This window comes from Homo sapiens, chromosome 1 (assembly GCF_000001405.40).
Source record: "Homo sapiens chromosome 1, GRCh38.p14 Primary Assembly".
NCBI lineage: Eukaryota > Metazoa > Chordata > Mammalia > Primates > Hominidae > Homo > Homo sapiens.
In genome coordinates this window covers 30,589,035-30,838,126 of record NC_000001.11, presented here as the reverse complement: position 1 = coordinate 30,838,126, position 249,092 = coordinate 30,589,035, and the positions used below count along the sequence as shown (strand labels likewise).

At 50.7% G+C, this 249,092-nt stretch overlaps 2 protein-coding genes, 5 long non-coding RNA genes and 1 other non-coding gene across 10 annotated transcripts, besides 52 other annotated features; 6 read left to right on the top strand and 2 right to left on the bottom strand.

Moving 5' to 3' along the window:
• Positions 1-3,842: 3,842 nt before the first annotated feature.
• Positions 3,843-13,475, bottom strand: LINC01778 (long intergenic non-protein coding RNA 1778). Its single transcript, NR_146732.1, has 3 exons — positions 13,299-13,475; positions 11,933-11,996; positions 3,843-4,621 (listed from the first exon to the last, which is right to left on the bottom strand). It is a non-coding gene; the product is annotated as a long intergenic non-protein coding RNA 1778 (long non-coding RNA).
• Positions 13,748-14,250: an enhancer, noted in NCBI's record as "H3K27ac-H3K4me1 hESC enhancer chr1:31296724-31297226 (GRCh37/hg19 assembly coordinates)". NCBI's record gives its function as "activates a minimal SCP1, AML or CMV promoter by ChIP-STARR-seq in primed H9 embryonic stem cells {active_cell/tissue: H9 hESC(primed)}" and the evidence as "EXISTENCE:reporter gene assay evidence [ECO:0000049][PMID:30033119]".
• Positions 19,043-19,549: an enhancer, noted in NCBI's record as "H3K27ac-H3K4me1 hESC enhancer chr1:31291425-31291931 (GRCh37/hg19 assembly coordinates)". NCBI's record gives its function as "activates a minimal SCP1, AML or CMV promoter by ChIP-STARR-seq in primed H9 embryonic stem cells {active_cell/tissue: H9 hESC(primed)}" and the evidence as "EXISTENCE:reporter gene assay evidence [ECO:0000049][PMID:30033119]".
• Positions 27,695-28,195: an enhancer, noted in NCBI's record as "H3K27ac hESC enhancer chr1:31282779-31283279 (GRCh37/hg19 assembly coordinates)". NCBI's record gives its function as "activates a minimal SCP1, AML or CMV promoter by ChIP-STARR-seq in naive H9 embryonic stem cells {active_cell/tissue: H9 hESC(naive)}" and the evidence as "EXISTENCE:reporter gene assay evidence [ECO:0000049][PMID:30033119]".
• Positions 32,478-33,143: an enhancer, noted in NCBI's record as "NANOG-H3K4me1 hESC enhancer chr1:31277831-31278496 (GRCh37/hg19 assembly coordinates)". NCBI's record gives its function as "activates a minimal SCP1, AML or CMV promoter by ChIP-STARR-seq in naive and primed H9 embryonic stem cells {active_cell/tissue: H9 hESC(naive and primed)}" and the evidence as "EXISTENCE:reporter gene assay evidence [ECO:0000049][PMID:30033119]".
• Positions 33,144-33,811: an enhancer, noted in NCBI's record as "NANOG-H3K4me1 hESC enhancer chr1:31277163-31277830 (GRCh37/hg19 assembly coordinates)". NCBI's record gives its function as "activates a minimal SCP1, AML or CMV promoter by ChIP-STARR-seq in primed H9 embryonic stem cells {active_cell/tissue: H9 hESC(primed)}" and the evidence as "EXISTENCE:reporter gene assay evidence [ECO:0000049][PMID:30033119]".
• Positions 36,051-36,345: an enhancer, noted in NCBI's record as "tiled region #4114; K562 Activating DNase matched - State 4:PromP". NCBI's record gives its function as "activates a minimal TATA promoter and a strong SV40 promoter by Sharpr-MPRA in K562 cells {active_cell/tissue: K562}" and the evidence as "EXISTENCE:reporter gene assay evidence [ECO:0000049][PMID:27701403]".
• Positions 49,744-50,256: an enhancer, noted in NCBI's record as "H3K4me1 hESC enhancer chr1:31260718-31261230 (GRCh37/hg19 assembly coordinates)". NCBI's record gives its function as "activates a minimal SCP1, AML or CMV promoter by ChIP-STARR-seq in primed H9 embryonic stem cells {active_cell/tissue: H9 hESC(primed)}" and the evidence as "EXISTENCE:reporter gene assay evidence [ECO:0000049][PMID:30033119]".
• Positions 55,776-63,048, top strand: LOC105378621 (uncharacterized). Of its 2 annotated transcripts, none has more exons than XR_947134.2 (3): positions 55,776-55,959; positions 56,240-56,392; positions 62,434-63,048. It is a non-coding gene; the product is annotated as an uncharacterized LOC105378621 (long non-coding RNA). The 2 variants fall into 2 exon arrangements; XR_947133.2 differs by having other exon boundaries at positions 56,197-56,392.
• Positions 58,143-58,667: a transcriptional cis regulatory region, noted in NCBI's record as "candidate enhancer chr1.4291 targeted for multiplex CRISPR interference". NCBI's record gives its function as "positively regulates MATN1 gene expression with high confidence in K562 cells {active_cell/tissue: K562}" and the evidence as "EXISTENCE:mutant phenotype evidence [ECO:0000015][PMID:30612741]".
• Positions 58,265-58,344: an enhancer, noted in NCBI's record as "active region_634". NCBI's record gives its function as "activates an Ori minimal core promoter by ATAC-STARR-seq in GM12878 lymphoblastoid cells {active_cell/tissue: GM12878}" and the evidence as "EXISTENCE:reporter gene assay evidence [ECO:0000049][PMID:35858748]".
• Positions 58,455-58,644: an enhancer, noted in NCBI's record as "active region_633". NCBI's record gives its function as "activates an Ori minimal core promoter by ATAC-STARR-seq in GM12878 lymphoblastoid cells {active_cell/tissue: GM12878}" and the evidence as "EXISTENCE:reporter gene assay evidence [ECO:0000049][PMID:35858748]".
• Positions 59,981-60,646: a transcriptional cis regulatory region, noted in NCBI's record as "candidate enhancer chr1.4289 targeted for multiplex CRISPR interference". NCBI's record gives its function as "positively regulates LAPTM5 gene expression with high confidence in K562 cells {active_cell/tissue: K562}" and the evidence as "EXISTENCE:mutant phenotype evidence [ECO:0000015][PMID:30612741]".
• Positions 64,291-64,791: an enhancer, noted in NCBI's record as "H3K4me1 hESC enhancer chr1:31246183-31246683 (GRCh37/hg19 assembly coordinates)". NCBI's record gives its function as "activates a minimal SCP1, AML or CMV promoter by ChIP-STARR-seq in primed H9 embryonic stem cells {active_cell/tissue: H9 hESC(primed)}" and the evidence as "EXISTENCE:reporter gene assay evidence [ECO:0000049][PMID:30033119]".
• Positions 71,251-71,545: a silencer, noted in NCBI's record as "tiled region #12480; HepG2 Repressive non-DNase unmatched - State 23:Low". NCBI's record gives its function as "represses a minimal TATA promoter and a strong SV40 promoter by Sharpr-MPRA in HepG2 cells {active_cell/tissue: HepG2}" and the evidence as "EXISTENCE:reporter gene assay evidence [ECO:0000049][PMID:27701403]".
• Positions 72,538-72,797: an enhancer, noted in NCBI's record as "active region_632". NCBI's record gives its function as "activates an Ori minimal core promoter by ATAC-STARR-seq in GM12878 lymphoblastoid cells {active_cell/tissue: GM12878}" and the evidence as "EXISTENCE:reporter gene assay evidence [ECO:0000049][PMID:35858748]".
• Positions 79,204-79,273: an enhancer, noted in NCBI's record as "active region_631". NCBI's record gives its function as "activates an Ori minimal core promoter by ATAC-STARR-seq in GM12878 lymphoblastoid cells {active_cell/tissue: GM12878}" and the evidence as "EXISTENCE:reporter gene assay evidence [ECO:0000049][PMID:35858748]".
• Positions 80,342-80,621: an enhancer, noted in NCBI's record as "active region_630". NCBI's record gives its function as "activates an Ori minimal core promoter by ATAC-STARR-seq in GM12878 lymphoblastoid cells {active_cell/tissue: GM12878}" and the evidence as "EXISTENCE:reporter gene assay evidence [ECO:0000049][PMID:35858748]".
• Positions 80,353-105,658, top strand: LAPTM5 (lysosomal protein transmembrane 5). 2 transcript variants are annotated; one of them, NM_006762.3, is made up of 8 exons: positions 80,353-80,468; positions 95,578-95,671; positions 96,411-96,487; positions 98,190-98,318; positions 99,065-99,187; positions 100,428-100,523; positions 102,862-102,954; positions 104,210-105,658. In NM_006762.3, exons 1-8 carry the CDS (start codon positions 80,382-80,384, stop codon positions 104,297-104,299), a joined length of 789 nt encoding a protein of 262 aa, NP_006753.1. In that variant the 5' UTR covers positions 80,353-80,381; the 3' UTR covers positions 104,300-105,658. The 2 variants fall into 2 exon arrangements, with proteins under 2 accessions (NP_006753.1, XP_011540400.1); XM_011542098.3 differs by lacking the exons at positions 95,578-95,671; positions 96,411-96,487.
• Positions 80,750-81,546: an enhancer, noted in NCBI's record as "H3K4me1 hESC enhancer chr1:31229428-31230224 (GRCh37/hg19 assembly coordinates)". NCBI's record gives its function as "activates a minimal SCP1, AML or CMV promoter by ChIP-STARR-seq in primed H9 embryonic stem cells {active_cell/tissue: H9 hESC(primed)}" and the evidence as "EXISTENCE:reporter gene assay evidence [ECO:0000049][PMID:30033119]".
• Positions 82,212-82,261: an enhancer, noted in NCBI's record as "active region_629". NCBI's record gives its function as "activates an Ori minimal core promoter by ATAC-STARR-seq in GM12878 lymphoblastoid cells {active_cell/tissue: GM12878}" and the evidence as "EXISTENCE:reporter gene assay evidence [ECO:0000049][PMID:35858748]".
• Positions 82,733-83,082: an enhancer, noted in NCBI's record as "active region_628". NCBI's record gives its function as "activates an Ori minimal core promoter by ATAC-STARR-seq in GM12878 lymphoblastoid cells {active_cell/tissue: GM12878}" and the evidence as "EXISTENCE:reporter gene assay evidence [ECO:0000049][PMID:35858748]".
• LOC105378620 (uncharacterized) lies at positions 85,767-94,337 on the top strand. Its single transcript, XR_007065566.1, has 2 exons — positions 85,767-87,783; positions 88,195-94,337. It is a non-coding gene; the product is annotated as an uncharacterized LOC105378620 (long non-coding RNA).
• Positions 86,538-87,079: an enhancer, noted in NCBI's record as "H3K27ac-H3K4me1 hESC enhancer chr1:31223895-31224436 (GRCh37/hg19 assembly coordinates)". NCBI's record gives its function as "activates a minimal SCP1, AML or CMV promoter by ChIP-STARR-seq in primed H9 embryonic stem cells {active_cell/tissue: H9 hESC(primed)}" and the evidence as "EXISTENCE:reporter gene assay evidence [ECO:0000049][PMID:30033119]".
• Positions 86,810-86,969: an enhancer, noted in NCBI's record as "active region_627". NCBI's record gives its function as "activates an Ori minimal core promoter by ATAC-STARR-seq in GM12878 lymphoblastoid cells {active_cell/tissue: GM12878}" and the evidence as "EXISTENCE:reporter gene assay evidence [ECO:0000049][PMID:35858748]".
• Positions 87,080-87,623: an enhancer, noted in NCBI's record as "H3K27ac-H3K4me1 hESC enhancer chr1:31223351-31223894 (GRCh37/hg19 assembly coordinates)". NCBI's record gives its function as "activates a minimal SCP1, AML or CMV promoter by ChIP-STARR-seq in primed H9 embryonic stem cells {active_cell/tissue: H9 hESC(primed)}" and the evidence as "EXISTENCE:reporter gene assay evidence [ECO:0000049][PMID:30033119]".
• Positions 87,250-87,389: an enhancer, noted in NCBI's record as "active region_626". NCBI's record gives its function as "activates an Ori minimal core promoter by ATAC-STARR-seq in GM12878 lymphoblastoid cells {active_cell/tissue: GM12878}" and the evidence as "EXISTENCE:reporter gene assay evidence [ECO:0000049][PMID:35858748]".
• Positions 88,030-88,079: an enhancer, noted in NCBI's record as "active region_625". NCBI's record gives its function as "activates an Ori minimal core promoter by ATAC-STARR-seq in GM12878 lymphoblastoid cells {active_cell/tissue: GM12878}" and the evidence as "EXISTENCE:reporter gene assay evidence [ECO:0000049][PMID:35858748]".
• Positions 88,180-88,259: an enhancer, noted in NCBI's record as "active region_624". NCBI's record gives its function as "activates an Ori minimal core promoter by ATAC-STARR-seq in GM12878 lymphoblastoid cells {active_cell/tissue: GM12878}" and the evidence as "EXISTENCE:reporter gene assay evidence [ECO:0000049][PMID:35858748]".
• Positions 89,188-89,367: an enhancer, noted in NCBI's record as "active region_623". NCBI's record gives its function as "activates an Ori minimal core promoter by ATAC-STARR-seq in GM12878 lymphoblastoid cells {active_cell/tissue: GM12878}" and the evidence as "EXISTENCE:reporter gene assay evidence [ECO:0000049][PMID:35858748]".
• Positions 89,688-89,997: an enhancer, noted in NCBI's record as "active region_622". NCBI's record gives its function as "activates an Ori minimal core promoter by ATAC-STARR-seq in GM12878 lymphoblastoid cells {active_cell/tissue: GM12878}" and the evidence as "EXISTENCE:reporter gene assay evidence [ECO:0000049][PMID:35858748]".
• Positions 91,898-92,047: an enhancer, noted in NCBI's record as "active region_621". NCBI's record gives its function as "activates an Ori minimal core promoter by ATAC-STARR-seq in GM12878 lymphoblastoid cells {active_cell/tissue: GM12878}" and the evidence as "EXISTENCE:reporter gene assay evidence [ECO:0000049][PMID:35858748]".
• Positions 92,368-92,557: an enhancer, noted in NCBI's record as "active region_620". NCBI's record gives its function as "activates an Ori minimal core promoter by ATAC-STARR-seq in GM12878 lymphoblastoid cells {active_cell/tissue: GM12878}" and the evidence as "EXISTENCE:reporter gene assay evidence [ECO:0000049][PMID:35858748]".
• Positions 92,568-92,627: an enhancer, noted in NCBI's record as "active region_619". NCBI's record gives its function as "activates an Ori minimal core promoter by ATAC-STARR-seq in GM12878 lymphoblastoid cells {active_cell/tissue: GM12878}" and the evidence as "EXISTENCE:reporter gene assay evidence [ECO:0000049][PMID:35858748]".
• Positions 94,069-94,198: an enhancer, noted in NCBI's record as "active region_618". NCBI's record gives its function as "activates an Ori minimal core promoter by ATAC-STARR-seq in GM12878 lymphoblastoid cells {active_cell/tissue: GM12878}" and the evidence as "EXISTENCE:reporter gene assay evidence [ECO:0000049][PMID:35858748]".
• Positions 98,358-98,917: an enhancer, noted in NCBI's record as "H3K27ac-H3K4me1 hESC enhancer chr1:31212057-31212616 (GRCh37/hg19 assembly coordinates)". NCBI's record gives its function as "activates a minimal SCP1, AML or CMV promoter by ChIP-STARR-seq in primed H9 embryonic stem cells {active_cell/tissue: H9 hESC(primed)}" and the evidence as "EXISTENCE:reporter gene assay evidence [ECO:0000049][PMID:30033119]".
• On the top strand, positions 98,895-98,971 carry MIR4420 (microRNA 4420). Its single transcript, NR_039616.1, has one exon. It is a non-coding gene; the product is annotated as a microRNA 4420 (primary transcript).
• Positions 104,302-104,803: an enhancer, noted in NCBI's record as "H3K4me1 hESC enhancer chr1:31206171-31206672 (GRCh37/hg19 assembly coordinates)". NCBI's record gives its function as "activates a minimal SCP1, AML or CMV promoter by ChIP-STARR-seq in primed H9 embryonic stem cells {active_cell/tissue: H9 hESC(primed)}" and the evidence as "EXISTENCE:reporter gene assay evidence [ECO:0000049][PMID:30033119]".
• Positions 104,844-105,349: an enhancer, noted in NCBI's record as "NANOG-H3K27ac-H3K4me1 hESC enhancer chr1:31205625-31206130 (GRCh37/hg19 assembly coordinates)". NCBI's record gives its function as "activates a minimal SCP1, AML or CMV promoter by ChIP-STARR-seq in primed H9 embryonic stem cells {active_cell/tissue: H9 hESC(primed)}" and the evidence as "EXISTENCE:reporter gene assay evidence [ECO:0000049][PMID:30033119]".
• Positions 105,350-105,855: an enhancer, noted in NCBI's record as "NANOG-H3K27ac-H3K4me1 hESC enhancer chr1:31205119-31205624 (GRCh37/hg19 assembly coordinates)". NCBI's record gives its function as "activates a minimal SCP1, AML or CMV promoter by ChIP-STARR-seq in primed H9 embryonic stem cells {active_cell/tissue: H9 hESC(primed)}" and the evidence as "EXISTENCE:reporter gene assay evidence [ECO:0000049][PMID:30033119]".
• Positions 107,525-107,634: an enhancer, noted in NCBI's record as "active region_617". NCBI's record gives its function as "activates an Ori minimal core promoter by ATAC-STARR-seq in GM12878 lymphoblastoid cells {active_cell/tissue: GM12878}" and the evidence as "EXISTENCE:reporter gene assay evidence [ECO:0000049][PMID:35858748]".
• Positions 107,785-107,914: an enhancer, noted in NCBI's record as "active region_616". NCBI's record gives its function as "activates an Ori minimal core promoter by ATAC-STARR-seq in GM12878 lymphoblastoid cells {active_cell/tissue: GM12878}" and the evidence as "EXISTENCE:reporter gene assay evidence [ECO:0000049][PMID:35858748]".
• MATN1-AS1 (MATN1 antisense RNA 1) lies at positions 111,381-119,355 on the bottom strand. The gene is made up of 4 exons (NR_034182.1): positions 118,562-119,355; positions 116,405-116,839; positions 112,076-112,392; positions 111,381-111,884 (listed from the first exon to the last, which is right to left on the bottom strand). It is a non-coding gene; the product is annotated as an MATN1 antisense RNA 1 (long non-coding RNA).
• MATN1 (matrilin 1) lies at positions 114,542-126,850 on the top strand. The gene is made up of 8 exons (NM_002379.3): positions 114,542-114,669; positions 116,376-116,722; positions 119,170-119,392; positions 121,212-121,337; positions 121,802-122,218; positions 122,818-122,970; positions 123,800-123,880; positions 124,496-126,850. The coding sequence occupies exons 1-8, from the start codon at positions 114,576-114,578 to the stop codon at positions 124,543-124,545; spliced, it is 1,491 nt and encodes a 496-aa protein (NP_002370.1). The 5' UTR covers positions 114,542-114,575; the 3' UTR covers positions 124,546-126,850.
• Positions 118,490-119,065: an enhancer, noted in NCBI's record as "H3K27ac-H3K4me1 hESC enhancer chr1:31191909-31192484 (GRCh37/hg19 assembly coordinates)". NCBI's record gives its function as "activates a minimal SCP1, AML or CMV promoter by ChIP-STARR-seq in naive and primed H9 embryonic stem cells {active_cell/tissue: H9 hESC(naive and primed)}" and the evidence as "EXISTENCE:reporter gene assay evidence [ECO:0000049][PMID:30033119]".
• Positions 118,743-118,832: a silencer, noted in NCBI's record as "silent region_560". NCBI's record gives its function as "represses an Ori minimal core promoter by ATAC-STARR-seq in GM12878 lymphoblastoid cells {active_cell/tissue: GM12878}" and the evidence as "EXISTENCE:reporter gene assay evidence [ECO:0000049][PMID:35858748]".
• Positions 119,163-119,332: an enhancer, noted in NCBI's record as "active region_615". NCBI's record gives its function as "activates an Ori minimal core promoter by ATAC-STARR-seq in GM12878 lymphoblastoid cells {active_cell/tissue: GM12878}" and the evidence as "EXISTENCE:reporter gene assay evidence [ECO:0000049][PMID:35858748]".
• Positions 119,393-119,912: a silencer, noted in NCBI's record as "silent region_559". NCBI's record gives its function as "represses an Ori minimal core promoter by ATAC-STARR-seq in GM12878 lymphoblastoid cells {active_cell/tissue: GM12878}" and the evidence as "EXISTENCE:reporter gene assay evidence [ECO:0000049][PMID:35858748]".
• Positions 119,953-120,132: a silencer, noted in NCBI's record as "silent region_558". NCBI's record gives its function as "represses an Ori minimal core promoter by ATAC-STARR-seq in GM12878 lymphoblastoid cells {active_cell/tissue: GM12878}" and the evidence as "EXISTENCE:reporter gene assay evidence [ECO:0000049][PMID:35858748]".
• On the top strand, positions 127,948-129,681 carry LOC124903888 (uncharacterized). The gene is made up of 2 exons (XR_007065565.1): positions 127,948-128,030; positions 129,436-129,681. It is a non-coding gene; the product is annotated as an uncharacterized LOC124903888 (long non-coding RNA).
• Positions 129,765-130,265: an enhancer, noted in NCBI's record as "H3K4me1 hESC enhancer chr1:31180709-31181209 (GRCh37/hg19 assembly coordinates)". NCBI's record gives its function as "activates a minimal SCP1, AML or CMV promoter by ChIP-STARR-seq in primed H9 embryonic stem cells {active_cell/tissue: H9 hESC(primed)}" and the evidence as "EXISTENCE:reporter gene assay evidence [ECO:0000049][PMID:30033119]".
• Positions 140,432-140,541: an enhancer, noted in NCBI's record as "active region_614". NCBI's record gives its function as "activates an Ori minimal core promoter by ATAC-STARR-seq in GM12878 lymphoblastoid cells {active_cell/tissue: GM12878}" and the evidence as "EXISTENCE:reporter gene assay evidence [ECO:0000049][PMID:35858748]".
• Positions 174,216-174,717: an enhancer, noted in NCBI's record as "H3K4me1 hESC enhancer chr1:31136257-31136758 (GRCh37/hg19 assembly coordinates)". NCBI's record gives its function as "activates a minimal SCP1, AML or CMV promoter by ChIP-STARR-seq in naive H9 embryonic stem cells {active_cell/tissue: H9 hESC(naive)}" and the evidence as "EXISTENCE:reporter gene assay evidence [ECO:0000049][PMID:30033119]".
• Positions 175,163-176,094: an enhancer, noted in NCBI's record as "H3K4me1 hESC enhancer chr1:31134880-31135811 (GRCh37/hg19 assembly coordinates)". NCBI's record gives its function as "activates a minimal SCP1, AML or CMV promoter by ChIP-STARR-seq in primed H9 embryonic stem cells {active_cell/tissue: H9 hESC(primed)}" and the evidence as "EXISTENCE:reporter gene assay evidence [ECO:0000049][PMID:30033119]".
• Positions 187,874-188,564: an enhancer, noted in NCBI's record as "H3K27ac-H3K4me1 hESC enhancer chr1:31122410-31123100 (GRCh37/hg19 assembly coordinates)". NCBI's record gives its function as "activates a minimal SCP1, AML or CMV promoter by ChIP-STARR-seq in naive H9 embryonic stem cells {active_cell/tissue: H9 hESC(naive)}" and the evidence as "EXISTENCE:reporter gene assay evidence [ECO:0000049][PMID:30033119]".
• Positions 196,044-196,544: an enhancer, noted in NCBI's record as "H3K4me1 hESC enhancer chr1:31114430-31114930 (GRCh37/hg19 assembly coordinates)". NCBI's record gives its function as "activates a minimal SCP1, AML or CMV promoter by ChIP-STARR-seq in naive H9 embryonic stem cells {active_cell/tissue: H9 hESC(naive)}" and the evidence as "EXISTENCE:reporter gene assay evidence [ECO:0000049][PMID:30033119]".
• Positions 218,958-220,157: an enhancer, noted in NCBI's record as "P300/CBP strongly-dependent group 1 enhancer chr1:31090817-31092016 (GRCh37/hg19 assembly coordinates)". NCBI's record gives its function as "activates an origin of replication core promoter dependent on BRD2, BRD4, P300/CBP, MED14 and CDK7 cofactors, with strong dependence on P300/CBP, by STARR-seq in HCT116 cells {active_cell/tissue: HCT116}" and the evidence as "EXISTENCE:reporter gene assay evidence [ECO:0000049][PMID:35650434]".
• Positions 220,375-220,544: an enhancer, noted in NCBI's record as "experimental_6678 CRE fragment used in MPRA reporter constructs". NCBI's record gives its function as "activates a minimal promoter by MPRAs in K562 erythroleukemia cells, with activity observed for the non-introgressed 1:31090515 variant allele {active_cell/tissue: K562}" and the evidence as "EXISTENCE:reporter gene assay evidence [ECO:0000049][PMID:34662402]".
• Positions 225,898-226,098: a silencer, noted in NCBI's record as "peak154 fragment used in MPRA reporter construct". NCBI's record gives its function as "represses an SCP1 promoter by STARR-seq MPRAs in K562 erythroleukemia cells {active_cell/tissue: K562}" and the evidence as "EXISTENCE:reporter gene assay evidence [ECO:0000049][PMID:32103011]".
• Positions 231,206-231,375: an enhancer, noted in NCBI's record as "experimental_6672 CRE fragment used in MPRA reporter constructs". NCBI's record gives its function as "activates a minimal promoter by MPRAs in K562 erythroleukemia cells, with activity observed for the introgressed 1:31079684 variant allele {active_cell/tissue: K562}" and the evidence as "EXISTENCE:reporter gene assay evidence [ECO:0000049][PMID:34662402]".

The following is a 249,092-nucleotide window of genomic DNA, read 5'->3' as shown; positions in this document are numbered from 1 at the left end:
GCCGTGTGCATGGCTTGGAGTCCTCCATGCCAGGGCCTTGGGAGTCCTTCAGACTTCTGAGCTGTGATTTCTCCAGACTCAGGACCTCAGAGTCTTCCATACCCAGGGATTCAGAATCTGCCACAGTCATGGATCAGAGTCCTCCATTCTCAGGGGGCTTAAATGGTAACATGATGCAGCTGGCTCATTCTGGTGATTGTAGGAGGCAATTGCAGCCATTGTCTTCTAAATCTGCTTTCAGTGATGTCACACCGATAACTTGAAGTCAGTCATGGTGGGAGTGTAAATTGGCAAACACCACCAACAAGCAGCTCCTCTCCTCCTGCCAAGAGCTTGTTGTTAAACATTTACCATTACACCACTGGGCTCAGACATCTACAGATATAGGGGTAGGGAATGTGCCACAGCCAAGGGCAATGGGTTTTCCTGACCTCATGATGAAAGATTTTCTAGATTTTGGGGCATTGTATTTTCTAGAACCCTGGGCAGAGTATTTTTATAGTCACAAGAAATGTTTTCTACACCTTGGGATGGAGGGTTTTCCAGAGCCCTGAATAGAAGTTTTCTCAGATCTAAGAATAACATTTTCCAGAGCTGGGATTGAGAATTTTCTTAAGCCAGAAACAGAAAATAAATATTGGGGCCCCCAAATCACTAAGCTAAAGGGAAAAGTCAAGCTGGGAACTGCTTAGGGTCAACCTGCCTCCCATTCTATTCAAAGTCACCCTTCTGCTCAATGAGATAAATGCATAACTGATTGTCTCCTTTGGAGAGGCTGATGAGAAACTCAAAAGAATCCAACCATTTGTCTCTTAACTACCTGTGACCTGGAAGCCCCCTCCCCACTTCAAGTCTTACGTCTTTGCTTCGAGTCGTCCCGCCTTTCCAGACTGAACCCATGTTCATCCTACATATATTCATATATTCATATCTCATGTCTCCCTAGAATGTATAAAACCAAACTGTGCTCTGACCACCTTGGGCCCATGTCACCAGGACCTCCTGAGGCTGTCACGGGCATGTGTCCTCAACCTTGGCAAAATCAACTTTATAAATTAACTGACACCTGTCTCAGATTTTTGGGGTTCACAACCCCAATTCATAGTCATAGACTTTTCCAGAGGTAGGTAAAGAAAATTTTCAAGATGAAGGATCATCTCTCATTCAAGAGTCGAGAATGGCATCTCCTTCACAGGCAAAGGATGTTGGTGTTCGGGCTGCTTGACACTTCAGGACCTCCGTTCATACTGAGACCATATCAAACCTCTCTCTCCTTGGTTGCAGCTTCCAGACAGAGTGTGACAAATCTCACAGTGTCTCAGCCGATAAATCAACCCCCAAAGATGATCAAGTTCTAGGCCCCCAAGGTCAGAGTGAAAACTCATTGAGTGATTTTACTATTGTGAAAACAAAAGTCTGCAATCAAGTTATCTGCATGAATCCTATGCATGTAATGGACTTTGGGGCCTCTGTTGTCGACCAGTGTTAACTTCTCCTCCTTTCATCTTTATGTTGGTAAATTCTCGGTAACTTGTTCAGGTGCTCTAAATAAGTAGCAGTCAATAAACCTAGATTTTGGAATAAATAAGGACTTTGGTATCATCAGAATCATGTTGGGATCCTTGGACAAGTTACTTGACCTGGGCTTTAGTATCCTCGTTTGACACATGGCAATAATATAGCCATGTGTGCAAAGCTCCCCAGCATGGAAACTAAAAGGTAGAAGTTTTCTTGTTTCTTTTTTTTGGTTTGAGACAGGGTCTCACTCTGTCATCCAGGCTGGAGTACAGTGGCACAATCTTGGCTCTCTGCAACCTCCACCTCCCGGCTTCAAGCAATCCTCCCACCTCAACCTCCTGAGTAGCTGGGACCACAGGTGCATGCCACCACACCTAGCTAATTTTTTTTTTTTTTTTTTTTTTTTGTAGAGACGGGGTTTCACCATGTTGCCCAGGCTGGTTTTGAACTCCTGAGCTCAAGTGATCTGCCCGCTTCAGCCTCCCAAGGTGCTGGGATTATAGGGGTGAACCTCTGTGTCTGGTCTGAAGCCTTCTAATAAATGTAAGACACAGGCCGGGCGTGGTGGCTCACGCCTGTAATCCCAGCACTTTGAGAGGCAGAGGCGGACGGATCACAAGTTCAGGAGTTTGAGACCAGCCTAGCTAATATGGTGAAACCCTGTCTCTACCAAAAATACAAAAATTAGCCAGGAATGGTGGTGCATGCCTGTAGTCCCAGCTACTTGGAGGCAGGACAATCGCTTGAACCTGGGAGGTGGAGGTTGCAGTGAGCCAAGATCACGCCATTGCACTCCAGCCTGGGCAACAAGAGAGAAACCCTGTCTCTCTCTCTCTCTCTCTATATATATACATATACAAAAATTAGCTGGGCGTGGTGGCACGCACCTGTAGTCCCAGCTACATGGGAGGCTGAGGCAGGAGAATCGCTTGAGCCCGGGAGGCGGAGGTTGCAGTGAGCCGAGATCGTGCCACTGCACTCCAATCTGGGTGACAGAGTGAGACTCTGTCTCAAAAAAAAAAAAAAAAAAATATATATATATATATATATATATATATATATATATATATATATATATAAAATAAATGTAAGATACAATAGAGGCAGTGAGGAGAAGCAAGGCCTAGCCTACTGGGGTCTGACAGTATTTAACAGGGTGCCGTGGGAAGGCCTGGCTTCCTCCCGTGACCCTCAAGTTTCCACACTGTAAAATCAAGGGTTAAAACATGGATGGCACAACTAATACCCTCATCTGCTCAGACATGTATTAACATCCTATGAACTGAAGCTTGGCCTTCAGAAAGCTGCCCCAAAGCCAGTCCTTCAAGCAGGGAGAGTGGAATCATTTCTCAATATCTACAATTACATCCTTTGTTGAAGGGGCTAGGTGAGGTTCTGATGGTGTAAATATGGTGACTTGGCCAAGGCCTTGGAATAGAAGACACCTCTTGGCAAATCAATCGTCCTCCCTGGAGATTTCCCAGACAGAGATGAAAAACAAATAGGAAATTAAATGTTCCAGTGACAAGAGAGAAGCAAAGCCTTCCTTCTCTCTCTGAGAAGCACTCTGTGCCCAGAAGGGAAGTACAAGAATTTCCACCACATCAACTGAATCTGTTCCCGAAGATGTGTTGGAAGGAAAAATGTTTGAGTCTATGGCATTCCGGGCCCACCCAACTCCCAACAAATGAACTCAAATATCTCAAAAGCATTGTTAACACCTATCTAGCAACCTTTCAAGGACTTCTGCCTAAAACAAAGCGTTTTAATGGAAGCAAATAAAAACATTGTTATTATTTTAAAATCACCCAGTAACTTAACCCTAAGCAAACAATCAGTGGGTAGGTTTCTGTGCATTGATATTATTCAGTATAAGATGTGAAGGAGGTTTTCCTTCTGCACCACAACAAACATGTGCTGCAGTGTAAATAAACAAGCAAATCAATAGGTTAGTGATGTTAAGTATGTATCCATCTGAATTGGACCTGGGCTGGGAGGGCCTCCAGGTCTCTGGGTAAAGGAAGAAAAATCCGTGGAAGATAATTAAGAAAAAGACCTGATCCCCATAAGAGAACAGCCGAGATTCACCTGTAGCACACGCTGCATTCTCCCACCTGGATTTGAGTGCAGTATGAATGCTTCCAGCAGTGAGCATGTGTATAGTAATTACCACGTGGTTTTTTATTTGTTTAGTATGTTCAGGGTAACATTTTGTTTTGTGTGTAAGCACTCAGATGTGAGATTTCAGCTAGTGGGGATAATTGCAATGACTTACATTTCAATCAATATTTAATTTTTTTAAGTTATAGATCTTAGAATCTGGCTCTTTTGCTTTTCCTCTCAACTTATGGATCTTTGTATTTTATTTATGAACTTAGTAGTTTTTATATAAAAGCAAGATCACATTTACTTGTTCATTGATTCATATTCAATTAACTCATAAATTTGATAGATTAAATTCCCACAAACTTTTAACATCATTTAAACACTTAATTAAGAAAATTCCTTTAGATATTTCAAACTACAATTACAAATTTAATTTAGCCAATTCAAACACTTCAAACACCTAACAAGGGAGACTTACAAATATGATGAACAAATTATCCCTAAGCACTTAAGCAGCTTCTGTAAATCTAATCAGACATAAAATTTGTTGCTTAGATTTTGTTTTAAATATCATAAAAAGCAAGCAGAAATTATATAAAGCAAATCAACAATTATAAAATTTCTTACCGCAACTGTAAACACAACTTATACAAAAGTATCGATATTATGGATTTATTTCTTCATCATCTTGTTGTGGTAAAAGAAATATATGTGCATGGACCTATTCATTTCTCACTCCAATCAAGATGAACAAAATAGTACTATCTTGCATTTAAGCTAAGTATACATGGTAGGAAGCTTGGGTCCACGACATGGGTGGGGTAAATTTATGTGGTTGAATCCAGAAGATTGAACCATGGGATACCATTCCAAGATCCTGGACCCACAGAGGTCCCACGCTGGGTGGGCTTTCCAGGCTTCTGACGAGTTGGCTTCCATCTTGTGGTGAGATTCTATCAGGCACGTCACTGGTACTTTCTAAACTCTTGCCGTTTGTCTAGGAGTTAACCAATAATACATGTTTCAATTTTCTGCATCCTACATCCTTTCCTTGCAATGACCCGTCTCTTGATGCCCCAGTAGCTTGGGGATTCAAAGCTACTGGGTTTCACTTCATTCCCATACAATGACCCAGTTGTGTAATTTCTTACATTAAAACCTAATGTGCTCAAGTCTCTTGCCCAATTTTCTACAAGGTTGTCTATCTTTTTCTTACTCATTTGCAGGAGTTCTTTATATATATTCTGGATGTAAGCTGTTTGCCAGCTATGCCTGTTGTAAATACCTCCTTCCACTCATTTGAGATGGAGAGTTGGGGCCTCTCCTCTGAGACTCAATCCTCGATTACAGGCTTGAGATATTTTCTTGAATGTCCAACGGGCATGCCAGAATTTATATGGCAAGAATGAATATCTCATTTATGGATTCCCCATCTTCCCACTTCCCACTCCTTTTTTGAAACTCTCTCCAAATCAGAAATTGGCACCATTATTCATCCAGTTGCCTAGCTCCATTCTTTTAATCATTCTCTGGAACCCTTTTTATATCATAAAACAGAAATTATATACAGAAAGTACATGAAAATAAATGCATAATTTAACAAATAAAGATAAACACTCATGTAACTACCATTCAGGTCAAGAAATAACATTGCCAGCACTCAAAAACTTCTCATAAATCATATATATATATATATATATATACACACACACACACATATATACACATATATATACACATATATACACACATATATATACACATATATATATACACACATATATATACACACACACATATATATATATACACACACACACACACACATATATATATATATATACATATATATATATATACACATATATATATGTTTTGCCTATATTTGAACTTTATATTTTTGGAATTGCAGAATACTTTTTTTTTTTTGCATCTTCATGTTTTCTTTCAATATTATACTTGTAATTCTCATCCTGTTATGTATAGCTGTAGTTCATACATTTCAATTGTTACATATTATTTCACTATACTATATATGCCACATTCTACTCTTAATGAATATTTATGTTGTTCCAATTTCTAGCTATTATTATTATTATTATTTTGAGACGGAGTCTCACTCTGTTGCCCTGGCTGGAGTGCAATGGTGCGATCTTGGCTCACTGCAACCTCCGTCTCCCAGGTTCAAGCGATTCTCCTGCCTCAGCCTCCTAAGTAGCTGGGATTACAGGCACCCGCCACCACGCCCAACTAATTTTTGTATTTTTAGTAGAGACAGGGTTTCACCATGTTGGCCAGGCTTGAACGCCTTACCTTGTGATCCGCCTGCCTTGGCCTCCAAAAGTGCTGGGATTACAGGCGTGAGCCACCGCACCCGGCCCACTGTGTCCAGCCCCAGCTATTATTAACAGTGCTTCTGTACTTCTAAAAGTAGTCCTACACATTTTAATGATTACACATATGCATGAATTTGTTTAAGGTATATACGTAGGACTATAATTGCTGGTCACAGAAAGTTTTCAGCTTTCCTAGAAAAAGCCAAGCTCTTTTCCAAAGTGGTTGTAGCATTTTTTTTTCTTTTTACCTTGAGTCAGTATTAGTAAGCTATATTTTTCTCAGGATTTACCTATTTGATTTAAAATTTCAAATGTATTGGCATGCAGTTTTTCATCACATTCTCTTCTCTTTTTTTTTTTTTTTTTGAGACGGAGTCTCGCTCTGTTGTCCAGGCTGGAGTCCAGTGGCGCAATCGCGGCTCACTGCAAGCTCCGCCTCCCGGGTTCACGCCATTCTCCTGCCTCAGCCTCCCGAGTAGCTGGGACTACAGGCGCCCGCCAGCACGCCCGGCTAATTTTTTCTATTTTTAGTAGAGACGGGATTTCACCGTGGTCTCGATCACCTGACCTCGTGATCTGCCCGCCTCGGCCTCCCAAAGTGCTGGGATTACAGGCGTGAGCCACCGCACCCGGCCCACATTCTCTTCTTTTTGATGTCTATAGCATCGGTGGTGATGCACCCACCCTTTATTTTTGATATTGTTTGTGCCTGTTCTTCATTATTCTTGGTCAGTGTTCTCAGGGCAAAAGTGGCTTCTATGATCGTTTTCCTCTCTGGGTTCTTATATATTTCCTTCCAGCTAGCCCTGGTTATTTCTTACTATCTTGTTAGCCCTTCATTTATTTGAATAAGTTTTTAAAAGATTATCAAACGGCCCGGCGCAGTGGCTCGCACCTGTAATCTTAGTACTTTGGGAGGCCGAGGGGGGCGGATCACGAGGTCAAGAGATCGAGACCATCCTGGCCAACATAGTGAAACCCCGTCTGTGCTAAAAATACAAAAATTAGCTGGGTGTGTGGCTTGTGCCTGTAGTCCCAGCTACTCGGGAGGCTGAGGCAGGAGAATTGCTTGAACCTGGCAGGTGGAGGTTGCAGTGAGCCGAGATGCCGCCACTGCACTCCAGCCTGGTAACAGAGTGAGAGTCCGTCTCAAAAAAAAAAAAAAAAAGTTATCAAACATCTTTATTTGTATCTGATGAGAAGCATGGTTTCAAAATCAGAGCCCTCTGATTCTGGAAGTCCATGGTCAAGATTCCTCTTTCTCTCACGTCCAGTCCATTGGAAGTCCCGTCAGCTCTACCTCTAAAGCAGATCCTGATCACGCCCACAGCTCTCTAGCTAGCACGCTGTTATACCATATTTCACAAGGGCTCTCTTGACCCAATTTTGAGATCTTGGCGAAAAACTCTCAATTCCTCTTTGCGGGCACTTTGCTCAGCCTGCACCCCAACCCCTTTCCTTACTGGGCTCTAACACTCTTGGGTCACAACAATACACACAACTTCCAGGAATTATTTGCTAAACATCAAGGGATGAATACTTCTTCCTTGGGTCTGTGAAATCACTCAAAATTCCCAACCCACAGGAAGCCCCTACACCTGCTAACCCCACTCCACTTGCCATAGAGAAGCTGCCTCCTACATTCCAGCTTGCTGTTCCCCTGTCCTGGGTGCAACCAGGGGGTTGCATGTAGGGACACGGCCCCGCATGGCAACTTTCTCCCACTTGATGCTGTAAGTAATAGAGTTCTGCTTTTCATCTCATCAGAGGTCAGTGTGTCCGTCCTACCATCATCAGACCCTAATGTTATAACAGTAAACCCCTCCCCACCAGCTTCAGTCTGTCATCTCCAGCTTGAAGTCTTCAAATAGCCCCCTCTCTCCCTCCTTTCTATTACAGCCTGCTAGACTTCATCTGTCATAGAGCCCAAGTCATAAATCACATCCTTCCCTTCCCTGAATAAGAGGCTCTTAGCATTGAAATCAGACTGAAACCCAAACTTCTTCCTATGGCTTAAAAGGTCCTGTATGGCTTTGCTTCTGCCAATCTCTCTGACCCCATCCACTATTCCACTCTTGTTCAGTCTCACAGTCCTAGTTCTTAGAACATCTTAGAACACAGTAGGCACTCATAAATCTTCGATAAGTGTCAGGTAAACAGAAACCACTCTAGGTACATCAGACAAAGTGATTTAATTTAGGGAATTGGTTATAGAAACGTTGGAAGGACCAGTGGAGTGAAAAAGAAATGTGATGTCATTTTGGGCTCACAAGCCTGTACTCACCATCAATGCTGCTTGACTATTGTCACTGCCGCTGATAAAAGTTAGAAGCTTGGACTCTCTCTGATGTTAGTTCCAGAATCTCGCATGGATACATCCCACTGGCAGAACCCAGTCGAAATCCAACTCGAAGGATATCTGGGAAATGTAATTTTTTTTTATTTTTGAGACAGACTCTCACTCTGTCACCCGGGCTGGAGTGCAGTAGTGCGATCTCGGCTCACTGCAACCTCTGCCTCCCGGGTTCAAGCGATTCTCCTGCCTCAGCCTCCCGAGTAGCTGGGATTATAGGGATGCACCACCATGGCCGGCTAAGTTTTGTATTTTTAGTAGAGGTGGGGTTTCACCATTTTGGTCAGGCTGGTCTCGAACTCCTGACCTCGTGATCTGCCTGCCTCGGCCTCCCAAAATGCTGGGATTACAGGTGTGAGCCACTGTGCCTGGCCGGGAGATGCAATTTTTAAACTTCTAGGGCTGGTGATTCCAGGAGGAATGTAGAAGGCCAGGAATGGGGTATGGGTGTTTGGCACGGTAAGAAAGGCCTTTGAATGGCCCTGACTGCAGACCTCATGGGAATTTTGTCATGTGCCCTCTTTTCTGCCCTGGCTCCGCTTGTCCATGTTTTTGGCCATAAAGTGGCTTGGCCGGGGCCCATCATGCTGCACATCTTGGCCAGTATGCCTCACCTTCAGACTCCATGAACCTTGCTGGGGTCAACAGCTATGGGGAGAACAGCTTCCATTTCCCCCACTCTAGGCCTCATGCACTGCAGAACCAAAATTAGTTCTTCCTGTTGAACCCAGAACCTCATCAGGCTGCTCATGTAAATGAAATTTGAACAATTGTGGCCGCTAACCTGTGACCATGGAACTTAAATCCAGCTCAGGTTGCTGATCAGAACAGATGCCACAGCAACCATTCCGTGCTTCCTCTTACCTTCCCATCCCTCCAATCTATCCAAATTTCCCCCTCCTACTCCAGAAGCCAGGAATGAAGGTTATTCCAAAGAGTTGTCTAGATCCAGGGGCACAGACAGCTCCATGCCTAGAGTTTGGAGGGGTTAAGGTGTAGGCTGAGCAAAGTGCCCACAAGGAGGAATTGAGAGGTTTTAGCCAGGATCTCAAAACTGGGTCAAGACAGCACTTGTGAAATATGATATTACAGCATGTCAGCTAGAGAGGCCCTTCAGGTCCCTATATAGTCAATCTTTTTGGGCCAGGGATGTCAAGTCCAGATCTTGGAAGAAGAGTATGGACAGTCAGTCTTCCAGGCCAGTCAAGTGGTTCTCCATCTTTACAGAGAATCAGCCCTCCAGAGCCATGTATAGAGAGTTCTTTGGCTTCACAGTCAGAGTGTCCTCCAGAAATGGGATTGGATAATCTGGAGCCAGGAGGGCAGGACAGTGCAAAACCGGTGAGGAAGGGTCTTCCAGAAACAGGTTGCAGAATTCCAAAACTAGGAGCAGAAAGTCCTCTGGAGCCATGGAGTTTTCCCTAGAGCCAACAATGTTGTGGGACTATAAATGTCTCTGGAACATTTTCCAGAGCCAAGGACAGAGATATTTCCAGAGCCAGATACAGCAAAATTTTTTGCTGATCAACAGTCATAGTGTTTTCTAGAGCTAGAAATAGAACCTCTTGAAGATGTAGAACAATCCATTTTTTTGCTATAAAGGATGGCATCTCTTCCAGTGCTGAGGGACACTGCCCTTCCTCCATCAAAGGCTGGAAAAGGCTGTAGGGCACTGTGCTGTGGGAGCCTCCAGTGACAATGAAGTTAATGCAGTTGATTTGTCCTTATAGATATCACCCACTTGGCCCTTTCTGCAAGAGATCCTGAACCTATGATCACTTCAAGATCCATACTCATGCAGAGACCTCATTAAAACATACTCTAGCCTGTAATCCCAACACTTTAGGAGGCGGAGGTGGGTAGATCACTTGAGGTCAGGAGTTCAAGACCAGCCTGGCCAACATGGTGAAACCGTGTCTCTACTAAAAATACAAAAAATTAGCTGGGCATTGTGGCAGACACTGGTAATCCCATCTACTTGGGAGGCTGAGGCAGGAGAATCGCTTGAACCTGGGAGTGGAGGTTGCAGTGAGCCAAGATCATGCCATTGCACTCCAGCCTGGGCAGCAGAATGAGAATCCATCTCAAAATAAAAATAAAAATAAAAACACACTCTCCTGTGTCTCCTTCCGAGGACCCTCTACTCAGAGAACTTGGGTGGTGGTGCCTCACTCAGAAAATATGCCCAAGCCTAGCTGGTTCTCTTCTATACCCTCAGATGGGGCATAACCCTTTGACTCCTACTGCTTTTAGAGGAGCGCTTCCACACAACAGGGCAGGTACATGAAGCACTGATGTGCAGAAGATTCTAGGCCCTCTTTTGTTTTCATCAAGTAGCAGATTCACCTCTTCTTTTAGTGATTATATTGGCAAATCACTCTGATGCCCACAAGTTCTAAATAAACCACCTGAGCAGTCCTAGAGTCAACACATTGCTATGCCAAGAACATGGGCCTTGGAACCTGACAGGCCTGGGTTCAATTCAGTAACACTGTGTGGTCTTGGAGGAGATACTTTCTCTCTCTGGACCTTTCAGATAGGATTAACAATAGCCATCCTGCAGGGCTGTCGTGAATGTTTAATGTAACAGTATGTGAAGGGCCTACATGTGCCCTGGCTAGAGGAGGTTCTAGTCACTGTTCAGTTGCAAGACAGACCGGATTTGGGAAAGTGCAGTGAGGGGGAAACTGGGTGCCTAAAAAGACTCTGGTTCTGCTGGTCAACCCAACTGTGTGACTCTGAGCAGTCACTTGCCTTCTCTGGCCCTCAGTTTCCTCATATGTCAAACCAAAGGTTGAATAAGAGGATTCTAAGGGCATTGCCAGCTCTGACATCCTGAAGGTTCCTTAATTGGAAGATCTGAGTTGATTCTTTTGACATTTAAGAAGCCACTCAATTGTCCTGTCTTGATTCATTGGGAGAGGACATCTGTAACCACTGCATCAGGGATTTCCGTGAGAGTTTGACGGTATTCATGTGGTATTATGACAAAAATCCAGGACTCAGCTGGGCATGGTGGCTGATGCCTGTAATCCCAGCACTCTGGGAGGCCGAGGCAGGTGGTTCACTTGAGGTCAGGAGTTTGAGACCAGCCTGGCCAACATGGCAAAACCCCATCTCTACTAAAAATACAAAAATTAGCCGGGCTTGGTGGCACCTACCTGTAATCCCAGCTACTCGCGAGGCTGAGGCAGGAGAATTGCTTGAACCTGGGAGGCAGAAGTTTCAGTGAGCTGAGATCATGTCATTTCACTCCAGCCTGGGTGACAAGAGTGAGACTCTGTCTCAAAAATAATAATAATAATAATAAAAATAAAAACCCAGGACTCTTGTCCCACCATCTACTTTGTTTCATGTTTTTCCTCGAGAGAGTGAATAACAAGTACGTGTGACAAATGAGAAGTCAAGACACCACTCTGTAATGAGTGAAGCAAACACCGGTATCCCAAAGCAGGGCTATGCCACACTGGAGTCCTCACCAGCCCTCTCCATCCTCCTCTAACACCCATAATAATGCCATTACTATAGCTGATTGATTGGATAGTTACATGTGCCAGGCAACAAACCTTATTTAATTCTCATAACAACCCAATGATTGCACTGTAATGACCCCGCTTACCAGAAAATGGGCCTCATCAGTCTTCAGAAATCTGACCCAACAGATAGGCAACTTTTCCTCCCTGCTGAGGGGTGATAGGAAGGGCAGACATGGTGAGCAGGGGGGCAGTCCCAGCTCCTAGGTGGTGGCTACGACATGACTAAAGAGATGGGAAGCAGGTGCATGGAGGTTGGAAAGGAAGTGCAGAGGCTGGGAGGGGTGGGTGGAGGCTGGGGTAAGGGTAATGGGGAGGGGGCTGATGGGGGTTTGGATTTGTGGAAGCGTACTTGGGATGAAGCTCTGTGTTGAGTGCTGGGAACGGAGGTGAATCACAGCCTCTGTGTGTGTGTGTGTGTGTGTGTGTGTGTGTGTGTGTGTAGAGGGTGGGGAGATGTGAAAAGAGATAGACATCTTTTCAATGCAGCATGATTCTTGAAACGAAAGTTGCATACACAAGCTGACACAAATATCATATGGAAGGAGAGCGGTGATCCTATCTGGCTGCCAGAGAAGCCCTCAGAGCCTCCCAGGTGAGTTGGTGCCATCTCCTCAGTCACCTGAACTATGGCTCCACGTCCTTTACACCTCCTCCTGAGTTTGGGTCTCTCCATCTCTACTCCAGCTCGGGTAGCCTTAGTCCCCCCTGCCCTGACTTTCCCCAGTCCCTGCAATGACTGGTCTCCTAGTCCCCTCCAGCCCATCCTCCACACAGCTGCAAGAGTGGAGATCTTCCTAAAATGCAAACCTAATCATAGCCCTCTCCCCTTCCATCCCCCAACTGCCTGAGAATGTGGTCCAAGATCCCTTAGCACGACATTCAAGCCCTTTGGGATCTTGTTCCTGCTTCCCCTTTCAGCTTTACTTTAAACTCCTCCTCCTCTCCAACACCCCGAACCCCACCATCTAATTTCCTGCCATAGTGCCTCGAGTGTTCCTTGCTTTTTACTGCCTCCAGTCTTTGCGCAGGCTGTCCCCTCTGCTGAGAATCCCTTCCCCACCGTTCCTCATCTGGCTCTTTCAGGTCCTGGCTCTGTATCCCTTTCTCCCAGCAGTCCTCCTGATTCGGTAGGTTGGATAGGGACCCCTCCTCTGTGTTCCCACAACCTCCGTGCTCCCTCTATTTTAATCCTTAACACACTGCCTTGCCATTTTCTCCTGGACTGCTTGCTTGATCAGACTGTGGGGGTGGGGGGCTTTGTGAGGGCAGGGGTGGAGGTGGACTCATCTTTGCGTCTGCAGAGCCCAGGTGCACCTGGATGCTGGAGGGTGCTCATTGCTGTTTGCAGGGTGTATGGATGAGTGTGTGGTTCCAGGTTGTGGGGGCGGGGTGGTCTTGGCAAGGGACTGTGGGCCAGGTTGAGGGAGAGGGCCGAATGGGCGTCTTTACAGGAATTCTGATGCCTGGGCCAGCAGGAGCTCAGCTTTCCCCTTCTGGCCTGAGTAGGGGGTCTATGGGGCTCAGTCGGAGGGGAGGGGTCCCTGGGCCCCATCATAGTCTGGAAAGAGGAGTGGACGCGGCTCTCCCGCCCGGAGCTTCCTCCGAACATCCCTCTGCAACGCCGGCCTGGGCTGTCATAGCAACAGCCCGCCCCGGCGGGGGCGCCGGCCAATGGCAGCCGGTGCTGGTGAGGTAATGTCCCGGTCTGGAAGCCCATTGGCTCCATTTTTGTCCACTTCTGGGTCCGGGCCTGCGGTGGGAGCCGCGAGGGGGAGGACAGAGCATGCGCAGGGAGCCCAGCTGTCTACACCGGCGGCGCGATTCCTCTCCCTGCGCTCCCCGCTCTCCCTCTCAGTTCTGGGCTGGCTACCTCTGTCCTTCTCCTCTCTCTCTGCGTGCCGTACCTGTCCCTGGTTGTGTCGGTCGTTTGGTGCGTCTGTCTCCCTGACTCTCTTGGGGTCTCGGTGGCCCCTTCTTCTTGCCCCTGTCTCTGCCCCGGGGTCTCTGACTCTGAGTGCGCCTCCTCGTCTTGTCCAAACAAGGGCGCAGTGAGAGTTCCTTGACTTGCAGCCAGAAGGTGACTCACTGCTTCAAACCGCAAGGCCGCCCGGCAAGCCTCCGGCACCTTCTTCCCGAGTCTGTGGGAAGCTCTGGCACACACACAGGCCGAGGGCTTGAGATCCCGAGAGGCCCGGGCTGGCCTTTCCCTGGTTGGCCTCACCAGACCTTTGTTCTTGTTGACTTGTTGCCCAGTCAAGGGAAAGGCAGGACGGTCTGGGCTTTGGGGAAGGGAAGGGGACAGATTTAGAGAACAATTGGGCATGAGCTTCCATAATGCCAGCAGGGGAGGTTAGACAGCTGGAGGGACTTCCAGAAAACTACAAAGGCATAGGCACTGGGCCGAGTGAATGAAAAGGGCAGTTGGACTTTGCTCTACCCACCCCTCTGTCTGTCCATCCATCAACACAACACATTGATGCCCATCAGTGCCAGGTTCTGGGCTTGGCGATGGCTCAGTCCCCTGAGCGCCTGGAATCACAGCCCAGTCTGGGAGGCAGGCACACAAATCCTGGGTTTCAATGGGATTCCAGAAGAAGGCAAAACTCACCCTGCCAGGTGGGGTGCTTGACTCAGGCAGGGAAGCTTTGTGGAGGAGGGGGTCTTTGAGCTGGTGTTTGGGAGGATGGCCAAAAGCTTGTTTGGATCAGCCTGGGCAGGGCACAATGACAGACCCATCTGGAAGGATCAGGGGTGGTTGGAAGGTCCAGGAATGTGAATACCTGCATGAGGGAGTTTGCACTTGAACTCAGGGGCAGTTTGCAGCCACCCAGGGATCAGAGCAAGGGAGAAGTGTGGTCAAAGTGGTTTTCGTGCAGTCATGCCGGTGACAGAATCTTGGCTGTCTTGCTCAATGCTGCACCCCAGCCCAGGGTAGAGTGCCAGGCCCACAGTGAGTGTTCACACACTTGTCGAAGAAAAGCGTGAACTGAAGGGGAGAGGTTCTGATGGATGAGGGCTGAAATGATGAGGTCGTCTTCATGTGGTGGTGGAAGGGAGAGGAAAAGGGATGGGTTCAAGAAAGGTAAAGGACAGGTAGAAGTGATGGGCCCTACTGGTTTACTGGAGGTTGTGGGGGTGATGGAGAGGAATCTGCTTGGGGTAACACCTATGTTTCTGGCTTGAGCAACTAAAGGTTGGGGGAGAGGGAATACGGGTGGGGTAGATTTCAAGGGAAAGGTGGTTAGTTCAGAGTTGGAGCCTCAGCATCTGAGATGCTTGTGAGACCTCTGGGTGGGGCTGGGTGGGAGAGGTCTGGGCTGGGGTGGCCTGCATAAAGGTGGTGGCTGACGCTGTAAGTAGACATGAGCTGCTTAAGAACTGGGACATGGCCAGGCGCAGTGGCTCACACCTGTAATCCCAGCACTCTGGGAGGCCGAGGCAGGTGGATCACGAGGTCAGGAGATCGAGACCGTCCTGGCTAACACGGTGAAACCCCGTCTCTACTAAAAATACAAAAAATTAGCTGGGGTGGTGGCAGGCGCCTGTAGTCCCAGCTACTCGGGAGGCTGAGGCAGGGGAATGGCGTGAACCCGGGAGGTGGAGCTTGCAGTGAGCCGAGATCGCGCCACCGCACTCCAGCCTGCGCGACAGGGCGAGACTCCGTCCCAAAAAAAAAAAATAAATAAATAAATAAATAAAGGAAAAAGAAAGAACTGGGACATTTACGAGCAGGTTTCTCTGGTGAGGGGGTCTTTTTGAACCCCAAGGAGACCTGGGTAGGAGTCAGAAGTCCTGGGTTTTTGTGGATTCTGACACTGGCTTGCTGTGTGACCTCGGGCAAGTCATTCCTCTCTGGGCCACTGTCCCCTGATCTCTCAGCAGAGCCTGTCAGAGGTGGAGAGTGACCTGGACCACTTCTGTTTTTTAAGGCCTCTGGATATGGTTAAAAAAAGAGATGTGCCCTAACAGGGTAACAAAAATTGTGGTTATTGACTATGTTCACATTTACATGTTAACATTGTGAACAGACACAAGGATTGTGAATAGACTGTCATTTGAAGGTTAAAGTCCAGACCAGAGTCATGTTGGGAAATTTGTCCCCTGGTTCTGGCCTTCCTGGTTGCTTGGAGTAATTGCCCTTTTAGATAGGAAAGCTGCCTGCCTGGGGGTAGAGAAGGGGTGAGGGTACGTGGAGGCCAGAAGGAGCTGGGCCAAGGTTTTTGTCTGAGCAGGAGCTCATAAGTTCTTGCTCTAAGCCTGGGCATTCATGCCCCTCTTCTAATTCCTGCCAGCTCCCAACTTGGAGTCTTTTCTCCAGGAGCCATCAGAGGCCATGCCAGTCCCAAAGCAGGCAAGAACACTGTTGCAGCTCCTGCAGGACCACCTTCCTTTCCTGTTCATCCCTCAGCTCCTCCAAGATGAGAGCATTAGATGAGCCGGGCCCAGGCTCTGCCTTTAACTCACCCCTGGCCAGGTCACTGCCTCTCTGAGTCTCACGGTCTTGACATCTCTATGTCCTCAAGCTGTAGCCTGGTGGCTGGCACAAAGTACATACTTAGTAAATGTTGGGTGAGTTGAAATGAATGGTGAAGTTGTTTATTTCACTGGAGCAGGGGTTGAGGGAAGAGTGGTAGAGAGAGATCATGTTGTTGGGGCTGTCAAAATAAGATCACATCTGCAAATGTGCTTTGGAAAAGGTAAATCAGATATTTTAAAGTCAGCATTGTATCATATTTGGCCCAATGCCCCTGAAAAGCTTCCAGAGCAAAGAGTAGACACAAAATGAGTTTTTCTCCCACAAAACCTTTTTTTTAATTTCACAATAATTAATCATAAATACATTCTGCTTAGCCCAGTGGTCAAGAACTAGGACCCAGTCAGGTGTGGGGGCTCACACCTGTAATCTCAGCACTTTGGGAGGCCAAGGCGGGCAGATCACTTGAGGTCAGGAGATCGAGACCAGCCTGGTCAATATGGGGAAATGCTGTCTCTACTAAAAATACAAAAATTAGCCAGGTGTGGTGGTATGTGCCTGTAGTCCCAGCCACTCCGGAGGCTGAGGCAGGAGAATCACTTGAACCCGGAAGTGGAGGTTGCAGTGAGGTAAGATGGTTCCACTGCACTCTAGCCTGGGCAACAGAGCGAGACTCTGTTTCAAAAAAAGAAATGAGGTGGGTATGCTGTTTTCAAATCCTGACTCCATTGCTTTCTGGCTGTTTGACCTTTGATAAGTGACCCGACTTCCTTGTATATCAGGCTGAAATGTAAACTGCAAATAATACCATTATCATCTCATGGGGTTGTTATGAGGATTTCATGAACTATTAGATATAAAGTATTGAAGAAAGTGCCTGGCCCATGTGAACGTTTCAGAAATGTTAGCTTTTATTATTGTTAGCAATGATAGGGCTTTCTCAAACCCCTCCCCACAGCTGCCTGCTCTTAGTGGCTGGTGGTTGTGGCAGATGCTACAGGCGGGCCCACTCAACGAGGAGGCCCGTTTAGCTCTCCTCCCTCTACTCAGGGCAGCGGTTCTCAATTTGGGCTTGCACATTAGAATCAACTGGGAGCTTGGAAAACTCCCAGTGTCGGAGCTGTACCCTCAGAATCTCCAAGAGTGTGACCCAGGACTCAGAGCTGGCTGAGGCATCCCCCTGATCCACGCTAAGGTGCAGCCACAGTTGAGAACTGGTGATCAAGGGCAGTGCTTCTCAAAGCCTGGACTCCAGACCAGCCGCATCAGCATCACCTGGGAACGTCTGAGAATGCAAATTCTCAGGCCCCACGCCAGAGCAGCTGCAGAATCAGAAACTCCAGGGGAGTGGGGCCAGCAGTCTGTTTCAACAGCTCCCCCTCCCCCAGGGGCTAAAGCTTGAGAACCAGCAATCTAGTGGCTGAAAGGACAATGTGTGCTTTTTTGAAAACCACTGCTGTAAGCTGCATTCTGTTATTCCCTGACATGAATAGGGACCAATTCCTGCCCCCTAATAACCATACCTTTTGTTATCCTCAGCTGCTTTATATGTATTCTCATATTTAGACCTCAGAGCAACCTAATACCAATAACTCACCTCCATTTGCTAGAATGAGGAACTCCCGTGACCTGTCCAAGGCCTCATAAACTAGTTACTCCAAGGCTAATTCCTCTGACCTTTGGCCAAGCAGAGAAAGAGTCTTGGATTCTGTTTGAGACCCTGAGCCCTGACCTTGTCAGTGGAGGGGCTGCAGGTCTTGCGCTTCCTCTGGGAGCCCAGCTGCTCCTCTGTCCAGATGTTGTAAGGAAGAAGAGAGGCATGGGGAAGGGAAAGCTCTTTGAGATCATTGGTCCTCTAAGGTATCCCAAGAAACATCTGAGAGTTGCAGACTCAAAGGTTAGAAAATGAGGGGAGATGTCTCCCAGGGGTCTCCTGCCCCACACGTCGGTAGGGAGATGCACAGTGTTTGGCGCGGCACCTAGCACCTAGCACGGAGTCAGCACTCCAAACGGTAGCCACCATCATTGTGAACAACACAAGATTACTGATAAATGTAGACAACAGGGTACTATTTTATATTTACTATTCTTTATTATTGCTGTATTTATACTTTTATTGTGGTAAAAATGCACATACCTTAAAAGGTCTTTCATCTTGTAAGTTTTCCCATACAACTTCCAAATATAGATAGTGCTGCTGGCGCAGCTGAAATGCTAATGCTACCCTAGTTATCAGCTGGGGTATATGGAAGAGCCACTGGCCATGGAGTGGGACAGACCTGGGCTTAAACCTCAGCTCCACCACTTATCTCTGGGACTGTGGGCCTTTGGTTTCTCCTCCTTCAACTGGGAAGCACATGACAGAATGTATACTTCTCTGCAGACATGAGGGGTTGTTATTCTTGTCGAGGGAGTTGGTGGCCATGCTGACATTAATGAAGAATCAAAGCCTGTGCATGCTCAGCCTGAGACAGACTCCCCGCCTTCAGATGCCTGGACCAGACTCATTTCTTGCCTTTTAATAACCAAATGTGGAAAGGCATCCACCACGAACATGCCTGGCCTCTCTCTGTCCCTCCCTGACTCCTGCCCACGGAGCTGATGGGCGAGTGTGGGGTGAGGGACCTGTTCAGCTTGCCTCCCACTGGGCATAGCCTATGTCCTCAGTGCAGCCTGCCTGCAGAGGGGCTTATGTTCTGGGTGGTTCTTCAGTAGCAGCTGAGCTCAGCAGGCTGGCTTTGCCCCCTGGGGAGGTCTGTGCTTGTCCAGCACTGCCAGGGACAGAGAGGATGAGTCTAATTCAGGGGCGGGGGTATTCACAAGCCCATTTGGCTAAAGCCGCCTCCTCCAGGCAGCTTTGTCTGTGACATCACTTCACATCACTGGCTTTCCAACTCACCTGAGCACAAGCCAGATTCCTCATGGCAACCTGGAGAGCTCTCACCATCTCGATCCCGGTCCCCTCTGGCCTCTTCTAACCTTTACTTCCCCTGTGCCCCTCCCTCTCACTCCATTCCAGTTACAATGGCTGTGCTGATTCTGAGCTCCTCAGGCCAGCTCCTGCCTCACGGCCGTTGCCTGGAATGCTCTTCCTCCAGATGAATGCATGACCATACTTAGCCGCTTAGGTCTTAACTCAAGTATCACGCTCTTGGCTTCTTATGATTGCAACACCCCCTCCCCCCACCAACCCCTTGACATTTCATTCCCCTTTCCCTGCTTTTCTTCTCCTTAGCACTTACTACTAACACATTTTATTTCATTTACTTACCTTGTTTATTGTGTCTTTCCCACCAAAATCATCACTCCATCGGACCAAGGTTTTTTTTTTGTTTTCTTTTTTTATTGCGAGATCCCCAGTGCTTAGTGCAGGCACATAGTAGGTGCTCAGTAAATATTTCTCAAACGAATGAATGGAGCTGGCATTATTCTGCCCACCATCTGACTGTCACCGGCATGTTCTAAACTCAGGAGGGGAACTGGGATGTCACTTTTTGAGTCCCCTCACATTCTAGCTGTGCCCAGGTCAGTGTGGCTGAGTAGACACAATGTAGTTTGGGCCGTGCATCCAGAATGCCTGAGTTTTAATTCCCATTGGAACACCCTCTTAGCTGTGCTTCTGAACACCTCTGTGCCTAGTCTCCCCATCTGCAAAGTGGGGATGATGAGATCACCTCCCTTAGAGTGTTATTATGAGGGTGGAGGAAGAAATACAGGTATGGTGCTTAGCACAGTGGCTGGCATAGGGTAAGTGCTCAATAAATGTCAGCTGGCATTGATCAGCCTCAAGGTTTGAAGGAGGTGACCACCTCCCCTGCCTGCATCTCAGGATGGTTTGGAGACCAGGGAGACAGGGCATATGGCCTGACCTTGTGGACTCTGATGCCCAGGATGGAACAAAGGGGCTGGGGGGTCTGAGACCCTAGCCTGGGCCAGGGAACTCAAAGGGAGGTAGCAGCAGGGTGTGGGCAGTTTGACAGTCCATAGCTGGGCCTGCTCAGCAGCAGTGGGGGCAAGGATGCTGACTGCATGATCCCAGGTATCCAAATGCCACAGGTGGACTTGGAGACCTGTGGATAGGTAGACCAGTTGTCCGGATGGTGACCTGGCCTTTTCACTTCCCCCAGTTGAGTCCCCGGATGATGAGACCAGGAAGGGTCATGTCGTCATCCCTCACCTGCTCCATAAACAACAGAGAGCCTCAGGGTTGGGCTCCAGAGGGAGGAGTTTGGGAAGAAATGGGGTCATGGGCTGGTCTCCGGGACATGGACCACAGTGATCAGGGACATCTTTGCATTTTCCCAGGTCAGTTTTGTGTGTGGTGTGTGTGTGTGAATTTGTGAGGACATGAGTACACATATGTGTTTGTGTGTGCATGTTAGAGCGTTTGCTGACAGCCATACACACACACACACACACACACACACACACACGCAGCCCAAAGGCTGACCCTGCTGTCAGGAAGCTCTCGTGGAATCTATTCTCCTTCACAATGCTTGCTCTCAGATGTCAGACTGGAAATGTCAGCTCTGTGTGGTGTGCCAGTCCCTGCTCTGGGCAGGGAAAGTTCGTGCCTCTCAAAGACCCTACTCTGAAAGGCATGGACAATGCCAGGCCAGGACTCCTGGCAGAGGGGAGGGCTTAGTATAGGGGTTGGGAGCCTGAGTGTAAGCTCGGGGATAAACCAGGCCTGGCAGGGACTGGAAGTCCACTCCCCAGGGGGCAGAGAGGAAGCGCTCACTACACATGAGAACAATCAGTGACATTTATTACATGCAAGGTGTGCATCAAGCACCTCACGGACATCACCTCACTTTTCAGAAGAAGAAACTGAGCCTCAGAGAGGTTTGGAAACTTACTCAAGATCACACAGCTGGAAGATGGCAGATGAGGAATGACCCATTGAGCATTGAGCTCAGTGAGTCCTGACCCATTGAGCAGGAAGTAGAGGCTTAGAGAGGATAAGTGGCTTACTTAGAGTCACTGACATGTTCATGGCAGAGCTGGGATGTGACTCAGATCTCCCTGATTCCAGAGCTTGTGCTCTTACCACCACCACACGCCCCAAGCCTGTGGGTGAGCCAGACACCCTGGGGATATGTGAAAGGTGACCAGAGGAGGGAAGGACTGACTCTGCCCAGAAGGGTCAGTGAGGCACAGATGACAGCTGGGAGCGCTCCAGGGAGACAAGGGTGGGGGAGGGCATTCCAGGGGAGAGAAGAGCACGAGCAAATCACAGAGGCGTGAAATAGGGTGCCACGTTCTGGCAGTTTATAGCTGACCCATTGAGCAGGAAGACAGCCTCCGCTTCTCTCTGCCCCCACCCCCATCCTGGTTCAGAAAGCCTGATTGTCCCCACTTCCCTCCGCCCCCCTCCTGCAGGCTCCTGGGATATGGACAAGAAAGGAGCTTGTCTTTCCTGGCTCTGCTGGAGTCCTGCCGCGGAGGCTTGGTTACCATGGCGACGGGCTCCATGGAAACTTGCAGCCGGCCTTTTCCAGGATGGGCCTGGACCCCAGCCCACCTGCTGATGCATTGCGTCCCCTGGCCGCAGCATCCCGAGGAGGTGCCCGGGTGGTCACTCTGCTGTCTGAGCACCCACCCCTCCACCTTGGCAGGGGCAGGGAGAGTCCTGAAGGGCAGCAGGATGGGATTCTGGCATGCAGAGGCCATTGAGTGGCTTCAGGATCCCGCATCAATCCAGGACACAGAGACCCACAATTCTCTCATATTTAGGCAAATTGAGAGCAAGTCTTTACATGGCTGCTGCTCAATGTCCTGCCCATTCTGTTTCGGTGTCCTGGTCTGTTTTGGTCCTGGTGCTGCATTCTCTTCACTCTGTTTCTCCCTGGCCCAGCTATTCTCTGAGTTCTGATCTGTTCACTCCACCATGTGCACACCATGCCCCAGGTACGCCCTGTTTCAGAGGATCTCCAGGCCCTGAGGCTTGCTTTCGGACTGGCCTGGGAGGTGACCCTGACTTGACACTTTGTAGCCACGCAACCTGGAACAAGTCGCTCCCTCTTCCGGAGTCTTGGGTTCCACGTCTCTAAACACGTGCTTTATGGGATTGCTTGTTCATCCAACAAATATGCTTAATAATATCTGCATTTACTGAGCACTTTTTATTTGCTTTGAATGCATTTATTATGCTAAGAACTGCACTTACGTCATCTCATTTCCCCCTTATGACAACCCCATGACACAGGATTCTTATTCCCAGTTTGCTGGCAAAGACACTGAGGCCAAGAGGATGGAGGACCCTGTCCAGGGTCACACATGTGGCAGAGCAGGAAGGAGAACGTAGGCATGTCTGACTCCGAAGTTGCCTTGAAGAGGGTACCACCGTGTTATTTGGTCAGTTAATTTTTATCATGCACCGATGGTGTGAGGACCTGGTTTCTGCCCTTACAGAGCACCTACTGGGGGAGATGGGTAAAAAGAGCAAATAATAATACAACGCATTGTAAGTAGAGTGTTGAGATAGAGGGTGATGGGTGGGGACGATGTTCTTAAAGAGGATGAGTGCTCAGGGACAATCTCTCTGAGCAAATGACACACAAGGATGAGAGAGCCGCATAATGGGAAGAGCCAGCTACGAGAGGGAAGAGAGACCCAGGCAGGGACAAAGGCCTTGAGGTGGGAATGGGTTTGGTGTGTCCTCAGAGGCAGAAGGGTCAGAGGAGCTTTGAGGTGGTGAGTGAGGGGGAGAGAGGCCTGGGACGAGCCAGAGAGGCAGGCAGGGGCCCGATCACGCAGAGCCTCGTGGGCTGGGATAGGGGGCATGGTTTATTCTAAGGGCAGTGGAAACCATCAGAGGGTGCTAGGCAGGAGAGTGAGTTGACCTCACATGTGAGAAGCAGCTCCCTCTGGATGCTGTATGGGGATCGGGTAGCAGAGGGGCATGACGGGGCCAGGAGGACATGCAGTTGTCCCGGTTGGAGATGGTGCTGGCCATGGCCGGGGAGGGAAGCTTCCGAGCTTGACTGGTTTGGACACAGTGTAGACAGACTTCGCTGAGGGACTTGTAAGTAGCGGGTGGGAAACAAGAAGGCAGAAAGGATAGCTCCTCTTTTCTGCCTTGAGCGACCAGGTGGGTGATGATGTTGCTTACTGGGATGGGGAGACTCAGATGGTGCTGGGGGTGGGATGCTAGACAACTGGCTTTTTCAGGGGAGAAGATCCAGAGCTTGCTTTGGGATGTGTTGTGTCCAAGATGCCTGGGAGCAGATACAAATTTGGTTATTGACAGTGTAGACATGACAACTAAAGCCATGGGGCTTGGTGAGATCAAAGGAGGAAGTGTAGACAGAGATGGGAGGATAAGAGGAAGGGAAAGGAGGGGTGGAAGAGCAGCTGGGAGGAGAAAAGAGGAAAAGGAAAAGAGAAGAAAGGAGAGGAGAGGAGGGGAGGAGGGCTGTTGGAGCCAGGAACACACCTGTGCTTACCTTTTTCTGGTGTGGGCCATGCTTCAGGCACCTGGAACACACCCTGAGTCCAGGAGCACCAGCCTTGGAGGTGAGGGCAACAGCAGGAACTTTGCCAGTTTGGCCATTAGAACCTGTGTGGGGACGTTAGGCCAGGGGTCAGAAGAGGGTGCTTCGAGGGGTCCAAGGAGGAACAGCCCCACTGGACTGAGGGTGGAGGCCAAGGCCTGACAGATGAGTTCCCCATAAAAAGGGAGGAGAGAGAAGAAGAGGGTAGAGGTCATGGGGTGTGGGATTTGGATGGTAAGCAATGTGCAGGAAGCAGGTGAAGGGGGGTGTCGAGAGATGAAAGAAGCAGACATTTGGGGACAGGCGGATGTGGATGCAGGCTGTGGCCCAGAGCGGGAGGCAAGAGGCAGCTTCCTTCCCTGTCCCCATCCTCATCCTGGTAGGACCCTGGGCTTCCTGGAGACAGCCTGGGGGCTTATACCAAGCCCTTGTCTTAGCTGAGCTGCCTGACTGACCTTGTAACCACATGGCCCCCGAGGGAAACAGCACATGTGGGTCCGTGCAGGTGCATCAGGGGCATGGGTATGTCTCTGAAGGTGACTGGGACAGCTTGGAGCCTTGAATGTCCTGGACTTGGAGACACTTATGAGCTGTGGGCATTGGGCAAGGCACAACAACTGGCTTCATGGAGCCTTAGGGTCTCACCTGGGGAAAGGTAATAATAACATGTGAAATATGCCCTGCCAGTCCCCAAGCTCTGCCCGAGTGTGAGATATTATTAGTGCTGCCTAGGCTATGAAACTCCGTGTGAGGGGTGACCCTAGTTTTGATCAAAGAGAGAGACAGAGGCAGAGACAGAAAGAGTGAGACAGAGAAAGGAAAACAAGGTGGGGGTGGGCAGGTAGCGACAGAGACAGAGCAAGACAGAGAACAAGAACAAGAAAGATAGATACGGAGGCCAGGTGCGGTGGCTCATGCCTATAATTCCAGCACTTTGGGAGGCCGAGGTGGGTGGATCACCTGAGGTCAGGAGTTCGAGACTAGCCTGGCCAACATGGTGAAACCCCGTCTCTACTAAAAATACAAAAATTAGCCAGGCGTGGTGGCAGGCGCCTGTAATCTCAGGTACTCAGGAGGCTTAGGCAGGATAATTGCTTGAACCTGGGAGGCAGAGGCTGCAGTGAGCCAAGATCACACCACTGCACTCCAGCCTGGGAAAAAAAAAAAAAAGAATAAATAAATAAATAAAGATAGATGATACAGGAGAGAAAAAGAGGGAAAGAGACAGAGAGAGACACAGAGAGCTAGAGAAACAAGAGAGACAGACAGAGTCAGAGAGAGACAAAAAGAGCTTGAGAGCAAGAGAGGGCGAGGGAGAGACAGAGACACAGACACAGGGAGAGGAGGTTGTAGCAGACGTCATACCTGGGCAGTGAGGCTGCGAGTGATTTTGACTTTTATACTTTTGCTCATATTATTTTCTGATTTTTCTCTATGTCTACTTAAAATAATTATCTTGAAAAAATGGTTTCTAGACGTAAATTGGATTTTAGAAACTTTCTGCAATTTGGAAATATCTATGAAAAGCTTTACAATTTGCATACAAATTGACCCAGAAATTTCTCTTCTTAGAATTTATTCAAAGGGAATAATCATGGATGTGCCAACGATATAGTTGCAAAGATGTTTTGGAGTTTATAATAACACGCCCTCCAAAATAACCCTAAAAAAGGCCAACAAAGAAAACCCCTCTACCTAGATGTACAAAAATACTTGAATAAATAAAAGATGGTCCATTCATGGAATGGATTTCTAGATAGCCTTTAAAATGATGAAGAAGGTAACTTATTGGTGTGGATATTTATGACATATTAAGTAAATAAAAAAACAAGTTTCAAAAAGGCACAATGTAACTCAATTTTATTAGAAAAAACATCTGTCTGTGTGTGTGCATAGAGAAATACCTGGAATTTTGGTCACCAAGGTGCTAAGTCTGTTGTGCAACAATAAAAACAAGTGAAGTTATTTCAACTGTTGTCTGTGCATTAAGAATTCTGACACAGAGCTGCTGCTGGTTGCTTTCCTGTCTTTTGCTGTCCTCAGAGGAAATGGAGGACAGCTGCTCACGGCCCGATGTGTGATAATCCAGCATGATTTTGATGGTCATAATTAAATCACACCTCATCCATGTCAATTCACGCAGATAGAGCCCAGCTATTTTTTGTTAACCATCCCACAGAGGCTATAAGCAGATGCCACCCATTCAGAAAAACAACCTCTCAACTTTTTACAGGCGTTGTGACAGTTTCACTCCCTTGGTAGTTGCAGATAGAGGTTTAATATCTTTTTAGATATTGACTCTGGGGTTTATTCATTGCAATCAGGTGAACACTATTAACAGGTGTATCAGGAATGCCTACTCCAGGTAGGCATAACTAAAAGGTGAGATATAAACCTCAAGACTTGCGGCCAGGAGTGGTGGCTCATGCCTGTAATCCCAGCACTTTGAGAGGCTGAGGCAGGCAGATCACTTGAGGTCAGGCGTTTGAGACCAGCCTGGCTGACACGGTGAAACCCCGTCTCTACTAAAAATAAAAAAAAAATTAGCTAGGCATGGTGGTGCGTGCTTGTAATCCCAGCTACTTGGGAGTCTGAGGCAGGAGAATTGCTTGAACCCAGGAGGTGGAAGTTGCAGTGAGCCAAGATTGTGCCACTGTACTCCAGCCTGGGTGATAGAGCAAGACTCTAAAAAAATTTTTTTTTCTATTAAAAATTTACTTGCTTTTACAACACCTTTTAGACATTTCAGAATTACTTACAGTCTCATTTCATTCCAAAAATAATTTGAGGTGGCTTACCAAATTATATGAATATAATAGAGTAAAGATAATTGAGGATGAAGGAAGGCTAAGGCTATATCAATAAGACAAAAACAGCAAAGTTAGTAAAGAAACCACCTGCCTTAAAGTTCTGAATATTTACTAGATGGGGACATCAGTTTTGCTCTGGTCTTTCTAATAGCCTATTTTCAGCTTTAATATGGTCAAACATAAAGCAAAATGTGAGGAAATGTAAACCTTAGGCAGACACTGTCCCTTTTCTTCTAAGCTCAACTGTTATTACTGTCTATGCAAATAAAGCTTGGCTTTTCATTCAAACCTCAGGAAAATGGTTCCTTCCTCCCACGCCCACCATTTCTAGCTAGTGGAAAGGTGATGTGCTGCTTGCGTATTGACCACAGACCGGTGCCTCAGCTTTCTCTCCTGCATCTACGCACGATGGATGGAACGCAGAGAGAGGCTCTGTTCTCAGGCTCGTGTGCGGATATCTTCTTGGTAGAAGGAAAATAGCCTTGGTTATGTCGGGGAAGACTTTAAACTTCCTTTCTCCAGTACTTTCCAACATTTTGATGTTTCATCTTCTCAGTCTAGTCTCTACCCAGATGCAGTATGTGCCCACTGTGAGGATGATGTTATTCCAAGTGAGATGTTACCCTGGCAACCAACTTACCAACTCACTCAATTAACCAGCTTCCTCTCTGTAATCAATACTCATTAGCGCCGAATCACTTCTTCGCTTTGCCTTGCAATTTTAACCACTCATCCGGGTCAATCTGTATTTTAAAAGTAACAGTCATTTCTCCTTTGGAATAGGGAAACTCATTTGAACCCAACAGAACTCCTTTCCCGGGGGCCCCTGAGGAGGCTGTCATCCCAACTCACGCTCACCCAAGGAAGTACCAGCTGGTGATCTTGGTGGCATTGGCAACGGAGCCTCCCCAGTGGCTTCCAGCAAGTCACTGGGGCCTTGCCCATGGGGGAACTGACAAGGAGGAAGGTCGCACCTGCCATTGGAAACCAGAGAGACAGCTTCTGTGCACCCAAGAGACTCCTTGGAGGCTCCAAGGGAGAAATACTACCATGGGATGGTTACTGTAGACTGACATGGTTTGAGAATAGAGAGAAAAAAATGTATTATTAAAAACCCAAACAGTCTGTTCCACTTCCCACTCTGCTTCTAAGGCAGAGGATGGGGGGTGGTGGTGTAATTCATGTCTCAGGGAGATAAAATTCTGCACAACTTCCTTTGCTGCACAGAACCCAGTGGGAGACAAGGGGGACAATGGATATTCCAGAGCCTTTGCAGGTTTTCCGGAGCTGCGGCTCCACAGGGGACCTGGAGTGGGTGGCCTTTGGTGGAGCAGGAATATTTTGTGGGTCTCCAGAGGTTGGTAAGAGAGGAGAGGGAGGTTGAGTTCTAAGGAAGCAGAGCCCTGAATGCGGGGAAGGCGGGCTGAGTGCTATGATGGTGTAAAGACTTCTTGTGGCCCTAAACTTCATGAGAGTCAGCTATGTGCACACGTGCCCTGGGTAAGGGTGTTGGAGGCAGACTTGGGGATGCAGGAAAAGAGGCCTGTTCCATCTCTGGAATGTGATGCAGACAGCAATAGCACTGCTGGCCGGCAAGATGACCCACACATGGAAACACTTAATTAATTAATGAAAAGCGTTGTCCTAGGCAATGGAAATTCATTAGAAGTTGAAGCAGAAAGATCCCTGCTCTCAAGGGCTCGTGTTCTAGAGGCAGAGGCAGAAAACAGGCCAGGAAATGAATGAATAAGCACTTCAAGTATGCTGAGTGCTCCGAAGATAATGACTCAGAGAGAGCCTGGTAGGTGGCCCCTTTAGACGGTGCGGGTTGGGGGGCCTCTCTTGGAAGCTGATGTTTGATTTGAGCTGACAGCTGAAGGATAAGAACTGGCCATCTCATGAGAAGCCCAGAAAGAGTGCTCCAGAAAGAGCAACCTCCGACTGTCCTGGCCATGCGTTCATTTTCTCCACCAGAAACGAATGCTCTCTACTCCGAGTGCCTTCATATCGACTCCAGGTCTCTCTCAGGGGTCCCGTGACTTCTGATACAGACCCTCTTTCCAGCCCTTAAAAACACTCAGCTTCATTGGTAATAATAACAATAAAGCCAGCACACCTATGCAATACCACTGTCATCTTGTACATTTAGGGGATTAAAAAAAAGTAACTGGTGAGGATCTAGTGAAATGTCTCTCTTATACGCTGCAGGTGGAACTGCGAATTGGGAACCCCTTTGAAAGCAACTGGAAAATATTTATTGAAAGCCATAAAAATGTTCCTATTTCTGGAACCAGTAATCTTATTTGAGGATCTGTCCTAGGGAAATAATATAAACTATGGAAAAAGTCTGTGCACAAAGATGTCCAGTTGAATGTTATTTATAAGAATGCAAAACAACACTGCTTCAGTGTGCAATGACAAGGGAAAGGTGGTGATGGGTCAACCCAATGGTATATGAGGTCATCATGAGAGCTGAAACAGTGAAGCCATATCTTTGCAGTCACATGAATCTTAGCTCAAATCCTGACTCTTCCAGTTTCTTTTTCTTTTCTTTCTTTCTTTCTTTCTTTTTTTTTTTTTTTTTGAGATAGTCTCGCTCTGTTGCCCAGGCTGGAGTGCAGTGGCACAATCTCGTCTCACTGTAACCTCCGCCTCCTGGGTTCAAGTGATTCTCCTGCTTCAGCCTTCTGAGTAGCTGGGATTACAGGCCTGTACCACCATACCCAGCTAATGTTTGTATTTTTAGTAGAGACGGGGTTTTGCCGTGTTGGCCATGCTGGTCTCAAACTCCTGACCTCAGGTGATCCACCTGCCTCAGCCTCCCAAAATGCTGGGATTACAGGTGTGAGCCACCACACCTGGCCTGACCCTTCCAGTTTCTGCTGTGTGATCTTGGTCAAGTTCTTTAATCTCACAGGGCCACTGGGCCTCAGTTTCCTGATAGAACAGGGTATCATTCATCTTATTTTTCATGAGCAGAGGAGTCATTTCCATGAAGAGCTGCATTCCAGGCAGCAGGTGGTCAGTGCTCCAGCAACCCTCCTCCTCCCCCACAGTGACAGCTCACCAAGCACTTTTACTTCCATAATCTCATGCAATCTTGACAACCTCAGGACGATTATTTCCACTTGGCAGATAAAGAAACTGAGGCTAAGTGAGGAGGAGAGTAAAAGTCACCCAGCAGTTAAGAGGGATAATCAGGACTTGTCCCCAGGGCTTCTGACCTTTGCATGTGCGTAGGCAACTCCTACGCATCCTTCAAGACCCAGTTCAAATATCACCTCTTCTAGGGAGCCTGTCCTGATACCTCCCTGTCTGTGCTCCTGTGGCACAGGGAGGCTTGTGACCTGGAGGCATGCAGGGGCTTTGGCAGAAAGTTTAGCTCCAGATTCAAGGCCCAGCTTCCCCCTCCCCCACCTCCTGAGAAGATGGAGTGGCAATCACTCTGGTTATATCTCCCTCCTGATTTAATAGGTGAAAAAGAGGGTTTAACTTTCTTTGGTACTCAGAGGGTGGTGAGGTTAAAAAATGAAGCACGTTCTTCGAAATGACAGCTGTCCTTTTTTCTTCAGCATGGATGACTCTGGAAATGTCCCCTGCGTGGGCATGCGCCATTTAATAGAGCATGGCCTCGGGCCTCAGTTGCCCTGTCTGTCCAGTAGAGTACTTCCTCGGAGGGTTGTGGGGGGTCTGCATGAGTTAATTTATGTAGAGCTTTCTTCACAGTGACTACTGGAAGCATGGCACGAATGTGAGCTATTATTTTCATTAATCTTATTACTGAAGGGCACACTTTGCACGGGGTAATTGCCTGTTTACTGAGAGGCCTCCCCGGGCCAAGCGCAGGGCCCGAGGCAGGGCCTGGCAGGATGCCCGGCTCCGCAGAGCGCAGCGAGGGGAGGAAGAAATGAAGAGATGTCCCCGGGGAGGTGATATTTGAGTGGGGAGAAGACGGAGAGGCTCCGGGAAGGCACCCGAGGCCACGGCCAAGGCAATAATGAAATGCGCGGCTGCGGCTTCCGGGGCGCGCCCCGGGGAGCCCTTGGGACCCGCTAAGCTGGAGCTTAACCCCGGCGAGGGGCGGCGGGCGGCGGCCCGGGGCGGGGGCGGGGTGGGAAGCATCCCACAGTCCGGATCCGCTGGCTGGACAGGGGCGGGTGTCTCCGTGAGGCCCCCAGGCTCGGGTTCTGCCCCACCCAGCGCGGCCCTGTCGCCTCGCCCCGGATTATTTACCCCCAACCCGACCTCACTCCTAGCCTGCAGCTAGGACCCGAGGTCGGGAGTCAGCCAGCTCTCATTCTGGTCCCGACCCAGCCTCTCACCAGCCGTGTGACCTTGGGGAGGGCACTGAACCTTAGGCGCTCCGAGCCTCAGTTCCCGCCTCTGCAAACTGGGAATAATCATAGCGCAAGCATTAGGATTGTTGTGAAACTAAATGAGTTAGTTCAAGGATGTAGAACAGGCACACAGTAAGTGCTCAATAAATGTTGGGGGTTGTTTCTTTGCTTGGCATCTCGAGGACTAGTTTGGGAGTCCTTCGGGGGAAGGTGTTGAGCCTGGTGCTGAAAGCAATGGTTTGAATCCCGTTCTGTCACTATGTGTGTGACTTGGCCAGGCCATTTCTGCTCTTGGAGCCTCAGTATCCTCATCTGTAAGATGGGGGAATGTCCATCTTAAACAGTTATGCAGATGAGGAATAAAACATCAGCTCCCGTTTGGGGAGCCAAGCATGATGCCACCTGCTCTGTGCCTCCACTAAACTCACATAATCCTGGGCATGGTAACCCCTCGGCCATTCCTTCCACTTACAAACTGGGGCTTACGGGGTTTACTCATAACCTGCTTGAGGTCCCACAGCCAGAACGTGGGGCAGCTGAGGCTGGACGGGAAGTCTCTCTGATGCTGTGTGGCTTCTCCCAGCAAAGGGAAGAATGTGTGTCTGTTTTGTCAGCCACAGAACTGGGCAGGGCTTCAGAGAGGCTGGTGAGCCCCAGGCCCCCATGGGAGTGAGGTAGGTCAGGCATGGCCGTGAGCTTGGCAAAGGGCAGGCTTGACCTGAGTTCTCATCTCTGCTTCTTGCCTGAGTGGTCTTGGACAGCTGCTCATTATTGAGCCTCGAGTTCCTCATCTGTCAGGTGGGCACCTCCTGCTTCCTTGGTTATGTTAGCTGAGGTCACTGTAGAAACAAGGAGTTTATCAGAGAGACGAGGGAACCAGGTGAGGTAAACCCCAACCCCAACCCTTCTGCCGGCAGAAGGACCAGCACAAGTCAAGGCGTGGAGGTGTGAAACCGGATGGAGGATTGGCATTGGAGGCTCAGAATGGCAGGAACAGGGGTGGGCTTGCAGAAGAGGCTGGAGAGGGAAACAGCATCCCATGTGAATGGCTTAATGATGAGTGAAGAGCTTGGATTTTATTTCGAAGCAGACTTTGAAGGCTGAGAGTTGAGTTAGGGCTTGGGGCATTAGGTAAGTCCACCTTCAACACCAACAGGAGCACCTGTCTCCCACTGAGAGCCTGCGTCTTGCCTAGCACTTGACAGGTTTCATTTAATCATCCTTAGAACAACCCTCTGTCTCAGGTAGGCATGTCAATAATCCCCATTTGAGGCACAGAGAGGTTAAAGAAGTGGTCTGGGGTCACACAGCTGCTAAGGGTAGAGTTGGGATTTGAAGCAGTCTGGCCAGCTCCAGTGTCCACACCCCTAACCACTTCCCCCTCTTGCCTCCCTGCCTGGTCAGCCCTGAGCACCAGCCCTTCCAGGGCTGACTCTGAGAAGTCCCAAGGTCGTGGATCTCTCTGTCTCTGCCCAGCCTATTCCTGCTTCGCACCTGGGCTCTTGGGCCTAGGTTGACTGACGGTGAAGCTTTAATGGAGTAGCCTTGGCTGCCGAGGCAAGGGGGAGGGGAGCAATCTCTCAGAAATCCAATAAGTCAAGTGACTCAGTGTGCCGGCAGCCCCCTTCCCACCCCCGCCTCAGTTCTGGTCCCGGCTGACTGAGGTCACGGTCACCCGCACTCCACCCCACCCCAGCCTGCCCCAGCACCTCCTTCCTGGCCAGGGTCTTGGGAACATAGTCTGAAGACTGCCCCCAACCTTTGCCCTGGGTCCCCTATCAGGTGCAGCCTCCTCAGTCTCTGCCTCCTGTCCTGCCCCTGTGCCACCCTCCCGGACCTTCCACCTGGGTCATCTTTCCCAAAGGCAAATTGGATCTTGTCTCTCTCCTCCTCTCTGCTGCCCCAGAGTGGGGGTCCCAATCCCCCCAGATAGGCCAGCAAGGTGGTTTGCCATCATCTCCCACCCACCTTCCCAGCTCTGTGTCCTGAAACTTCCCCAGACACAATCAGTAAGCATCTCCTTGTGCCTCCAAGAGTCTCTGAGCTTCTGTAACTAACCGCTGTGCCCCCTGCCAGGAAAGCTCTTCCTCTCATCGTCATGGTAAAATTCTACTTAGCTTTCAAGTGGCACCTCCTCCTGAAAGCCTTCCCTGATTTCCCCTGGCAGGCCTAGTTACTCCTTCCCCTGTGTGCCCCCAATGCCTGGTTTGCGCTGGCGTTAGCAGTGATCCTATTGTATGACAATTATTTGATTAGCCGTCCCCTCTCCCCATCAGACTTTGAAAACTCCTCAATAATATCCTAATAGCTGTCATCACTGAGGGCTTACTATGTGCTGGGTACCGTGCTAAGACTTTACCTGCCTGATTTTCAGTTTTCTCAATAACCCTGGAGGCAGGCAGCATGCCTATCCCCATTTTACTAAGACAAATGGAAGCACGGCCAGGTGAAATGACTTGCCTGAGGTCACACAGCACTTAAGTGGCAAAGCAGTCCCTGCAGAGGTAGCCTCTTAACCAGCCCTCTTTGCTGTTTCCTCTTCCAAGCTCAGGCCCCAGCACAGATCAGCCATGCCCAGAGATCTGCTGAGTGAATGAATGAGCGGGAGACCCCCCACGGCCAGGTCTATAGATTGGGAGGTTTAGGGAAGGGAACTAGCATGGAGTGAGCTCGTGAGTGTGACAGGAGTGCCCCCAGCAGCCCTGGGGCCCTGATACTATTATAGATTGAGTGTCGCTAACGGGAAAATCTGAAATCTAAAATACTCCAGAATTGGAAACTTTTTGAGCACCGACATGATGTTGAAAGGAAATACTCATTGGAGCATTTTGCATTTCTGATTTTCAGATTAGGGGTGCTCAATTGGTACAACACAAATATCCCCAAATCCAAAAAAGTTCAAAACCCCAAACACTTCTGGTCCCAAGCATTTCAGATAAGGGATACACAACCTGTATTTCAGTTCACAGATGAGGAAATGGAAGCTTGGAGCTCTTAAAGGACTCCCCCAAGCCCAGAGTAAATTGGTTGCAGAGGCAGGGGGTGTGTGATTCACAGCCCAGGTTGGGACAAAGGTCTGGGGGGCCCTCTGCTTCTGGAGAGGAGAGAGAGGCTCCTTTTTATTTCACCAAAGCTCCCCCTGCAGAGATTGGGGTCATGGCCTTGACTCTGTTGTCAGGGGGCCTGAGAAGGGCATGGTCGGGACGTTTTCAAGTAAGAATTCAGCTAAGGCCTGGTGAGGAGAGGCCGTGTGAAGTGTCTGCTGGAGGAGGGAGAAAGTGAGTGTAAGTTGTGGGTAAGAACTTGAGCTTTGGAAATGGACAGTGCTGGGTTTGAGTCCTGCCTCTGCTATCTGTTAGCTGTGTGACCTTGGGCAATGCGTTCACCTCTCAGAATCTTACTCACCTTATCTGTAAAATGGGGATACTATGCCTCATATCAGGTTCTATTGAGGATCACAAAATGTTGCATCCAAAGTGTTAGTACTTGGCACATGGCACTTTGTAAATAGTAGTGTTTATTAGTAGAGTCAGCATTAGGCTAGAATTCGGGTTAGGTTGAGTTGATAGAATTTTGAGGGAAAACCTCGGACCCAGGGCTGCCAGACTGTTTGGGACCTGTCTGCACTTGTCTGTGCCTTAGGATCGCCCAGAGGACTCTGCTAGGGATCAGGACAGGGCTGAGCTCAGAGCTGGGTCTTAGGTCATAGCAGAATGAAGAGTGAAACAGACTGGAGTTAGAATCCTGCTTTTCCCACATTGCTGGGTGACCTTGGACAATGTATTTGCTCTCTCTTTCTCTTTTATTTTTATCGTTTTGAGACAGGGTTTCCCTCTGTCCCCCAGGCTGGAGTGCAGTGGCTTGATCATAGCTCATTGCAGCCTCGACCTCCTGGGTGTAGGTGTTTCTCCCACTTCAGGCTCCCAAGTAGCAGCTGGGACTGCAGGCGCACACCACCATGCCCAACTGGTTTTTTTTTTTTTTTTGAGACAGAGTTTTGCTCTTGTTGCCCAGGCTGGAGTGCAATGGCACGATCTCAGGTCACCGAAACCTCTGTCTCCCGGGATCAAGTGATTCTCCTGCCTCAGCCTCCCAAGTAACTGGGATTACAGGCATGCGGCACTATGCCCAGCTAATTTTGTATTTTTGGTAGAGATGGGGTTTCACCACATTGGTCAGGCTGGTCTCAAACCCCTGACCTCTGGTGATCCTTCCACCTTGGCCTCCTAAAGTGCTGGGATTACAGGTGTGAGCCACTGTGCCCAGCCCCCCAGCTGTTTTATTTATTTATTTATATTTATTATTGTTATTTTTTTGAGATGGAGTTTCTCTCTTGTTGCCCAGGCTGGGGTGCAATGGCACAGTCTCAGCTCACTGCAATCTCTGCCTACTGGGTTCAAGCGATTCTCTTGCCTCAGTCTCCTGAGTAGCTGGGATTACAGGCACCTGCCACCACGCCTGGCTAATTTTTGTATTTTAGTAGAGACGGGGGTTTCACCATGTTGGTTAGGCTGGTCTTGAACTCCTGATCTCAGGTGATCCACCCGTCTCGGCCTCCCAAAGTGCTGGGATTATGGGCGTGAGCCACTGCGCCCAGCCTTATTTTTTGTATTTTTAGTTTGAGGCTGGCCTCGAACTCCTGAGCTCAAGTGATCCTCTCGCCTTGGCCTCCCAAAGTACTGGGATTACAGGCATGAGCCACCGTGCCAGGCCCACTTGCTGTCTTTAAGCTTCAGTTTCCCTCTCTGTAAAATGGGGGTAATACCACCCACCCCAACAAGGCGTTTGGTTAGGATTAAGTAAGATCATGGTGCCAGCCCTTAGACCTCAGTGAGTGTTTTACATTTTAAAAATGATTTTCCTCCCCAGCAGTTTTCCACGTCAAATTATTTGTTTCTAGAGAACGACCACGTAGCTGCTTGTAGCTGGCTTTCTTCGTCCATCCTTCCATCCACCCGCGGTTGGTCCCTGCTGGAGTCAGATCTGCAGCGGGCACTGTGGATCCAGAGGCAGCAGAGGAGAGGGGTCAGGAGAGGCCTCCCTAGGGCTGAGATCCCTGGTTGAGTTTTGCAGGCTGGCAGGGGAGCTGCATGTGCGAAGGCACAGAGGCCTGCCCGTGGAACTATGCGGAGCTTTATGAAAATCGGAATGGGTCAGGGGTACAAGCAAAGCCCCAGCGTTTCCAGCGTTCTTCCCAACCCTGTCGCCTGTCGCTCGACGCGGACCTCCTGCAAACGAAGCGCGGGTGCCCTCTGCTGGCCTTTCCGCGGACTGCAACTTCTACTTTGGGGACTCCCAGCCCCCGTGTCTTTGGGAGGCAAATGTCCATAAAAGCTGGAGTATCTCAACTGGAAAGACCCTCAGAAATCACCCACCCCTGACTTCCCGATGGAGACATGAGGCCCTGTGTGGGGCAGGGAGCTTGCACAGGGCAGGAATTCGGGCCCCTGAATCCAATAGAGGCTGGGCTGGCAGTGCCTGGGGTAGGGAGGTGCCCAGGGAGGGTTCTGGCCACGGAGCTCCAGCCTGCAGGAGGTGGGATGGGGGGTGGAGGGTGACTGCAGAGAGCAGAGGGGGTTTCAGATTCTCAGCCCCTTGCCCCATCTGGCTGGCTTAGTCGTGGGATTTCCTGTTTTGTCTTGGAGCAGCGGCATTGCAACCTGATAGCCATGAAACAGGAGCTCAAGATGAGTGTGTGTGTGTGTGTGTGTGTGTGTGTGTGTGTGTGTGTGTTTGTGTGTGTGTGTCTTGAAGGGTGATGTTGGCATCAATCAGTAGGTGTCCTGGGCTGGTGACATCACCCCCCTACTGCTCTGATCTTCCTTTAAAGCTCTTCCTTTCTCCACTCCTAAGTCCCCAGCGGCTGCCACTATCGCCTGGCCCTTGGTTCTCCAGCAAAGGTGGTGGCAGGTGAGAGGACATGAAAGCAGGAAAGACCCTTACCTTTAGAGCCCCAACAGAAGATAGCCATGGGTGCCAAAGCCCGGATGGGCTCAGAATGGGCAGGCTTCATAGGCGATGAGAAATGGGGAGGGTAAGAGAGAAGCAAGTTGAGGACAGTGCTCAAGCTTCTGGCCTAGATGATGGGTTGTGCCCTCGATGAGATGAGGAGCTTGGGAAGACCACAGTGACCTGATGCCTGGAAGCTCATCCTCTGTGGAGAGCACTGTTTTCTATATCATCCTCCTGGCAGGGTGGCTGTGTATGTGTGTGTGCATGTGTGTGTGTGTACATAGGCACTGTGTGTGTGCTGGGTATGCCATGTCCATCAGCTGGGAGACTGGGTTTACTAGGGATGGGGCCATAAGACCAGGAGGAGGCCTGCCTTGGCTAGGAAGTGACCCTTTGTTTCCAGTATGGATCACATCAAGGCCAGTAAGACTGCGGTCTGTTCCTGGTTGATGGTGGGCAAGGAGGGCCTGGCTTAGCCTGGCTTAGAGTGCAGATGGGAGTTCCAGGCCTGCACCCATCTTTCCCAGTAGGGTGGCCTCAGGCAAGTGCCTGCCTCTCTCTAGGCCTCTGTGCCCTCACCTGACAAATGGGGCCAATGAAGCATAGATGCGTGGAGAGGGCGAATGAGGCACTGCAGGAAGAGTGCCCAGTGCCGCGTCTGGCACACCGTGGGCCCTGGGTGAAGGGCGGAAGGTATTAGTATTTCTTAGCTGGCTGCTCTGGTGCTTGGTAGTCGGGACCCATCTCCCTGTCTGACTTTATTGCTCCTAGGCCTTCCTCCTCACTCTGCTCCAGCTGCACTGGCCCTCCTTCCATGCCTGGAGAACACCAAGTTCATTCCAGTAGGGAGCCTGCACCGCGGCTCTTCCTGCTGCTGGGTTCAGTTGTTGCATTGCCTGTTCCTTCTCAGCTCTCAGGTCCCTGTCTAATGTCACCTCCCTGGGGCAGTCTCTCTGACTACTATAGCAAGGCACCTACTGTGCCTCTCGACAGCCAGCCTGCCTTCCTTCCTTCTCTTTCTTTCTTTCTTCCTTCCTCCTTCCCTCTTTCCCTTTTATTTCTTTCTTTCTTTCTCTTTCTTTCCCTCCCTCTCTCCCTCTCCCTCCCTTTCTTTCTCTCTTTCTCTTTTCTTTTCATTTCTTTTCTTTCTTTCTTTCTTTCTTTCTTTCTCTCTCTTTTTTTCTCTTTCTTTCCCTCCCTCTCTCCCTCTCCCTCCTTCTTTCTTTTTCTCTCTCTTTTCTTTTCATTTCTTTTCTTTCTTTCTTTCTTTCTTTCTTTCTTTCTTTCTTTCTTTCTTTCTTTCTTTCCTTTCCTTTCCTTTCTCTCTTTCTTTCTTTCCTTTCTTTCTTTTTTTCGTCTTTCCCTCCCTCCCTCTCTCTTTCTTTCTTCCCTCCTTCCTTCCCTCCCTCCCTTCCTTCCTTCCTTCTTCCTCCCTTTTTCTTTTTTGAGATAGGGTCTTGTTCTGTTGCCCAGGCTGAGTACAGTGGTACAATCATAGCTCACTGTAACTTTGAACTCCTGGGTTCAAGGGATCCTCCCACCTGGGCCTCCCAAAATGCTGGGATTACAGGCATGAGCCACCATGCCTGACCCCTGTTGTCTGGGGCACTGTTGTTGGAGTAGGTGCTGCTGGAGAGTGCAAGTATGTTCACCTATGTGCTCACATGTGTGCCTGGACATCTGGGGGAAGATTGAGGCACTTTCCAATACATCCTAGCACCTGACACCACCAGAGCCTGAGTGATTTGTTGACTGTTTGTTGCCCCACCCCCATCTCTCAGGCTGTGAGCCTCTTCAGGCTGGGGACCTTGTCTCTTGTGTTCCCAGCCATGTCTCTGGTGCCTGTAATAGTGTCCAGCACATAGTAGGCCCTCAATATTTATGTGATTTATGTGTGGACTGTGCAGAGGCTTCTAGTGCATGATAATTTGGAGCCAGATGACCCTGGCTTGAAATCCCCAATCCTGGCTCCATCCCTCATTGGCTATGTGGGTCTTACTGGGCTTTGGTTTCTTCATCTGTTAGATGGGGCTAAGGAGAGTGACATCACAGCTGGTTGTTAGGAACCAAAAAGGTCATGAGCACACAATGTGTGCGCCAGGAGTTACTGAGAACAAGAATGATGTTGGTATTATCAAGCAATGACTGTGTGCCGGGCACTGCTCTGAGATCTCTACTTCTTTTAACTTATTTCATCCTCACAACTGCCTTATGAGGGAGGATTATGATTATCCTGTATTACAGATGAAGACACTGAGACTCAGAGAAGGAAGTCCCATGCCCAGCAATGACCCTGACTCCCCAGCAAGTGCTGTAGACGCAGGCACTTTTGAGGGCCCGGCCAGTTTCCTCCTTGGCATTTAACCAGTGCTCAGGAAGGACTGGAAATCAGGTGACCCAAGTCTGATTGCCATCTCTGCACTGACTTGCTGTGACCCCGGGGGAGGCTGTGCCCCTAGGATCTCCTCTAGAGCCCCATTTGTCCATGTGCATCATGAAGGCATGGGACCAGGTGCTGGTGGGTTGTGAGGGGTTTGCAAACTCCAGCGCCTGGGGCCAGGCAGGAACTGGGAGGAGGCGGGTGGAACCGGGAGGGCTGGACTGAGCTGGGCAGTGGCCACTCAGCTCTGGCTGATGATGGCCAGGCGGGAATGCAGGCCCAGTATTGCCAAATCTTTGAACTTTTCAAGAGAAGCAGAAAATTTGGATTTTTAAATGTGAAATCTGATTTTTAAATGTTGGCAACAATTTAAAAAGAAAGAAAGAAAGAAAGACACTGTGTAGGCCAAACAAAGCCCATTTGTGGGTTGCATTTGAGCTCGTGGCTGTCACTTTGCAATCCACAAGATACTCAATATCTAGAGGCCTCTTCCTGTCCTTGGGCCTTTGATAAAAATGACTCACACTGTTAAGTACTTACTATGCCCAGGGGCATGAGTCTGATGCCATTTAACTCTCTCCCCACCTCCTTACCCACCATGTAATATTTTCCTACCAGGTAATGTTATCATCTCTATTTGATAGGTGGGCAAACTGAGGCCCAGAGAGGTTAAGTAATGCGTCCAGGGTCACACAGCTAATAAATGGCATTGCTGGGGCAGCCTTGCTGAGCAGGGCTCTCCTGCTCCAAAGCTCACCCATGTAACCACTTTCCCATACTGCCACAATGAACTTGACCTCCTGCCTCCAGGGCTCCCCAGTCCTGGCCTCCTGGGGACTCATGCACTCACTGGCTGACCCCAAGGTTGATCTAGCATAGTCTTGGCCCAGAAGGGGGGATGACCAAGGCAGGGGACCTCCTGATCCTCCCAGGACTCTGGGTTCTCCTCTCCCCAGATCCCCAGGTGCTGCAGGCTGCATGGGACACCTGCTGGCCTGATGAGAAACCTGCTGAAGCGGCATCAAGGCCATGGCCTCCTCCAGCAGCCCAGCCACAGGCTGGAGGAAATGTCTTCTCCTTTTGGAAATCCTGGCGGGGAGGGGCCGGTCCCTGTGTCAGCCAAGTTGCTGTCGAGGTTGCATATTTCTTTCTTTCTTTTTTTTTTTTGAATCGCGTTCTATCGCCCAGGCTGGAGTGCAGTGGCGTAATCTCGGCTCACTGCAAGCTCCGCCTCCTGGGTTCATGCCATTCTCCTGCCTCAGCCTCCTGAGTAGCTGGGACTACAGGTGCCTGCCACCAAGCCCAACTAATTTTTTGTATTTTTAGTAGAGACGGGTTTCACCATGTTAGCCAGGATGGTCTCGATCTCCTGGCCTCATGATCCGCCCGCCTCGGCCTCCCAGAGTGCTGGGATTACAGGCGTGAGCCACTGTGCCTGGCCCAATGTTGCATATTTCTCCAGGAACCCCTGCTACAAACTAGGGCTGAAAATCCCCCAGGTGTCTCCAAGACCACGTGTGCCTGTGCTCAAGTGGGTACCTGGCTCTGCAAAGGTCACAGTGTGTGAGGGTGAGTTTGGAAAGTGCCTGTATCCGCATGGTGGGCTTTGCTGTCCACTGTGGCGGGGGGCTGTCTAGGGGTACTGTTGTTGGAGCAGGTGCAGCTAGAGAGTGCATGAGTGTGCACGTATGTTCACCTATGTGCTCACATGTGTGCCTGGACATTTGGGTAAAGATTGAGGTTTGTTTCTTTTTCTTATTTATTTTTTATTTTTTGAGACGGAGTCTCGCTCTGTCACCCAGGCTGGAGTGCAGTGGTGCGATCTTGGCTCACTGCAAGCTCCGCCTCCTGGGTTCATGCCATTCTCCTGCCTCAGCCTTCCTAGCAGCTGGGACTACAGGCGCTCGCCACCACGCCCGGCTAATTTTTTTTGTATTTTTAATAGAGCCGGGGTTTCACCGTGTTAGCTAAGATGGTCTCGATCTCCTGACCTCGTGATCTGCCCGCCTCGGCCTCCCAAAGTGCTGGGATTACAGGCATGAGCCACCGCGCCCGGCCTTTTTTATTTTTTATTTTTTATTGAAGTCTAATTTTCATACAGTAAAGTGTGGAAAGCTTTTTTTTTTCTTTCTTTGAGACGGAGTCTTGCTTTTTCGCCCAGGCTGGAGTGCAGTGGCACGATCTTGGCTCTCTGCAACCTTCACCTCCCCGGTTCAAGCGATTCTCCTGCCTCAGCCTCCCTAGTAGCTGGGATTAGAGGTATCTGCCACCATGCCCGGCTAATTTTTGTATTTTTTAGTAGAGATGGGGTTTCGCCATGTTAGCCAGGCTGCTCTTGAACTCTTGACCTCAGTTGATCTGCCCGCCTCAGCCTCCCAAAGTGCTGGGATTACAGGCGTGAGCCACTGTGCCTGGCCTAGGTATGCAAATCTTAGATGGATTTTTATATATGTATAAAACTGTGACTATCACCTGTGTCCAGGGTCTCACTTGTGCCACCTCCCTACAAGGAAGGTGACCACTATTCTAGCCTCTGTCACATGTATCAGGACCTGAGTTCCCCTTGAGGTTTTTTTTTTTTTTTTTTTTTTTTTGAGAAGGAGTCTTACTCTTTCACCCAGGTTGGAGTGCAGTGGTGCGATCTCAGCTCACTGCAACCTCTGCCTCCCAAGTTTAAGTGATTCTCCTGCCTCAGCCTCCCGAGTAGCTGGGATTACAGGCATGTGCCACCACGCCCAGCTAATTTTGTATTTTTAGTAGGATGGAGTTTCAGCACGTTGGTCATGCTGGTCTTGAACTCCTGACCTCAGGTGATCCACCTGCTTCAGCCTCCCAAAGTGCTGGGATTACAGGTGTGAGCCACTGTGCTCAGCCTCGTCCTGGTTTTTAAAGTGGCAGAGCCTAGGATCCAGAGAGGAGACTGACCTGGTCTCGGCCGCATCAGCCTGCCCAGGCCTTGGCTTCCTTCAGCTCTAGCTGTAACTGGGTGGGATGTGAGGGCACTTTGATTATGCCTTCACATCTTAGGCCCCTTGAGCACTTTCATAGCCCAAGCAGAAGGCAGTGTGGGGCCACGAAGAGAGAGCTGGCTTTGCCGCCATGCAGGAGACTTGAGGTCGAGTCCTGGCGGGCCACGAAGAGAGAGCTGGCTTTGCAGCCATACAGGAGACTTGAGGTCGAGTCCTGGCTCTGCCACTTATTTATGGTGTAATATTGGGCAGGTCGTTTTGCCTCTCTGAGCCTGGGTTTCTTTCTCTGTAAAATGGGAATGTAATAGGACTCACTTCAAAAGAGTAGTGTGAGGATTAATAGTAGTAATGGGGCTCATGATGGCTGCCAGACTTGGAGGGTTTATCACATGCCTGATGCTGTGACCACACTGAATCATCCCAGCAGCGATATAAGGAGTTTATTGCTGCCATCCCCATTTAATGGAAGAGAAAACTGAGGTGCAAAGGGGTTAAATGGTTTGCTCAAGGTCTTCTACTAGTAAATAGTAGTGCCTGGATTCCAGCCCAGATCTATCTGACTCCAAAACCCAGAATGCTTAACCCAGGAGGGTTATTCAAGATACTTAACAATTGGCCTGGCCTGGGCCTCAAGCCATCAGAGTAGATGCCTGCCATAAATAAACACGTTGCATGTGCTCCCGGCCCCGTCTCATCCATGACACACTCGAGTGTGTTAAATGGGATTAATCCAGGAAATCAGATTACAGATGTCAAGCAGCTTGGAGAACCATGAAGCACTCCACAAGCGCTGGTTTCTATTTCTTCTCACATTGTGGGACTGGATAACTGGCCTGGGAACCAGGAAACCTGGGTTTACGTCCTGGCTCTGCCATTAACTTGCTGGAAAGCATTGGAAGAAAGTTTCCAGAGTCAAACATTAACAAGGCCAAACCTGCTAAAGAGAGGGTGCTCCGTTAGTTCCTGCCGTTCAGGCCCCTCCATGTGCTAATTACAAACAGCTCATAAGCCAGGCCTTCGGCTGGACCAGGTTGTTAGAGCATTCAATTAAGGAACGGCATGTTAGAGCTTCTAAGAAACATGCTAAAATATATCGTATGTATTCTATGTGTACAACTTGCCCTACTTAAAGCACAAAACCTGGTGAGTTTTGACACCTGCGAAAGTGTCCCACAATCAGTGTACTACCATTTCCATATCTCCCCACTTCTTCTCATTCCCTTTAGCGGTCCATCCCTTCCCCTACTCCCATTCCCAGGCCAGCATTGATCTGTTTTCTTGCCCTCTAGATCGCTTTTCCTTTTCTAGGGGTTTCTATAATTGAAAGCACAGAGTATTAGACTTCTGTCTAGCTCTCTTCATTCAGTGAACTCTTTCCTGAGATTTAGCCCTGTTTCTTGAGATGTATCCCTGTTGCTGGGTGTTCCTTTTTATTGCTGAGTAGTACTCTGCTGCATGGATATATCACAATTTGTTTTTCCATTCACCTGTGGATGGACATTTGGGTTGTTTTCAATTTTTGACTATTATAAGCAAGTGGCGACAAACATTAATGTGCGTGTGCCTTTGGGGGCATGTTCTTGTTTCTCTTGGGTAAATACTCAGCAGTGGAAGGGCTGGGTGGGGCAGACTGCTTTCCAGGGTGGCCGTGCATTCCCACTGGTGTGTGTGAAAGTCGCTGTTGCTCCACATCCTCACCAACACTTGGCATGGCCGGCCTTTTTCATTTTGACCATTCTAGGGGGTGTGTAGTGCTATGCAGTGTGGCTCACACTGCAGTGTGGAAGAACAAATGGTTTCTGATGGTCTGTGATGTGCTGGGAGGAGCTGATCTGAACAATGAAGAGGGTAACTATTGGAGGAGTGGGTGCTGGTTTATTTTATGAGGCACCAGAAGGCAGAACTAGGGCCAATTAGTGGTACCCATAGGGATTTCAGAAACAGCTTTCTATCTGTCAGGACTGTCCAATGACGGAATGAATTTTCTTACGGAGTAGTGAGCTCACCATTGCTGGGAGTGGTCAAGCCCTTGAGTAGCTGGTGAGACTTGTGGGGTTGGATTAGATTTCTAACGAGGTTCCTCCAGGCCTGCCTATTTTGGCTTCTGTGGTTCTAGGAATCATCAGGTGATAAAAGCCTCGTTACCAGAGTAAGCATTAATATCCAAGTCTTGCTGGCTCCGCCCCCCACCTACGCCTGTGGGAACTCCAGCTCCTGGGTTCATTCTTCTCTCCTCTCAAGAGTGTGGGTGAATCCCCACCCCCTCCCACCGCTGCTGCTGCCTCCAGCGTCTCCATCGGGGTCCTGCCCCAGCGGGGTCCTGCCTCCCAGGGCCCCCATGCTCTCAGTCCTCTGCCACTTCGGGAGCTCACTGCTTGCCAGGGAGAGAGGGGAAGGGCGCTCCTTGAGGATGGGTCCCCTGGCAGGGCGGCGTGGACCGTCTTCAAAGCAGCTCTCTCTGCCCACACTCAGCCTACCCACCCAGGATTGTTGCTGCTGCTGAGGTGGCCGGGCTGGAGCGGGTCCTGGTACCAGGTGTCAAGATGTGTCCAGAACCAAGACCCCCTCCAACCGGGGGCCCCTGCCACTGAATCTCGCTTGCGACCTGCTCTCCGCTTTCTCTTACGGAGCCTTTCCTCCTCAGCTCCTGGCAGTCTTGCCTGGTTTCCATTGGGCACCTGCCCCAAGTCAGTCAGTCACATCATACATGTGTCTGAACCCCAGCCATGGCGAGGTGCAAGTGCCTGTTGCCCCGTGGCCATCCTGTGACCAGGAGGACGGTTGCACATGGAGGCTGGATGCTGAGTGTCACCCAGCCCTCATACTGCATGCATCCAGATCTCAGATCTGGCAGGTCCTCTATGACCCAGCAGAAGTAATCAAAGGCAATTTCTTTTAAAAGGAAGACTTTCTTTGGGACTATGTTTACCCTACTTGATTCTTTTATTTAAAAATAGGTAGGCTGGGTGCAGTGGCTCACACCTGTAATCCCAGCACTTTGGGAGGCCGAGGTGGGTGGATTACTTGAGGCCAAGAGTTCAAGACCATCCAGGGCAATATGGCAAAACCCAGTCTCTATTAAAAATACAAAAATTAGGTGAGCATGGTGGCGCATGCCTGTAATCCCAGTTACTCAGGAGGCTGAGGCAGGAGAATCACTTGAACCCAGAAGGTGGAGGTTGCAGTGAGCCAAGATAGTGCCACTGTACTCCAGCCTGGGTGACAGAGTAAGACTCTGTCTCAAAAAAAATAAAAAAAAAATAAAAAAGTGTAGAGCATATCCACTTTTGAAACCAGTTTTGTAGAATGAGTGTTTTCCGTGTATGTTAGCTAGCCTCTAACATGGCTCCCAGTGGTCCCTTCTCCTGGGATTCGTGCCCGTGTCATCCCTTCCAACACTGTACCAGGGTGCGTCTGTGTGAAGGATAAAATACGGGAGTACTGATGGGGCGTCACTTCTGAGATCAGGTTGTGAGAGATGCTGCAGCTTCCGTCTTGGTAGTTTTCTCTCTCTTTTAGGTCATTTGCACTGGAGGGCCAGCTGTCCTGTCCTGAGCAGCCTTACAGAGAGGCCTGTGGGGCAAGAAACTTAGGTCTCACCCCAATAACCAACAAGAAACCGAAGCCTGCTGCCCACAGCCCTGTGAGGAGCTTGACGGCAGAGTCCCCAGCCCAGTTGAGCTTTCCAAAGATGGAAGCCCTGGCTGACGTGTTGGTTGCAGCCTCACAAGAGACTCTGAGTCACAGCCACCCAGAAAAACTTCTCAATTCCTCTGTGACATAATGAATGCTGTAATTTTAAACACTGAGCATGGGGCTAATTTGTTATGCAGCAATAGATAACTAATACACCCTGCGATAATGTACTAGGATTTGGGACATCAGTCATTTCCTCCTGCTTTACCCCACCCCAAACTACCGGGAGCCTGCTGTGCTATGGGGAGCCCTCCTGGTCCAGCACAGCTGATAGGACCAGGGGAGTCACTTGACCAAAGCCAAGACAATTCAGTTGTCCCTTCTAGAAATTCTTTCTTTCTCCTTTCTCCCTTCCTCCTTCCTTCCCTCTCTTCCTCCTCCCCTCCCTCTCTTCCTTTTTCCCTCCCTTCCTTCTTCCCTCCCTCCTTCCTTCTTCCCTCTCTTCCTTCTCCCCTCCCTCTGTTCCCCCTCCCCTCTTTCTCTTCCTCCTCTCCTCTTTCTTTTCCTCTTCCCCTCTTTCTCTTCCTCCTTACTTCTCTCTCTTCCTCCTTCCCTGTCTCCCTTCCTCCTTCCTTCTCTCCCTCCCTCCTTCCCTGTCTTCCTCCTTCCCTCTCTTTGTCCTTCCTTCCCTCTCTTCCTCCTTCCCTCCCTGGTTTCTTTCTTCTCTCTCTCTCTTCCTCCTTCCCTCCCTGTTTTCTTTCTTCTCTCTCTCTCTTCCTCCTTCCCTTTTCCCTTCATCCATCCCTCTCTCTCTTCCTCCTTCCCTCCCTCTCTTCCTCCTTCTCTCCTTCTTTTCCTTCTCCTCTCCCTCTCTTCCTCCTCCCCTCCCTCTCTTTCTCTTCCTCCTTCCTTCCCTCTTTTCCTCCTTCCCTCCCTTTCTTTCTGCCTCCCTCTTTTTCTTGCTTTATCCCTCTCTCATTTTCTTTCAGCAGGAAGAGAAGATGGAATCAAATAGCTGTGAGGTTGAGCTAGAGTAGTGGGTAAGCTCTGGAGATAAGGCAGCCAGGCTGGCCTGCAGAGAGAGAGAACATTGCAGCCAGAGAGAAGCAGGAGGGATTTAGTGTGGTTGAGGAGACACACGCTGCTGAGGAGCTGGTGGTTTTGTGTGTCTCGATGGTGCTTCCGGCCGTGGAACTCTGGGGCATTCCTCTGATGCTAAAAATCATTCTTTTGACTGGGGCTCTCATAAGCTTCTGCTTTTTCCCATCAAATGATCGTCAGACAGTAGTTTTTGAAGGCCACATTTTTGAATAGACACAGAATGTCCCATAGAGTGGAGCTGCCTGAGTTTGCATCACCATTTCAGGTTATGCTTGGACATCACCTCATTGAACACTTGGGTAAGCTTCAATTTCTCTCTGTTATAAACAATGCCCCGATGAGCATCTTTGGCACTCACAGCTTTTTTCACATCTCCAGTTACATCTCTAAGAGGCCTTTCCAGAGGTGGGAGGAGTGTGTGCCATTTTAGACAGTAAAAGTACCCTGCTAGATGACTGGCCAGGCGCGGTGGCTCATGCCTTTAATCCCAGCACTTTGGGAGGCTGAAGTGGGCAGATCACCTGAGGTCAGAAGTTCGAGACCAACCTGACCAACATGCTGAAACCCCATCTCTACTAAAAATACAAAAAATTAGCCGGGCGTGACTGCACATGCCTGTAATCCCAGCTACTCAGGAGGCTGAGGCAGGAGAATTTCTTGAACCCGGGAGGTGGAGGTTGTGGTGAGCTGAGATGGCGCCATTGTACTCCAGCCTGGAAAACAAGAGCAAAACTCTGCCTCAAAAAAAAAAAAAAAAAAAAGTACCCTGCTGATGACTTTCCAAAATAATGGCCTGACACGCCCACCAGCAGTAGCAGGCATCACTCACCTCACTGGCCCTCACTGGCGTCAGGTCTCTCTCACTGGGGTTGGGGGGTGTATTCTCCTGCTGTTTGTCAGGCTGCTGTGAACTTGACCCTCTGCTACATGCTTGGGGATCAGGGGTCACCCAGTTTGCGCAGCAGCCATGCAGTGCCAGGTCTCTGGGGTCCGAACAAGTCAGCAAAGATGTATGTCATGATGGTTAGAATGAAGTGGATTCTAAACACCACTTAAGAATACATTAATAATGGTGTTGGTGTGTTATTCATCTTGAAGAAGTGACAGATGTTTCCCTCAGCAAAATGCTGACGTGGGAAAATGAGTTGGGAGTTAGGAGATTGATGAGTTTCTTCCAAGGGGCTCATTGCCTCTCGCCTGGACAACCTCCTTCCCGGTCCCCTGCCTCTGGCTCCAGCCTCCATCCACGCTAGTGTCTAGTTTGTCTTCCTGAGGGAGTCTGGGGACGTGGGATAGGTGCTGGGTTTGGAGTTGGGTGGTGGAGATCTGGTCTGGGTTCTATCCCTAAGCTCCTAGGTGTGGGGACATCAGCTTTTGTTACCCCCATTCTTGGGCCAGCAAATCCAATTTTCCTTTGGGGTCCCACCCTCTTCTCAGTCCTGGGGTGCCATGTGGGGCTGACACTGCCCCCGCCGCCTCACCCCCACTCCAGGAGTAGACACATTATCCCCAGACGTGGCCACTGAGAGTCCTGCAGACCTGTGGCAAGTGTTTGTCAGAGGGGAAGCATGTGTCCCAAGGTAAGCCTGGATCCAACCGCACCTGAAGTTCACTCTTCAACATCCTGGTCATGCTTGCAGAGTCCCTCGTCCTTTCAAAAAAGCCAGTCTGAATCAGGTGCTTGTCACTTGCAAACAAGAGTTGCCTCTGAAGACACAGCAGGACCTTGAATAAGTCCTTTGTCTTTGGTGGGCCTCAGTTGCCCTGTCTGGAAAATGAAGGGTTGGATTCTCTGAGGTTCTTCCAGCTCTGGAGGTTCACAGCCCCCATCTGGGCCATGTGACTTACACATCGAGGGGGGCCACAGGTGGACAGGCTGACTCTAGTGGAGACTCAGTTGCTCTGTGGCCTTGCCAGGAGAAAGCTCGGCGGGCATGCTCTCCCCAGACCTCCAAAATGCTGCCTTGGAAAGGAAGCAGTGGCTTAGCAGGCACCCCCTGGGGGTAGGGGAGGATCCGGGGGCATATTGGGGTTCCATCCTGTGACCAGCAGTGATAGGTGCTGCCCCTTCTCTGCATCTCTCAATGGCTCCCAAGTACCTTCAAGATTAAGTCTTATCCCTTTAGATGGGGAAAGAGCAAGACTTCTCACAGGGCTTAATAAATATTCAATGAATGAATGAATGGAAGAACAAGCACATTCCCTTCATGACCAGGCTCCCTGGCTGACTCCGCAGCCCTAAACTCCCCAGCCCTAGACCCTCCTCCTTCTGCTCTGCACAGCAGCACTCCCTGCCTTCTTGGACACGCTATGTCCTTTTGTGCCTTGGCCTTGTACATGCTGTTCCCTCTGCTTGGAACATCTCCTCCCACCACCTGCCTGGCAGACTCACGTAGCCTTCAACACTCAGCTCAGCGCATTCATCCGCTGACTCAGCCAACATTTCTGGAGCCCCTCCTGTGTGCCAGGCATGATCTATGTGCTGGCATTGAACAAAAAAGGTATAGTCCCCCTTCTCAGGGAGCTGCCTGCTTGTGGGGAGGCCACCAGCTGGGGATGCATGAGCTGAAGGACATTAAGCTGGGGGAAGAGATGGGGAGTATTGTGAGGAGCACTTTTTGGGGTTCTCTGATCCAGTGATATTTTGAGGTGAGGGAGTGGGCCTCGCAGGTCTGGCCCAGGCAGAGGTAACAGCAAACGCGCAGGCCCTGAGCTGGGAGCCAGCTTGGAATGTTTGAGAACCGGCAATGAGATCCCAGCGGTTGGAGTGAGGGGCGAAGGGCAGGGGAAGAGGTTCAAGAGGTCACAGCCGAGGGCTGGGGGGCAGCTGCACACTTGCTGGCCTTTTACCCTGAGTTGGGGGTCACTGGGGAGGGCAGGACGGGAGCGTTTTGAAGCAGGGACAAGGGCAGAAGTTGGGAGGTTGAGGTGGCAGCAACAGGAGCCATGGAAGTGGTCGGATCCTGGGTCTGCAGGCGTGGGGTGTCGGAGAGACAGGGTCGAGGATAAGCAAGGGGGCATCATCACCCACAGAGTTGGGGGTGCCGTGAAAGCAGGTCTGGGGCAGGGGCCGCCAGGGCTGGGTTTGGGCCTGTGGATTTCGAGATGCCGTCACTCAGCTGCGTGAACTCCTGGAAGTGAGCATGGACACAGGAGTCCCGTGCTCTGGGGAAAGGCTGGGGCTGGAGGTGTGGGTCAGGGAGAGAGAAGGTGGTGGAAGCCAGAGACTGCGTGGGTCACGTAAGGAGGGAGTGAGGGTGGGGCACAGGACCAGAGCCTCCCAGGAGGTCAGGGAGGCCAGGAGGCACCGGCAGAGGAGCCAGGAAGCAGGAGGAAAACCAGAGCGAAGCTGCTGAGGACTGGAGAGGAGACCCAGCCTCCCTGTGTTAGGTGCTGCCGCCGCCTACACCCAGAGGCACTTGGCTATTTGGTCCTGCCACAGGCAGGCCATGGGTGATCCTGAGAAGACATATGAGGATGAAAGCCCAGTTGAAGCAGAGAGGGAAGTGGGGGACTGGAGAGTGTGGCAGAGGGGTCAGGAGTCAGGGGGCATCTCTACAGCAAAGCCCTAATGAAAGGGGGGAGTCAGGGATGTGGATGCCTTGGAGGAAAGTTCTACCGGCAGAGTGAACAGCTGGGGCAAAGTCCCCAACCATGAGTGGGGCAGCCTGTGTTTGGAGAACTAGCAGAAGGCTGTTTTGGGGGAGGTGGGCAGCCCAGGGCTTCGTGGGCTGGGAGCAGGCTGGAGTTGAGTCTGCCTGAGGCTAATGGGCAGCTACAGAAGGCTTCGAGTGCTTGATTTATTTATTTTTTTAAAATGCCCTTGGCTGGGCACGGTGGCTCACGCCTGTAATCCCAGCACTTTGGGAGGCCAAGGCGGGTGGATCACTTGAGGTCAGGAGTTTGAGACCAGCCTGGCCAACATGGTGAAACCCCGTCTCTACTAAAAATACAAAAATTAGCTGGGCATGGTGGCAGGTGCCTGTAGTCCCTGCTACTCGGGAGGCTGAGGCAGGAGAATCGCTTGAACCTGGGAGGTTGCAGTGAGCTGAGATCACGCCACTACTCCAGCCTGGGCGGCAGAGCGAGACTCCATCTCAAAAAAAAAAAAAGCCCTCTGGCTCCTGAAAAAGGCCCTCTGGAGTCTTTAATTCCTGTCCCTGCTGACTCCCTTCCTGCCACACCCTTATCCCGGGCCCTCCCCTGACTTCCCAGCAGCCGTGGCTGCTGTCCCCTCTCCCTCTGATCTCAGCCAGGCTGCGGGGGCCCCCCTTGGCCACCCAGGCAGCGGAAGCTGGGGGCCAGTGGGCATCCCCTGGGGCCTCTCTGGCCGGTGTGAGGGTCCTTTGTCTCCATTTGATCAGGCCCTCGTGGAGCCGGAAGTAGCCTCTGATACCCACCAGACAAAGGGCTTCTTTGAGAGGCCAGGAAGTGGCGAGCTGGGATTTATCTGCCCAGGGATTTGTGGGACCATCCGAGGGCCACAGGGCAGGAGCCCTGGTCCTCACAAACCTGTTTCTATGATGTCACTGATCTTCCTCCCTCCACCTCCTTGCTCAGCTCTCCCTGAGTCCCCCAGTCTTTTCCTGCTCTGGCCCTCCAAGGAGCCTGTCACAACAGTGCAGCTCTCATGCGGAGCTGCCACAGCAGGTGCAGCAGCTCTGAGAAGGGAGACAGTTCTTATTCCTGTTTCACAGGCAAGTGAGCGCAGGCACAACAGGGTTAAGTAACCAAATTCCCATGTAAGGGGTGAGCTGGGGGGCACCCCCCGGCAGACCCACTCCAGAGCCCACTCTCTTAAGCTCCCTGCAGTGCGCCCACAGCATCTGACTTGGGTAGGGGGGTCATGCAAGCTTATGTCTTTTTTTTTTTTTTTTTTTTGAGACAGGGTTTCACTCTCTTGCCCAGATTGGAGTGCAGTGGCGTGATCTTGGCTCACTGCAACCTCTGCCTCCCAGGCTCAAGTGATTCTCTTGCCTCAGTTCCACTACTGCACGGGCTAATTTTTGTATTTTTTGTAGAGATGGGGTTTCACCATGTTTGCCAGGCTGGTCTCGAACTCCTGACCTCGAATGGTCCACCAACCTTGGCCTCCCAAAGTGCTGGGATTACAGGCGCGAGCCACTGCACCTGGCCAGCCTCATGTCTTTTAACCACCACATTTTACAGAAGGCCTTGAGAGGGGAGGGAATTGTCATGTCACATAGCTAGTTAGGGAGCAGAGCCCAGGGCTGGGCCTTGGAGTGGAAGAGGCTTGGATTTGAATCCCAGCTCTGTGCTGTTGCTTGTTTGTGACCTGGGCAAGTCCCTTACCTCTCCTAAGGGTTATTTTTCTTGTCTTGAGGCCAGCAACACCCTCCTGCGGGATCGCTGTGCTGACCCAATGCACTGAGACACGCCTCTGTCTGGTGCAGGACATATCCCCGAGGTGCCAGTTCCTTTTCTTCCCCTTCGCTACACCCAGGGCCAAAGCTGACCACAGTTCAGGGGGTGACATGTTCCAAGGTGCTTACACCTCAGCAGTGGCCTCTGAGTACCCCCCGGAGCCATAGCCTTTCATCAGGGTGCCAGCCCTAATCACCCAGGGTGCTCCTGCAAGGCTTCAGGTCAGAAGGAGTGAATCCCCAGTAGCAGAATGCCCGACCCTGTGGTGGGTGGTGGAGAAGAGGCTTGGAAGGCTGGAGTGTGCAGGATCCATTCCCACATCTCCAGGGTGGGCAGCCAGCCCTGCTGGAGGAGCAGCCGCCTTGCTGGGCGGGCAGGTAACTGAGTTGGCTGAGCCCGCACTTCGTTAAAGGGGAGGGGACTCAGGGTCTGGGGGCTCAGGGAGCTACTGATCTGTCAGGAAGCGCTGCTCAATTTTCCCCGATCAGACCTGTTTCCCAAACAGCCTTTCCTGAGGGGGAAGGATCCAGGACAGGGCCTCCCCCTGTCTTCTCCCTATGGCCCGTTTCTCCTTTCCTAACAACACCCAACCTTCGTGTGTGTGTGCCCCGTCCTGGGCTCAGGACACTTGGTGTCTTATTTGACCCTCCAACAGCTCTGTGCAGGGGGCACACTTGGGCCTATTCCAGAAGAGAAAATGGAGGCTCTTCCACACAAAACCCCTTGCTCAAGGCCATGCAGCTACCAATTCGTCAGCCAAGATTCTAAGACTACTTGGCTGGGCGCGGTGGCTCACACCTGCAATCCCAGCACTTTGGGAGGCCGAGGTGGGTGGATCACCTGAGGTCAGGAGTTCGTGATCAGCCTGGCCAACATGGTGAAACCCCATCTCTATTAAAAATACAAAAATTAGCCGGGCATGGTGGCGCACGCCTGTAATCCCAGCTACTTGGAAGGCTGAGGCAGGAAAGTCATTTGAACCTGGGAGCGGAGGTTGCAGTGAGTCGAGATCGCGCCACTGCACTCCAGACTGGGCAACAGAATGAGACTCTGTCAAAAAACAAAACAAAACAAAAAAAACTACATTCTTAACCCCTACTCAGGGCTGCTGGGTCAGATGGGAATGCAAACTTGAGTAGGCAGCAACCAGCAGGGACGGTGGTCCCCCGTGTTAAGAGAAGGAGGGTCTATCTTTCTCACATGATGGGAACTCTAGGGCTGGTGCACAGGTCAGCAGCATTGTCAGAGTGCAGGCTCTCCCAACTCCGTTGTCCCTAACTTGTGGTGTTTGCCCTCGTAGTTCCAAAGTGCCTGCTGTGCCTCCAGCACTCACGTTTCATTCCAGGCAGAGAGGCACTGGGAAAGTCAAAGGTCTTGGGAGGCTTTTTTTAAAATTTGGGAAGTAGCCGGGCGTGGTGGCTCACACCTGTAATCCCAGCACTTTGGGAGGCTGAGCGGGGGAGATCACTGAGGTCAGGAGTTCTAGATCAGCCTGGCCAACACGGTGAAACCCCGTCTCTACTAAAAATACAAAAGTTAGCCAGGCATGGTGGCAGATGCCTGTAGTCCCAGCTGAGGCAGGAAGAATAGCTTGAACCTGGGAGGCGGAGGTTGCAGTGAGCTGAGATGGCACCACTATTCTCCAGCCTGGGTGACAGAGCGAGACTCCTTCTCGAAAAAATAAAATAAAATAAACAAAAATAAAATTTGGGAAGTGAAGCCCTTCCTCATTGACTCCCACCTAGATCTCTTGGGCTAGAACACGCGCCTGGCTACTCATGGGTGGAAGGTAGTCAGGAAAAGAGCTATGAGCCTTCCAGCCTCAAGAGCTGGGTAAGGCAATGGAGGGGCAGCTAGGGGAGGTGTTGGGGGTGGGGGATCCATGTCCCTGCCTGGCTACTGTGGTCCTGCTACTGGTTCCACGCCCCCTGCAGAGGCTCCACCCCCGCCGGAGAGTTGAGGGACTTCCTTAATGTGCCTCTGTCACCCAAGGTCTGGGAGGTCACAGGAAGCCAAGAGAGCTTGAGCAACAGGGCAATTTGTTCTCGTTGCCTCATTTTCCTCATCTTTAACGCTGGGCCTTCACCCTACCTGCCTGACAGAGTGGCTGGGGGGATTAAATGAGACAGCGCGCACAGGGGCTGCGGCGGCTGAGCCGTGGACTCTGCATGGCACATGGTGTTTCTGGAGTGCTGCTGCCAAGCAATTGCCTTCTTCGTCCTGGCTTCAGGTTTCCCAGCTGCAAAATTGGATGAACGAATCATATTCTATGCCATGGGGTCATTCTGAGGATTAAATGACATTACACACCAAAGTGCTTCAGGGGCCATCTCCGTCTGCTTCTGCTGATTTCCGTGGGGTAGAGTCATAGAAGGTCAAGGCCCCTGTGAAGGTTCTTGTACCCAACAGGGGAGGTGCTGTTTCCAGCTGCGATTTGAAGAGGGAGGCGGTGGAGGGGAGGGAGGCCCTGCCAAAGCCCAGGAGCCCCCGGACACCTCCTGCTCAAGTCCCCACTTCCTCCAGGGGAGGCCCTGGGGACCCATCAGATAGTTTGCCGGCACCCTCCCAACAGAAGTCCCGGACTGATCAATGGCTCCCTGCTGGACTTTGAGCCTTCAGCCACAGTGGCCCAGCCTGGTTGGCTAGTCACAGCTGCTGTACCCAAACCTGGCTCCAGGGAGAGCAGAGGGGCTCCCTGGGACCCGCATGGGGCCCTGACCTGCTCAGGAGGGATGCAGACAACCTCTGCCTCTTTGTCGCTCCATGCCTCAGTTTCCCTGTGGCTCAGCATCTTGGGAGAACAGGGGATGGCGGAGATGCTGGAGCCCCTTCCACAGTTCCATTTTGCCTTGCCCCCTGGTTTCCATCTGGGCCCAGCTGTCCGGGGCCTGGAGAGCAGGAGCAGGTGTGTGCAGGGGTATGAGAGTCTCGGGTTCCAGCCCCTGCTTTGCCCTGACCCGTTGTGTGACGCTAGACAGCTGGCTTCTGCTCTCTGGGCCTCATCTCTGTAAAAGGGTCCCCATAAAAGGGTCCCCATCCTAAACCCCTTCCAACTCGGATATCTCCGTGGCTGTGAATCCATGGCTCAGGATGTCCTCTGCCCAAGGACAGCTTTCAACAGGACCTGGAAGCCCCCTGCCCAGGAATGTGTCCCAGGACGACAGTAGCCCTTCCTCCCTGTCCGTCTCCCCTCTCCAGGGCGGGAGACACGCTGAGTTGGCGGGTACAGTGCGCCCTCTGGTGGCTACTCAGGAACACTGCTCCATCCGGGCCCTGGTCGCTAAGTTCTCTGCTGGGCTGGTGGGGGTGGTCGGGGTTGGGGGTGGTCGGGGTTGGGGGCGGGGGGCGGCCCGCAAGGGCTGTAGGGGTAGCAATTTTCTTTCCTTTTCGGGGATGGGTGGAGGTGGGGTTGCTATAGTTCTGGGAAGCTTTATGGCCCCCAAATGTATACCTGCCACCAACATCACCAACATCTGTACCTCAGAGAAACTAAGGCCCTGGCTGGGATTTTTTTCTCCTGTTTCGCAGACCCCCGTCTGATGAGCTGATGGGGTACCTTGTCTCTGTGAGGTGAGTGGCAGCATCCCCACATGGTGGATGAAGAGACTGAGTCTCAGGCGGCCTCGTGATTGGGCCACTCCCAACCTTTCCGGCCTCAGCGCCTGCCCCTTCCTGGGACATCCCAGGGCCTCCGGCCTCCCAGCCGAGACTCACACTGTCCCCTCTGCCCAGAATACCTTCTTCTTGGGAGGAATGTCCATCCTTTAGGTCTTAGCTCAAATGCTCTTTTATTTGTCCTTATTTCAGAAATTGTGGTAACGTATTCGTCCATTTCTGTTGCTTGTAACAGAATACCTGAAACTGGGTAGTTTACAAAGACAAGGAATTTATTTTATACGGTTCTGGAGCCTGTGAAGTCCAAGGTTGAGGGGCCGCATCTGGTGAGGACCTCCTTGCTGGTGGGGACTCTGCAGAGTCCAGAGGCCACACAGGATATCACATGGTGAGGGGGCTGAGGTGCTGGCCCGGGTCTCTCTTCCTCTTCTTATAAAGCCGCCAGTCCCATGATAATCAATTAACCATTAACCCATTAATCCATGAATCCATGAATAGATTAAACCATTCATGAGGGCAGAGCCTTCATGACCCAATCACCTCTTAAAGGACCACCTCTCAGGCCAGGCCTGGTGCCTCACGCCTGTAATCCCAGCACTTTGGGAGGCCAAGGTGGGCAGATCACCTGAGGTCAGGAGTTTGAGACCAGCCTGGCCAACATGGTGAAACCCTGTCTCTGCTAAAAATACAAAAATTAGCCGGGCATGGTGACGGGCACCTCTAATCCCATCTTCTTGGAAAGCTGAGGCAGGAGAATAGCTTGAATCTGGGAGGTGGAGGTTGCAGTGAGCCAAGACTGTGCCACTCCACTCCACTCCACTCCACTCCACTCCACTCCACTGTGGAGGTTGCAGTGAGCCGAGATCGTGCCACTCCACTTCACTCTACTCCACTCCACTGTGGAGGTTGCAGTGGGCCGAGATCATACCACTCCACTCCACTCCACTCCAGCCTGAGCGACAGAGCAAGACTCCATCTCAAAAAAAAAAAAAAAAAAAAAAAAAGAAGAAGACCACCTCTCACCTCTCAATATTGCCACATTGGAGATTAAACTTCAACATGAGTTTTGGAGGGGACAAATGTTGAAACTATAGCACAGATACATAACATAAAATCTATCATTTTAACAATTTTAAGTGTACAGTTCAGTGGCATTCACTACACTCACAGTGCTGTGCAGCCATCACCACCGTCCATCTCCAGAGCTTTGTCATCTTCCCAAACTCAAACTCTGTGCCCATCAAACAATAACCCCCATTTCTTCCCTCCTCTCTGCCTCTGGCAACCTCCATTCTACCTTCTGTCACTATGAACTTGACTACTGTAGGTATCTCATATAGGCAGGATTATATAATAGGCTCCTCCTTTTGAGTCTGGCTGATTTCACTCAGCATAATGTCCTCAAGGTTCACCCACGTTGTAGCATGCGTCAGAATTTCCTTCATTTTTCAGGCTGAATAATATACCATCGTGTGCCTTGGTCACATTTTGTTTATCCATTCATCCATGGATGGCCACTTGGGTTGCTTCCTCCTTTTGACTATGTGAATAATGCTGCTATGAACATTGGGGTTGAACAAATATCTGTTCAAGTTCCCGTTTCAGTTCTCTTGGGTGCATCCACAGAAGTAGAATTCCCAGGTCATGTGATAATTCCATGTTTAATTTTTGAAGGACTGCCATATTGTACTCCCACGGTGGCTCTACCATCTTACAGTCTTGCTAGCAATGTACAAGGGTTCCAATTTCTCCACGTTCTCACTAACACTTGCTATTTTCTGTCTTAAAAAAAAAAATAACAGATGGCCAGGTGCAGTGGCTCATGCCCATAATCTCAGCGATTTGGGAGGCTGAGGCAGGAGGATCACTTAAGCTCAGGAGTTTGAGAACAGCCTGGGTAACATAGTGAGACCCTGTATCTACCAAAAAAAAAAAAAAAAAAGTTAGCTGGGTGTGGTGGTGCACGCCTGTAGTCCCAGCTACTGGGGACACTGAGGTGGGAGGATTGCTTGAGCCTGGGAGGTTGAGGCTGCAGTGCGCTGTGATCACACCACTGCACTCCAGCCTGAGCAACAGAGTGACTGAGATCCTGCCTTAGAAAAAAAAAAAAAAAGCCGTCCTGATGGAGGTGGAGTGGTGTCTGAGCATTGTGCCAGGCACTTTGTGGCATTATTTCATTTATCATATTATTATTATCCCCATTTGGCAGACGAGAAAACCGAGCTTCAGGGAGGTAGAGTCGCTGCCCTAAGTAACAGGGAGTCTGAGCTCTAAGCTCCTGCCCTGCCCGTGTGGTGCCTTCTCTGGGATTTATTAGGTGCCTGGGATGGAGTTCCCCAGATGGCCAGCAGGGGGCGCCCTTGACCCGGAGTCTAGCCTGGGCTTGAGGGTGGGGAGGGCAGAGCGGAGGGCTCAGAGTCCCTCAGTCCAAACCACTTACTCTATCCCCATTTTACCCTCCTCACCGCCAACCCAGTTCCCAGCCTCTGACTGCAGAGAACCCTGCAGCAGGGACTCAGGCAACTTGATAGAAGTGGGAGAGGTCCCATTAACAAGCCTTGTGACCTTGGGTGTGTGGTTGAACCACTCGGAGCCTGTTTCCCGTCTCTGAAATGGGGGCTACCACTGCTGCCTTGAGGATCTATCGATAGCCCTGCAAGTCAGGCATTTTGGCTTCCTGGAAGGTTGAGATGATGCTGCTGTTTTGGGGAATGGAAAAATGAGCATTTACTGGGTGCTAATTATGTACTGGGTGCTAATTATATGCTGGGTGCTTCCAATGGGACATTTTATTTTATGCCAACATAGTGAAATAAGGAATATTATTCCCATGTTACAGACGAGGAAACTGGGCTCGGAGAAGAGAAGTGAGTTGCTCAAAGCTCACATAGCCAGAAAACAACAGAGCTGGAATTCAAACCCAGCTTCTCCTTCTCCTCCAGGTGACCATTCAAACAAAGGCTAATGTGTGGTCTGGGGAGGGACAGGGAGACGAAGAGGCAGAGCTGCTTGCCTCCCCCTTCCTCCTTGGACTCTGCGGCCAGGCCGCCTGCCTTTGGCTCCACCACCTACTAGTTCTGTCCCCAAGGGCTGATCACTCCACCTCCCCGAGCCTCAGTTTTCTCATATGTACAATAGAGATAATCAACTTTGGATGATTCCGGATTTTAACAGTGAAAGGAAACGTCTTGGGTCAAAGGGAAGTCCCAGGCACAGCCGGTTTCAGGGATGGAAATAACGGGGTTATCCTTCTCTATCATTTATTCTTGGTTTCTCAGTCGCCTCTCCACCTCTCTGGGCTCTGCTCATCTCTGGGTTGGTGGCCTCACTTTCTCCTACTGCAGGCTTGCTTCCTTGATGTGGTGGGTGAAGAAAGGAAGGCAGGGCCACAGAGAGCGTTGGGCTTACATCTTTCCAGCTTTTCACCCTCGGGAAAGAGAGAGCTTCTCTACTCACAGCCAAATATTAAATCACAGGGAAAGAGTCTGATTGGCTAGGCTTATCTATTCCTGGGCCAATCACTGTGGCCAGTTGGAGATGAGGCATCCTAACTGGCTGATCTAGGTTACATGTCTGCCCCTGTGGTTGGGAGTGGGGAGTCTGGATAAGCAGCCTCACCAGAAGCACTTGGAGTGGGGCCAGGGCAATCAGTCATAGCTAACGCATCACTTACCATGTGCCAGTGTTGTTCTCAGCACATTGAACGCACAAATTCATTTAATTCTCACAACCAGGGTCCCATTCTACAGGTGAGGCAACTGAGGCAGAGAGGCACACAGCTGGTGAGTGGTGGGATTTGAACCCATTCTGGTTCCAGAGCACAGGCTCTAGTTCACCTGGAGGAAGGCTGTGGCATTATCAGAAGCAGAAGGGAAGGGCTGCCTGGCAGACAAACCCTGTTCCCTCCAGCACCCGTGGTATTCTTGGATGACAAAGAAGTCACCCCTTCCTGGGCTCGGCACACAGTAGGCCTTGTGGAATAGATGTTCTTCCCTTTCCTTGGAAAATCAGGGCAGACCAGCCTTATCCCCAAGGAACCAGGTTGGTGCTGTCCAGTTGAAAGTTCTCTGTGGACGTAGCCCCAGCCTAGGAAGCTCCAATGGCCACTGCTCCCCCTGCCGGGAAAACTGGAGGTGGCCATTGGGCCCTTCCGCCCCACCAGCCTGCACAGAGGGCTCTCTCAGTGTGGAGGGACCTCGGGTGAGAGGTGTGAAGTGGGAGGAGGGCGGGGAGTCTGGCTGGATCCCCCCTCATCCCGCTACCACCCGCACCAGGCTCCTTCCCTCCGTGTTATCCTTGGAGCTGAGGCTGGGGGCCGGGGGCTCACCAGGGGCGGTGGTGGGCCTCTGCTGGGTACACAAACACCAGTCAGCCATCCAGTGGCCAGTGAACAAGGCGAGCCCTCAGCAGAACTCGATAAGGTTTCCAAAAACAAGACGGGGCCGTTGAAAGGCTACATTACTCCCTCTTGCTGACAGCTGCTAATTTATGCTAATCAGATGCAGGAAAACCCCAAGTTCCCAGTGGGCCCCAGGAGACAGGGAGAATCCAGCCCTGCTGAGCAGGAGGGTGAAGTGGACCTGTGTTCCCGTGGCCGCCCGGCCCCTGCCCTGCCCTGGGCCCCAGAGTGGCCTCAGTTCTCCTGGTCCCTCGCTCTGCTGGGCCAAGAGGGGCTGGGACCTTGTCCTGGGTGCCAGGGCCCCTGAGAAAGATTAGGGGGATGGGGTTTTGGGGTCAGTCTGTGGCCTGGCTGAAAACAGGCAAGGTGGCTGCCACGAGCCACGCACTCAGCCATTAATTCACTGACTCCTCCTCAACTCCGCGAGGTGGGAGTCACTGTGGCTGTGAGGAAACAGAGGCCTGGGGTGGTTCAGTGACTTGCTCAAGGTGGCCTGGAAATGGAAGCATTGGGTGACAACTCTGGTGTCAGGCATCCTGGGCTGAGCTCCTGGATCGGCCACGGAATAGCTGCGTGACCTTGGGCAAATTGCTTAACCTCTGCGTGTCAGTCCCCTCATGAGTAAAGCGGGAATGATGGCCATATGTCCTCATGGGATGTTTGGACCATTAAATGAAATGCTGGCATGCGGCGGGCAAGAGCAGAGTTGGTCATGGCCTTTAGCAAACTGAGGCGTGGCCTGGAGTCCGACTCCATGGGTCTGACTCCGAAGCCCAAGTTCCTCCAAAGGCCCCAGGCTCTTTCCTCCCTGAGGAGTCTGGGGACAAGAAAATTCCCAAGGCACAGCCCCTTCCCATCCGAGGCCCCCACCCACATGATATGACCAAATGCAGAGTGCAGGGGGCAGTGAGATCCCTGGGCCTGCTCCGGACTCCTCCAGGCCTCTCAGCAGGCAGCCTCGGCTCATGGAAAGGGCATGGGGTTGAGGACCAGGGACGAGGACTCCAGCCCCAGCTCGGCCTCTTCTTTCCCACCAAGTGGCTCAGGGGTGGCCTTTTTGATGTGAGATGAGACACTGGACATTGCATTCCCCGTGGTCTGCAGGGCTGTGTGTAGGGTGTCATCATTTCTGCCTCTTACCTTGGCCTGTGCTGTTTCTAGGCCCTGACCCCCCTTTCCTAGGTCAGGGCCGGTCTCCTCTGTCCAGCCTTGCTGGCTGCCCCTGGGTCCCCATGACTTTCCTTTCCTTTCCCTTTTCTTTCCCCTTTTCTTTCCCCATTCTTTCCCCTTTCCTTTCCCCTTTCCTTTCCCTTTTCCTTTCCTTTCCTTTCCTTTCCTTTCCTTTCCTTTCCTTTCCTTTCCCCTTTCCTTTCCTTTCCCCTTTCCTTTCCTTTCCGCTTTCCTTTCCTTTCCTTTCCTTTCCTTTCCTTTCCTTTCCTTTCCTTTCCTTTCCTTTCCTTTCCTTTCCTTTCCTTTCCTTTCCTTTCCTTTCCTTTCCTTTCCTTTCCCCTCTTTCCTTTCTTTGGAGTCTCACTCTGTCATGCTGGAGCACGGGTGGCGTGATCTCGGCTCCCTGCAATCTCTGCCTCCCAGGTTCAATTGATTCTCGTGCCTCAGCCTCCCGAGTAGCTGGGAGGGACATGCACCACCACGCCTGGCTAATTTTTTGTATTTTTAGTAGAGATGGGGTGTCACCATGTTGGCCAGGCTGGTCTTGAACTCCTGACCTCAAGTGATCCACCCACCTTGGCCTCCCAAAGTGCTAGGATTACAGGCGTGAGCCACTGTGCCAGGCCGAGAGTGCATTTCTTTAACCCTTTGCTGCTGGCCTCATGCTCCTTGGGGTCCATTCTCACTCCTTCCCTCAGACTCCCTCCCTCCCTCCTCAGTTCAGCTCCCCTCCCCGCTCCCCAGTTGCTCTCCTCACCACACATCTGCAGCCTCACCCAGTCACTGTGGCTCAGGCACTGGCACGGGGATGGGATGGCCTGGTGGTCAGCACTGGCTGCTACCTGTCTGTTTCCTCGCAGGAGGAGCTGACTGAGCCTCAGTGTCCCCAGATAAGGAGGGGAGTATGCTCCCAGAAGCGTCTCCTGGGGGGCTAAGTGAAAGCCGGGCCAACCCTTCGTCCAGAGCCCTATGTCCACGAGGACCAGCCTGGCAGGCACGGGCCCTTCTGGCACCAGCGTCCTGAAGGGCTGAGCAGTTGGTGACTGGATAATCCTTTTCTGAGTGTATCATGACCTCTGGTTGTGTGAGGAAGCCCAGAGACCGACTATGGCTTCCTTGGGCTTCCAGAACATTCTTGGGTTTCTGGAACCATCAGAGCCACGGTAATCTGGTGATTCTGGGTGGGCCGTCTGGGGGCCTGGGCCTTGCAGCTGTGAAGAATTCATTTAAATTTTCCATGGAGGGATTGGCTCCCGGCCAGGCCACGTGAGTTATTTTGAGGCACTCTGGTCGGTGCTCTCTGCCCTGCCCTCGTCCAAGTAAACGAGCCCCACCGAGTGGGCCTGGAAACCCCACCCAGCCTTGTTTATGGCCCTGCTGGGCTCTGTGGCTGGTCAGTGGCCAGAATCTGGCATCTGCCCCCCATTCCCTCACCCCAGGCTGGGTGGAGTAGGCACAGGATGGTAAAATGTCCTGACCCATTCATGGCAGTGTGGTTTCTGGGCCAGGCAGGGGCATCCTGAACTGAAGAAAAATAAAAATAAGATAAACATAGCAATCCCAATGTCACCCTTCTGGGAGGCCTCCCCTCGTGTGTCAGGGCATGCGGTACAGCCGGAGACCAGGAGAAGACCATGTCCCTGCCGGCCTACCACGGGCACACAGCCCAGCACCGGCAAAGCTGCCCTGCCATTTTTCCACTGAGAAGTGCTTCAGCGCATTCAAGGTTGGCTCTGGTTGAGTGTCTGGGGGCCCGGGGGTCCCGCCCCCTCTTTCCCACTGCGTTGCCCCCCAACCAGAGGCTCATGCTCAGCTGCTTGCTCTCTCCAAGATCCTCCCCAGAGGCCGGGGTCCCAGCTCACCTGGGAGGGTCGGAGAAGGTCCCACTGCCCCCTCGGGGCGGGCCTGGGTCTTTTCCAGTCCTCTAGTGAGTGAAGCACCCTCAAGTCCATGCCTGCTCAGGGCATGGGGCAGGGGTGTCCCTCACATGGAACAGCTTTGGTGACCCATGGAGCCAAAAGATCCCCCTGCTCCCAGCAGTCAGAGGGGAAGGGACAAGGCTCCCATCAGGGCAGACTCCCCTGTCCACTGTCTTTCAGTCAGGACGACCGCAGGGGCAGCTGCGGAAACCAGCTTTGCAAAAGTTATACCAGTTATATCGGGGGTCAAACGCCTCACACACCTGCACTTTATGTCCATGGCAACCCTAGCAGGTGGATTCCATTCAGGAGTATGCTGGTAAACAGGCTCTCTAAAAAAACAAAGCAACCAACCAACCTCAAACACAACAACTACTGATTCGTAGTATTTGTCAATTCTCACACTTCCATGGAGGCCCATGAGGCCACTGAACTCAGAGTTAAGCCATAGGACCTCTCCAGCATGCACCGGTCCTGTTCCCATGCCAACCATGAGCTGGGGAGCGGTCTCCATTCACAGATTCAGATGCATGGGGAAAGCACCCTGCCTCTGCTTCCTGAACTGACCTTTGTTTCTATTTTAGATCCTCATTCCATTAAGCGATGGAAGCCCCACATCTAGACATCATGGTTCCCACTGGCCCCTGCCCAGGCTTGTCTAGGGTGTGGGGGTTTATGTGGCGCTGAGACACCGGTGGGGAGGGACACATTAGATTCTTAGCATTGTCCCCTCTCAGCTTCCCCTGTGATGTTTGCCTCTCCTCTCCTCTCCTTTCCTCTCCTCTTCTCTCCTCTCCTCTCCTTTCCTTTCCTTGATGGGGGTCTCACTCTGTCTGTCACCCAGCCTGGAGTGCAGTGGTGCTTACATGGTTCACTGCAGCCTCGACCTCCTGGGCTCAAGTGATCCTCTCACCTCAGCCTCCCGAGTAGCTGGGACTACAGCCATGCACCACCACGCCTGGCTAATTTTTAATTTTTTTTTGTAGAGATGGGCTTTTGCCATGTTGCCCAGGCTGGTCTCAAGCAATCTGTCCACCTCGGCCTTCCAAAGTGCTGGGATTCCAGGCATGGGCTCCTGTGCCTTGCCTTGCATTCTTGTCTAGACTTTGCAGGAAACTGCAGAGTCCTTCCTCGTTCCTGACCAGTGTGCCTTCAGAGCCTCCACATCAACGCCATGTTCATGCCACTGTGAAAGCCACCACGTCAGTGCCGGGTCCGTGCCACTGTGAGAGCCACCACGTCAGTGCCGGGTCCGTGCCACTGTGAGAGCCACCACGTCAGTGCCGGGTCCGTGCCACTGTGAGAGCCACCACGTCAGTGCCGGGTCCGTGCCACTGTGAGAGCCACCACGTCAGTGCCGGGTCCGTGCCACTGTGAGAGCCACCACGTCAGTGCCGGGTCCGTGCCACTGTGAGAGCCACCACGTCAGTGCCGGGTCCGTGCCACTGTGAGAGCCACCACGTCAGTGCCGGGTCTGTGTTACTGTGGGTAGAGGGGCAGCATCCAGCTGCATCTGCCCCTCTGAGAGAGCTCTCTTGCCCTGTTGCCTGCCAGGCAGCTCCTGCACTTCTCCATGGGGTGGCTCTGGCCATGCCCTGGGCTCTGCTCTCACCGTTTGCTGTCTTTCCCTGGGCCTGGGAGAACTGTCACTTCCAGGGGGTTGCAGGGAACCCCCAACCCCAGCTTTCTCCTCTGTTCCTCACCTTCTACCTGGTCTCAAGGGTGGGGAGGACATTTCTGGTTCATCGCGTGAGCTTCTAAATTTTCTATACTATTCAGAGCGTGGGCTCTTGAAACATGGAAAACCAGGTGCTCTGACTGCTGTGCCTATATTCTTCTGTGTCCTGCTCAGCTGCCCAGATGTGGGGACTAAGGGCAGGGGGCAGGGAGGGAGGGGCAACAGGAAATTCTGGAGAGAGAGGCATTGGTGAATACTTCAACAGATTATCCTGATAAAGCAAACACAGAGAGGTTAAGTGACCTGCTCCAGGTCTCCCAGCAGGTCAGAGGCAGAACCAGTCAAACCGAGTCTGAGTCCTTGGCCTCCAGCTCAGCAGAAAGCAACTAGTGAGAACATCATGATGTCCCTTTGAACAGATTGGGACGGAGGCCCAGAGCAGGGAAGAAATTACCCAAGTGGATGCAGCAAGTTGAGGCAGAGTGAGGACTGGAACTCAGCATGCCGCCTTTGTCTGGTGTTGCAGCCCGGAACCCCCGGGAAGCCTCAGAGAGCCTGAGGGAGGAGGAGAGAAACATCAGAGCAGGGAGCTACTAGGGCCTGGCTGCTCTGCTCCCATGTGGCTCAGGAAGGGCTTGTCCCCTGTTAACATCTATTTGTCATCTCTTCGCTGGGGTGCTTTGAAAGGAGAAGGACGGGTCAGGTACAGTGACTCATGCCTGCAATCCTAGCACTTTGGGAGGCTGAGGCAGGAGGATCACTGGAGGCCAGGAGTTTGAGACCAGCCTGGGCAACATAGTGAGACTCCATCTCTACAAAAAATAAAATAATTAGCCAGGCACACTGGCTCACACCTGTAATCCCAGCACTTTGGGAGGCCGAAGTGGGAGGATCATTTGAGCCCAGGAGTTTGAGACCAGCCTGGGCAACATAGTGAGACCCCCATCTCTACAAAAAATAAAATAATTAACTGGGCATGGTGGTTCATGCCTGTAGTTCCAGCTACTCAGGAGGCTGAGGCAGGAGGACTGCTTGAGCCCAAGAAGCCAAGGTTGCAGTGAGCTGTGATCGCACCACTGCACTCCAGTCTGGGTGACAGAGTGAGACCCTGTCTCCAAAGGGGAAAAAAAAAAGTGAGGGAAAAGGTTGCAGTTAGCTGTGATTGCACCACTGCACTCCAGCCTGGGTGACAGAGCGAGACCTTGTCTCCAAAGGAAAAAAAAAAGTGAGGGATATGTTTCAAGGCAGGCTCCTTCTTCCTGCCTCCTGCCTGACCATCTTGGCTCTGACCTGACATTTCTGAAGTCCCCATCTCCTTTCTGATTTTTTAACAATCTCAAACATATAAGGACATCGCAAGTACAGTAGGGAAAGCTATTTTTCTCCCTGGCCATCTGAGACTAAGTTGCTGTCATCATGCTCTATCCCTGCTGAATACTTGTGTCTATTTCCTACTAACAAGGACATTCTCTTACACAAACACAATGCCATATGAAAATCCCAAAGCAAACCTCACACTGTATCCTAGGTCCCCCTGTTGTTCCAGGAATGTCCTAGCCATTGAGTCATCCTGTCTCTTTAGCCTGGAATAACTCCTCATTGAGTCTTGGTTTTGTGCCCTTGACGTTGTTGGATATTCCAGGCCGGTTTTGGAGAACGTTCCTTATGTTGGGTTTGTCTCCTCTTGGTTATATCAGGCTGAGCATCTTCAGGGGGCTGATCACAGAGAGATGCTGCTTCTCTTCCTGCATCCCTGCAGGTGGCTCACGGTTCTCATTTGCCCTGGTACTGATGAAATCCACTTGGCTCCCTTGGTTGGCTTCTCCACTGCAGAGTGACTCTTTTCCCTTCATCATGGAAAAGGATTTTGTTCGGTCGGCACTCTGAGACACCATGAGTAGCCTACTCCACACCAAACTTCTGTTATGCATTAATTAATTCACATCAGCCAGAACTCACGGTTCCCTATTTTTTTCAGTGGGTGATGCTGTGTTACTGTGGGTATTTATTTTGATGCTCAGAAGAAACCGGAGGGACCTTCTTCATGTCCCCAGTGATGTCCCTGTCATTCCTTGAGTTCTTCCTTATTTTCTGGCACAAAAGATGTTTTAGGCTCATCTTATTCTTTCTCTGGCCTGACCCTGGAATCAGCCATTTCTCCAATGTAGGGGCTAATTTTAAGTTTTCTACCAGACTCGCAGATGAGGCTGAACATTTAGTTATCATATCGTGTGTGTGTGTGTGTGTGTGTGTATGCATGCATGTTAGATGTGTGTTAAAAAAGTGTATTTATGAAATATAACATTAAAAAAGATCAGAGATTTTAAAACTGAGGTTGGGCAGTTCTTTTTTTTAAATATATATAAATACACTAGAAGCTTTAAGGGGGGCCCGGGATGGTGTCCTGGGCCTCTTGTGGTTTCTGCCTTGCCCCTTAGCCTATGAGGCACACGCCCCTGACCTGGCCTCTCCCGCCTGGGCCAGCACATCTGAAGCCCAGAGGGGCGCAGGCGAGGCTGGGGTCTTGCCAGAGCAAACATAGCCCCTGTGCAGGGCCAAGGGAAACAGCGTTGGGTCAATATTAGCTCGTGCGAAACAGGCCTGAGGAACGTGTGGTTTGTCCCACTCGGCCTCTGGGAGGGAGAGGTGGACTCAGGCGCTCACAGCAGCACTTACCATTGTTGGGCCAGCCTCCTTCTGTGTGGATGGGGAAACTGAGGCCCAGAGGTGGCAGGGCAGGGACTTGCCTTGGGTCACAGTGCTCAGAACAACACTCTTTTGTAGTCTACATTCTTTTTTTTTTTTTTTTTTCTGGAGATGGCCTTGCTCTGTCGTCCAGGCTGGAGTGCAGTGGCGCAAGTATAGCTCACTGAAAGCTTGATCTCCTGGGCTCAAGGGATCCTCCTGCCTCAGCCTCCGGAGTAGATGGGTCTACAGGTGCATACTTCCATACTGGCTAACTTAAATTTTTTTTTTTTTTTTGTAGAGATGGGGTGTTGCTATGTTGCCCAGGCTGGTTTTGAACTCCTGGTCTCAAGTGATCCTCTCGCCTCAGCCTCCCAAACTGTGAATTCTCCATTCTTTTCCTTCAGTTGTTTCTGTTTTCCTCCCTGAGGCTTCTGGGAAGCAGCAGAAGTCAGGTCAGCAAGCACTGGACTGAGAGTCAGGAGTTCTAGTCCCATTTCTGTCTCGCTCTGCAGTGGGACTCTGGGGATGTTACTGCTTCATTCTGGGCCCTTATATCTCAAAGGTTCCTTCTCCCTGAAAATTACAAACTTTGACCTTCAGTGCATCCGCTCAACTAATTCAGGTCCTCAAAATCGAAATTCTTTAGGGGCCAGGTAGAGAAGGTAAATGTGGGGTGTGACAAGTTGTGGGACAATAGGGAGAGGCGGGGACGGTGGAGAGCTGGAAAGTGTGTGCCTGTCATGAAGACATTCGAAGTGAAACAACAAGATGGTGGGACCGTGTTGGTCCTGGGAAGCCCCGAGTGTCTGCAGGCCTGGCTGACTGCTTTCAGGTGTAGCAGGCCTGAGGCAGAGCAGAAGGACAGAGCCCCGGCTCTCGCATCATGTCACACTGCCCCCTGTATCTGACCCTGGAGAAGAGGGAGGCCTGGCTGGGGCTGCCGTTTCCAGGCCCAGGAAAGTACCGTGACGGCTGCTGCGAGGCTCAGGGGTGAGACGTGGCCTGGAGAAGCAGGGAGTGGTCAGGCCTGGGAGTGACGTGGTCCCTGGTCCAGCCCTTCTGCCGGGCTCTCTGAGATTTCATCTACACTCCAGCTGCCGGGATGTGCACACCCGCCCCTGCTCACCTCCTGCCTTATCTGTGGGTCCTGCTGCCTCAGCCTCCTATCTCCCAACTCCAGCTGCTTCCCCTACCTCTCCTTCCTGCCACAAGGGAAAGTCACTGACCACCAACTGCTGCCCACACCCTGACACAACCTCCCCAGCCCCCTCCAACCCTTGAAGAAGCTGAGAACCTGCTTCTGCTCATCCCAGGCCAGCATTTGAGTTCCAGTTTGCCACTTAGGATCTGGGCTCTAGGATCTTGGGCAAATGGCTCAACGTCTCAGAGCCTTGGTTTTCTCATCTCTAAAACGGAAGGTCATCTGGCCATGCTGGATCACTGGGTTGTGTTGTTGTGAGGATTGAACCAGGTAAGGTAAGAGAGTGAGGTCCAGAGCTGCTGCTCAACACACATTCCTCCTCACAGCTTTGGCTCCCAGACTGGATCAGAAACTCAGGTCTCAGCATATCAGGGCCCGCCTCCTCCTGGAAGCCTTCCCTGTTTGCCAAAGCCCAGGCTGAACTCCCAAAGAATAAATAGCTCCAAAGTGGGAGAGACAGGGAGGAGTAGGAAGGGGCTTCAGTGTGCAGCTAGTACATACTTCTCATTTTGAAGTTCATGACGGAAGGCTCTCTTATTTTACAAAGGAGTAAACTGAGGCACAGAGAGTAAGTCTGTATACGAAGCAAGTAAAACAGCTGACTTCCGGCTTGGTGCTCGTCCCAGCACAACACAGCCCTTCCCTTCCAGCAACCCCGGACAGTGGCCTGTGCCACTCGGTGGACAAACACTATGGATGCTCACTTCTGTGCCCAGGCTCACCTCTGCCTGCTTGAACCTCCGCTGCAGACTAACACAAACAGGATGAGGACACAGCATGTCAGGGCCCAAAACGTGGTGCAAGCTGGGGCACACAAGTGACTCAGAAGAGGGACTGATGTAAAAGCAGCAGCATGAAAGTGCTAGCAAAAACCATGGAGGAGTTTTCATAACCAGACACTTTAACAGATATTATAAATTAAATTATCAACACATTCAAGTTCCCTTTAAAAATGGTGAAAAGGCCGGGTGTGGTGGCTCGCGCCTGTAATCCCAGCACTTTGGGAGGCCGAGGCAGGTGGATCACCTGAGATCAGGAGTTTGAGACCAGCCTGGCTAACATGGTGAAACCCCATCTTTACTAAAAATACAAAAATTAGCCGGGCCTGGTGGCGCGTGCCTGTAGTCCCAGCTACTTGGGAGGCTGAGGCAGGAGAATCGCTTGAACCTGGGAGGCGGAGGTTGTAGTGAGCCGAGATTGTGTCACTGCACTCCAGCCTGGCGACAGAGCAAGACTCTGTTTCAAAAAAGGAGAAAAAAAAAAAAAGGTGAAAAATCCCATAAGCAAATCCAGGGATTATTGCGACTTACTTTACAGGCAAAAGAAGAATTTCCTTAACATCTAAAAAACACCTGCAAATCAATAAGAACTAGGCCAACAACCGGAAAAAAAATAGTGGGCAAAGGATCCAGGCAGTTTCTAAAAAAGGAAATACAAATTGTTCCTAAATATGTGAACATATCCTTAACCTTCTAAAAAGAATTGAACTGCAATGCAAACCATTTTTTATCGATCATATTAGTGAAGATTAAGAAGTTTGATACCTCACTGTGTTGGTGAGGCTATGGGAAGTGGCCACTCTTTCACCTTGCTGGTGGGAGTATGAATTGGTACAACCTCTGTGAAGGGCAACTCGCTGATACTGAAAAACACTGGAATGATCGTACCCTTTAACCTAGTAATTCTGTTTTTAGGAAGCTGACTTCCACATGTATTGTATTCACACATGTGAAAATGATACATGTACAATAGTGCTTATTGCTGTAGCGTGTGTAATTGCAAAAGGCTGGAAACAATCTAATGTCTGTGGGTTAAAATTTATTTAATGATGAGATAGTCACCCAAAGGAACAGTATGCAGCCAGAATAAAGACTGGGCACACTCTTTATGTAATTAAATGGAGAAGGCTAGGCCCGGTGGCTCATGCCTGTAATCCCAGTACTTTGGGAGGCCGAGGCTGGTGGATCACCTGAGGTTAGGAGTTCGAGACCAGCCTGACCAACATGGTGAAACTGTCTCTACTAAAAATGCAAAAATTAGCTGGGCGTGGTGGCGGGTGCCTGTAACCCTAGCTACTTGGGAGGCTGAGGCAGGAGAATCACTTGAACTCGGGAGGCGGGGGTTGCAGTGAGCCGAGACTGTGCCATTGTACTCCAGCATGGCAACAAGAGTAAAACTCTCTCCTTCCTAAAATAAATAAATAAATAAATAGAACAATCTCCGAACACATTCAGTAAAGAACAGCTGGTTCAGAACATGGTTAAGTTATACTACTATTTGTGATGCTGGTATGTATTTGAATGTGTTTGCATATGCATAGAAATCTCTGAAAAGCAACACCACAAAATAGGTAATCGTGTTTGTCCCAGGTAAGAATAACAGGGTAGCTGGGAGGGGCTAGATGAGTACTTATTTTTCACTGTATATCCTTTTGTATATATTCAACTTTGTACCATGTGCATTTGATATCTATTAAAACATAAATTTTCAAAAGTGGACAGCGGGGGTATTATATGACCCCTAAGCAGAAGGGCTAATGCGAGCATCTCACACATCACTGAGGGGTTGATGGAGAGGGAGGGGAGACGGAGAAGATCTATACCTTGTACATATCTCCGAATTCTTTTCAGTCCTAAGCAGCATCAGGAGGTCGTGTGGGGTGGTGGTAAGTATACAGGATTTCATGCCTGAGCCCAGAGTCTAAATGTACTTCCAGTAAACCGCTTCAGTCCGCAATCCTCAGTTTCTTAGTCTGTAAAACGGGGGCAACACAGCGCCTCATTCACAGGGTGACACTTGTGCTCTGCGATGCTGCCCCTTCGGCGTTCCCAGACATTACCATGACCCTCGGCCACTCCTGGGAACTCCCTCTGGGGCAGGCTCCCTCTCCGCTCCCCTCCTCAGGCAGGAGACAGAGCCACATTGCTTAGCAAAGCAGCTGAGGGTGGAGTGGAAAATGTCAGCATCAGATAGCACCATGGGAAATGGCGTGCTTCTCCAACCACAAACACCCCCACATTTCCCTCCAGTATTTAGGGGAGTGGGGTGGGGCTGAGGCTGGTGAGGCCTTGTACACCTTCAGGCCTTGTACCCCTAAGCTTTCTTGGCCAAGGCATCCTTGGGTGGTGGAGAGTGCACTAGCAGGGGCCTTGGCCCTCTTGGCTGCCGTGCTCTGTGGGACCCGGGAGAGGTGCTGCATGTGGGCTCTGCTTCAAAGAAGGCCTTGGCTGCTCTGGAAAGCTTCAGACAGACAGGCAGCATCTGATTAGTGGGAACATTCCAAGGCTCAGTTGTCTGGCTATGACTCTTCAGGCAATAGGGAGCCATTGAAAGTTCTTGAGCCAGGCAGGGCTGGTTCTGAACGAGCCTTTAGGAAGTATAGTTGGCAAAGTGAAAGGTGACAGGTTGAGGACCACCTGTTCAGTCCAGCTTCCTCATTGTTAGCTTAATCTTTGAAGTAATTCTGCAAGAGGGGCCGACATATTGTTACCTCCATTTTACAGTTGAGAAAACTGGAGCTGCCGAGAGGTGGTGAGATTGGCTCTTGGTCACATAGCGTGCCGGAGGCAAAGCCGGGATGTGGGCCAGGTTTGTCCCCTCAGGGTCTGCGGACTTCCCCTACACCCGATACCTCTCTAAAGAGGGGCTTGCTATTTTTAGCCCACTGGTGTCATCTTGATTGTGCCTTTGACTAAGAGATGGCATTGTTAACCGGCTTGTCTCGTGATGCTGTCACTCACGTTGTGACTATTACTGACCTCTGCTTTCCCCACCTGGAGTCCTTGGGGCTACCCCAAGGCAGCCTGGACTCGGGAGGAAGTGTGGTGGGAGGGCTTCTGTGAGTGGGGCTGGGATCTGGCGGGCACCCTGAGCAGATGGCAGCCCCTGCAGCCAGGGCTGTCTTGGTCACTGCTCTAGGGCCTAATACAGTGCCTGGCACATAGCAGGCATTCAAGACATACCTGACGCTGCTTGGAGAAATGAATGATGCAGTCGCCTGCCAGATTAGTATATTCACACTGTTCCCCTGGAGGATGCCAGAACAGACCCAAGTTCCCTTGATGACAAGGCCGGTGTGTGCGGGGCCACACGGTCTCCACACACGCGTCCTAATGGGGGCATCCTCACAAGCAAGCACAGGTAGTGGGCTCCAGGAGCCGAGGCAGAGCTGTTCTGTGGGGAGTGTGACCTTTCAGTCAGATGCATGCCCTAGTTGATCTCCTCGTTTGTCAAAAGGTTTTAATTGTTCAGGTACATATATAGCCAGGTGCGGTGGCTCACACCTGTAATCCCAGAACCTCGGGAGGCTGAGGTGGGAGAACCTTTTATCCCAGGAGTTCGAGACCAGCCTGGTCAACAAAGTGAGCCCCCATTTCTACAAAAGATAAAAAAGTTGGCCGGGCATGGTGGTGCATGCCTGTGGTTCCAGCTACTTGGGAGGCTGAGGTGGGAGGATTGCTTAAGCCTGGGAGCCCGAGGCTACAGTGAGCTGTGTGCAGCATTGCACTTCAGCCTGGGTGACACAGCAGGACCCTGACTCAGAAAAAAGAAAAAAAATTATATATGTATATATATTCTGAATTTGTTGGTGGTCTAGACCTCCTGCTCTTTAGCCACTTGTTGGACAGTGGCCCGGAGCCCCAGGCCTGATAGATCCCAGCCCTCCAAGCCCCTTGGCCAAAGAAACCCTTCCCTGCTGGGTGAAGCAGTGTGGCTGGCCCAGGCAGCAGCCCCTGGAGCCTGGTTGGTTCAGGTCAGGCCTCTCTTTCTGCTCCCTGCCTTTTGCCACAGCAAAGTCTCAGGTGTGGGGTGGCGTAGGGGGTTGGATCTGGGCAGTAGGGGTGGAGGAAGGCAGACAGATTTGGGAGGTGGGAGGGAAGCAGAATCCACAGGGCTTGGCGATTGGGAGGAGGTGGAAGTGAGGGTGAGGAGAGAGAGGAGGCTGTGCTGTGGTCTCTGGCTGGGCAGTGGGGAGGCTGGAGGGGCCAACACCCAGAGGGGTCAGTTTGAGATGTATGGAGTGCACGATGGGTGCGGTGTGTGCGTGTGTGTGTGTGTGTGTGTGTGTGTGTGCACGCCATACAGGGGTACTAAGACTCAGTGGCTGATCTGGGCAGGGACTAGCCACAGCTGGGGTCCCCAGAGTAGGGATGGTGGCCCTAGAACAGCAGGGGTGGCCCCCTCATGGCCTGGCCCTTCGGGCTGCTCTGTGCCGGGCACTGGCAGGAAGAGCCTGAGTCACAGTTGGGCTCTTCAGCCTGCAGCTGGCTGAAAATTTATGGATGTCCCTGAGAGGGGTGGTCAGGAGGCCTGGCTGGCTGACGGGAGCTGCCTAGCTGTTTACCCAGTGCCGAGGAATTTGAGGGCAGCAACAGCCCAGTCGCTTTGGAGGGGGTCCAGCCTCTGGGTGCAGCTGCTTGGAGTAACCTGCCTGGTGCCGGGGCCTGGCTGAGAGGGGCCAGGCCTCAGAGAGCATGGATTTGGACACCTCTTTGATGTTATAGACAGGAAAACAGAAGTTGGAGTGGGGAAGTGGCCATTCCAAAGCCCCACAGCAATTCTGTGCTCCAGTCAAGACCAGAAACCAGGCTAGGAAGGCAGCAGGAGGAAGTGATGGAGAGCTGTCACTTGCTGAGATGCTCTTGTTCATGTGTGTCCTTGTTCACCGCCTCCTCTACTAGAATGTTTGCTCCATGAGACCAGGGACCTTGTCTGCCTTGTTCACTGCTATGTCCTGAGCACACAAAACAAGGCTCTTGTTGAAGGGATGAAGTCAGAAGGCCTGGGGAGGTTTTTTTCCCTCACATTACAAGATGTACAGAGAAAGGAGGTTCAGGGCTGGTGCAGAGGCTTCATGATGGCATCAGGGATCCCGGCTCTTCCTCTCTTTCCGCTCTGCATTAGGGTATCGTTTTTGTTCTCATGGTCCCCAAATGGCTTCTGTGCCTCCAGGCATTGCACCTGCATTTACAGAAGGTCGAAGGGAGTTAGGACAATGGGTAGAAGACATGTGCTTATGAAGTCTGTCCCTTTCAAATCAAGAAAGTTGCAGCTTTCCTAGAAGTGACTAAATCGCACACCATGTGTAGTAGTTCTCTACCTTGCTTCTTCTTCTTCTTCTTCTTTTTTAGGTATCTAAAGCCTGGCCCCAGATTTGGTCCTCAGTGGGGCCTATCACTTTTGTTGTTTGCTAGTGGTTGTTGTTTCATTTTTTAAAATAAAAATCCCCTAGCTGGGGGAATGACCTAATGAGGTAACTCCTACTGTGGTGTTGATGGCAGTTGTGCTATTTTGCCACCAACTTCTTAAGGTGCCTGGATCTCTGAGGTTTTTCCTGAGGATGAGGTCAGCAGCAGGGAGGAGGGGGCTCTGGCAGAGGCTGGTGCTTAGGAGGGAATTACCTAGTCCTTGCAGCAGCACACTGGATGCGCTATGACAATCCCCACTCTACAGCTCAGAGTGAGGCAGAGGCTGGTTGGAGACCAGGGCCAGGAGGGAGCCGGGTTTTCCAGCTCCCCATGGATAGTACGGCTGCACCCATGATCTAAAATGCTCCGTCCTGGGGTGTGCCCAGAGCTGTTATTCAGCAGGAGGCTGCTGGCTCGGCTATGCAGACTTTGCAGCCAGTGCTCCTTCTGCCTGCTGGTCCCATCTCCCTGGAGCCTTCAGCCTGCAGTGCCTGTGGCAGCAGCAGACTAGGATATGGTGTCATTGTGCCCCTGGGTGCAGCCAGGGACCCCTGGACTGCCTGGCTGAGGGGAGGCCTCCTTGGAGTGTCTGGCAGACCGTTGGGGTCCCCTGCCTGCCCACTGGACTCAGCAGCTGGTCATTGGAAGGTCTGGTTGTCCCCAGGCCACAGGCCTGTGGGCTGTCCTTGCCAGGCTGACCCTCCAGGCTGACTTCAAGGCCTGGGCCCCTTCCACAGGCAGGGGAGTAGGGGAGGGACCCTGTGGGTTGCACGTGTAGGCCCTGACCCCTGGTGACCGTGCTGGGTTCGGGGCAGGAGACAGGAGAGAATGCTCTGCCGTTTCTCACATTTTTCAGGCCTTTGGCTTTGGCCCTACACATTCCAGCCCCAAACCTCAAAGGCAGAAGTGAGGTGGGGCTTGCAGCCAGAAGGGAATCACAGGCCAGTGGTCTGGCAGGAAGCTGACCTTCAGCCTGGGTGAGCTGCAGGGGGCACCCAGGAGCCCCTCGGGAGAAGACAGCCCTGGAGCTACCTTGGCTGCCACCACTCACATGCCGCCCACGAAGCTGTCCCCAAGGAGGACCTGTGTCCTGGCTCTGCTCCTGACCAGCTGTGTGTCTTGCAGCAGATCACTGGCCCCTTGGGTCTACGGGAGCTGATCAGTGCCTCTCTGCTGCCTTCCTCTGCTGGCTAGGGCTGGGGGAGGCTCAGCTGAGAAAGGGTTTAAAGGACAGGAAGAATCATAGTGACAATCGTGATCAAAATGCTTCCCACTGTGCAGTCCTTACCGTGACCCAGCCCCTTCTAAGTGCTTCATCTAGGTTAATGGAAAGGACACAAGACTCCCAAACTCTTTGTTTAAATACAAAAGCTGGCAGAGTCGTGGGTTTTATTTTTACCTCCAGGCCTATGGGTGAAGAGGGAAGTTCCAGTGATGTTCTTCTGACTTAACAAAGAAAGCTTACAACTAATTCTGCCTTTGAGGAAACAGAGCTGTCTGTTTAAATATTCATATACCATGGCAGCAAATTATTAAGCCAGATAACCAGCCAGAATTACAGACCTTTTCAGGATTAAAGATGACTCTCTAGGATCTGGGAACCATGTCTGAAGTCAGGGGGTCTTAGAAGATTCCTTTGTCAGAAATAACATTGACAAGGGCAGTTTGACAAGCAGATTTGTATCTGCTCTGCCGTGGCTGCGGTGGCATGGAACATTTCCTTGTCCTTATCTTGATGAATTCAGAGGGTCTGAAGTTTTCAAGGGTTCTACCACTCCACAAAGAAGGTATGAAAAGCAACTTGAAGAAGCTCAAAACTTATCATTCGTAACGGAAAACAGCAGAATATAAATAGTGAGCTTATGTGGTGTTGCCACCTGCATGTACAGACAACGAGATGGGCATTATCATTATCCCCGCTTGGCGCAGGAGGAAGCGGAGGCTCAGGGAAGTTCACGACTTGGCTGGGGTCACACAGCAAGGAAGTAAGGGCTGCACTTGTGCAGATGGGGACTGTGGTCTCGGTGGAGTGTGTTGGGCTCCAGCGACGGGGCCCCAGGCTCAGCTGTTGCTTCCACTGAGCAGCTGTATTTGTTCCCTGCGGCCGCTATAATAAAAGACCAGAAACACAGTGACTACAACAGACATTTATTGTCTTACAGTTCTGGAGGCCAGAAGTCAGGAATGCGCCTCGCTGAGCTAAAATGAAAGTGATTCCCTTTCGAGCCTCTAGAGGAGAAGCCATTTCCTTGCCTTTTCCAGTTTCTGGATGCCGCCTGCACTCCTTGGCTCATGGTTCTTCCTCCAACTGCAGAGCCAGGAGTGTGGCATCTTCCACTCCCTCTCTGACTCTGATCTTCCTTCACTTATGGGGACCCATTTGATGACCTCAGGGCCATCCAGATAATGCAGGATAATCTCCCCACCCACCTCAAGATCCTGAATTTCATGGCGCCTGTGAAGTTTCTTTGCCATGTAAGGCCATGTACGCACAGGTTCCAGAGATTAGGGTGGATTTTTTTTGGGGGGTGAGAGGCACTATTCTGCCTATCACAGTGGCTTTGGCCAAAGGGTCTGACCTTTGGGATAATAGCCGTCCTCTCCACAGGGGGTTTGTTGGGAATGACAATAAAGTGATTCAGGCTTGTACTCCACAGGGAGTGACTGAGGTGCCTGCCAAGGGGCCAGTGTGTGCTGGAGCCTGGTGACCCGGTGAGAGACAAATGACTGCATCAGAACTCCTGCTTCTGCGAGGGAGGTAGTGCCCGAGGGGACTCAGAATCAGACAGATCAGGGGTTCAATCCCAGCTCTGCCTCCTCCTAGCAGCCTGAGTACGGGTGAGATCGGGGAGCAGGGACGGGCTGGAAGGGAGAAAACAAACAGATGCATTCACGTGACCTCATTTCACCTTCACCGCAGCCCTGCCAGGCAAATTTCTGTTCCCCCCAACCGCCCCGCCGTTTTGCAGAGGTGAAAACAACAGCTCAGAGAGATCAAGTGCCTTGTCTGACACCACACAGCTACTAAGTGGGGAGCTGGGATTCCCCATGCCCCAGGATTCCCAAACGGATGCCACCTACTCCACCTCCAGGGCTGTCTGCCACATCTGCGTCCTCCTAGGCTGTGGCTTCCTTAATATGTTCTTTAAATTGACTTACTGCCTTTTTTATTTAAATGCATTTCTTTTAAAATGAGACTTTATATTACTCCTATAAATGGAAAATCACAGGATTCATGGACTAGTTATGTATATTTTTATAATGCACATTAAAATGAATTTATCACCATAAAAAATGAGAAATGTTTACCCATAGACCATGTACAATTATTCCACATGCTGTCAGTGTGTTTCATCCCTCTCTTTGGGAGTTGGCTTTGCACCTGTCCTGGTTTCACCAAATCACAATGTTATGAATGGCTATCATTTATTATGGTAGGAAATCGTCAAATGGCTTCTGTGCACAATCAAATGCAGACTCCCCAGCATGGCCTCAGGGCCCTCCTGGCCCCTGGTTTCCTGATCTCCAGTTCCTCTGGTCTTGCTACTCTTAGACAAAGGAGGACTTCTCTTGGTTTTCTGCCTACCCAGCCAGAAGATCCCAGGCCATGGGCCTGTGGAGCCAAAGTTCTTAACCACTGCACTGTGTCACCTTTCTATGATGTCAGGCCTCAGCAAGGCTTATGAAGGAACAGGAACAGCCTTGAAAATGAAGTTGGGAAGGGATAGGCCAGGCCTCCCAGGAGCCCAAAGCTTGCAGAGTCCCCTTGGTCTCATTGGCACATGGAGAATGGATTGATCAAGTCCACCAATCAAGTTTTGTGGGTCTAACAGAGCAACTCCTGCCAAGTGGGAGGAGCTTAGGGACTTTCTATAACCTCTCCTGGGGCAGAAATGATGGGCTGCAGCAGTGTCCAATCCTAACTCCATGATCTCCTGGGAGGGCAGGGCTTCATGGCAGTTCCTGTCTGCTCTGCACTAGAAGCTTGGCATTGCAAAGGGGCTCAGCTGTGGAATGAAGCAGGGCTTCTTCCAGAAATGTTGCATGTACTTCCTATTCCCTTTCTTTATTGCAATATGGATAATTTATCATCTGAGGAGGGAGTAGAGATTCCAGGGTAGCTTGCCTAAGAGTTGTGGCTTATTAATTCCAACTTTTTGCAAGATCAAGGGGGAAAAGCAATCCCTGATTTTGTGTGAGTATGGGGATTGGGTCTTGAGGCCCTGAAAGTGAGGTTCGGGTCTCACAGATTGCTGTGAAGAGTTATTGACCCACCTAGAAGAGAAGCCTAGCCCAGGGCCTGGCGCACAGTTGATGGGTTTGCTTCCTGGTTATTCTTCCGTCCTTGTCTGGAGCCCTGCACGCCTCTTCGTAGCTTAGGAAGAACAAGCTTCTCCCTGCGGCTCAGGGTGAGGAAGTGGGAGAGAACACCAGCTCCAGGGAGGCTTCTAGCACCAGTCAGCCTCAGTTAAAATCCTTGCACCTTCATTGACTAGCTGTGTGACCTTGCACGAATCATTCCCCCTCTCTGTGCCTCAGTTTCTTCATCTGTAAAATGGGGATCATAATAGTACCTCTCTCAAAGGATTGAGGTGAGGATGAAAGGAGTGAATCCAGGAGCATGCCTGGAAGAGGCAGGAAATGCCTCCTAGACAATAGCTATTTTTGCAGCCAGACAGATCTGGGTTTGAATTCTGCCACCAGTGCTAACTACTGTGTGATTTGGGGCAAGTGCCTTGACCTCTCTGGACAGCTGTTTCCTCATCTGGAAATGGGCTTGGTAACAGTCCTGGCTTCCAAAGTTGGTAGTGTTCTTCTAGTAAGCAAGCTGTGTGAAACGGTGGAACCCTGGCCCTGGTGCAGAGAAGGGCATGATGACCGTGTTAGGGTCTGTCCTCTCTGGAACCCCCTCCTGGGAATGGCAGAGGGCAGTGGGGTGCTCTGAGGCAGGCTGCTGCCCTGTCCCCACTCCCCCTCCCCAGCTGCCCCGCCCCAGCTGTGACGACCTTGTCCCTGCCTGTCTAAGGGGCAGGAAGGAAGTGAGGAGGGCAGCCAGCAGCTTCCCCTTCTCTGCCCTGCTCCAGGCACCAGGCTCTTTCCCCTTCAGTGTCTCAGAGGAGGGGACGGCAGCACCATGGACCCCCGCTTGTCCACTGTCCGCCAGACCTGCTGCTGCTTCAATGTCCGCATCGCAACCACCGCCCTGGCCATCTACCATGTGGTGAGTGTGCGGGCCCCGGGTGTGTGTGCGTGCGTGCTTGTGTGAGTGTGAATGTCTGCGGTGACCCGTCATCTACGGAGCCCCACAAATGAAAGAACTCCTGCTCTCCACCTCTCTGGGGGACCCTGGGCAAATCCCTGTCCTGCTCTGGGCCTCAGTTTCCTTCTCTGTCAAATGGCTGGGGGTACCCTGGGGAGATGCCGCAAGAGTGAGGAGTAAGGGAGCTGGAATCCACTTTCCAGGCAAATGTAACTGACGTTCACTCCGAGGCTGGCTCCGTTTCTGCCTCTGTGAGATGGGGCACAGCAGCAGCCGGAAGGTTATTTGTGTGCAAAGCCAACAGCAGATGTGAAAGTGCTTTGGAAGGCAGGGATCTTGGGAGGAACGTGGGCTGGGATTGTTTGACCGGGATGTGAGGTCGGCCGCAGACACAGCCCCGATTCTTCCCCTGGGGCCTGGAGGGAGCCTGGGCCACTCGAGGGGATGAGAAGTGGGGATCTCCCCTTTGTGCCTCCAGTGGGGAGGCAGGGGCCGTGTCCTCTCAGCTTCCAGCTCAGTCAAACCACGGCCTTCTGCCCACCAAAGAGAACTTGAGACCTGTGCTAATCATTAGGGTAACTTGTCCGGCCCAAGCTCTTGTTGGGCAACTTGTGAAGTCACGGCTGTCACTGGTTCCTCCTTTCCTGGTGACTCACAGTGTGGTCTTGGGCAAGTCACAGTGCCCGGGGGCCAAGGCTGCCCCTCTGCCTGGGGTGGCTGAGGGTCAGTGTCCTTGTACTGTCCTGCCTAGACCCACCCTACTCCCAAACTCCTGGCCACACTCATCTCCCCTAGACCCAAGCGACTTCCTCCTGGGGTGACTCAGGGCCTGTGGTTAACAGTTTTCTCATGAGTCTGGAAGGGCTTCCTCAAAATTAGCCTAGATCCACATGCTGCGGTGGGTTGCTGCAAACTCAGACCTGCCTGCGTCTGCTTCCTGTCACAGGCAGGGCAGGCAGAGCTGTGGCAAGAGCCCAGCCTTCAGGGGGGCGATGCTGTTCAGTGGTTAGCCCACGGCCTCTGGATGCAGACTCCTGCATGCAAATCCTGGCTTCCCTGCTTCCCAGCTCTGCAGCCTTGGGCAATTTACTTAACCTCTCTGAGCCTCAGTTTTCTCATTTAAAAAAATGGGGATGTGAATTATCATACCCATCTGATAGGGTTTGTTGTGAGGCTCAGGGAGTTGATACATACAAAGCATGCAGAACCACGCCTGACGCACAGGTGAGTGCTTTATTATTCGTTGTGCATCAGACATGGCACCTGCTGTCAGCATCCTTGGAGTCAAGTTGTCAGATTCAAGGACTCTAGTTTTGGGAGGAGGAACTCAGAGGTTGTCCTTCCGAGCTCCTGCCAATGCAAGAGCTGAGAGAAGCAAATCACTCTTTGAGTGTCCCTGTACCCTGTATTTTAGGCCTTCAAGCTCTGAGACTATGCACATTCTTAGAAGGACAGTGTGGCATGCAGGGGCGCCTCACAGGTAGCAAGTCCCTGGGTCCTCACCCCAGCCCTGCCACTAACTGGCTGTATGGGCTCAGACAAGCCTCTCTCTGGGCCTCAGTTTCCCTTTTATAAAGTCAGGGGTAAGGTGATGTTGACTGGCTCAGAGGTCTCCAACTCTGATGCCTCTAGGGTCTGGGCAGGCCATGTGAGTGACAGCAGGGGGCAGATGGGGCCTGCGGTGACCCCGGGAGCCCTTGCTTGGCCCACCCTGCAGCTGTTCTCTGTTTTTGCTTGTTGTTGCCACGAAGGATTGTGGGCCCTGGTGGCCGCTCTTCTGATGTTTAGAGAATAGGGAGCAGGCTTTTGTGTCACATCTTCTGATGTTTCAATGCTAGTGATTGATGCATGGTAGAAAAAAATCTCAGTGCAGGCCAAGTCAAATCCATTTGCAGGTTGTGTGGGCCCAGAGGCTGCCCTGCAAACCCGGGACTGTGGGGCTGTTAAGGTTTCTTGTTGATCGTGCCATCCGATGTCCTCACCTGTAAATGGTGGTGTGATATACGGTCCCTGCTCACAGAGCTGAAGAATGTGTGGGCCCTAGCAATCATGGAAGACTTCTTGGAGGTGGTGCCATTGGCAGGAGGGAGAGTTTGGTTGTGGGCAGTATGGAAGGTGAGGAGAAACAGGTGAGCAATGGCGTATGTGTTCGGCTTCTACAGGGACACAATAGAGACAAACCTGGAGTTTGGGGAGGAGGTGATAAAGGTTTTGAGTGACAAGCTAAGAAGTTGGATCTTCTCTGCAGTGCACCATTGATATTTTGGGCTGGATAATTCTTCATCTTGGGGGAGTGAATTGTGCGTTAGAGGAAGTTCAGCAGCATCCATGGTCTCTACCTACTAGATACTAGCAGCACTGCCCATCTCCCTACCCTGCCACTTGTGATAACCAAAAATGTCTCTAGTTATGGGGCCCAATCTCTCCCAGTTGAGAACCAATGCCTATGAGTGATGAGACGTTCTAGAGCAGGAGCAAGCAAAAGAGCAGAGGGGTGTCCTGGAAGCTGTGCGCTCGGCCCAGGTTGTCTCCAGGCTGTGGTCCTCAGTTGACTCCAGTGGGGGGTTATCTTCCTGCACCCCGAAAGAGTCCTCTCTCCTTCCCAGAAAGGGCAGGGCCTGGGGGCTTTCCCATAGGCTAGCTGGCAACAGGTGTGCTGATAGGACCTTGAGCATCTGGATGGAAAAAGAGAAGCTGTGGTCCAGATGTGTCAATAGCCCATGCTGGCTGTCATCTGGACCCAGCCATGGGTGACGACTCTGCACATCATGAGCTATTTGTGGACTTGGCCCCTCTAGGGAGGGTTAAATTGAGACCTTGCCATCCTGAGACAGTGCCACGCTCTATTGAGTCATGAGGGCGTTATTACATGAGGGAAGCCTGGTCCGTAGCTTTGGGCTCGGGCATCTTCCTCAGGATGTCAGTGGGTTTGTGTAGAGGATTCTCTGGGTCACCCAAACTTGCACACTTTGGGAACCCAGCAAACTTTCTTTCTTTTTTTAAAAAATCTATTCTTTTTTTCAAAGTTCAGTAACTTGCCCATCTTTTGTGGTTTGATTTGTTTTGTTTTGTTTTTGTTTTTAAGAGATGGGGTCTTGCTCTGTCACCCAGGCTGGAATGCAGTGGTGCCATCACAGCTCACTGCAGCCTTGAACTCCTGGGTTCAAGAGATCCTCCCACCTCAGCTTCCTGAGTAGCTAGGATCACAGGCGCATGCCACCATGGCCAGCTAATTTTAAATATTTTTTTTTGTAGAGACAGGGTCCCACTATGTTGCCCAGGCTGGTCTCAAACCCTTGGCCTCAAGTGATTCTCCTGCCTTGGCCTCCCAACGCGCTGGGATTACAGGCATGAGCCACCGAGCCCAGTCTAGAGAAATTTCTTAAATTGGGTCTCTTGGGTCCTGGCTTTTTGTCAACCTGAAGCACGTTCTAAGTCGATGGTAGAAAGTGGACACCCCCAGAAGACACTTTTGCCCAGAAATCTCTTTCTTCCTGACCCCTCTTCCCCAGAGTGCCCGGAATTCCACTGTCAGAAATGCATTGTCTGGGTTAAAAAACTTAACACCTGCTATGATTTCAACAGTGTCAAAACAGGATACGTCAAAACTGGGCGAGGAGGAAATGTATTTGGGTTCTAGGATAGTGAAAGCTCTATTTTTTCTACTTTTCTGTATTTTCCATATTTGGTACAATGAGCACGTACTTAGAACGGTTTTAGATTTACGAAAATATTGCAAACACAGTACAGATAGTTCTTGCGTCCCCCATGCCTAGTTCCTCTATTGCTAACGTCTCAACGTTAGTGTGGTGCGTTTGTTGCAATGGGTGAATGAATATTCGTGGGCTGTTATTAAAGTCAGTGCTTCACCCCTATTTCCCCAGCTTTCCTCTTACATCCTTTTTCTGTTCCAAGATTGCATCCAGGATGCCGCGTTACATTTAGTCTTCACACTTCCTTAGGTTCCTCTTGGTATGATGGTTTCTCAGATTTTTCTTGTTTTTGATAATCTTGACAGTTCGAGGAGTATTTGTCAGGCATTTTGTCAAATGTTCTTCAACTGGGGTCTCTGGTGGTTTTCTCATGATTAGTCTGGGAATGTGCTTTTGGGAGGAAGACCACAGAGATGATGTGCCAGTCTCAGAACATCGTACTAAGAAAAGGTTCTGCCAACTTGACTTACCACTGTTGCTGGTGACTTTGAGCCCCCGGCTGAGGTTACTCCTTTGTAAAGTTACTCTTTTTTTCTCCTTTCCATGCTGTATGTTTTAGAAGGAAGTCACTATGCTGCTCCAAGCAACTCAAGTTTGATGAATGGGGAGTTCCGCCCCACCTCCTTGAGGGCAGAGTAGCTACATAAATTACTTGGAATTTCTCAAGGAGATTTGTCTGTACTCCCAGTTTATTATATAAATAAATGATTTATTTATATTACAGGGACCCAGGGATCTTTACTGTATGCTTTGGGTTATAATCCAATGGTACTTTACTTTGTGGCTCAAGTATACTACTTTTAAATTGGAAAAAAAAAAAAGTACGGCCAGGTGCGGTGGCTCATGCCTGTAATCCCAGCATTTTGGGAGGTTGAGGCGGGTGGATCACTTGAGGTCAGGACAAAACCCTGTCTTTACTAAAAATACAAAAAATTAGCTGGGCATGATGGCGGGAGCCTGTAGTCCAAGCTACGCGGGAGGCTGAGGCAGGAGAATTGCTTGAACCTGGGAGGTGGAGGTTGCAGTGAGCCGAGATCGCGCCACTGCGCTCTAGCCTGACAGAGTGAGACTCTTTAAAAAAAAAAAAGGTAAAGCATTCAAATCATAGTATTTGAAGAAGGAGTCTCTATTGCCCTGACCTCGTGCAGGTAAGTTCACCCATGTGCCCAGCCCCAGGCCGGGATACAGCCCTGACTCATTCACGGCCTCTGCCCTTGAGGGGCCAGTCTGCCAAGGAAAAACCGACGAGGACAATGGATGACATTGCTGGCTATGATGGGGGCACAGATGTAGGGCTGGAGGTTGGGATTCTGGAATAGCTTCTTGGAGGAGGTCTGAGTCTTAAGGATGAGTAGGGCTTTGCTTGGGCACCTTGGAAAAGAGGTCACGCTGGGCGGGGGGAGTAGCATGACACAGGCTTGGAGGGGAAGGACCCTGCAGTGCTTCAGAGACCTAGCAGGTTTGTCAAGCTGGGTTAGGAGGGGTGGCCACGAGGTGTGTCGGGGAGGAGGGTGGAGAGGTCCCCAGGGGTGGGACCTGCCCGAGTCCTTTGCTTTTACAAGCTTCAGAGCTAAGAAGATGGATCTCTCTTCGGCCTATCAGCTCATTTTGCAGATGGGAAAACAGGTCCAGCAGGGCCCCTTACTTGCTCCAGGACACATGGAGAGATGGGGCAGGAGCTTGCTTCAGGTCCCCCTGCTGGCACACAGGTGTGTGGAATGATCCAGAAAGTGGGCAAATGAGTTCCTTCCCTGCCCCATGGCTGGGGTGGTGTGTCTGTCTGGGAGGCCCTGCCCTCATCCAGCCTCCCACCATTCATTTCTTCTTTATGGTCCAGTTTACGGGAAGCTTCCTCCTCCAGGAAGCTCTCCTGATTTGTCCTCCTTAGAACTCCTGGGGCTCTTTTCTCTGCTCCACTTTGGGGGCAGTGATTTGTGATTGAAAGGAACACAGGCCCATCTCCATTACTTACCAGCAGTGTGACTTGAGCAGGCGGGCACCTTTGTTATCTGAGCCTTGCCTTCCTCATCTGTAAATGGGGCCAGTGGTCCCTGCCTCAAAAGTGATCATTTGGAGGAGACCCTAGCGAAGCCGGGTGGAGGGCTAGCAGGTGAGTGCCTGAAGTGGGCTGTGGAAGAAGAACACAAGGCCCCCCGCCCCTTTTTTTTGAGACTGAGTCTTGCTCTATCACCCAGGCTGGAGTGCAGTGGCGTGATCCTGGCTCACTGCAACCTCTGCCTCCCGGGTTCAAGTGATTCTTGTGCCTCAGCCTCCCAAGTAGCTGGAATCACAGGTGTGTGCCATCATGCCCGGCTAAGTTTTGTATCGTTAGGAGAGATGGGGTTTCACCATGTTGGCCAGGCTGGTCTTGAACTCCTGACCTCAAGTGATCCACCAGCCTCAGCCTCCCAAAGTGCTGGGATTATAGGCGTGGGCCATAGTGCCTGGCCCCACTCCTCTGTTGAAAGTTCATCTGTTTGGGGTTGAAAAATGGGTCCAAACTGCCAGGTGGGGAAAACCCTGGGTGAGAATCTGTTAGAACTTGCCACCTTTATGTCCAGTGCCCCTGGGCTGGACAGAGAGGCCACGTTCTCTGCCACTGCAGCTCTGTGCGCTTCACGGAGGGGTGAGGAGGCCGGTGGGGGCAGGGTGGGAGTTGTAGCCCCTCCTCAGTGTCAGAACTGAGTTGTTCTCCTCACCTCAGGGGTGTGAACCCCAGCTTCTAAAAGCAGGAGGCCCCCATGGCCCATCCCACCCAGAGAGTGGCTGAAGGGCCTAGCCTGGCCTGGCCGAGACTTCTCTGTTGCCAACCTGGCCCCGAGGCCTCCAGGAAGTGAGGCTTTTATTTTGAGCCTAGAGCATCAGCCTGGAACCAGGACTTCGCTCTGAGCTCACTGTGAGGCGAGCGTTGGTTTCCCAGGGGACCCCACCCTGCCAAGGGAAGTGGCACAAAGCACCCCCTAATGAGGCAGGAAGCAAAGCCATGAGCTGCACTGCCTCAGCCCTGCACAGGGGCTGCTTGGGACAAGGCACCCGTCCCCCAGCCTCAATTTCCTCCCTGGTCAAGTGGGATTCAGTAACTACCATTTGTGGCACCGGAAAAATGGCAGCTGCCACGGGGGCCTCCATTTTACAGATGAGGAAACAGGCTCAGGAGGGCAAGTGACTCTGCAGCCTGTGTTAGATAAAGAACCCGAGCCCAGGTGTCTGCTCCAGGTGGAGGCAGGGAAGGCAGCCTTCCTGGCAGCCATGGGATGGGGGAGGGGGTCAGCTCTGCCATCCCCAGAGCCTTGTTCTGAGAAGCACAGAGCCCATGTGTAAAGAGCTGATTTCAATTTTACCTGCAAAATCAGAAAAATATGGGACTCATGTTAGAACCTGTCTCTCAAGACTGGCGCGAGGTTGACACGAGAGAGTGTATGGTCAGTCGGCCCTCCCTATCCGCAGGTTCCACATCGTGGATTGCAGATTGAAAATACTCAGATGCAGAGCCCGTGATACAGAGGGCCGACTGTATAAGTTCAGAAGAGGACCTGGCGTCTAATAAATGCACAACAATAATAGTATCAATACTTATTATCACTATTGTGGGTCTTTGCTCTGAAGATAAAGGGAGAAGTGATGGTTTTAGGGAATCGTTTGGGGAGTGGAGGGTGCTTCCCCAGATATCTAGGAAGTGGAGAATGACAGGGCCTTGTGTCATACCTGGAGGCCAACTCTGAGCCCCCCACTGGCTGCTCCTAAAGGGAGATTTGATAAGCTACCACCAGCCAGAATATCTCTGCTGCTGGGATTCACTGGTACTGTTTGCCTTTGGGGCAAAGTTAGCTGCTAGCGCCCAGTCACAGCACTTCCTGTGCTGCAGGTGACAACCTCCTCCAGCGCCATCTGAGCCGTCCGAGTCTAGGTTCTCTAGGTTTTGCATGAGCCGTCACATCTCCTGCATGCTCTTTCCCCTTTCTCTCTAACCCCAGAGGCCCCACCCCTGCCAAACCGGTGGATCCGTGTGTTCCCCCAGCCAACTGCTGCCATTTACTGAGGCCTGCTGCGTATTCAGCACATGGATGACGCCAAATCACAGTTTACTAAGAGGAACGTCTTGCCGTTTCCTGAATGCGTCTCATGCACACTGGCCTCTGCTCATGCCCTTTCCTCTGCCTGGAACACTTTTTCCATTGCTCTTTCGGGGAATCTTCTTCAAGATCCACCTCCTCTGAGAAGCCCGCCCTGACCCCTACGGTTGGACCCTGAGCTCTGGGTGTTGACCCAGAGCCCTGTGTGCTGGGTCCCTGGGAGTCGTGCCCTCTGGCCTGGATGCTCGTTTGGGTCTTGACCCAGCCTGATTCATCTTCATGATCCCGTGGAACCTGGCACAGGAGGTGCCAGCCAATCTCTATTTGATTTTTGCAAACCTTTTCTTGATGTATAATTTACCTATAGAAAAGCACAGCTATCTTAAGTGCACACCTTGGTGGGCTTCTACAAGGTGAACACACCCATGTGACCTCCACCCAAACTAAGAAATCAGACCAGCACCCAGAGGCCCCTAGAGCCCCCGCCTCGCCACTGCCCCGCCCCCACTGACTTCTGCCTGTCTATGTAGTTCTATAATACATACATCTGTAGAATTACGTAGAAATGAAATTCTGCAGCGCGTGTTCTTTTGTGAGCACTTCTTTCTCCCAACGTTATGTTTGGGAGCTTCGTCTGTGTGGTTGCGGGTAGCTAACTCATTTTTTCCATTGCTGTGTATACTCCATTGTATGAATCTACCACAATGCATTTGCCTGTTTTCCTGCAAAATAACATTTGGATTGATTCCAGCTTGGGGCTGTTACAAATAAGGCAGCCATGGCCACCAGGCTCCGTGCTGGGTGTCCACACACAGGCACCTGTGCTGCTCAGTTGATCTTTCTGAATCACTGTCTTCAATGATTTACTTCTCACACCCACTCCAGGAGGTGGATGGATTCTTCTCTCCCTTCTACAGATGAGGAAATGTTACAGATGAAGTAACATGGCCAGGCCAGGATCCCACAGGGGATCAGCGGCTGCACTGGGGTTCTCACTGAGGTCTGTGAGCCCCAGAGCCCAGTGGAGGGAGGAGGGGATGAGGTGGAGGCGGCGGGTGAGGACGAGAACTGCGGAAGAGTGAAGAGGAGAGAGAAGCCAGGCTCTGGGGAGCTGCAGGCAGCCAGGCCGGGCTGCTGCGGAGTGCGTGGCCCCAGGAATGGGGGCGTCTGGTGGTATCTGGGCTGGCTGGAGAGGTGGTTGGGGAGATAGTGCTCTTGGGGGGCTGGCCCCCACTGAGCCCTCATAAGCTCTGACCAGAAGCACAGGGTGGGGAAGGGGAGCTTCCTCTTGATGGTGACACATCTGACTCCCTTCTCACATCCTCCTCCCAGGCAACCCAGGGAAATCAGGGTGGGCAGGTGAGGTTGAGGGGACTGAGCTTCAGGGAGGGGCCATAATAATAATGATGATGGCAGAAGTGTGAGGCTGTAGGACACAGGGTCAGGGTGGAGCAGCCCTGAGGGGGAGGGGCAAGGGAGGGCTCTGGCACTTGGGACCCATATGGCAAACTGCATTGTCTGTTGGGAAGGGTTGAAGACAAGCCCGGGCCTGTCTTCTTGTGCAGCCTCTGTCCTGGGCTCGCACATTTGGTAGGAGGAGCCAATGAAGTAAACGGATAGGAAAGTGTCCACACTCTGGCTGGCACGGGTGTGTGCTCACTGACGGCTGGGTCCTTTCTCTATAACCTTTACCTCCCTGAAAATCTCAGATGGTGGGTCTCCGCCTGCCTGCTTCTGAGACGGTGGGTCCTGGGCCTCAGGGAGTGAGAGAGAGTGGGCCTGCTCTCCTGCAGAAGGGACTGGTCTTTGAACCCCAGAATCGGGGGTTCTTGTGTCATCACCACCATCCACATGATATTCCTTATCACCATCCTATCCTGATGTCCCCATTGCCGTCACCCCCATCACTGTCACCAACATCACCAACAGCATCTCTGATCATCACTGTCATCACCACGCCAACTCCAACAACATCCCAACAGCCACTCCCCGCCTCACATGGTCACCATGGCCAGTGCCTCCCAGGTGACACCTGGTGCACTGTTTTCACCGCATCCCCTCTGGTACCGCCATCCTTATTGCCCAGCCATGTTCAATACTGACCCCATTGTCCCCATCTTCCCTGATTTCCATCCTCCAGCCCCTGCCCCCATTCTTTTAGCTCAACCTGTTGCTTGCTCCTCAGAGCCACCAGGAAAAGAAACAAATCCCCCTGCCCCTGGCCACTTCCCCAACTGGCCAGCTTGGGGAAGCTGTGTTTGTCATTAAGAAAGAAAGGCTGCGTGCAGACGGGAATAAGAACTGAAACCAAAGATGGGCAGAAGAAGAGGTGAAAAGCGGGAAAGGAGAGTGGGGGTGGGAAGGGTGGCTGAGCATGGCTGGGACCGCAGCCTGAGCCTGGCTTGGAGGCAGGAGGACAGAGCTGATTTTGACCCTGCGACAGTTTTGGTGTGTGACCTTGGGCTGGTCGCTGTCTCTCTCTGGGCCATATTTCCCCGCTGGTAACATCCTCCTCTCAGGGAAGAGACACTCCCGTGCCTTCTGAGTTTCCCTGAAGGGACTGAAACACACCTGCACCACCAGGCCTGTGGCTTTTGCACATGATGTCTGCTCTTTTGGAATGCTTTCTTCTCTTCTGTGTTGGAAAACTCCTACTTGCCCCTCAAAGCCACGCTCATGGGTTTCCTGTTGGTGAAATTCTCCCTAAGTTTTTTAGACAGCAATGCGCTCTCCCTCATCAAGGACCCCAAGCCCCATGCGTGTCCTCTGTCATGGCTCTGAGCACACCATTCATGTATCGAGTTCCCTGGAGACTGTGACACCGGCACGCCAGGGTCAGTGGCTTTTCTAGACAGAGTTTGGAGGCGGTAGGTGCTCAGAGAGTGTTTACTGAGAGTCAGTGAATGCCCAGAGGTAGCAAAAACCACCACCCAATTGTGCTTGTTTATGGTGCACCTGCTGTGTGCCCGGCTCCGCGCACCACACGATTCCATTTGACCTCAGCAATCCTGTGAGGCAGGTCAGTGATTATCCCCATTCCTCAGATGAGGAGCCGAGGCCCAGAGAGGTTAGTGGCTGGCTCAAGGGTGCAGAGCTCGGCTGGGGCCTGGGGCCATCTGACCCCAGCACCCGAGCTCTTATCTTCATGATCTCACCAGCATAGAATGAAGGGACAGTGGGTGAAAAGATGCTGTAATTGGGGAGCAAGTGGGTGAGGGCATGCTGTCTGCCTGCGCATTGTTGGGGGAGAGAAGCCTTGTACCTGTCATGGGATGGCTCGGGTCCCAAGGTCACAGCCCAGCTGGGCTCTCAGAGCTTGGGGAGAAGGCAGCGCTGTGTCCAGGTGGAAACCGGGGACATGAGGGGAAGGCAAGGGCTTGGAGGCTTGGAAATGTTGACTGTCTGCATACTCTGTAGGTCGGCCAGGTACTTTCCAGGAACTACCAACAGCTGTTGGTTAGGGACATGGGTGGGGCAGTGAGGGCCTTCTGAGGGGCAGGGTGCTGGCCCTGGGGTGGCTGGGGGTGGAGGACTGTGGGCAGCCTGGGTGAGATGTCCTACAGTGTGTAGGAGCTCCACCCCACTGACCCTCCTGCGTTCTGTCATCCCAATGGCCCCAGGGGAAAATGAGGGTCTCTTCTCATTGACCAGAATCGAAAGCTGAGGCCAGGGAGAAGCCAGAACCTGGCCAGGGCCACACAGCAGTGAGGCAGTGGAGGAGGCCTCCTGCTCCCCAGCTCTTGTCTCCTGAGCTCTGAGTGGCTGGGGCTGGGGCTTGGTTGCCAGGGAAGGGTGGGCAGATGGCTAGAGAGATCCTGGAGCCTCAGGGGAGCAAGTTCAACCTTGTGGGGAGCCCTGACCCCAGGAGAGAGGCAACAGGGTTCACACCCCAGCCGGGCCACGTGACACAGGACATGTGAGTTCTCTCTCAGCCTCCATTTCCTCATCTGTAAAACGGGAAAATGTTGCCTGTCTTGTAAAGTTTTGGGAGATTGCAGTGCAAGCCTGTGCGTGCAGGTCTGAGCACACAGTAGGTGCTGAATAAATGTGAGTTCCTCTCCATCCTATGTCCTAGAGAGCCACATGGGTGCCTGGAGAGCCGAGCTTCCTCCCTTTCTCCTGGGTCAGGGCCTGGCATCTTCGTGGAAGGTCGGGGCCCCTCAGAGTCTAAGTCAGGCTCTGAGGTTGCCTCGCTCTGTGACTGTGGGCTGGTCCCCTGCCCTCTATGAGTCTCGTGAGCCATCCGGCAATGGGGACAAAGTCCTCCCTCGTCCCCTGCCGCAGGGTTGTTGAGAAAAGGTGAAATGGGGGAGGGTGAGCCTGGGTTTTAAATGCAGGTGGTTTTCACAAAAGTAGAAATACCTCTGGTGCCTGGTGCTGGGGCTGAGGGGAGGGAGGGGGGACTGCAGAGGGAGAGGGGATGGGGGCGCCTCTCTGCCTCCACTGAGGCACTGAGGGGAAGGGTTAGGCCTTAGGCAGAGCCCGGGTGGCTGGAAGATGCCGGGCAGCGGAGGGAATTGGCCAAGATTTGAACCCTAGCCCTGCATATGACCAGCTGGGAGGCCTTGGGCAAGGCCCTGGACCTCTCTGAGCTGCACTTTCTTCGTCTGTGAAATGGGAAGGAAAGTATTAAGAATAGTCCCTTTTCTGGGTAGTGGGGAAGATCATGTGGCATGGAGTTAGGCTGTACAAATGTCCCCTTCTTCCCCTGGGGTGATTGGAGGGGTTACAGGGCAGTAAGGGATGCTTGGAGGAGAACAGAGGAGTTGTAGGGGGAGTTGAGGATTAGTAGAGGTCTCTAAAGTCGGGTAATGTCCAAGGTGACCTCATGGCCTCAGGAGGACAATATTAAAATTTCTAAATTTTTCCATCATATAATTTTTTAATTTCTGGAAATTTTTTAGTAGCTGTTTTATGATGTTCATGATAAACTAGGACAGCAACACATGCGTGTAATTTAGAAAGAAAGAAAAATAGAGGCGTGTGTGCAAAAGGTTTTACTGACATAGATGCATGATCAAAATATCTAAGTCCTCTCCGGGGTTCAGGCTAGCAGGGCTCTGAGGCATTTTGGGGGTCAGGGGAATGGGAAGGCATCAGAACAGCACTGGGAGACTTGGGCTCCTCCCTCAACTTGCTGTGTGTCCTTGGGCAAGCCACCTAATCTCTCTGAGTTTATAAAACAAGCAGAGGAAGCTTATAAAACAAGTACATGCAGGCTCCTTCTAGCAAGGGGAGGTTGAGATGATCTGATTCTAGGCTTTGTTCCAGATCTCAGATAATCCTGGAATCTTGAGACTTTGAAAGTCTTCTCATTTCACAGCTGGCAGATGCTCATGGTCCTTCTCTAAGCCCAGCTGTGACTCATCTGTGATCTGCTTACATACTCCCAGGAACAGGGAGCTCACCACTTCACAGGACACCCCGTTCTGTGCTGGACGGAGCTGTCATCTGCCTCCCTTTCTCTTTCTCTCGTTCAAGGTGAAACTGAGAGGAGAGGGGCTGCGGCCTGGCCTTTAGGGGCTGAGGAAGGAGTTTTTTTCTCTCAGGGCTGTTTCCTGTGAGTGTCAGCCACAGCCCTCACCACACCTGCCTTCTTTTTGGGGTGTTCTCAACTTTCCTGATGAGACAAAGCCTTTCCAGCTCACTCTTTAGCAGGTAGAGGGGGCAGTTAGAGCATGCACCGTGCTCCTGGTACTACTGCCGAACCACGTAAGCTTGCCCCAGCCAAAAGCAGATTCTGTTTGCTGGGCACCCCCTGCCAGTCCCTGAGCTCAGTGCTTTGCAAATATAATGCAATTTAATCTTCACTAAATCCAGTGATTGCAATTTTCCAGATGAGGAAACTCAGAGAGGTTAAGAGACTTGCCCAAGGTCACACAGTGACCTGGATTCAAAATCCTCTTGATCTGATTCTGGAGCCCAGCTCTTCATCACTCTTCCGTTCAGTCCCTTTCCACGCCCCTAAACAGGATGTAATGTGGCAGGAAGACAAGTTGAGACCTGTGTCTGAGCTAAAAAAAAAAAAAAAAAAAAAACCCACACAGTCAGCAAGGGGGAAACAGATGGTGGGTGGCTGGTTGCCTGTCAGCTGAGCATGAGTTACCAGTGCAGGGCTGCCTAGAAAGCCGATGTAAACTTAGGGCCATATTAATAGAGATAGGGCACCGACTAGAGGGGAGGGGACAGTTTTCTTGTTCTTTATATGGGCAGAGGTTACCTGGAGAACTGTATGTATGTCATAGGGGAAGGGTGGAGGGCTTGCTGTGAGGACATGGACACACATAAGGTTGTGAGTTCCCCATGGCTGGAAGCACTTAAGTAGAGGCTGCATGGCACAGGTTTATGGGAGGCATGGATAAGGTGACCTCCAAGGTTCTTTAAAACTGCAGTTTTGTGGCTGAACTTCAGTTGTTTCTAGGGCCACCCCAACACTCAGGCCTATCAGATTCGCCCCTTCCACATCATTCTTAGCAAGGGTCATCTGAGAGTGTGGGGTTCATTTGTTCATTCATTCATTCATTCATTCATTCAACAAATACAACAGCTAGGGGAATGAACAAAGAGACATACAGGCTTTCCCTGCCTGGAACCTACAGTCGAATGGGGATAATGGATAACAGCACAGATTGAGTGCTTACTATCTGCCAGGTACTTTAAGTGAATTATCCCATCTGGCCCCACCACAATCCTATGAGGAAGATGTTATTGTTCCCTGAGGGGCCATGGGAGACAGAGATTCAGGGTTAGATGCTCTCCAGGGCCCTCCTGGGCCTGTGTTGATGATTCCGGGAACCTGAAGCTCTATGGTGCTCTCTGATCCCCAGAGCTTGTTGTTACAGAAGGGGATGCAGTGGAGGGGCCTTCAGCTTCTACCCCCCACCCCACCTCTTTAAGCCTGACCTTCAGTAGTAACAGTTACCACTCTTCCTGAGAACTGGGCCTAAGGGCTCTCCTGGGATAGTCTCATTTACTCCTCACAGTAGCCTCCTAAGGAAGTTACTAGTATTATCCCCATCTTGCAGATGGGAAAACCGAGGCACATAGAAGTCAAGTAGCTTGCCCAGGGTCACATAGCTGGAGAGAGGAAGACCCAGGATTCTGAACATGGGCTCTCTGTGTGTAAAGGCCACTCTTTTGTCTGAGATGCCCTACTGACCTGGCATGCCATCTGCTCCAGGATCCCCACTACTGGCTTCCCTGCTGTACACCACTAAGGTGGGAGGGGCTGGTCGGGGGGCCGTGATGCAGGCTCAGCTGACTGATGCTTTGCTTTGCCTCCAGATCATGAGCGTCTTGTTGTTCATCGAGCACTCAGTAGAGGTGGCCCATGGCAAGGCGTCCTGCAAGCTCTCCCAGATGGGCTACCTCAGGATCGGTAGGTCCAGGGGACGCCGGTGGAGTGGCGGGGGGAGGAGGACAGGGAGGGCCCTGGCCAGGGATAGCCAGGCTAGTGTTGGAGGCACTGCCACCTCTCCATGGACGATGGATGACCTCTGGCAAGTGTCTTCCTTTCTTGGGGCCTCAGCTGTTTCATCCGCAAATGGGGATGTTCCACCTGACCCCACCCACATCTGCAGGTGGTGAGAGCAGATGGAATGGCACTTTGCAAATCCCCACCAGCTGGTAAAGGTGATAGCCTCACTCTTCTGCTTAAAGCCGTCAGTGGCTGCTCATCACACTAGAATAAAATGGAAACTCCTCACCATAGGATCCAGCCTCTGCCCACCTCTCTGACAGCATCTCCCTGCGATTCTCCACCCCACACCTTGCTCCAGCCACACTGACCTCACCAACCCTGTCCCTGTCTCAGGCCGATTCCTCATTGCTCTCAGGCCACTCCCCAGGGATGCCTTCCTCAGCCTCACCCTGGCTGAAGTGGACCCCAGCCTGCACCTCCAGCCCAGCACCCTCTGTCGCATCCTCCTGTGCTATGTGTGATGTTCTGCTTTTGTCTTTGTACTCACTCCAGACTCAGGACTGCAAGAGGGCAGGGCCTGGGCTTTCCTGTGCATCCTCATGTCCCCAAACCAGTGGTTCCCCAAGTGTGGTCCTGGGAGCCTGGCTGGGGTCCCAGGGGCACCCCTGAGCACCTCCCTGCTCTCCTTGCCTTTCAGCTGACCTGATCTCCAGCTTCCTGCTCATCACCATGCTCTTCATCATCAGCCTGAGCCTACTGATCGGCGTAGTCAAGGTGAGGGCTCAGGAGCCCCGCTGCCCCCTGCCCCTTCCTGTTATTCACACCCACTGGTGGTGGGCAGTGCTGGGTGCTGAGAGGGTGGGAGGCGGGTATGTTAGGCGGTCCCACCTGCGTTCTGGAGATCTTCACACATACCTTTTGGAGAACCATGTTTCTCCCTGAGATTCCCTGGGCAGGTGACCTCAGTTCCCTGGTAACATGAGCCTCCACGGGGCCGGGCATGGTGGGCTATGCTGGTCACCGACACTTTGGTGAGAACTAGCTGATGACTCACATCCTTTTAAACGGCAGGTGGAAGCAGGGAATTTTGAGAGTGAAAAGAGGAAGTGTTGTTTCTGGGGGTGAGAGACGGGAGAAAGCACTGGATTTTGTAATGGATGAGAGGAGCCGAAGAAGGGGGAAAGTAGGATGCATGCAGCTCTATCCATGCAGTGACAGGAGCCAGCACCCTGAGGGGGACCTACGCCCTGGAAGGCCCCCAGAGAGCTCATGATCTGATTGGGGAAGATGGGCCTTCAGAGAGACAGGGACAGTCTAGTGTGACAACGAGGGGCTCCTGGGCCCGAGGCAAATCTGGTGGGAGAGTTGAGATGGGCTGTAGCTCAATCCCCTGCAGAAGAGGAACCCGCGGTCCCTGGGTCCCCAGAAAGGCAGGAAGCCAGGGCCTCACCACATAGCCATGGGAGTAGGATCCAGAAAGAGGGTCCTTCCTGTGCAGACAGGGGCCTGGCCCTTGCAGGGCCGGAGGAGTGGGGCGATGATTTGGTGCTGGTTTGGAATGCGTCCACCCTGCCTCAAATGCCAGCACCCACTCCCCTTGCTAACACTCACTCTGTCTTGGAACCCATGCTGCCTGGGGAGGCCGTTTGCCTTGTGCAGGGTGGCTGTGGGTGCTTGTGCAGAAACTCAAAGGGTTCAGCTAGAGAAATGGAGAAATGGAGCAGGTGGTCCCTGAAGACTCTGAGATCAGTCAAGATTGTTCTGGTTGCCTCCTGAGTGATTTTAGACGACCACATGAGACACCAGGAAACCACTGTTGCAGTGATTTTGTCCCCAGCTGTGAGAGCATATGAATGAATACTGGTCATGGTGGTCACTTGCTTTCAATTGAAGAAGAGGGACTTCAGCCTCTTCCTGGCAGGGCCTCTTACTGTGACTTTGGACCCCTGGGAGTGGCTGGTGGAGGAAGGTCCAATTGTATGCGGGGCGTGGTGGGGAGTGGGGGGTGGGGGGGAGGGGCTCTCTGCTGCCTCCGGGCCTTCACTCATGTTGGTCTTTCTGCCTCCAGTGCCCCGCCCCTCCCTCCTGTTCACTCCTAGTCTCCTTCCCCGATCTAGCCCTGGTGTCCCCACCTCCAGCAAGTCCTCTCTGGTCCCCTCTCCTCTGTAAAAAGTGCACAAAGCCCTTCCTTGCTGGGTTCTTGTGAGCAAATTGAGTCAAATCCTGCTCTTTGAGCCCTGATAGATGGGGATGGTTCCCTTACGTCTCCTGGGACACCAAGACTCCTCTCATTCAGGGCCTGGGTCTTATCCACTCCCTGTCCCCAGAGTGTCACTCAGAGGGAGGTGACCTCAACTGAGGAGGGCAGGGAAGGTTTGGGAGAGGGTGGGAAGGGGATGCATGAGGATATCAGGCTGGGTGGCGGAGTGTTGGCTGCATGCAGGGGACACTTGACGGTGCTGGGCCTACCTTTCAGAACCGGGAGAAGTACCTGCTGCCCTTCCTGTCCCTGCAAATCATGGACTATCTCCTGTGCCTGCTCACCCTGCTGGGCTCCTACATTGAGCTGCCCGCCTACCTCAAGTTGGCCTCCCGGAGCCGTGCTGTGAGTACCCAGCCCCCACCTCTCACCGGACAGCAGAGCCCAGGTCTGGCATGGGAGATGGGAGGGGACCAGACACGGGCCCTGTGCTCAGGCTGGGGAGGGTAGGAGCCCTCTTCCTGGCTGGTGTCTTGACCCAGTCTCTGAGTCCCTCCACATTGCCCCAAGTTTCTTCCTCTGTGGAATGTACCTGCAATCACATCTCATCAGCCTGCCTTATGAGGGTTACATGAGGAACACACACATTGGGGGTGCAGCCCATGGTCAGCACTCAGTCAGTGCTGCTGGGAGTGAATTGACACCTGAGGAAAGGACATGTGCGCTTTTTAGCCCCCAGCCCCCAGTATTATTTCTTCTTTGGAACCAAGTTGAAGAAAGGAAGAGAAGGATGATTCATGCCAGTGAGCGCCCACTGTGGGGTGGCTTGAGGGCTGCTGCCAGTCAAGGACACAGTCTCCCAAACCTGCTTTTCTCACTCTCCCCAACTGTTGTCCTTGAAGAGACCGGGGGGCTACATCATGGAAGGGCCCTGGCCCGGGAGTCTGGAGACCTTGGTTCTAGTCTTGGGTCTGCCACCAGCTCTTGGTATGAACATCTGTGTGTTCATGTCTCTCTGTGCACAGGGGACGAGAGTCACTGATGTCTGTAGCTGAGACGGTCTCTCAAGTGAGGGCCTACTATGTGCCGCTCAGTAACTGGGACTTTAATTGCTGCTCCTCATTCCTCCTCCTTGTATTTGTCCTCCCCAGAGCTCCTCCAAGTTCCCCCTGATGACGCTGCAGCTGCTGGACTTCTGCCTGAGCATCCTGACCCTCTGCAGCTCCTACATGGAAGTGCCCACCTATCTCAACTTCAAGTCCATGAACCACATGGTGAGTCTGGGGCAGGGAACCATGCCCATTTGCTGGCTGTGTGGCCTTGAACAGGTTACTTCACGTCTCTGTGTGTCTGTGGTTTAGGCCAGGTTCCCTGGAGTTGGAGCTTGGGAGGAAGATTCTTGTGCTGGTGATTTATTGAGGGAGCCCTCTCAGGAAGAAACTTGTCAGGAGTGAGGAAGGCAGGTTCGAGAAAAGGAGGAAGCCAAGCAAAGAAGCAAAGATGTGGCTGTAGGAGCAGCCCTGCATGATCCCAGAGAGGGCTTTGGCATGTGAATTGCAACACAGACATAATATCAGTTTTTATTGTTGTCTAATGAATTATCTCTAAGCATCATGGCTTAAAGCAATAAACATTTATTATTTCACACAGCTTCTGAGGATCAGGAGCTTGGGAGTGGCTTAGCTGGGTTCTTCTGACTCAGGGACTCTGGTGGGGCTGCACCAGAGATGGTACCTGGGGCTGTGGACAACTGAGGGCTTGATTAGATCTGAAGGATGAACTCCTGGTGGCTCACTCACAGGGCGTGGGCTCTTTGCCTAATTCCTCATCCTGTGGACTTGTAGTAGTGCTGCTTGAGTGCTCTCCTGACATGGCTGCTGGCTTCCCCTGCGGGAGTGATGTAAGAGATAAGCAAGGAGGAAAGGCAGTGTCTTTTAAGACTTCTATCACTTCTGCCACATTCTGTTAGTTAGAAGTGCGTTGCTAAGTCCAGCCCACACTCAAGGGGAGAGGAAATAAACACCACCTTTAGAAGGGAGGCGTCTCAAAGAATGTGTGGTAATATTTGCAAATGACCACAGAGGCAGTCTCACCTAGGGCGAGTTCCCCTGCATCAGTCATTGGTTTCAAGCTGCCCCTAGGGGAGGGAATGTAACCTCCCAGGTATTAGTGGATTAGGTGGTCCCTGTCAGCCAAAATGATCTTGTAGAGAAGAGCATAGGTGTGGCCCATGGGCAGCTGACACCTGCCAGCTGGGGATGGGCCGGTGCGCCAGCCTGGGAAGCAGATCTGGAGATAGTAGCCACTTGGCTTTTCTTGGTTTGCCCGTCAGTGGGATGGGGCTGAAGGTAGCACCTGCTTCCTAAGGCTGCTGTGGCGGTCGACCAAGGTGACGGCTGTGCCACGCTGTGCTCGTGTGTGTGTGGAGGGTGGGATCATTATTCCCGGATGTGTGGGTGCTGTTGGAATTCCTTATGTCCAGAGACATTGATGTGGCCCCCAAATCTGTTGCAGAATTACCTCCCCAGCCAGGAGGATATGCCTCATAACCAGTTCATCAAGATGATGATCATCTTTTCCATCGCCTTCATCACTGTCCTTATCTTCAAGGTGAGTGGATCCCTGCCCTGCGGCTCTGGGAGGGGTGGTGAGGCTGTGCTGGGCCCAGGCCTGCCCATGCCAAGCTGTTAGAAGGCAGGGACATGTGTCCTCCATGCCTCCTCTCCTGCTTTTAGCTCCTTTCTCTTGCTTTCCCATGCCAGCTCCTCTGACTTTACTTGGGATCCTCCGAGACAGCCCATTTAGGGCATGTGAATCCGTAAAGGCCACCTGCGTTCAGATGTCTAATTCCAGCTGTCTGGAATTAGATTTGGACTGGCCTGCGTTTGAATCCAAGCCCCACTGTCACTAGCTGCGTGGTTGGTCTTCAGCAAGTCACTTCTCTCTGGGCCTCAGGGGCAGGAGTCTTGTTTTGCCTGTGTTACAGTTTTATGTAATTCAGGCATCAAAATGTACCTGAGATTATGTTAATAGAGGTTTGGTGATGAGAAGGCAGGAGGGGAATGGTCTCATTCTTCTCTGGGGTGGTCAGGCCCAGAGGATAGGGTCCAGCTTCAGGTCCCAGGTCTGAGTGATGGTGAAGCACTGGAGTGTGTTCACAGCAGTACAACCAGCAACGTGAAGAGACAAGAAAACGCTGCCATCTTAGGAAGTCAAAAAACCCCCACAAAACCCAACAAAGACCTGAGCGTTTATTCAGCATGGAAAATAGAGGACTCAAGGGGGACCTGACTGCTGTTTCTTAATACCTGAAGAACTCTTGTGGGGAATTTTGTGGGATCCTAGAGGCCACAATGGGGGCCTGTGGCCTGAAGCCACAGGGATGCTGATGACCACAGAAGGAAGGGCTTTTAAAAAGTGTTCTTTTCTGATTATAAAAGTAACATAGGTCATAGTAGAAATTTAAAAACTACAGATGAGCTGGATGTGGTGGCTCACATCTGTAATCCCAGTGCTTTGGGAGGCTGAATTGGGAGGATTGCTTGAGGCCAGGAGTTCAAAACCAACCTGGGCAACATAGCAAGATTCTGTCTCTACAAAACATAAAAAAAAAAAAGTTGGATGTGGTGGCGTGTGCCTGTAGTCCCAGCTACTAGGGAGGCTGAAGCGGGAGGATCGCTTGAGCCTGGGAGGTTGAGGCTGCAGTGGGCCATAATCATGCCACTGCACTCCAGCCTAGGCGACAGAGTGAGAATCTCTCTCTAAAACAAAAAACAAAAACCAAAAAACTACAGATAAGTAGAAAGAAGACAAGCACTCCACCATCCACACCCCACACAGAGAGCATCACTGCTGACAACTGGGTGCATTTCCCCCCAGCCTTTCTGTGGTGGTGGGTGGGCATCTGCAGACCCCAGCTCCTGCTTCCATCTGAGGCCCTGGGCAGTCTCTGCTGTCACCTAATGCCAACCTAGAAACAGAACCTTGCCCCTTTTAGCATCTTCTCCAAGGACTGACCTAGCACAAACGCACTAGTGAGTGTACAGTGAGAACACCCCTGAAGGCCTCATGGGGGAAGCCAGTGTGGGCTTTCCATGGCACTCTCTACTGCAGGACCCCTCCGCAGACCCCAGCACACAGCTCCGTCCCCCAGCTCCCCTTCTGTTTTTTATCCTCCAGAATGAGGGGCTTCCCTCTTTGACCCTCATTCTGCCTCTCTGGCCCCCTCCACCGACTTGATTTTCCCTGGGCCTTCATGCTTCATTCTTTGTCACTCCGTACCTCCATATGTCTCCTTGCCCCACCTATGTGCCCATCAGGGAATCCATCAAACAAGACCTTCCAGTACAGGACCCTCTCCTCTTACTCAGGGGGCATCCTGGGGGTTTTCTGTTGTTTCTTGAGCTTGCCCCTTGGGATTGTATGCCCCACTCTGGAAAGCTTCTGCCCAATTCTTACATTAACTTGCATCAGCTGATGGACATGTACTAACTGTTCCTCCTTTATAAACATGGACCAATACTGCACATGCTGTTTTGTAATCTGCTTCAGAAAACAACATATCGGAAGCAATTTTGAAGAAAACATGTCCCACCATCAGCTCTGTTTCGAGATGGGCAGGGCTGTCTCAGGAGGTAGTGAGCTTCCAGGCAGTGTGGGCAGTCAAGCAGGAGCTGTGGGACTATTGCCAGGGAAATTGGAGGGTGGGCTAGAAGCCCCCCAAATCCCCTTGCTATGTGGTATCTGTGGGGCAATGAAAAGGGCAATACCTGGAATATTCTGGACTGGCTGGTGAGGAACCCCCAACCAGAATGAGAGGTCCGAGCAGGAGCAGCTGGATGCTGGCTTCTGGAGAGAGTGGTGGCTCCTGCCTGGCATATGTCCTAGGCCTGCTGGAGCGTGAGAAGGACGCTCAGCAAAGCACAGCCTGACCTGGGCCTTTTTCCAGGTCTACATGTTCAAGTGCGTGTGGCGGTGCTACAGATTGATCAAGTGCATGAACTCGGTGGAGGAGAAGAGAAACTCCAAGATGCTCCAGAAGGTGAGTGTGGCTGCAGGTGGGTGCCAGCCCTGTCACTAACTCCCTGTGCCATTTGGGTCAAGTTTCCTTCCCTCTCTGGACCTTGGTTTCTCTATTTGTAAGATGAGGGTTGGAACAGAAGAAATGTGTTCTCTTTCAGTTCTGGTAGTCTAAGATTCATTCACTCACTCATTCATTTATTCAGTATTTACTGCCTCTCACTCTTTGCTAGTCTCATATCGATTCCAGGAGGCGCAGAGAAAACTAAGATGCCACCTCTGCCTTAGAGGAGTGTACAGTTCAGACACATAGATACAATTACAACTTGGTGTGAAGCACAGGGACAATAAGCACAGAGGAAGGACCTGGCCTCTTCTCAGGTATCAGGGAAGCCTTCCTGGAGGAGGTGACAGTTAACTGGTCTTGGAGGGTCAATGGATATGAGATAGCTGGGAAAGCAGAAGGAGGCTTTCCGGGAAGAGAGGATGAGGTGTGCTTAGAAGCAGCTTATTGGAAAGTGACGGTTTAAATTCCTGGTAACTTACTTTCCTCACCTGTAAGGTGGAGATTGTATTAGCTAAGACACTTTTGGTTGCAAGTGGCAGAAACCCAACTCAATCTGACTTCAGGAATTTACTAGCTCACAGAACTTAGCAGCCAAATGTAGGTCTGGCTTGGGCCTGGCTGAGTCCTGACATCAGGATATGATCTCGTCCTCTCCAACTCTTGACTCTACTTTCCTTGATGTTGGCTTCATTTTCCGGAAGCCCATCCCTTGTGGTGGCAAAAAGGCTGCCAAAACCCCTAGGCAGATATCCCACCCTCTCAGAAATCCCAACAGAAAAAGAAGGTCCCAGGAGTATGTCTGATTGGACCAACTTGGGCCACGTGCCTATCCCCAAACCAAGGACTATAGCCAGGGGGATGGAATTCTACTTTGAGTGGCCAAGTCCAGCCACCTCGCTGGATCTGAGGGATGGGACCAGTTCTTCTGAAGGTATATGGACTGAGAATGTTTTCCCAAGGAAAATGGTGCACTGTTTTCAAAATAAGGGGGACTTGATGCTGAATAGGCAAAGGCAAATATGTCCACTACAGGGCTGGGAACTGCACCTATCTCATGCAGGCAATGTCTAGCACATAGCAAATATCCAAGACCTGCCAGTCATTATCATCATCATTTTGCCAGAGGTGGGGGTTTGGGTCCCATGACCCCAGGTTGGAATTGCAGGTCATTCTTGACCATACTCAGCCCTCATCTCTCTGTCTCTCCCAGGTGGTCCTGCCGTCCTACGAGGAAGCCCTGTCTTTGCCATCGAAGACCCCAGAGGGGGGCCCAGCACCACCCCCATACTCAGAGGTGTGACCCTCGCCAGGCCCCAGCCCCAGTGCTGGGAGGGGTGGAGCTGCCTCATAATCTGCTTTTTTGCTTTGGTGGCCCCTGTGGCCTGGGTGGGCCCTCCCGCCCCTCCCTGGCAGGACAATCTGCTTGTGTCTCCCTCGCTGGCCTGCTCCTCCTGCAGGGCCTGTGAGCTGCTCACAACTGGGTCAACGCTTTAGGCTGAGTCACTCCTCGGGTCTCTCCATAATTCAGCCCAACAATGCTTGGTTTATTTCAATCAGCTCTGACACTTGTTTAGACGATTGGCCATTCTAAAGTTGGTGAGTTTGTCAAGCAACTATCGACTTGATCAGTTCAGCCAAGCAACTGACAAATCAAAAACCCACTTGTCAGTTCAGTAAAATAATTTGGTCAAACAACAGTCTATTGCATTGATTTATAAATAGTTGTCAGTTCACATAGCAATTTAATCAAGTAATCATTAATTAGTTACCCCCTATATATAAATATATGTAATCAATTTCTTCAAATAGCTTGCTTACATGATAATCAATTAGCCAACCATGAGTCATTTAGAATAGTGATAAATAGAATACACAGAATAGTGATGAAATTCAATTTAAAAAATCACGTTAGCCTCCAAACCATTTAATTCAAATGAACCCATCAACTGGATGCCAACTCTGGCGAATGTAGGACCTCTGAGTGGCTGTATAATTGTTAATTCAAATGAAATTCATTTAAACAGTTGACAAACTGTCATTCAACAATTAGCTCCAGGAAATAACAGTTATTTCATCATAAAACAGTCCCTTCAAACACACAATTGTTCTGCTGAAGAGTTGTCATCAACAATCCAATGCTCACCTATTCAGTTGCTCTGTGGTCAGTGTGGCTGCATAACAGTGGATTCCATGAAAGGAGTCATTTTAGTGATGAGCTGCCAGTCCATTCCCAGGCCAGGCTGTCGCTGGCCATCCATTCAGTCGATTCAGTCATAGGCGAATCTGTTCTGCCCGAGGCTTGTGGTCAAGCAAAAATTCAGCCCTGAAATCAGGCACATCTGTTCGTTGGACTAAACCCACAGGTTAGTTCAGTCAAAGCAGGCAACCCCCTTGTGGGCACTGACCCTGCCACTGGGGTCATGGCGGTTGTGGCAGCTGGGGAGGTTTGGCCCCAACAGCCCTCCTGTGCCTGCTTCCCTGTGTGTCGGGGTCCTCCAGGGAGCTGACCCAGAGGTGGAGGCCACGGAGGCAGGGTCTCTGGGGACTGTCGGGGGGTACAGAGGGAGAAGGCTCTGCAAGAGCTCCCTGGCAATACCCCCTTGTGTAATTGCTTTGTGTGCGACAGGGAGGAAGTTTCAATAAAGCAGCAACAAGCTTCTGTCTGGCTGATGTGTTTCTGGAAATACAGTGTAGGGAGGGTGGAGACCAGCCTTCTACCTCCATCACCCCAGGACTCACCCACACCCCCTACACCCACACCCCTCCACACACTCACACCCACCCCCACACACCCACAAATACACCCAAACACCCACACTCCCCCCACATACCCACACACTCACACCCTCCCCACACCCCTCCACACACTCACTCCCACCGCCTACACACCCACACACCCCCCATATACCCACACACTCACACCCCCCACACCCCTCCACACACGCCCACCCCCACACACCCATGTAAACACTCACACATACCTAGTTGCTCCATCCAGAAACTCCTCCCATGGGCCATGCTGAGCGAGGGGTGGTCCTGACCCAATGCTGTCTGATCATGAACCACAGCCCAAGATGATGCACCCTGATGTCTCCCTAATCAGGCGTGCACTCCACTCCCCTGGGGCTGGGTCCTGCTCTGGACACTGGGGAAGACCTCAACAGATGAGACTCGCCTCCAGTTCCCCCCAGTCTGCGGTAGGAGGGACAGATCTGCAAAAGGGCTGCCACGATAGGGAAAGCCTAGGGGACCTCAGACGTGGCCTGAGGGCCAGAGAAAGCCTCTTGGAGGCTGTCACCAAGTGGAGTCTGAAGGATGAGAAGGCAGCAGTAAGCAGAATGGGAAGGGTGCTCTAGGTCTAGGTAGCAGGACACGCAAAGACTCTATGGCATTGGGGAGAGGAGCTGGGGCGAGCTGCTCAGCGTGGCTGCAAGTGGGGAGGGGAGGGAGAAGAGGTCGGCCCGCTGTGGGGCTGGGTCAGGAAGAGTGTTTGCACACAGTGGGGCTCTTTAGGTGCAAGCTCACCCTGGCTAAGTTCAGCCAAGAAGGGAATTTACAGGAAGGACATGGTTGCAAGTAACAGAAGCCTTATGAGCCAAGTTTATTATGAGAAACCAGAAGGTGGTTCACGATGTTTCTTGGCTCTCATACAAATAAAAAATCCAGGGATTTTTGGCTTCAGGTATGGCAGGATCCAGGACTACAACTCTTTAATAATGTCTCTCTGTTTCTCCATCTCTTATCTTTTCTCCCCGGTGTGGCTGAGCTGTTGAGGACTTACCTGAAAGTAAAGTTAATAAAGAGACCAGGGCTGTTTGAATTGGGATCTGTCACCAATACCAAAAGAGCCCTCAGAGCCTTGAATGTCACACCGAGGAACATGGACTAATCCTGAGACAGGTGTCTTTGAAGGATTTTGGGCCAAGGAGTTACAAGGTTTGGGTTTTAGGAAGGAAGAGCCCAAATGCAGGGACCCCTACAAAGGCTGGGGAAGTCATCCTATGGGGCGGCAGGGACGGGGATGAGTTTGAGAGGCATTGTCAACCTTCTGGTGGTGTCAGTTTTTTTGTGGAATGGCAGATTTCTTCATGGATGTTATTTGCTCCTTATCAGACCCCCAAGCAGTTGGTGCAGTGTAATTCACAGAAATGGAAAGCGAGCTCCTGTTCACACTTGAGGGCAGAGGCCCAGAGACATCAAGTGACTTTCCTGAGGCCACACAGTGGTCAGAGATGAGACCAAGCACCTTTTTTTTCTACTCCGAGTGGAGGCTTTTAGACGGGCTGGGGCCCAGTCTGTGTCAGTTGTTGCTTCTTGCAAAGACCCATGGGAAGAGGGCCCGCTGAGAAGCCCCGGCAAGTGTGGATTGGGAGCAGAGGTCACGGGAGGAGAGACATTGGCCCAGCCTTGCATCCTATCACAAGGAGATTGAAGGGCCATGGCTGCGTGTGTCACAAGGACCAGGAGGCCCTGAACTTCCCGGCGCGACTCTCCCGTCCTTCCCGCCTTCCCCGACTCCCACCTCTGGCCTGGAGCCGAAGAACAGGCTGAGCTGTGTAGTGGGATTGTGCCCTGTGGCCAGGCAGCTGGGAGGGGGCCACCCGAGGGACAGGAAATAGCTGGGTTTGGGGAAGTCCGCATGGCTAGCCAAGCCAAGCGAGCCCACGATCGCCTGGGCAGCCCTCACTGAGGCCCTATCAATGCCCCGTTTGAGGCTCACACAGGGGTCCTTTGACGGGGCTGCGATGGTTTGGACCCACTGACAGCGCCTGTTTGAGCTTCATGCCTGGAAAGGAGCCGGCCCCAGGACAGAGGGGGCTGCTTCCAGGCCTGGGCAGGTGAGGGCAGCCTGGAGTGGTTGTCTCTTGGAGGGAAAAAAGAGCTGGTAAAATTAAACCTGGGGTGCTAAGCGGGGCAACTTCAGGTTTCTCGGGAGCTGTGATGGTAGCAGGAAGGGTCCCCGTAATTGAGTGGGCCCTTCAGTGTGCTGGCTCCACAAAGCTCCCAGTGGCCTCACGCAGCAGGTGCTGGGTGGTGATCATTCCTGAGGTTCAGGGAGGGGCTGCCTCTGCCCACAGTCACGCATTGGCCAAGGGGCAGACCTGGGCTTGGACTTCAGTCCACCCAAATGGACCTGAGCTTGTCTCTCTAGACCTTTCTGGGTAACCTCGCCCTTCCTCTGGGAATTTCTACCTCACAAGGCCCTCATTTAATTCCTATTCCAGGCTCTGAGCCCTCTTGGGAGGGCCCTGGCAGAAGCAGGAGGCCTCAGAGGCAGCAGGGAGCTTTTGGATGTTGCGGACCCTCGGATGGTGGTGCCCAGCTCTGAGCAGAGGATGCGAAACGGGGGATGGCAAAGGATGCATCGCGTTTTGGTGGGGCTAGATTTGCGCTTCCTTGGGGGACATATAATGGGAGGTGCTCAGGAAGCAGCTGGGTCTCTAGGTCTGGAGTTTAGGAGAGCGAGGAGGGAGGCAGGTTGAGATGTGAGTGCTATCTTTGGACATGTGGGTGGGATATCAGGTTGGGCTGGTATCACCCAGGTGTTAACCCATCAGAAGGATGTGCTGCTGCTCCGTGGCCTCCCCAGACAGGCCGGCAGATGAAAGCACACGCCTCCTCACCCTGGATTCCAGTTTGGCTGACCATGCGTGGGGCCTGAGACCAAGATAGCACATGGGAGGTGTCATGAACCACATGTGACACCTCAGATCATGGGGTCTGTGGCCCGAATGGGGCCTGGGCAGGAGGAGCAGCCCAGCTGCACTGCAGGCTCCTGGATGGGGCGATGAGCATGGCCACTTTGCAGGTGAGGAATCTGCCCTGTGACTGTGGGCCCCTCCACATCTCTGCCTGACTTTTGGGAAGACCAGAGATTCATGTCCAATCCGGTACTCTGGCAGTGTCTCCAATTTGCAATGAAACCGTTTAAGTGTCAAGAAAAGCAGTCAGGTTAAAGGAAGTCAGGGGCAGGACCCACCCTCGGGTTCTCCTTGGGTCTTTGGGTGGCAGCAGGGCCTCTGCGGAGGGTATAAGCAGCAGCCACTGTGTGTCTCTGCAGCCACAGGCCTTGCCCGCTGCCCTCCCGGATGGGCTCTCTGGGAACCAGTGCTCACATTCCAGTCTGTCTCCCGGGTCCCAGGAAGAAGTCTCCCTAATTAGCCACCAAGAGCACGCCGATGGTCAGTGGGCATAGCAGAGAGCTGCTGGCACGAGGGAGCCACAGTTCTAAATAAATAAACAACATCCACCTGGGAAACAATTTTGCTGCCATCTCAGTGGCCCAGATAGTCGAACAGAACACTCGCCTGCTGCTTCCTCTGCTCTATGTGCTGGGAGGACATGCGAGGCTGGAAAACAGCTGGGCCAAGGCCTGGAGATGTGACCGGGTATCCTGAGAAAAGGACTTGGGTGCAGGTAGCTTATTTGGGAGGTGATCCCAGGAAATACAGTGAGGGGAAGTGAGGTGGGGACAGGATAAAAGCCAATACAATGTGCATGAATAAGCTGGTCACCTCTGTGGGCAACCGCGGCTCACTCCTGCTGGGGACCTTCTGAGGAACGGCGAGGAGCGTGTCTCAGAACTGTTCAATGGGGGATGGGGACGTTGGGGTCTTCTGATCCCTGCAGGTTGCGGGTTATACCTGGGGATGTTAAATCCCCAGGCTGCCTGGCCCACTGCTTGCGTCCCTGGGAACTGCCTGCAGCTGTAGGTGAGCTGAACCCACAGTGGGCTGAAGGGCCATGGGTTGGGGCATTAACTGGGCCAGCTAGAGTTCCCAGTGCTAAACCTGAGCCCGCTCCTCCAGATGCTCATTTCTTCTTCCAGTGTGATTGATTACAGGGGCCATTCCCCGTGGGAAGCTCTCGCAGTCGCTCCTGGGGTGAGGGCTGACCCTCTGGCCCCGAGAAGGCACGTAGCAGGGGTGGACCTTGTATTTTTAACAACCAGGTGAGTAGCATGGGTGGCCAGGTGTAGATGACCTTTGAGTTTCCTTCAGAGTCTGAGCTTCAGGGTTTCACATTTCCCTACAAATAAAATGGGTCACCATGCATTGAGTGCAAACTCTGATAGGGAGCTAGTGAGAGGGCTGGAGTCTATCTGGGAGGCTCTGAAAACAGGAGAGTGACTCATTCAGTGCTAGAGAAGAGAGGGAGATGGTGGGAGGGGAGGAGAGGGGGAGAAAGGGAAAGACTAGAGAAGAGAGGGAGAGGGAGGGAGGGAAGGAGAGGGAGAGAAAGAGAAAGACTGACAATGGCCTGGAAGGTGGAAGGAAGCTGACAGTGAAGAGCTTTAAATGCCAGCCAAGTCTGAATTTCCATCTAGAGGTGATCCAGTGCTAACAAAGGCTTTCCCCCCGGCAATGGTGACAGAGACTGTCACTGCTAACTAAATGCCATATCCTGGCCCTGGGCATCCAGGTAGAGTCAGGTAATGTGTACTCCTTCTCTGAGGCAGTTAAGAGAGATGCTTGCTGTCTCTCTCTTGTCCACATGGCCTGAGACAAGGACTTGGAAATGGTGGAGGCAGCTTTGGAGAGGGCCTATGTGGGGGGCACCCACCTGGCACTGGACGGTGCTAGGAGAGAGAAGCAAACCCTGTATTAAGCCATTGTGATTTGGGGGGCATGTCTGCTATTGCAACATAGCCTATCCTAGCCTGACTGATAAAAGAAGGCGTTGTAAAAATAATAAGCATTGGCCTGTCACGGTAGCTCACGCCTGTAATCTCAGCGATTTGGGAGGCCAATGTGGGCAGATCACTTGAGCTCAAGAGTTCGAGACTAACCTGGGCAACACGGTGAAACCCTGTCTCTACAAAAAAAAAAAATTCACTGGGCATGGTGGTGAACACCTATGGCCCCAGCTACTCAGGAGGCTGAGGTGGGAAGATCACCTGAAACCGGGAGGTCGAGGCTGCAGTGAGCTGTGATTGTGCCACCGCGCTCCAGCCTGGGTAACAGAGTGAGACCCCATCCTAAAAAAAAAAAAAAAAAAAAAAAAAGGAAAAAACTAAAACAAAAAGCCCAATACGCTTGATGTAGCATTCACTGCATTTCTTCCTTACAACCTTCCTGTGGCATTAGCATTAGGATTCCAATGCTACTGACATGAAACAGGCAGAAAAAGGAGGGATTTACCGGAAGTCACCATGGCTGGCCTGTGACAGAGGGGGACTCAAGCCCAGCTCTCTTTGATTCTAAAGCCGTTTCACTTCACAGGATTCCTCAAAGTCTGTCGTGCATGCCACTGGCAGAAAACAAGAAAATTTTCAGTGATATGTGGATGAAAAAGCTAAATTTAATTAGTTTTGAATTTATTTGAATTTTATATTGAATGAGTGTTTATTGGAATAAATAAATAAACCGTACATCAAACCAGTGATTTCATGGCTATTATTTCTTATAAGGCAGAGAAATTTTTAAGAAGTGAGTTGGTTTAGAGTGAATTAAACAAAAAGATTAAATAAATACTGGTAAAGGCGTATATGGATACTGCCAAACAGCTGATGGTGGGCAAAGAGTGAAGGGGGCAGGCTGCCCCGGCTGATGTTGCATTTGTGTTAGCTAGGTCATTGCGAGATAACCAGGTTTGCTCTTTAGGGAAAGAGCTGATCCTGGGAGCACTGGGGAGGGAGTCCTGTGTGCTTCCCACTGAACCACACTGCCCAGGGGCCTCTCCGTGGATCACAGATGCTCTCTCTTGCATGAAACACTAACGGCTTTAAGTTTCTGGAAGCCCGAGGGATGTGAAAACAGGAGGAGGGAACAGCAGAGCCCTTCACAGCTGCCTGTTTGACTTGTGAGCAACCTTGCAGAAGGCCCCTTCGTGCATTTTTTTTTCCTTCTGGCTCATACCGGACACACTGTTCTCAATTTTGAGTCCTGGGGAAAAATGTTTCACATTTAAAAAACACAAATATTGATTTTCTTTCCTTAATGTATATGCTGAACTTTTAGATCTCCTCTCCACCACCGCCCCCAGGCCTTGCCCCTGTTATAGAATGCCAAAGCTGCCTTTTTTTTTTTTCTGGTGGTGTTCGGGGGGGGACCCATCTCTGTTCCTGAAAAGTTACCTGTAGTGTATTTCTGCAGCTCTGCTAATGAGCGGAGAAGTGACACAGAGAAGGCGCCTGTGTTCTTCCGAGGAGCCCATAGAACTGCCATTCAGAGGTGGAGCTGAAAGGGCTGTTTCATGGGCCAGCTGCTGCCCAGCTAACGGAGCCTTGTGCCCTGAGCCCTGGACACAGCCCTGGCCGTCAGGGGGGTTGGGGTGGGGGGAGCAGTTGGTGAGGAGACCCCAGCTCACGTTCTCCTCGTTCACCTCCAGCATGGCACGAGGACAGCATTGCGTTTCTCACCGCTGGTCACCGTGGATGGCCCTTGTGTGACCCTGGGTGGTTTATAGGGAAATGGAACAGGTTCGTAGTTAGTTTTCATTCATTCCTTCATTTGCTTACCAGAGATCCTGTGCCAGGCACCATGCTGGGTCCCAGGGATTCAGTGGTGACTGAGACGGGCAAGCCCCCTGCTCGGAGGGAGCTCACGTCCTTGGGGAGACAGGTAACACCTTAATTACACCATTTTGGGAAGGGAGAGGCACCACCATCATCACACCTTGCAGCATCTCTGGAGAAGAATTCGACTTCAAAGTTGTAGCAGAAAAAGGAATCAGCAGCTTCAAGTGGTTTTTGGAATTGGGGAGGGCAGTGAATTAGGCACACATGAAATATAAGGGGAAAAAGTCAGAAGGCAATGCTCTTAACCTCCTCCTTCTCTAACACTGGTGCAAAGGGGAGTGAGGCCTGAGCTTTAGGCTTGGCTCTGCCCCTAAACTGGCTGGTGGCTTCGGGTAAGTCAGTGAACCTCTCTGGGCCTCAGTTTCTCCATCTGACAAATGGGCCAAGAGACTCAAATCTGCTGACTTCACAGGTTTGTTGGGTGAGCAAATGAGATAGAGTGATAGAATGAGTAACTGCCATGTCAAGGGTGGAAGGGATTGTTATAATTATTGCTAAAGAGTGTGGTAGCGGTGAGTTGGGTCTGCTGCACCCAGCAGTCGCTTTTTGTCTGTACATTTCCTTTTATTGAGGTATAATTTACACAGAGTGAAGTGCATAGGTCCCAAGTCTTAGGATTCTGCCTCCTGGAGCAATGACAATCCTTTAACTCCATTTCCACTTCTGTCCCCCTCTTGCCCCTCACATGGGGCAGGCAGATCAAGAACGACCATTCCCACTGCACCATGGCAAGCTGAGGCTCAGAGAGGTTAAGTCACCAGCTCCAGGTCACACAGCCAGTTAGGAGCAGAAGTGGCTTTGAACCTGGATCTCTCAGGTAGCCAAGCCCATGCTCTTTCTGCTCTATCTCATGAACTACTTGACCCAAATGCAAAGAAGGGGATCGTTCCTGCTGATGTTACTTTGTTTAGAAGGCTTTATCTTTGCCTTCTCTGTGCTGGGCCTGATGCAGAGTTGAATCCACTGGCTGACAGGTGAGGTGGGCCAAGCAGGGACCCACAGGGGGAAGAGATGGGCAGGGAGAAGCCACCTACATCAAGCTACACTGAGACAGCAGCATGGCTGAGAGCCGGGCCTGGGGCTCTATCCTGGCAATAACACTTCTTAGCTGTGTAACTTCAGACAAGTTATTTTACCTCTCTGTTCTTTAACAGTAGCTGCTTTAAAAAGTTGTCAAGAGGATTAACTGAGAAACCTCATCTAACTCCTTTGCTCCTTGAATCAACCCTAGGAGGCGCTATTACCATCCCTAGTTTCCAGATGAGCAATCTGAGACATGAGAGGTGAAGTCACTTGCCCATGGTCACACAGGTGGTTTGCTGGTATAGCAAACCCAGGTAACCTGGCTCCCAAGTCTGTGCTCTTAACCATGGTCTCCACTGCCCTGCCCATACTAACAGTGAAGGTACATGTTAGCCCTAATTATGACCTTGAAAGATTCTACAAGGCAGAGAGTTAGTGAGAGGAAAGGATTCTGGGCAGATGGCCCTGCATGTGTGATGGCCTGGAGGCCTTCGAGGAGAATCCAGGGGTAGCTGGAGAGCAGGGCGTGTGCGGAGAGCAGGGCACAGTGAGGCTGGGGAAGGGGAAGTGAATTTAATGAGAAACTTGGGGTTGTGAGTGGGGGAAGGATTTGGGTGTGGGATGAAGGTGCAGGACAGGGCTGGGCCGGGCCATTGGACTCAGGTATGCCTAGGCTTGGGGTGGAGCTTCAAGGCAGCGCGGGCTCCAGCCCCTGGAAGAGCCACCCCCCACCCACCTGAGATTTCCCAAATTCCAGCTGCCGCTCTAGTTGCTTCTGCAAGCAAAGGAGCCCTTGTGGTCAGAGGGGCCTCTGAAGCCTGGGCCAGGCTCTCCCGCCCTCTCAGGGCACACACACCTCCATTCAGCCCAAGCCCCGCCCTTTGGGGGGGCTGGGGGCCAGGGCGGGCTGCCCCCACGTCAGTCGTCAGTTGGGGGCCACCTGACCCAAAGGCTGGGCGGGCAGTGGGGTTGATAAGACCTGGACCCCACTGGTCCCACAACCGTGCCGGCTGCTGCCCGTGCTGCCAGAACTATGAGGGTCCTCTCTGGCACTAGCCTCATGCTCTGCAGCCTGCTGCTGCTGCTCCAGGCCCTGTGCAGCCCTGGCCTCGCCCCCCAGTCCAGAGGTGAGGGGGCTTGCGTGAGATGGGGGCTACTGAGCTAGTGGGCCCTGACCCTCAGCACTGGGGGCTGGGTACCGATATGGCAGGGAGCACACGGGATCCAGGATGGGGAAGGGAGCAGGGCGGCAGTGGTGGGCAGTGGGCTGGTGCAGGAGCAGACAGGGACCATGGTGCTTATAAGGGTCAGGGCAGGGGTGCTCCTCAGCCCTCAGGGACCATGCATGAGGCAGGGACCTTGGTCTTCCAGGTCTCTGGGGAGCAGAAGCTACTCAGAGAGCTGGCTGACGTCTGGAGCTGCACCAAGCCCAGGGCTGAGCCCATGGCTCTTTGATGACAGCAGACCTGGGATGCCAAGAGCTCATGCCCCCTTTGCAGGTCCTTCCAGCCTTGGGCTCCCTGGGGGCAATAACACCCCCCAGAGTTTCAGGTTTGGGCACTGAGTCCTGGAATGCCCATTCTTCCTGTACAGATGGGGAAACTGAGGTCAGTGAGGGCCTAAGACCACACAGTGAGATAGCGCCAGAGCCTCTAGGTTATTGATCTACTGCTGTACGGTGTGGCCAATTCCCTTTCCCTCTTTGGGTCTCAGTTTACCCATTTGTAGCCTTAGCGAGTAGACAGCAGGGAGCCTGCTGCATGGTGATTTCTAAGGTCTCCTGAGGAACTCTGATGTCCAGAGCCCCAGTCTAGGGCACTGTGAGTTACTGTGACTTGGGGGTTGGGACGGCCCTGCACGTTTCCCCTTTCCTCTTTGGGATTGGCTCTGCTCAGTTCAGACTCCGCATGGGATGGGGAGGGAAGGGCCTTTGTAGTGAGACCTTCCTGACTGCAGGCCCAGGCCAGTGACAGTAGCCTTATTCTCTCCACTGGACATGTGAGATCACGGAGGCTCAGAAAGGTGCAATGATCTGCCCAGGGCCCCACAGAGTGGCTGAGCCAGGATTTGAACCCAGGCCTGAACTCACTCTGACCCTGCATACTTCCCAGCACAGGGTGCTGCCTTCTTGGGTCTCTGGAGGACATTGCTCCTCGGGGGTGTGTCTTGGTGTGCACCTGATCAGGCTGCCGAGGTGGCCACCAGGAATTCCTGCTCCTTTTCCCTGTCTTTGGCAACCCGCCAGCAGGCGCTGCCAGGCTGAGGGAAACTGGTTCCACTTTGGTGATTTGCTTTGATGCTCAGATGAAAGAGGCCATGTTGACGGGCACTGCTTTGGCTCTCAAGCCTGTGCCCATGCCTGGAGGGCCCATCCTTGGTGCCCTCCTGCCCAGCTAGAAGAAATAGCTGCCCTTGTTTCTGGCAGCAAGTCTGGGCTGAAACCTAAATGTGTTTTCAAGGCCGCAGGGTCCTTTGCCACCCCTGGAATACTCATTGCTTGCCTGGCCCCCTGCTGGCTCCTCAAAACATCCTGTAAGGAGGGATTGCTAGCTCACTGCTCAGATGAGGAAACTGAGGCTCAGAGAAGTGAAGCAAATGGCCCAAGGCCAGGCTTGGCCCTCTGTGTTCCCCATGGGCTGAGCAGGGGGCCTTTGGCAAGTTGCTTGCTGGTGTCTGCATGTTGATAAAAGGGCTCAGCTGCCCAGCTGAAGTTTGCAGCCTACTGGGCCCGAGGCCTCGCACCTGGATCTAAGAAGCCGCACTCTGTGTGTTCAGGCCCAGTCCCTGACCTGTGTCTCTGCTCTCTGCCTTACCCCTCCTGCCCCACTCCCAGGCCATCTCTGCCGGACGCGGCCCACAGACCTGGTGTTTGTTGTCGACAGCTCTCGCAGCGTTCGGCCTGTTGAATTTGAGAAAGTGAAGGTATTCCTGTCCCAGGTCATCGAGTCGCTGGACGTGGGGCCCAATGCCACCCGGGTGGGCATGGTCAACTATGCCAGCACCGTGAAGCAGGAGTTCTCGCTGCGGGCTCATGTCTCCAAGGCCGCACTGCTGCAGGCTGTGCGCCGTATCCAGCCGCTGTCCACAGGCACCATGACCGGCCTGGCCATCCAGTTCGCTATCACCAAAGCCTTCGGCGATGCAGAGGGTGGTCGTTCCAGGTCCCCTGACATCAGCAAGGTACGTGCACGCCACCCTGCTAGGATGCTGCTGTTTGGAGGCTCCCGCTCGGAGTTATGAGCTTTGCCTGCAGACACTTTGATTCCCATGATGCCCCGTGAGGTGGCCATTTCATAGCTGGGGAAACAGGGTCAGAGAGGGGCGGTCATTAGACAGAGGTCACCAGTTGCAAGTGACAGAGCTGGGATTTGAAGCCACCTTTACCCAACCTTTCCATCCTAGGAGCTTACAATCATTTCAGTTTAGTTGACCTTGGTTCCCGACCAGTCTGAGCCCCTTGAAGACATTGCAGACAGGCCAGATGCTTATGGGAGGAGTGAAGGTGTGGCCTCCGCCACCAGCCTGCCTGGGTTCACGCCCTGCTCCACCATACTAGCTGTGCCACCCCGAGCAAGTGACGTCATGTCACTGGTGCTCGGTTTCCTCACCTGTAAAATGGGAGTAATGATAACACCTTCTCCAAGTGCTGCTGAGGACTGAGTTCAAAAGCATAAGGCTTCCCATCATGGCATTTGATAATTTTTAATTTCATAATTCTCCGAGGGCAGGGGCTCAGAAATGGAAGGGCTGTGCTGCCACCTGTGCTGTCAGTGAGGGCTCCAGGCAGAGGGCTGAGCGTTTCCCAGGACTTGTATCCTCACTGTCATGTTCAGGGCTCAGCACAGAACCTGAGGCTAAGCCAGGTGTCCTCTGTTCCTGTGGCACCCCCACAGGCTCCAGCACTTCCCCACTGCAGCCTTCGTTAGCCCGAGTCGCCACTTCCCTGCTCAGGGCCCCAGCTCAGGGGAGGTTCTTTCTTATCCCTCCTCCATACCCCACTCTCTAGCACACAGTGGATAAATGAACATGATTCTGCTCGGAGGTGGTATCCCCATTTTACAGATGGTGAAACTGAGGCATAAGAAGCTTAAGCAACTTGCTCAGCCAATAAGTGGGAAAAGCATTCACAGAGACAACAGCATATAATCCCAGCCATTACCACCCCTTAGAGAAATGACGTATCAGGCAGCCTGTCGGTCTTGGGGCCAACTACAAGTTTCAGCACGGGGTGCTGTAGATGAAGCTGATGGTTGAGGTGGTGGAGAGGGTGAAGGAGATGGGGGTGGTGGCGTGGGGTGGGCAAGTGAGGAGAGAGCTCCTCCAGCAGGTGACACAGCGGCGCTGGGGGAGCTGGCACCAGACTCCAGGTGTTCAGCCTGGAGTTCACCTGTGGGAGGACCCAGCAAGGTGGACAATCTGAAAGCTGGGTTGCAGGGAGGGGAGTAGGGACTCGAGGAGGCAGTGGGCCTCGGGATGGCAGCGAATAGTCACAGCTAGATTTTCAGAGCCAGGAGCCCAGGCCCCTGGAGAGGAAGAGATTGTACAAAGTCACTCCCCAGGTAGCCCAGGGTAATGATGGTAAAAATAATAGTTGCCCCTTCTGGCTTCTAACCAGGAGTCATCTCACTCAACCTCACCACAACCCTTTTTACAGTTGAAGACACTGAGGCTCAGGAAGGTGACCTGTAGCTTGTGGAGCTGCATTTCTAAACACGGCCTGTCTCAACTGCCTGTCATCAGGACAGGGTGTCAGGACCTGGGGCTAAGGATGGGACCCAGGAATCAGAAACAGACCCAAGTCAGAAGCAGAGAAGCAGCAAAGCGGGACTGGATGCCTAACCCAGACTGGGCAGAGCTGGGAGCGCCCTAGCCTCAGGGCGGGTGCAGACAGGGGGTCACGAAGCCGGATCTCAGTGACAGAGTCCGCCACCTCTTTCTTTCCAGGGTACAGACCAGAGGAGCCTAGTGGGAGGGGAGCAGGCAGATTCTTTCCCTCTCTGGCAGGGGCATGTATCATACCGGGGAGTGGAGGAGGATAAGGGCGGCATCTTTCTTGGGTTGGTCCCTTGGGCATCCACATGGGAGTGGCCCTCCGTCGGTTCCCTGGTCCAGGGTCCCCGGTCTTACCGGGACAAGGACAGCAAGACGGGAGACGGCAGCCCCATCCCTTAGCTTCGGCTGCCATCTGGTGGCCAAAGCGCAGAACTGCACCATGTGGAACCACCGGATCCCCCCACCCAGCCCCGGCCGGGCCTCCCGGGGGCACGAGGGGCGTGGCACGACTCCCACAGCCATCAGCCTGAGGACCCTGCCCTCAGCCGCCTCAGTCTGAGGGGAAGGCATGGCCCTGACCTTAGAGACCCCAATTTGGCGATGGGGCATCACATCCCTCCGGGCATCTCAGAGCTGCCTGCCCGAGGGAGGCGAAGCAGATGGAAAGCCCCCCAGCCACGTCTCTCAGTCAGAGGAAACGGGTCTCCTCTTCGGCCAGCCGGGTCCTCTTCCCCCGGGTGCCGCCTGGCTGTGCGACCCGGCAGTCCTCCCGCCTCTCCGGGCCTCAGCCTCCTCTCCTGGACAGTCCCGTGGGCTTCCGGGAGCCCGGTGTCACACCGCCCCGCGTGTCGCAGGTGGTCATCGTGGTGACAGACGGGAGGCCCCAGGACAGCGTGCAGGACGTGTCTGCGCGGGCCCGGGCCAGCGGCGTCGAGCTGTTCGCCATCGGAGTGGGCAGCGTGGACAAGGCCACGCTGCGGCAGATCGCCAGCGAGCCGCAGGACGAACACGTCGATTACGTGGAGAGCTACAGCGTCATCGAGAAGCTGTCCAGGAAGTTCCAGGAGGCCTTCTGCGGTGCGCGGGCAGGCGGGGGCGGAGCCAGGGCAGGGGCGGAGAAGGGGAGAGCGGCGGGGCGGGGCCAGGGCTGGAGGCGGGACCGAGGCTGAGGCGCAGACGGAGCCAGCGCCGGCGCAGGGCAGGGGCGGGGCCGGGGGGGGGGCAGAGGCGGAGACGGGAGAGAGATAGAATGTCAGTGCCGGGGCGGGGCCGGGGAGGAGCCGGGGGCGGAGGCGGAGACGGAGAGAGTCAGCGCCGGGGCGGGGCAAGGGTGGGGCCAGGGCAGGGGCGGAGACGGAGAGAGCGGCGGGGCGGGGCCAGAGCAGGCAGGGGGCGGGGCCAGGGCAGGGGCGAAGACGGAGACAGTCAGTGCCAGGGCGGGACCGGGGCGGAGGCGGAGAGAGTCGGCTCCAGGGGCAGGGCCAGGGCTGAGCGGGACGAGGCCGTGGCAGGCGCAGAGACTGAGAGTCCGCGCTGAGGCGGGCCAAGGCTAGGGGCGGAGCCAGCGCTAAAGTGAAGACAGAAAAAGTCAGCGTCGGGGGGCGGGGCCACATCAGAGGGCGGGGCCTGGCTGGGGCGGTAGCCTATAAAACGGCGGGAACTGAGTTACACGGCAACATCAGGGCGGGGCCAGGGCTAGGGACACGGCTTAGGTGGATTGGGGGTGGAACCTGGATTAGACTGAGGTGGTGCCAGCACCAGGGGTGGGGCCGTAGCTGGGGCGGAGCCTGATAACGGAGGAGGGTCTCCAGCCCCAGGTTAAGGGAGTTGGGGAGAGGCGATGTTAAGAGTCCTTTTATGGCCGGGCGCGGTGGCTCACGCCTGTAATCCCAGCACTTTGAGAGGCCGAGGCGGGCGGATCACGAAGTCAGGAGATCGAGACCATCCTGGCCAACATGGTGAAACCGGTCTCTACTAAAAATACAAAAAATTAGCCGGGCGTTGTTGCGGGCGCCTGTAGTCCCAGCTACTCGGGAGGCTGCGCCAGGAAAACGGCGTGAACCCGGGAAGCGGAGCTTGCAGTGAGCCGAGATCGTGCCACTGCACTCCAGCCTGGGCGACAGAGCGAGACGACTCCGTCTCAAAAAAAAAACAAAACAAAAAAAAAAACCGCACACACAAAAAACAACAGAGCCCTTTTATGTGGCAGAATCCTGGCAGGGACCAAGGAGGGCCCAGAGCTCAGGAAGGAGAGCTCCCAGAAAACCTACACATGTTTCTGTGTCGTGAGTTTTGGGTGCCAGAGTTTTCTGTGATGCGGGAGAGTCTGAGAGGCCTGGGCACTGGCAGGAGAAGGTTCAGAGCCCTTCTCGGAGGGGAGGTGTGTGTGTGGGTCTTTGGGATGTGACCCGCAGGGGCAGGGTGTCCAGTAGGACAGGATCAGGGTTAGGGCAGGGACTTTACCCATTTGTAAAATGGGTCTAAGAAGAGCATGCACGTTATTGAGAGGATCCAGTGAGATAATGCAAAATGTAACCCTCATTATATGGTATTTGACAGATAGGTGCTGTGTTCATTGTATGCTGTTCTAGACACTTGGGTGTCTTGATACAGCAGTGAACTAAACAGACTAAAGGCCCTAACCCTTGGCCTTTACCTTTTTAGTGAGACTTTTCATTCTTATCATCAGCATTATAACCTTCTTCAGGGATCTAGGCACTGGTGCAATGATTCCAGACGTGGGCTGAGAGTCGGGGGCCTGGGCCCCAGTATGTTGGAGATCTTAGTTTCCCTGAGTCTGGATGGGGCCTGGTATCCACAGTCAGGGAGGGACAACCTGTCTGTAGTGCCCAAGGCACTATGACTGTGAGATCTGAGCTACTTATTGTCCCCGCAGTGGTGTCAGACCTGTGCGCCACAGGGGACCATGACTGTGAGCAGGTGTGCATCAGCTCCCCCGGTTCCTACACCTGCGCCTGCCACGAGGGCTTCACTCTGAACAGCGACGGCAAGACCTGCAATGGTCAGTGGGGTGGACACAGGCTCGCCCTGGAGAGGGTGTGGAGGGGAGGTGATGGGGCCTCCCCAGGAAACCCATTCAAGCCTCCCTGCACCATACCTCTGAACCAATCTTCAAAGCAGACAGATGCCTTTTAGAGTTTGGTATCTGCAGAAGTTCTCACCTGACTTCTGTCCCTGTTTTCAACACAATGGGCGGTGGGTTTAGTGTGGTAGAAGGACTCACATAGTCTCAAAATCAAATCCTGGTGCTACCACTTCTGAGCTGTGTGATCTCACAGCTATTGGAGTTTCAGTTTCCAATACTGTACAGTGGGACCAGTCACCTTGGCTTTATAGAGGCAGTTCTGAGGGCACAATGTAATGATCCTCAGCACAGAGCTTGGTGTGTGGTGGGTGTCCAGCCGGGGAGCAGGATGGTTGACTATGTCCTTCAGCTTCAGCCCGTTGCCTTCCTGTCCTCCACAGTCTGCAGTGGTGGTGGTGGCAGCTCGGCCACTGACCTGGTCTTCCTCATTGACGGATCCAAGAGTGTGAGGCCAGAGAACTTTGAGCTGGTGAAGAAGTTCATCAGTCAGATCGTGGATACGCTGGACGTGTCAGACAAGCTGGCCCAGGTGGGGCTGGTGCAGTACTCAAGCTCTGTGCGCCAGGAGTTCCCCCTGGGTCGCTTCCACACCAAGAAGGACATCAAGGCGGCTGTGCGGAATATGTCCTACATGGAGAAGGGCACAATGACTGGGGCTGCTCTCAAGTACCTCATTGACAATTCCTTCACTGTGTCCAGTGGGGCTAGGCCCGGGGCCCAGAAGGTGGGCATTGTCTTCACTGATGGCCGGAGCCAGGACTACATTAATGATGCTGCCAAGAAGGCCAAAGACCTCGGTAGGTGTTGCCTGCCTGGACCCTGGACACCACTGATGGCCAGGGGTACACACGGGTATAGCCCAACTGTAGTTTATCTTGGTGTCGTCTGATTAGTGCCCTAAACCCAGGTGAGTTTGAATGAGGAGGATTGGTTAGTCCAATTCTCTCTTATACCAATGACAAAATTGAGGCCCCAGAAAAGTAAGTGGCTTGTTTTGATGGTCCTTTTGTAAGTGAGGCTTGGAACTTTTCCAGCTGGATATTCCCAAGAACACATCAACTATTGGAAGGCAACTCTACTTTGGAACAAGCCCGAGTCTGTTTTGTAACCTATTAAATGAGGAAAAAATAACCACCAGATGGATGATTATTAGGGTTAAATGAAGCTTGCTGTACAAAGCTTCCAGTACAGGAAGTCACTATAGGGTCTGACACAGAGCAGAACCTCAGTAAATATTGATTTTCTCATTGTCCTTGTTCCAGGCATTGTGCTTGCAATTCCAGCAGCTGCCAGCAGGAGGTGTCTGGTGTTGGCTGCCTAAGCCTTCCCCAGGAGGCTCAGCCATATGGTTGCCCATCCCCATGTCCAGCCTTACTTCTCCTGTTCCTCCTGGCAGGCTTTAAGATGTTTGCTGTGGGTGTGGGCAATGCCGTGGAGGATGAGCTGAGGGAAATAGCCTCAGAGCCTGTGGCAGAGCACTACTTCTACACGGCTGACTTCAAGACCATCAACCAGATAGGCAAGAAGTTGCAGAAGAAGATCTGTGTGGGTGAGTGAGGCCAGGGCTGGCATTGATGGGATTTGCAGGTGGGGCACTGTGGAGGTGGAGCCATCCTGGAACTGGGTGTGGGTGGGGAAAAGCAGGGGCCGAGGTGGCACCAAGAGTTGGCAGAACCAGAAGGTGGGCTGGCGCTTACAGCTCTTACTACCAGCAAACATGTTGAATGCTCGTTACGTGGCTGGCAGTGTTCTCAGTGCTCTCCGGATATTACATCATCCGATCCTATTTGGTAAGAATGTCATTAACCCCATTTTATAGATGGGATAAACAAGGCCAAAGGGGTGGAACAACTGTTAATAGCTGGGAGAGCCAAGATTTGAACCCTACTGCCTCTCTGGTCCTCTCTGGTGACCTCACCAGCTGGTTCTTAGTGGTAAGGAGTGTGGGTTTCAGAGCCAGACGTGCCTGGGCCTGTGTCTTTGCTCTGACGCTGTTGGCCATGGGCAAGTTTTTTCACTTCTTGGATTCTTCACCTGTAAGATGGGATTAATGACTTCAAACCCAAAGGGCTGAGGTGAACTCACTGAGGTGACATAGGGGCCCCTACTAGTGTTCTTCATGCAGCAGGTACAGGGATGCTCTCCTAGTTCATTCTCAGGGCTCCAAGGGACCAGGAAGACGTTCAGGGGTCACCCCTCTATCACTCCTAAGGGTGCTGTCTCAAGGACTATCTATATCTTTCTGCCTCCTCAGGTCCCTTAAGCCCCTCACCTCCCCGGGAATCCTGAGTCCTGGCCCTGGGCAGTGACTGTCCTCCCTCCTCCTGGGCAGCCACTCAACAGTTCCTTTCTCTTTCCCTCCTCCTTGTCCCCTGCAGAGGAAGACCCGTGTGCCTGCGAGTCCCTGGTGAAATTCCAAGCCAAAGTGGAGGGGCTGCTGCAGGCCCTGACCAGGAAACATATCCCTTCCCAGAGGGGGCTGGGGCTGGGGAGGGGCGCAGGCCAGTGTTGGGGGAGGCGGGGGCATGGCCCAAGTGTGGTCAGTTGGGCAGGCTTCTCTTGGCCTGCTTACTGCTGATGGGCTGCATTCTGGCAGAATAAGCTGAAGCCAGCTTGGGTGCACACCCTGTCAAAAGCAGAGACTCCTAGAAGGTAAACAAGAAAATGAGGCAGAAGCCAGGATCTAGGGACTGGACACACACCAGAGTCCTGGACATGCTCTGAAGAACATGGAGCCCATGGATGCCCCATTTCTCAGGCTCATGGTGACGTGCCTGACCCCAGTACCCACTCAGAGGTGGGGCTGGGCCCCAGACAGTTCCCCTGGCTCAGCCAGGACTAGGTGGGGAACCCAGCAGGTCTAAATCTGCAACTGAGCAGGGCTGGGCACTCGTGGCTCACAGTAACTGGCTGTGTTTTTTGGAAAGCACCATTCTGAGGACAGTGGATGGATAAGTTCTGACAGAGGGGAGAATGCACGCTGTAGTGGGGTGTTGCAGGGGCCTGAGTGCAGGGCCACAGCCATCCCTGCCCTGCTCTGGCCAACCTGCACCTCTCCTTAACTCTGAGTCCACTGGAAGCTGTGAGTAAGCGGCTGGCCATCCTGGAGAACACAGTTGTCTAAGGCTGCCTGTCACCACTGTGGCCTCTCCAAGCGTCCTGCACGTGTCCGCCGTAGCTTTACCATTTTAGTGAGGGAAGCCAGCCCGGGGGTGGGAGGGGGTGTGTCTGGGTGTGCCTATTGAGAGCGTGTAATGGCGTTTGGGAGCTCGTGTGTGTATGTGTGCGTGTGTGTATGTGTGCATGTGTGTGTGTGTGTGTGTGTGTGCACGTGCGCCTGAGGGTGGGCATGAGTCTTGCCAGAATGTGAGTGTGAGAGTGATAATGCAGGGGTGAGTGTGAGAGGGACTGCGTTTGCATTTTTATAATCAAAAGCTTAATATATTCCCATCTTTTTTAGTTAACCCTTTCTTGACTCTGAGTGCTGTGAATTTCTTTACTGATTTCTCTATTCTCCGGTGAGAAACAATTAAATGTGATTTAACGTAAGCAGTGAATGGGGCTAGAGGCAGTGTGGTTATTTGGGGACCAGGGAAAAGGATGGATGAAGATGTGGTGGGAGGGGATGGTTGGAAGGATGGTAACAGTGGTGGTGACAGTGATGACAGTGACCACACCAAAACCAGCTGGTGTTTGTCCTGCCTTTTCAGTTACATATTCATTTAGTTGACCTCATTTCACTTCCAGTAACCTTACCCAGAAAAGACTCAAATTATCCCCATTACAAATGGGAAAGCTGAGAGTCTAAATGATGAAATGACTTGCTCAGCAGTGGGTCGCTGAGAGACAGGACTTGAATCTAGGACTGAAGAACATCAAAAGAAAAAGGCTTCAGAGAAAAAGGGCAATGACACCAGATAGGACTCATTTGTTCATTCATTCATTCGTTCACTCATTCGTTCAGGTATCATGTACTTACAGGGCAATGGCGGTGGGGGGGGATGGTGCTGTATGAGACAGACGTAGTTCCTGCCCTAAGAGACATACAGTTGAGCAGGGTGCTCATGTCACCCCCACCAGCCAGAGGGACCAGCCAGAGGAAAAGAGAGTGGGTTTAGGTCGTACCAGGGGTTTGTGCCTCCTCTTGATACCTGGGAGCCCACGGGGTGAGTGTGTGTGTGAGATGATGGGAAGGGCTCCAGCCTGGGCCTGGGCTGCCCTAGGTGCCTCTCCCCTCCCGCCCCCAACATGCCCTGTTGGAGTTCTGTTTGTTTCCTGTGCACAGGCGGCATCACCCCCAACCCAAAGTCCCCAACGCAGATGGCAGCAGCCCCACCTCAGAGACTGCACAAGAGAAAGACTCCTGGCCCCATGTTCCCTTCCTCCAGCCCTATGTGGGGTCTGCAGGTCACACCCTGAGATCTCGGCCACCTCCCCCAGGCCCCTGTTGGACCAGTGCTGCTCCGGAATCTCCATCTCTGTCCTCTCAGAGGGGGAGCTTTGGTGATTTTCTGAACCTATTCTTGTTTAATGGAGCATTTTTAGTGTTACTACTAGATTCACACTTGAGAGCATGTCTAAAAGGCTTTTACAAGAAGCTCAGACCACACCGAAAGATCTTCCTCGGAGGCAGTTCAAAGAGGCAGAATAACAACACGAACGGTACCCAAGAGCTACATCAGTACAACAGCACAAATACACAAGCGCGACTTAACTGGGGCACAGCCACCCTCGCCCCCATGACCTGACTCCACCTCCTACACAGTTCACCAAACCCTTTCTCTCTGTCCGTCCCTGGGGCAGGAGTTTTTCTGCTGTCCAAGGAGGCTCCTTGACACAGCCACCTGAGAAGTTATGACTCTGCTCATTCTTCCTTTCTTCTGAGATTATCCACTCCCCTCTCCTCCCCACACAGGTGGGGAGGGGGAGAGGCAGCCATGTTGATATGGACTGAGAAGGCTCAGCAGTGTGTCCCCAAGGAGGAGGAGAGGGTCATTAGCGGACGCCATGGCCTGGGAGCTGGCGGGCAGAAGCAACAGATGTCCCTGATGAGTGGAGTCAGAGATGGGGTGGAAGCCCTGCCTGGGAATAGGACCTCGTTCTTCCCTGCCCGGTGGGTGGAGTAGTGGCAGGACCTTGTCACCAGGCTCTGATGAAGGCAGGGACCAGCTTCTTGGGATCTTTCAATCCCAAACTCTTGCCCTTCACTCATCGCAGTTCTCCCCACGGCTACTCCAGGTCCTCTTGAAATCCGTCCTCTCCATGGACTTCCCACATCCCTCTCTGCTCTAGGTTTGATTAACAGAAGGTTGTAAATGAAAACCAGCATCTCCCGAGGGCAGCCATGGTCTACTGACAGATGGCAAGTTACTTTGTAACCTGTAATTTTGTTTTTTTGAATTTTGTATAAATAAACAGGACTAAACTAATTAGGATTGTTCTTTTCTTTCTTTCCTCAGGCCTTGGGCTATAATGGGAGTCTCTTGGCCCCGTAGTGCATTGGTTACCAGGTTTCAATAAAGGGTTTGTCTTTGCAATTACAGTTCATTAATGGATTTACAAGGGAGAGAAGATGGCACAGTCCGCTAAGGGGATTGTTTTGCATTTCTCCTCTTTTAATTACATGGTTTTCTCCTGGACCAGTGCTCTTTGAAAAAAGGGGGCGGGGGTGGAGAGTCCCAATGCCCCATCTGTTCCAGATGTGAATGCAATTAATCCAGGAGAAGACAGGAGCTGCTCAGGGACTTCCTGATACCTGAGGCTGGGCCTGCATCCTCTTCAGAGCCGCCTGTGAGGCTGGGGGTTGGGGGGCCCTGCTACTCAACCCTGGTTGGCATCAAGGTATGTTGACAAGGGGAGGGGACCACTCTGCTTATGGGGGCGTCGCAGCCTTGGAGTATTTGGGGTCAGAATCAAGTTTGGGTCACCTATTGAGTTACCATTTTTGGGTGATCCCTATGTGCCGGGTGATATATACACAATTTCCAATTCACACTTCTCAGTGATCCTTTTAATAAACTTATTTCACAGACAGGGACACCAAGGCTGCCAGATGTAAAGTGTCACGTGGACAGGAAGTGGCTGGGCTGAGATTTAAATCCTGAAATCTCTGCCTCCCAAATCAGGGCTCTTTCCAGAACATGGCCTCTCTGAAGTTCAGGCTCACTATGGTGAAAGGGGTTCCTATTCCTTTCTTCAAAGGTTGGGACCATCACTGGTTAACTGGCCTTCCTGCCTTTGGGCTGTTGTTCTTTAGCCCATTCTGCACACTGATACCAGAGTGATGATCCTACTGTGCCCATCTGATCAGTTCACACCTCTGCTCAAGAACTTTCTTTGGCTCCCTACTGCCTCCTGAATAAAATTCAAACGTAGCCTGACACCTTAGGTGCTGTATGGTCTGGCTGCTGCTTACTTCCGTCTCACTTCGCCTCACTGTGATCTCACAGAGGTTGCATTCTAGAAATGTAGAACTATATGAGGTTGCCATCAATACTTCCATTGTGGAGATGGAGAGACAGGCACAGAGAACTAAAGTCACTTGTGCAAGATAGAACTTCCAGGGCTGGAGGTCCTGAAAGGGTGGCACTTTCTAGGCTGCGAAACAGGGTGAGGACGAGGGTAAGGGGTGTAGATATCTCTCCATTTGGGTCTTGCTCACCCATTGGTGCTCCAGGAGTCCCAGGCATTGCCATGGAAGTCAGATTGAGAAGTCTTGGGTGGTTTTTTAATTCTCCAAATGCTTCCTGAGAACCTGCTGTGTGCACAGCACAAGCCAGGTGCTGACGACAGGGAGACAGTGATCAACTAGATACTGTCCTCGATCTCAAGAGGCTTCTGGTCTATTTAACACAACAGATGGGACTGGAACACCTGAACAATGATAGTAATAAAACGACAGCCTTCCTTTATTGATGGCAAATATTGCACAAGGTGCACATTGCTGTTCTTGCTCACTGAGGAGTAACAAGTTCGAAGAGGTCAGACAGATTGTCCAAAACTGCGCAGCAAGAAGCTGCTCAAACAGGATTTGAACCGAGGATTGTTGGGCTTCAGAGGCTGAACCCCGTCTTCTGCAGTGAGCTCCCCTGCTCTGTAATTACGATGGGGGAAGGGCTAGAGGGCAAGGGACAGGGCAAGACACAAACAGGGTAAGATGCTGCAAAGAGTTGGAGATGTCAAGGCCAAATGCAGCTACCAGTAATAAGGGCCAGTGTTTATTGAGCACCTACTATGTGCCCGGCACCACTCTGGGCACTTTTCATAGACTAGACCTTGATTTGATGACTTCTCACTGTGATCCTATGAAGGATTTACTATTTATCATTCCATTTTACAGATGAGGAAACTGAAGCATGGAGGGTTTCAGTAGCATGTCAGTGTGCCCCATCTAGTGAGCGATGGAGCTGGGACTAAATGGATCTCACAGACTCCTGAGTCAGGTGCTGTCAGCCACAGTGCTAACTGAGCTGACCTAGTACAGCCATGCATTGACAAGTGAATATGATGTTAAAAAGGAATAATGGCGTAATTGCATGTGAGAGGGGGGACCAAAAGTAAATCATTCATTGATTTACTCACCCAACAGTGATTTACTGAGCACCTGCTCTGTGTCAGGCACTGGCTCAGGCCCCAGGGCCCCAGCAATGAGCAGACTGTCTGTTTCTGCAATCATGGCCCTACTTTCTCACAGGAGCCTGACTATGAAGGAAGGGGCAAAGGAAGTGTGGGAGCATCGCAGACACAGAAGTGCTGAGGAACATACCGGGAAGCTGTATTTGGCAGGGGGTGGGGGTGGGGGGTGCCCTGGCCTTTGCCCTGGAGGAGCGCAGTGTGAACATGGTCCAGGCCTGTGGTTTCAGACTTGATTCTGAACTTGTGCACGGTGCCAGGTGGGGCCTGGAGTCAGACAGGTGGACATTCCTACACAATCATGATGGCAAAGACCTGCATGCTACTTAACAGTTCACAAGCACGAGGTGAAGCCAGTATGGTTATCAGCCCCATTTTACAGATGACACACAGGCTTGGAGACGGGAAGAGACTCATCTGAGTCATGGCGTAGTGGAGCTGCAATTTGAAGCTGAGCCTGTTGGACTCTGAAGTTCCTGCTGTCCCTGTTCACCCTTTACTGTGCCTCGGCTGATGCTTTCTGAGCCTGTTTGCCCATCTGTGAAATGGACTGCTGACGCGGGGCAAAATCATCTCAGGGACTGCCTTGGACCTTGGAATTATGGATTGAAATTTTTTTAAAAATTTATTTATTCTGTCTTTATTTTGTCTTGTCTATAGTGAAGGTGTACAGCGGGATGTTTTGATACACGTAGTGAAATGATGACCACGGTGGAATTATGTGGTTTGAATGGGGCCGGAATGGCTGGCTTTGAGGCTGCTAGGGAGGAAGCTGGCCACAGGATGGCACCATTGGCCCAGGAATGGGGTGAGCAGGCCTTGCTGGGGGATGGGGCTCGGGCTTCATGGCTGTGAGCTGGGCTGGTCCCTGTCACTGTGGCACCTGTCGCACTTAATCTAATCTCTTTAATCCCCTCCTTCCCAACCTCCTTCCCAAAGGCTCCTGAGTGGGTGGTGACTTCTCTCATGGGAACGGTTGTATCCTCCCCAACTGCAGCTGGCCTTGCTATCCCATGCCTCACTCTGAGATGCCCTGGAGGGGCATGTCCAGAGGATTTGCTGGAGCAGGGGGTGGCAGCTCAGATCTGAGCGTTGGGGTGCAGTGGGGGCCAGGAAGGAGCACCCCAAGGAGGTATCTTCCTGTGCCCTACCCTCCCTCGTTCCTATGGACAAATTGTCCTTTGTCCCCAAATCAGAATATAAGTGCCTTCAAGCCAAAAATAGCTGCAGCCTGGTGGGGGAGGGGGATACTAGAGACACCAAACAGAGGTGTCGAAGGGAGCCCAACACAGGCACCTTGGAGGGACCACGGACTCTGCCATCCAAAGCCCTGGCGTGAATAGGCTCTGTCCCTGGTGTGCCCTATGGCCGTGGTCATGTGACTACAGCTCTGGGGCTCAGTTTGCTCCCCTGGGAGATGGGGAGAATGATTCCCCTTTCACTGGGGGAGACTGTGAACTGAGGGGATGTGTGCAAAGCACAGAGCATGGGCCGGGCGCCCTAGCTGTTGAGACGAAGGTGCACCCTTGTGGCGACAGCAGCGAAGGGTCTGGGCCCAGGCTGGAGGCTCAGATCACAAGTTCACACCAGGGCTTCAAGGAGGAGGCAGCCTCTCCTCCAAATTCCGAGCTGTCTTTCCTCCCTCATGGAAAACCTACACCAGGTCAAAGCGTCTCCCTTCCCTTTGCCCCTCCAGGGTGTGCGGTATCTCACGTGGCTTCTCTCTGTCCTTCCCCTTCCACGTGAGGTGCAAGCACCTGCCCTGTCCCATAAGGGTGATGGAGAGTCTGCTGTAAGGCGGAGTCAGGGGGATGGTCCAGGGAGTGTCTAGAGAGTGATGTGAAGGTGGGTGGTGGGGGGCATGTGCCAGCGCCCAGACCAGGGATGGGAGAGCAGCTGGGGTGGGGTGGGGGCACTAAGGGAGCAGAGGGGCTTATTCAGCACAGGGCATGGGGCCTGATTATCACTGTGTGGCCAGCAAGCCAGGCCATCCATGGGGCTGGGCCGAGCTCCTAGCTCCATGCTGGGTGCCTGATTTTCAGAGACTCTGGGGAGGTTGAAGTTCCCCTCACCGATTCTTCTCGGAAACTGGAGTTCTCTCTGTGTTTCCCCAGTGCAGACTGCTGTCCTGAGGAGGCTTTCAAATGCAGAGTCCCAGGCACCCTGATTTAAGGAGTCTCCAGGGAACTGTGCCCAGACCGGGGTGTGACATGTGGCTCCAAACTCAGGCCCTGAGTGACCTCGGGAAGTCCCTGACCCTCTCTGAGCTCTGTTCCACTGATGACACCGCTGGCTGTGTCAGGCACTCAGAAGGCGTTTTGTCCACGTGGACTGAGCTGACACTCCAGCACCCGCTGTGGGAACTCTGCCAGCCAGTGTTCGCTGAGTCGCACTCAGCCTCTCCTCAGATTGAGGCAGCTTTGCTCCCTGGAGGCTTGATAAAGATACATAGTGAGTGAATGAGGGAAAGCATGAACTTGCTCTCCTTGCTTCCCACAGCCCTTCCGTGGTAGTAATAGTAAATAATTTATAAGTGGTGACTTACAGTGTAGTATCTACACAGTAGATACTACTCAAGTATATATACTTATGTATAATACTTGTATATTATAGAATAAATAAATTGGCAGGAGAATCACTTGAACCTGGGAGGTAGAGTTTGCAGTGAGCCAAGATCACGCCAGTGCACTCCAGCCTGGGTGACAGAGAGAGACTCCATCTCAAAAAAAAAAAAAAAAGATGTGTTATTTTATAATAGTGTACTTGTGGCATGTATTATATTTCCTAACTAGTAATTAGTAAATATAAATTTATAAACAGCCAACATATATTGGTGCTTATGATGAGCCAAGCATTGTTCCAAGAAAAGGCTAACTTCCTTTATTCCTCACACTTCTTTTGGGAGGTAAGACTGTAACTGAAACACCTGCAGGCTAGGTCCTGCCGCTCACTGCACAGAAAGTCAATCACTGAGACAACAAGTACTGTTGGGGAAGAAGGCTTTAATTGGGTTCTGTAGCCAAGGAGATGGGAGATGGGAGATTAGTCTCAAATCTGTCTCCGACCAACTAAAATCGGGGGTTTCAATAGCAGGGAAGAAATGTACCTACATCCAGGAGAATAAGAATTAGGGAGGCGTAAGGAAGAAAAACTGGTCAACAGGAAGCAGGTGGTCAGTGAGGCCATCATGATGGGTGAGGAGTCTGGCATCTCATTGTCCTGATGCAGTGATCCATGCATTTCAGCTCCTTGATACTATCTGGGGCTCTGATGGTTGGTTTGCTGAGAATGGAACTTAGATAAGACAATTGTAACATTCTCAAGTTTTAAGACTGGGAGGGTCAATTCTATGTCTATTCAAAAGAAACCAAAAACGTCAGTTCTAACAGACAATTGGTCTGGTTTCAGGACTACCCCAGGTTCACAGTGGGGGAAAGCAAGGCTAAGAAGACAGAGGAACCTGCAGCAGCAGGTCGGCCTTGGCACTGGGACCCAGGCTTGTCCACCCCACATGGCCCCTGGGTCTTCCTTCCTCCATGGGGAAATCCCTTTGTTGCCCCAGGTGCTCTTTGGGGCACCTCTGGTTCATGGGTTGGGGTCTTGCTCCTGCGGGCTTCATCTGTGAACCTGCTGCAGTGTGGCCAAGTCCCAGCTGCAGAACAGGCTGGAACAGACCCCTTGCCCAGCCCGGCAGCCTCCACTCCCGCCTGGAGGCCTGTCTGCCTGCCATCTTCCTCCTCCCACGGCTGGTGCAGCTTCTGCTTGGGCAGGTCGCCACAGTTCGAGAAGGATTTTCCCCTCTTCTTGGCATCAGATTTTCCCTTGCAGTCTCCTGACTTCGTTCCTGGCAGAATTCCTTCTCCTGAGTACTGCAAGTGTCTTTCAGCCACTCTCCTGTGAGTGGTGCAAAGCAAGAATTCTGTCCCATGCCTGGGGCTTTTTCCAGGAGTTAGGAGTATTGGGGAGTGCATGTGATGAGCACCCCAACGTGCATCCCATTCTCAGGGGCCCTTGGGTCCATCACAGCCCTCCGTCCCCCCGCAATGGGCCTTCCCTCACAGGGCTCATGGTCAACGGAGCCCCCTCCAGCTGCCACAGAGTTTCCTTTGCCCAGGCCCAGCCTGGGAGCAGCAGGCTTGGGTGGGGCCTTTCCAGGCATCGGTGGATGCCCCATGGTGTCCAGGGGGCAGGAGAAGCAGGTCCTGAGCTGCAGGTGAAGGTTTGGGGTCATTGGCAAATATGTAGATGACTGAAGCTGCAGTGAGCGATGAGCCCCCGGGGGGAGGAGTTGAGAGGAAGGTCAGGGGAGAGGGCCTGGAACAGAGCCCCAGGACCCCTACACTTCAGGGACAGCCAGAGGGACCAGCAAGGGAGCCCGAGGAGTGGCCAGGGGAATAAGAAGAAAATGAGGATGGGGTCCCAGGGACCAAGAGGAGAGAGGAGGAGGAGATGCCCTCCATCCCCCCAGCAATGGATCTTCCCTCACAGGGCCTATGGTCAGCTGAGCCACCTCCAGCTGCCAGAGTTTCCTTTGCCCAGGCCCAGCCTGGGAGCAGCAGGCGTGGGTGGGGCCTTTCCAGGAGGGAGAAGAACCGGCCCTGTCCTGGGCTGGCCTGGGTTGGGCTGGGCTGGGCTGGGAGAGGACAGGCCACGTCCACTTGGGATGCTGCCTCCTCCCCGGTCCTGCTGCCTCTCCAACAGCAGTCAGAGCCACCCAGGGAGTGGGGTGTACTCACTGGGATATGAGGTGACCATGGGTTGTGGGTGCACAAACATTTGATATTTCATAGTTTCCCAGTCATGTATGTATTTTAATAGTATCAGGAAAAAACCCATAAGAAATTAGCGCATTGAAGCCTTGATTTCATGGATTTTGTTGCTCAGGGTGAGACAAATGGAAAACGGCCTATTTCAAGTCAGATTAAAGGGATGATTGAGTCAACATTGTGCAGGGGGAGGGGACAGCAAAAAGCATGAACGTGTCAGAGAAGCTGCTCAAGTGTGAGGGACGTGGAGGAGGCCTCTGAGGCCCAGAGTCAGACACCCAGGGCCAGCCTGGCTCTGCCTGGGGCTGAGGGGCCTTGGGCAGGTCGCTGCATCTCTGTGAGCCTCAGTTTCCTCATCTGTGATATGGGGTGAGCAGTAACAGCTCACAGGGTTGTGGCGACGGTTGATGAGATGAGGAGGGTGGCGTGCTGGCAGGAGCTTGGCACAGGGTCAGCCCAGCCAGGGAAGCAGAGGTTGGTGTTATCATTATGATTATTATCGGCTTTGGCACCACTGTTATTCAGGGACTTTATTCTGGGTGAGGTGACTGATGGCTTTTAGAGGGGAAGGGGCCAAGTTCTTGCCACCCCAATCCTCAACAGAGCTCCATGAGGGCCATCCCCACTAGGGAACTCCTCCTCGAACTTCATAGCCCCGGGCCAGGCAGGCTTTGGTGTGTCACCCAGTGGTGACACAGCTTCTTGGAGCCACCATGTCCTTGATTGTAGGTTGACACCACAAGGCTGACTTCATGGGGGTGACTGTGAGGAACACCAAAGAGAGGCAGGTCAAGTCCCTGGAATGTAGTAGGGCTTTATCCTCTGAGATTTTGTCCTCCATGGGGGAAATTTCTGTTGGTCCGGTGGGGACAGGTTTGGTGTAATCTCGGGGGGTCTGACCCCGCTCTGATTGTCAGATATGTAGTCTGAAATTAAGCCAAAATTTCATCTTACCTATGCTAATCATCATTACTTATGAGGTTCTTAGATACCCTGAAGCTGTCCAACATGTCCACTCACAACATGGGAGCTTAGTAGCACTGAAATGTGAATTTAAATCAACAAATATTAACAGAACATTTGGTAAGTCACATTCATCCACCCACCCATCCATATCCATTTATCATCCATTATCCTTCCATCAATTCATCCATCCATCATCCATCATCTATCCATCTATCCATCATTCATCATCCACCCATCTATCCACCATCCATCATCCACCATCAGTTCATCCATCCATCTATTCATCATCCATCCATCCATTTATTAATCATCTATCCATCCATCCACTATCCATCTATCTATCTTCCATCCATCTATACATCATCCATCATCCATCCATCCATCCATCCATCCATCCATCTATCCATCCATCCATCCACCCATTTATCCATCCATCCATCCATCCATCCATCCATCCATCCATCCATCCATCCATCCATGCATCCACTAAATGGCAGCTGAACATCTACTATGTGCTGCTATGATGGAGCTGGACAAGAGACCCAGTTTTTGCCAGCATGGTGCTTTAGCTGAGCAGAGAAACTGGTGTTTAGCACATGTCATCGTGAGGTGTAAGGATGGCTGTGGAGGGGAGCACAGGCTGCTGTGGGAGCCTCTGGCAAAAATCAGGGAAACCTACCTGGAGGAAGGGGCATCTGAGCCAGAACCTGCAAGACCAGGAGGACTTCATGGGTGAAGGGAACTCTTCCTGGTCTTGCCGGTACTGGCTAAGATGCCCCAAGTGAAGGGGGTGTCAGGGGGCTGTCTAAGTGGAGGCTTAGTCTTATCTGGGAAGTGCCAATGGGTGGTGAGATGGGCCTGAAGATAATACGGCTGCTTGGATTAGGGTAGAGTCGGGGTGGAGTGGGGAGTTGACATCCTAAGTGTGACAGTTGCATGTAGGGTATGAGTGGGGAGGCATATGAGCAGATTTGGGTCTGAAAGTCCCTCTGACCACCATGTAGGTGAGGATAGGACTGAGACAGGGGAAGGAGTCAGTCAGGACATAGAGGCTGCAATGCAGGCTGGAGGACATGGGGCTCTGACTAGGATAGTGACTGCGGGGCTGGGAGAAATGGGCAGTTTGGAGATATTTGGGGGTTTCAGTCTTAGCCTCAGTGATGAGTGATGGGAAAGTGGAGGGGGGCTCCCAGGTTTCTGACTTGGGCTGCCTGGGGGACCCTCACTTCCTCATATAGAGAAGCAGGTTTGGGGTTGGGTGAGATGCTAGATGTGGCTGCATCAGTGCATGCCCCGTGGGTGTCCAGGGGGCAGGAGAAGCAGGTCCTGAGCTGCAGGTGAAGGTTTGGGGTCATTGGCAAATATGTAGATGACTGAAGTTGCAGGGAGTGATGAGCCCCCAGGAGAAGAAGTTGAGAGGAGGGTCAGGGGAGAGGGCCTGGAACAGAGCCCCAGGACCCCTACACTTCAGGAACAGCAAGAGGGACCAGCAAGGGAGCCCGAGGAGTGGCCGGGGGATAAGAGGAAAATGAGGACGGGGTCCCAGGGACCAAGAGGAGAGAGGAGGAGGAGAAGCAGGCACAGGCTGAGTGTTGCCCAGGGGCTAAGCATGGGCCGAGGGTGCCCACTGCCTGGTCCTTCCAGCAGGTAAATGTGGCCTTACAAGGGCAGCATCTTGGGGACAGCATGGGGACTGAGGTGGGCAGAGTGTGTGTGGAGATCAACCAGGAAGGATGGCTGGTTCAGGAAGTTGGGCAGTGAAGGGAAAGTGAGAGAGTGAGAGGGTGACAGCTCAGGGGAGACATCAGGTTCAGGTTTGTTGTGGGATGACAGACTTGAATATGATTCAGTGCTGAAGAGATGGGGCATAGAGACAGGGATGAGTATAGACAGGTAAAGAGATTAAACATGTCCCCACCACCCTGGAGAGATCCAGGCAGTGGGTAGGCGGGGCCGGTCAGAGCAGGCTGGGATCCCAGACAGCAGGAGGGGACAGTCTCCATCTTCAGGAGGAGGAAGGGGAGGGCCTTGTGAGTGCCAGGAGTTTGGATATTTGTTGTCAGGAAATCTAGTAAGTTCTTATTTTGAGGCTTGGATTTTCTCTGGGCACCAGGAAGCCATGTCACCAGCTAAGAGAGACAGGAGATGGGGAGGGAAACCTAGGGAGGAGGAGAGAGGCTGAATCATCTCCTTGGGGACCGGCCAAGTGGGAGGCAGAGCACGTGTCCTGGTGATGAGGCTGATGGCAGCCCAGGAGTGACTCCAGGAATCCCTTGGGCCATTGTGGGGGATGTGCAGTGTGCACTTTTGTGTTGGGTCATGGGCTGAGCTCCAGCTGGACTGACCCTAGGCCATCGCCCAGCCAGGCTCCCACCTGATGCTTGAGTCTGAGCTATTGAACTCTGTGAGTGTCCCTGTAGGTGCAAGTGGAGGGGTGCCAGGAAACCTGCCCTGAGAAGACCGCCCTAAAGTGCTGGGCCTAGGAGGTACACCGGCTTCCCAGCTGGCCCCCTCGCTCCTGTTTCCCCTGAAACTCTTCCTGCTCACTGCTGCCAGAGAGTGCTTTCAAATATGTGAATTCTATCCTGTCATGCCCCAGCTCAAGAACTGTCTGTGGCTCCTAATTTTCTGTTGGATCAAGTTTAACCTCTTTGGCCTGGAACTCAAGGCTTCCCAGCCTGACCCTGCTTCCTTTCAGGCTGTGTCCTCTCCCTGCTGTCTCCACCCCCTGCCTGCTACCTACATGCTGCGCCTGGGTCCAGCTGTGCTGAGCTGCCTGCCCTTCCTCAGATCAGCCAGGTTCTTCTGCACCTCTGTTCCTTTATACATGCTGTGCCTGGAATGCCCTTCCTGCTCTGTTGAGGCTGGAGATGAACTTAGCCACTCTCTCTTGCAGCCCTTCCTGACTTCCTCTTCAGGTTGGTGCCCTCCCTGTGTTTCCCCTAGGACTCCACCAGAAGGGCAGAAGAGTGGGTGACGGATGGAGGGACCACCAAGTTCCTCAGATCTCTGTTCAGGCCTGAACCCCTGTTGATGCACTCACTAGGCTGAAAGGGCCTTTGGATGTCAGCGGCAGTGTCTTGTTGGTCCTGGTGTCCCCCTCCAGGGCTGAGTAGTTCTAGGTTAGCGCTGAAGAAATCAACAAGAGGATGGATGCATGGATAAATAAAGGAATGGATGGATGGATGGATAGATATGTGCATGGAGGGATGGATGGATAGGTGGATGGAGGGATGGATGGATAGGTGGTGGAGGGATGGATGGATAGGAGGATGGATGGATGGATAGATGGATGGATGTATATGTGGATGAAGGGATGGATGGATAGATGGATGGATGGATGGATGGATGGATGGATGAAGGGATGGATAGAGGAATGGATGGATAGATGGAGGGATGGATGGATAGATAGAAGGATGGATGGATATGTGGATGGAGGGACGGATGGATAGGTGGATGGAGGGATGGATGGATAGATGGATGGATGGATCAATGAAGGGATGGATAGAGGGATGGATGGAAGGATAAATGGATAGATGGATGGATGGATGAAGGGATAGATGGAGGGATGGATAGAGGGATGGAAGGATGGATGGCTGGATGCACAAAACAGCCAGGAGTCAGGAGTCAGGAAATCCCCAGGTGAGGAAAGGGTCACAGCAGAGAGCTCAGAGCCCAGCACAGCCTCGATTCTACCTCAGCTCACGTTTGTTGCTGGCCCACTGTATGCCATCACACAGGTCTCATTTTAACCCTCACACCACCCCACAGATGGGGTCATCCCTCCCATTGTACAGATAAGAAATTGAGGCTGAGAGATGCCCAAGGCCATGCATCTAGGAAGTGCAACACCATGTTTTAAGCCTCAGTTTCTCCACTTTCAGTCCAGAGTTCTTCCTGCAATGTATGCCCATGGCCCTGAGCCCTGTACTCTGTGCCGGATGGAGCCTGTAATGGTTGGTTATTTCATGTCTTTGTTGATTGAGGCACAAGGAAAGTCATGTGCTTTGGAGTTGGATAGGCCTGGGTGGGAATCCTGGCTTTACCACTGAACAGCTAGAGACGTGGGCATGCCATGTCACCTCAGGCACTCAGTTTTCTCATCTGAAAAATGGGGACATTAACAGAAGTTCCTAGGACTGTTGTGAGGATTACATAAGACAGAGTGTGTGGAGTGCCCATTATAAGATCTGGTGGGGAGTGGGGGCTCAAAACCCAACCTCCCTTCCTCTCTCCCTCCTCTCCTCCTTCTCTTCCAGGACACCCCTCCCTCAGGCCCTCAAGGCCCTAGTTTCTTTCTCTGAGTCCCCCTGGGGCCCTGCAGGCTCTGGGGTCTGAGATGCCCCCTCGGCTGTGTCGAGAGCTGCCTGTGTCACTGCATCTGTGCGGTTACTATAGCATCTACCTTGGCTCAGGGCAGGGAAGTGGAAAACAGGCCAGAGCGTGATGAGGCTGCATGTTCTCATCTGTCCCCTGAGACCCTGGCCGCACAAGGCATCTCTCCACACTGAGGCCATGGGCTGCTCTCTGGGCCTTGAGCCGAAGTCCTGTCCCGCCTTGGGCCAGGGTGGGTGAGGGGCTTCCCTCCTTTCAAGTCTGGCCAGCGACAGCCGGGGAAGCGACTTGGAGAGACGTCTGGCTGGCCAGGCCCCGGGGCCGTAGGTAGCGGATTGATAGGTGCCCTCTGCCTGGTCCCGAGAGACTCCCCCTCTCCTCCCACACCTAGGCCTCTGCACCTAGGGCTGTGGAGGAGTTAATCTGCCAGTCACCCCCGTTCCTGTCCTCCAGGCTGGGAAGCGCAGCCCAGGAGTTGCCTCCACTCTCCTGGCAGGCTTGCTGGGCTGGGTGGGTGAGTGGGGCTGAGTGTGTTATGGTGGGGGGCGCTGCTGGGTATAGGAGGAGGGTGTGCTTGTACTCGAGGGGTAGGCCCCTGGGACCCCTGGCTGCCTCTTTCCCCGGGCCAAGTGAGCCCCTGGTGGCTGTGAACCAGCTGTCTCTGGGCTCAGTTGTGGCCTGGAAGGTCTGTTTGTGGCTCAGGCCTCAGGAGGTCCCTTCTTCAATCCTCCCATAGTGAGTCATACTGTTGCTGGCTCAGTCCCACCTGGTTTCCTGAAGGTGTCACTCAATGCCTGGATCTGGCAGTGAAACCCAGCTCTCTGAGAAGAGCCCCTGTCCCGAACAGCTCCCACCAGACTGCCAGAGACTCCAGCTTGGGGCTGGTTGTGGCTTCTTCTTAAGTAGCACTACACTGGAGATAGTAGGAGCTCTGGGCTAGTCCTGGCTATTTAGCAATGAACAAGATAGCTGAGGTCCCTGAGGCACGACAGACATTAAACAGGCAGTGGGTGGGAGCAGAGGCCCTTTGAGTCCAGGGAGAGCCAGTGCACAGACCTGTCAGACCCATAAGCCCACAGACTGGAAAGTCTGGAACTATCCGAGCTGAGAGCTGGATCTGTACAGCCTGTTGAAGCCTCTGCCCCACCTTCCCCGGTCAGAGCCTCCCTTGACAGCTCACAGGGGCTCAGGCCAGGCTAGATGGGGACTGTTTCAGGGGAGGTCCCTGAGTCACCGAGATGGGAGTCCCCACGGCCAAATTTGCCTGGCTCTGGGCTCTGGTTTCCTCTCGGTGGCAGGTGGCCCTGGGACCCCAGCCTGCTTGCTCAGGAGCTGCTGAGGTTAGGGTGGGGGTTGGGGAGGAGGCTGTCTTGAGATGACCTGGGGAACTCGGTGCAGATCCGGCCTCCTCCAGAATTCCAGCCCCTCCCTGCCTATTCTCCCATTTCTCTCCTGTCCGAAATCAAATCCCTTTTTAGAGAAACCTGAGATGACTCTGGCAGGACAGCTGCTGCTCAGAGCCCACTGAGAATACAACCAATTAAATGGGGAAATACGGGAGAAGACCTCCACAGCAGGGAAGCATGAGTCCATCAGAAGAATAAACAGACACGAAATGACAGGGGGCTACTGCTTCTCGCTCCCTAAGCTGTTTATCCTGAATGAAAAACACTAGAAAAATTCCACTTTGCAAAGGCTGCGCCCCTACCATGCTCATAATGAATACCAGAGGAAAAACCCTGAAGTGTGTTCAGCTGAGACCACATCTACCTAGAGTTTTTTCTAACAAGCTTTGTTACCTGGGGCTTCAAGACCCATTTAACCCACTCGACATGTGGAGTCGGATGCAGGAGTCTCTGGAATGACGTTACCATCACAGGTGACAACCCCATTGAGAAGATCCCAGTGGCAGCAGCGATGCGGCCCTTACTCACCACCCTGGGTTTGGGGCCCCGGGAGGATGGAGGAGAGAAGCCAAGAGGTATCCTAGCCCTCTTTCTCCAGGATGGGGGAGGGCTTTGGGGAGGGTGTGTGGGAGAATCCAAAAAGCAGTTTGTAGAGTAGTGTCAAGGACCAAGGCCTTCCCAGAGGGCCCATCTTTGCTGGCAGGTGGACCAGGCTCAGGTGGAGGTGAGGACTTCTTGGATGTTTCCTTGAACCCTGAGGGCTCTGAGTCCTTGCTGGGAGAGACCAGAGTGTGTGGAGTGCCCATTATAAGATCTGGTGGGGAGTGGGGGCTCAAAACCCAACCTCCCTTCCTCTCTCCCTCCTCTCCTCCTTCTCTTCCAGGACACCCCTCCCTCAGGCCCTCAAGGCCCTAGTTTCTTTCTCTGATCCAGGTGAGGAAGAGAGGGGAGAATAGAATCAAGAACTTCCAGGGATCCCACTCTTAATGCTGAAGTTCCTGGAGATAAACAGTCAAATAATCACCTTCTAAAGATACTGGATCTTCCAACCTTCACTTCTGTCAGAGTTGGGGCATTTTCAGATACGTCAGTACCATTCATAGCATCTGAGCTGCACAGAATCTTGGAATTAGAACATCTTTCGTACACTCAGAGATGCTTTTTTGTATAATGTTTGAATTGCCAGGTCTAAGCATCTTGTCTTTATACAGAATCCTGGAATTACAGGATCACAGATGCCTTCATGGACTCACAGGCCCACGGAATCTTAGAATTTAGGAATCTCTACAAGAGTCTTTGAACATGGAATCATTCAGAGAAACTTAGAGTTGAAATAGAAATCTCGGAATCACAAGATAACCTTAGTCCAACTCCCTCCTGTAATGTGGGAAGCTCTCTCTTCACTGTTTTGTAATAACTTAAACACTTCTAGGGACGGGGTGCTCATTACCTGTCAGGGCAACTTGTCTCACTTTTGAGCAGATGTAGCTGTGAATGCTGAGCCTAAATCTGTCCTCCTGTGAATTCCCACCCTCTCTTGCTGGCCTCACCCCTTGCCATCCCCCATTCACCTTAAAGAGCCAAGTGTATAACAAGTAATGTTGATACCAAGGCAAGATTAAACTCTTGCTCTGGCCAAAACAATAACTTTTGAGGGCTAAGGGGCTATGGAAGGTGTGTGCCATGACATCCTCTGACAATGACATTTATTCCCTCCTTTTGGTGCCCTGCCTAGAGCAAGCCATCTGCAGCCCGCCCAGCCTGCATGGTACCCCTCCAGCCCCTACAGATGCAGAAGGTTGAGCAAGCTAGAAACCACTGGAAAAATCATCGGAAAAAGCAAGATCTGCTTCCAGCAAAATCCCAGCCAACAACAAGATGGAATGATTTGATGATGAAACTGAGCACCATTCGGACTGTACGAGCTGGATTTTATTAGTTTGTTTTGAATGTCCTCTGGGGGTGGGTGGGGGTGGGGTGGGTAGGCTCAGTCTTGTGTGAGCCTTGGCCCTGGCACCAGCCCACGGCAGAGCTGGAAGTGTGGGACCTGGGGCCAGACTGCCTGGTTGGAATCTCAGCTAGATCTCATACTAGCCATGTGACCTCGGGCAAGTTCCTAATTTCTCTGTGCCCGTTTCCTCTCTGATAAAGCAATGTGATGGGCATATATCTGGTATGATCTAGCCTTGTTCACTTAGGCAGACTTGTTTCCTTCCATCCAGTAGTTCGCACTGTCATTTGTTCAGTGCATTTGTTCATTCTTGCTCTTACCCATTCACACCATTCGTTACTACATTCATTCAGGCATCAGTTCATTTGTTCCTGCATTTGTCAATGCATTAATTCACACACACATCTGGGCATGATCAACCCCACTGTTCAGCCTTTTTCCAGCCTGTGGGCAGACAGACCAGGCCCCAGAAAGGGCTCTGAACATGGCTGGTAGAAAACATGTGATTCCTCCCATGTCACTTAAAGGTACTGGAATTGTAGGATCTAGGGCATTATAGCATTTGGGTCTCATGGTCCAGGAGCCCCAGATCTCTGCCCCACCACCCCCTCCTCCCAGGTCTCTCAGGGACTGGGCACTAATGGGTGGACCCCGGAGGTGACCGGAGCTGCTCATCAGAGGGAAGCCTGCCACCACTCAGTCGTGTCTGTGTGACCTGGGCTATATCACCTTCCCTCACTCTGCCTGGGGTGTCCTTTCACCCCGGGCTTGGGGTAGGACTTATCTGAGCATCCAGGTGGCTCTGGGTAGGAGAAGGCTCTGCCTTGGCTGCATTTGCAGAGAGCAGAGGCCCTGGTTTTATAGAGGGGTATTATGGTGTAAGAACACAAAATAGCAGAGACTCTTTATTCCAGAAAATTAAGTCATCCTTTTTCCTTGAGCATCTCACTTCTGACCAAGAAAGGCTGGTGGTAGAGACTGGGCCCGGTTCAGGGCTGGCTCTGTTGACCCAAGAGGCAATGACACAGATCTTGTCCAAAATCCATTCTGTGTGTTACAGTGATCTGAGGGCATCCTGCAGCTAAGTGCCCACTGGTCGGCTGCAATAATTAATTGATTTTATTGCCTATACTTGAGGCCTCTGGAGCCTTGGCATGTAAATACATGCAAATGAGCAGAGGAGCGGGTTGAATCCAAAGCCTGGGGGAGTATCTGCCTGGATTGGGCTAATTTCTCTGCTCACCTTTCCTGCTGTAATCCTACTGTGTTCTCAGGGAGCAGGAGAGTGGGGGACAAGGAGAAGGGGCCTTAGAGCCAGAGACACCTGGGTTCAAAGCCCAGCCCACCCCTTCCTGCTGTGTGTGGTCGTGGGCGAGTCCCTGCACCTCTCACTCTACCTGTCTCCATCATTGCGGGGCGGGGGTGGGTGGGGGGTGGGTAATGATCCTCCTGCCCTGCAGGGCTCTCATGGGCCTGAGGAAGCAGCACTCAGGAAACATGCCTCACACCCTTGCTGTAAGAAGCAGTGCAGCTTAGAGCTCCTAAATTATGTATTTCTGAGGTGGCGGGGAGGAGAGTGCAGTCATCTGGGCTTCGCAGCCCTGGCAGAGCAAGTGCTCCTTGAAAGGAGGTGTTGTGATTTCCCCTAATGAATGATGGCAATTGCTCCTTAATCCAGCCCTCGCCTCCTTTCCCATCCAGTACGGTACGTTTTATGTGTGACCTTTGCTGAAACACAACAATCTCTCTTCACATATTGGGGGAATTACAAGAAAGCTTGGAATTTAAACATCCTGAAAGATTTATTCTATGTAGTGGGTGGAATAACCCTCACAAAAAACATACAAATTATGTTAGGAGAAGTAGGTCTGAGGTGGGCTCCAGGCCTGGCTGGAGCCTCTGATGAGTGGGGCTGGGGACTGGAGGCTGCTCTGATCAAGGGTTCATGCAGAAGCTTCTTTGATTCTTGGTTCTGTCTGCATTGTATGCAAGTTATAGCATTTGATGGGCTTTGTCAGGACTGGTGGGTGCTGAGGTTTACTGAGCACCTACTGTGCGCCAGGGCTGCCCCATCAACCCATGTGCTGTCCCCTGACATGGACATGGCCACTCCCACTGTCCCGGAGGGGAGTCTGAGTTCCTGAGGATGACTGACTTGTCCCAGGCCACTCAGCTCGTTAAGTGGCAGGAGGGGAATTTGAACCCAGGTCTGGTTGACCCCAAAGTCCCTGCTTTTCCCCTGACCCCATACAGGAGGGACAAGGGGACTTGTACATCAGGGGGAGCTGAGACTGCAGACATTGGTGGTAGGACTTGCCACTGATCCAAGCCTGGGCTAGGTCCACAGTTAGTTCAGCTCAACGTTGGGTCTTTTCCTGTGAAGCACAGGCTGCTCACTTGGAGGTGGGTCCCATGAGGGCTGTTCCTGGGCCCCGGGAATGCACATCTCACTGGAGGAGCCAACATTCCAAGCAGACAGTGGGGAGAGAGATATGATGGCATTCTGGGGAAGCCCAAGTCACCCCTGAAGAGGCAGGCTGTGGAGACGACACTGAACTCACAAACGGGCTAGGAAGGGCACCTGGGCAGGGGGCTGGGAGGAGCGGAGGCCGGGGTGGGAGTCGACTGGCAGATGCATTCATTGAGCAAACCTCCATTGATACCACCAAGGAAACTTGTTGTTCTCTCCACTGCATCCTGTTCTCCCCCACCTTTTTTCTCTTTCTCCCCACTTCCTCCTCCTTGTCTCCTCCTCTTCCTCTTCCTTACTCTTCTCTTCTTCCTCCTTCTTTTCTCCTCCTCTTCTTTCTCTTTCTCCTTCCTCTCTTCTCTTCCTCTTTTTCTTCCTCCTCTCTTCTTCCTCCTCCCCTCTTCCTCCTTGCTTCCTCTTCCTCCTCTCCCTCCTCCTCCCTCTCTTCTTCTCTTCTTCCTCTTCCTCCTCTCCCTTCCACATCCTCCTCCCATTCTCCTCCTCCAGGTAGAATTAACCCCTGCTATCTTCCAGGTCCCAGTGTAGGCAGCACCTCCTTGGGGAGCTCCCTGATCCCCCAGGATGGGCTAGGGGACCCTGTAGCTCCCACACCCTCTGTGTCTCCCTCATCAGATCCCACGGTGCTGCCATCATCTGTTCCTCACTGGACTGGGGGCCTGGAGGGCAGTGATGGCTTCTCTGTCCCCGTGGTGACTGAATAGCTCTGCCCTCCCTGGCTGCGGGGGCTGGACCAGTTTCCTCACCACTCAGACCTCAGTGTCCTCCTGTCAGAGGGGTGGTAGTCCACATCCCCCAGGCTTGTGCGAGGGCTCAGGCACAATGATGGCGCTGGCAAGGTGTGAGCTCCGCTAGTCTCAGCCTCCCCTCCTCCCTCTGGGCTTCCTTCCTCCTATCCGTCCTCATCTCCACCTCTGAGGGGCCTGGGCTCCATTCTCCTGCAGGACACCCCACCTCCCAACCTTCAGAGGAGAGATAATGAAAACCTCCTCCAGCACCATGTCCTAAAGTTCCCGCTTAATTACTGGTGCGGTGCGCTGAGCAGCTACGGCTGCGCCTTTCCAGCTCTGGCGCCACATGGAGTGCGAGACACCTGGCTCCTCCCTGACGCACTTCTTTCTGTTTCTGCCCTTCAGGCTTTGTGTCTGTCTGAATCTGCGTCTGTTTCTCTGTGTTTTATATTTGGAACTCAGGAGCGAATGACGATACTTTATAGAGATGAATGGAGGTGGGAACAGAGATGTCCTGGGGGCAGGACCCCAGTTGGGGGTCACACAGCTAATGACAGAGACAGAATTCAAACCCATTAATTAACACACTAATTCATGTAATGAATGTTTATCAAAGTGCAGTTCTGTGCCACAGCTTGGAAGGCCTGAATTTAATAAAATCCAACATTATCTAAGGGTGTCGTGTGAACTGACTTGGCACCTGTGCATGGGGGCATTGCCTGGCCTGTTGCCCAGGCTGGAGAGCAGTGGCACAATCCTAGCTCCCTGCAGCCTCGACCTCCTGGGCTCGAGTGACCCTCCTGCGTCAGCCTGTGTTGACTTGGTAAGTGTGGGTTTCCTTTCATTCTCATAGCAGTGTGGGGAAGAAGATACTGTTATCCTCACATTACTCAGGAGGACACTGTAGCTCCCAGAGGTGAAGGAATGTGAATTGAAGGCGTCCAGCTAGGAAAGCATGGAGGTGGGGTCCAGCCTGAGCCCCTGGACTCCGTGTCCAGTGCTCTTCCCACAGATGGGTTCAGCTGTTAGGAATGAGGTGAATCATATGTGTGGGGGTGGGGTCTTCGGATAAAAAGGCCCCAAGGCTGGGATTAGAGGAGGGGGAGGGGAGGGGCCACGTCTCTCTTCTTCCCTCTCTCACCTCACTCCTATCATCTGTCACTGAGGCCTGAGACTGTCTCAGAAACATTCCCTGAATCATTTCAGGTTGAACATGGGCCCTACTGCTTTGTAGGGGGACTTTGGACATATCCTCAACCTCACTAAGCCCCTGATTCATCACTGGAGATGCCCAAACTTAGCATTTTCAGTGGCTGGCACACTCTGATGAGGAGCAGAGGTGAGATGCTCAGCATAGGGCTGGGCGCATAGTGGGTGTCCAGTGACCACTAATGAATGAACCGATTTTCTTGCCTCCTCCTTGTGTCTGGGTCACCAAGTCCCATTCATTCCACCTCCTGCCTCCTAATGGAATCTGTCTCTTTTGCTCCAACCCAGGTGTTCATTGGGACCAGGCCACCATCCTCTCCATTAATGACTGAGGCAGTTTCTCACTTGGCCTGCCTGCCTGTAAAGGCAAATCCACTCATGGCTTCTGGTTCAAGGAACATGACATAACAGAAGACAACAGAACAAAATGCAAAAAAAAAAAAAAAAAAAAAAAAAAAACACAAAAAAACCCCAACACCCAAACAGCCTTCAATGGCTCCCAGCTGTCTTCAGCATAATACCCAGCTCTTAGGCACAGCATTTGATAACCCCCTGAGTTCACCTGAATCACAGCTTCAGCCTGATTTCCTGCTGTTCCCCCAAAATGCCCTCTACTCTGGCCACACGGGAATCTTCCCTCATTTCTATCTGGGTCAGACAGGGCCATCTTAATGAAAGAGGTGTAATTGGGGGTGGGCAGGGTGGAAAGTTCAAGTGAACGAGGATAAACCTAGGAAGGGCCTCAGGTCCCCCTCCCCTGAGACCCAGAGCTTCCTGTTGTCCTGGTAGGGGGTCCAGCTTGGCTCTGGCCCTTGTTGTGGGGCCCCTTCAATTCTGCCTCAAGGTTTGCCCTCTCACCTCTCAGCTTGGCACTTCTCCTTTCCTCTGAATTCTTGCTCTGCCTGCTGGGGTATCTACTCATCCATGGCTGCCTCCCAGTGACTCATTCTAATACTCCTGAAAAAGAAATCCACACCTTGGAATAATTCCTGTTTTCTGCAAAGCAGACAAATGTTAATTATGGTCAGTATCTTCCTTTCTGCCTCCTTTGGAAATCTCCATCTCTGAGCTCTGTGATAAAGGAATTAGGCTCTGATTAGCGGAAGGCAACGCCAGTCTGAGATCGTGTTTCTCTGTTCTCAGAGATTACAGGCAGCAAGGGATAAAGGAGAGAAAGAAGAGGAAAAAACAAAGAAAAGAAGAGAGAAAGGAAAAATAGAGAAAACAGCTGTTCATTATGCTGGAAATCGAAGCCCAGGGCTTTGCACACATCCCTAGGGGTGGGGGGCAGCGGGTGACTGTGGATGAGACCAATAAAACCTGCAGAACCAGAGGTTGGTTTTTATGCCTGTGACACCTGCATACATTGTACTTTCCACACCGTTTGGCTTTAGCAAAACCACAGTGATTTGTCAGAAGAAAAAGATCAAGCATGCTGCTGAGCTGTCTGGATCCCGGGTACAGATCTGGGTAGGTGGGGTGCAGTGGGTTTCCATGCAAATAGCCCTAGGCCCAGCCATTGTGTGCCCATAGCAGGCTCTGATAGTTCCAGGGCTGGAGATGTGATAGGGATCAAAATGGGCCAGGCTTTCTTCCTGAGTTAGAGCCCGCCTCTGGGCTGCAGAGGTCTCTTGGGAGAGGCACACAGGGAAACATGTGCACCCAGCTGGGGGTCTGCTGTAGCTAGCGATCTCAATAGCCTGTGCACGGAAATGCAGCAGGTCACAGGAAAGCTAGTCTGCACAAAGCTATGGTCCTCCTGCACCCGAGGTGCACCCGAGGGAGCAGCCATTTCTTGCAAAGTCCCCAGCTGGGAGTCCCTGGGGTATCTCGCGTGGGTTCACAAACCAACCCACCAGGTATGGTCACCAGGTGGAGGCTGTGCTGTTCTCCCCCTGGCTGTCACTGATCTCTACTCGGGAAGCCTCTAGAGGTGCCTGGAGGTGCCCTACTGGTGGTGCCCCAGCAGGGATGAGGATGACAGTGTCCATGCCAAGGGGGCTGGGTCCTCAAGACCCCAGAGCCACTCGAATGCTGCAAACCTCAGAAGTAGAAGAGAGGAGAAGATTTACTATACAGGGATAGGGAGAAGGCAGGGAGGCTTTCTGGAAGAGGCCTCTAATCTGGGTTTTGCTGGATCAGTAGGGGTTTTCCAAGTGGATAAGGTAGAAAAAGGATCTTGAGAAGAATGCAATGCACAGTGGAAACAAGATCTGCGTATGGTTCAGGGGAGGAGGCCACACAGGGCTGGGGAAGGCTAGGTTAAGAAGGGCCTTGACTCATCAGATCATTTGAGGTCAGGAGTTCGAGACCAGCTAGGCCGACATGGCGTAACCTCATCTCTCCTAAAAATACAAAAATTAGCCGGGCATGGTGGCGCATGCCTGTAATCCCAGCTACTCAGGAGGCTGAGCCAGGAGAATGGCTTGAACCTGGGATGCAGAGGTTGCAGTGAGCTGAGATCTCACCATTGCACTCCAGCCTGGGCCGCTGTCTCAAAAAAACCACCCAAAACCAAACGAAGGGCCTTGTCCCGTCAGGCAAGGGGTCTCTAGTTACCCTGCTACTCAGGCCTGTTTCTGTCCCTTCCTGGCCACTGCTGACTGACGCCAGTGAAGGGCTGTCAGCCTGCCTGGATCTAACCACTCTGCCCTTTGTGCTCCTTTCCAGATCTCTCCTGGCCACAGAGTTGTCTGCAGGTACATGGTGTGGGGGTTGGAGTCTGAGCACTGGAAAAGGCCAGATTTAGACACATAGGATTTTAAAAAATAATAGTGAAGCAACTGGAGGCTGATGCCGAGCTGGCAGGCAGTGTCAACAGCCCAGGTTCTGGAATCGGAAAGACTGGACTGACTGCTTTGAGTCTCTTCAGTGACTTGAGGAATATGATGTTGGCCCCAGGAGGCTGTTATTAAGATAGTAACAATAGCCACCTTTCACCGAGCGCTTACCAGATACCAACAGCCCTCTACACACTCCTTCAATCCTCTTCACACCCCATTAAGCTATGCTTGGCAGGAAGCATATAGTAGCTGCTCAACTCACAGTGTTTCCCCCTGCCCCTAAATCTCTGGGAGCACCAAGGAGAGTTTCCCGCGGCTGTGATTTAGTGGCTCTGAGATCCCTCCCCTGCTGCCTCATTTGGCCCTCCATGGCGTGTATATCCCACCACTGTCCCCGGCTCATTGGAGATGCATATTCACTTTGAATTTGCAAAGGGCACTGTCCTCAGGAAACTGGGGTGTTGACTTCATGATGTGCAAGGCCCTGAGGACCAGGGTCAGGCCATGCACCCATGGGGGGTGTTGAGTGGCTCCTTATCTCTCTCTCTCTCTCTTTCTCTTTCTCTCTCGCTCTCATCTACTCAGTCAGGCTGGTCTATCAGACTCTTGCTCTATTTCTTCCCTCTTGTTCTCTCTCCCTTGTATTCACTTGATTCTTCCCCTAGAAACCCAGATGGAGGAAAGGGGGTGACAGGAGGATGGGCACTGTGGAGCCTTGTGGTCTGCGATTAGAACCCTTGGGTTGACCCTGAGTGTGATGAGGATGCGAACCTTGGTGGTTTGGGAGCAGAGGAGTGACATGCTCTGATTGATGGGTTACTGTGACTGGCTGCTGGGTCGAGGAGAGTCTGCAGAGGGTGGGCGTGGATAAAGCAAGGCATCCCTGTGGGCAGGTGAGAGAGGCAGGTGGCTGGACCAGGGAAGTCATGGTCATGGGAAGTGGTCAGTTTCTGGCCATGTTTTGAAGTTAAAGCCATCAGGATTTGCTGGCGGATTGAATGTGGGTGTGGCAAGTGAGGTGTCAAGGAGGACTCCAAGGTTTAGACTGAGCCACTAGACGGATGGAGTGTCATTCATGGAGATGGGGCAGCTGTGGGAGGAGCAGTCTTGGGGACTGCTGGGGACAGCAGCGAGTCTGGAGTTAAGTTTTGGATGCTGAATTTGAGAAGCCCATTAGACCTCAGAGAGGTGACATGGAAAAGGCAGTTGGATATAAGTACCTGGAGCTCCAAGCTGGAGAAACACACTTGGGGGTTTTCAATGCTCAGTCCCTATTTAAGCCTTGAAACTGGCTTGGGCCATCTAGGCAATAAGGCTAGACAGAGAGAAGAAGAGATCTGAAGACCCAGCCCTGGGGCATTCCCATATTTGGAGGACATGGTGATGACAGAAACAGGCAAAGGAGGCTGAGGAGGGGTCCCAGTGCTTCCTCCCCTTCCCTGGAAGCCCCCAGACCCAGCCTGTGGACCTGCCCAAGAAAGAAAGATGCAGAAAAAAAATAAACCCTTCCAACTTGTATTGGGAGTCAGAGGGGAGGTAGTACATGATGTGGGGGTTGAAATCGGAGCACTGGAAAAGGCCAGATTTGGACACACAGGATTTACAAAAATAGCAGTTAAACAGCCTCTTCTCAAGTTGATGAGCTGCTAGAAAAAGCCGCACTAAATTAAAGGGTTGTGCTGTCTCTGCACTTAGATTCCCCGCTCCTCTCTCCCTACTATCTGCTTCAGCCCCCCCAAGGAAGTCCCACAGCCTCCCCCCTCTCTCATTCCTTTTTTTTTTCCTCCTCCCTCCTCCCCCAGAGCTGTACCCTGAGAGGTTCCAGTGCAAGCAGAGAGCTGCGAAAGGGAGGAGGGCAGGAGGCGGACAGCTCTTCTCCCTCAGCACCCACCCCAGCCCCTGCGTTCCATCCCTGTCTAGGAGCCATGGAGGATCCCAGAGGGTCCCTCCTGCTGACAGGTGCCCCTGCCTCTACCTCCACCTCCTCTTAACAGTGGGGGTGGGGGAAGTGCAGGACCTAGGGGCTCTTGACTTCAGCTCCTCTCCCCTGAGGAACGAGGCCCACATTCATGGCTAACCAAGACTGGCCTTAGTGGCTTCGCACCTGCTGGGCCTCCACTCCCTCCGCAGCCTGAGCTGGGAAGGACCCTGTCTCCTGGCTGCCCCCACCACCTATAGCTCCTGGCGGGGGTGCATTTCAAGATATTCAGGGAGGAGGAAGCTGAGCCTAGGTCTGCAATCTCTTACCGAAAAGAAATTTATAAAATGCGTAAGGCATAGCACTCACGCAGCTGGCACTAACTGGGTGGCCACCCCGCTCGGCTGCAGGTGAGGAGGTGGGGGCTCAGGGAGGTCGAGAGGAGCAGAGGAGGACCTAAGTCCAGCTCTGCCTGCCACTCGGCCCTGGGTCTTTCCATTGTTGGGGGCGGCTCCGAGGCTTTGTTATTCATTCACTCATTCCTCCAGAACACCAGAAGCCCGGCCCCTGGGAAGCTTGGGTCCAGTAGTGGCCCCAGAGAAGACAGGGCAGGGGCCCAGAGGGGTGCAGAGGAGCTGGGGAGGGGAGGACACTGGTTTGCTTGCGAGGAGCAGGGGAAGCGAATGGGGCGCTCTGCTGGGAGGCACTGAAACCCACTGGTACTGGCTTAAGTCACAGCTGGGACCTGACTCCCAGGAGAGGTGAGGTGGGGAGGGCAGCAGGACCTGAGGGAGGGGACTGCCCTTTCTCCCTCTCGGGTCCCAGCTCAGGGCCAGCCTTCCGCCTCCCGCCCTCCGCCTCCAGCCCTCCGTCTCCCGCCTTCCCTCGCTCAGGTCCAGCCTGTGGACAGGGCCCGGTCCGGGTCTCGGGGCAACCCAGGAGTTGATTGGTCCGACTGGGTTCAGGTGTCCACCCCGGTCCAATTAGCTGTGGCGGGGGCGTGGCCACACATCATATGCAGGTGCCCGGGGCCGTCCTAGGGTCCAGAGAGGGCGGGCGTTGTGGGGCGGCGTCCCAGGGACTGTCAGGGACTGGAAGCCCAGGGCCGGGGGAGGGGGCGGTGTCGGGGGCTGTGGGTGACGTAGGGCGGGTGGCGGGCGGGGCGTCGCTGTGCTAGGACGCAGAGGGGACGCGGCCCTGCCGGTCGCCGCGCGGTGGCATCTCTCTCCGCTGTCACCTGGAGCAGAAGGAGCTTTCCCGGAGGAGCCTCGCTCTCCTCACAGCGCCCTCTTTCCTTCTCCGCTTTGCTCATCACGCTGGTGCTGGTTTAATTCATTTGTCGGGTTCCTCGACGGTCGTCCTTGTTCCCACTGGAAAGTCAGTTCCCGGGGAAGGGGGCCCCCGTCTGTCTCTTTCCCAGCCAAGAGGCTGCTGGGCCCGGGAGGCGCCCACCGTGGGGGAAGTCGGAAGTTATTTAATATTATTAACAGCTGTTAACATTAATTGAGCACCCAGTGTGTGTGGGCCCCGTGCTGAGAGCCTCTCACCCGCTGTCGCATTTGATCCCCACAACAGCCCCTGGCAGAGGTGACAGTGCTGTCACCTTGTTACAGATGAGGGATCTGAGACCCTTAGAAGCAAAGCGCCAGACCACATGGGTAGCAAAGCCAGGACTTGAGCCCAGCCTGTCTGACTCCAGGTTCATCCTCAGAACCATGCACCATGCTGCCCTGCTGTGTGCCAGGCCTTGTGCTGGGAACACAGATGGAGGATGCACTGTCCAAGTGGGGCCCATGGTGAGTCAAGGAGTTGAGCTCTTCACAGTGGGTAATGAAAGGTGTTGGTGTTTGGCTGACTCCCCTGTCTGGACCTCACTCAACGGATGGGAAAACTGAGGCCCAGATTGAGGCAGGGGCTTGCCTGATGTGACAGAGCCCAAGTCCTCCAGGTGGGACGTGAGAGATGAAGGGGGGTGGTCAGAAGCTGTAGGTCCCTCTGGTGGTGTTTGTTCTCCAAGGATGCAGAGCTGAGGGGCTCAGACCCTTGGCCGTCCAGGGCCCAGCACAGTCTTGGGTGGGGTGCGAGGCTTACTGTGTGGGCTCCAGGGGAATTAAGTGAGCAGCCAGCCATGTGTGGGTGGATGGAGCAGAGATGGGAGGGAAAGGGCTACTCCCTTGAATTCAGGTCATGTGGACATGATGTCAGGGCAGGTGGTTGGAAAAAACAAAACAAAAAACAAAACAAAACAAGACCAAACAAACAAACAAACAAACAAACAAACAAACTAACTATAGGAAACTACAGAAACAACAACCCAACCTTACAGAGTATTATTCAACATATTTGGTGGGTACTGAAGACCGAGAACTTTCTAAAGTTGAAATGTTGTGAAGTTGTCACTTTGTAAAGAAAGAAAGAGTCAGTAGGGCCTGTACCAGTAGGGATGGAGGTGGCCTTTGTCCCTGATCCCCCCTGGGAATCCTCCTGCACTCCCAGGAAGGGTGGTGACGAAGGTCTCTGTGACTGGCCACTGTAGTGGAGCTGGGGGCTGCACGATAGCATTGACCCCCTTGGATTTGTCTTGGCTGCCTGGAGATAATGGTTTTTCCCCCAAAGCCCTTGCATTCTCCAGAAGGGACCTTGTCTAGTTGTCCCCTGCTGGTCCCCAGGCTCAGCATGGTGCCAAGTAGTGTGCAGTGGACGAATGAATAAGTGCAAAATCCTTTACCTTTTCCCTGACACTCACTCAAGTACGCACGCAGGGCAGGGGCTATATAGCAAATTGTACAAGGTTTACACAGCACCCACTTAGGACTGGAACTCCTGTTCCTGGGCCCACAGAGCAGTTCCAGAGAAGGAGAGGTGCCAGACCTTGCAGCGCAGTGGATGGAGGCTCTGGAAATGGAGAGCATCTGGGTTTCAACCAGCCTGGGCAAAAAAGTGAGACTCAGTCTCTACAAAAAGAAAGAAACATTGGCAGGGTGTGGTAGTGTGCACCTGTAGCCCCATCTACTTGGATGCTGAGGTGGGAGGATCCCTTGAGCTCAGGAGTTTGAGGCTGCAGTGAGCTATGATCGAGCCACTGCACTCTAGCCTGAGTGACAAAGGGAGGCCCTGTCTCAAAAAAAAAAAAAAAAAAAAAAAAGAAACAAAGAAAAGAAAGAAAGAAAAGAAAGTATTTCATTGTGGGCAGCATGCTAAACTTCTGAGTCTGTTTCCTTTTCTATAAAATGCTACTTCAGAAGCTATTTTCAAGAATTAGGAAAAAGAAAAGCATGTGGACCACTTAGCACAGAGCTGGAGGGCTAGGCATGTAGTAGACAAGGAAGGAATGATATTATTTAGGATGATAATGACGATTGGCCATGAGGGCAGGGGTCTCATCTGTCTTGTTCACTGCAGCATCCCTACGGCCTGCCCTGGCCTGGCACATAGTAGGTGCTCAGTGCATGTAGCCCCTAGACTCCACTGCCAGCAGCCTGAGGTCTTCTCTGTGCAGTTGGATGGATCCTTCCTGATCCCCCTCCCACCAGAGACAGCAGCAGACTCTCAAGGAAGGAGCAATTTCACGGGATTCTCAATCTCTCTTTTTCCCTTCAGTGCCGATCCATTTCCTTATTGGCTTCAGTGGCTTTGTGTGCCAGCTTGTCTCTGGCAGAGCTGGTGGCAAAATGACAGGGAGTCAAGGTCTTCATGCCCTTTGCTTCAGCTTTTATCCACTTGATTTCATGGGGCTGGAGCTGTAGCTGCCACTCAGCTGGAGAAATGTCAAAATGAAGTTAAATCACAGGATGCAGGCAGGTGACAGGAGAACACTTGTCACCCACCTCTTGGCTATCCCCCTGGTCCCAAGCCCTCAGCAGGGAGGGATCATTGTTCCCTGAGGGCCCAGCTTATTTTGTCTGCGCTTCTCCATAATCACAGTCTTGCAAGCAATTTTCTCGAGGTGAGAGCTGGCGGTGGCCAGGCACATGCACTCATAGGTTGTAGTTGGGGATGGCTGGCATGGCAGGCCTGGGAACTTTGTGTGAGGACAGCAATGGGGGTGGAGAACCCAGGGGAATGGACTAATCGCAGGCAACTGCTGGGCTGGATTCTCTTTTTAGTTTTTATTAGTTTTTTAAAATATGAAAGTGATGCAAGCTCCCTGTTAAAATTCAAGCAGTGTAGAAGAGTGTAAGGATTTTAAGTGTTTTGTCCCCCAAGCCCGAAACCCACCTCCTAGATGAGATACTGCAGATATTAATTAGAGTGAGCTCGCTGAATCATGCCCATGGGTAGACCCCTTCAGATTCACTAGATCCTTCAGTCCTGTCATCAACACTGCAAGGTAGATTCTGCCATTGTCCTGTTTTAAAGGACAGGTAATGGAGGCTCAGAATATTAGAGTGACCCCCAAGGCCACCCAGCTGGTTCCAGAGCAGGGACTGAACCTGGCTCTGTGAGTCTTCAAGGGTTCATCCATCCCGCCTCTGCCGCCACAGTGGTTTGGCATCTGTTGTTTTTTCCTAAGCATATAATAACTTGTCTTTCCTTCACAAACATGAGATCATACCCTAAGCATCATTTGCAGCTTGCTTTTTCATTTGAGAGTATTTTCCTATTTGGATCTGTCCTATTTATTCAGTGGCTGCCTCGTAATCTTTTGTCAGAGGCACCAGTATTTATTTAGCTGGTTCCTTCCCAGTGGATGTTTAGGTTGTTTTTCAGCTTTCTGCTATTACTGGCAATGCTGCAATACACATAATCCCCTGACTTTTTTTCAAATCCTAATTTTGATTATTCAAGTGCTAGATGCATATATTCTTTTTGTCATATAGTCAAACAATTTAGATAAAAACTTGCCTGAGCTACCCTCCTCCATATTTGAATCCCTTCCCCATAATAGCCATTGTTATCAGGGTGGCATATAATCCTTATAGACCCAATTCCTATGCATTTATATGTGTACATACGTATACATTTTTATTATGGGTATTTTAAAAAACATAATATCATGCAATATGTATTTTTGTGCATCTGCCTTTTGTTTTTACATTAGTAACATCCTAATCCTAGAAATATTTCCATGTCAGTACATATAGAGCTACTCCACTCCTCTTCTTCTTCTTCTTCTTTTTTTTTTTCTTTTTTTTTTTTGAGTTGGAGTCTTGCTCTTGTCTCCCAGGCTGGAGTGCAGTGGTGCAATCTCGGCTCACTGCAATCTCTGCCTCCTGGGGTTCAAGTGATTCTCTTGCCTCAGCCTCCTGAGTAGCTGGGATTACAGGCACTAGCAACCATACCTGGCTAATTTTTACACTTTTAGTAGAGACAGGGTTTCGCCATGTTGGCCAGGCTGGTCTCGACCTCCTGACCTCAAGTGATCTGCCTGGTTCAGCCTCTCAAAGTGTTGAGATTACAGGCGTGAGCCACCGTGCCTGGCCAATAACTACGTCATTCTTTTTAATGAGGCCATGTATCATTTCCATGGCATCGACGTGTCATCTTTTAAAAAATGATTTCCCCATTGTTAAATATTTAGGTTCCTTTCATTTTTTCCTCTCTATAAAAAGTACTGCAATAAGTACCTCTATGCATGTTTCACTGTGTGCACACTGGAGTTTTTCTCTAGTGTTGATACCCAAAAGTGGAATGGCTGAGTTGAAGGGTTTTCCAGGCCAGGTTTTGTCTGACCTGTCCACACAGTTGCAGAATCCTTGGGGTGTCTCTTTTCTGGTTGGAAACCTCTGTGGCTGGTGGCTCCTTTGCCCAAGTTTTGCTCGGGCCCTCTGGGCTTGTTCTGCCCACTTGGCCTGGCAGGCTCGGCTTGGCTCACGCTTCCAGCCTGGATCCCATGCCTGCCAAGGGTGAGCAAGGCATGGAGCAGTGAGGGGTGTGTGAGTGAGTGAGTGTGGGGTCTGGCCACTGTGCACAGTCAGGCACGCTGGCTGCTGCAACGGGGCAGGGAGCTCCAGGTACCTCTCTGCAAGGCTGCAGCTGGACCAAGTACACCGCAAGCAGCTTCCATGGCGGCCACTGGAGAACACAGTGGCACCCAGAAGCTTGGAGACTCCAGGAACTGCAGGGCCCCAAAGAGGGAGTCACAGCCCAGGCTTGGGGAGCTCCCAGGTCTGCGCTCCCTGAAGGGTCACAGCTCTTCTCTCCTTCTCTTCACCTGCAACATGATGAGCAAGGGGCATGTTTCAGCCCTGTTTGTGTTATAGCTCTTTCAGCCCTGTCATTTGGCAGGTCCTGAGTTCTTGTCCTGCGTCCAAGATGAATGAGATGCATGGACAAGTGGAGGGTGAGCAAGGTGAAGAGGAGCTTTATTGATTGACAGAATAGCTCAGAGGATGCCCTGGAGTGGGTAGCTCCTCTCTGCAGGCAGGTCGTCCTGTCATTCTCTGCAGCTCTCAGGAGAGAGGAGGCCCTGGAGTGGGTAGCTCCTCTCTGCAGCTGGTTGTCTCAATGTCTGCTCAGCTCTGGCTGAGCCCAGGGCTTTTATGGGCCTCAGAGGTGGGGAAGTCCATGCCAGTTGTTCCATGGGTGGCCATGGGCATACCTGGAAAAGGCACAAGTTCTCACTCCAGTACATGGGACTGGCAGCCTGGCCCCCAGCATTCAGGCTTTCCCTGAATTGAAGGTGGGGCCTCATCAGGGACCTGCCACCTTCTGTCCAGGAGCCTGTCTGCCTCCTGCTGCTGCTCATGGCACCCAGGCTGTAGGTGCCAAGGGGGCATCTGCAGGCCAGCCCTGAGCTGCCCTCAGCACCCCTGGCCCCATTGGCTTTCCTCCTATGCTCATTGGTGCCCAAAGTCCAGAGGGGGCCAAAGTGTCAGGGGGCTGGCATGTCAGCACTGCCCTAAGCATGTGCACACCCAGCCGGGCTGTGACTGTGCCCAGGCTTAGTGCCGACTTTGCTCTAAGATTGGAATGGGTGCTGACAGCAGGGGGAAGCCAGGCAGTGGGAGCAGGCATTTCCAACCCTGCAAGGACAGGGGCTGCCTTCCTGGGCCCCCAAGAGTGCAGGGATGCCAGGGTCCATAGCTGTGGTTTGGGTGGCTACAGCTGTGCCCAGTTTGGGTTGGGGTGCAGGGCTCCTGCTTGCTCCATGGAGCAGGAGACAATGGGTCTGCAGCCACAACTTGGGCTGCTGTGGCTGCATCTGGGGAGCTCCTGCCCCACCAACTTGGAAGGGGTGAGGCTCCCACTTGTCCCCATTTCCTGCTGGCACCATGGAGTGTGCAGTCCCAGTTGTGCCTCACTGCTGCAGCCAGTGTAATAGCAGTGGCTGCTCTAGATGGACTGTTGCTGCCATCAACAGGAGGAGTCTGGGGAAGATCTGGGTTGTGAGTTCCAGGTTGCTGTTTGCTGCAGGCAGCATGAGGCGAGATGGCTGAGGATCTGGCCTTTCCCTAATGGTCAACTCTCCGTGTCCATGTTCTTGGACAGCTCTTGGTGACACTGCCAACTCTGGGTAAGATTTCTTGGCTGTGTGGCTCTTTGGAAAGAATTGTCAGAACAACCCTGTGGGCCACCTATTGGGCCAGCCCCACACACCATTTGATACCCTGCCTCTTCCGTCTTGTACTTACTGGTGGTTGGATTGACTGATCCAGGTTGACTGGTAGTTTTGGTAGTTTCTCAGCCCATTTCTACTAGTTAGCCCTGGGAAAAGTTGGGGGAAGATGTGCATTAAGTTGTTCAACTACCAGCCATTGCTAGCACCTCCCTTATGCTAGGCTGGTGGCTCAGAAAGACCTCTGCCCTCAGGAGTTGCAGTTCAGTGTGGGAGATACGCTTGTACCAGCTGACAAGGGCTGTGACAAAGGTAAGTGCAGAATTCTAGGGGGATGCACAAGGGGAGTTCTGACAGTGTCTTGCAGGAGTGGTCCAAGAAAGTTCCTGTTATAGGTGATAACAGTGGTGTCCTAAAGAACAAATGAGTGCTTATACCTAGAACATCTGTTTGGTTTTTCTTTATGTGTTTGCTGGCTATTTGTTGCTGATTTTCACCCTGTTTACCGAGCCTCCTCCTTCATCTGGTAATGGTCTTTCCATGTTTATTCGGTCAATTACAGCTCTTCCGCCCCACTCTAGCCCACTTACATCACAGGGGTGGGCATGTGACCTAGGCCTGGCCAATCAGAGTCCTGCATCCCTAAGCCACAGTAACTGGTTCAGGATGGGCCAATCCAGGCTTCCCTGGGATTTTCTGCTGGAGTTGATGGGAGACACTTCCTTTTGCCTTTGGAGTCATGGAGCTCAAAGTAGATGCTTGGGATCACCTGCCCTGGCCTCATGGGGCATGCCCAGGTGCAGTGGGAGAAACTGAGGCCACTTTGCAAAAAGAACCAGACACAAAGAGGAAAGATGGGTAGAGAGAAAATCCCGGGGCACTAAGATCTGATTCTGGCAGACTTTTCTTTTACATCAGAGCCTCTTGTTCAGCACTGGGGCCAATCATCCCACTTCTAAAGGCCTCAGCTGCTGGACTGGGGTCTGTTGCTGTGGCCTGGAGTCCTGACAGATACTGGGAGTGGGCTCATGAGGTCACGAGGGCTCTAGATTGGCAAAAAGCAGGACAACTGGGTATGAGGGTCTCCTCTGACCCAGTGCTGACTTCAGTATCTTTCTATACTTGGTTCACTCTATCCTCTAAAACCCAAATTAAACACGACACTCTCTTTTAAAAGCTCTTCAATGCCTCCCCATTTTCCTTAGGATCAAGCCCAAACTCCTTAGCCTGCCATGCTGGGCCCTGCGTGGATTGTCCCTGGCCTGTCATCCCTCACTGACCAGAGCCTAGGCTCCAGCCACACCAGACTTCCTTCTACTCCACACCCAGGCCACTCCCTCCTCCCAGCCTTTGCACATGCTGTTCTTTCAGCTTGAAAAACATTTCCTGCACTTTTCTACCTTACCCTCACCTCCATTCTTCTTTACCAGGATGACTCATACTCCCTTTCCAGTTTAGAAGTAAATACCCCTTCCTCCAGGAAATTTTCCTGCTCTCCTTCTCTGAGCCCCCACAGCACAGCATCATCTAGCTCTATGGCAATTATTTAACAACTTGTTTCCTTCAATGGATTCTAGGCTCTAGGAAAGTGAGTTCACGTCCGCCTTGTTCATTATTGCACTCCAGCTTCTATCACAGTGTTAATGAATATGTGGGAAATTAATCAACAAATGAGCCCCAGTTCAAGGGGCAGGAGGTGTGGTGGAAACAACTCAGTTTTAGAACAAGACAGAACTGGGTTCAGATCCTGCCTGCATAGTTTATCTCTTGGCAAATCACTTCATCTTTCTGAGCCTCAGTGTCCTCAAATGCCCACCTGTTAGCAATTTAAAAAATATATTTTTTAAGATTTGGAGGTCTCACTATATTGCCCAGGCTGGTCTCAAACTCCTGGGCTCAAGCAATCCTCTAGCCTTGGCCTCCCAAAGTGTTGGGATTACAGGTGTGAGCCACAGCCCCTGGCCCATGTTGGCTATTATGAAAGACAGTGAGGGTGATAGTGTTTGGAAAACTCAAAAGTATGAAGCAAATGTTAAGCTTTCTTTTTAAAGTAAAGATGTCAATGACATCTGATAAACAGAAATTATTGTGACATATTGGTAGTGTTTTTCCACTTCAGATTGACAATAATAAATGCCTGAACTGTAAGGGAGTGGAAAAAGAAGGACGCACAAACCAAGAGCTACAACATGCCAAGGTCTGTGCTAAACAGGTTGTGTACGTAGTATTCATTTTCTCTGGAAACAGCTTCTGTAACTTTTACTGGAGTCATTGCTAGATATTTTATACTTGCTTTTTTTTTTCTGTTGTATATGGTGTTTTTTAAATTTACTGATGCATGGAAATTTAATTCAATATATATATTGATTTTGTATCCAGTAAACATGTTAAACTTCTTTATTGTTTACTTATCTGTAGATTATTTCACATTTTCCACATAGACAACCAAATAGTGACAGGTTTGTTTCTTTTTGCTCCTTATACCTTTAATTTTTTTCTTTCTAACTTTCCTAGCAGTGATACTAGCAGGTACCCTTGTGTTGTTCCTGATTTCAAATGGAAAGCTATGAGCTTTGTGTCATAATGTACAATGTAGGTAGGTTTTCATAGATGCTTTTCATCTAGCTAAGCAAGTCCTATTTAATTCTTAGTTAGGAGTTTACTCATGAAAAGATATTGAATTTTATTTGCAGCTATTAAAATGTTCATATGTTTTTTCTCTTTTAATCTGTTAATATGATCCACATTGATTTTCTGGTATTAAACCAACCTTACATTCCTGGGATAACTCCAGCTTGGTCATGATACACTTACATTGCTGCATTTCTTATGCTAATATTAGGTTTAGGACTTTTATACTTATGTTCTTGAGTGAACTTGGCCTGTAATTTTCCAGTCTCATATTGTTCTTGCCTGACTTTGGTGTCACGGTTTTCTTAACCTCATAAACTACAAGTGTGTTTGAGATATTAGATTTATTTCTATCTGGTGTGTTTAGAAAGCATATTATAAAACCATCTGGGCCCAGTGTCTTTGTGGGATGGTTTCTATTCCTAATCCAGCTTTTTAAATGGTTATATGATTGCACAACTTTTAAAATGTCTTTTTGAGTCAGTTTGCATAAGTCGTATTTTTATAGGAATGAGTCAGTGTCATGTGCTTTCAAATGTACTGTTATAAAGTTGTTCTGGATATGTTTCTATTTATTTATTTAATCTCTGTAGCTTCTATGACATGATCTGTTTCCTATTATTAATGCTGTCTCTTTGTGCCTTCTCTTGCTGTTTATGTTTTTCTTTTCTCATTTCAGTCATGTGTGGGCCTTCTCTTTATTTAGTCTTTTCCAAGAACCAGCTTTTGGCATTGTTGATCTTGTCTATTGTATGTTTGCTTTACCTTCTCTATGCCTTAGTTTCCCCATCTATAAAAATAGGGACAGTAACAATATGCATTCCTTATACTTGTGAAGATGAACTGAGCTAATACATATCAGAATGGTGCTTGGCACATAATTGTTTTATGTGTTTACTTTCACTTCTATTTTTGTTAATAATTGATTTCTCTCAAATTTCTCTTCCTAAAGATCTTTTTTTAAAGAGACAGGGTGTCACTCTGTTACCCAGGCTGGAGTGCAGTGATGTGATCATAGCTCACTGCATCCTCGAACTCCTTGGGACAAGTAATCCTTCTGCCTCCGCTTCTTGAGTAGCTGGGACTACAGGTGCATGCCACCACACCTGGCTAATTTGTAAATTTTCTGTCAAGATGGAGTCTTGTTATGTTGCCCAGGCTGGTCTCGAACTCCTAGTCCCAAATGATCCTCCCACCTTGGCCTCCCAAAGTGCTTGGATTACAGGCATGAGCCACCACACCAGGACATCTTTTCTTAAATTTCTTTAGGTTTGTTCTGTTCTTCCCTTTCTAACTTCTTAATCTAGACACTTAGCTCATTGATTTTGAGTGCTTTTCTTTTCTAGTGTGAGCATTTAGGGCTATAATCTTCTAAATATCGCTTTTACTGCATCCAACAAATTTTAATGTTTTGTAGCAACATTATTGTTTTTCTGTGTATTTAAACGTTTCCATTATTATTTCTACTTTTATTTTGAAGTGTTGAGGAATATGTTGTAATTTCTAACCACATAAGCATTTTTTGCTTTCTAAATTCATTTGTAACCTAATCGTTTTGTGATCTGAGACTGTGTACAAATCCTTTGATACTTGTGGAACGTACTTTATGCTGGTCAGGACTTCGGTCTATAGGATAATAGGAGAATAGACCTATCTATTCTCCAAGTGGTTATCCTAGCTGCTTTAAGATGCCTACTTAATTTAACAAGGTTTAACGTTCACCAGTATTTGTATGCTTTTCCCAAACAACACAAGAGTCCTCTAGAATGCTCTGATCACCTTCTCTCAACTTACCTGGGATTTTTATCTCATATTTTAATTCTTTCTTGTTTATTTTTAACTTCCCAAACTAGACATTATTGTCATTATATCTTACATTTAATGGTAGCTTAATTCCCATGTGATTATCACATATTTCCTCATCAATCCATTTTGTCTGTCAGTCCTTATATTGGAATTTATTTTCCTTCTGCTTAACCCACTTCCTTTAGAGTTTACCTCTCCTGAGGGTAAGTTTCGTTTTGTCTGGAAAAGGAATGTTTTAGAATTTTCTTCCTGCTGGTGACAGTCTCTGCTTGTCTGAAAATGTCTTTATTTTTCTCTCCTTCTTAAAAGATAGGTTTGCTAGCCTTCTATGTTGACAGTTAATTTTTCTCAGCACAATGAAAATAGTATTTCACTGTCTTTTTCTAGCTACCATCATTGCTGTTGAGAAGTCAGCCATCCTTGTTTTATAGACATCTGTATCTTTTTCCTCTGGCTGTTTTGAATATTTTCTTTCTCTCTTTCTTTTGGTACTCTGCAGTTTTACTATATGTGTTTCAGCATGGCTCTCTTTTTTTATTTATCTCATTTAATGTTTTTGGGATGAAAATTGTTGTCTTTCAAGAAGTCTGGATAATTTTCTTCAAGTATTTCTTCATTTCCTTTGCTCCTGTTATCCCCTTCAGAACCCTGATGGGATTATTGATTCAGTTTTCTCACTCATTCCCCATGTCTCTTAGCCTTTCTTTCGTATTTTTATCTCATCACTTTTCTGTGCCACATTCTTCAGCAATATCTTTCAGTTCACTAATATTCTCTTCAACTGTTTCTGGACTACCATTTTCCTTCTTTCTAAAATTTGCTTAGTCATTTTTCTATAGTCTCTTATTCCTTGCTTATATTTTCAATCTTCTCTTTTATTGCATTATATATATTAGATATAGCTCTTTTATAGCTCATGGCTAATAAGTCTAACATCTGGAGCCGTCATGGGTCTGATTTTGTTGTCTGCAGTTTCTGTGGGCTCTCACTCATGGTGCTTTGTTTTCTTGTGTGTTCTGTGAGCTCATGTTCCTTAGAGGTTGCATTCTTTCAACTTGTATTGGTTGCTTCTCATCACTTGGGACCACTAGCAACTCAGAATCACTCTTTTTTTTTAAGACGGAGTCTCACTCTGTCTCCAGGCTGAAGTGCAGTGATGTGAGCTCGGCTCACTGCCTCCTGGGTTCAAGCCATTCTCCTGCCTCAGCCTCCTGAGTAGCTGGGATTACAGGCAAGTACCACCACACCCAGCTAATTTTTGTATTTTTAGTAGAGGTGGGGTTTCACCATGTTGGCCAAGATGGTCTCGATCTCCTGACTTTGTGATCCTCCTGTCTTGGCCTCCCAAAGTGCCGGGATTACAGGCATGAGCCACCACACCCAGTCCAGAATCACTTTTTATTAAATGTTCTATTTGAAGTTTTGGTCATGTATATCATAAATTTGACTCCAAATCCATAAGAAATAGTTACAATTTGTTTTCACAGTATTTCCTCTGTTCACCTGGCGCTGAGTTTGGGACAGACATGTTTTCTTGTTGCTCCTCTCTTTACAGCATGTTTATTTATTATTCAGCCATTCACAAAGGGTATAGTCCTTTGGGGTTCTCATTTTATGCTGGACTCTTCTATTAGGCCTATCACCGTGGTTGGCTCTGGGCTTTATCTCCTATGAATGTCTCCAGGGTTTTGTGAAACTTTGGGGAAAAATGCTAGTTTGGGTGCTTCTCACTGCCTAGGAATCCTTCTGTCTCTTTGTTTTTGGCCTCTTTGGATTTCATAATTTTGTGCCAGTTCATTGATGCCTTTAAAAGGATTAAAAAGAACTTTATCCAGCATTGAGGTTGTTTGCATGGGGAGAGTTGTTTAGGGTATCTGGTTGACCACACTGCCAAGAACAGAAGTTCAGGTGGGACATCTGAGCTGGGCTTTGAAGGATGGATGGGAGTTTTCCAAGTAAAGAAAGGAGTGGGGAGAAAGCGAAGCCTGGAAAGGGAATAGCAGGGTGAAAATGAGGCATGGGGGCAGGAAACTACACAGCATCTTCTGGAAAGGGCAAATGGGTCGAGACTTGTCTTATAGCAGGTGCTCAGAAAGGGTTTGTGGTTATCTGACTGTGAGTGCATTTGGCTAAGGACACGTGCTCAGGGGATTGCTTAGAAGCGAGGCTGGAGAAGTACATCAGGGCCGAATCATGATGGGCCTTAATGCCTGACAAATGGACTAAATGCAGAGGGATAAAATATTGAGAAACCTAAATCCTAAGGAATAGGCAGAGAAAGAAAGTCCTGCTGAGAAGACTGAGGAAGAGTGGACTGAGACACAGGAGGAGACTGCGAGAGACCTTGGTGAGGGCAGGCTTAGCGGGGCCAGGTGGGGTAATCGCCAAGAGCATCTCCTACCAAACAGCCTTGTACTCAATTGGGGAACTGGTGAGGGACATGCTGAGTAACTTAACTGACAGGATACTGAGCATATTTCTATATTAAGACAAATATGAATATCTTATGAAATGAAACATCAATGGTTCATAGTATTAGAGATAAAATATAACTCAGTGCTTGTTTTCATCAGGGCTCTCCAGAGAAATAGAACCAATATATACATATATGTGTATGCATGTGTATATACACATACACACATATGTAGATACTATGTATATGTATCTATATACATGTCTACATAGTATTATAGATGCTGTAGTATCCATAGTACATAAATACCGTGTGTGTGTGTGTGTGTGTGTGTGTGTGTGTGTGTGTGTATAGAGAGACAGAGAGAGATTTATTTTATTTTATTTCTTTTTGAGACAGCGTCTTGCTCTGTTGCCGAGGCTGGAGTGCAGTGGTGCAATCTCGGCTCACTGCAAGCTCCGCCTCCCGGGTTCACGCCATTCTCCTGCCTCAGCTGGGACTATAGGCGCCTGCCACCACGCCCGGCTATTTTTTGTTATCTTTAGTAGAGATAGGGTTTCACCGTGTTAGTCAGGATGGTCTCGATCTCCTGATCTCGTGATCTGCCTGCCTCGGCCTCCCAAAGTGCTGGGATTACAGGCGTGAGCCACTGCGCCCGGCCCAAGAGAGATTTATTTTAAGGACTGGATCACACAACTGTGGAGGCTTGGCAAGTCCAAACTCTAATGGGTGGGCCGCCAGGCTGGAAACTCAGGGAAGAGTTGCTATCTGGGTCCGCTAGCAGAATTCTTTCTTGCTCAGGGGAGCAAGTCATTCTTTATTCTACTCGGGCTTCCGACTGATGGGATGAGGCCCACCCACATTATGGAGGGCAATCTGCTTTACCAGAAGTCCACCAATGTAAATGTTAGTCTCATCTAAAAAGTGCCCTCAGAAACACCCAGAACAATGTTTGACCAAATATCTGGGCACCATGGCCCAGCCAAGGTGATACATAAACTTAACTACCGTGGTGCTTGAGGGCATCAGCTTTGGTTAAAACCCCTGAGCCCGGTGTGGTCTACTCTCTTCCACTTTTTGGAGAAAGCATGTGGAAAGCATGTGAAAAGCATTGTTCCTTCCCCCCCGTGCTGGGGCTGAGTCCTGGAGGGGATGGAAGAGCCCCCCATGTAGCAGCTACAAATTTCAGTTCAGAAGTCCATGAGATGTGGCTTGTTGTCTTTTCTCATGATCCTGACACATCTGGATCCTATCCCAGGGTGTGTCTCACTCCAGGGCCCATTCACCATCTTGGCATCTGTAGAAGCATCCCCTGCCCTCCCCTCGGCCACGGAGTCATGCAGGGAGCTGGGCTTGATCTGCCTGCAGGCCTGCTTCGAGTCAGCCTCATTGGGCTTCTTCTATGCCATACCAGTTGCAGGAAACACTGTGTGGCCACCTGCAGCCACAGCCCCTGGATACCTCAGCATCCCTTTCTTCCTGGGACTCCAGGAGGGAAAGCTGCTCCACGCCCCTCTGCTCTCAGATCCTTTCCTTCCCAGGCATAACTCCAGGAGGCAGGCGGGAAGGAAGCCCCCAGGATAGGAGTCCATTCTGTATTTAACAGGTATTGATTGAGTGCCTCCCTTGGGGAAAATAAAACCAAAAGGTCCCTGCCCTTACATAGCATAGAGTCTAGTGATGGGCAGGCCGATTGTAAATACCATAGAAAGTAAAACTGCAGAGTATCTTGGCAGAGGATGACTGTGATGAAACATTGTGATACAGGATGAGGGGCCAGGAATTGTTACCAGGGCAGTCCTGGAGAAACATAGCAGAGGGAACAAAACACGTGAAAGTGCTCATTATTTTCTTAAGCAGTAGATGGCTGAAAAAGCTCGATATTTTCTCTTTAACAGTTTCTTTTAGTCTCTTTAGCTCTAGCTAGCTTACAAGGACTGCATATGCCCGGGAACTTCAGGACCCTTTGCTAATTATCAGAGGATGAGAAGGCCTGCTGGAAACTGGAACAAACCAGAACTAGTGACTCCTTTAGATCATCAACATATCATTATAATACTAAATCCCCACCCATAGAAGTGCCACCATTTTCTGAACATGTGTGTTATGAAGAGACATGTTTATGACTTGTGCCTGCAAATCTAAAGTTATTCCTTGCACTTACTTGCAACTGCCCCTCTCCCAATATCTAACTCCTTAAAGTTCCCCAGCTTCCCACAGCTTGGCTGGGAGGAGGTGTCTTGGGAGCAAGAGTTCACTCCTCCTCTGGCCAGTGAATAAATCCTGCTTGCCTTTTTTTTTTTTTTTCAACATGGAGTTTCGCTCTTGTCGCCCAGGCTGGAGTGCAGTGGTGCCATCTTGGTCCACTGCAATCTTGGTCTCCCAGGTTCAAGCGATTCTCCTGCTTCAGCCTCCTAAGTAGCTGGGATTACAGATGTGTGCCACCACGACTGGCTAATTTTGTATTTTTAATAGAGACGGGGTTTCACCATGTTGGTCAGGCTGGTCTCGAACGCCTGACCTCAAGTGATCTACCTGCCTCAGCATCCCAAAGTGTTGGGGTTACAGGCGTGAGCCACCACGCCTGGCCAATCCTGCTTGCCTTTTAAACCATTGGGTGTTCTTTCTCTGTAACTGACACAAAGTAGGGAAATAACTCAGTTTACCAGTGACAGAACTGCTGGCTCAAGGGGGACAGAAGTGTAATTGTAAAGACGGCGGCAGGGAAGGCATCCTTGAATAGGTGATGTTTGACCAAAGGCTGGAAGTGGGTAAAGGAGAAAGCTGTGCAGAAGTCTAGGAAAAGGCTACTTCCTGCAGAGGGAACAGCTGGTGCCGAGGGCCTGCAGCAGGAGTGCATCTGGTGTGTTCAAGGCCCATGAAGGGTGGTGAGACTGTAGGGCAATGAGAGGGTGGAGAGTTCCTGCTGGAATGAGAGGCTAAGAGGCAAAGGAGGCCAGAGCGTGGGGAGACCTCCTACGCTCCTGTAAGCACTTAGCTTTGACTGAGTGAGGACAATCACCTGAGGCTCTGAGGAGGGCTGACACGATCTGACTTAGGTCATCAGGGGATGCTCTGGCTGCTGTGAGGGCAGATTATAGGGGCACAAAGGTGGAGGCAGGGAGACCAGAGAGGAGGCCACAGCAGTAACCTGGGGGAGGATGATGGGGGCTTGGTAGGCCGTGTGGCAGCGGTGGGGACAGCATTTGAACTCTTGGCGAGCACCTCCCCAGCCCTCCATGTCCTCAATCCCCCAACCAGGGGCATCTTTCTCCTGGCCCATGGACAGCCCTGCTCAGAATCCTTGTGTGTCCTTTCACATCTATTGCCAACACCCTGGGGGCCTAGATTTTTGCTACTTAAAAGGCAGAGGAGGTTCACTTTATACTCAGTTTCCTGCTAAAAGTCCTGGCTTGGAGTCAGCAGGGCCTGAGTGACCTAACTGTGGCCTGAAACATGGTTGAGGGATGACTGGAAATCATAGGAGAAAACATTGGTTGCTATTTCAAAGGCATTTTCCTTGCAGAAATGAAGGGATTCATGGTAAAGACCTCAGTGGCCAGAGAAAGAAGCATCTGAGACAGGTTCTTTTTTTTTTTTTTTTTTGAGACAGGTTCTCATCCTGTCGCCCAGTGCAGTGGCTGGAGTGCAGTGGTGCAATCTTGGCTCATTGCAGTCTCCACCTCCCAGGTTCAAGGGAGTCTCATGCCTCAGTCTCCTGAGTAGCCGGGATTACAGGTGTGTGCCACCATGCCCAGCTAATTTTTGTATTTTTGGTAGAGATGGGGTTTCACCATGTTGGCCAGGCTGGTCTCAAACTCCTGGCTGCAAGTGATCTGCCCGCCTTGGCCTCCCAAAGTGCTGGATTACAGGCCTGATCCACCGTGAGACAGGTTTTTAGACCTCACCAGAGGAACTTCCTTCCTCACCAGAGCGTCTGAGTCTGCAGCCAAGCACGCAGAGTGGGTGGAGCCTGCTCATAAAGGCAGAGGGCTTGTTAGGTGTGTCCAAGGAAAGACTGTCATTCTCTCCAGCAGTGGCTGGAGACCAAGGGTTCCTTCATCTTCCGCTCCCCTACTCCCTTCTATCCTTCCATTCGATGAAGCGCAGTGGCTATAAACACAGACCCTGGAACTTGGCAGCTTGGATTCACATCCTGTCCTACAGGATCCTGGAGGGGCTAAAAGCAGAGAGGGCAGAAGGGAGAGAGAAGATGCAGACCTTGGGCTCCAGCTCCTGCGGGGGTCCCTACCTCCAGTCAGGCCCGAGCTGGAGCAGAGACATTGTGGCTTAACCAGACTGGACCGGTCAATGCTGACAGGTGGACAGGATTAACACAGGGTTGCTGGTGTGTCTGCAGGGTCCACAGAGCCCAAAGACCCATCTGCGATGTCCTCGAGGGACGAGGTGGGCATTAGGCAGAGCACACTGGCAGGCGGAGGTTGTAGTGGGGGGTTTATATCCTTTCTGTTTGTCTCTTGGCCAAGTTCAACCCATTCAGTAGATTGGTTACATATATATTTTATGTTTTTAATAAGGCATGAACTCATTAAAAGATCCCGTATGCTTCTCCTGCCAAAATTTAGGCATAAATATGTTTACCACAGGGCTATTTAAAATAGCAAAAAAAAAAAATAAGAAAAGAAAAAAAGAACAACCTAAAACTGTGGACCACCCAGAATACTCCACAGGCAATGAAAACATTGTTTACATTCATGCTAGCTGGGAAATGCTTAATGCTATAATACGAGTTTTTTTTTTTTTTTAAAAACCCTAGGGTGTTAAATTATACATACAGATCAATAATAACTATGCCTGAAAAACTGATTTTAAAATACTGAAAGAAATGCAACCAAATGTTAAAAATACACCTTTGGGTGTTGAGAATTCACATTAAAAAACAAAACAATACAAAACACTTTTTTTTGTTACCAGAGTGTGCTAATTTAATTTGAAAATGAATACTGTTATTGTTACTGTTTTTCTGACTAATAGAAGCTTTCAAACATTTCAGAAATGCCCGGTGTAGAAAATAAACATCGCCCATCTCCTCTGACCTCCCGACACCCACCATTCAAGAGTTGGCAGTTTGGTTTTCAGGCCCCTGGAGTCTTTTCTTTTTATAAGAATGTGATCACATTTTATGCACAGTTACTCAATTTTCTTTTTTTCCCTTCTAATTGGTCTTGGAAATGTCTCTCTGACAGCATGTATAGATCTGCCTCATTAAAAAAACCAACTGCATTTCTTTCCTTTGTGTGGATGCCCCATGTTTCACCAGCAAGTCCCCTATTGGTTTGCAGTTTCTCCCTGTTTTTACAAACAGTGCTCCTAGGAACATTCTTGTATGTACATTTCCTGGCATTTAGTGTATATTTCTGTAAGGTAAATTCCTAGATATGGGCTTGCTGGGTCAAAAGATATATATATTTTAACTTGAATCACTATTACTCGATTGTTTTCCAAAATATTGTACCAATTTATACTCCCACCAGCTCTGTCTGCGGGTGCCTGGGCATTGTTTTTATGATGGAGATAAAAATAATAAAATAAAGTTTGTATCAGTTTTTAAATTTTTCAAAGGTTGTCCCTAAGCCTCCCTACTCCCATTCTCCTGGGCTCTGTTCCCCCCACCTTCTCCGAGCTGGGGGACTGGCTGCTTAGCTTCCCCATCCCTGGGGCTTGTATCCAGGGTCTGAAGTTCTGGGCAGTTCAGGCCCTGGGTGCATTCCTCTTCATCCTCCACAGGTGGGCCCTGGCTGCTGTTTTTAGACTATCAGTTCTGGAGTGCAGGTGTTTCCCTGTCTCTCGCCCTGAGGGATTGGCTAGGGAGGCAGCCTGAGTGTCCCTGGCATCTTGAGGGGCTTGGGAGTGGAGCTGGAGTTTCTGTTCAAGCTCTGACACTGAATGGGAATCAAGGTGGGCAGGGGAAGGTGCCCCGTTTCCAATTGCAGGGCTTCTGGGTGAGCAGGTTAGCCCAGCCCAGAGACTTTAAGTGACTCCTCCAAAGTCACACAGGAGGTGTGTTGAATTGACAATTCAAGCCCACTTGCAGAAAAGAAATGTCAGATCTCCAAGATGAGCACTCAATACACAGATGGGGAAACTGAGACATGTGGCTTTGGGTCACACAATGAGAAAGTGGCAGAGGCTGGCATAGATCTGGGCCTCCTGATCCATGGCCAATTGCTTATTCTAAGCAGAGAGATGGGATTTACTGGGGACAGAAGGGAAAGAGGGTCTGGGGTACTGCAGGCAGAGAGGATGGTCCAGGCTCAAGGGGTTTTCAGACAGTTGAATGACAGGATTTACAGGAAGTGCTCCTCACACTGTCTGGCCTGGTTGATGTGCAACACACAGTACCTGCTGTGCCTCCCAGCTTTAATCTTGCGAACTGTCTGCTGCTCAAAGCTCTGATTATGGACGGTCAGCGCTTAAAGACTTTCATTTCTAACCTCTTTGCAGATGAGAAACCCGAGGCTCAGTGAGATCAGTAACTTGCCTAGTGTAGCACAGCAAGTGAGCGGCAGGGCTGGGATTGAATGCAGGTCCATGAGATTCCAGGGGTCCACTACCTGTCTGCAAATCTTCCTGTTCCCCCATTAGGGGCTGCTGCCCTGCCTCAGGCCCATCTGCAGTGGTTCACTATGCTCCATCTGTGGGTTGTGGCTCTCTGTGGCCCTGCTCTTGTGGCTGGAACTGCAGGTGTGGGTGGCTGCCAGGCCCAGCTCTGTGCCTGCACTTCTCACAGCTGCTGTGTGTCCACTAGCCTGATCTGGGAAGGCCCAGAGGCAGGTTCTGAGCCAGACAGGGCCAGATGGCTCCTCTGGAATCTCGATCCCTTTCCCAGGCCATGTGGAAGCGGGAGAGGGTGCTCATGTATGCATTTTCCCCTGAACTCCACCTCCTTGCTGTCTCTGCACCTCCCTTTGCCTAGGCCCCTGTGAGCCTCCTGAGTTCCCGACTTGCCTTTGGGTTCTGTGTTTCTGGAGTGTCAGCTCTCTGAGGACAGGGACTTTTGCTTGCCTTGTTCCCCAGAGCCTAGAACAGAACCCAGAATATAGTAGGAACTTAATAAATACTCATTAAACGAATGAATGAATGTGTGCCCAAAGTTTCACTCATCATCGCTGTTACCTGTGCCCCCATTAACTGCCAGAGCTGTGACCCTTCTCCCCAAGATGACCTTGAACGGTGCGTAACCAAGTGTGCCAGGAACTGGCTTGACCTGCTTCCCATGAGACCGAGGCTCCAGACCTACCTCTCCCTCTAATCTGCTGGGTGTCCCTGGGCAGGTCTGTTCTCCCTCCCTGGGCCTCAGTTTCTCCGTCTGTATACGGAGGGGATTATATGCAGTAGTTTCCAAGGTTACCCTGTCTCCCCCCAGCAATGTCTTGCCGTCTCTTTGATTCTCTGGCTCTCAGCTGCTTAACTTGACAATCGCAACCCAGTGGTCTCATCTCGCCCTGCAGAGGGAGGCTACTATGGAAGTTGCTTCCCGGCGTTGAGAAGCCTGGCACGTCCGCCATTCGTGTCTAATTACTCTGGCAACTGTTTACTGCCTCTTTAATTCCCTGGGCAAACACCCCGTTACTGGGAGTAATTTACTGGCAATGGCTTGGGCCGCGAAGCGTGAGCGTGCTCACTCAGCTGGGCCCTCTGAGTGGGGCGATGGGACCCGAGGGCAGAGCGCCATCTTCCCTGGCGTCCTGAGCCAGGGGGCTCTCAGGTTTGTCCCTGTCTCCTGGAACCACCCTCTTACCTCTGTGGGGTTTCAGACTGCAGAATGGGCAGGGCCTCCTGGTTGTTAGAGCACAGACTCTCTGGAGCCTGATGGATCTGGGCTTGGGTCCCAGTTCTGCTGCTTACTCATTGTGTGACCTCCAGCAAGTTCCTTCTGCTCTGGGAGCCTCAGTTTCCTCATCTGTGAAATGGGGGTGTCTGTCTGCCCAGTTGCCCTCCCTCTTCCTGCACCCTCCCCCACTCCCTTTCCACATGGCAGTGGTGGAGACTCCCATGGTCTTACCTCGTCCTGCTGCCTCCCCTGACCACAATTTCTTGGTGCATAAGGATGGGCACCTCACCAGAGCAGGACCAGGCAGGGCCCCTGTGCCTTTGGGCACAGTGACGGACATCTGACTTGTCACTGATGCCGCAGTGAGAAAGTCGATCCCTCTGTGGCGGCTGAGGATGTGACTTGCAACAATTTGTTTTCAGCCTGTGGTAGGAACCGATGCAGAGGCGAGGAGCCCAGCCCTGGGGGTCTCTGATTCTGCCTCCTGCTTCCTGGAGGCCCTGCTGCTTCCCACTGGGAATGCCCCCTTTGGTATCAGCCACGGGAGCTGGGTTTCGGCATCTTCAACCAAACTAATCCTGAAAATCCAGCCCTGACAGCTGTGCTTCCCCACAGGCTGTGTGAGACAGCGCAGCTGGATGGGACCTACCCCGGGCTTGGGGACGGCAGAGGAGGTGTGGCAGGGGAGGGCTCCCATTACCCCACAATCGATCCTTGGTACAAAGTCCCATTAGTCCGGGTGCCACTTAAGTCCAGAGCAAACACCATCCTCTGGATCTGATCAAGACTTTCACTTCCCTCAATCCAGACACTAAATCTTTACTAATAAAGCCCAGCAGAGACTAAGGCTCAGAGGGAAAGGCCTCAGTTTGGGGAAGAGGGAGGGGCTAATCCCAAGATGTTGACAGGACAATGTACTACCCTGCCAAGGGGCCTGGCAGTGGGGTCAGGAGCCTTGGACGGCACAGAGGTGGGCCCATAGATCTGGGTTAAGATCTGATCTTAACATGCCATATTGAGCAAGTTACTCAGTCCCCCTCTGCCTTCGTGTTCCTACCTCCCAGATGGAATAATAGCGGCACCTACCTTGTGTGGATCAAAGGAGGAAAGGAGGGGAAATTGACTTGTTAAGGCTAGTGATGGCCATGTGTGAGGGGCTGTTGTTGGCTTTATGAAGACAGTGTTTTGGGGCCAAGTTTATTCCCAGGAGAGGCTAGGGGTGCACCAGGGGCAAGTGGCTTTTGCATCCATTTGATTACTCACTTGCTCACTCATTCATTCACTTATTCATTTGTTCACAATATGCATGGAGCTGCTGCCCAGGAGTCAAGGTGCCAGTTTGGGCAAACCTGGCCACAGGCTCCTATTGTCCCTGAGCTCAGGGACAGGCAGGAAGGGAACTCTGACAGAGGGAACAGAGGGCTGTGCCGTGCATGGAGGTTGGAGCTGATTGCACTGGGAAGCTCTGTAGGGGGTGGAGTGGAACTGGGGAGGGATGGGGAATCTGGTGGATCAGGGAAGAATTCCACTGCTGGTATAGAGACCCAGTTGACAGAAGTGTGAGTGGGTTCCACGCAGAGTGAGTGCCCGTGATCTCCACCTCCCTTGCCTGGCACCCGTGCCACCCTCCGGAAGCTTCAGGGAGAGAACCCTGGGAATGAGCTCCACTTCATGCTTCCTCCTCACCTGCAGGAGCCTCTGCCTAAGCTCTCTAGCTTTGCAAAACAATGAACTTGGAGGTAAATTCCTGGGCAACTTCAGAACCGTGGTGTTCTCTGGAGCATGTGCTTGACAAATGCTTCTGGCTGAGTGAGACCTGCTTGAGCTCAGTTCTGGGCCCAGGGTGGCTTCTCTGTGCTCCTGAGGCCCTCCTCTCCTTGCAGGCATGCCTGGAGTTCTCCTGGGCCCAGTTGGCAGGAGTGTCCACTACAGCTCACTGGTGAGGGCGAGGTGGGCTGGAACAGCAACCACTCGTCTGGTTTGGAGTTTATCCTTCAGTTCCTGCTGGGCCTGTCCCTGGCAGGTCCATGCTGCTCCCCTGACCCCGGTTGAAATCTGAGTCTGGGGAGATGGAGACTCAAGGACGGCGTCCCCAGGGCGCCTTGCCCAGCCCAGCACGAGCCCAGAAGCAGCCTTTGATTTGTGAACTGCTGGATTTAGGGTGGATTTGGCAACTGGGTTTCCAGTTGGTTTCCAGGGGGAGATGGATTTACAGCTGACACAGGTTTGCAGCCTTGCTGGGATCTGCAGCAGGCAGTGGGCAGGAAGTTATTGACTTGACCCCCGACCCTGGGGAGGGAAAGATAGTGAGGTTAAGAAAAATCCATCTTTGTGGGGTTTATCCTGGGGCCCTTGAAGTGGTAACTTCTACTTTTGATGCAGTTACATCTCTCTGCAAAGACCATGGGAAGAGGACCCAGAGAATGAGATTCTTCTCATGTCTTCCCTCCTGGCCTCTTGGAGGATTGAAGTCTGTGAAAGTTCCTGGAGACTCCAGGAATCAGAACTGCCCTGCTTGCCCTCCTGCAGGCCCCAGCTGGCCCCTCTGTCCCTGCAGTGCCCTCCCCACAGTGCGGTCATCGAGCTCCCTGCAGGCTTCGAGAACAAGGCAGGGAGGAGGGAACTACCTTCACTGTGGGTTTGGGAACAGACGGCCCTGAGTTTGAATTCTGTGGGATTCTTCCACTCACTAGCTGTGGGGCCTTGGGGGAGTTCCATGCCCAGCATGGCCTCAGTTTCCTTGCCTGTGCAATGGGGGGTGAGATTTCCCTCCAAGGATGCTGTGGGATTCAATGAGATGTGTCCGGAACTGCATAGCACTTGGCACGGGCAGGTGGGACGTGGGGCCTGGGCAAAGACAGATCCGAGTTAGAGCCGACTCTGATGGCCATTATCTGTGTGATCCTGGACACGCGTCTCAGCCTCCGGAGCCTCAGTTTGCCCCTCTGTGAAGTGGGAATAGAGTTGTTGTCATGACAAAAGGGAAAACGCAGTTCAGGTGCTCAGTGCCATGATGGGCGTGTGGTCAGTCATCTTTGGACACTTTTGCTACCCCCTTCTCCTGTGCACTGCCTGGGCAGCAGATGCTGGCCTGGCCCTGAGCCCATGCAGACAAGAGTGAGGGACTCCAGGTTCCTGTCCCCATCTGTCCCCTTCCAAAGCGAAGGAGATACAGCAACTCCTGGGACTGCACCATGGAAAGTGGGTCAAAGCACTGGCTTCTGAATCCTGGCCCAGCAATGTCAACAGCTGCAAGGACTCAAGGAGGCTACTTTTCCTCTCTGAGCCTTGGTTTCCTCATCCTTGGTAAAATGGAAAGAATGATAAAGATAAAAACATTACTACTCTACGTACTATAGTAAAAACATTACTACTATACCTATATCGTAGGTGCTTTACATAAACCAAATCATTTAACCCTTGCAACAAGCCCACAATGCCAGTATTATTATCATCTCCCCATTTTATAGCTGAGGAAATGAGGCTCAAAGAGGGAAATACCTTGCTAAAGTTGATATATCTCAGCAATGGCAGAGACAGGATTTGAGCCCAGGGAGTCTGGCTCCAGAGCTTATGTTCTCACCTGCCTCTTTGGGTCACTCTGAGGGTCCCCTAGGAAGAAGGGCATGAGAGGGCTCTGCAAGGTTCCAAGCTCCGTGCCAATGTCAGAGATGGTCATTTCCACGGGAGAGAGAATGTGAACCTGCCAGTGATGCCCGTTGTTCCCATAAACTGTTTAGTGTTACAACAACAGTGAGCTACGCTTCCTGAGCATTTCCTGGGTGCCAGACACCCTGCACAGCAATTTCTGCACATCATCTCACTTCCCTGTTGTCCCATCAGGCAGGAATCATGACCGCCGCTTTACAGATGAGGGAACTGAGCCTCAGACAGGCAAAGGAGCTTGGCCGGGGTCACACAGAAGCCGGGATGTGAACCCAGGTCTCTGACTCCAGAATCCTGGCTGCGACTCCGTCAATGCGCTGCCCCCACTGTTATTAAACATTAGCACAAGGACAAGCTGCCCTGAATGTCTGGTTCAGGAAAAATAGGCTGAGATCAGAGCCAGGGTTGATGGCTGGGTGGTCTGGGGGACTCCTTAAGGTATGCAGTGTGTTTGGGGCTAAGCAGACTGTATATTAGGGGTGCAGGTTGTGGATGAAGAGGGAATGACAACATCAGGTCCAGAGACAGTGTTAGGCGTGCTGAGTTCTGTATTTCTCATTAGAGGCCGAGCAGGGCCAGACCATGAGTCCAGGCATGGGGTTCTCTCCTGGGGACACTGATGGGGCTCTCAGGAGTCACATATATGGCTAGAAAATATGGCCAGACAGGCCACAGGTTCTGATGTTTCCCAGGTAGCATTCATTATCACTTGAGCTGGCTTCTGTCTCTCTTGTTAGGAGGCTGCGTGTTTCCTCATATTTCAATGTCACAGTTTCGTCAACTGGATGGCTGAGAGGCTGTGCGTAGGTCATGTGACTTAAACGTTTGCGTCCTTTCGCCCTCCACATTCAGATGTGGAAGCCCTAACCCCTCACACGATGATATTTGGAGGGGGGGCTTTGGGAGGTGATTAGGGTTAGATGAAGTCAGGAGAGTGGAGCCTCTTTGACGGGATTCATGCTCCTGTAAGGTGAGACACTGGAGTGCTCTCTCTCTCTCTCTCCCCTGTGAGGACACAGTGAGAAGCCTCCATGGGCACCCTAAGGAGAGCTTTCACCAGCACCCCACCAGGCTGGCACCGTGATATTGGACTTTGAGTTTCCAGAACTTTGAGAATAAATTTCTGTTGCTTAAGCCTCCCAGTCTGTGGGGTGTTGTTATGGCAGCCCGAGCAGGCTCAGGCAGGGAAGGCATTGAGACGTTCCTCCTCTGCCGTTTACTCAGTACTATCGACTTGTCCTTCTTCATTATTCAGCAAGTAATTCTTTCCATGAGCTCCCATCGATTTCCAGATTGAAATATTTCTTGATGAGCTTTGTAATGAGAATCTGTTTCAAACGAACTGGTGTCTGGTTAGAGCATTTCACCTTGGGCCAGTTTCATTGTGGAAACAGCATCAATTCCTCTCTAGGGACTTCTGGGTTCCCTCCTCCTGCCTCTTACTGGGGACATCTGTGCACCCTCTTCCTGGGGTCCTCCTGGGGACATCTGTGCCCCCTCTTCCTCCTCCTCACTGGAGATGGACATCTTTGCCTCCTCCTCCTTGTCCTCCCTGGGGACATCTGTGCCTCTTCTCCTGGGGTCCTCATTTCTTCTGATCCTCCCTGGGGACGGCTGTGCCCCCTCCCCCTAGTCCTCACTGGGGACATCTTTGCTTTTCCTCCTGGTCCTCACTAGGGACCTCTGTGCCCCCTCCTCCTGGGGTCATCATTGAGGACATTTCAGCTGTCGCGTAAGAAGCTTGCACTCAGAGCCAGGCAAGTGGCAGCTGTTCCACAAACACCAGCTCCTCACTGTCCTCGAGGGGACAGCCCTGCCGGCTGGGTGTTAGTTCAGGTGCATCATACAGGGCCGGTCAGTGTCGCCCTACATGGAGTGTCCCCATTTCCCTCCTGCAGTGTCATTGTCAGCAAGCATTCATTGAGCACCAACCGTATGCCAGGCCCTGTGCTTAGCCCTGGGCTCCCAGAAGGTTCTTCCGAAATGAGGATTGGTCACATCCTTTTCCTCCTGACCCTTCAGTGGCTTCTCCTTCCCTCCAGGATCAAGTGCAGACCCCCCACTGCTGCTCCCAGGCCTGTGTGGCCCAGCCCTTGCCCTCCCTCCCCTCCCTGCTGTCTCTCCAGAGGACACCCAAGCGCTTTCCTGCCACAGGGCCTTTGCCCATGCAGTTCCCTCCGCCTGCAATGCCTTTTCCTGCTCTCCTCCACTTGGCCAGTCCTTTTGATCTTCATCAGCTTAAATGCGACCTCTCCCCCCACTGCCCCACAGACTTGGCTCCCCTCACCCCAGCTTCTTGGCATTCCTCTGGTTTCTCTCAGCACCTTCTGTAATTCTTTCCTTGGGGGTTTACTGGAATCACTGTTGCTCTCACTAGTCCATGAGCTCCAGGCGGGCAGGGGCCTCATGGGTCCTGTTCCTGGGTATTTCCAGGGCCCAGCACACGCCTGGCACAGGGTTGGTGTGCGGCTATGTTCCTTGTTGAGTGGCTGAGTAAATACAGAGGGATGGGGCACCCAGTGGCTCTCTGGGGCAAGCTGCATGTTGTCATGGAACACGCCTGTCTGGCCCCAGGTCTGGGTCAGTCAGAGGCTGGAGGTGGGGCCTGGGAGCCACCCTGATGCTGGCAGGACCACCACACCTGTGACTGGTGGCGTCGAGGGACCCGTCCCACAGGGACCAGCCTCCGTGGGGGCCTGGGGGCTGGGGAGTCGGCCTCCCCACCCCCTCGCTCCTCACAGTGGTGCTCACCTTCTCGGGAGACCTGGCTCCGTGCAGGGCATGGGCTGGGCCTGGGCTGTGCTGCAGTGACTAACGGCTCTGCGCCCTTAGCAGGAGCAGGCTCCCTGCCTCTGCCTGGCAGGCTCAGGGCGGGGCTCGGGGCTCTGCTCACTGCAGTCTCTCACCTTTCACCTGGGTGGGGCTTCTGTTGTCACACAGCAAAAGGAAGAAGGCATCAACCCTGCCCTGGTCCTTTATGCCCCTCCTGGAGGTGACACATGCCACCGCCTCTCACAGCACAGCGGCCAGAGCCAGTCACGTGACCACATCTGCCTTCAGAGGGGGTGGGAGGAGTGACCCCACCACATGCCAGGAATGAGGGAGCTGGTGATGTCGGGTGCAGCACTCAGGATGCCCACCTTTGTCCCCGGCTGGGTCAAGAGCTAGAGGGCAATGGCCCCCATGTCTGCAGCCGCATCGTGCCTGTTCGGGGCTGAGTGCAGAGCAGGAGAAAGCAATGCCCCATGCAGTCCAAATGGACAAGGGCTGCCCCTGCCCCATGCCAGGGGCTGTGGGCCCAGAAGTGACAAAGACAGCCCGGGAGTGGGGAAGTGACACCTGCAGGAGTCACCGCCTAGTGACCTGAGGGCAAAGCTTCATCCCTGTCCTCCTGCCCGGGGCAGTGAGTGTGGGTGGTCATACCCTGACTGCGGGTCAGGGTCCCCGGGGCCAGCCCCTCCCCCAGCCTTACTCGCCCTCAGCTGCCCACACTGTCACTCCAGGTGAGACTGAGCTACATCCCTTGCCTGAGTCTTCCCTGCCCCCACTCTTGCCTCTGAGCCTATGCCACTGCTGTTCCCTCTGCCCGTGCACAGCAGGGACCTGGGAGGACTCGGGAACCAGGCCCCCTCGGTCTGAAACCTGGCCTGGTGGGTGACCGGATGATGAGCAGTTCCTAACCTCTCTGTGCCTCAGTCTCCTCATCTGTAAACTGGGGGTGGTGATAGTGTCTGCCTCACTCTCACGGGGGCTACTGTGAGGATTTAATACAAGTAAACGCTTAGAACACAGCCCCAGCACGTGGCAGGTGACAGCAGTGTGTGACGGTCAGTCCCCACCCTCCACGTCTGCCTAACATCTCACCCTCGGGGCTCAGCATAGACGCCCCTCCCCGGAAGGCATCTGGCATCTCTGCAACCCCAGTGCCCAGCACAGGGCCTGGCACATGGAGGCTCCAGCTGCCCCCAAAGGCCACTGAGCCTGATGCCCCCTTCCAGGGACATTTGCCTCACGGCCAGCACCACAGGAAACCAAATGCCCGAGGTGAGTGGACGCCAAGCCTCGGTCCCTGCATGGCCCTTTGGGGACGTCTGGAGAAGGCCAGGACTCTCCTGCACTCGGAGTTGCCCCTCTCGTGTGTTGGGGGGTGCAGCTCATCACACCTGCTTATGTCACATGTTTGGGCCATTTCTCCTCCTGTGGTTGGCACAGCACGAGTGTCTGGAGCAGCTATTTTGGGCAACACCAGAAACATTTTGACATGGCCTACGAAATAGACCCTTAGGTTTCCTGCAGTGCCAGGGAACTCGGTGGCGTTTGAGACAGACGCCCTCGCTGCATCTCCTCAAAGTCTCAGCCGGTGCTAAGCCGGGAGGGGCGGGGACATGGGGGTCGTCAGGCATGTGACTTGGCAATGAGACGTGGGGCTTGTGTATTTTGACACGAGGCTGCATCTAACTGGCCACTTCAGATCTCTGGCTTTGCAAATGTCAGTAGGGTACGTTTAACTACTTCAGTCACTTAAGATCTTTGGACCTCAGTTAAGAGCTTTGGAGACTAAACATAGATGTAAATATCTGCTCAGCTGCCCATGAGCTGAAGGAATGGTTGCTGATGTCTGCCCTGTTGTGGGCCAGGTACTGAGCTGGGCTTGGGGACACAGGGGTGGGCAGGACAAAGCCCCTACCCTCAAGGAACTCACAGTCTGGTGTGGACCAGGGGTGACAGAGGAGAGAGGGGCCCCTGACCAAACCTGGCCAGTGAGGAAGGCTTTCTAGAATTCAGGGCCTCAGCATGCTGCTGCACAGGCTGTGTACTGCACAACTCACACATGGACATGCTGTGAAGGGCGCCCCCTAGAATGTGCAGGCAGCAGCCATCCCAGAGCACATGCTAGAGCTGTGTTTTGAAGGATAAAGAACTGGTGCAGAATTGTAACACCACCACCACCACCGCCACCACCACCATCACTACCACTGTCACCACCACCATCACCACCATCACCACCACCATCACCACCACCACCACCACCGTCACCACCACCATCACCACCACCACCACCACCATCACCACCACCGTCACCACCACCACCGTCACCACCACCACCACCACCACCGTCACCACCACCACCACCACTGTCACCACCACCGTCACCACCACCACCACCACCACCGTCACCACCACCACCACCACCACCACCACCACCACCATCACCACCGTCACCACCACCACCACCACCACCGTCACCACCGTCACCACCACCACAGTCACCACTGTCACCACCACCACCACCACCACCATCACCACCACCACCACCACCACCATCACCACCACCACCACCACAGTCACCACTGTCACCACCACCACCACCACCACCACCATCACCACCACCACCACCACCACCACCACCACCACCACCACCATCACCACCACCACCACCACCACCATCACCACCACCATCACCACCACCACTACCACAAGCATCACTACCACCACCACCACCATCACCACCACCACTTACTGAGGGCTTCTGCTGTGCCAGGCACTGCCTGTGCCATCTCACTTCATCCTGAGGCAGATTTCCCATTTCACCAATGAGGACTCTGGAGTCAGAGAGGTTGAACACAGTAGGGAGCTGCAGAATTTGAACCTGGCTCTGTGTAACTCCAGAGTCAAGCTCTGAAGCCCTTGGTGGGAGAACACCCTGGATAAACACCTAGTGCAAAGGTTAGGAGAGGTGCGCCTTTGGGAAACCGCTGAGTTTGCCTGCTAGCTCGTGACCAGCTGGGCTTGACCCAGGCACCCCATCTCCCAGTCTAGTGCCCCTTTGATGCACTGGGTGAATGGTGCTGTGGGAGAGTCTGGGTTCAAGTTGAGGACTGAGTCCAAATCCCATGTCTGTGACTCATTGTCTCTTCAGTTGTAAGTCAATTGTTTCCCCTTGCTGAGCCTTGGTTTCCCCAGCTAGAAAGCAGGCAGATGTTTACCGTGCCCATTTCTCCCGAGTGGCAGGAGCCACTAAGATAGTAGACGTGGAGATTCCGACTAAAATAGAACAAATTGCGCTGTGCTAATTCTTGCAGGTGCTGCACTTCCACCCTCTCTGGGCGACAATGCCACTCTCCTCTGCCCCAGCCTCCGTGACTATGTTCCCCTTCCTTGCTGACGACGAGGGTTCTAGCTCCTTCCATGTGGTGGTGGGTGGGGAGGAGGCCTTGTCCCCTTCTCTGAAAGCGCTGATGATCAGAGTCTGGGATGAAGGTGTAGGAGGAGCCCTGGCTTCACTCTGAACCTACCTGTGACCTCGGGTGAGTCATCTCCTGTCTCCACATGCCTTGCCTTCCTGGAAACCCCACATGTCCAGGGAGGTGAGATGAGGGTCCATGGTCTCCAGCCTCTAGTGATATCTGAGAGGAAACACTTGCTGGGTGTGTGGGGCATGGCACTGAGCTCCTTGCCTACCTGTTTGTTCTCAACCACCTCATCAGGCAGGATCTGACATTGTCCCCATTTCTACAGAAAAGAACACTGAGACTCTGAGTCAGAAAGTGACCTGCCCAGGTAAGCGCAGCTGGAAGTGGAGAAGCTGGATTTGGGCCTGGGGCTTTGGAATTCAGTTGGATGCCATCTCTGGGGGGCCTTTCCCTCTTGGGTGGTCTGGACGAGGAGACTGGGGCTACCACCTGGGCTACGTGACCTCAGGACCCCACAACCCTCAGAGGCTGCTCCTCTTTGCCTACAGGCCTGAGCATACAGGCTGGGGAGGGGAGGCTGTCTCTCATGCATGATGAGTTTTCATGAAAAGTCCATCCATGCCCAAGGCTCAGTCATCTTCTTCCTTCACCTCCTCCCCCACACCCATCAGATGCAGGGCTCGGGGCTCTGGCAGGCCTATAGTTTGAGCCACTGTGGTTAGAGCTCTGAGGTCAGATGGGGGCAGGGGTGGGGTAAAGTTCCCATTTACACCCCCATCCGGATGGGGCCAGGGAGTGACTTGGGGTGAGGTAGAGGGGGGCGGGGAACCCATGGGGCACCTCGAGTGCAGATGGGACTCCTCCAGGAGTGTGGGGCTTAGTCCCTGCCCTATTCTGTTTCAGTGGATGTCTGGCTTAGGTGAGACCAGAAAGGCTGCACTGAGCTCTCAAGAATGTGGGTCTCATACCTACGAGCTGCAGACCGTCGGTCAGGTCACTTAGCCTCACTGGGCCTCAGCTTTCTCAACTGTGCTGTGGGGGTAATCATGTGCCTCCCTTCTGGTCTCTGTGAAGATTTACTGGCTTGATGCATGTAAAATGCGGGGCCCATTGAGGGCCACTTGGGCAACCCAGCTCAGTGAGCATCAGTGATGATTGCCACAGCCTTGGAAGTTCTGACCTGTCCTGACACTCAACTGGTGTCTTGGCTGCTGTAGGATCTGATGATGGGGTGGTTTAAAAGTAATACTCAGAAAAATAATGGTGCTATTGTCACTACTGATAGTGTTGGGTTCAGAAAACAGACCTGGTCAGAACTGCCTGGATTCGAATTTTGACCCCAGAACTTACTGGGTGGGACATGGGGCAAGTTACTAACCTCCCAAAGCCTCAGTTTCTCCCATCTAACACGAGGGCATAATCTCTAACTCAGAGATGAGCCAGGAAAAGTGTTCAGCTCCCACCTGGCACACAGCGAGTGCTCAATCAGTGTGGGTTACTGTTGGCCATTTGTGGAGGACTTTCAATATAAGCTCTGCAGGAGGCTTTTGTGTTTTGTCCAGTGCTGTTGCGAGTGCCTAGAAGGGAGCCTAGCACATAGTAGATGCTCAGTATATATTTGCTGAATGAATGCATGGAAGGATGTCAATGTGTTTCACTGAGGCCTGGCACAGTGAGTGCTCAGCCAGGCTTGGGCCCAGATTCTGCCCAGGGCTGTGCCTGGCTCACTCTATTTCTTCAGACCCTGCTTGGAGCATCTTTTTCTGCTCTTGACAGATGAGAAAGCTTCACCACTGGACTGGCGCCAGCCTTAAAGAGTGTCTGAGCTGCTACCTGCTGTGCACTATCACTGAGCCACGGGTCTTTCTCTCTCTTACACACACACACACACACACACTCTCTCTCTCTCTCTCTCACACACACGCACACACACTCACACACGGTAGCTGGGTGTTAAGCAGTGGTCCCTTCCCAGCTTCTCTGCCTGGTGTACCTTGCATGGTTTCCCTGCCTGGAGGGCAGGTGTAATCAGTGGCCAGGAACCTGGAGGGTCCCTAAACACCCTCCCACCAAGATCCACAAACCTCTGTCTGCAAATGGACAATGCTGCCCTGAGGGACCAGGTGCCTGCCCCTCCCCCACATCAGCCAATTAGGCTGCAGTGAGAGGGGATTTCCAGGGCCTTTCCTGAGAGGGCTTTTGGTGGAGATGGGCAGAGAGCCCAGGGGCTGGACTTCAAGGGCAAAGGGAATGTACTGGAAGGGAGGGAGGAGTGGCTAAGATCCACCTATGCCCACCCTCTGCTGCCTCAACACAACTGCTGTGATCTGTTAGGTGCCCTTTGGTCTCCATTCATCAATGGGCTCTTCGCCCCCAGCGGATGTCTCTGGGGTCTCCCTTTATCCTGGGCTGGGGATCACTGTGACCCTCTTCTTGTTCTTCCCTCTCCCACATGAACTCAGAGGGTATCTGGCTCAGGTTTGTCAACTCAGGGAGATTTTGCTGCCCAGGGGACAGCTGGCAAAGCCTGGAGACATTTTCAGTTGTCACAGCTGGAGATGAGCAGGCAGAGGAGGTGGGCAGGCAGTGAGGAGGTGATCAGGCAGGGAGGAGGTGATCAGGCAGGGAGGAGGTGGGCAGGCAGGGAGGAGGTGATCAGGCAGGGAGGAGGTGATCAGGCAGGGAGGAGGTGGGCAGGCAGGGAGGAGGTGATCAGGCAGGGAGGAGGTGGGCAGGTAAGGAGGAGGTAGGAGGGAGTGGGCAGGCAGGGAGGAGGTGGGCAGGCAGGGAGGAGGTGGGCAGGCAGGGAGGAGGTGATCAGGCAGGGAGGAGGTGAGCAGGCAGGGAGGAGGTGGGCGGGTAAGGAGGAGGTAGGAGGAGGTGGGCAGGCAGGGAGAAGGTGGGCGGGTAAGGAGGAGGTAGGAGGGAGTGGGCAGGCAGGGAGGAGGTGATCAGGCAGGGAGGAGGTGAGCAGGCAGGGAGAAGGTGGGCGGGTAAGGAGGAGGTAGGAGGGAGTGGGCAGGCAGGGAGGAGGTGGGCGGGTAAGGAGGAGGTAGGAGGGAGTGGGCAGGCAGGGAGGAGGTGGGCGGGTAAGGAGGAGGTAGGAGGAAGTGGGCAGGCAGGGAGGAGGTGGGCAGGCAGGGAGGAGAAAAGCCGGCAGGGAGGAGGTGGTGGGTCCTTCTCTAAGGGTAGAAGCCAGAGCTGCTGCTGAGCATCCCATAGCACACAGGGTGGTCCTCCATGAGAAAGAATTATCCAGCCCCCAGAAGTCCATAATGCTGCTGTGGAGAAGTCCCACAGGACATATGGAAAATGAGAGTCAGAGGGGGCAGTGATCCGCTCCAAGTCGCACAGCTTGTTGGCGGCAGGTCCAAGACTATAACCTGGGTTTCCTGACTCTGCTGATCTGTCTGTGGGGCCGGCGTCAGTGCTGTGGGTCTGGGTGCCAAGTGGCCTCTTTGTCTCCAGCCTGGTTTTTGTTTCTTTCTAAATCATTTCGATTTCGGGAACATTTTTATCTGTGTTTTCATTCTCCCTTGTTTTTCATTGTGCTTCTCTCTGGGTAATCCTAGGCTTGCAGGCGGCTAAGTACGACGTGTACATTTCAATGAAATGCAATAAAATATAATTGAACATATTTCTTTCATGTCTGAGCGACAGATTAATCTCCCAGACACATCTCTGTTTCCTCTTTGCTCCCTCCACGTTTTGTTGGCGTGTTTCCTCCCCTTCCCAACATTGCTGGGATTTGAATGGTTCCCTGGCACCTGGTCACTGGAGATAGACACACAGTCCTGACTCTATAGCCCCACATCTGTGATTGATAAATGATCCTCCTGGGGCAGAGGAGAAGGAACTGCCCGCGGGAATGCCAGCCCCAGGTGGGGAGAGAAGAGGGGTCTCTGCTGCTGATGGGGAGCAGTGGGGGCCCATCAGTAGGACTGGGAAGGTCTCCTGTGATGCAAGGACCCTCCCGGGAAGACACACTCTTGGTGCAGCCATTGTGGGTGCCCAGTGAGGGCAAGATCAGCAGGGACGCCCTGGACTGACTTCACATGACTGTGAAGTGCAGGCTCAGCTCAGGGGAAGAGCGAGAGGCATCAGATGGAGCCAGGGCCACAGCCTCAGGGGCGACGTGAGAAACATGGAGGAGGCCCATCAGGTGGAGAAGGTTCATGGCAAGGTTCATGGAGAAGGTTCATAGCAAGGACCTGTGGGTTCTTGTCAGCTGTGGGGAGCAGTTTCACTTCCATCCTGGGAGCAATGGGGAGCTCATAAAGGGTCTAAGCAAGGGAGGCATGAGCAGATAACTGCTCTCTCTGGCTGCTGATCAGGAAGGGACTGTGGGGCAGGAGCTGGAGCAGGAGGCTGAAAAGAAGCTGCAAAAGGGTCCAGATGGAGGTGATGGGGAAGGAAAAGGCTGGGAGTTGGAGAGAAAGGATGGATTGCAGCAATCCTGCTGCCTCCCTGAACATTTATTTTATTTATTTTCTATGTCCCATAATTGCTAAAAGTGAAAGAAGGCACAATCATTCTGTAGACTAGTCAGAGGTGAGCAGGCTGGCAGAACGTGATCAGGCAAGTAGGAGGAAGGCAGGCAGGGAGAAGGTGGGAGCAGGTGAACGGGCAGGGAGGAGGAAGGTAGACAGGGAGGAGGTGAGCAGGCAGGGAGGAGGTGAGCAGGCAGGGAGGAGCTGGGCAGGCAGAGAGGAGGTGGGCAGGTAAGGAGGAGGTAGGAGGAAGTGGGCAGACAGGGAGGAGGTGAGCAGGCAGGGAGGAGAAAAGCAGGCAGGGAGGAGGTGGGCCTGCTAATAGGAAATGAGCAAGCTCTAGGAGATACACAGGCTCTTGTAGGCTGTGAGCCAGGTGTAGGAATGTGGGTAGGCTGATAGGAGGTGAGCCAGCTGGTAGAAGGTGTGTAGCATGATTGTAAGTGAGCTGTCTGGCAGGAAATGGGCAGGGTGGCCGGGGAGTCCTGGACCTCACGGCCGTCCAATGAAAGGATCCTGTGGAGTGGTTGTGCTGGTCATGCCAGTGGGGTGGAAACCTTCCCATGTCGCTTGGGGGCCTTGTGAGTGTCTGTGTGTTCCAGGATCAGCTGTGTCTGCTGGGCCCCATCACGGCTCCTGTGGGAGCAGTTGTTTGAACTGGGATATGCTGCGGGGCTCAGGCAGGGGCTTTGTCAGCTCCAGGTGCCATGCGATGGACCCAGGCAACTATCCTCATGATGGGCTCCAGAGAGGGTAAGGGAGGCGGCTTGGCGTGGTCAGACACTTGGAACTTCCCTGTACCAGGAATGGGGTGGTCCCAGGCTTCATGGTGCTCACATTCCCATGGTTGCCTTATCTTTGCGGTGCCCTGATGCCCAGCCTGGAGCTGAACACATAAAAGTCACCCAGAAGTCCTCCATATGGTGCAGTGGAATCTAGAATTTAGAGTCAGGCAGACTGAGGTCAAATCCTTACTCAGTTGCTTACTCTTCGTGCCACCTTGTGTGTTAGGCTGGTCTTGTGTTGCTATAAAGAAATGCCTGAGAGTGGGTAATTTATAAAGAAAAGAGGTTTAATTGGCTCATGGTTCTGGAGGCTGTACAGGAAGCGTGGTGCTGGCATCTGCTTGGCTTCTGCGGAGGCCTCAGGGAGTGGCCTCAGGGAACTTACTAAAGGCGGAAGGGGAAGCGGGAGCAGACATGTCACATGGCAGGAGTGGGAGCAAGAGAGAGAGGGGTGCCATACACTTTTAAAACAACCAGATCTCATGAGAAATCATTTACTATTGTGGGGGCAGCACCAAGGGGATTATGCTAAACCATTCATGAGAAATCCACCCCCGTGATCCGATTGAGGTAAGAGGCAGGGCTTGCCTCAAGAGGCGGGACTCAACTCTGGTCGTGTGGCTTGGACACCGGACCAAATTGAGGACTATCTAAGACAAGTGTGGGGAGGAAGCAGCTTTCCATAAGACACACTCACCAGTGTGCCATGTCAGTTTACCATTTCCATGGCAACACCTGGAAGTTACCCTTTCCCTAGAATTTTTTGCATAACCTGCCACCTAATTTGCATATAATTAAAATTGGGTATAATTTAAAAGTGAGTTCTGACAACAGAACAGCCTTTGATCTGCTACTCTGGGCACACTGCCTATAGGGTAACCCTGCTCTGTGAGGAGCAGTACCTTTGCTGCTGCTGCATGCTGCTGCTGCACACTGCTGCTTCAATAAAAGTTGCTGTCTAACACCACTGGCTGGCCCTTGAATTCTCTCCAGGGTGAAGCCAAAAGCCCTCCCACCAGGCCCTCCAACACTAGGGATTGCAATTCAACATGCAACTTAGAGGGGACAACATCCAAGTAATATCACCCTCGTAGGCGTTTTACTTCCTGGAGCCTCCGTTCTCCATCTGGGAAATGGGCATCATTGCTGCACTTCCCAGAGTTGCTCTGATCAATCACTTGGTGCCCTGTGGGTACTTGGTAACTGCCTCATCCTTACTCCAAAAGCACCATAATGAGAAGGCTTCTCAGCATGGGAGCTGTGGGGTCATCTATCCCTAAAGGCCATGATGATGAAGTTGCTCCCTCTGAGGACACAGCCTTGTGGGCCTCAAAGGCTGTTCAGGTTTCTGGGGCCCCTGAGAAATACAACCATCCCTGGGGTCTCCTCCCAAAGCCTCCATGAGCTTGCACATCGAGACAGGGGGCCAGGCATCCAGGAGTGAGGTGTGGGCAGAGATGGGGTGATGATGAGGGTGAGGGTAGCTGGGGTGGAGGAAGGGGGAAGAAGGCATTGGTGACAATAGCAGTAGCCAACACATCTCCACTTGCAGATGAGGGGACTGGGCACAGAGGGGTTGAATGCTTTGTCCACGGTCACACATCACTGGGGTTTGAACCCAGGAGATCCAGCTGCACAGTCGGGCTCTCAACCATGAACCTGAGGAGTGAGAATGTGGGCAAGGAGCTCTGGGGAGCCCACAGCCAGTCTGGCACAGTGCACCATCCTGGCCCCATGTCCCTGGTGTGAGGTGACAAGCTGGGGCAGGGCTGTCATGTGTGGTACCAGTAATTGACAAGGACAGAGCACTCAGGTCTCTCTAAGGGGAAGGAGTTGCTCAAGAGCATAATCTCAGGCTGGGGAGGCATTGATTCAGGAACTGGCTGCACCCAGAATTCAAACCCAGACCTGCCCGATGTCAATGTCCTAGGGCTTTTGATGGTCCTGTTTCCCCCTGTAACTGCTGGGCCTCCTCAGCACTCCTGAGACTGTTTATCAGATACACCATTACCCAGTGTGAGCATTTACGCAATGTTAATTAGTCCCAATGAGGATCAGTAAGTGATTAGGAGCAGAGTTTGTCAACTGCAGCCCGAGTTTCCTCCTCTTGGCTTCCTCCTGGGATCCTGGGCAGTGGCTCAGCAGAAGGGGGAGCCAGGCCCCCCAGCCCATTAGAGAACTGCTCTGGTGTCTGGGAAATGTGGCCCATACCTTCCCCACCCCTACCTGCTCCCCAAGGCCTGTTCCATCCTCAGCTCTGCTCTGTTGAGCTTTCCTGGCCCTTGAGGCTGATGAGCACCTTCACTCCCCACCCTTTCCCCACCTCCCCTCCCACAGCCCTGCAGTGTCTGGGGCTTGGTCATGCCTCCTTGGATATCTAGTGCTATGATTGGAATGCCCTCTCCAAAATTCATGTCCACATTCAAGTGCCAATATACCACTACTGAGAGGTGGGGCCTTAGGTCATGAGGGGCTCTACCCTCATGAGTGGATTAATGCCAATATGTAGGGAGTGGGCTCCTGATAGAAGGATCAATTTGGTCCCATTTCTCTGTCTCATGCACACTTTCTTGCCACCCAATGTCTTCTACCATGGAGGAACCCTTGCCAGATGCAGCACCGTGCCCTTGGACTTCCCAGCTCCAGAACCGACAGCCAAATACACTTCTGTTTTTTATAAATTACCCCATCTGTGGTATTCTGTTACAGCAGGAGAAAATGAGCTGTCTTCTAGCACCCCCCTACCCCCAGGGGTTCCTTACTCCACCTCCAACCCCCTCCCCTCATGTGGTCATCATTTTGGAGTGAGGGCCTTGGAGTCAGACAGACCCAGGTACCTCACCTCTCATTGGTGTGTGACTTTGAATGAGTTGCATAACTGCTCTCAGCCTTAGTTTCCCTATCTGTAAATTGGGCTTTATAAAAATGAGTGGCAAATATCTGTTAAATGCCCGGCTGATGTCTGGTCATAATATGTGCTCAGTAAACAGGGCTTACTATTTTATCCCTTCTTTTCTCCAAAAACGCTAGTGATACCCCATTGGTAGTCTTAAGATTTTAGCCTGGCATTTAGGGTCCTGACAGTTTGCCTCCAGCATCTTTCCAGCCTCATCACTTTTGTCCCCACCTTCTCTCACAGTCTGGAGTGGTGTTGTCTCCTGACCACTTGCTGTGACTCAAACATGCCTCATACTCACTCATGCTGTGTGCTCTGTATGAAGTCATCGCCCTCACTGACTCCTTGTATCTTCCCCACAAGGCCTAATCCCACTCCCGCCCAGAAATCCACCAAACTTTGAATCACACCTCCTCCAGGAAGCCTTCCAGGATGCCTCAGTTGAGCAGACCTTCTCCCTCCTCTGAAGTCCTATGCTCCAGCTCCAGGAGGTCTCTACCTCCTGCCTCCAGGTGGTGAGCTTTTTCTCGCCTCTGAGCCTGCACATTAGCTGTTGCCTCTGCCTGGAATGCTCTCCCTCTGTGCTTCACAGAGGGGTGGGCACACACCTACCCTTCAGATCTCTGCTCCAATATTACCCTCTCGGAAAGGCCTTTTGTGACCAGCTTTGTTAATCCCACCCCAGTCCCCAGGTGGACTCTGTCTTGTCACCTTGCTATATTCTTCAGTGTACTTGTCAAAATACTGATTTTTTTTCTCAGATAAGTCTTATAGGATGTAAGCTTCGTGAACTCACTTGTTCACAGTCATTCCCCAGCACCGGGCAGTTCCCTAAGAGGCCCCTAATAAACATGTGGAAAGGGAGAGAGAGGAAGGAGGAAGAGAAGGAAAGAGAGAGGGAGGGAGAAGAAAAGAAGGGAGGAGGCTGAGGCGGGAGGATTGCTTCAACCTAGGAGATGGAGACCAGCTTGGGCAACATAGGAAGACCCCGACGCTACAAAAAATAAAATAGAAAAATTAGCCAGGTGTGGTGGTGTGTGCCTGTAGTCCCAGCTATTGGGGAGGCTGAGGTGGGAGGATGGCTTGAGCCTGGGAGGTCAAGGTAGCTGTTAACTGTGATTGCACCATTGCACTCCAGCATGGGTGACAGAGTAAGACTCTGTCTTAAAAAAAAAAAAAGAGGCCGGGTGCAGTGGCTCACACCTGTAATCCCAGCAGTTTGAGAGGCCGAGGCGGGCGGATCACGAGGTCAGGAGATCGAGACCATCCTGGCTAATATGGTGACACCCCATCTCTACTAAAAATACAAAAAATTAGCCAGGTGTGGCGGTGGGCGCCTGTAGTCCCAGCTACTCGGGAGGCTGAGGCAGGAGAATGGCGTGAACTTGGGAGATGGAGCTTGCAGTCAGCCGACATCGCGCCACTGGACTCCAGCCTGGGCAACAGAGCAAGACTCTGTCTCAAAAAAAAAAAAAAAAAAAAAAGAAAGAAAAGAAAAGGAAAAGGAGGGAGGAAGAAGGAAGGAGAGGAGAAAGGAAGGAAGGTAAGAAAAGAAAGGGAAGCGATAAGGCCAAAACACTCTGGATGAAACACAATTATGTCAAATGGCTAACAGAGTTCTCACGGTGGAATGTATTTTGTTTAATACTTTGATCTTCTTGTCTGCTGGAAAAATGAATTCTGTCAAGCCTCTTGAAGCCAACTGTCAAAGTAAAGCATTTTGGTGAGACATATCTCTCACTCTGATGGCAAAATTCATTTGAAATGATTCTTTAATCCAGTCTCCCTGTGAAACCTGGAGTTGAAATTTTAAAGCCTATTCACCCTGAAATGTTTCTTCCCACTTCTCCCAACTGCACCCTCTCCCGGTGCCCTGTCCTCCATCTCTTAGAAAATAACACAGCAAAGAATTGCAGCTGGCATAATGATGACCATTTGGTTTCTCACGACGAGTTTTTAGAAGGAAAATGACAGAGCACAAAGCCTTGTTTTTCAGTGTTTGGGAAAGGGAGGGAGGTGCTTTGCTGTCAAAGCCGGCAAGAACAGAGGAGGCTCAAGGGAGCAGGTGGGTCCTTACAGACTTGAGGTGTGTGAAAGCAGGAGGGAGCTCTGGGAGGATGATGGCACCCTCATCCCTGCTGAAGCCAGGGTGAGGGGTGTGGGCCGGGAGCTGCCTCTATATTTTCTCTGATCCCTGCACCTCTGTGTCCACCTGCCAGAGCCTAACCCTGTGTGTGGACTTGGCACTTTTCAGTTCCCAAAGTGCTTCATTTATTTGTTCATTCATTAATTAATTCACAGATTCATTCGTATTATTCACGTGTTGATTAGGGCTCACCATGGATCATTATCTGTATAGGGCTCTGGGGTTATAAAGACCCTATAGACAGATCCCAGGGACATGGCATGTAGTCAGATGGCCATGAATCTTAGGAGAGATGGGTGCTTGGCACACAGTAGGCACTTCCATTAGAATGTGTGGGCAGTGTACAACAGAAAACCCGACAACAGGGGCTCAAGCAATTGAGACATGAAATGTTCTCATAGAACCTGATGTTTTAGAGCAAGGATTGTCCGGCTGCAGACTGTGGGCCAATTAGCGCCACTGAGTGCTTTCGTTCAGCTCACAAGCTAAGGATGGCTTTCATACACAAACATTCTTAATTGATTGGACAACAGGAAAAGCGAAACGAAATTTGAATCCCAAGTAAGAAAAATGTTATTCCCCCCTGCAAAAGAGAATGTCATTGTTTTCATTACATCTGGGTTATAAAAAATTGTCCTTGATTGTTATATTTTGAATTTGATCAATACATTTTGATGAAATTTGTGGAAATTTGTTTTTTCTCTTATTAAATTAATACTTACATTATATCCTTGATTTTGTCTCTTGGCTCACAAAGTCTAAAGTGTTTACTATCTTTCCCTTCACAGAGTATGTTTGCTGGCCCCTGTTCTAGAGGAAGGTGGTTCCCGCTTGGTCAGATGCTCCGGGATGTCAACAAATACTTCTTCCCTCTTTACCATCTTTGGCTATGCAGGCTTTTTAATCCATAGCTTGTTGCCTCATGGTTGCAAGATGGCTGCCACAACCAGACATCAAGTGCCCTCATGACCGCATTCAAAGGAGGAGGCAGGGGCAGAAAGGGATGCTTCCTAAAAGCAGTTGTTACCCAAGAGCAAATTTCCTCTCTCAACCCAATGGCCAGGTCTAGGTTGTGTGCTCACGCCTAAAACAATCTCTGGAGAAGGGGAATGGAGTGCCTGGCTCAGCTTCACCCCAGGGCTGGAGGGTCCCTCAGGTCTGAGCCTATAGGGCTACAGAATAAACCCCAGGGTTTTGTGAGTGGAGGAGGGGCATGGTTGCTGGGGGGCAGCCCCACGGTGATGGGTGTTAACACCCCCATGAGCCGGGCACCTGCACACACGACCCACATCACCTGCACGACCTCCCTATGCAGCAGGTGCTGTCATGGTCCCCGCTCCACATGGGAGGAAGTTGAATGCTTCCCAGATCACACAGCCCGCAGGGGTGGAGGCTCAGAGCCGTGCTTTCTGTCCTCAGAAAGCCAAACTCTTGTCAGAGTTTGCTGACAAGTGCAATGGGGGGTCTGGGGTAGAGACAGAAAGCCTGTCTCTGAGCCTCCACCCCTGTGGGCTGTGTGATCTGGGAAGCACTCGACCTCCTCCCCTGTGGAGTGGGGACCACGACAGCACCTGCTGCATAGGGAGGTCGTGCAAGGTCGTGCAGGTGACGTGGGTCGTGTGTGCAGGTGTCCGGCTCGTGGGGGTGTTAACACCTGTCAGCTATTGTGGGGATGAGGCTCATCTGTAAAGTGGCCCGTGGTGCCCTCTCTGTAGCAGTCCTGGGGGTGACAACAGCAGGAATATCAGTTCATAGGTGCGAGCACTTCCTACGCGTGCTGGGGACCGTGTACTTGCACTCGCTCACTTAATCCTCACAGCTGCCCAAGGAAAGAGCCCTTTTCATCCTCATTTTACATCAGAGGAAACCGAGGCTCAGGAAGGGGAACCCAGGTGGAGTGAGGGCAGGTGGGGCTCCAGGGTGCTCAGATTCCAGCTGCTATGCTCTGACCTACTGCAGGACCCTGGCACAGGCAGTTGCCCAGGTGACCCCTTTCCACCCTGGATCCAGGCCAGTGGCTGGGCCGATTGCTCTCCCAACCCTGTTGTCTGTCCCTCCCTGGGCTCCAGAGCCCTAGACCTGCCTGTGACATGGGGAGATTTGCCACTGTCTCGGTGGCCCTCCTGCCCAGGATGATGAATGGATACATTCTGTGTCAGCAGTGGTGGGGACGCACGACGGTCAAGCTGGTGACACCGTGTCTTGGTTGTGAACTGGCAACTCGCACTTTTTTGTGAAACAGGATACAATTATGTAGAACATAAGCATATGCTAATGAGGGATAATTACATTCCATATTTATAAATTTATCAAAATATGCAAAACCCACTTCCACAATTATACACCCACGGGCACACCACAGTTTAACAGCTGCTTGAGGTCTCTCCCCAGCACCATAATGTGAGCTTGGGCACCAAGTGGGACCCGAAGCCTGCAGCCCAGCTCTGCTGGGGAAGCCTCCGCTGTCACTGCTATTGGCCCCATGCAGAACTGCCGAATTGCTGTCCTTGTCAGCCTTCCTGGCGCTCTTGGATTCCTAGTTTGTGAAGGTTGGGGGGGCAGTGGATTCAGGCAGAGGAAACAGCATGTGTGAGGGCTCTGAAGCAGGAGAGGTGCAGTGACTTGGAGGATCTGAACCAAGCCTGCGTGGAGCAGAGCGCGGGCTCAGGGAAGGAGAGGCTGGCGGGGGCGGGGGGTGGGAGCAGACTGCCAGGCCTCATGGGTGGAGACGAGGACAGATGAGCTGCATTAGGGAGCAGTGGGGAGCAGCTCCCTTCCCCCTGGGGACGGGAGGAATGAAACCCCCACTCCCAGGTTCTGGGCAGAGGCTGAGAACCCAGTACTGGGGACAGGGGAAGAGGGGTGGGGATGACACAGACTCAGTCCTCTTAGGGTGATGGTCTGTCATCAGATGGGGACCCTATCAGAAAAGATTCATTTCCCAGGGGCTCAGCTATTTCTGACTCCCTCAGTATAAACAAATTTAGCAACAGCAGAAATGGACCTATTTGGTATAACCATCACATAAAATAGCTGACAGATAACCATTTTGACATGTAAAGACAGCAATTTCAGTGGATCCAAAGCAATGTTTTTGTCACCAGCAGGGACCAGGTTGCTTCTCCTTTATCAAAATGATACTTTCGGTGAGAAACCTGCCTCATCCTTCCCTCCACTTCCCTTCCTGTCCCTCCCTGGCTGAAATGATCCCTAGCAGAATTTAGAAGAATCAGCCATAGTGACAGTTGCCAAATGTTGACCTGAGATTTGGCTTCATTAGCATCATCTGGGGAGGTTTAAAAAGATGGACTGCCATGTGCCGGCCCCTGAGGCTCAGATCAGCCGGTCTAGGCTAAGCTGCCAGCTGCATCCCCAACAAGCACCCTCCCAGGGGTTCCTCAGATTCTCAACCCTGCCCTGCTCAGAGACACCAACAGCTCCTTATTGCTTGGTGGAAAAATCCAAACTCCCTTATCCCAGCCTGTGGAATCTCCCGGATCAGACCTCACCTCACTCTGCCCCACCATTGCTCCACTTCCCTTTGGGAACCCCTGGCAGGACCGACTGAATGGGATTTGATTAAACAACAGATTTCCCTGCAAAGCCACACTGTAGGTCATTCTCTGTGACACAGGCTGGTGCCGAGACCCCATTTCACAACTGGGAAATGGAGGTGCAGGGCTCACAGCGTGAGGATTTTAACTTCCTCCAAGGCTACAGCTGCCACTGCTCCTGCCTCTTAAGCTTCAGTGCTTTGTTTATCTACTCAGTAAATATTTGTTGAGCATCTACTACACGCTCGGTTCTGTTCTAAACGCTAGGGATGCAAAAGACAGCAAAACAGACATGGCTTCCTAAGGAAGGGGATAGATTTGGTCGGTAAAGAAACAACAAACAAAAACTGAGCTCTCTTTAGATTCAGGCAGCTTATGACTTGAATAGCCAGTAAAAGCAAGGTCAGCAAAGTGACAGCCCCCCATGTCCCATGGCCCACGGGATGACCTGAACACAGAGGGGGCCCGATGACACCGCGACGTGGGCAGTGGGGTGATCTGTTGCTGAGAAGCTGATCCGTGCTGTGGCTAAGCAGTCAACAGCCTGCATCTGCACCCTAAGGCAGCCACTCTCATGTTCCCAGGGTTCACGGGCATTCTGCCAAGACTTGGATCAGTGGCAGTTCAGTCTTGCCTACAGGGTCAATATGGAGAGAATAAGGGAGCTGGGGCCCCATGGCAGGGCCGCTCCTGTACACAGCCTTGTCTCAGGGGCCCTTTTGAATCCATGATTTAAAACTCCCAGGTAATTCCAACGGGAAGCATGCAGTGAGTGCCCTAGTCTACAGTTTGTGTGATTTCCGAGGATTACTTCCAGCCCTGCCACCCTGACCCCCAACACACCCCAATCGTATACTCTTTGTAAAATACAACAGAACATCTATGCCTATTTCATACCCAGTGCTTAGCTGCTAAGCACCACCCACCCATCTTGCCATTTCAGGTTCACCTACTCCATGAGGGGGGCTTAATTTCCCCAGTTTTTAGATGGAGCAAGGCAGTGGTCCCAGAGCTAATCATTGGCAGAACCAAGACTTAGATCCAGGCCTCTCTGGAAGCCTCTCCTATTGGCTCCTCACACCACTCTGGCCTCCTAAGCCCAAGATGCTGACAAGCTGTGTCCAAGGTTCTGCCATGTTCTAAGCATCTCAATAGTGTACCATGCTCACACCTGGCATTCTGCTGTTTTGTGACCCTTACTTTGTGATCTTGACAATTCTACTCTCTTAGTGTCATGCATCTCTCTGTCCGACAACCAAAACTTCTTCTTTCACTGTGTTCAATAGTCTCTAACTCCCACCTTTGGTGAGTGTAATCTCTGTGACTCTGTGACTGCCCCCAGCCTGAGTCTGCCCAGGGCTTCAAGTTACTGCACTGCTCCCCTTTTAAGCTCCCTCCAAACCATTCAAGGCCTCTCCCTTCTCCGGGGCCCACTTCAGACTTTCTGAGTTTATGGCTGTGGCTGTCACCTAATGTTATCAGCCATGACAATGGCAATTAGAACAATTAGGTTGGGTGATAAACTCCTGCTGGATTTGGGACTCATGGTGAGTCAGGGCCTTGCCCGCTGAAGAGCTGCCAGTCACCCCAGCTATGCCTGATAGGCCCTGGTCAGCCCAGATAATGGCATTGGCCTCAATGACAAGGTGACACAGTGACTTCCTCCAGGCTTACGTGGGCAGACAGTGCTATCCCTCTCTGCCCATGGCAGGCCTGGCTTCCAGGCCCCCGGCATGGTGGCCGTTTGTGGTCCAGGCTCCCTCCTCCCTTTTCCAAACCTGGAGCCCTTGCGCTCACCTCTGTGGGGCTTCTGCATTCTCATTCCAGATCCTGACCAGATAAGGGAAAGCTTGATCCCATCAGTGGTCTCCAAGCCCAGGCACAGGTGGAGGGAGGCAGTGTGGCTGCTGGTTAGACCATAGGCCTCGGGTTCCAGCCTGGGTTCTGCCACTATTTTGCTATAAGACCTTGGGTAAGTTAACCTCACTCTCTGAGCTCGGTTCCCTCACGTGTGAGTTGGTAATCACAGCATCTGCCTTATGGGGTGGGGCCAGAATCAGAGAGATCATGCATGTCACGGGCTTAGCAACCACCAGCACATGCTGCAGGGACAAGGGCTGTTCTCCTTCTTATTGCTATTGTGTTGGGGCTGGTGATTTCTCCAGCCCCAAGTGCACCTGGGTGGTCAACTCCTGCACCTTGAGGGTGCTGGCCACACCTGGACCGCTCACCATTTGAGCAGTGAGAACAGAACAGACCCTGGACCCCACATACAGATTCAGCCTCCAGCACTCACTCAATGTGTGACTTAGGCAAGTGGCTGAACCTCTGTGAGCCTCATCAGTTTTTCCACCTGTAAAATGGGCACATAATACTGACCACATAAGGATATTGTGAGGATATGATGAGGGTACCTCGGCTGAAGCCAGATTCCAGAGCTCAAATTGCACTTTCAGGACTCACTTGGGGGTGAAACTTTGGGCAAATTTCCCCACTTCTCCGCCTTGGATTCTCATCTGTAAAGCAGCATAGCTTGCTAGGGCGCTTTCATCCCTCCCAGCCCTGAAGGAGCAGCGGCACTCAGGAGCATCTCAGGATCTCCCTTTCTGCCACCACTGCACTTAGAGATGAAGAAACTGAGGCCAAGGGACACGAAATTAGATATCTGAGAACAAGACGGAATATGATTATGCTACATTATGCAGGGCAGACAATTAGAGAACAAAATGGTCTATAATAAAGGGATAATTGCAGGGGACAAAAGCTAAGTGGACCAGGAGCCCGAGATGAAGGAAAGAAAAATGCAGCCCGGGGTGAGGACGGCCTTGGCCGGGGCCCAGGTGTTCTTGTTAATAACATTGATCTTTCCCCTTGACACAGCCATGCATTCTTACTGTGAAGCATTTGGCAAGTGCAGACATTTATGTAAGAGAGTATATAACTCATCTGGTATCTTGCCTCCCAAAGTACTCGTAGTACTCCCCTATTAATACCTTGTTTTTCATTCCCTTTTCTCTTCTTATACTAGCATCTATTTTCATAATTGCTTTCACATTGGTGTGGCTGTCAGGATAGTCTAGGATATGGCACAAAAACAACCCCCCGAAACAACAAAGGTAATTTCTTGCTCTTACTACATGTCCCCTCTGACTGGCAGGGAGGCATCACAGACAGCAGGGACTGTCACTGATGGAGGCTCCACTGTCTGAGGATGTCAACATCTCCACATGTGCTTCTTCAGTCACTGTGACAGGGAAGGAGGACAGGGGAGCTGAGCGCTGACTCATAGATGCTCCCACCTGGAAGGTACACTCGCTGCCTCTATTCACACTTGATTGGCCAATGCAAGTCTCATGGCCACCCTGACGTGAAGGCCACGGGAGATGCTGTTTCCCTGTGGGCCCAGAAAAAGAAGTGGACACTGGTAGACCCAGCTGTGCCCTCCCATGTGCAGATACGGATCTGAGGCTTTCCTGCCTGACACTCCAGGCTGATGAGTTTCCTATTGCGTTGTATGTTTGTGGAAATTGTCCACGTGATTAATGGTCCTCCTAAACTCCTGCTTTTGAAATTTGAAGTTTCTGTTTTTTTTTTTTTTTTTTTTTTTTTACTGCCATAAATTACACTGCTGTGGCTAGCTTCATTCTTAAATCTTCCTCTAAATTTCTATTTTGTTAGAAAAGATTTCTATAGGGAGATGCTGAGTGAAATAGTACGAAAATTTAAAAACTAATAATACCAAGTATTTATGGAGTGAATAATTCTCAGGTCTTGTTGGCTTGACTTTAATGTAAAGCCAGGGCCGGCTGTGGTGGCTCACACCTGCAGTCCCAACACTTTCGGAGGCCGAGGCAGGAGGATTGCTTGAGTCCAGGAGTTTGAGACCAGCCTAGGCAACATAAGGAGACCTATTTCTACAAACCACCCCTCCCTCCATAAACCAGACCCTATATCTCCTCTCCCTCTCCAGGCTCTCTCCCTGGTTGCCCCGTCATCATACTTGGACTGGTGCAGTAGCATCCTGACAGGTTCCTGCCCCTGTCCCGGCTCCACCCACTCTCCCTGCAGCAGCCCTCATACCTTGGTGAGACTCAGGGTGGAGCTATCTCTGCTCTGCTCTGAAGGCCTGGGGCTCCTGCCTCACTGGGGTGCATCCAAGCTGACAGTGACCCTGGCCTGCAGAGTCCAGCCTCATCCCCCCACAGTCTCCAGCCCTGTCACCCCTTGGCCCACCTGACCTGCCATCCATTCCCCTCCAGCCCCACCAGATCTTTCCTGGACCAGGGCCTTTGCAGTTCCTGCCTCCAGGCTCTGCCCTATGCTTTCCTCAGCTGGAAGCTCTCCCTACATCTGCCACACTCCCTCTTTTCAATGTCACCAGCTCTGAGAAGCCTTAAAGCCAGCATGACCTGGCTCTGCCACCTCCACAGCCTCAGCACCTGACACAGTTCCCCTTTCAGAATGATGCAGTCACACAGGTGTTCTGCAACTCAAACCTCTGAGCCTTTGCCCATGTTGTTCCCTCTGCCTGGAGCATCCTCCATGACATCTCACCTGGTTGACTCCTATGCATCGTTCAGGTCTCCTGTGGGAAGCCCACCTCACCTCCCTCAAGAGTGCAGGTCCCCTGTTAGCCCTCATCTCATGACACCTGGTTCTTCATGCAGTTACTGCTTTAATCTAGCCAGTCCTGTTGACTGGAAACCCATGGGGCACAGCCTGTGTCTTCCTTAGTTACCCATACCTGGCGCTGAGCTCTGTACTTAGTATCCAGCAGGTGCTTAAGCATACTGGGGACCCGGCCTCTTTGGGGATCTGTTGAGGATGCTGGGAGGCAAGAGGTCCCTGTGGGGTGAGGGAGGGAATGACAGGGACAGGGGACAGGACATGGGCCAGTGTGGAACAAACCCTGCATTTGCTGGAGGATGGGAACAACGTCTGGCTGCTCTGCTCACAGCTGCCTGGACAATCAGAATGGAACCAGAGGCCATAGGCCATCTGCAGATGAGCCTGACATGTGTGGTGGAGCTGGACGGGTCACCCAGCAGTCGTGAGTAATTGGGTCACATGCCGTCCTTACCCAGCATGGATCACAGGACATGGTGGGGCTGGTGCATTAGGAAGTGGACTGAACTCATCTTAGTTAAAATAGAATTTGCTTAAATGATTGCTCACATCATTTCCCTGTAATCTCCCTCAGGCTCCGCGGCTGCCTTTCTTCTTCATGATACTTGATCACTTGTTATTCTTCCCTTTGCTTAACGACAAGACAACAGAAAAAGGAAGGAGGGGAGCAGAGGCGACATTGTAGCCCATTTTGTAAAAACCAAAGAAACCATTTTGCAAATTGCAGGAAGTGATGAGAAATTAGAGCAGCATTTATGTCCATTACAGCTGGAGATGGAGAGAAAGGTGGTCTGGGTGGGGGCGGAGGTGGAGAGCCCTCCTTGATCACCATAATGGGGGCAGCATGGGCAGTGGAGAGAGCACTGGACTGGGGCCTCGAGCCTAGAGTTGGGGGTTTTCTGGGTCCACGGCTTTAGTGAGCCCTGTGGCTTCACCCAGAATCCTCCGTATGTGCATGCAGGTGTGCACATATGTGCACAGCACACGCAGACATGTACAGACACACACAGATACACACAGACGCCCATTCACACACAAGGACACAGGCACACATTCACCCCATGTGCACACACACAGACACACACACAGGCACACACAGATTCACACAGACACATGCATGACTCACACACAAACACACAGACACAAGCACACCAGCACACGTTCATTCAATGTATACACACACATGCACACACTCATACATACACATGCACACACAGATTCACAGACACACACAGACACATACACACCACTCACACACACCAATGCACACATAAGCATATGGGTACACATTCATCCCACATGCGTGCACACACACACACACACACACACACACAAACACAGGCACACACAGATTCACACGGAGACATACAGACACACAGACACAAACACGACTCACACACAAACATTCATACAGACACAAGCACACCGGCACACATTCACCCCATGTGCATGCACACACACACACATAGAGGCACACACAGATTCACACAGACACATACATACATACCCCTCATACACACCAATGCACACATAAGCACATAGGCACACATCTCACATGCACACACACACACACACATTTGCACTCACAGATTCATACAGACACATATAGACACAGAGACACATGAGTCAAACACAAACATACAGGCACACACAGACACATACAGACACAGAGATGCACACCACTCACACACACCCATGTGCACACAAGCACGCAGGCACACATTCATCCCGTGTGCACACACATATGCATGCACACCCCACACAATCCACTCCGTTTCTCCTCTTAGATTCCCCTCTAGTGACCTACTTTGTTTGCGCCCACTGCCATGACCCTGTGTGACCCCTCTCAGTTCTCACCTGAAGCCCTGCTATACCCTCCTTGTCTTCACTGAGGGGCCGATACATGGCATTTCTCCTTCCCACCCAAGTTTGGAACAAATGGAAACAAAGACACAGGAGTCAGGCAGATTAAAAAAAATTCCCTTCATTACTGGTGAAGCTGCTTGGAGGACACAGCACAGAGGAAGCGTGATGGTGAGTTGGTAACGGTCTCAAGTATTGAACGGTTTCTCCCCAGACAGCAGCCCTCCCTGCCAGGGACTCGGCCTGCACACTAAGCTTACCATGAGGCTGAAGGTGGTGAGAAGGCCCTTGTCTGGGTAAGGAGCCAAGGGAGGCCACAGTGAGCTCACAGGAGCCCGCAGAAAGGCTGTCACCATCATTCCCCAAAGGAGGTGGTGTAGGGTAGTGGTTGAGAACACCGGCTCTGGCATCGATAAACCCTGGTTCAAGTCCAACCTCTGCCATTTACTAGCTCTTGGACTGTAAGCTAATTAATAAATCTCTCTAAACCTCATAATCAGCGTCTGTAAAATGGGGATAATGAGGCGTATCTTGTGGGTTTGTTGAGAAGATTAAGCTAGTTAACACAAGCAAAGTGCTTAGATTAGTGACTGGCTTATAATACACAGCTCTCAAAACTTATTCAGTCTAACATGAGTCAGCTCCACTGTCCTTTTATTTTTTTCTGAACAGAACAAGCTTGTGCCTGCCTCGGGCCCTTTGCACTTGCTGTTCTTTCTTTTGGGAGTGCTCTGTCTTAGATCTTAGCATGAGTGCGCCTCTTCATCATTAGGTTTCAGCCCAAATGCTACCTGTTCCAGGTGGCCTTCCCTGGTTCCCCCAGGTCAAAGCATCTGCTCCCCAACACCTGAGTTGTTATCACATTGTCTGTTTAATTTTCTTCAAGCACTTTGCACCCTCTGAAATTGTCTTGTTTATTTACTGATTTCCTTCTTTATTTTTTGTGTTCCTTTTGTCCATCTTATTTCCCTTGGAGGTCAACCCTGCACCTTGCACAGGGCCTGGAACATATTAGCTGCTTAACTTTTACTGGTTGAATGAATGAATGAAAGAATGAATGGATTCTACACTGATACCTGATTCTACTCCCTGAATTTCACTTCTTGAAGGTTTTTTGTTCAGGGGCTTGGGGCACCTGCTGGCTCCTGGGATTCTGATGTCATTTAATCCCCATGGAGCCAGAGAAGAACAGAGCCTACAGGGAATGGCTTCTTCCTGTTACAGAAGCATGAGCTGAGGCTCAGTTCAGGGAACAGAAAATCCAACATGCACTAGCTTAAACTATAAAGCCTAGAATTGGATTGGGTCTCAGACAAGGACTGATCTAGAAACCCGATTGTGTGACCAAGGACTCAGCATTTTTTCAGTGATCTGCTCTCCCTCCCAGAGTATCAACTTCATCTTCAGTCTGTCTTCTCTTGTGGTTGCAGCATCAACTTGGGTGATGTATTTCCTCCTTCCCATTTAGCAGAACGCGTCGTGTCTCCCAACCAGAATGGAGAAGTCCTGGGCTTTGCTCTGACTGGCTCATATTAAGTAACGTATCTTCCTATGAACTCATCCGTGGTTATTGACCTGGTGTCTGACATGGCTCAGCTCAATCACGGACATGGCTAAGGAAGTCAGGAAACCAGAGTCAGAGATGGGGTCAAGGCTGCCCCCCAAAGGGAGAGGCAAAGGGAGTGGGGGTGTGTGTGCATCCGTGGCCCTGGGATGCTCCCTGCCTCAACCCTGTGGAGGGAGATGGTGACAGTGGAGTTGACCAGACTGGAGACCATGAGATCTACAAATCCAGTCTGGTGCCACCACCCTCACTTTCCCGGGAGATGAGCATGGATTCTGCCTCCAGCGCTGACCAGCCCCCTACCCCAAGCCCTCGCCCTGCCCTCCCCACAGATGCCCTGAAGCTGACAGGCATAGACACTGCCCTCTCTGGCTCCTTGGCCAACATGGATCACTCCAGATCCCTGCAGTTCTGTGCTCTGGCTGAAAATGCACTTGGGCTGCTATGTTCATTACAAACTCAGGGCTTTTGGGGCTGGGGGTGCTGCAGAGACTGTGTATATGGAGAAACTGAGGCCTGAGAGCAGGTGCTTGGTCTCATTCTATGGAGCTGGGCCCAGGGTCCTTGTTCTTAGACCTGGTCTTTGTACTGCACCACAGAGTCACTCCCTTGCATTAACTCCCCACAACTGGAGACCCACCCCTTCCTCTCCCTAAGCCTCCTCCTAGTCTCCTTCACCCTCAGACCTGGCAGCTGGCCAACTTCTTCCACCCTGCCTGCACCATCCTTGGCATCTTCTCCTATCCCCACCTTGAGGTTCAGTCATGCCTAGCTCTAGAAAGTTGGTGGTGATCATGCATAATGTTTACTGAGAACATGGACCGCTCCGGGTGCTGAGATGAGTACTTGTATTGTCTCATTCATTCATTCAATGTATTTGTGATGTTTTCCATGTGCCACATGCCGTTCCAGGTGCTTGAGAGAGAATCATGACCAGAAACTCAGTTCTTGGCTTGATGTAGCTTCCAGTTTAACTGGAGAAAATAGATATCAGCCAAATAACAAAGGGATAAAATTAAAAAAATTTCCAGCTTCCAGTTCCAGGCCTCAGAGAGGATTCTAAGCTGAGCTGTGATGTGATTTATGGTCCCATTAGAAAATCATCATTGATTTATTCTCCTTTCTTTCTCTGTTCATTGGGTACTCACTGTTCCATCTTATGGTCAAGACCCCGGGCCAGAAAACAAAGGAGGGTTTATTGAGCATCTATTGCATGCCAGACACTGTTACCTCATTTTGTCTCTGCAGTGATGCTGCCAGGTAGACCTGACTATCCCCACCTTGCAGGCAAGGAAACTGAGGCTCGTGGCTCAGGGCTGAGATCACACAGCACCTGCTCTGGTTTCTTGGTAATTCAGTGAGGATCTAAGAGACAGTCTAAGAGACAGTGGCATCTTCTATCTCTGTCTCCCCAGTCTGTTCTCATGCTGCTAATAAAGATGACATACCTGAGACTGGGTAATTTATAAAGGGAAGAGGTTTATATGGACTCACAGTTCCACATGCCTGAGGAGGCCTCATAGTCATGGTGGAAGGCGAAGGGGAAGCAAGACACATTTTACATGGCAGCAGGCAAGAGAGAGCTTGTGCAGGGGAACTCCCCTTTATAAAATTTTCAGATCTTATGAGTCTTATTCACTGCTATGAGAACAGTATGGCAGAAACCGTCCCCCCATGATTGAATTATCTCCACCTGGCCCCACCCTTGGCACGTGGAGATTATTACAATTCAAAGTGAGATTTGGGTGTGGTCACAGCCAAACCACATCAGGCTTCCACTCTGCTCAGGAGGCTGTATTGTTGTTACTATTATAATGGCCACTACAGCTACAAAAGCAGTCACAGGTACCCTTCCTTCCAAAACCCACCATGAGACTGTGAAGGTGCAAAGCGCTTTACTTAGATGGTGCCATTTCATCCGTAAAACACATCGGCAAGGCAGGTACTGGCCTCATTTCACACACAAGGTTGTGGCTCTGTGGGGATAAGGGACTGGCCCAAGAGCACTGGCGAGTCAGGGCAGGACTTGCACTCAGGTCTTTTAGGTCCTCAACCAAGATGGTGTGCCACCTATTCAAAGAGGAGGGGTGGCCATTTCTTCACCATCAGAAGAGATGCCAAGAAGAAGGAGAGGATTGAAACAGATGCACAAACCTGAGATGAGAGATCATGAGCCCCCGAGAGAAGGGTGGGCAGAGCAGCTGTGGTTGTCCCAGTGGGGAGTTTCAACTCCTTGTTCCAGGCCTGTGTTAGGTGTCTGAGTTCTCAGAGATACCTTTGGAGCCTGGTCCCCCACCCCTCTCCAAGTTTTCTTTGTTTAAATTACATCATTGAGTGTTTTTTTCCTGTTATTTGCAAAGAGCCTTAGACACAGATGTCAAAGAAATCTACTTATTAAAAAAACAAAACAACAACAACAAACTGCTAAAAAAAAAAAGTAAAAATCTCAATAATGAGTGTCTCTTACTCAGAGAGCCCTCATCAAATAAGAGGAACGAGGATTTTGCAAACCTATATGGAAATTAAACCTGCAATCTGGGCACACAGTTGTTTGACAAGTGATAATTAACTGCTGACAATATAATTTCAGTTTAGATTCAAATCTGTTTTTCATTAAAAAGTAATCAAAGAGATGCTTGCATCTGGAAGTCCAGCCTCCAGCAGTGGGAGCTCAGCTCCTCTGCTGAAAGGCTTTAGGGCTAGCATTGAGTACCCACTGTTCTTGGCCAGATGGGGCACGGACTCCAAAAGTGATGCTGGAAACAGGTCCCCAGTGAAGCTTGCAAAAGGCAGCTCAGTCAACCTCTTTCTCACTAAGGGTCCCATATCCTCCTCTGGGCATCTCTGACCCGACATGTTGACCCTGCCAGTTGGCTTGGTGCTGATTCCAGCTCTGACCCTAACAGTTGGCTTGGCGCTGACCCCAGTTCTGACCCCCACAATTGGCTTTGTGCTGACCCTTGCTTCAGGGAGGTATGGAACACTCTCATCTCTGCAGTCCCTACCACACCTGTGGTCCTGCGGATGTCATATTCTATCTCTCCGTTTCTGAGGCTCAGAAACCAGTCACTTTTTCAAGGCCACACAGCTGGTGAGGGGCTAGACAGACACCTGAACTCCTCCTGCCTGACTCCCACATCTGTGCCACACACCCTGCCCTCCTCCCTTTCCTCTAGTCAACTCAGCTTCTCTGTGCCTCAGTTCCTCTTCTGTAAAATGAGGATAATAATGACATTTACATCATGAACTTGTCATATGGAATAAACAAGCTCATATACAGAACAGTGCCTGGCACATAGAAATTCCTCCATAGATGTCAGCTATGATACTTATTAGTAATTAATTCAGATGATAAATAAAATCATTGCTCCCTCTTGTGAGGCCAGCTGATTCCACCCCTGCAATCACCCAAGTCCTGCTTGGGACTCTGTCCAGATCTCCGGCATCCATCTGAATGGAAGAGCCACATGGAATCCTGTGTTCTCAGGAGCAGGAAGGGTTCTTCTGCCATACACAGAGCGAGGGTTTGCTCCCTGGCTGAGGGCGGACCCCTCTGAGTGCAGATACCTCAGTTTCTTGGTAGCTGTTGTCCCAGAAGCTCCGTTTTTCTTATCCAAACTCAGCGTGTGGCCAACTATGACCCGTGGGATCACTTTTCTCTATTTATTTATCCCTTAAACTCTTCCTAGATGTCCATGGAATTTATACCTCCTCTCATCTTGCCCCTGCCCCACCAGCTACACAGAATGCCTCAATGCTCCTGGAACATTCCACACTCTTTGGCATCCCCAGCCTTTGCACATACTGTGTTCCTTGCCTGGAATGTGTTTCCCTACACTTCCCACCTGGTTAAGTTTGATGCTTTAAGGCCCAACTCAAACATCACCTTTTTGATCACACCTTGACCTGCCTCTGAGCACAAAGCAGGGGCTCCTTATGCACTTATTGAGCCCCCCCCCCGCCTCATGTGCCCGTAGATATATCTGGACCTGAGTGATCCCAGCTGATCCTCACAGCAACTCTGGAAGGCGATCTGCATTATCCCCACTTTACGGATGAAGAAACTGAGGCTCAGAGAGGAAAAAGGACTTGCTCAAAGTTACATATCTCATCAATGCCAGAGCCTGGGCTATTGACATGGCCCAAGCTGCCTCATTTCTTTGGCTTGTAGGAATCCTTTTAGTTCCACTCCTAAAGGCAGCAGGATTTGGTGCCCCATAAGTTCACATTCACATTTGTCACTGATCCAGGCCTCAGACACAAAAGTTTATGTCCCTGCTCACACAATCCTTGTCTATTCCCAAGGGTGGTAATCAGCACATGTGCTAGACTTCACATCTGTGTCCACACCCCAGCCCCGTGCACTGAGCCCAGACTCATATACCCAGCTTCCTCCTGGATACCGGCCCTGGGTGACCCCTGGGACCCTCAGACTCTGAGCCAGATGTGCCTAGGGTGGGTAGGGCAAGAGCTGGTGGGGCAGGAGCTAGCTCCAACCTAGAGACCAGGTTCTGACTTCTGCTCCTGAAAATGTTCCCTGCATAAGCTCTAGAAATGTTTTATCAAATGTAGAAAAATGGAAAGGGAGATCTCAGGGGATGGAGAGGAACTGACAGCAGAGTAGGAAGTGAGTGTGGGAACTGGGGTAGCAGCTGCCATGCTGCAGGCTGTGTTAGCAAGGTTAACACTCTTGAAACCATCCTTATAATCTTTATAACATTAATCAGGGAAGACGAGAGGGAAAGAAAGAAAAATAAACTGAGCCTGCAGCACGTTCAGCCTTAACCTGCTAGGTCAGCTGCCCTCTGACCTGCTTCCTTGAAGTTGTTTGCTGCTTGGTGCCTCAGAATCACATGGACCCTGTTACAAGATGATAGTTCCCCTGCACTGTTCTGTAGATAACAAATTGAACATTAGGAAATGTTACATATTCCTTTTGAGATATTCTTTCAGATCCTATATACTAATGAAACACTGGTGCTAGCTGGTCTGAAGGAAGCTGACTCCCCAAAGAATGCAGTTTCCATGTCCTGATGATCTCATCCCCCTTACCTTGATCAATCAATGACCCCAATTTTCCAGCCCCTCACCCTCCATGGTCCTCTCAAAAACCTCAGCCTGTAACTTTTTGCGGAGATGGATTTGAGAGTCTCCTCCCATTTTCTCACTGAGTACCCTGTGATCATTACACTCTTTCTCTGCTGCATCCCTGCTGTCTCAGTGCATTGGTCTGTTACTGAGCAGTGGGCATATGAATCTGTTGATCCCATAACACTCTTGGTCCCCTGCTAAGGGTTTGGGCTTAATGTCTTCCAGGGACAGGAGATGATGTCTTGAGTACAATGCAAGGAGTTGTATAAAGCTGGGAGCATTAAAGGGCTGAACCTCAGTGATAGAGTATACCAGAAAAATAGTTTATTCCCAAGATCTGGGAAACAAAAGGGGAGCTTGTCAGTTTCTGCTTGGCCTATGAGAGGACAGAGAACCTCCTTGGGTTATAGTGACTACAGGGTTTACTTGTGGCTTTAATTTATATTACAGATTTTTTTTTTTGACAGTGTCTTGTTCTGTCACCCAGGCTGGAGTTGCAATGGCGTGATCTCCTCTCACCACAACCTCCTCCTCCTGGGTTCAAGAGATTCTCCTGCTTCAGCATCCCGAGTAGCTGGGATTATAGGTATGTGCCACCACACCTAGCTAATTTTTTGTATTTTCAGTAGAGACGGGGTTTCACCATGTTGGCCAGGCTGGTCTCAAACTCCCGACCTTGTGATCTGCCTGCCTCCCAAAGTGCTGGGATTACAGGTGTGTGCCACCGTGCCCAGCCTACAGAGTTTTTTTTGTAAACTCCCAAACTAGGCAATTTACCTATAATTGGTTATAGGCTGGTGAAACTTCTGAGGCATCTGGTAGAAGCCAGTCTAGAGCAGATCAGGAAGCGCAGTCTGCACTGGGTTCTCACAGATACAGCCCTACTGAAGATGAACTCAAAATCCCAAATTTCAAAACAAATGAGAAAACTATTTACAATGAATGAGAGTTAATAGCTATGAAAATAAGGAAGATAAAAACCCCCAAAAGCAAGGCACAGTGGCTCACGCCTGTAATCCCAGCACTTTGGGAGGCTGAGGCAGGCAGATCACTTGAGGCCAGGAGTTTGAGACCAGCCTGGCCAACATGGTGAAACCCTGTCTGTACTAAAAATACAAAAATTAGCTGGGTGTGGTGGTGAATGCCTGTAATTCCAGGTATTCGGGAGGCTGAGGCCTGAGAATTGCTTGAACCCAGGAGGTGGAGGTTGCAGTGAGCCAAGATCATGCCACTGCACTCCAGCCTGGGTGACAGAGTGAGAGTCTGCCTTAAAAAAGAGAAAACACCAAAAACCAAATAACTTCAAGTAATAGAAAAATTCTGATAGAAACTATTTTATATATATATATATATATATATATACACACACACACACACACACACACAAACACATATATATAGTGATTAAAAGCATAAAAATAAAAATCACAGGAATAGAATAAGACACTATAAGAAAGAATAAGCACATTAGAAAAAATAGAAAGTCTAAAAATAAAATTTATAATTATTGCAATTAAAAAATAATCCTAAAGGGCAGACTAAATAGTAGATTAGGTAGAACTGGTGAAATAATCAGTTACCAGGATATAGACAATAGGAAATTATCCAGAAAGGAATAGAGAAGGAAAATGTGGAGAAGTTCAAAGACCTGAAGGAGACAATGAGAAGCTTCAACAAACCTTTATTAAATTTTACAGAATACATGAAAAACCTGAATTCATAATTTCCAAAGGAATCTGAGCAGGTGCAATACAAATAAATTCAGATCTGACATGTGAAGAGATTGGAAATTGTCATTCCCATTCTCACAAGAAGAAGCTGGACAAGCTGAAAATCCACAACTTTTCTTGGCTTCCTCAGAGAGCTGAGGTTGCAGAGCAAACCATCACACTAAAATATGAGAGAAAGGTGAATTCAGAGAGGCACAGCTGAGATCTCCCTGCTTGAAGCAGAAGCTGCTGGGGCCATAAAGTGATAGGAACACATAAATGGCAATTTTGACAAATTGCTGGAGGCTGAGTGTGAATTAATGTGAGGATGGAGAAACACCTTGGGTGTCACAGTCTCTGGGGTGCCAAAATTTTGCAAGAAATATTAAAATATTTTCTTTAGGCATGAATAAAATGATATGGTCAGAAACTTAGATCTATATGAAGAAAGGAAGAGTGTTGGAGAAAAAATAAATGAAGATAAAAGTAATTATTTTTCTTATTCTTAATCTAGAACTGTTTGTTTAAATGGTTCAAAGTAATAATAGTAACTATATATTCAGTGAGTATAACATGGGTAAATAAAATGAATGACATCATTGTCACAAGGAATGGGAGAGAAGGATTGAGAATACTCTAAGACAGGTGTACTATATGTAAAGTGGAATAGTGTTATTTGGAGGTGGACCCAGATTAGTTAAAAGTATATATTATGAACTTGAGGGAAGCTACTAATCTTTCTTTTAGAAAGAAGTAATTGATACACTGAGTGAGGATCAAATGGAGTAATATGAAATGCTCAGTTAAAACTAGAGAAGGCAGAAAAGGAAGCCTCTGGTAATAAATATAAACAGCTACAAACATGGTTGATATGAAGTCAAATATATCAATAATCACTTTAAATGAGATTAGTTTAATACATCAATTAAAAGACAGAGATTGTCATAGTGGATAGTGGATAAGAAAGCAAAGACTAACCTACATGTTTTCTGTAAGAAACCCACTTTAAATGTAAAGACTCTGACAGTTAAAAGTAAAGGTATGGATAAAAATATATAATGTTAACACTAGTCAAAAGAAAGCTGGAATACTATGATGATTTCAGACAAAGAAGACTTCATAATGTTTCACTGTCAATCAACTTGATCTAATTGACATTGATAGAACACATCCTTCAATATCAGCAAAATACACATTCTTCTCAAACTCACAAGGAATATTCATCAAGACAGAACACATTTTGGGCCACAAAACATGCTTTAATGAACGTTTTATAAAAGAAAATCGTACAAAGTATATTCTTAGACTACAATGGAATTAAACTAGAAATTAATAACTGAAAGCTGAAAAATTCCCTAATATTTGGAAACTAAACAATACATTTCTAGATAGTACATGGGCCAAAGAAGGAGTCTTAAGAGAAATTTAAAAATATTTTGAACTAAATGAAAATGAAAATACAACTTAAAAAATTTTTCAGGATGCAAAGAAAGTGGTGCTTAGGGTCAAATTTACAACATTACACACCTATATTAGGAAAGAAGAAAAATCTAAAATCAATAAACTAAGCTTCCACTTTAGAAAACTAGAAAATGAAAAGAAATATTCTATGACCCAGCAAATTCTATCCCATCCCAGGACATATGAGTTCTACTTGTAAATGTGCAAGACATGTACAATCATGTTCATAGCATCGTTATTTATTATAGCCCCAAACTGGAAGTTAACCAAATGTTGATTAACAACAGGATGGATAAATAAATACAATATGTTCATAGGATATTAAACAATGAGAATGAACAAACCAAAACTATATATCATGTATGTGGATATCACAAGTATAATATTGAGAGAAAGAAACCAGACATAAAAGAGTATAGAGTACATTATTCTATTTTTTTAAAGTTCAAAAACAAGCTAACCTAAGCTATCCTGTTAAGTCAGGACAACAGTTACCCTTGGCGGAGGTATAGCTACTGAGAGGGGTTACAAATGGGCTTGCTGGTAATGCTTTATGTTCACTTTGTGAAAATGTATCCAGCTGAATACTTATGATTTGGGCATTTTTTGGTATGTATGTTATGCATCATTCAAAAGTTTGGGTTATAAAAGGCAACCAGAGAAAGACCTGATTACCTCCTAAAGAAAGACAGTGAGACTGACAACAGACTTCCCAGCAGCAACAATAGAGACCAGAGAACAATGGAGTAATATTTTCAGGGCCAAGAGAAATGCAGTAGAATTCAAAAGTAGAATTCTAGGGTCAGCTAAACTATTATTTAAAATTGAGGGAGAAAGAAAGATATTTTCAGACAAAGTCTGAGTGATGTTATCACTCACAGGATTTGCTGAGAAAACAGACGCATGACGTACTCCAGGGAGAACACTGCTGGGAGAGGAAAGGAGTGGATCACAGATGACACACTGAGCAGGGATCGGTGCACTTGCATTGATTACATCACACAGGAGCAATAACAACAACAATAGCAATGTAACTAATTTGGGGCACAAAGGAGGGAGCAACCACAACACTAAGATGGGAGAGGGGTGAGAATCAATGTGTTCTGAGATCTGGGTATTGTTCAGAGGAAGTGGAGCTAGATTGATTTGCTTTACACAGTGTTAAGTCAAGTGTGCTTATTAAAATATAAAGGTTAACCAAGAAGGAAGAGAAATAGAATGTACCACTTACAAATCAATAGAGGATAAAAAGAAATAAAAACTTGATCAATACAGTATATGGCAGGAAATGAGCCAAAAAGAAAAGAAAAGGCAGCAGAAGAAATCCCGAGAAGTTCAAAGTAGTTCAAAGAAGTTCAAATAGGAAGGAAGGAGCCTGGCTCTGGCATTCATATCTGTGTTTGACTTTGGGCAAAAGACTTAATGATGTCACTGCTTTCAGCCTCAGTTTTTCATCTGGACAATGGGAGGATGACATTCTCTTGTAGCTATTGTGGGGACATTGTAGACTCTGCCTGTCCAGTCCTCAGTGCTGGGGATACTGCAATGCTGGGGATACTGCAAGTGGCTGCCCTTCACCCCTTTGCTCTCAGGTTCTTGTGTAAAGAAATGAATTTTATGTTTATCACAGTGTGGATGTCTTCATTTTTCTTTTCTTCTTGGAGATAAAGCTCTCTGCAGTCAAGCTTTATTTTCTCAGACGAATAAGAGATTATCTAATGGGCTCATGCAGTCCACTGGAAATTTCCAAAGGGACAAAGAGGCAAGAAGTGTCTCTCCCAAGACAATCCTTGCTTTATCTTTACTCTTCACTTAGTAACAGCAGTGGCCATGTTTTAATTGTTTCCCGTGTCCCAGGTGCTGTGCTGTCTTACCCATGTTCTTTCATTTGAACTTACCTCATAACCCTGCGAGAGAGGAGTCGTCATTCACTTTAGCAAGGAGGCAATGAAGGTTAGGAAGGTGAAGTGAAACCTGCCCAAGGACATGGCTCAGCTGAGACTCAAATACAGGTCTGCCTGACTCTAAGCCCCTGGTTCTTCTGCTCCTTACATTCTCAGAAACCTTTTAGTCATTTAATTATTGAAGAATTGTCCCTAATCAGGAACCAGCCCCCAAGGCTGGACTTGCTACAGCAGAGCAGATGGCATGGGGGAATCCAAGTCAGAATGGCCCTCTGGACAGAGCCCATGCGGATGACCGGCTGGGGACAGTCTCTGCATCTCTGCACTTAATGCCATCAGCTAAGGTGGGGTGACCTGGAACTGATCTCCCCCGGAAGTTCTTTAGGCAAGAAGCCCCAAGGTAGCTCATGGCCACACTCCCCTGGGGCTACTAAGGGGCCACCTCTAGATCTCTGACATGGAATAAAGTCCATGTCCCCGGACATGGAATAAAGAATTAACCAGTGCTCAGTGGAGGGGTTACCTGGCTCTGCAGAGCTGACCGTGCATGTTCTGCTTCAGAAACCCACCCACTCCCTGTGTTTGTAGGATGAGATGAGACCACACTCCTCAGCATGGGCATCAAGGTTGCTGTGACTGGGCTAGACTCCCTCTTCTGCCTCATCGTCCTCTCCCCTTCACACACACACACCACACACCACATGCCACACATAACACACACACCACACACAGACGCACACACAGACACACACACACTACTGGGTGTCTCAGAAAATGCTGGGCCATTTTCTTTTTCTTTTTTTTTTTTGAGACAGAGTCTGTCTCTGTCACCCAGGCTGGAGTGCAGTGGGGGTTCCCAAGCCCCCCTACTTGTTTCCATGCTTCCCAGGCCCACCCAATGTTACAGGCAGCACATGGCAGCAGGAGGGATCAAGACAGGTAGACACTGGGGGAGTCAAGGGAACAAGGGATGGCTGGAGGAGTGACAAGTGACTCAAGGACATGTGGTGAGAGGCACCTGTTCATCAAACCACAGTTCTTTTGAAAGGGACTCAGGGCAGCTCCTAAAACATACACTGTACACTAAGATCATTCATTAATTCCCTGGGCCAGTGCTTACTGAGCACCTACTACATGCCAGGCCCCGTGCTGCTGCTGAGATGCACTGAGGGGTCTCCATCCTTAGTCTGGGGAGGCGGCACATGTCAAAAGAAGACTCTGTTGCTCTCCCTGGGGTGGGTGGGGGATTGCTGTGGGAGCTCAGGGGAACCATCCTCAGTTTCATAGGGAATGGAGCTGAGACCCAAACAGGTGAACGACTTGTGTGATGTTTCATGGCAGGGGATGGGGCCTGCAACCCAGAACTTCTGAGCCCCCAGACCCTAGTCTCATGCCTCCTTACTGGACCCCATGCCGGGTCTCACAAGGTGGTCACTGCAACAGCTTCAACCCCAGCCATCATTCCCAGGCCACACAGCCAACCTCCCTGCCACGATAGTAATTACACCTCTTGGAGGTTAATTTGTAAAGAGACAGTGGAAGTCCTTATTTTAATAGCAATTATCAAAATCATGCTGGAGGGGTGCTGTGTAATGGGTAATTATCTGCAACAGAACAACAGTATCGTCAATTCTATTGAGCTCTTTCCAACGAACCTAGAGTTAATCCTGGAAAGCAGCTAGCGTCAGCTGATATTTGTTTAATAATATTCTTATTAAATTCAAATGGAAGTCCCTTTAAAAATCTTCCCCAAGAGGAATGTGGCTAGTTTACCAAGACCTCAACTCCACGGTGTCCCACTGAATTCCCATGGAGTTTGTCAGCATCCCTCCCTGTACCACATCACCCCCTCATATCAAGGCTGGACCACCTTCACCATTTGTATCCATTTATGTATTGGTTCAGTTACTCATTTGCTGGTTAATCCTTGTACATTTACTTCATTCATTCACTCATTTATTCATTCACTATTCATTATTCATCTCTTGCATCGGTTTCAAAATCTATTTAAAAATTCTTTCTCATGTTGGGCGTGGTGACTCTTGCCTATAGTCCCAGCACTTTGGGAGGCCAAGGCAGGAGGATTGCCTTGAGCCCAGGAGTTTGAGACCAGTTTGGGCAACATGGTGAGACCCCATGTCTACAAAAAATACAGAAATTAGATGGGCATGGTGGTGTGTGCCGCTAGTCCCAGCTACTCAGGAGGCTAAGGTGAGAGGAGAACTTGAGCCCAGGAGGTTGAGTCTGCAGTGAGCTGAGATGGTGTCACTGCTCTCCAGCCTGCACAACAGAGCAAGACCTTGTCTCAAAAAATTACTTCTCACACTCATTCACGTGTGACTATATCCTTTCTTCCATCATTAGTGCCCCCATTTCTTCTTTCATTTATTTGTACTTTGTTCAGATATTGTTTTCTTAGATTTTAATATAAGTGGTATTCTACCTCTCATTTACTTCTTTTTATTTATTCATTCTTTCTTTAATTGGCTCATCCATTCATTCGTTCACTTACTAATATGCTTTTTCATGCATGACTTCATTCATTCATTGCTCTTTTATTCATGCATGGGTTTGTCCATTTATTCATCAAACATGTATTGTTCGCTCATAAACTATGGCCGTTTTGTGTCTGGTCTGAAGTGATCCAGCCTTGTTCAGCTCTCCAGCGTTTTCTGGGCATCTCAGAAAATGCTGGGCAATTTTCTTAAGTAAAATTCTTTGTCAAAGTGTAACAAGATGACACTGAGTTTCCAAGATTGGGTGACTAGGAGAGTTGCTCAAACCTTGGACCCTGGGAACACAGTGAGAGTTAGGTTAGAGAGAAGTTGAATTCACTTTTGGACATATTGTGTTTGAGCTACCAACAGCTCACCCAGGAGGAGACATGGGATATGTGGAAATGCAGAGATCAGTGAATTAGGCCTGGGGTGGGAGCAGAAGACCTGGGGTGGGTCTCACCTCTGCACACCTTGCCTGGGACTGTGTATAGCAGAAGCACCTTTCCTGTGATTTCTGTCTCTCGCTGTTTGCCCAGGGTGTAATCAAGAAATGGTGAAGTCTGAAGAGAAAAAATTTGGTCATCTTGACCACCACCCAGCCACTTGTTCCCTGATGTGTTTCATTTTGAAAGTGGTTTCAGGCAAATTTTAGCCAAGTTGATCTTTGCTGCCTTGCTGAGCTACTTCAGCTCCCAGGAGCACCTACTGGGTGGAAGACACTGAGTTTGGGACGCTGGGATCAGGCTGAAGTTGGTTTACTGGGTGGGTCTGGAAGAGGCAAACACAAAAGTTGACCCTGAGGTGGTGCATGCCCCTGTTCCTCCTTGGCATGTGGGCTGGGGTCCACCTTCTGCAGGTAGGTCTGCCCCTCTCTCGGGGTCTCTGCTCCCAGGGATGAAGGGCTGTGGGTGGCGATTCTCCCGGCAGCCAACTGCCCAGGTCTCCTGAAAAACCTCATCTCCCAGGGAGTCCCTGCCTAGACCTAGAGGGAAAAGTGAGATGCCTCATTCTGTTTTCAGGCCCAAACAGCTTTCTCCAGTCAAGTTTCACCAGATACAAAGCTGAAAGTCCATTTTCCTGTTTGGTCCTAACTAGCAAAGGAGCAGGATCTCTGTGACTGGCCCTGGGAGAATGACAGCAGCTCTCTGTGAGCCCACACTGCAGTCCCTCCCAACCTCAGCTTTCGTGGCCATCTCAGAGAGAGGCAGAGCAGCCTCAGGTCCCTCCTTCAGGCTCTGTCTTGAGAATTCAGGTCTGGGCAGCTGGAACAGGAGTGTGCAATTTGGAATCAGTTGAAATCCAGCTCTGGCAGGTGACTCACCAGCAATGCAATCTTGGGCAGGTCCCACCACCTCTGCGAGTCACAGCTGCCACATTCACGCAGTGGGGATAATTATCCCCACCTTCTGGGACTATGGGGAAGATCGAGGTGATAGAGGTGAAGATATCTAACCAACTCTGCTGCCTCATTCATCCAGGGTGAGTCACAACATTCTCACCGAGAGCGACATTTCCTCTCACTTTTGTTCTTTGAATCAAAGTCTCAAGATCAATAAGATTGTCCTTCCTGCCTCCTCTCCACTCCTTCATTTATCATCCTTCATCTTTGACTGATTTATAATTTTAGAAGTTGGAAGGAATCATAGAGACCAAGGAGTCCATGTTTTACACATTGGGGGAATGGAGGCCCAGAGAGGAATAGCAACAGGTTCAAGGTCACCCTGCCGGCTTGGGGAAGGGTCCTGACACCTGCCCCCCAAGAGTGCAAGCCCCATTTTCTTGTCTGCTGGGCTGCACCTCTCCATTTTCTTGGGTCCCCTGTGATCTACTGGGAATGCTTTCCTGATATTTTCATTGAAAACAAAACCCAACAAAATGAATGGTATCTTTAAATTGCTACATTGCTCTGTGGCTGTTTTCTTTTCTTTTTTCCTTTTAAGATGTACACACACACACACACACACACACACACACACACACACACTGCTCCCTGCCTGTGTCAACCAGCCAGATTTTCTAATCTAAACTGACAGTCAGTTTCACTCCAGAAGAAATGTGTGTGATCTCTTGCCCGTGTGAACATAGTGTGCTATTGATATAATCACCGTCCAGTAAAAAGCCCACTGAGAGAATATATTGCAGGAGGAAGGGTTTAACTTGGGAAAACTCAAGTTGCCGCACACATATATTTTACCTCTCAAACATTTTTTTTTAAACCGAGGAGGAATAAATCACTTTTAAAGGTTACTTTACCCTTAAAAAGAATCTGAATGTGCATCTTTCAAGCACATGTCGTATGTGTGAGATGTCAGCGTTTTATCACTTGTATAATCCGGCCCTCTTGTCTTTTCCTATTACTCCGAAGACCTTGGCAAGCAACTTACCCCCTCACCATATCATCAGTGATATTTTCTATGCAGTCTGAAGATTTGTCTTTGTTAATCTCCTCTGAGAGATGACGTCGGTACTAGGCCAGAGCAATGTGGCCAGACAGCCAAGAGATTTCAATTTAGGGCTCCCAGAACTTTCAGTATATGAGTCATCACAGCTACCATCGCCTGAGGGCCTACTGTGCGCCAGCACTGTGTCAGACGCTTTTTAATTAATCATCTCTAACCCTCCAGCTCCCACCCTGATTCCATTCACTGTCACCCACTGCCAGGATGATTGCAGGAGATGCCCGATCATCTCCCCAGTTCGATTTCACTCTTGCGCCCTGTGGTCTCGTCTCCACCTAGAAGCAGGAGAGAGCCTTTAAAAATGCCCCTGCAACCATTTCCTTCCTTGCTCACACTCTCCATGGGTGCCCAGCTTCTGCAGATTAAAGCCTGAGTCCTCTCCTGGTCCCAGGCCCCATGACCTCTCTGACCTCATCCCCTACCCCTCTTTACTCTGCCCCAGCCACTTGGGCCTCCCTGCTGACCCTTGAGCATGCCAGGGTCACTCTCACCTCTGGGAATCTGCACGTGTGGCTTCCGCTGCCTGGGCTGACCACCCAAGATGTCCTCATGGCTCCCAGCCTTCGGGCTGTTCCCAAGTGAGTCCTTACTGAGGCCTTTCCTGATCACCCGTATAAAACCGCACCCCAATCTCCTGACATTCTTCATCCCCCATCTCTATCTGATGTCTCCTCATCGCTTACCACTATCTGGCATATTCCGTGTATATTTGATTTATTTCCCTTGCTTATCATCTGTCTCTGTAGCAACACATAGCATCTGTGAAGAAAGGGGTGTTGCATTGTTTTGCTTATTAATAATTTCTAGAGCTTAGAATATTGCCTGGCACATAAATACTTATTGTATGAATGAATGAAATAATCTCATTTGATTTGTGTGTGTGGTCAGTCAGAGATGTTAAGACAATTAACAAAACTGGGTGTGGTGGATCATACATGTAATCCCAACACTCTGAGGGGCCAAGGCGGGTGGATCACTTGAGCCCAGGAGTTTGATCAAGGCCAGCCTGGGCAACATGGCGAGACCTCGTCTCTACAAAATATAAAAAATTAGCTGGGCATGGTGCGTACCTGTAGTCCAGGTACTCGGGAGGCTGAGGTGGAAGGATAGCTTGAGCCTGGGAAGTTGAGGCTGCAGTGAGCCTTGAATGCACCACTGCACTCCAGCCTAGGTGATTGAGCAAGGCCCTGTTTCAAAAAGGGAAAAAAAAGCAATTGACAAGTAATGAATGAAAATATAATCTCAAGACTGCATGACAGAGAGTGACCAGGGGCTACTTCAGGTTGGAGGCATGGAAAAGCCTCTTTCAGGAGGTGGCATTTGAACTGAGACCAGCTATGTTTGAACTGAGACTTGGATTTTACAGACCAGGCAACAACCAAAGGGAGCCCCAGGGAGACAGACAGCTTGCCGAAGGCCTAGCAGGAGGCAAGTTGTGAGATGGGTCTAGAGGCCACAGAGCAGGTGTGCCCAGGCTCTTGGGGAGCTCTTGAGAAAATCCAAAATGGACACTCATGGGTCCTGCAGTGCCCTGTGCTGGCCTTGTCCTGGCCTTTTGCCCACCGTGTTGTGAACATTACTCCATGTGGTTCCCTTCCCCATAGGCCCCAAAGCTACTCGAGGATCAAACAGGGCCCTGACTATGCTTGTATCCCAGGGCCAGTCACAGGGATACCAGTGGGTGCACAGTAGGGCCTCTGCAGATGGCTTTTGAATGAATCTCATGTGAGGCAGGTCAGGGTGTGTTGTGGCATGTAAGCATCGCAGACTATCAGGTTGTGGGAGTCCTGGAGATACAGTGCATTTTACTTAAACAGAGGAACTGAGGCCCAGAGTAGGGTAGGGATGTGCTCATGGTGACTCTCTGAGCAGACATAAGGGTTCAGACTTGAATTCTGGTCTCTTGCTCTCTGTTCTCCCATACACTGCCCTGGGAGGGGGAGGCTCAGGAACCCTGGCCTCATTAACAGGAATGCAGGTGACTGGGAGAGTTAGGGTTTCTGCTTTTCCCAGAAGCATGTCCTGAAGAAATATCTGGCTGCAAATAAAATACAAATGAGGTTCTGCGATGAAGTTCCTGAAGCTGTACAAATGACAAAAGACCCATGCCCTGGGGTTAGTGCTAATTAGAGTCTCCTGAAAGTCAGAGGAGAGGAGCCTTAGAGAGACTGGGGCCCAGGCAAGTTATTACAGAGGTGGGAACAGAAGGCCAGGAAGGTGAGTAATTGACCCGAGGCTATGCTGGGGCAGAGCTAGGATGTAGACTAGGCTTGCAGCCCCCATCCCACTATGGTCAAGGTGAGAGCTGAGCATCCTCTAGCTATCCTTTTGAGCTCCTGACACCTGTCCTATCCAATTGCCTTGCAGCTGCTTTCTCAAAGCTGCTTGCTGTTTTGAGTTTTTTTTGTTTGTTTTCTGAAAAGTTATTGACAAGATATGATATGAGTGGAGCAGAGAGTGGATGCATCTTAACTCAATGTGGGGTGCTAGCCCACTCTGTGATAGATCTAGAGGCTCCTAAGGGTAGGAGTTGGGGAGAGGGTTCAGGAAGGGCTGGGATAATGCAGTATTAGTCCATTTTCACACTGCTGATAAAGACATACCCAAGACTGGGTAATTTTTAAAGAAAAATAGGTTTAATGGACTCACAGTTCCACATTGCTGGGGAGGCCTCACAATCATGGCAGAAGGCGAAGGCACATCTTACATGGTGGCAGGCAGAAAAAGAGAGCCTGTGCAAGGGAACCCCTCTTGATAAAACCATCAGATCTCATAAGACTTATTCACTATCATGAGAACAGCATGGGAAAGACCCACTCACATGATTCAATGACCTCCCACCAGGTCCCTCCCACAACAAGTGGGAATTGTGGGAGCTATAATTCAAGATGAGATTTGGGTGAGGACACAGCCAAACCGTATCACTGCATGATCTCACTTATATATAAAATCTAAAATATTTGAACTCATAGATATAGAGAATAGAGTGGTGGTTACCAGAGGCTAGGCGTGAGGGATGGAGAATTCTGAGATGTTGGTCAAAGGGTACAGAGTTTCAGTTAGGAGGAATACTGCATCTTCTGCAGATTAAAATTAAATTCTGCAGATTCAAGATCTTTTGCATAGCGTGGTACCTATAGTTAACAGTAGTGTAATGTATATTCCAAAATTGCTAAGAAAGTAGACTTTTAATGTTTGCTCCACTAAAAAATAAGTTTGTGGGGTGATGGATATGTTAATTAGCTTGTTTTAATTATTCCATAATGCATACATATATCAAAAGATAACATCATGCCCCATAAATATAATTTTTTTGTCTAAAATTAAAAAAATTGAAAAAGAAGAAGAAGGAAAAAAATGCTGTGACCCCTTCCCATGTGTCAGGCCCTGGCCTGAACACCGTGTATATGATCTCATTGGATGTATCTTACAACAGTGTACCACATTTCTATGAGGTAGGTCATTATCCCCATTTGAAAGAAGAGCAAGTGGAGGTGACATCACTAGTTGGCAGCAAAGTTGGTCCTCAAATCCAAATATGTCTAACACCAAAGTCTATTTCTTAGGTTCAGGAGTCCCAGAAAGCTTTTGGTTGAGTGAGATTAGGATCAGCTCAAAGGTAAAGGCAGGATCCGCTTCACAGGGCTATGATCAAGTTTACCTCTAGGATGAGGAAACTTCTAACTTCTCTTCCAAGAGCAACTTCTAAGCTGTCTCATGCCTGTCTCATGCTAACTCTAGTTAGCACTAACCCCAGGGCATGGGTCTTTTCCTGTTTGTACAGCTTCAGGAACTTCATCTGCAGAACCTCATTTTTATTTTATTTGCAGCCAGATATTTCTTCAGAACATGCTTCTGGGAAAAGCAGAGTGAATACTCCTCTAGGGATTCTAGGGGGTAGAGACAGAGATGATTCTCCCCATGAATAAAACATTCTAAAGACTGATGACTTATCTTAAAACAAGCTATGTGACTCTTGCATGTCTACTCCTGCAAATAAAATATTTGTACTTTATTTTAGTAGAAATATTGCCCTCCAAATCTTTGAGTAATATTCATGCCCTGGGGAGCTGTCTCATGCCTGACAAGCTGGAAGAGCAGAGATGTGGGGGTGAGTCAAGGTGAGGGTGCAGTCTGGCATTATAGTAGAGTGACAAACCTTCTTGGCTCACCCAGGACTAAGAGTTTCTTGGAATGTGGGACCTGCAGTGCTAACACGGAGAAAGTCTCAGTTAAAGCAGGCTGAGTTGGTGATAGCAGTTACAGCAAGGATGGAACTAGAGTTAGTATAACAGACCCTTTGAGAGTGGGTAGAATGTAGTGGTTAAAAACATGAGCTTTGCTTGGAGACAGACCCAGGTATTTTGCTTATGTTTCAAAATTGGTGTCCATGAATCTCTTTGAGCTTGGAGTTCCTCATCTTTAAAGTGGAACTAACAATGGTGCTTCCTCTAAATAATTATTGTGAGGATTCACATGGCAAATGATCAGTAAATGGCAGCATCTTTGCTATTTGTATCCATCTTCCTGGGTGGCTGATTTTCAGGGTTCTTAGCTCAGTGGCATGACCAAAATGCTTTGTGTCAATCTCCTTATCACCTAAAGAGGGAAGTAGACATGGCTATTGGCTGAAGGCCAAGAGTTAATCTTATGTTTGGTCCCAGCTCTGGCACTAACTCAAGTCATTTCCACTTCTTGGGCTTCTGTTTTCCAGCATCAGGGACACCATCTGGAAAATGAAGAAGATTGCACGGAACAATTGCCAAAACCCTTCTAGCTAGAATATTCTCATAATCTGGGAGCTGCTTCCTTGACATGAGTCTTTTTCAGTGTTTCATGAGACCCTTTATAAAAAAGCTTTTAAGCACATGTCTAATTAGTTTGATCAATGTAAGCACATTGCTGCTGTGTAGAACAGAAGGAGAAAAATGCTTGGAAGGCAAATTGTGGTAGGTCATGAGTAGATCCACAAGGTGACTTGGAGACAATTTTCCCCATACAGGCACAGAATTAGGGCTGTGAGTTATTACCTGCCTCTTGTGCCTCAAATCAGGCATCCTAGAATCATATAATTTAGTGGTGTTGTGGTTCATAGAGGGGAAGTGTTTTGCCCAAGGTCACACAGCATACCTAGGCGTGGGTTGTGTAGTCCAGTGACTTTGTTTGTTTTAATCAAACCACATCACTACTCAATTCAACTCTCCTTGTTCACTTGCAAAATGAAGAGAGATACTGCTGAACTGAGATGGTCTCTGAGATTCCTTTCAACCGTGTCAATCTACTATGTCTTGAGGTATAAGAACCAGGGCACAGGAGTTGGGTAAAAGCTTAATGGCAGCTGGGCTGCTGTCCAAGGTGCTGTAGGAGAGAAAGGGTCAGGCCCCGTCACAGGGCATCCAAGGCCAAGGGGAGCAGGAAGCATTCCCTTCACCCTAAAATCACCCCCTCTCCCGATCCACCCCATTAGACCACTGTATCCCTCCTTCCTGTAGCCTTAATAACTGCAAATAACAGGTGCCTTTGGTGATGCAGGAGTCCCCAAATGGTGGATGGAGAGGCATCATGGACTATGTTTCCCCACTGAGGTCCCGAGGCTGTGTCTGTCCTAGCCTGGGGGTTGTCCAGCATCAGGGACACCAGAGTCAAGCTCTTTCCGTCTGTCTCATCTTCCCCACATGAATTCTGGTTGGGGACAGGAGTTGGGCTCCTAAGGGCATGGAGATAACTGGATGTGACAGTCACTCAATAGGTGCTGGATAAATTAGGAAGCAGTAACACCAAGGAGTTATAATCCCAAGATCATAGATAGTTGTCAGGACCATGATGGCCAGCCTGGAAGAGGGGGGATCTAGGTCAAGAAGAACAGGAAAACCCAATGGATCAGACCCATAGCTTGAAATTAGAACAAGTCAGAGAACTGATCTGCAGAGGGAAGATAGATTTGAAGTGGCAGAATAGCAAAGTACCAGATGTACTTGAACATATAAAATCCTTTTTAAAATTATATTTTACCGCATTAGCCAATTTTTGTGGTTTCGTTTAATCATTTTAGCAACCTAAGAAAGAAAACATTATAACCATTTTTCATTTAGAGTACAGAGCCTCAAAGGTGAAGAGACTTTGGGTGAAGGCCCAAAGTCTCTCAGCTGACAACTCACAGACTTGAGATTAGAAACCACCTGTCTTTGCCTGTAAAGCTCCCACTCATTAACCACACTCCTCTCTCACCTATGAACACAATGAAAACAGGGCTGATCTTGCCACCAGTGCAAATTTGGGTCACTGAGCAGGCAGGGTGATTTCAAAAGTGTGTGAAGCCATTTTGACTTGTGGGTAGAGCAGGCATTGAGTTGGCATGGCTTGGCAGCCCTTTCCTGGGAGGGAGGGTAGTGCATGCTGGCTGGCATCCCATGCCTGGCAGGGCCTTGCTGGCTATGGGGGAGAGAGAGATGTGGGTGTAGTCATTGACCAAGTCATCAAAGAAACTTGGCCTTTGGGACATCTTTGGCCCCTAAGCAGAGTCACTGCACACTGGCTTACCCACAAGATGTGTCTGGAACAACGGGCATCTTCACCCTTTTGAGAAGATGTGATTCCTTAAGTAACAGTAACAGTCACCATTGTTGAATATCTACTTCACTCATTTCAACAAATATCTATAAGTGCCCACTATGGGCCTGGCACTGGGGCTCCAACAGTGAACCCCACACAGCTGGCAATGGCAGAGACGGGCCAGCTGGGCTCCCTGTCCTGGCTGCTGTGGCTGCTGTCACTGTTGTCATGTGAGAGCTTCCCTTCCATGCTCTTGCTCTTCTGCTGCTCAATTTCAGGCATTCTTTCTTCCCCCCATGATATGTTGGTATTATTATTTAATTTCCTCAGACCTGGTATAAAGGGAAAAAGCAGATAAATGGAGGAAAAGCCACAAAGCCAAGTAGAGAAGTTCTTCCTGTTTATTCCCATAAGAAATAACCAGGTCAACTCAAATTAATTCAAGGCTGGTCATAACTGAAGAACAAAAATAAGCTAGTTAACTTCATGCTTTTAGTTTAGGATTAATCTATTCATCAGCTTAGCTCACGGGGAGGAAACATGCTTCTTCAGTAGTTTTCAAACTGAAAATAAATGCCTCATTAGGTTAAACATATTAGCCTGAGAACAGTATTGATGTCAGATAGACTAATGAATGTCATTATTGGGAATGTGCAACAGTCCTCAGAGGGACCTGACCCACCATCAGGAGCTCTCTGCAAATGTGCTCACAAATGTGCTCAACTGCTGTACCCTCCGAAACAGAGGGAGGGGGGGCAAGAGAGCACTCAGGGAGACAGGGGGAAAGGGATTGTTCTTGGAGCCTTGGCCATTCCTGGAAATGACTTCCTCTGATGAATGCAGGCATCTTTGGCCATTTGCAAAAGCCCATGGGTAAAGGAGGGCCTGGGTGTGATGTCATTCACTTGCTTCCAAGAGGAGAGGGCAGGTTTTAGCCTCTAAATAAGACAGACAGGACAGGGGTTGAGGCTTGAACATCTAGTTCGACGGGGCTCCCCTCCCACGATGACAGCCATTCCAGCAGCAGTGCGTCCACAGCAGCTTTCCCCACAGCAGCTCCCCCCACAGCAGCTCCCTCACAGCAGCAGCTCCCCCAACAGCAGCTCCCCCATGGCAGTTTCCCCCACAGAAGCTCCCCTCACAGCAGCTCCCCAACAACAGCTCCCCCACAGCAGCTCCCCCGACAGCAGCTCCCCAACAGTAGTTTTCCCCATGGCAGCTCCCGCAGTTCCCCCTACAGCAGCTCCATGCACAGCGTCTCCCTCAGAGCAGCTCCCCTCTCTTCCTCCCTGGACTGGCTCCAAATCAGGATGCATCCTGTGGGGGAGACATGAACTCTTCCTTGTCTTGCCCACAGAGGCCCTGTGTGTCATCATGGTCTTAAGGACCTGCACAGGCCTGCAAGCTGCAAGCTCCTCCATGATTTGGAGATGGTGTTCCCACCACGCAGGGCCATCCCAGCTGTGCGTTTAAAGGTGTGAGTCCCCTTTCCCTGGGAGCACCTGCTTTTTTGTAACATGGGCTCTCTGCACTGAGGCTGCAATTTAATTTCAGGCTGGGGTACTTTATGCAAACTCTGAGTGAAATGCTGTTTACTGTTTATTATTTCTGCAATTATTTGCTTAGTGCTGGTAGCCTCCGTGTTCTGTGGTGGTGGGGACCATGTACCTAGCACATATAGCAAGCATACAATAAATGTTTGTTGAATGACTGAATGAAGGAATGACTGAAGGGAGATATAGGTTCTAGCAACTGAATGTCTCCGTATGGTCTCTCTAGACATGGGAAAACTTACTGTGCTTTTTTCTTTTTTCTTTTTTTTTCAAGAGTAAAGTTGATGGTAAAGGGAGAATTTGAAAGAAGCTAGGTACTAGATGCAGTGTTGAAAGATAACTAAGCAGAACTACTTTGGGATCGGAGAGGTATGGTATATCAGTTTGCTATTGCTGCACGACAAGCCATCTCAAAACATAGTGGCTTAAAATAACAAACATGTATTTAGCTTAAGAATATGTAGGTTTGCTGGGTGGTTCTGCTGCTCTGGGCTGGCCTGAGCTGGTCTTGGTTGGGATTATTAGCCCCTCAGGATGGCTGGTGTGTTGGTTGAAGCCTGGCTGGTCCAGGAGGCCTTGGGCAGAATAGCTTATCTCTGGAGGATGTGTTCTCTCATCCTCCAGTGAGTAGCCCAGGCTTGTTCTTACAGTGAAAGCAGGTTACAAAACAGAGCAGAAGTACACAGGGCCTCTTGAAGCTTAGGCTCAGAAATGGTACAATGTCCCTTCTGCAGCCTTGTATTGGCCAAAGCCAGGAGACGTCCAGCTCAGACGAAGTAGTGGGGAACTAAATTTTCCCTCTTGATGGGAAGGGCTTCAAAGGGCAGGGACACAGGGAAGGGTAGAGGACTGTGGCCAGTTTTGCAGACGTAACATGAATGGTTTCAATTCTCATCATACGGACCTTTAACTTCTCTTGTGAGGGGGGGATTTTTAACAAGAATCATGGGATCAGGGCAGAGGATCAAAGAGAGTTTACCCAGCTATCTATGACCAACCCTGTGTCTTAGCAAATGTCCCCTTATTCAGGAAGGGTCAGCAGGGAAGAGGTGGGGTTGTAGAATCTGGGGATATAAAATCTCTGCAAGAAGAGAGGGTTGTTTTTGATTACAAAAAGTGTTGCTCATAGACTGGGTGGCATTGGTTGCTTGGTGGGTATCAACTCAATGACCACAACAAAGGAAGATTTAACAAGGGGATTTTATTACTTGCAACAAGTAAGGAGAACACCAGGGAGAACACATAGGTCCCCAAGTAATGCCTCCCTGAACTGGGAACTGGGTCAGGTTTTATAAGCATAGGATAATGAGGCACGACCTGATTAGATCTTGCAATGAGGTGATGCCAAGAGGCATGATCTGACTGGATCCTGCCGTGCAGTAACAACAGAACTTGATCTGATTGGATCCTGGATCTGCTGTGTAGTGTCCGCTTCTTAATTCAGTCCCCACTCCTCTGTCTGAGTACTTAGGTTCCCCCTGTGGTTGCACATTTGGTTTACCTGGGCATGTTCAGGTTACATGATCTGAGGGTGCATGGAAACTGGAAAACAACTCACGACTTTGTTCCATAAAAGTTGAACTGCATTTGGGTCTGTTGTCGCCACAAAAGGGCTGCCATGTGAAGGAGGAAGTAAATGCCCTCCATGTGGCCTGAAGGAAGGATTTTCTAACAGTCAAACCTGTTCAGAGACAGAATGGGCTGCGTTGAGTTGTGGTGAGCTCCCCATCCTTGGGGATGTGCAAACACGAGTTAGAGGGAGGCATAATAGTGAGATGAAGTGCTTCAACTATGGTATCAGACAGGCCTGGCTTTGATTTGCAACTTGGTGTTTCAGGGTGAATGACTTTAACTGTGTGAGCCACAGTTTCCTCATTGGTAAAATGAGGATAATAATATTACTTACTGCAATGGGTTACTATGAGGTTTTAATGAGATGGTACATGTAAAACATACATAAAGGCTTCCAGTGGCTGAGAGCCGAGGGCAGTGCTACTTCCACACTATATTCTTTTATGGAGGGGATTCTGGCATTAATGAGGCCCCAGGCCCTGGTCCACTTCCTGCATTTAGAGTCTTTAGATGGTATCTCTATTAATGTGTCAGAATTAGGACACTCCCCCTCTCCTTGCTCCCTTCCAATCCCTAGCCCTCTTTGGATCTCTACAAATGGTCTCTATAGGTTCGGAATCCTGGCGTTGAGGTGGGATTTCCAGTTCTCTTGCTCCCCACTGCCCCTGTGCATGTGAGGATGCCTGATGCCCAAACCATGGGGACTGCGGGAGCCAGAGGCTATTCCTCAACACACTCCTGAGATTTGAGGAACAGAGGCCCCTTTTCATTGGGGGTGACCTGGAAGGGGCTTCTCAGTCCACTGCACGAGGCTGATTTGCTCTCTGATGAGACTTTGATCATCCTCTCTGGACTCGGAAATGCAGCTTAATTTCAGTGGGAAGAAAAATAATTAAGACTTGCAAACCCGTGTTGTAAATGTTGCTCCAGGGCTCCCGGCAGAGCCGCCCAGTCAGTTTGATCATTTCTTGGGCTTACTCAAAAGCCCCCTCTGTGAGTGATTGGCCACTTAGCACTTGTTAATGGATCTAACTTGCACAGATTTAAGTGTTTTCTTGGAATTGATCTTTCCGTGAAAAGTATGCTTTGGAGATGTGGAATAACCATCAGAGAGCCTTAAATGAATTACAATTTATCAAGCGGAAAAAAAACAATGCACTTGAAACAGGCACTACAGGGGAAATGGAGGGCTGGGAGCTTCCCTGCGGACCAGGAGGGTGAGGCAAGGGGGGCCATGCCGCTGAGCTCAGTTCTTTCTACGGTTTCTGGGTTCACCGGGGGAATGTTACATCCTGGGTCATTTTCTCTGCTTTGTGATGTGACATTTCCTGCTCCTGTTCCCACCCCAGCTCTGCCCATCTCTGTGGCAGGGCTGGCGGAGTCACTCTCCTCCCCGCCAGGGATTGATGGCTTTGCCTGGAGAAAGGAGGTGAGGAGGAGTCCCACACTCTCATTGACCACCCCCATCCTCTGCCTCCTCCCTCCTGGGCCCCATCTACTGAGCAATGAGCTCTGGAGACACTGGGTAAAAGGGGGTGCAGGCACTCCAATCTCCAGGGAATGTGGCTGTGTGGTGGTGTCTCACCAGAGATGAGAGAAGGGGATGAGGCCTCTGCCCACCGGTTCCCTACACAAGGGGCCTGAGGAGGGGGCTCAGTTCATCTAGATGCTCAGTTGTCAGACATTTGCTGAGGGCCAGCCTGTGCCTGGTTCTCACCCCCACCAAAAGGGGATCTCTGTTCCTCAGACCACAGTCTGAATATGTGAGGGAGCAGCCCCTGGCTCCCACAGCCCCCACAGTTTGATTACTGGGCATCCTTACATGCACAGGGGCTGGAGATTCTGGAAGGATGAACCCCAATCCCCACCCTTGCCACGCACAGCGAGGCCACATTGGACTCTCACCCTCACCCCATTGCCTCTGTGACCTCACCCTGCTGTGTGTGCTCCTCTTAGTGCATTTCACCCTCTGACTCTAGATGCAGTTGGTCTGTTAATGTCCATCTCCCTGTGAAGGTCCACTCTGTGGGAATGGGGCTTTCTCTGTCTTGCTCTGAGCTGGAACCACTCCAGGCGGGTAGCAGATGCTCTACTTCGTGAAGACACTCCGTTCTGTAATGGAGAGGGTACAGAGTGGCAAGTGTCCTTAGTGAGCACCTTCCTTGGTGTGTGAGGGCGAGTGCACAGGGGACATGAGTGAGGCACCCACAGCCTCAGCTAAAATCGCTAAGGACACCACTGTGCACAGAGCACCAGGTCTCAAAGCCAGCAGACTCCACCCTCCCATGACTGATACCAATGCAGCCCTGCCAGAGACAAACTCTTCCTCACGCTGCTGCCTGGCCACACTGATCTGCATGGCCACAGCCCAACTCAGCCTAACCCCACTGTAGGTGGAGAGTGGGTGTGGCTGGGGCTTCTCTGCTGTGTCTCATCAATGACCCTCTGCCCTCCGCTCACCCCAAGCCTCAGGTTTCCAGTCTGGCTGTTCCAATGGTGGAGTTGGGAACCATTTTGTGTCCTTTGCTTGGCTGTCCCCAGCCTGAGGTGGGGAAGTTGGGGTGGGCTGCAAGCTAGCAGTGTGCTCTGTGGGAGGACTGTTCTTTCTTTCAACCTCACTGCAGACAAGGGCTGGAGCAGAAGAGACACCTGCTGATGAGGCCTAACAGGGCAGGCACCTAGGGAGCAACAGACATGTCTCAGGCCCAGGGCGGAGGGACAGCCACAGTCTCGGTGGGTTTGTCATGAACAGAGGGGACAGATCTGGGCAGGTGCTCAGGCCCATGGTGGGATAGGGCTTAAGACCACGGAGAGACTGTGGGGAGTTAGGTGTATGCTCAACATGGGATGGGAGAGCAGGCTGGGTTCCGCTAGGGTGGAGAGCGGGGAGGGGACTCCCAGGTGCAAGAAAGAGCAGTCCTAACCAGGGTCCAGGATCAGCACCTGAGCTCAGGCTCTTGGGCCACAGAGACAGGGATTCAAATTCCAGCTCTGCCACCTTAGGCAAATCCCTTCTGAGCCTCAGTTTCTTCATCTGTCAAATAGGGATGGCTGACCTTTTAAAATGAGATACCTATAACCAGCAAGGTCCGTGGGGCCCAATTGTCTGCATTCAAATCCTAGTTCTGCCACTGCCTAGCCATAGGAGTGACCTTGAACCTGTGAACCAAAAGTACCTGACATAGGTCTCAATCAAATTTAGAAAGTTAATTTTGCCAAAGTTAAGGAAGTACCTGTGACACAGCCTCAGGAGATACTGACGACATGTGCCCAAAGTGGTCGGGGTACAGCTTGCTGTTGTACATTTTAGGGAGACATGAGACATCAATCAATACGTGTAAGATGTAGATTGGTTCGGTCTGGTAAGGCAGGACCACTCCAAGGGGGCAGGGCAGTGGGGGGATATTCCAGGTCATAGGTAGATAAGAGACGAAAGATTGCATTCTTCTGAGTCCTTGATCAGCCTTTCACTGAATACACAATTTAGTCTGACTCAGTGAATCTGCATTTTTACATAAACAATGGGGCAGAGGAAGCCATTAGATATGCATTTGTCTCAGGTGAGCAGAAGATGACTTTCTGTTCATGCCTCTGAAGATCAGCTATTAGTTTATGTTGCCAGGGTGAAATTCAGCAGAACTGTTGTAGGATGAAGATCTTGAGGCCTACAAGAATTTTCTTGTGGCAATTTGTGAGGGAAGTATGTAGCTCTTTTATCTTTTTAGCTATCTTATTTAAGAATTAAAATGAGAGGCAGGTTTCAAGTTCCCAGCTTGATTTTTCCCTTGGCTTAGTGATTTTGGGGTCCTGAGATTCATTTTCCTTTCACAAACCTGTTTATAAACCTTCTCTGGACCTGAGCTTCTCATCTGTAATATGTGGGGATAATAGAACCTACCTTATTGGGTAGGTGAGGATGAAATGAATATACATTTAATGAGCTCAGAAGAAAGGCATTGCCTGTAGTAAGCATACCTAGCTGCTTTCTATTATTATTATTTTTGTTATTCATAGCTAGTCATGTCCATCCTCTGCTCAGAGCTGTCCCTGGTTCCCCTCTTGCAAAGCCCTCACATCCCCTAGATGGCCTCATGCTGTCACCTTTCTGAGCTTCCCTCCCATCTCTGCCCTCCTTTCCAGCCACACTGGCCTCCTGGCTGTCCACTCCTGTCTCAGGGCCTTTGCACTCACTCTTCCCTGCATCTGGAATGTTTACCCCAGGCTCATTTGCTTCCTTCCTTCTGGTCTCTATGTGGCCATCCCTGGCCACAGGCCTCCCCTATCACCCTCTGTCTTAGTCTGTTTTAGCTACTATAACAAAAGACCTTAGAATGGGTAATTTGTAACCAACAAGAGATTTATTGCTTACAGTTCTGGAGGCTGGGAATTCCAAGCTTAAGGTGCTGGCTGATTCAGTCTGGTGAGGGCCCATTCCTCATAGATGGGTGCCTTTTCATGGTGTCCTCACGTGGTGGAAGGGGCAAACAAGCTCCCTCAGGCCGCTTTTCTTCTTTGAGACGAGTTCTCACTCTGGTGCCCAGGCTGGACTGCAGTGGTGCGATCATGGCTCACTGTAGCCTCGATCTCCTGGGCTCAAGCGATCCTCCCACCTCAGTCTCCTGGGTAGCTGGGACTACAGCTGTGTGCCACCACGCCCAGCTAATTTTTGTATTTTTTTGTAGAGACAGGCTCTTGCTATGTTGCCTAGTCCACTCTCAGACTCTGGGTCTCAGGTCATCTGCATGCCTTGGCCTCTCAAAAAGAGCTGGGATTACAGGTGTGAACCACTGAGACTGCCCCCTCATCCCCCTCCTTTTTTTTTTAATCAAGGTGCTAATCCCATCCACAAGTGCTCACCCTCATGACTTAGTCACCACCCAAAGGCCCCGCTTCTTTTTTTTTTTTTTTGAGATGAAGTCTTGCTCTGTCGCCCAGACTGGAGTGCAGTGGCGTGATCTCGGCTCATTGCAACCTCCATTTCCCAGGTCCAAGCGATTCTCCTGCCCCAGCCTCCCAAGTAGCCGGGACTATAGGCATGCACCACCACGCCTGGCTAACTTTAGTAGAGACGGGGTTTCACCATGTTGGCCAGGCTGATGCCTCACTTGTTAATACCAACACTTTGAAGGTTAGATTTCAACACATGAATTTTGCAGGGACACAAGCATTCAGACCACAGCACCCTCTTTCTCCTATCCCACTTGTTTCTCTTCACTGCATTAATCTGACATTATGTTATCTGTTAATTTGCTCATCATCCATCTTTTTAATCAGAATACAAGCTCCATAGGGCCAGGGAATGCAGAGCTTTGGTTGGCCAGGCCTGGGCCACACGGTTCATCACTGAAGCCAAGGGGAGAGCCCATCCCAGATGCATGGAAGGAGAATGGGGGAGGGGGTATGTCCCTCCTCTCCCAGGAAAACCAACCCAGATTGAGGGTTCATAAATGGCAGAAGGGAGTGGATGGGGCAGGGAGGGGAAGAAACCACAGGTGCCTACAATAGAGTGGAAGGTCAAGATCAGGGACTTGAAGATGAGGGTGGCCTGGGGCTCCCAGCTGCAGAGAGTTGAGTGGGTAAGGGAAAGAGCATGGGCTCTGCAGGGTCACCTCACCGCTCTGTGGAAGCCTCCCTGAGCTTCCTTCTGCAAAATGGACATGACAATCTGCACCTTGCAGGGCTGCATGTTTATGAGATGTCTGGCCTGGGAAGGGCACCCAGGAACCAGGGCTACTGTTAATATCATTTGGAGGACGGGGCACACACAGCACTGTGGTAGGAGTCATGAGGCCTTTGTTGGGGCACCAGCCTTGCCCTGTGTCTGCTGTGTGGCACTGGGCCTGAGGCAAAACACTGCTCCACCTGCCCTGCTGCCCCCATGGGCTCTTGAAGGGAAGAGGCCTTGCTGGGGGATGGAGGAGAATCGTGGCATCCTGGAGCTGGGGGAGAGGATGGGGTGATGCAGGCCCACCCTGGATCTCACAGGAGAGGAATCATACAACACTCTTCCAATCTCAGCCCCAGAGGTAACTAAGGGGCGGGGTGAGTTAGTCCTGCCTGGTTCCCACAGGCCATTCAGACCCTCAGCTCTGTGTAATCACTGTAGCTCACCCATTCCACCTGCAGAGGCAGCTGGTGCTCTTCGAGAAAGACCTTTTCTAGAACCAGGAAACTGTGAGGAAAAGCAGGAATCCTCTGGGGATGCTCCCCACATCCAACTGATGTAGGACTTTTCTTCTCAGTCACTTTGCAAGCCAGGGACCCCTGGCTGGCAATGCCCCGCCCAGGCCTTGCTCAGCCACGCTTGTGTGCCCCAGCTTGCCTGTGTTACAGGCAGTACTCAAGTTTGGTGGTTCCTGAGCTCTTGTACCATGCCCAAGAAGAACAAGGATACGTTGGACAGTGAAGGGTGAGGAGGGCAGAGAAGAATTCTATTGAGCAATGAAAATGGCTTTCAGCAGAGAGGGGATGCGGGGTTGGTCCCTCTACCTGAAGGTGGGAAAGTTCCCCTGTGTGGCTGGGTCTGGGGCCTTTTATGGACTCAGAATGGGGAGTGCATGCTGATTGGTTTGAGAGTATGCAAAAAAGGTGAAAGTGAAGACGCTACTCGAAGGTGGGCACAACAGTGTAGAAAACCAATTAGGAATGGGTAGGTATATGTAAAACAGGTGAAGGGTGGGGCCCAATCAGAGGAAAGTGAACCAAGCAGGAAGAAAGGTTCTTAATCCAGTCCGATGATTTAACCTGTAGCTTGGCTTTCAGGCTTTAAACTGTCTTCTGCTTGGAGGCGGGGTTTCTCTGGGGACCCACCCCTAGCTGCCTAGGCATTTGCCTGCCTCCTGTCTCTATCACAATGACATGTGAAAGATACAGCTCTGAGGTCGCTGAGCTCACTGGCTGTTCTCCTGGGACTCTCTCCAGCCTCCACTCCAATTAGGGGACTTTCCCTGGCTGCCTCAGCTCCTTCCTGGGTCCCCTGAATCAGATAGGCCAGAGCAGATGTGGAAGAGGCCCTGCTGGGCTCCTCAAGCTGAACCCAGGTGTCTCGGGGTCTGGGGAAGAGAGGGCAGTGGGTGGGAGTGGGGTGAGAGGGCGCTGGAAGCAGATCAGATAGGGCTTCCTGGACAGAGTAGGGAGGAAGGAGGGTATTCTAGTGAGGCGGGGAGCCATGGAGGTTTCAGCAGGGGGTTCATGGTCTGATTTGTATTTTAGGGGCAAGAGAAGACAGAAGAGGCTCAGGGAGGAGGCCTGACAACAAGTGAGGGTGGAGGGACTCCATGTGGGGCTGTGGACGGGATGCCGAGCCTCCAGGGCTCCTGGGACCTGGATGCACATGCCCTGGGCTCTCGTGCAGGGCCAGCTTTGATTCAGGGGGGCTGGGTGGGCCCTGAGATGCTGCAGTCTACCAAGCTCCCAGGGATGCTGCTGCTGTTGCTGGCACGCGACCCACGTGTTAAGCAGCAGCCGGGAGGGTCAGCTGGTTCAAGCGTTTGTTTCACATGTATTTCATGAGGGCTCTCTACATGCCAGGTGCTGGGACACAATGGAGAGCAAGACAGGTGTGGCCCTGCCCTCTGATGATGGCTGATGTGGTCCGTTCTCCTCAGTTGTTTGACTTTGTCTCCACGTTTCAAACTGAGATTCCCAGGAGTGAGGATCTGTTTTCCCAGCCTGGACACAGTGTCTGCTCCAGACCTGCTAAACTGCTGGTTTGGAGGGGCTCCCCAAACAGGCCTGGGCTAAGCAGGAGAGTCATGTGAGGACAGAACAGTGGCCAGCTCTACACAGGTGGGAGGCACAGTTCCTGTTGTGCAGTTGGGGAAACCGACACCCGCAGGAGTACAGCGATGTGCTGAGATCTTGCAGCTGGCAAGGTGGAGATTCAGGGCTTACATCATGTTCTCTTGGACTCTGACTCTGTGGTTTTTCCACAGCTCCACTCCCCAGAGCTTTGCCGTGGCTCCCGCATCTGTTCCACTGCCACACTTAATTCTGCTGAGATGACCAGAGCAGGAAGCAGGAAAGCTGACTTCCCTGAAAGAGGTAACCTGCCTGGGGCTGTCAGGAGGAAGGCCCATGGGAATGCTCCCAGCATCAGGGGACTTTGTGGTTTTCTACCAGAAGAAGGCACTGTACTGGTGTCTTCCAGAGAAGTCCGGGCAGTCAATGCAATTTAACCCCATGCTCAATTATTCAACACAAATAAGAGTCGAATTAAGATTCATGATTTCATGATTATTGTTGCATTACCCAAATATCTAACTGATGGTGGACATATTTACGTGAGTCCACCAGTCTGATCCCTAAAATCTTCCTAAGACTTTCAACCTCCATAAATCATTTTTGGTAGCAGCCATCTTGTAATTACCACAGAGTCCAAAGTGGAGAAGGCCCCTCTGCAGACTCCATGCCCCAGGGAAGGTCAGTTGAACAAGTCCCTCTCGGGAGCAGGGCTGAGGTTTCACCTAGTGTCTGTCAGCCAGATGGTTATGACCTCTGGTTCCAGGAGACAATCTCTGGCATTTGCTTAGTGGGAAGGATGGGATTCCGGGTAAACAACAGTCAAATGATTTATGAGGGGGATTGCAGGGGGCAGGGGTTGTCCCTGGAGGTTACTGAAAACCACTTCTGCAGATGGGGGCAGTGGGAGGAAGGGATGTATGTGTGTCCCCTTCCCCATGACACTTTAGGGCTTCTTAGGATCAGGTGGGTGACTTTGGGGTGGTGATTTAACCTCTCAGTGCCTCAGTTTTGCCACCTGGAAGTCAGAGTGGATGGACCTTCCCTGATAGGGCAGTTATGAGGGCCACAGCAAGCGCCCAGATAAATAAGTGCTGGTGACTCGAGTGAGGGGTATAGACAGCCTATTGTGCTGGGTGAGGTGCTCATCTGGTTCTTACATGTCCTGTTGCTGATTGTCTGAGGAGGCCCTGGCCACTGCTTGGCAGTCCTGATGCTGCTTACTTGGGTCACCTCCCAAGTAAACCACTCACCCTCCCTGTCACAGGGTCTGCCCCTGGGGAAGTCCAAGACAGGGGGTTGAGGGGAGGTGTGGGCCTAGCAGGCGCAAGGCTGTGACCCAAGTCAGAGGGAACTGGGTACCGGGAAAGGTTCCAGATTAGGATTTGGTCTTGGAAAAAGGCAGGAGCCAGGTTATTAGACCTGGCCCCCAAGGATGGTATGAAAATGATGTGAAAGGTAAGAACAGCAGAAGTTTTTACAGGTGCCTCTTGTGTGCCAGGCACTGCTGATACACAAATGAGTTCATTTCATTCTCACCAAAACCCTGGGGGTAGGTTCTATTATTGTCCCCACTTTACAGATGAGGAAACTGAGGCTCACAGAAGTTAAGTAACTTGCTGAAGGGCAGAGTAGGGTGAGGAGCCAGCAGATTCAGGGCCTTCTCTCCTCAGTTACTGGCTGCAATAAAGGCTCTGAGAGGCCCTGTGGCAGAGAACCAGGTGGTTTGCAGTTTTTCCCAAACACATGTGACAAAGAATTCTCTGTGCAGAGGATCTCTCTGACCCTGTTGTGGGAAACAGCTCGGGGCTTCCAGGACAGATGTGTAAAGCACTGTTTACCATGGACAGATGTGTAAAGCACTGTTTACCACGGACCGATGTGTAACTGCTTACCATGGACAGATGTGTAAAGCACTGTTTACCACGGACAGATGTGTAAAGCACTGCTTACCATGGACAGATGTGTAAAGCACTGCTTACCACGGAGATTGCCCCATCTGCCCCTGGCTCTCCTTATAGATGCAGGGGGTGAGCCACATTCCCCCAAGGCTGGGGAGAGCTAATGGGGCTGGGGGTCCAGCTGTGAGGGCTGCAGTGGAGCAGCGGCAGAGGGTTGGGCGTGGGCAGGGATGAGGAGAGATGCACTGGAGAAAGAACTGGTGGACTGGACGGGTGGGTACCCGGGAGTGTTCGTTGTGCTGTGAACTCAGAGATTTCTCATCCTGCTGGGGTGGGGGAGCTGCCAAGGGCCAACTCTAGAGAGAGTGGAGGATCCAAAGGGAAGGAGTAAGGGATGGGGAGTCAGAACAGAATGAAGATCTGATCTTTGCAGAAGAATGACTGAACTCAGAGTTGGGAGACCAGGTTCTGGGCCCGACTGCCCCTAGATCAGTGTGGACCTTGGACTTCACATCTGCAGAATGAGTGACTTTAACTGGATGGTCTTCAAGTTCCCTCTCAGCTCAGCACTCAGGTCTCTGTGTCTCTGCATGCTGTGTCCCCTCTGCCTCCTAAATGACCAGTGGCTTTCCAGCTATACCAGCCTCCTGCCAAAGGAAGCGTGTGATCCTGTGTTGGGAGACGCTGGGGAAAATCCCTTGTGGGTCTGGGACTCTGCAGGAGCTGTTTGTGCCCCTCCCCATGCAAATTTGCATCTGTCTCAAGCTTGCACCCCTTTCCTGGTTCTGCAACACTGCCCTTCCTGAGTCATTGACGTCCCTGTCTCCATGGGATCGCTTCCATCAGTGTGCAATCACCCCACTATTTCTCCCATCACAAAACCCCTCATTCCTGCTGCAACCCAATTCCATTGCTTCATTTTGCAGTCACCCTCCCTGAAAGGGTTTGCTATCCTTGCTCTCCCAACTCCTCCCCTCCTGGGATCCTGTTCTTGCTGAGCTCTGCCTGAGGGGCTCATCTGTACCTGGACCTGATTCAGATGACAAGATCCGGGGCCTTGCGCCTGTTGACATACTCAATGGGCCTTTTGTGGGCTCTACAGAGGGGGCGAGGACATTCTGCCTGTGGGAGAAATGCCGTAGTCTCCTGGTTGACCAGTCACCAAAGGTCAACCCAGATTCAGGAGCGACATAGAACTCTGAGTGTCAGGGATGTGCAGACATATTTTACAACGACCACAGATCACATGTACTCTTCTCACACTGAGTTCTGTAGAGTGCTAAGTGTCTTCTTCTCTCAAGGACAGAAAATAAAATAATTCTTGCTTCTCAGTGTTCTGAATGAGATAAGAGAGTCATGAGTAGATGTGCCTGCTGGTCCCCATTACTGCCCCAGGGCCTTCATTCCCCTTTTTGGAGGAGTTGCTCAAACTTGCTGCTAGAGGCTCAGTTGATGATTTCTGCCCACCTTGAGCTATTCTGGGCTTCAGACCAATCAGATAAATGACAGCTCCCTCCTACAGACTAAGGGTGGAAGGCGTGGGCAGTGGGGTAATAGCTGTATACTTGGGGCATACACTTCCCAGGGACTAGAAGGACAGACCCTTTGGGCCAGATTTTGTCTGTTGGTTTCTTGAATTTTCTGTCTTGTGATAAATGATCTGATTTTATCTGATCCTGAGAAGGTGAGATATTTCTTATCTAAGCAGTTTCTATAAAACCCCAAATATAATAGTGGGTGTCCCAGCGGAGGAACAGAGAGATGATAAGGGAGAAACTTATCGTCCCTGTATACTTTAATACTTAACTATTTAGTATCCAATATTTATACATTTATGTTGTATTATGTATACAACATTAATATATGTATATATGCATATATACACAAAGTCACAATGCCACGAGTGCAAGTGACTGTACCCCAGAATTCCACACTTCTGCACTTTACGAAGGGATTTGCCAAAGCCTTCCTTGAAGTCCTGTGCTCTCCAGGGATGAACAGAAAAGGATTTTCCTTTTAAAACATTTTCTTTTCCCTCTCAGATGCAACCTTAAGAGCCTGTTTAACTTCTTTTTCATGTTCTGTTCAATTCAACCAGCATTTTTCCAAGTTCCTAAGAAGTCTTTGGACACTGTGCTTGGCACTGTGGGGGAACAAAGAGGAATGAGATTCATGTTCAAAGGGAAAGTGGGTGCTGTAGATGCTCTCACAGAGGTGGATCTTAGAGAAAAATGTGCCTAGGACACTGTTGTCAGGTCCAACTCTGCAAAATGCTCAGGGTTATCTGCAAATCCAACCAGCAGCTGAGTGCAAAGAAGGGCTTCTAGTGTCCGAGGCTTGTGCAGAGGTCACCTGGAGGAAGGGAGGAACTTCTCTGTTGTCTTCCCCCATCACTGAGCATGTTCCATAAAAGTTGTATTTTTTGAAACAAAACAAAACAAAACAAAAACAACAGGGCAATATGTTGACACAATGGCTTTCGAAGCTACCACAAAAAGCCATTAGAGGAACCCCCTGACAGCAAGTTCCAAGGCTACTTATTAGGGAAGACAGGTAGCCTATAGGCATCTATAGGGTTTTTTGGTTCCCCAGAAAGCAGGTGCAGTCCCTGTAATGTGTCCCACCTCTGGGGTCATCCACCTCATTTTTGCACCTGCTTATGCCTCTGATGTTGGTGATTGTGGATTCCTGTGGCAGGCTGCAGTGATTTGCTTCCTTTAGACCTTCTTTTTCTTTTTTCCTGCAGGGTAGTGGATTTTGTCTATGAACCTTGAGTGTAGCTGAGATGGGTGGAGGTGAGGATGTCAGGAGCAGCCTGATGTGGAGAGGAACATGTTTTGCTCCTGCTCTTAGGGGAAAACAGTCTGTTATCTGTAAGTGTGATGTTAGTTGTGTCTTTTGCAGATGCCATTCATCAGGTTCAGAAATTTTCCTTATATTCCCAAGTTTGCAGAGTTTTCATGGTGAGCAGATGTTGGATTTTGTCAAATGCTTTTTTTCCTGCATTTATTGAGATGATATTGCTATATTTCTGTAGTCTGTCAATATGGTGTATTACATTGATTAAAGTGGTTTGTATTGAAATTTTGATTGTGGTAAAATATACTCAACATAAAATTCACCCATGTAACCATTTTTAAGTGTATAGATCAGTGACATTAAATACATGCATATTGTTGTGCAACCATTATCACTATCCATTTCCAGAACTTTTTCATCTTCCTAGATGGAAACTCCCATTAAACAGTCATTCTCTAGTCTCTGGGAACTACCATTCTACTTTTTCTGTTTCTATGAATTCACCTACTTTCAATACCTCATGTAAGTGGACTCATACGGTATTTGACTTCTTGTGACTTGCTTATTTACTTAGCATAATGTCCTCAAAGTTTGTCCATGTTGCAGCTTTTGATAAGATTTACTTATTTGTAAAGACTGGATAGTATTCCATTGTATGTCTCTACCACATTTTCTTTATCCATTTATCCATCAATGGACATTTGGGTTGTTTGCTTTGCACCTTTTGGCTATTGTGAGTAGTGCTGCAATGAACATGGGTGCACAAATATCTCTTGGAGAGTTTCCTTTCAATTCCTCTAGATATAGCTCCAGAAGTGGGACTGCTGGATCCTATGGTAACTCTATTTTTAATTTTTTTGAGAAAATGCCGTACTGTTTTTTATAGAGGTTGCGTCATTTTACATTCCTACCAACCGTGTATAAGGGATTCATTTTTTCCATCTCCTTGCCAGCCTTTCTTTCTTCCCTCCCCGCCTTTTCCTCCCTTCCCTCCCTCCCTTCCCTTCCTTCCTTCCTTCTCTCCCTCCCTCCTTCCCTTCCTTCCTTGCCTCCTTCCTTCCTTCCTCCCTCCCTCCCTCCCTCCCTCCCTTCTTTCCTTTCCTTCCTTTTCTTCCTTCCTTCTTTCTGTCTTTTCTTGCTTCCTTCTTTTCTTCCTTCCTTCTTTCTTTTCTTCCTTCCCTTCTCTTCCTTTCTTCTTAATAGTGGCCATCCTAATGAGTGTGAGGTATTATCTCATTGTGGTTTTGATTTTTCTTTGCTAATGATTAGTGACACTGAACATCGTTTCATATGCTGTTGGCCATTTGTATATCTTCCTTGCAGAAATGTCTATTCAAGTCCTTTGACCATTTTCTAATTGTTTAAAATTTTTTTTTTTTTACTGTTAGAGAGTTTTAAAAAATATTCTGGATCTTAACCTTTTATCAGATATATGATTTGCAAATGGTTTCTCCCATTCTATAGGTTGCCTTTTTACTCTATTGATCATTTTCTTTGGTGTACAGAAGTTTTAAACTTTGATATAGTCCTATTCATCTATTTTTGCTTCTGTTGTTTGTGCTTTTTGTGTCATATCCAATAAGTCATTGCCAAAACCAATGCCATGAGGTTTCCCCCCGTTTTCTTCTAGGAACGTTATAGTTTTTAGGTCTTATGTTTAGCTCTTTAATCCATTTAGAGTTAATTTTTGCATGTGGTATATGGTAAAGGTCCAACTTTATTCTTTTGCATGATGTTATACAGCTTTCCCAGCACCATTTTTTGAAAAGATTGTTCTTTTCTTATTGAGTGGACTTGGAATCTTATTGAAGATCATTTGATTATATATGTAAGGGTTTATTTCTGTGTTTTCTATTCTGTTCCATTGGTCTATTTGTCTGTGTTTATGCCAGTAGTACACTCTTTTGATTATTGTAACTTTGTAATATTTTCTAAAATTAGGAAACATAAGGCCTCCAACTTTTCAAGATGGTTTTGGCTATTCAGGATTTCTTGGGTTTCCATATTAATCTTAAGAATTTTTTTCAATTTCTGCAAAAAAAATGCCATTGAAATTTTGATAGATCTCAATGCCTTAAATCTGTAGGTTGCATTGGGTAGTATGAAAAATTAAACACTGTTAACTTTTTCAATCCATTAACATGGGATATCTTTAAATTTATTTGTGTTTTTAATTTCTTACAACAATGTTTTGTAGTGTTCAGTGTGCAAGTCTTTTGCCTTCTTTGTTAAGTTTATTCCTAAGTGTTTTATCCTTTTCAATGTTCTTGTAAATGGGATTATTGTCTTAATTTTCTTTTCAGATTGATCGTTGTTGTTGTATAGATATGCAACTGCTTTTTGCATGTTGAGTTTGTATCCAGCAACTTTGCTGAATTCATTTATTAGTTCTAACTGTGTGTGTGTGTGTGTGAGCCCTTTAGAGTTTTCTACACATGAAATCATATCATCTTGATTGGAGTTAATTTTACTTCTTCCTTTCTAATTTGGATGTATTTTAATTCTTTTTCTTATCTAATTACTTTGGCTAAGACTTCCAGGACGAAGTTGTTAGAAGTGGTGAGAGTGGGCATCCTTGCCTTGTTCCTGATCTTAGAGGAAAATGTTCAGCATTTCACTATTGAATATGTGTTATCTGCGTGCTTTTCATATACAGACTTTATTATGTTGAGATAGTTTCCTTCTATTCCTAGTTTGTTGAGTGTTTTTAACATGAAAAGTTGTTAAATTTTTGTTAAATGCTTTTTATGCTGTGATTGAGATGATTATGTGGTTTTTGTCTCTTTATGTGGTGCACTACTTTGATTGATTTTTGGATGTTGAAACATCCTTGCATTCCAGGAATAATCTCCACTTAGTCATGGTGTATAATCCTTTTAATGTGCTATTGAATTTGATATGCAAGTATTTTGTTGAGGATTTTTTCATCAATATACATCAGAAATATTGGTTTGTAGTTTTCTTTTCTTATAGTGTATTTTTCTGACTTTGGTATCAGGGTAATACTGGCCTTATAGAATTAGTTAGGAAATATTCCCTCCTCTTCAGTATTTTGGAAGAGATTGAGGAGGGTTGGTGTTAATTCTTCTTTAAATATTTGGTAGAATTCTCCTGTGAAGCCTGGTCTGGTCCTGGTCCTGGACTTCTTTTTGTTGAGGGGTTGTTGATTACTGATTCAGTCTCTTTAGTATAGGTTATAGGTCTGTTAGGTTTTTTATTTCTTCATGACTTAGTTTTCATATGTTGCATGTTTCTAGGGATTATCCATTTCTTTTAGGTTATCCAATTTATTGACATATAATTGTCATAGTATTCTCTTATAATCCTTTGAATTCCTGTTGCATTAGTTGCAATGGCCTCTCATTTCTAACGTTAGTTATTTGATTTTTTATATTTTTTCTTAGTTAATCCAGCTAAGAACTTGCAAATTTGTTTATCTTTTCAAAAAACGAACTCTTAGTTGCATTGATTTTTTCTATTGTTTTTCTATTCTCTATTTCATTTATTTCTGCTCTAATCTTTATTCTTTCCTTCCTTCCCTAACTTTGGGTTTTGTTTGTTCTTATTTTTTTCCTTGAGGTGTAAAGTTGGGTTGTTGATTTGAGATCTTTCTTCTTTTAATGTAAGCATTTACAGCTATAAACTTCTCCATTAGTTCTGTTTTTGTTGCTTCCCATAAGTTTTGGTATGCTGTGTTTTCATTTTTATTCATCTGGAGATATTAACTAATTTTTCTTGTTAGTTATTCTTTGACCCATGGTTGTTTAAAAATGTGTTGTTTAATTTCCACATATTTGTGGCTATTCTAGTTTTTCTTCTAGTACTGATTTCTAGTTTTATTCTATTGTGGCTGGAAAAGATATTTTGTATGATTTCAATCTTCCTAAATCTATTAAGATTTGTTTTGTGCTCTAACATGTGGCGTATCCTGGAGAATGTTTCATATTTATTGTGTTGTTGTTGGGTTGAGTATTCTGTCTATGTCTGTTGGTCCAATTGGTTTATAATGTTTTTCAAGTCCCCCGGTTCCCTACTGGTTTTCTGTCTGGTTGTTCAATCTGTTATTGAAAGTGGAAGTATTGAAATCTTCTACTGTTATTGTGTTGCTATCTATTTCTCTCTTCTATTCTGTCAATGTTTGCTTCATGTATTTAGGAACTCACCTGCTGCAGTCACACTGGCCTAATCGATATTCCTTAAACACACCTTGATGGGCCTCCCCCAAGGCCTTCACAGGTACTGGTTACTCCATCTGGAGGGCCCCATCTTTGGTTCTCTGCCTGGCTCTGTCACATCCTCATAACAGTCTTCCCTGACTCTTTCTCCCTGCTCCAAATCAAGAAGAGGCCCCTTATTCTAACTGTTCATTACATTCTTTAGTTTCCTTTCATTTTGTTCATCAAATTCCAAAATCATATATTTATTAGTGTTTATTTAACAATTGTGTCTCTCATGAGCCTGTTTGTTATATGAGGTCAGGGCTATGTTGTCCTCAGCTATGGCTCCATGCCTAGCACAGAGTTGGGGAAAGACACCCAATGAAACACATGCCGGATGAGTGAATAAAGGAATGAATATCTTTACTTTTTTTTTTTTTTTACAAATTTATGATGTACATCTTATCTTTGTTTTGTCATTGAAGCAACTGAGACTCAGATACATGAAGCCACTTGCCCAGGGTCATGTAGCAGATCAAGAGCAGAGCTGGGACTTGAACTCAGGCATGGAAAAAAGTCCTGCAAGCATCATTCATGGGGAAACAGAGAGAGGGAACCCCAGGCATTGGCCTCTCCAGATTCCTCCTTGGAGTTCCAGCTCAGGCAAGGACTCCACACAGCTTTGTCAAATGCCAATCTGTGGTCTCCAGTCCCCACAAGGGTCATCTGACCTCTTGCTTTGCCCTTAAACCATACCCAGTTCTCCAGCCATCCTGACCATGTGTTCTACCTTGAACAGGCCAAATGCTCCCAAGCCTCTGAGCCTTTGCATATGCAGTTGCCCCCACCTTGAGTATCCTTCTCACTGTGTCCCCCCAACAAGCTCCTACTTGCCCTTCTTGGCTGGGTTCAATGTCACTTCTGTGAGGCTTCCTTGACTTCCCCAGGGAGATTTGGGCAAGCCTTGCCCAGAGCTCCTCCAGCACTTCACAGGTCTTGGCAGCCAGCACCTCCACCAGGCTCACCTGTTCCTGTGAATTCCCTGACCACTCCTCGAGGATCAAGTCAAAGATTATAACATGCTATATAAATGTTCGTGGGTGCTGAATGAATGAAGGTGTGCATGAGTGAGTGACTGAAGGCATTAGGTTATGGAGAGATGAAGGGGCCTCTGCAGCCACCTCCTATCTTCCTGAAGTGTGAACATCAAAGGTCACCAACACTGAGGGGACTCACAAATGGAGGCTTCAGGGAGAAGAAATGGCACAAAAATGTCATTCGGTCCATCCCTGTGCTTCTAGGCTGGGAGACTATTGTTCTGATTTTATAAATGAACCAGAGAGGTTGGCCCCTATGTCCAAAGTCACACAATCAATACCTTGCCAAGAACCCTGATTTCCAGCAGTGACAACCAAACCATCATCAGCCACAATAATTGGAGCAGAGTGGAAACTATGGGCATTGTGTGCTCAGCACGTGCCTGGCCCTGTGCTGTGGGTATTGTTTCATCTCCTTTAACCCTCACTGAAACCCAATCATTACTCTTATCCTCATTTAATTAATTTATTTAGACTTGCATGGTGCCTTATTTTCTCAGAACAACAAAGTATGTTCGTTTAAAAAGGTTTCAAGCAATAAAATGAGAGCCCCCATCATCTCACACCCTTAGGACCATTTTATAGATGAGAAAACTGAGGCACTGTCTACACAACCCACCCTTATTCTCTGTGAATGTACAACTGAGTTCTTGTTTACCTGATGTGATGCCCAAAACTCAGTGACTCACAGGGAAAACCAAGGCCTGGGAAGGTTGGGAAGTTGGAAACAATTGTTTCTCTTGAATGGACTGTTTTTCTCTAGGCCATTGTCAGCAAATCAGTATTCACTTGTGCCACCCGGTATGGTGCCTGCCTCCCTGCTCGGGGCGGCAGAGGAAGTGCTGGTGAAATCTAAATAGAGGTGTGCTGAGTAACCTGGATGGAGACCACGTGTAGGTAGCTCTTGGGGAGTCCATAAATCCAGGCTGAGGAATTACCTGGGCAGGTGCTTCTGCCACCAGCTTCCCAGCTCAGGATAGGAGCAGCGTAATTAATTCTCTGGTGGTGGTTGTCTGGAGTAAGCTGGTCCATTTTTCTCTTTTATTATTGTTGAATTTCAGGAAAG

Coding starts and splice junctions, on each gene's coding strand:
- LAPTM5 (NM_006762.3), top strand. CDS start 80,382: ATGGACCCCCGCTTGTCCACTGTCCGCCAGACCTGCTGCTGCTTCAAT. Junction 80,469..95,577: donor CCCTGGCCATCTACCATGTG/GTGAGTGTGCGG, acceptor CTTTGCCTCCAG/ATCATGAGCGTCTTGTTGTT. Junction 100,524..102,861: donor TCACTGTCCTTATCTTCAAG/GTGAGTGGATCC, acceptor GCCTTTTTCCAG/GTCTACATGTTCAAGTGCGT.
- MATN1 (NM_002379.3), top strand. CDS start 114,576: ATGAGGGTCCTCTCTGGCACTAGCCTCATGCTCTGCAGCCTGCTGCTG. Junction 119,393..121,211: donor GTTCCAGGAGGCCTTCTGCG/GTGCGCGGGCAG, acceptor TTGTCCCCGCAG/TGGTGTCAGACCTGTGCGCC. Junction 122,971..123,799: donor GCAGAAGAAGATCTGTGTGG/GTGAGTGAGGCC, acceptor TGTCCCCTGCAG/AGGAAGACCCGTGTGCCTGC.